General features: G+C 38.5%; 13 protein-coding genes across 29 annotated transcripts in view; 5 read left to right on the plus strand and 8 right to left on the minus strand.

Moving 5' to 3' along the window:
• Positions 1-20974: 20974 nt before the first annotated feature.
• Positions 20975-40812, minus strand: LOC114454138 (calponin-3-like). Its single transcript, XM_028434370.1, has 7 exons — positions 40655-40812; positions 22936-23057; positions 22799-22865; positions 22579-22716; positions 22379-22495; positions 21844-21990; positions 20975-21720 (listed from the first exon to the last, which is right to left on the minus strand). The coding sequence occupies exons 1-7, from the start codon at positions 40709-40711 to the stop codon at positions 21376-21378; spliced, it is 993 nt and encodes a 330-aa protein (XP_028290171.1). The 5' UTR covers positions 40712-40812; the 3' UTR covers positions 20975-21375.
• A 3400-nt stretch (positions 40813-44212) lies between these two features.
• alg14 (ALG14 UDP-N-acetylglucosaminyltransferase subunit) lies at positions 44213-54862 on the minus strand. The gene is made up of 4 exons (XM_028434371.1): positions 54676-54862; positions 53918-54069; positions 50523-50645; positions 44213-44651 (listed from the first exon to the last, which is right to left on the minus strand). The coding sequence occupies exons 1-4, from the start codon at positions 54848-54850 to the stop codon at positions 44421-44423; spliced, it is 681 nt and encodes a 226-aa protein (XP_028290172.1). The 5' UTR covers positions 54851-54862; the 3' UTR covers positions 44213-44420.
• Positions 54863-58739: 3877 nt separating this feature from the next.
• LOC114454361 (basic proline-rich protein-like) lies at positions 58740-61564 on the minus strand. Of its 3 annotated transcripts, XM_028434779.1 has the most exons (4): positions 61374-61564; positions 59867-60274; positions 59407-59788; positions 58740-59025 (listed from the first exon to the last, which is right to left on the minus strand). In XM_028434779.1, exons 1-3 carry the CDS (start codon positions 61402-61404, stop codon positions 59598-59600), a joined length of 630 nt encoding a protein of 209 aa, XP_028290580.1. In that variant the 5' UTR covers positions 61405-61564; the 3' UTR covers positions 58740-59025; positions 59407-59597. The 3 variants fall into 3 exon arrangements, with proteins under 3 accessions (XP_028290580.1, XP_028290578.1, XP_028290579.1); XM_028434777.1 differs by having other exon boundaries at positions 59407-60274; XM_028434778.1 differs by lacking the exon at positions 58740-59025 and adding an exon at positions 59108-59158 and having other exon boundaries at positions 59407-60274.
• Positions 61565-61960: 396 nt separating this feature from the next.
• Positions 61961-74602, plus strand: steap2 (STEAP family member 2, metalloreductase). 2 transcript variants are annotated; one of them, XM_028435039.1, is made up of 7 exons: positions 61961-62042; positions 66321-66402; positions 67597-68004; positions 69886-70052; positions 71352-71879; positions 73637-73801; positions 74109-74602. In XM_028435039.1, exons 3-7 carry the CDS (start codon positions 67638-67640, stop codon positions 74406-74408), a joined length of 1527 nt encoding a protein of 508 aa, XP_028290840.1. In that variant the 5' UTR covers positions 61961-62042; positions 66321-66402; positions 67597-67637; the 3' UTR covers positions 74409-74602. The 2 variants fall into 2 exon arrangements, with proteins under 2 accessions (XP_028290840.1, XP_028290841.1); XM_028435040.1 differs by lacking the exons at positions 61961-62042; positions 66321-66402 and adding an exon at positions 66409-66646.
• A 1156-nt stretch (positions 74603-75758) lies between these two features.
• On the minus strand, positions 75759-76999 carry mos (v-mos Moloney murine sarcoma viral oncogene homolog). The gene has a single exon (XM_028434660.1). It carries the CDS (start codon positions 76997-76999, stop codon positions 75887-75889), a length of 1113 nt encoding a protein of 370 aa, XP_028290461.1. The 3' UTR covers positions 75759-75886.
• Positions 77000-81200: 4201 nt separating this feature from the next.
• plag1 (pleiomorphic adenoma gene 1) lies at positions 81201-88871 on the minus strand. 2 transcript variants are annotated; one of them, XM_028434887.1, is made up of 4 exons: positions 88736-88871; positions 86225-86580; positions 82989-85316; positions 81201-82410 (listed from the first exon to the last, which is right to left on the minus strand). In XM_028434887.1, the coding sequence occupies exons 2-3, from the start codon at positions 86470-86472 to the stop codon at positions 84209-84211; spliced, it is 1356 nt and encodes a 451-aa protein (XP_028290688.1). In that variant the 5' UTR covers positions 86473-86580; positions 88736-88871; the 3' UTR covers positions 81201-82410; positions 82989-84208. The 2 variants fall into 2 exon arrangements, with proteins under 2 accessions (XP_028290688.1, XP_028290689.1); XM_028434888.1 differs by lacking the exon at positions 88736-88871 and adding an exon at positions 86664-86864.
• A 236-nt stretch (positions 88872-89107) lies between these two features.
• On the plus strand, positions 89108-93862 carry chchd7 (coiled-coil-helix-coiled-coil-helix domain containing 7). 2 transcript variants are annotated; one of them, XM_028434890.1, is made up of 4 exons: positions 89108-89306; positions 91306-91365; positions 91445-91543; positions 93565-93862. In XM_028434890.1, exons 2-4 carry the CDS (start codon positions 91312-91314, stop codon positions 93667-93669), a joined length of 258 nt encoding a protein of 85 aa, XP_028290691.1. In that variant the 5' UTR covers positions 89108-89306; positions 91306-91311; the 3' UTR covers positions 93670-93862. The 2 variants fall into 2 exon arrangements, with proteins under 2 accessions (XP_028290691.1, XP_028290690.1); XM_028434889.1 differs by having other exon boundaries at positions 89108-89285.
• Positions 93863-102065: 8203 nt separating this feature from the next.
• Positions 102066-157756, plus strand: arhgef4 (Rho guanine nucleotide exchange factor (GEF) 4). 4 transcript variants are annotated; one of them, XM_028434989.1, is made up of 14 exons: positions 102066-102181; positions 103099-103125; positions 119213-122071; positions 124760-124889; positions 142851-143005; positions 148562-148741; positions 148839-149018; positions 149408-149587; positions 149657-149889; positions 152545-152674; positions 152762-152893; positions 154771-155014; positions 155180-155257; positions 155938-157756. In XM_028434989.1, the coding sequence occupies exons 1-14, from the start codon at positions 102125-102127 to the stop codon at positions 156093-156095; spliced, it is 4743 nt and encodes a 1580-aa protein (XP_028290790.1). In that variant the 5' UTR covers positions 102066-102124; the 3' UTR covers positions 156096-157756. The 4 variants fall into 4 exon arrangements, with proteins under 4 accessions (XP_028290790.1, XP_028290788.1, XP_028290789.1 ...); XM_028434987.1 differs by having other exon boundaries at positions 152545-152893; XM_028434988.1 differs by lacking the exons at positions 102066-102181; positions 103099-103125 and adding an exon at positions 117505-117810 and having other exon boundaries at positions 152545-152893.
• A 1522-nt stretch (positions 157757-159278) lies between these two features.
• On the plus strand, positions 159279-172458 carry zcchc2 (zinc finger, CCHC domain containing 2). Of its 3 annotated transcripts, none has more exons than XM_028434993.1 (14): positions 159279-160056; positions 161829-161928; positions 163121-163191; positions 163955-164026; positions 164203-164303; positions 165356-165447; positions 166031-166093; positions 166985-167039; positions 167122-167197; positions 167272-167339; positions 167601-167662; positions 168116-168226; positions 168326-169444; positions 171309-172458. In XM_028434993.1, exons 1-14 carry the CDS (start codon positions 159439-159441, stop codon positions 171368-171370), a joined length of 2670 nt encoding a protein of 889 aa, XP_028290794.1. In that variant the 5' UTR covers positions 159279-159438; the 3' UTR covers positions 171371-172458. The 3 variants fall into 3 exon arrangements, with proteins under 3 accessions (XP_028290794.1, XP_028290793.1, XP_028290792.1); XM_028434992.1 differs by having other exon boundaries at positions 167128-167197; positions 168293-169444; XM_028434991.1 differs by having other exon boundaries at positions 159281-160056; positions 168293-169444.
• On the minus strand, positions 171294-185566 carry ift74 (intraflagellar transport 74). Of its 2 annotated transcripts, XM_028434994.1 has the most exons (21): positions 185440-185566; positions 185206-185342; positions 183346-183479; positions 183111-183228; positions 182986-183034; positions 182010-182108; positions 181870-181930; positions 180696-180755; positions 180563-180624; positions 179300-179438; positions 179161-179223; positions 178945-179088; positions 177622-177662; positions 177469-177548; positions 177341-177394; positions 177168-177265; positions 176964-177090; positions 173857-174020; positions 173657-173782; positions 172706-172766; positions 171294-172627 (listed from the first exon to the last, which is right to left on the minus strand). In XM_028434994.1, exons 3-21 carry the CDS (start codon positions 183472-183474, stop codon positions 172515-172517), a joined length of 1788 nt encoding a protein of 595 aa, XP_028290795.1. In that variant the 5' UTR covers positions 183475-183479; positions 185206-185342; positions 185440-185566; the 3' UTR covers positions 171294-172514. The 2 variants fall into 2 exon arrangements, with proteins under 2 accessions (XP_028290795.1, XP_028290797.1); XM_028434996.1 differs by lacking the exon at positions 185440-185566 and having other exon boundaries at positions 185206-185433.
• Positions 185567-186029: 463 nt separating this feature from the next.
• Positions 186030-190652, plus strand: LOC114454069 (leucine-rich repeat-containing protein 19-like). Its single transcript, XM_028434183.1, has 7 exons — positions 186030-186139; positions 187194-187298; positions 187374-187624; positions 187720-187831; positions 189273-189330; positions 189410-189523; positions 189602-190652. The coding sequence occupies exons 2-7, from the start codon at positions 187194-187196 to the stop codon at positions 189874-189876; spliced, it is 915 nt and encodes a 304-aa protein (XP_028289984.1). The 5' UTR covers positions 186030-186139; the 3' UTR covers positions 189877-190652.
• An 810-nt stretch (positions 190653-191462) lies between these two features.
• LOC114454068 (microtubule-associated protein 4-like) lies at positions 191463-239013 on the minus strand. Of its 5 annotated transcripts, none has more exons than XM_028434182.1 (16): positions 238873-239013; positions 227978-228166; positions 225058-225114; positions 212457-212576; positions 209299-210477; positions 199955-200362; positions 199269-199858; positions 198247-198456; positions 196876-197044; positions 196745-196807; positions 194491-194738; positions 194174-194266; positions 194021-194102; positions 193851-193936; positions 192833-192971; positions 191463-192642 (listed from the first exon to the last, which is right to left on the minus strand). In XM_028434182.1, exons 2-16 carry the CDS (start codon positions 228162-228164, stop codon positions 192635-192637), a joined length of 3639 nt encoding a protein of 1212 aa, XP_028289983.1. In that variant the 5' UTR covers positions 228165-228166; positions 238873-239013; the 3' UTR covers positions 191463-192634. The 5 variants fall into 5 exon arrangements, with proteins under 5 accessions (XP_028289983.1, XP_028289982.1, XP_028289981.1 ...); XM_028434181.1 differs by having other exon boundaries at positions 199269-199864; positions 199937-200362; XM_028434180.1 differs by having other exon boundaries at positions 194021-194096; positions 199269-200362.
• Positions 239014-242209: 3196 nt separating this feature from the next.
• The window catches only part of kcnh2b (potassium voltage-gated channel, subfamily H (eag-related), member 2b), a 333294-nt gene continuing 287145 nt past the window's right edge, over positions 242210-288358 (minus strand). The window contains exons 7-23 of one of the 2 annotated variants that reach the window (XM_028477311.1): positions 261159-261338; positions 259539-259642; positions 259326-259464; positions 259098-259252; positions 257974-258068; positions 257726-257866; positions 253897-254096; positions 253097-253349; positions 249193-249386; positions 249013-249115; positions 247413-247567; positions 246513-246639; positions 246099-246288; positions 244997-245102; positions 244686-244823; positions 242909-243790; positions 242210-242456 (exon numbers count right to left, since the gene is read on the minus strand). In XM_028477311.1, coding sequence (XP_028333112.1) covers positions 243491-243790; positions 244686-244823; positions 244997-245102; positions 246099-246288; positions 246513-246639; positions 247413-247567; positions 249013-249115; positions 249193-249386; positions 253097-253349; positions 253897-254096; positions 257726-257866; positions 257974-258068; positions 259098-259252; positions 259326-259464; positions 259539-259642; positions 261159-261338 — 2580 coding nt within the window. In that variant the 3' untranslated portion in view covers positions 242210-242456; positions 242909-243490. Of the gene's footprint in view, positions 242457-242908; positions 243791-244685; positions 244824-244996; positions 245103-246098; positions 246289-246512; positions 246643-247412; positions 247568-249012; positions 249116-249192; positions 249387-253096; positions 253350-253896; positions 254097-257725; positions 257867-257973; positions 258069-259097; positions 259253-259325; positions 259465-259538; positions 259643-261158; positions 261339-288358 lie in introns of both variants that reach the window. The other variant, XM_028477310.1, reaches the window with a different exon arrangement.

A 288358-nucleotide genomic window follows, 5' to 3' on the forward strand; every position in this document is an offset into this window, starting at 1 on the left:
CCACTGAAGTATACTTCCAAGTTTCCCAAGGAACCTACAGCATTAAAAACCTGAAGTACACTGAAGCTAAATATCTCTGCTGATTCTCCACTTTTACTTTGAAAGTTTTGAAAACATTTGACATTTTCAACGACCCTCCATTGGTCTACTCACTAAGCTTTCTGTTAACTTCAAAATAAGAGCCCTATTTACAAAAGAGTTAAAAAAAAAAAAAAAATGGAAGAACAAGAAGACATGCTTTTATTTTGAAAAGGGGATGTTTCAAGCTGGTCCCAGGTCCATCGATATCTTATAATAAAGGCTAAATGTCTCTAATTTATTTAGAATCTGTTTAGGTTCTTCTAAACGTTATTAATGTGGCTACACATTTGGATGTTTGAACATGCTAAAAATTTAAATTGCAGCTTTTCTCTTTTAAAAACAACTTAATAATGGAGCATACAGTCGTTGTGTAAGGCTGAGAACACAAGATTTCACTTGTTAAAAAAAGCTTGTTAATAACATCTTATATTATGATTCCGACAGGAAATGACTGAGTGAAGATGTCAGACTTTTGTACAGCATACGGATGCTCTGTGTTGTAACAATACTATGACTATATTTAGGATATTCGTTAGTTACTAAGTGGAAGTATGTACAATAAGAAAAAAACAGCAGGGCTGACACAATAGCATTGCAAGATTGTTGTTGACACCAGGCTTTTTAGAATATATTTGTTTACACAATTACTGAATATTTCTTTTGGATATTATTATAATTATTTCAATGTGGTTATTCCTAAAGTATCATATTATCGTGTAATAAATATTTAATGATTTCACTATGTTTTTTGGTTGATTTCTTATCTCTGTCCTCCAAGTGTATACATCTAGTTTTGGAATTTACACATGCAGTATTTCTTGATGTATATTTGTAAAGGGAAATCTTGTACCTATTTTTTATTGCAAATAAATGACACATTTATAAAAATATTGTTAACATGATACAACATTTTGAATTATTTCCTGTACACTGAGTTGTCGTAGCTCGTGTATTGATTTGACATAAATACCGTCTGTGTGTGTGTGTGTGTGTGTGTGTGTGTGTGTGTGTGTGTGTGTGTGTGTGTGTGTGTGTGTGTGTGTGTGTGTGTGTGTGTGTATTCATTTCACCTATCTCAAATTTATTTATTTAGAGGATAAGCCCCTTGAGATGAATCATCTCATTTTCGAGGTGGGTCGAGGGGAGTCCTCTAGATTGCATCAAAAGCATCAAAGGTGGTCCCAAACTTTTGACCATAAGTGTAACACATTTATCCATAAGTGCAGTGTTATAACAACATCTCCAACCTTTATAACAAATCATACCGTTTGATAATCGGTAAAAAAAAATAGCAAATTATGGTCATTTAAAAAGTACATGCACCACTACTACACAATGTTATGGGGAGGCGAGCTGACCGAGACAAGATGGACGCCAGTGAGGATGTGTGACTCCATTGGCCAGCAGCACGGACGAGATATCTAGCCTTTACATATATGTCTATGCCCAGGACCATTTTTCATTCAGCTCCCAGTGCATCATGGGACGGTTGAACATCATTTTTATTATTATTATTATTATTAGCAATTATCTAGCGATTTGCAGTGAGCGTTTACACTACGTTCAGAGTGTGTTCATGTTTTAAATGGAATCGTTTAATTTCACTTTTCAAATGAAGTCACTGGGATACACTCAGTGGATTTAGTTACTGTGTAGTTTGTTTTGTAATGGTTTAAAATCTGTTAAATGTGTGATAATACACTGTGGATTGCCTGTTTAACTTGTTCCCACTGAATAATCATAAAAATGAATAAAAATCATTTATAAAGTGATTTTATGACCTCTGACATGTGCCGTGACGTTTCTTTTCTTTTTAGTCCTGTTCTAATCTCTACCATGTGTTCTGGTTCCTTTTAAACCAACTGTTTGTCTTTAATCAGTGAACTGATCAGAACTCATTAGAGTCTGGATTCCTAAACTCTGACTCCCACAGACTTCATATATGCTCTGTTAGCTTCATGAAAAGACTTTAATTAATCCTGCTTGTGCAGTGGCTGCTGTTCTATTTGTGTCTAAGCCCCGCCCCCTCCAGTGGAATGCAGGCCTGTGTTTATCACTTATCACAGATACTGATACACTGGCTGCTTTTCAAGTTCCACTCAAATGTTTCTGCTGATGTGAACCAAATAAAGTCAGACTCTGTTCAGACAGAGTTATTTAGAGTTAATCTGTGAGCTCAGAGTTAGAGTTCATCTGTGAGAACATAGTGTGAGCTCAGAGTTAGGGTTAATCTGTAAACTCAGAGTTAGAGTTAATCTGTAAACTCAGAGTTAGAGTTAATTTGTGAGTTAGAGTTAATCTGTGAGAACATAGTTAGAGTTAATCTGTGAAAACAGATATGGAGTTTAACTATCACCACAGTAACAATGCTTTGGCTCTATTGGTAGAGAGCTGATGAGAACCTGCAACTGCTGCGTGTGGCCCAGCTCTCATACTGTGTGGGGAACTTTAAAATCACTGTATTTACTGAGCGTGTCTGTAGTCCAACATGATGCAAAAGGTGTCTGGCCACACTACGCCGGCTACATCCAGCGACCTGTGAAGCAGCGGAGCTTTGTACCATTGTTACCCCCTTTTGGCAGTCTATAAAACTCCACATGTTTTTATGTTCTGACCGATTAGTTCAGTCAAAAACACTGCTATAGTTCACCATTTCCTCTCAAAATGTGGGATTTGCTCGATTGTGTGCTGTTTGTCAACCTGCTGCTTATCTCCAAAATGGCGTCTTGCGGGTTGATGACGCGCTGTGAAAACCCTCTATTGACTGGGCGCAGTCGGTGATTGTTTCCATTTGTATAGGGGTCTATAGGACGAAGGAGAGACTTATACACATTAATGTATATGAATGACCACCGGCAGTAGACCATAGTATAAGACTAGTTAGGTATTTTTTTGCATTTCAAAAGAATCATACATAAACATAGATTTCTCAGAAACTCCGGATATCAGCTTTAAGGAAAGGTGCTAAGGTGCGTTTACACCGAATGCGACCGCAGCGCTGCAGTAGCTTCCATCGCCCTTGATGTGTTGTTTGCACATAGTGGTGCTTTATGGTCACTCCATCACTTCATCGCTCCAGTGAAGCAATCACCAGGGAACAATGTGTGTGTGTGTGTGTGTGTGTGTGTGTGTGTGTGTGTGTGTGTGTGTGTGCGTGTGTGTGTGTGTGTGTGTGTGTGTGTGTGTTGAGCCAGTGACAGGGTAGAGAGAAAGAGAGAGGGTTGATCACTTCTTTTCCTTCTTGCTTCACTTTTACGGTTTAAATGATCAATTTACGGAGATATTAAAGGATGTGTCCACTCAGACTGTGTTATAATCAAACTGTGGTTTTCAAGAAGTTAACCGTTTTAATTTTGCCCTGATAAATTGGAGAAGTTGTACAGCCTTCCACTGCACTTAAGTTGGAGGAAACAAGGAGGGGCTGCAGCCTCCGCTCTACAGACAGTGAAGGACGAGGGATTTGTTGCTTTAAGTCACTTAAAAAATTCAGATTTTCAAATTACACACAGCGCTTTAGGTGAGCTAACTTGAGGTCGCATCATTTACATTGATTTTAATGTAATCGAGTTGCTTCAGTCACTTCAGTCGTGTTCAGTGTGAAAGCACATTCAGGAGACTTCCTGAAGGTCTCTAACCACTGATATAATCTGAAAAATCACAAGGTTTGAATGTAAATGTAAAGGAAAAGAGGCTACCAAGCTACGAGGAACAAAAATGAAACTAAAAGAACATCACATCGAGAATGTTTTCTCACACCCACCTTCCAGTCACTAATCAACATTTATATAAAATAAATTGGATTTTATTAAATAGTTCCATTTATGCCAGATATAGGCCTACATACCAAACAAAGCATTCCTAGGTGAATGAAATATGTTGAATAAAACATAATGTGGATAAAAATGTCATTTTTCCAGAACCACAGAGTGTCTGTTTTATGTCATGGTGAGTTTCTGTGAACACTTTGATGAGCAGAGATGATGTAGTAACCACCTGGTGCCCTGAATGTGGCAGAAGTGCACCTTTAGATGTGAGATTAGCCACTGATGCTACCTTAGCTAAGGAGGAAGAAGCAGGAACGAGTGAGATTATGGCGCTACGAAGTGATATTGTGACGTATCCAGCAGCTCACAGCACCACAAACTAACACAGAACATGTGTGGACCTGAGTGGATTATTGATAATGTTGCGATCGTGAGATAAAACCATCAACTAACCGAGCCAAAACAGTCATCGCTGCATATCGAGAGGAAGAGTAAGTAACGTCTGTGTGATCGATGGGGGGGTAGGCCTCAACTGTGAGTCAGACAGCAAAATAATAGGTGACATGTAGGTGGTAGCAGCACCTTCGGATGCAGAGCACAGAGGGAGAGGAAAGGAGTTTACGAGACAGAAAATGGCGCTACGAGAGATGATGTTGAAGTTCCTACCAGCGTACAGCCGACAAGAGCATGTGTGGAACTTTAGCGAATTATGGGAGTGTGGCAATGGTGAGATAAAATGATAAAAAAAACAGGGCAAGCAGTGACACTCTGCATGTCCGGGTCGAGGAGGAAGTTGCGTGTGTGCAGACTGACGGGAGAGAAACTTGGAGGAACGCCAAAATACAAGAGTGAGACTTTAGTGACATGATACGTTGCGGCGAAAAAAAAAAAATGGTCTTATTTAACATCGATTTATATCTTAAGACTGATGTCCTCACCTCCATGCCAGCGGCTCTTCCTGCACTGTGGCCTCCTAATGCTAGTTTTAATCAACCAGAAATTAGAAATGAAAACTGTAACAGGAGTTTTGACAAAATACATTTATTTGCCAATATTTCATTTCAATCAACGGGGACATGTCTCATGTTGTAGGTGTTTGTCACAGATTTTGATACCTTGATGACAGAGGCAGGGGGCCCAAAGCAGTGCTACCTTTACCTCAGTTCTCCTTGTCTACAACAGAAAGGAGGTCATTAAAAAAACAAATCATGTAAAAAATATTAAAACAATGAATTTTTGATTGAATGAATGTCTGAGCAGCAGACTCAATGTCCATAGAAATACACTATTACGTACAAAAATACTCAAATAAGAACAGTTCAAATGAACTTTTCTTTCATTTACTATGTATTTATGCTGATAAAACCTACAAGTGCAATTCAGCTACTAGCAGTGTTCATAAGTAAACATACTCAAATGAACTGCTGGGTCTAAAGCTGAGTGAGATGAACTCTTTTTGTTTATGTCTCTTAAATCTTAACATCATCATTGTGAAGCTTGGTTCACGCCCTCACCACTGGTTTGATGCTCCTCAGGAGGAGGAATGCTGGCTCCACTTCCACTCAATATACAATCACTCACAATTTCTGAAAACAGGAAGTGCTGATGACGGAGAACCACCAGGCTTTTGTTTTCAAGACATTTTTCCTAAAGGACCACGACAGGAGCTTCCTCTTTCTCAGAAAATATTCAAACCTCAGGGCTGGAGATGTTCATAAACTACAGCAGATAAGTTCCTCAGATGTTTCCTGGTGTCCTCAGAAGTCATAACTTAACTCTTTGAGCCTTTTTGAATATTACTCTATATGATTGAATTCATTAAAAAGAGGAAGAGAGCAATAAAGCTACATGCTACGCTAACAGTGAAGAGTAATTTCACATCCTCTTCTTTCAGAGCTGATGACGAAGATTTCAAAAGGTTAAAAAGTGTTTCATAATGAAATGTTTTTCCAAAAGAGCCTGAAACATCAGAATAAATATTCACACTTCCTCTCATCAGCTGGGGAAACCCTGAAGGATCTGGAACTACATTTTTTTTTTTTTTACAGCTAACAACTCTGTAGTCAACACACATTCTTTCAATTATTAATTATCATTTTCAAAATAAGAGCACTCACAGAGCCAAATCTGCTCTTTTCCAGATACTCTTATCTGGATCAATGATCCTGATCATGGCATTAGGATCATTCACACTTTATAGGTGCAGTCTGCAACTCTTATAAAAGTGACATTTGTCATATTTAATAAAGCTGTCACTGTGTAAGGACAGCTTTACATCAAACTAGTTGTTTGTGTGAAAAAAAAAAAAAAACAGGCTCATTGAGCCCCGCCCCCTGCTGCTCCAGCAGCCTTTGGCAGATTACCAGAATGCACGGCGACCGAGCAAAAAGAACCAATCAGAGCCAGGGTTGTGTTTGATGAACTGTCTGACAGGCCCCGCCCCTTTCCCGGGCTGTAGCGCCGTCTTTTTTACAGTGTATGGTCTGGAGGAGTAGAAGATGAAATTGGTGACTTTTCTGCTTGAAAGATTATTACTGCTGCTTGATTTACATTATGTTTGATTTGTAATTGTTACACTAGAACTTTGTAGTGCATGTGTTCATGTGCTCGCAGCAGCCTCTGTGTGGGCTGCTGTAAGTGACACTAAGTTGTTGCTGCTGTTGCTGATGTGTGTGCACATAGAGAGAGAGAGAGAAGCGCTGCAGTAATATGTTTTTAACAGTGCATGTTATATTACTATGATGTTGTTGTCGGACTAAATTTAGCTTGTTAGCTCCTCTGAGGGAGGGACTTTGGAAAGTTTGGAGGCAGGGCAAGAGAGCAGCGGGGAGAGAGGGACCTGAGAGTTGCAGACTGCACCTTTAAAAAATAACTAAACCTCTGCGTTTTGCTGACCTGCCACTAGGAGGAAAATTTAAAAAATGCCTTGATTATGGGCGTTACAATTGTAGCAGTAAGACAGTGCTGCGGTAATACACACAATGATGTGTCTGTACACACACATAAGCTGAGATGTGTCACTACAACCACAGGCACACACAATCACGACGTGAAGCTCACACACAGCCTTACAGGCACAACTCAGGGGCAAACAAGCGTGCTCTAGCACCACCTCACGCACATAGCGATAAGACGTACACACGTACGCGCACATGCAAAAACAGACAGGAATACACACACTATGTCTGTAAATACACATATAGCTTGATGAACGCTTTGATTAGACCAGAATCTGATCTTTATAGAAGCACAGAGTCAAAAACATCACCGCTACAGAGGCTGTTTTACACGGCACACAATGGACTTCCTCAAATAAACTGTCAATAAATACTCACTGAGTGCTGTGATTGGAGGAAACCCTCCTCTCAGCTTTTTTAGGAGGGGCGGGGCTAACAGTGAAAGATGACACAGGAGAATCTAAAGAATCAGTTTCAGGTAATAGCAAAATTAACTTATAATAATAGCATCGTTCAACCTTTAGAGGCCAGTATATCTGACATCAATCAACAGCACTATTTAATACACAACATATGTATTCAGTAGAACAAAAGTTTGAACCATACCGTAGGTCACAATGTATTTTTTTTTTTTTTTTTTTTTTTTAGAAAAGTGCAAATAACTGGACAGAAGAAACTCTGGGGGTTCATTGAAGAACCACACCAACATAACTGAGTCAAATTTAATAAAGATATGATTTATTTTTTTTAAATGTTAACAGATTGGTATTTTTTTGTTTTTCAAACTGACCAAGAAAGTATATGTTTGTTTAAAATTTGGTCAAAATCCATGAAGTTCTTTTAATATAATTCTTCTAACAGACAAACAAACAAATAAATAAACAGCGGTGAAGATATGAATTATGTGGTGGATTATGACCCAGACATGCTTCACTTATCAAAGGAAAAGTCAAACCCAAACAAAGGCTCCAGTCAGAGTGAAGGAGGCGGGGCTTAGTTTCTGTGTTGACTGTAGGAATGTAGACAGTTCATCAGATAGAAGAGTTCATTAGACAGATCTATGTGACACTAGTCATTGTTACTGACACAAAGGCTGTGTTGTAATTGTCCCACTAACGTACTACACACTACTATATAATGAGCATATACTGTCTACTATATACTATAGTATGATTAGGATGGTGAGCGTTCTTCCCACTATCAGCTCGTTCACATTAACAGGTATTACAACAGTTTTACGTTTCCCCAAAAATAAAATAATAATAATAATAATACTACAAAGGAAGAAGAACTAAAACTTCTCAATCAGAAGAAGTGAAAATGGTTCGTATTTTCTAAAAGAAGACGGAGATTATTTTGATCCCATCTCATTATTTAAATGGATTTGAAATCAACAAAATACATTTTATTTTCAACTACTATGAGATATACACACATTTAATAAATCTGTAACGTGATCGACAGGTAACATCATTACCTGAGAGAATACAGCATAATGTCATTTAAAGAATAAAATGAAGCATTAAAGTACCATTACACAACAAATTTAAATTTTTAAACCATATTTACATAACTATTTTTAAAAAAAAAAGGGATTACAGATAGCAAAACGCATACAATTTAATTATTTCAGCAATTTTGTTTTCTTCTTTTTGAATAATAAGTTAATTATTCTTCAAAATTCCTGAAAAACAGTTGTCTGAATAAATGAAACTTTAACAAATTTGTGAATTTGTTTCTGGTATTTGTTAAATTGTTTAGTATTTCTCATATTGACAGTGTACAGATAATATTTTATCATAAAGTTTTCATCCTGCGAGTTAGCTCAGCTAGCCTCAGAAGCTATAGTTAGCTAGGATTAGCATGGCTCCTATAGCTAGCTATTGTTTCCATTTGTAAATTAGTTTCTGGTATTTAGCATTTCTCGTATTAAAGAATGTGTAAAGATCAAATATCATGAAGTTTTCATCTTGCGAGTCAGCTCAGTTAGCCTCCGATGCTAGTTAGCTAGGATTAGCATGGCTATTATAGCTAGCTAATGTTTCTATTTGTAAATTAATTTCTGGTATTTAGTATTTCTTGTATTAAAGAACATGTAAAGATAAAATGTCATTAAGTTTTCATCTTGTGAGTTAGCTCAGTTAGCCTCAGGTGCTAGTTAGCTACGATTAGCATGGCTATTATAGCTAGCTAATGTTTCTATTTGTAAATTAATTTCTGGTATTTAGTATTTCTTGTATTAAAGAACATGTAAAGATAAAATGTCATTAAGTTTTCATCTTGCGAGTTAGCTCAATTAGCCTCAGGTGCTAGTTAGCTACGATTAGCATGGCTATTATAGCTAGCTAATGTTTCTATTTGTAAATTAATTTCTGGTATTTAGTATTTCTTGTATTAAAGAACATGTAAAGATAAAATGTCATTAAGTTTTCATCTTGCGAGTTAGCTCAATTAGCCTCAGGTGCTAGTTAGCTACGATTAGCATGGCTATTATAGCTAGCTAATGTTTCTATTTGTAAATTAATTTCTGGTATTTAGTATTTCTTGTATTAAAGAACATGTAAAGATAAAATGTCATTAAGTTTTCATCTTGTGAGTTAGCTCAATTAGCCTCAGGTGCTAGTTAGCTACGATTAGCATGGCTATTATAGCTCGCTAATGTTTCCATTTGTAAATTCGTTTCTGGTATTTAGTATTTCTTGTATTAAAGAACATGTAAAGATAAAATGTCATTAAGTTTTCATCTTGTGAGTTAGCTCAATTAGCCTCAGGTGCTAGTTAGCTACGATTAGCATGGCTATTATAGCTAGCTAATGTTTCCATTTGTAAATTCGTTTCTGGTATTTAGTATTTCTTGTATTAAAGAACATGTAAAGATAAAATGTCATTAAGTTTTCATCTTGTGAGTTAGCTCAATTAGCCTCAGGTGCTAGTTAGCTATGATTAGCATGGCTATTATAGCTAGCTAATGTTTCCATTTGTAAATTTGTTTCTGGTATTTAGTATTTCTTGTATTAAAGAACATGTAAAGATAAAATGTCACTAAGTTTTCATTTTGTGAGTTAGCTCAGTTAGCCTCAGATGCTAGTTAGCTAGGAAAAGTTTCTTTTGAAAATCTTCTTTGGTTAAATTACTCTCCCTGTTTTGAGTTTTGAAAATCTCGTTACCTTGGGTGATATCAGAAACATTTCTTCAGAATCAAACAGTAAAACATGTCATCTTCCAAAAAAATTAATCAGATATTGGCCAATAATTTGGGATGATGAAAGTTTTTTCTTTGTTAACTGTAGGCTTTTAGTGAGAAATGTTTTAATGCTAACGCCCAATGAGAGCTGGAGAAAAAGGGAACAAGTGGGTCAGAAAATAAATCAAAGTTTGAATGCTTTTTAAAATAGATGTTTTTTTATGTGACTAATCGTTTCATGGCATTGAATCATTTCTAACTCAGCGGTTGTTGCTCTCTCTGTAACGTGTTGGATGTACAGTAGGACATTGGTTCATTCATAAAATGTGTAACAGATGTAAATGATGTAAACTCTACCACAGGAAAGAAAATAAGAAAACAGATGCGGTTCCAGTAGTTGTAGTAGTTTTTCTAGTTGTTGGTTTTTGAGAAGCTCTTTTCTCAGTGTTTCTTTTAAAGATACCAAAGATGTAATATATATTATATATATATATATATATATACTGTATATATTTAAGGTTGGTTTATTTACGTTATTGTTTTTATTTTAGACAACAGTCTTCTTTACTGATTTCTGTTCATCATGTGCACGTTTCTCATTTTGATTTAATCATTTATTATTTTACAGTCTAAGTTACAGCCTCTGGACATTTCATGTATTTATTTTCATATGTTATATCTTAGTCATTTGCATAAAAAATTTTAAACACTCAGAATCTTTTTCTGATGAGTGGTAAAGATGGATATGAACTCAACAAACTACCTTTTATTTTAACCACAATCCAACAAACCTAACAGTGTTGTACACAACAAAATTACGTTTTTAAACCATATTTACATAACTATTAAAAAACAAAGAATTGCAAATAGCAAAACACTGACAAATGTTGAAACAGATTGAAAACTAATAATTCCAGCAGGTTTTTTTTTTTTTTTTTTTGTCTTCTGTTTGTATAATACGTTAGTTATTCTTTGAGCTCAAAGTAAATTTAAAGTTTAAGTACATTTCCTAAAGAGTTTCCTGAATAAATGAAACTTTAACCGATTGAAAAGTGTTAGAATCAGAATCAAACAGTAAAACATGTCATTGACCCATTAAATCATCAGATATTTGCTAATAATTTGGGATGATTAAGTCTTTTCTTTATTAACTGTAGGCTTTTAGTTAGAAATGTTTCAATGCTTTGAAACATTTCAAAACAATAAATGTTTTTTTTAGGTGGCAAATGTGCTAGTCTTCAGTACTCAAGTCAAATTATAGATACTTAAAAAAAATACTTTGGTTAAAGTAAAAGTATTGAAGTTGCTCCCTTACTTGAGTAAAAGTTAAAAAGTACATGCTGCTGAATGTACTTCAGTAAAAAAGTAAAAACTAAAGCAAATGTCACTTCAATAATAAGACAGGGTTATTAAACCAGCAAATTCCATATATTTTAAGAACTTGTAGAAAACTGGAACATGGAAATAAATTAAACCTGTTACACTTTACAATTTAGCACTCATAATATATAACATTTGTAAAGAAAATGTTTAAAAATAAATAAATAAATAAATAAATAAATAAATAATAATAATAATAATAATAATAATAATAATAATAATAATAATAATAATAATAATAATAATAATAATAATAATGCTCAATTAAACCCAGAGCAAACTTGAAAATGTTAACTATAAAACTAAGGGACCTGCCTCACAGAAAAAAGGTCAAACTACCAACATTTTGTGTCTTTTTTTTTATCGTGGCGTCATCTTCTAAGGTCTTAAAAGTAACGAGCTCATTTTTCAAATGTAAGGAGTAGAAAGTAAAAAGTCGGCAAAAAAACTCCCTAACTACAGTATTTGTACTTTGTTACTTGTGACCTCTGCTAATCGTTATATAGCGTTGAATCATTTCTAACTCAGCTGTTGTTCCTCTTTCTGTAACATGTTGGATGTACAGTAGGACATTGGTTCATTCATATAATGTGTAACAGAGGTGTGATGTAAACTCTACTGTGTGACTCAAAAAATTTCCACGCGTTTGCAACTCGATGCTGATTGGTCGATGGCATTGACAATATTACTTGTTTGCTTCCTCTCATGCTTTCTCCTTCAATATTATTCAAAACTATTTCATGGTAACTTAAAATGTAGGGTTTTTTTTACTGATTTTTTTTACAGTTACGTCCCTTTCCCCGGTCGATTTCCCCCAAACCATTGATTTGTTGTTTAACAGTTCAGTCCCGTTTGTCCCTTTTATTAATAAACGAACGTCTGTTTCAAACAATTTTATGTTAACTTAAAATGAAGCTTTTTTTTTGTTTGTTTTTTTACTGATGGCCACTTTAAATTTGTTTCAGCCGTTGCAATAATACATTTGAATCAAAAAGGAAGGAAAAAGAAACGTACTTTATGTGACCTTTTTTCATTACAAATAAAAGCATATGTAAAATGTTTGTTTTGAAAATCTGTCGTCTTCTTTTGTTAAATTACTGTCCTGGTTTTGAGTTTTAAAAATCTGGACACCCTGGTGTAAACATGTCTGATTTACAGATGAAAGGGAGATTTTCTGTTGCTGTAGTAACAACATGTGCGCTCTGCTGTGTCATTAATGATCTGTTTTCTGATGAAAGTCTTTGAGCTAATGCTGTTAGCATTCACTGAAATGTGCTTCACGCCACAGAAGAAGAATCGACCTACAGCTCACGGCGTCTGTGATCAGATACAGACACAGTTTACAGGAACCAATGGGTTCAGATCTCAGATTAGAGTGTTTTCCTCCTGCAGTTACAGGTACAGACAATGCTAAAGCTGCAGCTAGATCTCCTGTTAGGGTGTGTCTGTGTGTCTGTCTGTCTGTTTCTTATCTTTATTACTGTGAACACTGAGGTAGACTCATCCCACAGACAAAAGCTCTTCTGTTTGATAAGTTACTCAATCTGTGTACTGAGCCGCGCCTTTTGTCACTGAAACGTAACCTGGAGCGTTTGTGTAACTTTTCACAGGTTAGTTATTAATCATCCTCAGGACAGATCTGAACTCTCTGAGGTTTAACTCTTTCTCTTCAGGCTCCTCCCACAGCTCCTGGAGGATCAGGGTTGAGAAACGTTTCATGTTTCTGGGATAGTCGTAAATGTCGCAGTGAGGAATGTCTCGTGGAAGTGAGACAAGAACCAAAGCAGGTCTGTTTCAGCAGTGATAGTGAGTGTGGTTCCATTAACTAGCTCCATCTTTACTAATGGTTCCTCTCGTGATTCAGATTCTTCGTCTGAAGCAATGGTTGTTGTCCTTCCAGTGGAAAAGTAAAAGGACAAAAGTCTGTGAGACACAGAAACAACAACAGAGAAATCACAAGGAGAATCAGACTGGAATAGAAACCATAAAATAATTAGGTGAAAAAGTGGTGGAAAGGGTTTATAAATGCTGAAAGAGTCTCAAAAGTGGGAAAATTGTACATAAAAGGCATTGAAATGTAATGTCGATGTGTCAGAAGCAAAAATATGCCAAGAAAAAGTGATGAAAATAGGTTAAAATATGGTGAGTTTGCTGTAGCTGCAGAAAAAGGGTAAAAATATTAAATCGGAATATTTTCTGAATATTTTTGCTTGTTTTTGGTCTTTTTCTGCAACTCCACCAAACTCACCATATTTTAACCTATTTTCATTTGCTACTTTTAATGTATTTTTTCTACATTACTCTCATTTCTGACGCTTCTACATCACATTTCATTGACTTTCCTCTACATTGTTTATACATTCAAACATTTTCAGCACTTATAAACCCTTTCCATCACTTTTCCACCTAATGTAACATATTGACCCATTATTGTCACTTTTAACGTCTTTTTTACCATATTTCATGATTATTTTTGCCAGTTTAACCACATTCACAATTTTGTCATTCCCATTACTGTATTTGCCAGTTTAAACTAATAGTTCCAATATTAACAGTTTGAACCCTTTTTACCACTTTTTCTGTCTGTTTTTGCCCACTCTAATTTAGAACTTTGAAGCTTTCTTAAAATCCCATTTCATCACATTTTCCACCATTTTTGGTCACTTTGAACCCATTTTATTTGTGATTAAAACAAGGACTTCCATGATGATTATAATAATAATAAAATTCCTGGATTACAGTAGATATTATTCAGATGATTAAATAAATGTGTTTATCACAGATTCATAGAACAATGGACCATCATTTTGCTGACTTTATGGATGAACCCCAAAAATCTCTCCCCTTTATCCCCCCTTATAGATGACCCTGTCTCCACATGACTGTTCTTCAATGTTCATGTCTGTGTTCAACCACCTTCAGCTACAGTGGGGGTCCCTGCTCTCTGGAACCTTTATTTTGGGGGTCGTGGGATGAAAAGGTTGAGAACCACTGCCATAGAAGCCTTAGCGTCATCAGGCTTATTCTCTCATCATGAAGGAAAACAAACTATCTGTGGTCCTGCTGGTTCTGACCCGTCCTGCTGAGAGGACCAGAAGGACCAACAGTTCTCGTCTCTGGGGGTTCATCGTCCCCCTGAAGCTCGACAAACACTTTGATCTAATAATAGACTCGAGACCAACAACAGATCCTCAACAATGCTGGGAATGTGAACGTCTGCAGCTGTCGCAGCGACACAAACACACAGAAACACACACAAAAACCTTAGCTTAGCCCTAAAGTCCAACTTTAGGTAAAAATGTGTTACGTGTCGGTGCGTTTTGGGAGAATTTTTATCCCATTAACTCATTGAGTGCCATTCACGTCTATAGCCATGAATTGTGTTTTTCGGCTGAGGTTGCTAGGAGACAGTGTGACGAAGCTCTCCGGTGAATATCTAACTTGTACCATGATGTAGTGACCAACTGGTGACATGTAGGTGGCAGCAGAGCACCTTTGGATGAGAGCTCACCCGTTATGAGCAGAGCTCAGAGGGAGAGGAAAGGAGTTTACAAGACAGAAAATGGAGCTACGGGAGTTAATGCTGAAGTTCCCACCAGCTCACACTCCACCAGAGCATGTGTGGAACTAAGTGGACTATTGAGAGCGTCCCAATGGTGAGATAAAACGATAAACAAAAAGGGGAAAGCGGTGACACTCGACATGTCTGGGAGGAGGAGGAAGTTGCGTGTGTGCAGACTGACGGGGGGAGAGACTTGGAGGAATGCCAAAATACAGTAAGAAATCCATTCAACTCTGACATAGATAGTAAAAAAATAATAATGTTGCCATCAAAAGCCCTGTCTCAGTGTTGTTATTGTAGTTTTATAGAAGGAAACCAATGTTGAGGTGTCACTAAAGCAAAAAAAAAAATTGCTTCAAAGTCACTCAGATTTTTTCAGAAAAAGACGCTTTTCTCAGCTTTTTGTCACAAACTGGTGATTTGTGTGAAACTTGCCTTTATTCAACTGCTGATCATGGAATAACAAAACAAGTGAAAAACAAAATTATATTTTTCTGATGAAACTAAATCTTTCCGAATCTGGTGTCAGATGCTAAAATGGTTAGCTCACCATTGTCTCAGACACTGCATGGCCCAGTATCAGTATCTGAGTCAGTCCATCGGTATAATGTCAGTATGTGGTCCACAGACATTAGCATACCATGTTAGCATACAGCGTTAGCATCATAATGGGGCGCTCCCTGAAAAGCTGCACAAAGTATTTCCTCTAATCTCACATACTCCACATAGCTGCTGTGTTGTTCCAGATGTTTCATCACTAAATAAAGCTGTGGGACCAGCATTCCCAGTGTTCCCAGTGCTGAGGTCATCAGGTCATGTTGATGCAGTAAGTATCCAGACGGAGAATGTTTCTGCTCTAGTGTTTAATGACACCATCAAATCTGTAATCACACACACTCAAATGCTATCAGACAATTTCACACACCAGTGGGAACCAGTGGGAACCAAACTGCCACCAAGGTTCCAGCTCAGTGCCTTGCTCCAGGACACTCAGGCACAGACAGAGATGATGGGTTTGAACTAACAACCTCCCAAAGAGAAGTGCCCTGCTATTAGAGCTGTACATTACCATTCCAGTTTGCACGTCATGATACGATATATATATATATATATACAGTATATATATATATATCCCTATACTAAACAATACAATATATATCTCAATATTAATCATTACAAATATCACCTTTACAAGTACAAAATGGTATGAAATGCTATTTATTTCATTTTCAACTTGCGAGAAAAAGTAAATGGTAACTAACTGTAACTCAAGTACAAAAATCAAAAACAAGTGATATGTTTATCAAACTGTCAAATCACATTTTTCCAGATTCTGATTCTGTTAAGTTCTTATATTCTTTCATTAAAAACTAACCACATACATCTATCAAAGTGTCCAGTATGTTTTATGGTCTGATGGTGCATTCACTGACACCTAGGGACCAGGAGTCTATGAGTGCAGTGTGTTTGCAACAATAAATAGTTTTTCTTCCAAAAACATGATTAAAAAGTCGATTTCAGGCGTGAAATATCGCAATATATCGCAGAATCTAATTTTTCTCGCATCTTTACCTGCTGTGAGTTCACGCTCTATAAAAGTAAGACTCCATGGTCTGTTTGTTAGCCACTTTGTATCTGCCGTCAGACATTTTCCTCCTCAGAATCACTAGTACAGTGGTTCCCAACCTTTTTTCGATCGTGACCCCATTTTTATATCAAGTATTTCTGGCGACCCTAAAGACATTTTTTTCTAGAATGAGTTTTTTATCATGTTTGTTATACTGAATTTATTACAAATACAGATTAGACAGGATTAGTGACACGTTGTGCCAGGTCAGACATGATTTTTTACTGCATTTTATTTAAACTAGATTTGTATTCAACAAAGTAAAAGTATAAAACACAGTTGTTTAAGATTGTTTTTTTTAATTTGAAAAAAAATAATAATTTAAAAATCTGTATTTTTTTTTTATCAATAACTAGACATTTCAGGCGACCCCATTTAAACTCCTGAGGTGGAAAAACACTGCACTAGAACGTTCCTCTGGGGCTCAAACCGATAACCATTCACACCATTTCATCACCGTTAAGAGACGTGTTTTTTATTTGTGAAACTGTCGACCAATAGAACTGTGTTTGTTCCCTAAATGGTTCAGGAAAACACTTTTAATATGGAGGTAGATTCACTTTGGTACCTGTGGGAACATGTTTGCACTTTGTTTTTCTTCTTGCTTTTTGTTTAAAGAAGGTTGAACGCCAACAAGCTTTGATTCCAGATGATCTTTTCATTAAATGAGACCAAAGTGAATTCTGCTGAATTCTTTAAACTCTCTGTGACTGTCTCTGAGCAACTAGTGAATAAAGCTGAGAATTAACATGAACATTAGCATTAGCATTCTGACAGAGTCTCAGTTTCCCGTTCTCTCTCCATCATGAGTTTATCGCTCTGTCCCTGTGTGACCTCGTCCTCTCGTGATCTGTGGATAATAACACGTGTGAAACGAGGAATAAACCTTTCAAACATCCACAGACACAAAAAAACACACCCAGTTGTGAGATTAAAGTAAATATCCTGAATAAATGAAACCTTAAAGGTGCAGTCTGCAACTCTTATATAAGTGACTTTTTGTTATATTTGCTAAAGCTGTCACTATGTAAGGACAGCTTTACATCAAACTAGTAGTTTGTGTGAAAAAAAACAGGCTCATTGAGTCCCGCCCCCTGCTGCTCCTGCTACCTTTGGCAGAATGCCAGAATGCACCGCGACTGAGCAAAAAGAACCAATCAGAGCCAGGGTTGTGTTTGATGGGCTGTCTGACAGCTGTTGCTCACAGGCCCCGCCCCTTTCTTTTTACAGTGTATGGTCTGGAGGAGTAGAAGATGGAATTAGTGACTTTTCTGCTTGAAAGATTATTACTGCTGCTTAATTTACATTATGTTTGATTTGTAATTGTTACGCTAGAACTCTGTAGTGCATGTGTTGTTTGTGTGCGCAGCAGCCTCCGTGTGGGCTGCTTTAAGTGACACGTGTTGTTGCTGCTGCTAGGTTGGTGTACTGTGTGCACATAGAGAGAGAGAAGCGATGCAGTAATATGCTTTTAACAGTGCATGTTATATTACTGTGATGTTGCTGTCGGGCTAACGTTAGCTTGTTAGCGCCTCTGAGGGAGGGACTTTGGAAAGTTTGGAGGCAGGGCAAGAGAGCAGCGAGGGGGGAGAGGGAGAGAGGGATCTGAGAGTCGCGGACTGCACCTTTAACACATTATTTAAAAAAGAAGACAAAATGAACTTGCTGAAATTATAATGAGCGATTTTACATTTTTTAGACTAAAAGCAAATTAAGACTAAATGCAAATAAATGCTGGGTAGTATTTATCAAAAAAGAAGCTTGAGTACAAAAATGTAAAAGGCTTATTTTCAGCTAATCTGGTCTAACAAGCAGAGGTTATATAGACTAGTTACATCTGAATGAAAGGCAATATTAATGAAATAATAATATTGTGATGTAACTTAAATTATTTGAGTGATCTCTTTCTTATGATATGCTTTGTTTTTGTTGACAAACAAGTGCCAACAGTAGTTAATATAAAACTAGTAAATAAAAAGAACAGACAAACTCAGACTTATTATAAAAAAAGAGCTGAACAGGTTTTCTTATTTGTCTTGAAAAGTTCTTCATACACAAATGCAGAACACTTCCCACCTTCGATGACGTATATTGCAGATTTATCTTGATTATAAAAATCAAAGCCTCGTTTGTTAAAGCATTTATTAACATTAATTAATAAAAAAATACCAAGTAAACTCTAACTGATAAACTCTTATTTACGTGTTGTTGGACTGTGCTGCCACCATCTGGAGAAAGTCATTATTACATCCTTTAAACTGTTATCACTATTTATATACTGTTCATCATCACTGCTAAGACTTTGAAATATTTATGATCACCAGAATATGATAACAATAATAATAATGATATGCTGACAGGAAGCTTCATTCCTCTAAAGGTGTGCTGTGGTATCTGCAGCAGATCAGACAGCAGGAAGTTTATTATTATTTGGCCCATATTATATAGTCATCTTAAAGATGTAAATCCTTGTTTTAATCAAAAACAAAATGAATTAAAAGTGACCAAAAAAGTGGTGGAAAAGGTGGTGAAATGGGATTTAAAAAAACACAGAAATTGGTTAAAAGTTCCAAATTAGAGTGGACAAAAACACATAGAAAAAGTGATTTAAAAAAAGGGTTTAAGGCGTCAATATTGAAACAATTTAAACTGGCAAATAATGAGCATGACAAATGGTGAATGTGATTAAATTGGGAAAAAAAAAAATCATGAAATATGGTGAAAAGAGGTTAAAAGAGACAATAATGGGTCAACATATGTGACATTAGGTGGAAAAGTGGTGGAAATGGTTTATAAACTTTATAAGTGATGAAAATGTCTTGAAAGTGAAAGAAATGTGCAGAAAAGGCATTGGAATGTGATGTAGAAGTGTCATAAATGGGAGTAATGTAGCAAAAATTAATTAAAAGTTAGATGAGCACAGCATTGATTTCATCAATTAACTTTAGCTAGAAAGATCAAATAACTACAAATTAGTTTTATCAACAGGTAAGAAGTCAAACAAACATTGATCGATGCCACTTGGTGTTAATAATTATAAATCACACCTGTAGGTACTATTCCTGTCCACCAGGGGGACACACCAAACTGTGCATGAATCTGTTTATGCTGCTTTCTAACAGTAACTAAAGGTCAGAGTTCACACACACACTGCAGGGCCTCTGCTGGCCTGTGATTGGTCGGCTCTAACCCAGCAATGTCCTCCCTCTGAGGCCCCTGTGGTTGCCATGGTAACGACTCTTTTTGGACTCTCTGTAATTCCAGTGGCACAAAGCCCTGATTATTCAGAATGTGGAGGGGGCGGGGCTTAGAGGGAAGGCCACTGCATTCTCACGCAGCTCATTGGCTGATCCCGCTTTGTCTCCAACTTCTGGAAAACTGTGCACGCTACACACACTGTACACACACTGATCTACGTCCAGGGAAGAACTGCACACCAACACATTAGAGCCAGTCCACCATCTCTCAAGATCATTTCTAGAACTCATTTAAAGTCAGAAGTTTAGGAATGCTTGTGGAATCTTTAGTGCTGCTGTTGTATAAACACACACTACACTACTTTGGTTTTTCCATGTGGAAAGTTGCAGTGTTCTATGTCTCTAATGATATCTGTGGTGGACCATGTGGTGGATAGGCTGTGGGGTGGACCATGGGGTATATGAACCATGTGGTGGACCATGTGGTGGATAGACTGTGGGGTGAACTATGGGGTGGACCGTGTGGTGGACCTTGGGGTGTTCCATGTGGTGAACCGTGGGGCAGACCATGGGGTGGATGGACCATAGGGTAGATGGACCATGTGGTGGCCCATGGTGTGGATGGACTGTGGGGCAGACCATGGGGGAAAGGACCATGTGGTGGGCCATGGGACGAACCAAGTGTGAAGCTTCACCAGCTGCTCCATCAACTGCATCCTCTCCTCAGCACTCACACTTTGTTTCTCCGCCTCAACTTTGCCTTGCTGATCTAATCCATAATTTCTCTGAGTTGCCGCTTGTTGTCTTCCTGTTGTATTTCTGCCATTATTGTGCGTAGACCTACCTCGACGTCTACCTGCCATTTTTCTTGAGCTTCATCTTAGTCTGTTTGTCCACATCTGGCCCTTATCTATCTCTTCAAATTAGTTCAAGTCGTGTTTGTTAAGTTTAAAGAGCAGTTTAATATCAACTGTCGGAGGAGAGAAACTTTTAAGATGCCAACTTTGCGGCTCCACAGTCTAAGTTCTCATGATGAACATCGATGTCAGCCTTAGAGTAAAAACCAATCTGAGCATTAACACAGGAAACTACAAAGAGTTAGTGGGTTTTTTGTTGTTGTTTTCAATACTTTTTCGTTACTTTTGTTGTTGTTGTGTTAGGAGCTATTTTTTGTATTTTTCTGTAATTGTGTGTGTGTTGTTGACATCACTGTTGAGTTCAGTTTGTGGGAAGTTTAAGACTTTATTTAGAACAAAGTGTTTCCTTTAAAAACATCTGATATTGTGCTGATTTACACTCAAGTCACTGTAACACACACTCACACACACACACGTACATACACACAGACACACACAACATATCAATACCTGATAATCCAGGTTTGGTCTACATGTACATGTTATCATCACCAATATAAACTAAAGAATGAAGGAAGTAGGAAGGAATGACTGTGGGAGAAAACACAGAGTGCACATGGACAAACAGTGCACGTATTCTTCTGTCCTGGTGGCTGCATGGGGGAGGAGCTTCACCTGATGCTGAATGCGTTCCATGGTCCAGACTTAGTTTAAAAGAAGAACTCAAAGCACAGTCAGAAGTTAAAAACATGGTGCTGATACTGCTCTAGTAGTCCGTGTTATGCTGGCTGTAGTGGGAGCTGTAGTTGTCATGGTAACCGTGGTACTCATCCTCCTGGAAGTCGGCCTGATAGTCGCTGTCGCTGATGTCGGATCCGTTGGACCCGTTGGTGCCGGTTCCCTGGCTGCCATTGGCCAGGACAGGCTCGGTGGGCGGGGCACAGTACTTGGGATCGTAGACCTGTCGCCCCAGGCCGTACACGCTCATGCCCTGCTGAGACGCCACCTTGTTGGTGCCCATCTGTAGGGAGATGGTGGAGTTATCTGCAGGCTGCAGCGCCACCTTCTGGTCAAAGATGTCTCTGCGTGTTCCTGGAGCTGACATGCCCGCCTGAGGAAGACAGACAGCGTGTTACACACTCATCAACTCCTGGGAGAGAACCTAACGTTAGGCCTGCTGGTCAAATAACCAATGGGAAGAAGAATAAAAAGAACAAGGGGTGTGGCCTCCTACCTGACTGGCTCCCTTATTGGTTCCCATTTGCAGGCTGATGGTGGTCTGGTCGTACGGTTTGTCCGTCTGAGTCTTGGGGTCGTACAGGTGTCGTCTGGTTCCGTACGCCGTCATTCCAGCCTGACTCGCACATTTGTTGGTTCCCATCTGAAAAAAAGAAATGGGATTCATGGGAGAGGGGCACCTGCTGTGGTGATAATTAAAGGAACGTAATCACAGGAACATCAAAGGAACATTATCAGAGGAATGTAATCGTAGCTACGTTATCACAGGAACATGAAAGGAACGTAATCATAAGTAATGTTATCAAAGAAACTTCACAGGAACGTTATCACAGGAACATAATCACAGGAACATCAAAAGAACGTAATCACAGGAACATCAAAGGAATGTAATCGCAAGAACATAATCATGGGTACATTATCAAAAGAACTTCACAGGACCGTAATTATAGGAACAACAAATAAACATAATTACAGGAACATAATCATGGATACGTTATCAAAGGAACTTCACAGGAACTTAATAATATCACCTGCAGGCCGATCACACACTGTCCCGCTTTGATCTTCTCATCATCAAAGTGCCGTGCTTGTTTGTCTGCATATTTGACACCGATGTTGACTTTCGTGTCCATTCCTTTGGTTTTGGCCTGCAGAGAGGAGAGGCTGGTCAGATGACAGGAGATAGTGGGGGGGCGGTGCAGAGCCTATCAATGTGGGTGTGGTCACTCACCATGCTGGCCAGGGCGAGCAGCGTGGTCTGGACCTGTGTCAAGTTCCCGTTCTCAAACAGGTCGTTGGCCTCAAAGATGTCATTGGGCTTCAGGCCGTAGGTCAGGATGGCTTTGATGAAATTACCCAAGTTTTCAAGCTGTGGGGCGACAGCACACACAGTGAGTGTGAGGAGGAGGAGCCTATCAGAGCAGTGTGTTAGTGACGGTAGCTTCTCTTACTTTGTGCCAGTTAAGCTGAGACAGGTTGATTTTCTTCACTGAGCCTGGAGCCAATTTATTGATCAGTCTGCACAACAGGACACACATGTATTAGTGTGCGTGTGTGTGTGTGTTACAAGCACACTAAGTGGACCTACTCGCAAAGGATGACTCCGTCCTTCAGGCCTCTCTGGAAGTTCTCTCCAATAGACATTCCTGTCACCTCCTCGATCCAGAAGCGTAGTTCCTCCTCCTTCTGTGAGTCATACTTCTGAGCAATCTGAAGGACAAGAAAAAAAAACAACAACATAGTCTGTGTCGTAAATGTCCCAACATACTACAAATATACTGTCTAGTATATACTATAGTATGATTAGGATGATGAGCAGAACCACTGAAGTATACTTCCAAGTTTCCCAAGATGCATTTGCAACCTACAGCATTAAAAACCTAAAGCACACTGAGGCTAAATATCTCTGTTGATTCTCCACTTTTACTTTGAAAGTTCTGAAAACGTTTGAAGTGAGAAAGTGACCAAGTAGAATATCAACATGTGCTCATTTGATCCATAAAACTCACGTAAAAACACATTTCATTCACACATTTCACACATTTTCAGAGACTCTCCATTGTGCTACTGACTAAACTTCCTGTTAACTTCAAAATAAAAGCCCTATTTACAAAAGGAGTAAAAAAAAAAAAACTAATGGAAAAGGGGATGTTTGATTTTTAGCTTGAAGTCGGTCCCTGGACCATTTTACATTCAGCTCCCAATGCATCATGGGACGCTTGAATATGACTAGCGTGCACACCGTGCATACTTAAAAAATGTCCCCATATAGAGGTTTTGCAGCTGACGTCACAGATCATGTGATTTTTGTTTATCAGCCATCTTGAATGGCACTTAGTTATCAAAATAATACTACGGTGTTTCACAGCTGTGCTGCTGGATGTACAAACAGGCATGGCAAAGTCCCTGGCTTGTCCTTTTATCATTTCTTAGCTGGCAGAAAACAACGTGAACAATAGATTGTAGCTGTCAACCGCAAAGTTTGAAACTCAGTTCAGAGTGAGACTTTTGCTGCAGTGGCGGTTCGGTTAAAATCTAATAAAAGACATCAATTTGTACAAATAAATCTATTTATTTAGCATTTAACATTTCTTAGTGCAAGGGGTGCTTAGTTTGTGTGTGTGTGTGTGTGTGTGTGTGTGTGTGTGTGTGTGTGTGTGTGTGTGTGTGTGTGTGTGTGTGTGTGTGTGTGTGTGTGTGTGTGTTCTCCGGCCATACGTTTACAGCACGTATCACAGACAGCACCGCTTTTACAGTTTGAATGATCAACTTACGGAGTTACTAAAGGATGAGTTCACTCAGATTGTAGGCTTATTCAAGAACTTAACCGCTTTAATTTTGCCGCGGTAAATTGAGGAAGTGTACATCCTCTCTCTGCAGCCGTCTCACTGTAGTGGGAGGGAGGGGCTGCTGTCTCAACTCTACAGACAGTGGTCAACTTTGAGTGACTAGGTCGCTCAGGAGCTAGTCGCCGGAATCACGCAAGTCAGGCTGCTTGAAGGGAGTTTGCTTGAAGTCGCGTCATTTACATTGATTTTGAACGTAATCTAGTCACTTCAGTCGCGCTTGGTGTGAACGCACCATTATCCTGGTAATTTCTTTGCTTGAGATATATATGGTCTCATGCTCAATGCGTTTTGAGTGTACAGTGTGCTAATATTAGCAGGAGTACTGCAAACAGTGTCAACAGTGATTAAAGTGTAACTGTGTTACGTGAATTAGGCATTCTGAGGTGGATCTAGTATAACTTAAAAGTATAAACCCTGGTAAATGTGGCTTCATTTATAGACTGTGGTCTGCTGACATGCTGATGTCATCCAAGATGGAAGCATAAACAAACCCTGCATGATATCAGTGACGTCAGCTCAAAACCTCTATAGTATACATCTGAGTATTTCTCACCTAATTAATCTATTCATTCATACTATCTAATGTAAACGCACTACATTAAAGCAATATCCGTATCCGTAAGAAGTCCTGGTGTCTGTTGTTGTTCAACATCAGAACTCTTGGAATGTCTGTCATACAATCAAATTATTTTTTGGGGGGAGGGGATGTTTGCTGGGAACAGCCACACCCAGTGTGTCACCATGAGCTCCCACTGTTTAATAAAATCCATCCTTTCACTGAAACTAACACACACTGAGCCTGACGTGCACCACACACTCTAAGCTCCGCCTCCAATACAACACGAGTTTATCTGAAAATGTTCACAGAAACTGAAGTTGTCATTAATCATTGATACAACATCTGCATGAGCTGGATAAACATTAATGGTAGAAGGAATTGGATGGATGAGGAATATTTACCTGTAAAGTGACTGTTACATGCATATTAAATACACTAAATATATTAATTACACTAAATGTACTGTATCAGTCTGTGAACCATTTCATGCTGGAATGCAATGAAAGAAAAACAAATAGTTTTATTTCTTTTTAATGTTCCAGTCATTTTATTTTGAAAAGATGTCACTATCCCCAGTGAGTTTCACTTTCTTCTTATTCTTATTTCTACAAACTCCTGCTCCTTCTCACTGCTCCATGTCTGCATACCAGTCCTTTTAAAGCATCTTATGGTTATTTCTAACTGTTATCAGGCTGTTGCTAGCCTGCTACGCTAACTGTCCGTTAGCTCTACTTCAATGATGGAGAAACACAACTCCCACAAACTGTACCAATTATAGGGCCCAAAAGTTTTTCATTTTATTAAAAATTTCGTGTTTTCCACATTCATTTTTTTAAAATTCTGTTTTTCAAGAAATATTCATCAATTTTTTCAGAAAATGTTAGTTTTTAACTCGTGTAAGGACACAAAATAAATACAAATAAAAAAAAAAAGAAAACCGTAATTAAACAAAGATGTATGTCAAAAATGAAAATTTAATTTTACATGAGTAAGATACAATTAAAAGGTAGATATAAGTTGCACTGACGTGGATTATTCTGACTGCTTCTTTTTAATTATTTATATATATAAAATGTAAGAGAGCAGCATTAATGTCATATATTCCCCCCAGGGAGCAATGGTTTACTGAATCTAATCAGGTTTAGTAAGTTTCAGGTTTATTAAGATCAACTTAACTTAAATTAACCTAATTTAAATGATAATAATTAAACAAAAATAAATGGACACAAGGATGCATCACTAGGGGACATAATATTTTACAGTATCAAAAGTTATCAAGTTATTCATGAACCTAATTAAACATTTCAAACCAGTTCTTTACACAGTTCTACTCACTCTGGTCCATATTAAAACAGATTTATTACAGTACTTCAGGGTTCCCACAGTCTGAAAGAAAAATAAACAGTGGACAGAAAGCAGAGGTGGAGAGTGTGTGTGTGTGTGTGTGTGTGTGTGTGTGTGTGTAGAAGGGGAGGGGGGGGGGGGGGTCTGAGGAATGTCAGGAATGTGGTGAGTTGGGCTGAGGAACACGAACTGATGATCTACCTCTGATCATAGCCCAGCTTCAGGAGGATCTGATCCTCCTCTGATGTGTCCTCCTACCACAGACCTCCATCCAATCAAGTGTTAAAGCAAGGAAACAGTCCAACAAGCAGAACTGTATCCCTCCAGGACTGAGTTATGAGTTATACAACCCTGCACAAGCTCTTTAAAATGAAATCAAAATGATAGGACATCCCTCCACCTTCTCCTCACCTCACACATGATGGATTCAACCAATAAGAAGCAAAAAGCTCAGAGAAGCTTCATGTATGAGCTGTTTCAAGATTTACCCAATTCCATGTCAGGGTTTACACATTTATGCATCACATTACACTTTTATCTTTTTTTTTAAATATCATCTTTCCCTGTTTAGCTTAACTTCCTGAAATTGTACCAAACATGTTAAACTGTAACACGTAGCGCAAGATCTGAGCAGGACTTTGTGCACAATTTGACAAATTCGTCTGTCTTTCTTAACCCTATTTCAGGTGAGACATAGTGTGTAAATCTGTGATACTGCCCCACAACATGCATGTGAGGAATTATCTTGTTACATTAGGGCCTGGTTTTAAATAAACAGAGAAATAACATACATACACCTTGATTTTTCAAGGTGCTGTATACTACAAATCATACATACTTTTATTACTTATTTTGTATTAAAAAAAATGCAGTTTTTTAAGGGGAGGTATGATGAAAAAAAATCACTTTATAATGGTTTTGCTACAGTGATATACATTCCTTTAGCCTCATTCAGAGGGACAAAGTTGAAAAAGGTCAGTTTCCTCCCTCCCTCGTTATTCCACATTTTGTAAAAAGTCAGCTCCAAACGGGCGAGTTGGATTTTCCCCGGTACCTGACATCATCAACCCGAATCTCCTCCACCTGACAATCCTGACTCCTCCTACCATGGACATAATACACGCCTCCTACCCTACCCTATAAAAATGTGACCTCCTCCCTCTCAAACTATCTTACACAAATTCCATGTGTGTAATAACATTACATGGCCAATTAAAGGCGAAAGCCCCGATTTAATCTTTAAATCTTAATCAAACTATCTTACAGTTAAAAGAAACACTGCTGTTTAATATATAATATATGTTATACTTGATTGCCATATATGTAAATGCAAACTGTACTACTGGATGCCCAAACTGCACTACTTTTTCTGCTGCTTGTGTCTGCAATCTTTGCGATCGTGTCGGGAGTCACTGCTCAGAGCCACAGCCCCATTGCTTACAGCCATCAGCTGTTAGCACTCCATGCTAATGCCACACCAACCGATGCAGCGAGACCCGACATCCCTCGTGAACTGAGGAGGAATCGACGGGGATGTATATGGATTTGTGGCTCACAGCGTTAACACCAGTAATCTGTGGCACATCACTATCAAGGTGCAGTTTTGTAGTACGGACATAGATGTGTATGTCCCTGTGGAGGACGAGGAGGAAGAGGATGTTCAGCCGCTGAGAGTATGAAGGTCCACCTTCACATCATAAAACAGTTTGTCTGACTCACAATCACAATAGCCGCTTAAACAGCCATGTGTTTTACTGTAATGTGCAGTTTTTTGGCTGAAAACAATAACAACAGTGTGTGGATAGCAAAAGATAATCGCTAGTGATCAGCTGTGTGTGGAGTCAGCCTCTATAGACACGCCCACTCATTAATATGCATAAGTAAGCCGCAAATCAGCCCGTTTTTACAAATGCTCTGAAAGTGTCTTTTCAGAGGGCTAAAACTCCAGAAAACAGGTGAGTTAGGGAAAATAAGCCTCAAATACTATGTTGTTGGCGTTCTTAGAATAAATGGAGATGGGCGAAAAACAGCATGATATAGGACCTTTAAATGAAGGGTTTTATTAATGAGGAAGAAAAAACCTAAACCTATTAACTGGTTGGGCCACCCTTAGCAGCAACTACTGCAATCAAGCGTTTGTGATAACTTGCAATGAGTCTTTTACAGATTCAAATTCAGAAAACTTTATTTATCCCAGAGGGGCAATTCAGGTTGTGTATGTAAATATGGGAGTGTTCAGTTTTTCGTTTGACATAAGCCTGTTTACTGAGAATCTGCTACAGTCTCTCATTATTCTCCAGCCGATGACGTGGGATGGCGTTGCCGTAGAGATGACCTCGAGAGATTGTTAGTTGGGCCAGATCGCAGGTGTTCATCCAAAGTAAGGGAAAAGTCAGAGCGACGAATCAACATCCATCCATAAAGAGTGTGGAGAAAAAAAAACAGACCTTGACAGGCTGTTCTCAGGAGGACGAATGAAATAAGAGAAGTTGTTTTCAGAAGGGCTAACCACAACCTGACTGCCAGCCCTATTGTTCCTGGCCATTTGATTCAATAATCCAATAATGTGGCTATTTCCTTTGAGACAAACTCTCCACTTCTCTTAAAGTTCACCATGGTGGAATCCATCAGAGAGATTGGCCCCTTCCATCGATGACAAGCGGCTTTCAATATTGCTGCCAACGTAATCCGAATTTTGCGAAAAATCAGAAAAATGCCAGATCCAATCAGCAGAAGACCCGTTATCATAATTCCAATCTGGTGGTGGATGACATACAGACTCTCCCAATGCCCGTCTTCCTTGTTGAGAAATTTGACCAAAAACAAAGAAAGACCAGCTGATCAATTCCATGATTTAGATTTAGGATCGGGATGCAGATAAAGGCTCCTATTAGATTAAAACAAGACAAAAACTAGACGAAGAGCAGCAAGCAGGAAAAACAGGAGGGAGCGAGGGAAAAAGCGTTCTCCTCCTCTGAGTGCAAGCAGGAAAGAACGCTGTGGAGGAATTTTGGCCGACTCATCTTTGAAGAATTGTTGTAATTCAACCACATTGGAGGGTTTTCGAGCATGAACTGCCTTTTTAAGGTCACGCCACAACATCTCAATAAGATTAAGGTCAGGACTTTGACTAGGCCACTCCCCAAAGTCTTTGTTTTGTTTTTCTTCAGCCAATCAGAGGTGGACTTGCTGGTGTGTTTTGGATCATTGTCCAGCTGTAGAACCCAAGTTGGCTTCAGCTTGAGGTCACGAACAAATTCTGCTTCAGGATTTTTTGGTAAACAGCAGAATTCATGCTTCCATTTATCACAGCAAGTCTTCCAGGTCCTGAAGCAGCAAAACAGCCCCAGACAATCACACTGCCACCACCATATTTTACTGTTGGTATGATGTTCTTTTTCTGAAATGCGGTGTTACTTTTACGCCAGATGTAATGGGACACAGACCTTCCAAAAAGTTTAACTTTTGTCTCGTCCGTCCACAGAATATTTCCCCAAAAGTCTTGGGGATCATCAAGATGTTTTCTGGCAAGAATGAGACAAGCTTTAATGTTCTTTTTGCTTAGCAGTGGTTTTGGTCATGGAATTCTGCCATACAGGCCATTTTTGCCCAGTCTCTTTTTTATGGTGAAGTCATGAACACTGACCTTAACTGAGGTAAGTGATGCCTGCAGTTCTTTAGATGTTGTTGTGGGATATTTTGTCACCTCTTGGATGAGTCGTCGCTGCGCTCTTGGGGTAATTTTAGTCGGCCGACGACTCCTGGGAAAGTTCACCACTGTTCCGTGTTTTCGCCATTGGTGGATAATGGCTCTCACTGTGGCTTTAGAAATGGCTTCATAACCTTTTTCAGACTGATACATTTCAATAACTTTTTTCTCATTTGTTCCTGTCTTTGGATCTCGGCATGATGTCTAGAGGATCTTTTGGTCTACTTCACTTTGTCAGGTAGGTCCTATTTAAGTGACTTCTAGATTAAGAACAGGTGTGGCTACAGAAATTGAACTCGGGTGTGATCAACCAGTTATGTTTTAACAGGAGCTGGGGGGCAAACACTTTTTCACACAGGGCCATGTAGCTTTGATTTTTTTTTTTTCCTCATTAATAAAACACTTCACTTTGCATTTTATGTTTACTTGTGTTATCTTTGACTAATGTTTAGATTTGTTTGATGATCTGAAACATTTAAGGGTGGAAAACATGCAAAAAAGTAAGAGATCAGGAAGGGGAAAACACTTTTTCATACCACTGTATGTTCCTGTCCACTGCACTCCCATCGTCTCACTGTTAGAGGCAACAAGTGTGCATGTGGGCGTGGCTAGGGCTGGGCCATATGGACCAAAACTCATATCGCTAAATTTTTTTCTCAAAATAGCAATATAAATCTTGATATTTTTAACTCAAAGTCTGACCAGAATATAAGTTCTAGGTAAAAAATTGCTGATGCAAAATGTCACACAGGCACATTTACTAACAAAGAGCTGATCAATGTGTTCCACTTTAGTCTGTTTCTCCTCTAAGGGACAGCACGTGTGAGTGAGTTCTATAATGTGAGAAGTGATCTGTGAAGTAGAGAAAGAAACCGCTCCTAAAACCAGTATTTTAATTTTTTTTAAAAAAGCTGTAAAATATAAATATAGTGATCAAAATAGAAAACTCAATATATTTTGGAGTAATTCTGTGCGTTTGTGTCATCAAATTGTTCATTTTTGTAGAAGTTTTGTGAGTTTTCCAAAAAGCTTTTGTCCTTTTGTGTATTTCTGACACATTTATTAACAAACAGCTCCACAAAATGTTCCACCTTAGTCTGTTTCTCCTGTAAGGGACAGCACGTGTGAGTGAGTTGTGTCTTCCTTCTAACCAGGGGTGGTAAGTAACGAATCACATTTACTCTCGTTATTGTAACGAGGTCTCCTGTGCGCCTCGTCCTCCAGCAGTGCCTGATAATCCACTGTGCATCTTTACACATTCTGTGCGAGCTTCTTTTTATAACAGCTCCAGGTGTCGATTTCAGCAGTTTTGCGCAATGACCATATTATTTTAATTACAATTATTATTATTAATATAAAACTGTATTTGTAGGCGCATGCACGTCACCCTGGTATCAGTATCATTTTTTCTTCCTTCGGCTCATTCCATTTAGAATGTTTTATAGACTTTATATAACGTAATGTACGCATTTCTTGCTTTCAGAGGTGATTTATTGGATCTATTGACAAGTATTTATCTCATTAAATTGACATCCTTGACATTTATTTTATTTTATTGTATTTTGCCAGATTAGCCACACCATGTCTTGTTCTAATGCACATTATTTTTAAAATGATGTTCTCTAATAAACTGTAGTAATAAAAAAGAACCTAGTTTGATCTGTGTACATGTCTTTTTTATTGAATGGGAGAGATGCCCCCCTCAAAAAAAAGTAAAAAAGTAACATTTACTCTGAGTACATTTTAAGTGAGCTACTTTTACTTTTACTTGAGGAGTAACTTTACTTTTACTTCAGTAGATTTTTTCTGTACTCTTCCACCCCTGATTAGAACACACACAGTAATCATCTAACTGAGCTTTAAATGTTCTGAGAAGTAATTGTGTTGTGGTCTGTGCATCAGTATTATGGGTATACCAGGAACTTGTGCAATGAGAAAGGTTCCACGCTGTTTGAAGTGTACAAAAAGCAACTAACTATTTTTCTGTAATGAATTAATCACAATGAACCCAGCACTAATAATATTGTCCCAATGCATGCATGTGAGGTATTTCCATGTCCTATTGAAGCCGGATTTAAAAAATGAGCTAAATTAAAAAAATATTTTCAAAAATCAACTGTTACTAATTGGTCAAACTTTTTGTTGCTGGTATGGTTTATGGTTAAACTATTAACCATGAACATCCCTAAGCAGAACCAGTCATTAACACGCAGAGCGTCTCCTGGTTTTAAACCCCTGGTGCCTTTTCACCATGGGCCGAGAACCTGAATCCCTGCATTCTGCAGCGTTTCCAACAGATAGATGATGGATTAAAACAAACAAGAAGTGAACCAAAGCTGGTGAAAGACAGCCACGCTGCAGCACTATCAAAATAAAACATGTAAAAATAATCAAAAAAAAGTCAGAAAACATATTTAATAGATGAGGCCAGTGTGAGTAAAATAGATGAATATCACGTCTCATTCCCAATAATCTGAGCTCTCACACATTTTATAAGCTTAGAACCAGAAACCACATGAATTAACTTATTATTTGATAGAATGTTGGAAAGTTGTTGTTTCCATCCAATCAGTGATGATGGTTGTGTGTCTTTGTATGTGTCTAAACAACATCTCTGTGTAACTGAGGCATTTCCTGCTCATTTGGAGCAAAGCACCCATTCATTCATTAATTACTGCTTTGTTTATTAATAATGCTGATGTTAAGCTTCATTAAGCAATGAAGCTCTGCAGCTAACAGGCTAGCACATTAGCTATAGCTTCTAAAGCTCTGCAGCTAACAGGCTAGTACATTAGCTATAGCTTCTAAAGCTAACAGGCTAGCACATTAGCCATAACTTCTCAAGCCAACAGGCCAGCACATTAGCTACAGCTTCGAAAGCCAACAGGTTAGCACAATAGCCACATGCTGGCACATTATCCACAGCTTCTAAAGCCAGCAGGTTAGCACATTAGCCATAGCTTCTAAAGCCAGCAGGTTAGCACATTAACCGCAGCTTCTAAAGCCAACAGGATAGGACATTAGCCACAGGCTAGCACATTATCCGTAGCTTCGAAAGTCAACAGGTTAGCACAATAGCCACAGGCTAGCACATTAGCCATAGCTTCTAAAGCCAGCAGGTTAGCACATTAGCCACAGCTTCTAAAGCCAACAGGATACGACCTTAGCCACAGGCTAGCACATTATCCATAGCTTCTAAAGTCAACAGGATAGCACATTAGCGACAGGCTAGCACATTATCCATAGCTTCTAAAGTCAACAGGATAGGACATTAACCACAGGCTAGCACATTATCCACAGCTTCTAAAGCCAACAGGCTAGCCCATTAGGTATAGCTTCTAACACCAATTGGTTAACACAATCACCACAGGTTAGCACATTAGCCATAACTTCTAAAGCCAACAAGTTAGCACATTAGCCACAGACTAGCACATTAACCGTAGCTTCTAACACCAACAGGTTAGCACATTAGCCATAGCTTCTCCCTATTTCTGCTTTGTTCTACTTATTTTAAATGATTAGTAGCACTAATGTTTATTACATCATGGGTCACATGCACATGCTAACTCAGCACATAATTATTAAACACAATGTTTGACTTTTAATAATATTTCCTGCTTAGGTTGAACTGTATTAGAAAACCTTGTGTAATAGAAACTAGTCAATAAGAAAACTTTTAATATAGTTGACAAGTTAAACAGTGTGTTGACAACCTCCCTAACTATACATTCTTTATGTTTCTGTGACTTTGCTCCAATTCTAAAATTAAAGACTTGTACATCGGTTTTATTCAGAGAATGTTATTCTTTTTACAAAATAAATGTGCAGTATCTATTCAGATAAAATAAAACATGTGAGAACAGGGGAACATGGAAGGTTCCAGGTCCAGTGTGTAACATCTGAACAAATATTGAACATTATTTACTGTGACAACAAAATACCAACATTTAACAGCAGCTGCTTTATTAACACCTGATTAGGGATGTAACGATTAATCGTAAGGCAGTTAAAAATCGATTCATAGGTACCACGGTTCACATCGATGCTCTGAAAATTGAATCGCAGTACTTTTTTTATATATTAATCCTTCCAGAAGCGGACGTGACGGGCGGAATCTGCTACTATTTTCTTTCTGGCCGCCATTTACTGTTAAACATGCTCATAAATAATTCTTTACTCCTTTAGCACCAAAAGTATATCTGTAAGATTACGTGAATATCTGTAAAAGTCATGTCTTTCTATTAACTCTGTCTGCTAGCATAGCTTCTCTTCTTCACTGGTGGAATAACTGCATGCCAACCGACCACTGGGTTACCAGCGCCCTCTGCTGGTCTAAACAAATATCTCACGTAAATACAGTAAAATGACTTTTTTTTTTTTTTTTTTTTTTTTAAAGTCCAATCGTTAAGGCACAAAATACATTTTCAGTTGCACTTTTAAAAAGAAAAAGAACTATTATGCAGTTTTGAATTGTTTATTATAGAACCAGAATTTAAATTAATAGGCTTCTTCATTTGTATTATTCCTTTATTTATTTCATTCAAGATTTATTTTTAGTTAAATTGCATCATTTTGAATAGTTTATCAAGGGATTCTTTTGACAATGAAAAATAAAAGGAAAATAGTACAGTATTTTCTCCAAAAAAATAAAGGAATATTTTTCAGTCATTTGTCAACATTCCCATATTGTAAAATAAATCGTGAGAAAATCGTATCGTGAACCCAGAATCGTGAATCGAATCGTATCGGGAGTTGAGTGAATCGTTACATCCCTACACCTGATTGATTAAAAATCACACTTTTTTTTAAAAGAATATCAGGATTAGGGTTGGGCATTGTTTGGAATTTAACGATTCTGATGCCGATTCTCAATTTCGATTCCTGTTCTAAACGATTCTCGATTCTGATTCTTTGAGTTGTGCAGGTCAACAGGTCACAGATCTCACAAGATAATTCTTTAGTTTGAAAAAACCTTCACACAGGCCATTTTTATTAAATCACTTATTGATATAGTTTAATTTGGTTGTTGTAATGTAACTAGGATATTCAATTAACAAAGGTTTCCAACTGTAACTGTAAAAGTGAAACTTTCTGAAATAAAATTACAAACAAGTTGTCATTAGTCTAAAAAACATAGAGCTACAGGTAGATGTGAAACTAAATAAAACAAACTCAAACCCTGGAACAGTCATGTGACAAATCAATCAATAGTTGTTGTTGAGAATTATTATTATTATTCTGGATACAGTGGAAACAGAAACTGTACAAAATAGTTATATTGTGAATTTGTTTATATTGTAGGGAACATATTATATACATTAATGTAATTGGAGTCTAAAGCCACAAAAAAACACCACTTTAAAAAGAAAATAGACTAATATAAGACCTCTTTACAGTTATTAGGGTAATTCTGCGCTGGTGGCGACATATTCCAAGATGGCGGCGGCCCGGACTACAGCCGACACTATTTAATAAAAGCCTTAAAAGACATGGATATAATGAAAAGAGTGGATGGACATAGACATGCAGACTTTCACACGGACACACACAGACTTATTAACGTCTGGTTGAAGCGCTGTTTATATTGGACGGTGTTTACAGGCAGCCTCGGGGCAGCTAAGTGCCTGCTGGGATCCTCTGGGGGCATCAGAGCAGATCGCCTGTATTAAATAGACGGTGTGGCTGATGTATGTGTTTCTGGATTATTCAGATTAAAAAGAGTTAAAACAATCCATGAACGCCTGGAAGTCCCTTTGAGTCCAAGTGTGCAACAATTATTTTGACGGTACCGATTTAATAAGGCACAAACAATAGAAAATCCCCCCTACGTTGCTGAGAACTGAACTTAGGGGGCGCCAGCACTCCATAGGGGGAGCAAAATTACAACGTTGGGGGCCCCTACCGCTCAACAGCGGTGGCGAGAACCCTGTACATTGTGTGCAGCAGTAAAAGGTACATGGTTATGTTTAAAGGTCTGAGGAACAGGACTGTGGAAAGGTTTGGGAACCACTGCTTTAGATTATTTAGGGAAGCTTTAACTGAAATTACATAAGATTACATCGCGAGACATTTGACATGTCAGTTTGCAATATTTGGACACCCTCAGCCACCAGTTTAACAAGAACAATACCATCAAATGTTTGATATTAGGGCTGAACGATATATCGTTATCGTATCTATATCTAGATATGAACTTTCAAGATATGAATATCGAAAAAAGTAACGATATAGACGATATAGATTTCTCCTCTTCCCGCTCGCCCTGCATACAACTCTGGCAGTTACAACAAACATCACTTTAACGAGTGCCCTTGAATGCACCGCTAAGGCCAGCGCGCACACACGACAGAGACAGCGGATAAATTAAAAAGAAAGAAAGAAAGAAAATGAGTGCGGGAGATAATGCGGCCGGTGGCAGTGCAGAATCTGATTTGGTGCCAAAACATAGATCATCCTCCATAATTTGGATGTATTTTGGAATCAGAAAGGACGATGTTAACCAGATTGAGGTGTTGTGCAGGTCGTGTTTCGCAAAAATTGCGACTAAGCAAGGTAGCACAACAAACATGTTTCACCACCTGAAACAACACCATCGTGTGCTGCATGAAGAGTGCATGACCATGAGAGAAACACCGGGGACTTCTCAGTCATCCCAAAATAAGCCAAAGCAAAGTTTTATTGCTGATGCGTTCAGTAGCGTTACGCCGTACGAGTCGACGTCCACCAGACATAAAGAAATTACAGACGCTATAACATACCACATTGCTAAAGACATGGTACCTGTGTACAGTCTCAAAAGAAGGCTTTAAAAAAATGGTTCGGACGCTGGACAAGCATTATAAAATACCATCCCGAACACATTTTAATCAAGTGGCTATTCCGAAACTTTATAATGAGTGTAAAATGAATGTTGAATCCGTGCTCCATGATATCGATCATTTCGCCACAACCACGGACCTGTGGTCGAGCCGGACAACCGAACCTTACATTAGTTTAACGATCCATTTTATTACTACAAACTTCGAACTCCAGACCCGCTGTCTGCAGACATCATTCTTCCCCGGGGAGCATACCGGGGATAATATAGCGGAGGAGATGAGAGGTGCGTTAGCAGACTGGAACTTGAAGGAGGACCAACAAGTTTGCGTAACGACTGATAACGCATCGAACATGATAAAGGCTTTGGAGGTGAATGGTTGGACGCGCCTTCAGTGCTTTGGACACAGGCTACACCTGGCAATAGGTACCTTTTGCTATGTTTATTTTTATTTTTTAATTACTTTCAGACAGAAAGAGGGAGATAGGTGTGTGTGTGAGAGAGAGAGAGAGAGAGAGAGAGAGTGTGTTAATTATTTTGTACATCTATTTTTCCAAGAAAACGCAGTGAAAGGTGACAGCCGGATCAGCCGTGCAGCAGGTGTCTGCAAAAAGTTGGTGTGCCACTTCTCACACAGCTGGAAAAAGAGAGTGGCACTTGAGCAAGCCCAGAAACGCCTCAACCTTCCAGTCCATGGACTCATAACTGAGTGTCAAACTAGATGGGGGTCTAGGGTGCTCATGATTAACAGGATTCTGGAGCAGCAGAAAGCACTCCATGAGGTCCTCTCAGAGGACAGAAACACCCGGCACCTAATTCTTGGATATCAAGATCTGGATGTGCTGGAGTCAGTCAGCAAGGCACTGGGACCACTGCTTGAATTCACGGATGCTCTGTCAGGGGAGGATTATGTTAGTGTTTCACACATCAAACCAGTACTCAGCCTGTTTAACACAACCATCTTGGCACCAGAGGAGGGTGATACGGACATGACCAAGTCCTTAAAAGAGAAAATTCTGGAGTACTTGAATAGCAAGTATAAAGAGAGAGTTACACAAGAACTCCTGGATGTGGCATCCTTCTTAGATCCAAGATACAAGACACAATACATCAGTGTTAACGACGTCCCCATCATCAAAGCCAGACTGGTGTCAGAGATGAAGACGATGGAACACAAGGTAAAAATAATGGTTTGAATGGAGTAAATGCATTTAAGTGCATTTAAATGCATTATCTTATATTTTAGTAAATATTTAAGTTTAAATTTAGCTCATACAGTAATGATCATTCATATATAAAACTAATTAAATTCTTTTTTTGTGTGTGTTGTTTTTACTATTTTCTAGCATTCTGTTGAGTGCAGAGAGACCAGAGTGGAAGAAGTTTCACCCCCACCCACCAAAAAGGCTAAGAAGTCATTGGCAAGTTTCTTCAAAAGATCCACCACAAGTGCAACAGTACCAATCGATCCCACTGCTGCCATAGAAGCTGAGCTGAGTGCCTACATGCAGTCCCCCACAATTGACAACGAAGAGGACCCCCTTCTGTGGTGGAGATTAACTCACAAAGTCAACTTTCCCCGGCTCAGCAACATGGCAAGAAAATACTTGTGCATGCAGGCCACCAGCTCTCCCTCAGAGAGAATTTTTAGTGCATCAGGCAACATTGTGAGTTGTCAGAGGTCATGTCTGAAGCCAGACATGGTTAACAAACTAGTGTTCCTGGCAAAGAATCTGTAGAAGTTGTGCTGCCTGTAACTACCTCTGTTCTGTTAGTAGCAAATGCATTTTCTGCATACAGTTATGTGATCTTTTGAAGAATATAAATGTTGTTGCACTTCAATGCACTTTCAATGTTCCACCAGCTGCTGCATTCGTTATTTATTGTTAAAGCAGAGCTGCAGTAAAATGTTAGATTTTTAATTTATTTTTTCATAATTTATTTTAATGTTGATGACTGGCAGTGAGTTCTTAAAAATAAAACTGCACTTTCCACATTTTTTTTTATTATGATGTTTTTATTTTTCAGAAAAATGCCTGGTTTTCATCGAACCCGTTGTCATATCTTATCGTATCGTATCGATATCTAGCATGAAAATCGAGATATGAAATTTTGTCCATATCGTTCAGCCCTATTTGATATGGTCCTAAATCAAGTGTTTTGTTTGTATAACATATTTACATTTAATTCTTAGCTAAATTTTGTCATGCAATAATTTGTATTTTGAGATTTGTGATTTTGGACATCAGTTCATGAGTGAAATTGGACATTTGTTACACTTTCTAAACATGAAGCTACCGGTTTTATGAGAGAAAATAGTGCATAATAACACCCCAAAACATGCATGAGACATTCTCACATTATATTGGGGTGTATATGAAATGAATTGTAACAATTCAAACTGCTTTTTCTGTTTCAAAATGTAAATTCCGTGTGAACACTACGATACCATGACACACCATGAGCCAAGCCAACGTGCACAGTCAGGATGAGCGTTAATCAGCTTCTTTTGACAAAACTCTACACCACAACGTGTCAAACTGAAGGCCCGGGGGCCAAATATGGCCCTTTAGAGCATCCAATTCCGCCCGCAGCAGAAAGCTAAGATATCTAAAGAAACTATCATTTTTTGGGCAAATTAAACTAATTCAGTTGTAAATATCTCAGCTAGATATCTCCAAAATAATACACACATTGTGTGTGTGTGTGTGTGTGTGTGTGTGTGTGTGTGTGTGTGTGTGTGTGTGTGTTGGAGTGAGCAGGCTCAGAATGTAGAGAATGTGATGAAGTCATGGTTCAGACATTTCCTCTGAGCTTTACAACCTGTGGTGTCTGCTCCATCATTAGTGTGTTTAACTCTGTCATCACTCACTGTTTACTGGAAGAATTTAAAAAAACACATACACACACACACACAGCGGGGTTCTCAACATTGGGGTCAGGACCCCTTTTGGGGTCATGAGATGCCTTTTCCACCATTTTTGGTCACTTTGAACCCATTTTATTTGTGATTAAAACAAGAATTTCCATCTTTAAGATGATTATAATAATAATAAACTTCCTGGATAACAGTGGATATTATTCAGATGAATAAATAAATGTGTTTATCACAGATTCATAGAACAATGGATCATCATTTCACTGCTCGCCACATGACTGTTCTTCAATGTTCATGTCTGTGTTCAACCACCTTCAGTTGCTTTAACACACCTCACCTATGAAGTGGACATATTTCACGTGGGTCATGTGACTTGGGCTCGAGCTGTCACTTCCTGTGAGCGTCTGCTAGCTCACATTTAACACAGATTGTGTTCTATACACAGTTATCGTGTCTGTGACTTGTTTGTGTTATCAACACTAAGCACAGGCTGTTTAAGCACAGGCTGCTTTCTAAAGTACACATTACACTGGTCTATGTAGTAATTACACACACACACACACACACACACACACACACACACACACACACGCGCGCGCACGCACGCACGCACGCACACACACACACAACATCAGATCATTTCTTGCTACCAACTGTGGAATCCTTCATCACTGATATTTCAAACTGACCCTGAACGCATCACGGCCTGTAGAGACTCTGGTTGGGTTTGTGAGACATTTAAAGTTTCCATTCACACTGTGGGAGAGAGGACACACACACACACGCTACGTGGCAGCACAATACACACAGAAAATAACACACAGAGACAGAAAAACTCACACTGACAAAAAAAAGTTTTTTTTTTTTTTTTTAAAAAGTTGGGGTTTTTTTTTTAAAAAAAAAAAAAAAAAACACACACGCACGCTGATGAAGTCCTAAACCTCTCCCTCACACACACATACACACACAGAACCAGGTTTAGGTTTAGGCTGCAAGACAAAAGCTAAAACTTTAGCTGAAAAGAACTTTAGCTGAAACTCAGAAACTTTATCACAATCATTCTCTATCTCTAGGGCGTGCTGTGCTCCAGGTCTTTGTCCGTAATTAAAGTCCCGCTCTATCCAGGTCCAGACTCGGGCTAAAACACTTACTTTGCTGCGGACCTCCGCGGACAGTCCGTAGGCCGGTCCTTTGTTAAAATGCGTCATGTTTGTGGGTTCGAGGCTCGGTTAAAGTCCGGTGATTAAAGTCGGTCCTGCTGCGGTGCTGGAAGCGGCTCTCTGTGGTCTGTGGATGGAGCCCAGCTCACAGCCAATCAGAGAGGACCTCTGCTGCTGGAGCCGAGCACTCAGCCAATCAGAGAGGACCTCTGTTGATTGAGACCAGATCTCAGCCAATCACAGCAGAGCACTGTTGATGATGCCCCGCCTACCTGGAAAAGTTAACAGTTAGCTGAAAAACTAACAGGGACACGAACTTTTCACATTTTTAATGAAATATATCTAAAAATAACGATGAGGATATGTTGAGGAAATGGTTTTAGACATTTTTAACTTTCATTCTGTGCAGTTAAAATGACGTGATTTGGGGGGAACAGTGACGCAGTTTGACTGAAGCAGAACGACATTAGATATCTACAACATTGATTTTAACTGGACAGAACTGAATATTAGACATCTCTAACCCAGGGGTTCTCAACCTTGGGGTCAGGACCCCCATTTGGAGAAGTGAGACACTGGAGGGGGTCGCCAGATGCCTTAAACTAAGAACACTTTTTGAACAATTTCTGAAACCATTTTTGCTCATTCTTACGACACCAAACTTTTTACATTTTACTCCATTTTCATCACCTTTTATTTCCATATTTTTGCTTCTTTTAATGCATTTTTGCTACATTACTCCTATTTCTGACACTTCTCTATCACATTTCAATGCCTTTTCTGCACATTTTTTCCACTTTCTAGACATTTTCAGCACTTATAAACGCTTTCCACCACTTTTCCACCTAATATCACATATGTTGACCCAATGTTGTCAATTTGAATCCTTTTACCATATTTCATGATTACTTTTGCCAATTTAACCACATTCACAATTTGTCAGGCCAATTATTTGCCAGTTTAAACTAATTGTTCCAATATTGACACTTTGAACCCTTTTTACCACTTTCTGTCCGTTTTTGTCCTGCATCTTTTAACCAATTCATTTCATGTGTAAACAGGGTCATCTATAAGGGGGAATAAAGGGAAGAGTTTTTTGGGGCCCATTCATAAAGTCAGCAAAATTATAGTTCATTCTTCTATGAATCTGTGATAAGCACAATTATTTATTCATCTGAATAATCTCCACTGTTATCCAGGAAGTTTTCTATTATTTAGGCCAAAGTATATAGTCATCTTAAAGATGTAAATCCATGTTTTAATCAGACGTACAATGGGTTAAAGGGGAACATAAGTGGTGGAAAAATAAATTGGTTAAAGTTGCAAATTACAGTGGACAAAAATAGACACAAAAGGTGAGTAATGTATTAAAAGGAGCAAAAATATGGCAAGAAAAAGTGATGAAAATAGGTTAAAATATGGTGAGTTTGGTGTAGTTGTAGAAAAAAGGGAAAAATAAGGAAAAATGGGCTCAAATTGCACGTTTGATGTGCACGTTTTCACAGGTGCAGACCTTTAGTATATCAGGCTCTGATGAGGTCCTTCATCCACAGACTGTGAGGATGAGGAGCACTGACTCAGTCTGTGCACATCTTCATCCTCCAGCTCCAGATGTGCAGCTCTGATTGTCTATAAATATCTCCAGATGTTACAAAAACTGACTTGTTGAACAAACAATGTCAGACACTTCCTGTTCAATCCTCCATCACGCAACAGGAAACAGAGGAAAATCTCCTCATAGCTGGAATAGTACACACTGATTCCATCAGTCAGTCACTCAGTAGAAACATTAGCATTATAAACATTCGCATTAAAAAGTTAGCATTATAAACACAAGCATTAGAATTTTTAGCATTAGAAGCATTAGTATTAGGAACATTAGCATTAGAAACAGTAGCATTAGAAACTTTAGCATTAGAAACATTAGCATAAGAAATGTTAGTATTAGGAAAATTTGCATTAGAAATATTAGCATTACAAACTTTAGCATTAAAAACATTAGGGTTAGAAACATTGGCATTACAAACATTTGCATTAAAAACAATAGCATTAAAAAGTTAGCATTAAAAATATTACCATTAAAATCTTTAGCATTAGAAACATTAGCATTAGAGACTTTAGTATTCGGAACATTAGCATTAGAAACTTTAGTATTAGGAACATTAGCATTAGAAACATTAGCATTAGGAACATTACCATTAAAAACATTAACATTAGAAACATTAGCATTAAAAACTTTACCATTAAGAACATTATTATTTAAATGTTAGCATTAAAAAAGATAGCATTATAAACATTAGCATTAAAAACTTTCGCATTAGAAACATTAGCATTAGAAACACTGGTATTAGAAACATTAGCATTAAAAACATAAACATTTTAAACATTAGCATTAAAAACACTAACATTAAAACATTAGCATTAAAAACACTAGCATTGGAAACATTAACAGACACTTTAGCATTAAAATGTTAGCATTAAAAACGTTAGCATTAGAAACGTTAGCATTAAAACATTAGCATTAGAAACACTAGCATTGGAAACTTTAGAATTGGAAACATTAACATTAGAAACTTCAGCAATAAAAACATTAGTATTAGAAACAGTTTTAAAGTACCAAAGCAGCCAATGACTTAGCCACATGCTAGCAGCTGCACATCAATGCACGTCTCCCTCCCTCAATGATCAACTCATTCTACACATGTTGAGCTCGCAGGAATAATAGTGGACAGTAGTTAGCATTAGCATGGCATGTCATGCACTGTGCATTGATGTTTACTGTGTCTTCAGGATGTTTCTGAGCTGATCCAGTACCTACCAGAGCTGGGCAATATATGAAGTTTTTTATGTTGGTGATAAAGAAAATGACAATATTACATATAATGATATACAAATTTCATAGCTCATTGTGTATTAAAATACTCATTTTAGGAGTCACTGCTTTCTCTACTTCTCAGAAAAGCATTTAAAGATTAAAGATTAAATCAGGACTGGAAGGAACTCATCCTCTGCATTTAACCAATCCCTGAGGAGCAGTGGGCAGCCATTTTTGCGGCGCCTGGGGAACAGTTCGGGGTTAAGGGACTTGCTCAACATCCCACAGTGACAGCCCAGGTGAGGCTTGAACCCGTAACCCTCCGATTATAAGCCCAGTGTCCTTAACCACTAGGCCACCACTCCTTTTAAAATTTGCTAATGTCTCTAATGCTAATGTTCATAATACTAATGCTTCTAATGCTAAAAATTTAAAAGCGCAGTTAGATGATCACTGAGTGCTGACCTTCATCTACAGAACTCACTCACACGTGCTGTCCCTTAGAGGAAAAAATTGTAAAGTGGCACACGTTGATCAATTGTTCGTTAATAAATGTTTGTGTTACATTTTGCATCAGCAAATACCTCCATTTTCAGAACAAATATTTAAATTTGAGTATAGTACATATTGCCCAGCTCTTTTACTGTACATACACTAGTATCCATCACGTTGTTTACCACATGCTAACAGCTGTAACCAGGATATGAGGGTAGAACCACTGCTGTAAACACACACACGCTGTAAACATCTTTTTATTATTGCTCATGGAATTAATAAAAAACAGTGAGAGGTCAGACTCCGCCCACAGAGGTCAGACGCCGCCCAAAGAGGTCGACGCATCATTAAAAAGTGTTGGACTCCATCAGTGCTTGTTCCCAGCAGCCATTGGTTATGTTCACACAGAGTCACATGATGAAACCATGACACAGTGACTTGTCCTTATTAAACGATCCTCCCCAGGAAGATGGATCGTGGGTATTTGTCCCTGAGACACGCCCACTGCACAAAGAAGTAGTCTGTGATTGGATAGAGGATCTTCCCCGTCAGAGACAGATTCTGAACCCGACAGATGCTCTCCACGTACACCAGCACCACTTTCTTCATTCCCAGGATTCCAAGAAGGAGCGCCGCCACACACAGGGGGACGCACGTCCCTGGACCGTTACACAACACCTGAAACAACACACGCAGAGAGAGACTGAGCACACACTCAGGAAGTTCACACACACATACACACACAACTTCTAACTTAGAGCTTAAAAATAATAATCACGCTAAATATTACCAGCAACACACAAAATAAGAGAAAAATACACAAACAAAATACACAAAATCACGAAAAAAAACACGCGCTAAGAAAGAAAAATACTTACTATTACCAGCAACAGACAAAACAACAACAAAGACAGACTAAATGAGAAAAAAACACACAAGATCACTACAAAATACACAAAAATCACAGAGAAACACACAAAACGAATAACCACACGACACCAAAAACACACACACAGAGTGAGAATAATTTAAATAATACCAACAACACACAAAAACGACAACAAAAATACACAAAATAAGAGCAAATATACTGAATAATAAAAAGAACAAACCAAAAACACAAAATGATGATAGAAATAATCTTGATTAGAACATGAACTGAAAATACAAAGGTCAGTCTTGTTCCCACATCAGGAGGGAGCAGACAGTAAATCATAAAAACTATATCATTAAATCTATTCAGGAGGCACTAAATACTGTTTCATTCACTGTATTTATAAAGTTCGATTATTTAAATTGTGTGTTATCATCATTCATACCATCATTATTCTGGGCAAAATGTGGTAGTCGGACATAAGGGGGGACTTGAGGCAAAAAGAACCACTGACTTAGAGTACACAGAAAATACAGACAATACACAAAATTACAAAAAAAATTACAACAAAAATACAGAAACTATGCAAAACAACAACAAACACACTGTTCCTTTGTTGTTTCCTATGTTAATGCTCTGATTAATTCTAAATGTTCACAACCACAGGTTTTGACACCGTTATCATATTTTATTTGTAAATGAGTTCAGATAATTGTAATATGGAAATTCTATGACAACTGCCAATTACAATTGAATTAAACACAAACCAGAGGGGTATTCCAGATAGTGGGTTATGTTCAAACTCTGAGTATCTCATTACTGAAGGTGAGGTATGTCACCATGGCAACATTCTCCATGAACTGAACCTGCTCGCTGGCAGGTTTTGTCTAAGAAACCCTGGGTTTCTACCTGGCTCCGCCCACCTGAACACCTCTTCTCAACACTTTAATGTACATTGACACTCTTCTGTTCTCTGACACACATTAGTAACATCACACACCACAGACGTGCTCACATCATTACTAATGTTGTCCTGCTTTACTTTTTTTATTTTTGCAAATGGTAATTTTCTTTATAACATTGTGGATGCAGAGCATTACGTGAAAGTCACTGAGAGGTTGATCTGCATTAAAACATCTACTGACGTCTGTAGTGAAGTTCACTGAATACAAACCTGTGGATAATGTAAAGGAGGAGATGTTCATTTAAATAAATACACATTTAAGGCTCAACATTAACTTATAATCACCACATACCGAAAGTTACGGTGGTGCAGCGGGTACGAAGGTGCGCTTGGGAGCGTAGGGTCAGGCGTTTAAATCCAAACTCAGTCATATTTTTTATGATGTGTTTTTTGGACGTCCAGACGACTCTGACGACTACATTACATTAAAAATCAATATTAATGATGCGACGTCAAGCGGCCATTGCTGTCTTTATAGCCACTGTAGAAGGAGGGCTGTACACGTCCTCTACTTACTAGGGCCAATGAAAGTGTAAAACTCCTTGAATACACCTTTTAAATTATAATTACATTTTGAGTGAACTCATCCTTTAGAAACTCTGTAAGTTGATAATTTAAACCATAAGTACAAGTGGAGCTGTCTATGAAAAGTGCTGTAAACATATGCCCAATTTAAGCGACTACAGTCGCTGAAGTGGCGTTCTGTGTGAACACTAGGGATGTCCTGATACAACTTTTTCACTTCCGATATGATACCGAAATTGCAGCCTTACGTAACGGCCGATACCGATAGTGATGCGATACGATATCGGCATGAATCATACATACTGTTGGAGTGTGAACCACTGTCACCTATGGATAGAAGTGCTGGAGTGGAAAATGTTTTCAGAGCGCTTACAGTATATCGGTGATTTTAGATGCAGTCCGATGAAATCAGATTTTTGTTTTCTGGCTGATATTGGACTGATATCAGCCAGTGAACCCCTAGTGAACACAGGCTCATATTCCACAAACACCGGTTTATTTCACCCATCGGGATGAAATAAATCACTCTCTTCCGGGTGGTTGCCATGGTAGTTCGTGTGATCTTTGCTCAATTGATAATGGCTTTTTAGCACGCTCGAGCACGTAAGTAACCCAAGGTTTACATAATCAGGATTGAATGACCCACTTCATTCCAGCTGTAATGGAATCAGATACCCAGAGGGTATTGTGGGGTATGTTGACCTAGAGTTTATGGATAGACTCAGAGTTTGTTGAACCTCCTTTCTGGAATACACCCCTGGTGAACCATGTTACAGTTCTATGTCTGACACATGCGTAGTCATAATTATTAAAATATGTTTCAGATATCACTTCTCTTCAGGATCATTTTACCATTTATAATATAAAATAAATCTATGGATATAGAAAAAAGGCTCAGACACCCACACCAAAAATATTAAAACCAATATTATCATTGATTAGGAAGCCTAACAAGGTAACCAAGAGATGATAAACAAATTTGATGATAGATAATATTTATTAGTGTATTTTACAGCTGATTTAAGACATGGGTCAAACTGACCCGTTAGCATTAGTGATGCTAACAGGAAGCCAAAACAAGAGGAAGGTTAAGCTTTACTAAGGGGTTATTCAGTAATGGTAATTCAATTTAATTGAACTTTAGTAATTGAGAATGTAATTGTGAAATGTAATTGAGCCCAACCCTGGTTCCCAGCCACTAGTTTTACTGGCATTAGATTCTCATGCTGTGGTTGTCTGTGTTCAGAGACTGAAATAAAATCTGCTCTGTTTGTCTCACAGAACAGGAAGTAGTGCTGACCCCCAGACTCTTTAGCCCCTCCCCTTGTTTCCATTAACAATGACTCAATACAACTCCAAGAGAAAGTTACTTTATGATTTTCAGTCTGAGTCACAAAAACTGAGCAGAGCCGTCAGTACGGAGATGTAGTCTATGGACACACACACACACACTGACCATGTGTGTGTGATACAGTGTATGTAGTCCTTTGTATGACTATGAGGGGGAGGGGCTAAAAGCAGGCCTGCAGAAGTCATCACACACACCTCACCTGATGGACTGAGTTCTGTCCAATCAGGAACAACAACTGATGATCAGAGATACCTTTACAAGTGCACACACACGTGTACACTAAGGTTAAGGGTGGAAAAATGCATGTCCAACAGTAAAGGTGAGAGTGTGAGAGCCTCCATAGACCAAACAGCTGATGATGATCATGTGACTTTACCAAACCAATCAAATACATATTTATAAAAGTAAAGCTGGAGTCATGTGACCTGAATCCATTTATTGTCATTATGCGCACGCTTCTAAACACACAATGAAATAGTGGTCGGGGTCTCAGCTTTCAACAAAAAGATATTTGGCAAAAATTAAATTTTTTTTAAGGCATTAATTATCAACAAACTGCATTAAGTCAGGAAATAAAGGCATAAATAGAAAAAAACTACATAAATAGTCACAAAAACTGCATTAAGTCAGAAAAAAATGGCAATAAAAGTCAGAAAAAAAGGCATAAATATTAAAAAATGACAAATAGAAAAAAGGCGTAGTCAGAAAAATATCTGCATAAATAGTAAAAAGCTATATAAAAAACAGCAGAGTCAAAAAACTACATTATGTCAGAAAGAAATGGCAATAAAAGTCAGAAAAAAGTAGTAAAAAGGGAAAAGTAAAAAACAAAAAAAACGACATAAATAGACAAAACAAACAAATGCATGCATAGTCACAAAAAACTGCATTAAGTCAGAAAAAAATCTGTATAAATAGTAAAAAACTGTATTAAGTCAGAAAGAACATACTAAAAAAAAAAAAAAAATAAAAAGTTGCAAACAAAAAAATTGGATAAATATAAAAAAAAGGAATGGTGCGAAAAAAATAATGTATAAATATAATTTAAGTATAAACACAAATAGGAAAATATAAACAATCTTTAAACAAGCATTCCAAAAAGTAAAAGCAGTGTGTGTGTGTGTGTGTGTGTGTGTGTGTGTGCAATCCTTTTAATTTTGAATTTGAACACTATTTCTTGGTTTGGTAATAATTGTACCACTTTAAACCCATTCCAACCTGTGTGGACCAGTGGAGCAGATACTGAACCAAGAACAACTAATGTTGATCTAATTGAGAAATAATAGAACAGATGATTTCATTAACATACGACAGAGTTTCCTTCTAATGGATGGTTTCTAACTGGTGGTTCTGGTTCTGATAGTGGTCTCTACAGCCTGTTTCTCTCCCTTTGCTCACTGTTAGCTTTTAGCTTTTGTTCTGTGTGTAAACAGACCTTCAGGATGTTGATGCTGGTTTACACAGCTGTCCAGTACAAACATCTGCAAAGTTCAAACATCTGCCCAGTAACAGGGTCACAGCAGCAGTGAGAGGTGAGCACAGCTGGCGCTCCAGATGTAGAACATCAGAAGAACCTCAGGATGGAGGAACTTCTGAGAGCGGTCAGTGGTCAAATCGATCGTTTTAAGAACTTTGAACCTAAACTCTAAATAAGTCAAACATTACATCATCCTACAGTTTACTGAGAGAACACAGAGCCATCAGATCACATCAACATGCCCTTCTACACAAAGAGTAGGACCATAGATATGAGCGAAAAAAAACTAAAATACAGACTTTAGAATATGGCCTTATGGGAGCAGGTGATGATGATGGAGCAGTTTCTATTTGTTCCTAATCCACTGTGTCACTACAGACACACCGGTGCGTCACATGATCGTTTTAAAGAGCCAATAGCGGCAAAGCGCAGTGTCTCAAACTACAAACCAGTTTTTAAATTATGTTGATAGGCCAAATAAAAGTGGAAATATGAGGGGAAAATGTGTTTTTCCGTGACATTTTCTTGCGCGTTCAGTGCACGCTTTGTGCATGACGACCGGTGAGGAGTGCTTCTAAAGCAAGGCGCAAGTATTGTAGAGCAAAAAAAAAACCAACGCTGAAACGTGACACTATAGCTTCTTTCTATTGGTTAAGAAAAAGAACCCCATCGTCTAATCAAAATTTCACATGAAGCGGCCATTTTGTTGCCAGGCGAAAGGTAAACAAAAAGAGACAGACAAACAGAGACAGAGAAAGAGAGGAGGAGTTGAGAGATTTGATAGAACAGCGATTATTACTGTTAGTGTCTAGTATATTAGTTTTTTGTTTTATATCAACACAATGAGGCACAAATAATTTGCCTTTCCCTGTATTTGTGAGTCACACTTTTGTAAATAGTTGTACAAAATCACCTGAGACATTGCTTCCATTTCACTGTAAATAGCTATATATAACTGTGTTGCTTGATTCATCTGTATATAAGTTTTTGAAACATATAGTTTAGATTTGCTATACAAGCAATAAAAATGATTCGTTAAAAATGTTAGTGACTTTTACAGTAAAAAAAATCTAACTTTCTCCCACTCAAATTTGAGTTTTTATAGTGGTTTTAGATCCACTGTGTTAATACAGTGTGCCATATTATAGATAATACTTCAGAGTCACATTTGTGAAGTTCTCCTAAAAAAAAAAAAGATACCAAACAAGGCAAGGTTTATGGATTTCCTTATATGAAATATAAAGATAAAATCAAACGCAGTGAAAAAAACAGGAGGATTAAGCGACTTCGTTAAAGACGTTGTCCATGTATTCATTAGATAAACTAAGGATTATAGAGAACATCTGATCTTCACTCACCACATCAGGACGTAGTCTGAAGACCAGAGGTATAGAGAACCGTAGAGCTCTGAGTGTAGAGAAGATAGAAGAACTCCACGACTGGAGAACCTCACGACTACGAGGAATCCTGTGGATGAAGAACTGGACACACGGACACGTGTCAGAGGATTCAGAATAGAAACTATACATGAACTCTCTTATCATCATACCAAAGCATGATTCAGGACAAAGAAGCAGAACATTACCACATTAGAGTAGTTACTACATATTTGGTGTATTTTTTATGCATTTAAATCTGTTTTTTAACTAAAAAAATGCAATTGGACGGAATATTGAGGTGTCACATTATTGACCAAAACTTGTGCAAACTGTATTTTAAGACTACAACGTAAAAGAAAATCTAAAAATAAAGTTGGATGAAAAAGTAACTAAACAATGAACTCTTGACTTCTTCCAGTGTTGTCTTTATTAATCATTACTGCTGATTCAAAAACACCAGCTTATAAAGATACACTGAATCTCCACACCGTAGAAAAATCCATAAACAAGTTGCATATTAGAGCTGACAGGAACGTAACAATATAAAAAAAATTCAAAAGTGCACAAAATAAAATCAAGCAAAAGTATAAAAGCCCTTTCAAAAGTTTTACGTTACAGAAATGAGAATTAATAATAATAATAATAAACAGTTAGATTGGTTTGTTGTTTGTTTTCATTCTTTATAATTATTTGTGATGCTGTCTCACACTTTTACAGTCACATTGTTTGACATTTCTTACAATTTTGTTACTCTTCATTGACATGTTTTGCCATATTTCATATTGTATAGTAGTTAACTATTTAGTTACAACCCTAGAGCTGAGAGATTAATCATTTAAGTTAAAATACTTTTGAAAAATACTTCAGGAGGTTTTTTTTAAACACTGCCAAACCTTCTCGTTGTCTCTAACCTCACGATAAAAGAGAAAAACCCTGCAGCAGATGCTGTGTTGCCAGGTTGGGTTTGGGGTTGCCAGTATTATCCCTTTCGTTCATTGGAAAACTCATTTCATGCTCCTGATTTCATCTGTTTAAGCTCCTTTAGATCCTCAGGTTTATAATGATTCACCTCAACACTCTGTGATCCACTGGTTCTGTCTGAATCTATTCCTCCATCCTAACAGCAGCAGTAGCACACATTAATGACTATTTTCTCTGTTTTCCATCTCCAGTCCAGTGTAGTGTGAATCATTCCCAGTAGAACTCAGTGATGGGAATAACAGGAGGATGAAGAATAGATCTGATGTTCTCGTGTTTCATCACTCATGGATGTTACTGGAGAAAGCTGCTGGCGCCCCCTGCTGGACACATTCACGATATATATATATATATATATATTTCTGTCCAATGGTCAGAGGTGGGCATTTTTTGTCCAAAAGGTGTTTGTTTGATGGAAGGGTCACGTGATCAGCATTTAGAATAATGACCAATCTGAAAATTAACACAGGAAACAACAAAAGCTTTTTAGAGTAATTGTGTGTATTTTTCTGTCATTCTGTGAATGTTTGTTTATTATGTGTATTTATGTTGTGATTTAGTGTGTTATTCCAGAAAAACTTGTGTCTTTTGGAGTCATATTGTGTATTTGTGTTGTGACTTTGCATTTTTTGAAAACATTTTTGTGTTGTTGTGTTTGTTTCTAGACTGTGGGTTTGCGGAGTAATTTTGTGTGTGTTTTACTTGTCTTTTTGTGTACTTTTGTTGTCATTTTGTATTATTTGGAGTCTTTCGGTGTATTTCTGTTGTTGTTCTGTTCAGTTTTGTAGTAGTTTTGTGTGTTTCTGGAGTATTTTCTGTTGTTTTCCTGTCTTCCACTGTATTTTTCTGTAGTATAATTTTTTTAAAGTATGTTTTTGCTGTTGTTTTGTCGATTGTTCCATTTTCCCATGCCTGCATGACGGCCTACAGGAGCTGAATGGATGTTTGCTGATTAGAATCAGTCAAACACGAAGAATTAGAATCAAGTTTCCAAATGCACGGTAATGATGAAACTTGACAGACCATGATCCTCCTCACTGGGATTAATGGAATCCTGGTTAAATTCAGGCTATAATGCAGGGTTGTCAAACTCATTTTAGTTCAGGGGCCAAATACGGTGCAGTTTGACCTCTAGTGGGCCACAGATTTTATGCTGAAAAACAATTAATTTCAACATTAGTGTGCCCTAGTTCAGTTGTTCTCAACCTTTTCACCCCCAACCCCCACAATAAAGGTTCCAGAGAGCAGGGATCCCCACTGTAGCTGAAGGTGGTTGAACACAGACATGAACATTGAAGAACAGTCATGTGGAGACAGGGTCATCTATAAGGGGGGATAAAGGGGAGAGATTTTTGGGGTCCATCCATAAAGTCAGCAAAATGATGGTCCATTGTTTATGAATCTGTGATAACCACATTTATTTATTCATCTGAATATTATCCACTGTTATCCAGGAAAATTATTATTATAATAATCATCTTAAAGATGAAAATACATGTTTTAATCACAAATAAAATGGATTCAAAGTAACCAAAAATGGTGGAAAAGGTGGTGAAATGAGATTTTAAAAACCACAGAAATTGGTTAAAAGTTGTAAATTAGAGTGGACAAAAACAGATGGAAAAAGTTTTTAAAAAAGTTCAAAGTGTCAATATTGGAATAATTAGTTTAAACTGGCAAATAATGGGCATGACAAATTGTAAATGTGGTTAAATTGTCGAAATAATCATGAATAATGGTGAAAAGAGGTTAAAAGTGACAATAATGGGTCAACATATGTGACATTAGGTCGAAAAGTGGTGGAAAATGTTTATAAGTGCTGAACATGTTTTGAAAGTGGGAACAATGTGCAGAATAGGCATTGGAATGTAATGTAGAAGTGTCAGAAATGGGAGTAAAATAGCAACAATGCATTAAAAGGAGCAAAAATATGTCAAAAATAAGTGATGAAAGTAGGTTCAAATATGTAAAGTTTGTAGTTGCAGAAAATTGTAAAAAACAAGCAAAAATGGGCTGAAATTGTTCAGAAAATATTCTCCCAGTGTCTCACGACCCCAAATAAGATCCTAAGCCCAAGGTTAAGAACCCCTGCACGAGTTTGAACTTCTACGTATAGATAAAATACTAAATATGTAAGAAACTGACAATATCCAAGCAAAAGGTGACAGATATCAGTCTCGACAGGATCTACACTTTAAATTTCCTTGATTTTAAGACCATTATCTAATTCATTAAGGGAAATATTACATCATAATTAAAGGACTTTGTATGAATTGTGAGTTTTTCCCAACATTTTAACATTAAAATGACTGCAATCATGTGATAAATTGATCAAGGCTTCACACTAGTGATGGTGAGATGAAGGTGAAGTAGACCCAGAGTTCTGTGTGTAGTACCTGATCCTCAGAGTTCTCCTGACGTCTGCTTCTCTCAGAGCTACAGATCTTATCTTCACTCATCCTGTCAGTGTCAGCGATGACGTAGTGTCGAGGTGAGTAGGATGGAGACAGACTGTCCATCAGCCTCAGCATCTCAGAGGTGTGACCACCTGGAACACACAGAGGTCAGAGGTCATCACACCATGGAACAATCCTCTGATAATGTATAAAAAAAATAGATGTTTTGTAGTTTTCTTAATGCAGTTCTTTATTATTATTATTATTACATGTATTCTGTTTGTATATAAACTAAATTTGCTTTATAATTTATTCTATGCAGTTTATTATTATTACATGTATTCTGTTTGTATAAAAACTATATATAATTTATTCTATGCAGTTTATTATTATTACATGTATTCTGTTTGGATAAAGTTAAAGCACATGTTGGAATATACTTTTTAAGAATGTATTCTTCCTTTCACTAATTTCCCATTGCAATCTGAGTGACAATCACGTGGTTTATAAACAGTACGGTCCACTATCATCATCATCATCAGCAGCAGCAGCGTGTTAGCATCTGATGCTAAGGAAGTTAGCTGCTATTAGAGACCGAACGTAGTCCAGTAACAGCTTCTAAAGACTCCACAAGTCTTAAGTATGTAGTTCAGTCAGTGAACTCATCATTAGTTTATCGACACAGACACAGTCAGTGCATGTTGACAGTATAACAGTAAACACCGGGTCCGTGAACGCATCTCCAGCAGCTCTAATACCTGATCCAGCTACGACCAGAACTGACACCGACACCGACCCTGTGTCCGTGGACCTCCTCCTCCTCCTCTGCTGCTGTAGCCTCGACCCGGCCCTCAGCACCAGGCTGACCCGCACCAACACCACCAGAACCAGCGCTAACAACCCCCCTAAGCCCACGAGCAACAGCCCCACCATGGTGTTCTCAGCCCGGTGTCACGCATGCGCATATATGCTCATAAGAAATCTCAGTACGAGGTAAACTCAGTCCGTGACACCGGCTGTAACAGGGAGGGAGCCCCCTGCTGGAGGAGTGAGGCACTGCACTTTGGTAATCAGAATCAGAATTCCTTTATTAATCCCAGGGGGAAATTGTTTATGTTACAGCCACAGAAAATAATCACAAATAAAAGAATGAAAAGTTTAACAAAGATGAAAGACAGAATAAACGTTAAATAAGTGTATAATTAAGGACTGTGAACAAATAGGGATCAGATACACACACATTACAGTCGTAGAAACTAAAGTAGGATAGATAATAATCATAAAAAGAATAAGAATAAGAATAAGAATAAGAACAAGAATAAGAATAAGAACAAGAATAAGAATAATAATAACAATAAGAAGAAGAATAATATACAAATACGATTCAGATATTTACAACAATCAAGCTGTGAGGTTACAGTGATAAATTATACAGTTTGATCACCACAGGCACGAATGATTTCCTGTGGCATTCTGTGGAGCACCGTGGTGGGATCAGCCTGGTGCTAAAGGTTCTAAAGGGGCTAAAGGTGCTGAAGGTGCTGCTGGGACTGACCAGCACATCATGGAGTGGGTGGGACTCACTGACTAAGATGGATTTCACCTTGGACAGGCTCCTCCTCTCTGTCACCACTATCAGAGTCCAGTTTAATCCCCACAACATCACTGGCCTTGTGGATGAGTCTGTTGGCGTCTGTGACCCTCAGTCTGCTCCCTCAGCAAACAACAGCGTAGAAGATCACACTCACCACCACTGACTCATAAAACATCCTCAGCATTTTTCTACAGATGTTGAAGGACCTCAGCTATCTCAGAAAATAGAGGCGGCTTTGGCCCTTCCTGTAGAGGGAGTCAGTGTTCCTCCCCCAGTCCAGTTTATTGTCCATCACTACTCCCATCAAAACATGTGAACATCTACAGAACAACATTACATACCAGAGTCTTCTGTTAAGAAATAATTCTTTTTTTTTTCTTTAATTATTAGTTCATGTGATGTCTACATCACAATTACATTGGTTAAGACCCTGATGTATTGATTTAAGTGTGTTAGCACATGTGCTAATTTGCAACACCTGTTCACGGGAGGCTTTTAAAGGGTTACAAGTGCACTGTAGCCATTGTTTGTGTCCTTTGTTGAAAGCATTGTCACTAGTCTCTCATTTTAGATAAGTGTTATTTTTTAATACTATTGTTTTCCATGTCCTTTATTATTATATCTTTTCCTTCTTGTTAACTCCTCCTACACCGTTTGTCCGTCTTTGACAATCAAGATATCAAACCGATCAGAAAATTCTCGCCATGTATGCTGTCGCTTTTATAATTTGTAACTTTTCAACTTTTTGAGTTATTTCTCGTGGAACTTTTTGCTCCCATCCACTTACATTAAAAGTTCCAACATTTTTTCCCCTTGCTGGAACTTTTAACCACTTCATCGTCGGCCACATGTAACTGATCCAAACCATTCAACCTTTCACATGTTCAGCTACTACCTCCAACCCATTACAACTTCTTTCAACCTTTTCAACCCATTTCAACTTTTTCAACCCATTTCCACCATTCAAACTTTGAAAATCTACTCTTCATCATCACCCCTCCTCTTCATCACCAGTCCTCTTCTTGTTAGGAGTTTGCAGGTTCTCATTTCACACTAACAACTTAGATCTTTAATTGCTCAGTCATTTTTTTTAATGGATTTCAACCATTCAAACTTTGACATGTTCAACTGTTGGTTCACTCTCAGCTCATACTGGGATTTTAACACATAATACTGTGTGAACTGGACTTCAAACTGGTTTTCAACTCATTTCAGCTTTTTTTCAAATTGCGGTGCGACGCGGGCAAGCACCAGCATCCTCACTTGCATTTTCTTCAAGAAATGCAAATATTCTGGTTGCGTTTGTTTTGAGTCGTTTTATGTGTTTTTTTGTTGTTGTCATTTTGTGTATTTTTCTGTTATTTTTGTAGTCGTTTTGTATGCTTTGACCTTCGCGCAAGGTCATATTGAAGGTCAAAGTCAGTCGTTTGTTTTTCCTGCTTTATAAAACTTGTCAACAAATCCAGATACAGGTTGTTTTTTTTTTTGCCAATTGTTAATTGCAAAATACGCATTTGCCTTGCAAATACAGGTCTTGTTTAGGTTAAACTTATTTTTGTAGTCATTTTGTGTATTTCTGTTTTGTTTTGTTTTTTTGTGATTTTGTTTGTCTTTGGAGTGGGTTGATTGGCTGATTTTTGTCGTCATTTTGTGAATTTTTGTTGTCCTTTTTTAAATTTTTTAGTCATTTTGTGTAATTTTGTGTTGCTGTGGTTTAAGTTATTTTGTAGAGTTACTTTGGGTCCGCACAAATTTGGACTGAAGGCCACATGTGGCCCCTGAGCCACAAGTTGCCCTTGTCGGTGTTAGAAGCACTGTGGATTTTTTTTTTATTTGACACTTTGGCAAACTTTCAATTAAGAAAAGTATATATAGTATTTCTCTCGCTGATGAGGTTCCTGTGTTTTTAAAATGAGACCCAAACAATTTTTTTTTTTTACAGAATCACTGCAAACCTTTGAGGATATAATGAGTTCTGCTGTCACCTAGTGCATTTCATGAAACCTACCAACGTACCTTTTTGTGGCACAGAAAAAATGAGTTACTGCGTATGAAATAAATCCTGAAATAGAAAAAATCCGACACAAAGTCAAACATGATAAATCAATAACATTTTGGGCTCATTTAAAGTAAAAAGAAGCAAAACGGTGAGCACAAGTTCAAATTCTTAGTTTAAACTACATTAAACCGTGCAAAGTTATTAAAAAATAAAATACCAAGACTAAAAGTAAATAATTATTTTTTTAACAATCTAAACAGAACAAGAAACAAGCCTTTAGTGCCATGTTTTAAACCAACTAAATTATTTTAAACAAGCTAACAATTAACATTCTGAAGGGCTAAAATGTCTTGATTATTTGAAATTATATTTAAAAAAAATACAGTAAAAAATAATTACTCCCAATAGATTTGTTTCTGCTTTTGGTATTCGTTTGTTTATTAGTTTTTTTTCTGTAAGAGCCCTTGAAACAACAAATAAGACAAAAAATAAAACATCCTATAGTAGAAGGAATATGAACATATATATATAAATAAAACATCAGGGTTCTCACCATGAATTGTTCACAGCATTGGGTAACATTTTGAAATGTACAACTCTTTGAGGGCCAAATTTAGTGAAATAAAGCTTAGTTACTGCCTCACTTTAAAGCCTAAAGTTATTTGTTAGTATAAGGGTTAGAATCATATAAGTTTCTATCTCCTCCTACTCCTTTTTGAACATGTACAGGCTTCACGTTCAGGATTTTAATCATTTATTCTCACTTTGCTTTGTTTGATTGTTTTCTAAATTACTATTATTAGCATTTTCATTGTAGTAGATACACTGCTGTTGTATTTATGTTCAAAATTAAATTAAATCAAATGAAATGAGGGTTCATGGATGAATGTAGTTAGAGTTAAGCCTGGTATACGTACTCCACTAATAAATACTCACACTGTATAGACAAGAAATTACATTTTATTATACTGTACAATATATATGTATGTAGTTATGCTTCACACATAACTACACACAAGAACGAGTGCATTCATTTATAAACCATTACATGTGTGCAGATGTCCATGTCACACCTACTGGGAGAGCACTGGGAACCATTAGATTGTAAATGATCAATAAATCAACATGAACCATGACAAAAACCTGGTGTAAAATAATAATAGTCATAGTCATAATAATAATACATTTGCAATTTATTGACAGAAATTGGCTCAATTTAAACTAAAAAAATGCATGAAATTTGGGTTGGGATGTATGCATCATACTGTTGAGAAAAGGAAAAATCTAAATGTCATATTCCATAAATCATCTTCTCCATGTGTGAGCTGTGTCAGTCTGTACGAAGAACTGATGAAGAAACATCCCAGTGATGAAGATGAGCTTGGATTCTGATGGAAAGTGAGTTGAAAGTTCAACAGTTTTTTGTATAAAGTTGAAACCAAAGCAGTCTGTGTAAACACTGCAGTGCTGGTGACGAACAGCTGGAACAGTCTGATTCTCCTCTGAAGCAAAACTCTGCAATCAAACAAGACAATTCACAGTCATTAGTATCAAAATCATCTTTATTTTACATTAAACATGTTCAGATTCTTTCTGTGTTGCTTTCTGCTGATGTTTCCTCCTCAGGCAGCTGTGGATGCTGGTTCTCCTGTTTAACATTTTACAAGCATTATTATTAAAGTCAAGTTTATTTTTACAGTAAACGTGTGTTCAGTATTTTTGCTTGCATTGTTTTGGTTGATAAAGTCTCCTCCTGTCCTCACTTGCTGGGATTAAAAAGGTTATCTCTAATTCATAACTCAACATATCATACATGTTTCCATAACAGTGACAGGACAACCACTCCGACTGTGGCCTGTCATAAAGAAACCAAAAATGACTCCTGAGAATACTCACCTTCATCTTCAGAGTCACTGGAGGCTGAGGAAGCAGACTACTCAGGGGTCTCCCAGCCAGGGGTCACCTCATAGAAGTAAAACGCAGTCCACTCAGGAAGGTCCTCCTCAGGGGCTTCTGTGTCTTCTGGTTCTTCAAGGTCTTCTGCTGCTTCTGGAGTCAACTACCAGGTCGGGACCAAACCCGGAGGTTCAGGCCCAGAATGGGACCAAACCCGGAGGTTCGGCCGAGGCTGGGACCAAACCCGGAGGTTCGGCCGAGGCTGGGACCAAACCCGGAGGCTCGGCCCAGGCTGGGACCAAACCCGGAGGCTCGGCCCAGGCTGGGACCAAACCCGGAGGTTCAGGCAAACCTGGGACCAAACCCGGAGGTCCGGCCCAGGCTGGGACCAAACCCGGAGGTTCGGCCCATGCTGGAGGTTCGGCCCATGCTGGGACCAAACCCGGAGGTTCAGGCAAACCTGGGACCAAACCCGGAGGTCCGGCCCAGGCCGGGACCAAACCCGGAGGTTCGGCCCATGCTGGAGGTTCGGCCCATGCTGGAGGTTCGGCCCATGCTGGGACCAAACCCGGAGGTTCAGGCAAACCTGGGACCAAACCCGGAGGTCCGGCCCAGGCCGGGACCAAACCCGGAGGCTCGGCCCAGGCCGGGACCAAACCCGGAGGCTCGGCCCAGGCCGGGACCATACCCGGAGGCTCGGCCCAGGCCGGGACCATACCCGGAGGCTCGGCCCAGGCCGGGACCATACCCGGAGGTTCGGCCCAGGCCGGGACCATACCCGGAGGTGCAGGCAAACCTGGGACCAAAGCTGGAGGTCCGGCCCAGCTCGGGACCCAACCTTGAGTTCCAGCCCTGTCAGGGAAAAAACCTAAAATAAAAAGGTAATTTAATGAATAAAGAAATAGGTTAGTATACAGTGATTTAAAATAATAATTTCATCACATTATGAATGTCAAATCTTTAAAGCACTTTTTCAACTGAAATATATTTGGACATTCATTTAATTGTATATTTAAACCATTCTACAGCCTCCCGGTACCCCCCCCCCCCTCTCGAATATAGTTCAGCTTACTCTGCCTTATGGAGGCTGGTGACGGTCACAATTAAACAATATAACAAAACAGTTTTTACTGTATGAATAATCAATTTGTGCAGTGATCGCTGTATCTCACTCAACATGTACAGCACTGCTTTATTTTTACAAAAGTTATATATTTATTAATTAATGTGAAATGGACAACACAGTCAACACTTGTTAACAAGAGGCTTATAAATACAAATAATAATTATTGGAAGTATTGTAATCTACTGGTAGTTTCCTCCAACCTCCACACAGTCATTTATACACGTAAGGACTATTGAACAGTTGAGTACAGTAAGTTATGAGCCAAAATACGCCATTTAAACTTATATCAGGAGAAATCCCTCTATATTAAGAAACTAATCAATGTGTAAAATTAAGGATGTGCAAAGTAAACAGATTTTACTAGCATTATTAAAATTAATCAGATAAATATTCAAACACAAACAATGCAAACTACATTTCACCCAGTCTAACTGAACATCACTGGCTGCTAAAAATAAACAAAAACACACACACAAAAAAAAAAAAAAAACAATCAATTTTCTAATATTTATAAAGTATGAAATAAAATACACATTTCTAATCAAATCTACCTGCAGCCCAAACGCTCACTTCAGAGTAAAATTGTCACTAAATCTATCAGCATTTCTTAATTTTCATTGAGTTAACACAATTTTCTGTTCGCATATACATGTTTATTTTTAATTATTCGACCGTTTTTAAACCTAAACCTGTGTAAAGTTTAAACCAAACGTCTCAGGCCACAAACCTAATTTAAAGACACAAACCTGACGATTAAATGATACAATGTTTAGGCTCCATCATGTTTAATGCTAATGATTAAAGTAGGTTTATCAGATGAGAATAATTCAACATGACTTACACTCTGGACAATCTGCCATGCGTGGCCCCATGGTCTCCTGGCCTTAACTTCTCCTCTGGTTTGAAGTCTTTATCTGTCTGGTACTTGTCCGGTTCTGGTTCCGGTTCTTTAGAAGTCTCTAAAGAGACTTTTCTGTGGGTCTGGTAATATTTTTCTCTGCTCAAAGCTCTCAACACGTCTGTCTCCGTCTCTCGCTGTTCGCAGACTAACTGAACGTCAGCAGGTGATTTTAAATAACGCCTCCTCCTTGTGGCGTTCAAGGACACACGTACAAAATGTCAAAAAGTATCAAGATACACGAATATTTTTTTTTTTTTATGTGTATACATTGATATGGGTTCTCTAAACGTTTTATATGACTGATAAAATAATATATTTACGTAGCATGACCATATGTCAACTTTCACGTCAGGTTTTGCGAGTAAAGTTAATTAGGATGCGCAGGTTTCCTACGGACTTGAACGTCTCACTGTGATTACTTTCATTTACTGGAACTCCGCCAATAATTGTTCTATCGGGACAATTCGAACAGTTTTGGAACCCTAAAAAGTTGCTCTTTGGAGCCATGTTGTTAGTTACTTGTTATTATCTTAACCCAAAAATTACACTGTTGAGGCCACAAGGAAAATACTATGTGATCAGAGTTATTTAGGTTTTAGATTGTTTGAGGTAAGATCATGAGCAGTTCGCATAAAGGCTGTCAATAATTCAATTACTAGTGTATTACGACAAAAAAAAAAAAAAAAAAAAAAAAAACACACACAAACACAGCATGAAAACGTAGGTAATTTAATTTTTACAATGATTAATTGGCTCCTCAAGTGACAATGCTCTTGCTAGGCTATTGGCATTGCAAGGCTAATGCTATTAATAATAATAATAATAATAATAATAATAATAATAATAATAATAATAATAATAATATTAAGAATAATAAGAATAAAAATAAAAATAAAACAAAAAAATAAAAATAATATTACATTTTATTTATATTGCGCTTTTTCAGTGCTAAAAAGACGTTTAACGGGGATAAAAAATGTAAGTAAGTAAGTAAAAAGACAATGTAATAAACAACAGATAGACTACAAGATAAAATGGCTACACATTAAAAGCAGTCCAGAATAAGTGAGTTTAGAGGTGTTTTCTGGAGGTGAAAAGGTCCAAAAGGTCCATGCAGTCTCCAAGATTTTGAGAGAGTGAGTTCCAGAGGGTGGGGGCGGCAATAGCTTAGTCTCCCCAGGTTGGGCGCCTGGTCCTGGAGGGAGGGGACAGGAGGTCGGCAACGGAGGAGCGGAGGGAGCGATATGAGGTATGGCGATAAAGCAGGGCAGTGAGGTAGAAGGGGTCCAGGTTATGGAGGGCTTTGAAAGTAATAAGTAAGACCTTGAATTGGATGCGCTGAGGGATTGGAAGCCAATGTAGATTTTGAAGAACAGGGGTGATATGTTCACGGGAATGGGTGCGTGAGGAAGCGAGCAGTGGAGTTCTGAATGTATTCAAGTTTATTGAGGGTTTTGGATGGTAGGCTGCAGAGGATGCTGTTGCAGTAATCGAGTCTGGAGGTGATGAAAGCGTGAATGAAAGTTTCAGCAGGAGAAAAGAAAATTTAAGGGACGGGCAAAGACGTGCAATGTTTTTTAAGTGAAAGAAAGCAGACCGGATTATGTGATTGATGTTGGAATGAGAGTGTTTGATCAAAGGGAATGCTAAGGTTGTGGATGAGAGGGGATGGTGAGAGTGGTCTGGTCAAGATGAATGAAGAAATTCTGATTGGAGTTTGTATCAGATTTGTCGGAGTTGAGTTTGAGGAAATTGTGCTTCATCCAGACTTTTATATCTGATAGGCAGTGGGTGAGGGTGGAGAGGGTGGTGGGAGTGATGGATTTAGTAGAGATGTATAACTGAATGTCATCGGCATAGCAGTGGAAATGGAGACTGTGACGACGGATGATGGAGCCAAGGGGGAGAAGATAGAGGATGAAGAGGAGAGGACCAAGCACCGAACCTTGGGGGATGCCTTGAGACAGGGGAGCAGTGATGGAGGAGCAGTTATTGATCCGAATGAACTGTTGTCAGGTGGTGAGGCAGTACTGGAGCCAGGCCAAAGCAGAGCCAGTGATGTTGAGGGAGGTTTTCAGGCGAGAAATGAGAATGGTAACCAAGTTGATGGAATCAAAGGCTGCGCTGAGGTCAAGGAGGATGAGTATAGTGAGATGGCCAGTCAGAGGAGAGCAGGAGATCATTGGTGACTTTGAATAGGGCTGTTTCTGTACATTGGGAACAGAAACCAGACTGGAAGGGTTTGATTTGACTGTTGGGGTTGAGGTGGTATTTTAACTGGCTGGCTACAACGCATAGGATTTTAGACAGGAAGGGGAGATTAGATTTGGGCCGGAAGTTAGCAAGGCTCATCACAATAAAACTATGACAGGAAGTGGCCTTCTAGTTCACATGGGTTAGATAAATCAACAACAAACATACACAGAATGACAGAAAAACACACAAAATCTCTATGAAAATGTTTTGTCCTTTCCTGTATTAATGCTCAAATTGGTCATTTTTTAAAATGCTGACATGAATGTTGATCATGTGGCCCTCTGATCAAACAAACACATTTTTATGGCCCCGCTGTGATAAAAGTTGCCTTCCTCTGGCCTAAAGCATCAAAGTCATGAAGTAATTAGATAACAAACAGTAAGGTATTTTACCTGCTTTCTGTGAAGTGTGTTGCGATAACACGTGTTGTGAATTGGCGCTATACAAATAAAGATTGATTGATTATTGAAGTTATTTTGAGATGTAATGACCTCTTTCATTGGGAAAATAAAGAAAATAAAAAACAAGAATGAACAGAAGAAAATTCATTTGTATTTCTAAACAGGTTCTCGTGCAGTTTCCATTACAATTACATGGAAATGGACAATTAATCAAATTAGGCAATGACGTCATTTCCCCTGTGCTGAAGTCCTAAAAACCTGCCACTAACACTTACATTAAACAACAATAACCATAAACACACACATGCATGCACGCACACACACACACACACACACGATAAGCACCCCTGCAGTAAAAAATGTTAAATGCTAAATAAAGAGTTTTATTTGTATGAATTGATGTGATGCCCTGATCATGAGTATGAAGTTAAAGAAATTATGCGGACAGGGACAGACTGAACAAAGGCAGCAAATACGTGAAGAGAATCAATCAGGATAAAATGAGGGCAGTTTAAAGGATGATGAAGAGCGAAGACGGGCGCGATTCAGAACAGAGAAGGGCAACTGTTCTCACAGTCAGAGCCACAACAATGTGATCTTCTGATCCTAGGGCCACATCATCGACATTCATGTCAGCATTAAGAATAATGACCAAACTGAGCATTAATACCGGGAAGAACAACAGATTTTGTGTGTTTTTGTTGTCGTTCTGTGTATTTTTCTGTTTTTTGGATTCATTTTGTTTTTTATGTCATTTTGTGTGTTCCTCGAGTCATTCCGTAGGCTTTTGCTGTTATTAGCGAGGATGCAATGTATTCCATGTCCTTTATTATTATATCTTTTTCTTCTTCCGTGATGTGTTAACTCCTCCTACACCGTTTGTCCGACTTTGACAATCAAGATATCAAACCGATCAGAAAATTCTCGCCATGTATGCTGTCGCTTTTATAATTTGTAACTTTTCAACTTTTTGAGTTATTTCTCGTGGAACTTTTTGCTCCCATCCACTTACATTAAAAGTTCCAACATTTTTTCCCCTTGCTGGAACTTTTAACCACTTCATCGTCGGCCACATGTAACTGATCCAAACCATTCAACCTTTCACATGTTCAGCTACTACCTCCAACCCATTACAACTTCTTTCAACCTTTTCAACCCATTTCAACTTTTTCAACCCATTTCCACCATTCAAACTTTGAAAATCTACTCTTCATCATCACCCCTCCTCTTCATCACCAGTCCTCTTCTTGTTAGGAGTTTGCAGGTTCTCATTTCACACTAACAACTTAGATCTTTAATTGCTCAGTCATTTTTTTTAATGGATTGCAACCATTCAAACTTTGACATGTTCAACTGTTGGTTCACTCTCAGCTCATACTGGGATTTTAACGCATAATACTGTGTGAACTGGACTTCAAACTGGTTTTCAACTCATTTCAACTTTTTTTTAACTTTTTCAATGCATTTCAATTTTTTTTTCAAATTGCGGTGCGACGCGGGCAAGCACCAGCATCCTCACTTGCATTTTCTTCAGGAAATTATTATTTCTGTTTTTTCCATTATATTTTATGTTATTGCTGCTAATGATTGACTCTGCATAATGTGGGAAAATGTAAGTCTCATCTCATCATCTTACAAAGAGCACCACTTGTATATAAGTTACATTAAAAAATAAAATATATCAATAAAATAAAAAATAAACTAAAAGAGGAAGCTTCAGTTTAAAAAAGAAAAAAAAAAACCTTCTTTTTCACATTTCCCAAATTTTAGTTTGGAGACATTCTACTTACTTGATGGAAACACACACAGTTTGAATGTGTGCAGCAGTTTAATAAAGTCAATATTGGTTTCACATCACGTTGCCATAGTAACAGACTAAGGTTAAGATGAACCTGAAAAGTCAGAGTCTTTCCTGCTCAGGATTCCCATCATGTGCACATGAAGGATCTTATCCAATATAAATTTCAGTGAAATTATTTTCAAACTAGAAATCTAATTTATATTCATATCTTAAGAATTAATATTGAAACATTGAGAGGCCCATAGCTTTTTAAGGATTGCAACAAACCTAAAGAAAAAAAAAAGGTTTTAATATAAATTTGCAGGAGATTTCCAGAGGTTACTTGATAAAATATCCCCTGGTTTTAAATCAAATATTAATGTTCAGTCTTTATTCTCCTCGTGATTTGTGTGTTGTTTATTGTGAATAAATTGTTCAATATTACTGTAGAATCTGTGACCGACGCTCTACAGGGGACGTGAAGGCATCACGCAGGCAGACGGAGCAGCATCAGCATGGACAGCAACATCCGGTGGGTACCAATCTAATCCGATCACCCGATCCGATCACAGGACGTGCGTGTGCGTGTTGACAAGGGGGAGAGTGCGGTTTCTGTGCGCGTGCATGTGTGTGTGTGTGTGTCGGGTGCGTCGTTCACAGATTGAAGGTCATCATCACTGAGGAAGATGTAGGACTGACACGCGCACGCGCACACGCACTGACGGAGTGTGACGGAGATAACATCCTCTTTGGTTTGATGACAGATGGAGATGTAGGTGTGTGTGAATCCAGGAGGAGGACGAGGGTCCAGGTCCTGGACCATGATGTGGACCATAGAGCCTCTAGAACCTGTAGATCATATGTGTCAAACTCATGGCCCGGGGGCCGAATCTGGCCCTTTGGAGCATCAAATTCGACCCGTGTAAATGAAACTGAACAATATTATCCAGGGGCTCACAGTTTTCCCCAAATTATTCCATAATATTTCCCTTAATTAAATAGAAATTGGTCACAAAATCTGGGAAATTTAAAACGTAGATCCTGTTGGGAATGATATCGGTCACTGATTGATTTGATATTGTCAGTTTCTTACATATTTAGTATTTTATGTGTACGTAGAAATATAAACTAGGAAATAATGTTGAAATTACTTGTTTTCCAACATAAAATCTGTGGCCCACTTGAGAACTGAACTAAAATTAGTTTGTAGATCCTGTAGAACCTCTATAACCCGTAGACCAGTGTTTCTCAAATGGGGGTGCGTGTACCCCGAGGGGTACTACAGAATCTGTAGAACCAGTAGAATATGTAGATCCTGTAGAACCTGCAAAACCAGAAGAATGTGTAGAACCAGTAGAACCAATAGAACCAGTAGAATATGTATATCCTGTAGAACTTGTAAAACCAGAAGAACGCGTAGAACCAGTAGAACCAGTAGATCCTGTAGATCTTGTAGATCCTGTAGATCTAGTGTAACCTGTAGAGAATGAAGAAACAGTAGAATCTGTAGAACCAATAGAACCTGTAGAACCAATATATAACCTGTAGAAGCAGTATAACCTCCAGAACCAATAGAATTAGAATAATTTGTAGAACCAATAGAACAATTAAAACATGTAGCACCAGTGGAACCAGTATTACCTGTAGAACCTGTAGCTCCTCCTGAAGCTTCCATGAGGCGTTGAAGGACCAGAGGAGGACTGATTATCACTGACATGTGTTCCAGGTTCCAGAACCAGTGAAGGCCTCTATAGAAGTTAGAGAACGATGGATTCCATCTGCATGATGAGCAGCAGTAGCCCCGCCTCCTTCCTTTCAGCCCCTCCTCCCTCTCACTCCTGTCTGCTTCCTAATGGTCTGAAAAACGGCACGTTAGGCTCCGCCCCTTCTGGCCGGCCCACCGTGGCCATCCTGGGTTCTGGGGACTTCTCCAGGTGCCTGAGCCTCCGTCTACTGCGCTGTGGTTTCCACGTGGTGGTGGGGTGTCGTCAGCCCAAAGCTGCCGTACCGTCCTTTCCTCACGTGGTGGACGTGACCCACCACCAGGACGCCGTGGGGAAGGCCCACACCGTGTTTCTGGCTATACGCCGTGAACACTACTCTGTGCTGTGGGACCTCAAACACCTCCTGGAAGGTACCAGAACGTCACATGATCACATGACCTCAGCTGCTGAGTCAGCTCTTTATTAGTTATCATTAGAATCAGAATCAGAATCAGAAATGTTTTTAATGGCCATGTACAGTTTTAAGGACAGTACAAGGAATTTGTCTTGGTAGTTGGTGCACAAAACAAACAACAACAAAAAACAAAAAAAAACAAAGAACAACCCAGCAACAATAATAATAATAATAATAATGATAAATATAGAGGATGAGGGATAAATAAAGGATAGATAGAGAATAAAGGATAAATAGGATAAATATAAATAAATATATATATATAGAACTGATCCAGTTTAGATTCAGAATATCAACCAGAAACTCACAGACATGTCAGTTAACCACAGTGTTAGTGAAATGTCAAAGGTTATTGATCCATCTCTAGTTCTTCACACTACTTCGACACACTAAAGTCACAGTGATGTCATCGTACAATACGTTAGTTATGTAAAAATATCCATGCTGTGATTTAACTCAAACTCTGTCCTTACTTACAGACCTACTTTATGTATGACTAGGAATGCACCTAAATGAAAATTATTAAATAAAATGTGCTAATTATTAGTCTTATTGCACCGTGCATCATTTCTTGTGCTTTAATTCCATCCAAGTAATGATCTTTATAACACGAACCAATCATAATGTGGCTCAGAGGATCTCTGTGAACGTGCACTGACAGACTCTGAAACCAGATTAATGTTTCTGATGCCTCACAAGGTATGACCTTTGAACTCTATATGAATATTAAAAAAAATTAAAATAAATCAAAACAATATGGTGTGTTATAGATCATGTAGATTTTCTTTTATATGCCCCTTCCACTCGTACACTCCAAGATGCATCTTGTGACAATAACTTGTTGCACAATATATTGTGTGTCACTGATACAAACCGTCACATACAAGCCTCAACATGAGGGCATAAAACTACTATTGAAATAAAAAAAAAAGCAAAAGCAAAAGAAAAGAGGAAAGTTGTTACCAGGTTATGACTGGGATAAAAACTCAGCCCTGGTATTTTCTGTCCATCCGGCCCATTACCATTATCAGTGGACACCATGTAGAAGCCGTTATTGAGTCAGTAATGCTCAACATGTGGCCCTTTATGTCTTCATTTTGATTATTATTCCAACAGAAAACTTTAAAAGGGGGAAACTTTTTAACCCCATTTTTTACCTTTGTCCTATTTTTGCCCCTTTTTTAAAAGTTCTGACACTTTTTGCAGACTTTAGCTGCCTTTTGCCAATGAATATCCCTTTTTCCTTATTTTATTTGTTCATTTCCTCAAGTTCTTTTTGACACTTTATTCCTAAATGTAGCCTTTCTTTAAATCTTTTGGCCACTTTTCATCCCAATGAGATAACTTTTGCCCAATAAATACCACTTTTTTCCTTTTTTCCTAGATTTGGCCTCTTTTTGTTACACATTTTTGCCCTTTTTCACAATTGTTTGCTCATTAAAGCTATCCTTTACAATTACATACTACCCCGTTCCTCTTTATTTGCCCATTTTTTGCCCATTAGTGACTGCTTTTGGCCCATTTTGGTCACTTTACAATCTTTTCTTGCCACGTTTTTGCCACTTTTAGACCATTTTTGGCCACCTGTTTCCATGTTGGCCTCCACTCACTTGTAAAAAAAACAACCCAAAACCGTAATGGACCAGACTGGCCCACTTTGAGTCAACGGCCTACCCGGACGATGCCCAGATGGCCAGTCCACCGATGTTGTTGTGGAGAGAATGTTTGTAGAGCAGTTCATCAATGATCAGTGTAGCAGTGGGATGTTGACGCTAAAGTTAGCACACAGTAGCTTCACAGACCTTTAGTTAGCATGTGTGTGTGTGTGTGTGTACAGGTAAGATTGTGGTGGATGTGAGCAACAACAGGAGGCTGAACCAGTATCCCGAGTCCAACGCTGAGTATCTGGCGTCGCTGCTTCCAGACTCCTTCGTGGTCAAAGGTTTCAACGTCATCTCAGCCTGGACCCTTCAGCAGAGCTGTCCTAAGGACGCTAGCACTCAGGTAGGAGTGGGACACAGTGACATGCACGTGTCAGCGTGCACTAACTGTCCTCCTGTGGAACAATGTTTTAGTATAAATGTGATATCAGTGATACTGTATATCCACCTTTATTAAGCTCTACTAGTGTTGGTTTACTAGTGAAGTAAAGGTGTCACTAGTTAGCATCATATGCTAATAAGGGGGCGGGGTAAGTAAAATTAGGCTTGCCATTGGCTTTAGAAAATATTCCAACCAATCAGTGGGCTGGATTTGGTTGTAATCCCTCCTACTTCATTTACATTAGGTTTACTAGTACTACTAGTGAGATATTTAGGCTCTACTTGTACTACTAGCAGACTAAAAACATGGGGCGCCCGTGGTTTTATGGTGGAGTGGGTCATTCAATACAGACGGGTTGAGGGTTCAAATCCCGCTCTATTCAAGCCATTGTGTCCTTGGGCAAGGCGATTTACCCACATTGCCTCGGATGAATGGCTATGAATTGTGCATAAATGTTGGTGGTGGTCAGAGGGGCTGTAGGCACGAAATGGCAGCCACGCTTCTGCCAGTATGCCCCAGGGCAGCTGTGGCTACATTGTAACTTACAACTGCCGGTATGACTGATGTGAGTGACTGGTGTGAATGAATAATGGTTTCTGTAATGAGCTTTGAGTTTCCTAGAAAAAAAGCACTATATAAATCCAAGCCATTAAAAACAGTGTACTTGTACTACTAGTGAGATATTTTAAGTATACTCAGAGTACTAGTAAACAAAAAACCACTAAACAAAAAAACTGTTTAAGTGTTTTTTACGCGGTTTTTGGTGCACTAGTAGTCAAGTAGAGTTTACCAGGAAAGCAAAATTGTCTACTAGTTGACAATTTTGTGTTACTAGTAGTAGATTTAAAATATGTAACTAGTAAAAATTCAAAGCTTTACTAGTTCTACAAGTAACACAACAACCTTTACTATTAAAACAATTGTGTTCTAGTACTACTGGTACAGTTAAAATGTAGTATTAGTACTGTTTTTAGTCTAATAGTACTAATGAAGCCCATAGATTCACTAGTAGTACTAGTAGATCCAAGGTAAATGTAGTAGGAAGGACTAGAACCAAATCCAGCTCTCTGATTGGTTGGAATACAGCTGATGATGAGCCTGAATTTACTTTCTCCACCCCCTTATTAGCATATGATGCTAACTAGCGACACTTTTTGCTTCACTAAACTGAGCACTAGTAGAACTTATCTATGGTTGAAATCACTGATGTCGTATTTATTCCCAAATGTTTTTCCAAACCCTGATATGCATCTACTGTAGGTCTACATCTGCAGTGACTCGGTGGAGGCCCGTCAGCAGGTGATGGAGCTAGCTCGTCTGCTACACTTCCATCCAGTGGACATGGGAATGCTGTCGTCAGCTCGAGACATTGAGAACATTCCCATCCAGCTGTTCCCTGGTTGGAAAGGCCCCGTCCTCGCCGCCGTGGCCCTTTCTATCTTCTTTTTCTCCTATTCCTTCGTACGAGATATTGTTCATCCCTACGTCAAACGCAAGCAGAGCGACTTCTACAAGATCCCCATCGAGATCGTCAATCGGACTCTGCCCAGCGTGTCCATCACGCTCCTGGCCCTGGTTTACCTGGCAGGACAGATGGCCGCCGTTCACCAGCTGTACTTTGGAACCAAGTATAGACGGTTCCCTCATTGGTTGGAGGGTTGGCTGCAGGGTAGGAAACAGATGGGTCTGCTCAGCTTCTTCCTGGCTGCGGTTCATGTCCTCTACAGCCTGTGTCTGCCCCTGAGGAGGTCTGAGAGGTACCTGATGCTCAACACTGCTTACCAGCAGGTCAGTGGGCCACTATGGAACAGTAGGTTAGTAGGTCACTAGTAGGCAGAAGGTCGGTGAGCCACTAGGGGGCAGTAGGTTAGTGGGCCACTAGTGGGCAGAAGGTCGGTGGGCCACTAGGGGGCAGTAGGTTAGTGGGCCACTAGTGGGAAGTAGGTTAGTGGGCCACTAGTGGGCAGTAGGTCAGTGAGCCACTAGTGGGCAGTAGGTTTGTGAGCCAATAGGGGGCAGTAGGTTAGTGAGCCACTAGGGGGCAGTAGATTAGTGAGCCACTAGGGGGCAAAAGGTTAGTGGGCCATGAGGGGGCAGAAGGCTAGTGGGCCACTAGGGGGCAGTAGGTTAGTGAGCCACTAGGGGGCAGTAGGTTAGTGATCCACTAGGGGAGCAGAAGGTCAGTGAGCCACTAGGGGGCAGTAGGTCAGTGAGCCACTAGGGGGCAGTAGGTCAGTGATCCACTAGGGGACAGAAGGTCAGTGAGCCACTATGGGGCACAAGGTCAGTGAGCCATTAGGGGGCAGTAGGTCAGTGAGCCACTAGGGGGCAGTAGGTCAGTGAGCCACTAGGGGGCAGAAGGTTAGTGGGCCACGAGGGGGCAGAAGGTCAGTGAGCCACTAGGGGGCAGTAGATTAGTGAGCCACTAGGGGGCAGAAGTACAGTGGGCCACTAGGTGGCAGTAGGTCAGTGAGCCACTAGAGGGCAGTAGGTCAGTGAGCCACTAGAAGGCCACGAGGTGCAACAGGTGCGTGAGCCACTAGGGGGCAGCAGCAAACACAAAGGGCTGCATTAATTACACCAGACATGCAACAGGCAGCCCTTGGTCTAATGTTGGGCCCCCCCAAAGTAAACACACAAAATCACTCCAAAACACATAAAACACAAACAAGAATACTGAGATTAACAGAAAAATATACAAACCAACAATAAAAGCCCACTTAAAGACTCCAAAAACTAAAAAAGTAACAGAAAAAGAAAAACACACAAGATTCCAAAAACTCATAAAACAGCAATAAAAACACACATACAGTATTTACTCCAAAAACACACAATGCAAAATCTTTCCTGTGCAGCAGTGCGTTAGCCGTGCGAGCGAGCTCCCGATTTTTTGTCATATTCGCACATTTGCAAGAGTTGAAAATATTGAACTCCTGCGACTGTTTCGCATGACGAAAGCCATTCAGACTCTATGTTGACAATGACGTCAGGCCGTCAACACGGACACCGGTCTGTTCAACCATGGAGTAGAAGCTGTGTGACCACCTGGAGCTGTATGACACGGCCTTTATATCCGGGACCGGACTATGAAGGATTTGGCGTGGAGAAGAATCAGTGAGGAGGTGGTAGTAGCAGGTAAACGTTCTCTCTGTAGTTTTCATCTTTGAAAGTCGGGACTGAGCTAGGATAGCATTAGCCGCAAACCACACCGACTTTTTTCACTTGTGGTTTATGTTTATGAGAGGAGAAAAAGGAGTGCAGTTCCTCGCTTCAGCAGGCAGTGAAACTCACCGAGTTGGATGTGTCGCTGGTGGGCGGGGCTTTGCTTCAGACGCGCATATGAAGCGAATGGAGACATTTTTTTGATTCTGAGACGCATGCGGAACGTTTCATGCGGCAGACACGTCCAGTGTTACAGAAGACGCATTCGGTGTGAATGCAGCATTGATGCTCTGATTGGTTCATTATTCTAATGCTAACGTTAATGTTGATCAGCCTGTTCCTGCTGACCAATGACTGGTAACATCCTCTCTGTGTGTGATCAGGTCCACGCTAACGTGGAGAACGTGTGGAACGATGAGGAGGTGTGGAGGGTGGAGATGTATGTGTCCTTTGGGGTCATGAGTCTGGGGCTCCTCTCTCTGCTCGCTGTCACCTCCATCCCCTCAGTGCACAGCGCCCTCAACTGGAGGGAGTTTAGCTTCATACAGGTACAGCTATTCTTCAGAAAATCAACCGCAACTTTTCCACACACAAGATTTGGAATGAGATTTTGAGTGAAATCTGACATATTCTTCGGTTTGTTACACTTTCTAGATATTCATTCACCAGTTTTACTGGGTAAAATAGTGTGTAAATGTGTGTTATTGTCCCACAACATGCATTTGATGTATTTCCATGTCATATTGGGACCTGATTTTAAATTTAAAATGAATTCTGCATGTTCCATCTATTTTCCATGCATTTGTGATTATCTTAGCCTAGCATTGATTACCCCTCCCTTTGTGTCCCCTCCAGTCCACTCTGGGTTACGTTGCCCTGCTCATAGCCACCCTCCATGGCCTGCTGTTTGGATGGAGGCGGGCCCTGGAGGAGGACTCCTACCGGTTCTACCTGCCCCCCAACTTCGTGGTGGCCCTGATTCTGCCGGTGTGTGTGATTCTGGGGAAGGTTCTTGTTCTGCTGCCGTGTGTGAACCAGAGGCTGCACCGTATACGTAAAGGCCTGGACACCAGCAGCTGGTCCTCCAGGGGCTCACGGCTGGACCCTGTAGGGTCAGCAACCCACGTGTCACCCGAGAGGGTCACCATCATGTGACCTGAGCCTCCCTCACACACACTGAACCATCCAATCACATTGATTTCCCACTGTGGGCTTTGTGTTTACTCGTAGGAATTGTCTGTGTAAAAATTGGAAAAAGCAAAATAATCAGTTCATTTTGTCACATTGTGCTTTATATTATTTCACTGCTTTAATTTTGTTCAGTTGTGTTTTTAAGTGTTTGGCCAAATATGGAGACATCAGAAATTGTCAGATTTTAAATTAAATAAACAGAAATATGCTGAAGAAAATCCCTGATAAGATGTATTTTTTCTCTATACGTAACTCTAGAAAATACTGAGCGTGAATTGTTTAAAATACCTTTTATTACTTTTTTTTAATTCTCCAAATAATCACAATAAATGTTTTTTGAAAACTGATTTTTAGGGAATTTTTCAGTTCCAAATATTAACACAGGAACTTGTAGGAGAATTATATGCACTTTTATACTCAAAACTCAGGCACAGCATTTGCAAACAGTCTTTGTACGACGCCGTATTAGAGTCAAATTAAAATAAAAAGTATTCTGAGCATTTCAAGATTAAAGTCACAATTTTATTAGATTAAAGTTAATATTTCAAGAATAAAGTTGTAATTTTATGAGAACTATATTTTTTTTATCAGATTCAAGTTGTAATATTTTGATATTAAAGTTGTAGTATTTTGAGAATAGAGACATAATTGTAAAGCGCTAAGAATTCCCAGTTGAGGTGAACCAATTAACGTTGAGATCTAAAGTAGACCACTTCCTCCTCCACAATAAAAGAGGCTATTAGCTCCAACTTAGTTTGTTTCTTTGGCCAAAACCACCACACCTTTAAAATGATCATCCTGTTTTGGATGTATGTTTTATTCTCATAAAATTACCACTTTAAATTCAAAATATTACGACTTTAATCTAACATTCGAAATTCATTATGATATGACTATAATCTCAAAATATCAGTACTTAATTCTCATAAAACTACCATTTTATTTAGATACAACTTTATTCTCAAAATATTGCGACTTACATCAAAATTTTATTGCTGTCCTAAAACACTGTCATATGTTTGAACTCCCTGTGTCCGTGCATTATTTTTGATAAAGCTAATACGTCTCTTTTCATTCTCATTGATGAGAAAAAAATTCTGATGTAAATGGATAATTTACTGTAGGACTGAGGTCTTCATCTGCTGACCAGTTCTCATCTGATATTTGATCTTAAATCACATGGTCACCATATAAAACGTTTCTTTTTAATCACCAACTAAAGTGCAGGTTTTACTGTGCACATGTGCTTTAGCCGGACTTCTTTAAATTGTTAGAAATTAAAAGCATCACTGGGTAAATATGCAGAGTCAGCTGTTCTCAGTAGAAAAATATTTTTAATGAAAACAAATTAAATCTTATATTATTAAACATTTTAAGATAAATAAAAAAGGTGCAAACATCAAAAATCACTGGAATAAAAAAACATTTCCAGAGTGTCCGGGTCACCTCTGAGGGCCACAGGAGGCCCCTGACACTGACCCTGGTCGGGGTCCATGTTCCAGAGGACCACATGGGGCCCCTGACCCAGGTTCTAGTCCATCCTCATCCACACTCTCCATCAGCTGCTCCACTACCTCCAGTACTTCCGTTACCCCGGGTCTGTCCCGGGCCTCTCCGGTCCAACACCGCCTGAGGAGTCTGCTCCACTGCACGCCCCGCTCTGACCGGAAGTCCGGGTGCTGGTCCAGCGCGGGTCGCAGCTCGTGCGCCACCACAGCGTAGAGCACGTGCTGCCGGTCCCCGGAGTAGGGCGGGTCCCGGGTGGTGAGCTGCCACAGGGTGATGCCCAGAGAGTAAACGTCCGCCTTGGGGGAGACGGAGAGCCCGCGGAGAAGTTCCGGGGCTCGGTGCGTGTATGTGCCGCCCACGTGACCCAGGCCGAGCGTGCGCTCCTCGTCACCGCCCAGCTTCAAAGAGCTGCCGAAATCCGCGAGCTTACACACGTCCTCCGCGGACACGAGCACGTTGGCCGGCTTCAAGTCCAGGTGCACGATGCGGTGCGCATGCAGGAAGGCGAGGCCGCGCGCCATATGCGCGGAGAAGCGCAGGCGCCTTGCCTCGCGCAGGGTCTCCCAGCCTCCGTAGACTACGTGATGTAGACTGCGCTCGCCCACGAAGTCCATGAGCACAGCACCGAGGCTGCTCTCCTCCCCGTGCGCGACGGGCACGCACGTGGTGGCCGCGATCACGCGCACGATGTTGGGGTGCCGCAGGTGCGCCGCGTTAAGCTCCGCCCAGAAGCTCTGCCACGATGCCAGCCGGTTCTTCGTCACCTTTTTCACCTTCTTCAGCGCCACCGTGCGGCCCAGGTACTCCGCCCGGTACACGGAGCCGAACCCCCCGGAGCCCACGGGCACCACGGAGCGGAGCTGCTTCCAGTAGATCACCGAGGACCAGGGACGGCGCGAGGCCGGACCGGGCTGCCGCTGCACCGGAACCTGCAGCCAACTTCCGGTGGACTGAGTCACCAGAGGACTGCTGCACGAGCCGCAACCAGGAGAGAAGCGAGACGGGTCTACCGGCAGCACGCGACTCAGAGGCACCGGAGAGGGCATGGTGGGGGGGGGTGGGGTTAGTGACGTCACACGGCGCCGCCTCCTCTATATGAACCACAGCGAGTCCCGTAGACCAGAGGGGGAGGGGCTCTGGTTCCAGGGGTTAACGGGTCCACGAGCAGGTTCAGCTCAGTTCACCTTAAACACCGCGCACGCGCGCACACACACACACACACACACAAACACACACACACACACACGTCTCACATCAAACACTGGTTTCACTGCTGTTGTTGAATTTTATTTAATTCTTATTAAAAAGTTTAAACCATATTATGTTTTTATCTCCCAAACACTCACAGTTACTGACTGTAACTGAGTTGCTTTTATGGTTACTTGTACTTTTTTGAGTATATTTCTAAATCAGTAATTTTACTTGTACTTCAGTACATTTTATAAAAAGTTAAGTAATTCATCACATTTCTACACCCAACCGTTACTGAGTAAATTTTGTTTTAAAATGATTAACGGACATTGTGAAACTGCATAAAATGAAATGACCAGACAACAATCAAATGCATCACATCATAGCTGATCAATCTGATTAAACTTAATGCATCACATCATAGCTGATCAATCTGATTAAACTTAATGCATCACATCATAGCTGATCAATCTGATTAAACTTAACGCATCACATCATAGTTGATCAATCTGATTAAACTTAACGCATCACATCATAGTTGATCAATCTGATTAAACTTAATGCATCACATCATAGCTGATCAATCTGATTAAACTTAATGCATCACATCATAGCTGACCAATCTGATTGAATGTAATGTACGGCACCAAAACAGCGTTGAATGGAGGCTATTTTCTCAGTTTTAGACTTCATAGATATATCTATACTTAGAGCCTGAACATTTTTATTATTTTGAATTTAATTCATTGGTGTTAGCTTAGTTATAAAATAATTATACATTGTGACAAACCTTTTATTTTATACAGATGTCTTTGTGGAAAATAAATGAAGTTCCAGTTGTGGAAGATTGTGTTTCTTCCTTTTTAAGTTTATACATCAGATGTTTACTGTATGCAAGGCCACTGTACCAAGATTTATTACCAACTATTAACATGGGGGATGAAAGTAAGTACTAACTTTTACTTTGAGTACTATTTAATTGAGCTACGTTTTACTATTTTATGTATGACTTATTTGTACTTGAGTACAATTTTAATCAAGTACTTCTACTTGAGTAGGATATCATATATGAGTACTCTGCACCTCTGCTGACTGGAGTATTTCAGGTAATCTATTACACACAGTAATTAGTGTGTCAGGCCTACAGAAACATGATAAATGTTGCAGATTCTAAAGGAGTTGGAGCTTCATGTGTATTTGAATCATTAGTGAATCAGTGGGTGTTTGAATGACTTGGTTGATAACTCTCAAATTGTTTCTGATTTAAGTTCCCAGCATTGATCTAATGATGTGTCATGTTTTATATCTGGAACCATTAGAGGTAAATCTAGCTCTTCTTCATGGAAAGACTGAATATTTTTTTTTATTGTTCTATTTTAGTTTAGTTTTTTCTTTAGCATTATCTATAATTTGTAGAAGTGTGACCTAATGCTTTTTATCTTTGATTCAGTAGCAAACTTCTTCTACTTCATTAACTGCCACTAATGCACCCTCTGTTGGGCCCAACTTGTAAAGACATGTGGCTTGACTATGGGGTCCTGGACCAGGATTGAAGGTGCAGAACTGAGCAGCAGCAGCAGCTCTGGAGAACATGATGGAGGAACAGTAGTCCCTCATCTAACCAGGAGAAGCTTCTCACAACCAGTAGTTTCTGCACATTTTTTTTTCCACTTTCAAGATATTTTCAGCACTTATAAACCCTTTTCACCACTTTTCCACCTAATGTCACATATGTTGACTTATTATCGTCACTATTAACCTCTTTTCACCATATTTCATGATTATTTTTGCCCATTTAACCACATTCACATTTGTCATGCCCATTATTTGCCAGTTTAAACTAATTATTCCAATATTGACACTATTTACCCTTTTTACTTTATTTCCTCTTTGTTTTTGGCCACTATTTGCAACTATTAACCAATGTCTGTGATTTCTAAAACCCCATTTCATTGATATTTCATGAAATGTTCATCGGGCAAGGTATGCATGAATATCATGATGGAAATAAAAATAGAAATACTTAGACAGGACTATAATAGAACAAAAATAAGACAAAAAATAAACGTGAATAGATTTAGAGTAATTTTAAGGATTTTTTCTAATCAACACTTATGGTCAAACATGATATTTGGAAACTTTGAATAACAAAATAAACTAGAATTTTTGCATTTCCTGAAGAAAATGTAAGTGAGGATGCAGGTGCTGGCCTGCTTCGTCAAACGCTACATTAGACTAGAATTAATTTAGCATTAACTGTAGCATTAGCTAAATTTAGCCTAACATTAACATTAACCTTGCATTAGATATATTTAGCATAGCATTAACATTGGCCTAGCATTAGCTAGCATCAACATTACCCTAGCATTAAGTAGAGTTAGCCTAGCATTAGCACTGGCTTAGCATTAGCTAGCATTAACTAGATTTATCATAGTATTAGCATTGGCTAGCATTATCATCAACCTGGCATTAACTAGATTTATCCAAGAATTAGCATTAGCTAGCATTAACATTTGCCTATATGAGCTAGATTTAGCCTAGAATTAATTAGCACTAACCTAGTATTAGCTAACATTAGCCTAGCAATAGCATTAACCTGGAAATAGCTTAATGTTGTCATCAGCCTAACAGTAGTATAGCATTGACGTTAACCTAGCACTGGATTAGCATTTGTCTAGCATTAGCACCAATGAGGATTTGAGTGAGGATAGTTAAGAAGAAATTTAGTAACATTTAAAAAAATAATCAAAGTGAGCACATATATACATAGTTACATACAGTATACATGCTACATGTCTTTTCCTTCCATTTTAAACCCAGAACATGATAAACCACATGGATGTAACCACAGTGAGACTTTGTAGTAAATCTGTTTATTGACACTGAATAAAACACTGGAGTCTCTCATAGCAGCAACGTGTGAGTCCATCCGGTTCTCTTTAAATACTTTTGTTTCTTTGGATGATGTCTGTGTTTGAAAGCTCCAGCTCTCATATTGACCTATAACGTCATGCTAACGTCATGCTAGCGGCGTTGGTAACAGTCTGACAGTAGTTTGTGGAGGATTCAGAGTGAAATGCAGCGGCTGGAATGTTCTCCCAATGTTCCTCAGCTCATCATCAGAGTCATGAGGCCTCACGCACAGGTGGGCGGGGCTAAAGGCACATGTATAACACTCACAGTATACACAACAACACATGGAGCTATAATATGACCTTCAGACAGGTGTGAGCTAACGTTCAAAGAGGAAGAGGAGGAGTCTGTAGCACCTTCACATGGATGTTAGCAGCTTTACACCAAAACCAACTTATTATTGCTTTGTCGCAGTGTTTGTCTCACGCACACACTCGCCGAGGGTCACCGTACACACACACACTCACACACACACACACTTAAACCCCCCCACCTCACCCCAACGACATGTGACTGAGACAGGCCTTCTGATTGGCTGCTCTTCAGTCTCATTTTAAACCAACGAGCCCATGTTCTACTGTCCATCAGGGTTGGGGTCAATTAGAATTATAGTCACGTGATTGAAAATTAATTACAATTACAATTTTAATTTAAAAAAACATGTTGCTGTCGTAAATGTAATTGAGTTCAGATAATCGACTTCGTAATTGCAATGAATATTTTATAAAAAATGTAATTTACAATGTAATTAAACAAAACTGGTGAACCATGTTACAGTTCTATGGCTTACTCATAGGCATACGTAGTAAACAATTATTAAAATGTTTCATATCAAGTTCTCTTGATCATTTTATAATTAAAAAAATATATAAATCTATGGGTATAGAGACACAAAAAAGGCTCAGACATCCACACCACAAATATTAATACCAATATATTAATTGATTAGGAAGCCTAACAAGGTATCCAAGAGATGAGAAACTAATTCGATAATAGATCATATTTATTAGTGTATTTTACACTAATAAATATGACATTTTATGGGCTTATTTATTAAAAGCTCATTAATTGTGATTGAACTTTAGTAATGGAGAATGTAATTGAGTTCAAGAAAGAAAATAATAATTGTAATTTTAATTGTAATTGGAAAAAATGCTGGTCAACATAAACATAATTGAGTTAGAATTGAACATGGATAATTGAAGATGTAATTGAAAAATGTAATTGACCCTGACCCTGACCTGAGAAGAAGATCTCAAACATCTTAGATCAAAGGAATGACGTTGGTCAGTGACACACACACACACACACACACACACACACACACACACACACACACACACACACACACACACACACACACACACAGACAGACACTTGTGCAAGGAAAGCAAATCGACACTTTTGATAAATCCAACCTGTACCTGTAAAAGTCAAACACTGGATACTGTATTTACATGTTATTGATCTCTAGCACAGCTGATTATATCATCAATACATTTGTAATGAACCAAATACGGTAGTACTGTGGGAAAAAATAATAAAGGCATGTACACAAAGTGCTACGCTTACAAAAAAAAAAAACAATGAACCCGGAACATGATGGGTTCAAACATTCAGAGTAAAATGTTTCACAAACGAACAAACAAACGATGGTGAAACGAGTCCCACTAACAGGAGGATGTGAGGTACAGGATCTACTGAGCACGAGCACTCAGAGCTCCTCAGAGGAACCGTCCAATGACCAATGGCCACGCCTGTAGCTTCAAACGTTCCAAACCTAAGGTCCGTGTTAACGATGAGGCCACTTTATTTAAAGTGCAGCACAATCCACAAATGATTGTATTAATCTGAGCGTTCAGTGGGCCGATCCATGAATAGAAATCAGTCAGGGATTGGAACCCACAACCACACGGTGATGGAGTCATGAAAAAAAACCTGGTGTGTGTATTTAACTTTGTGTATTTACTGTAGCATTTGTTCCTATTAGACACTTTGGAAATCCTGTTCCATTTTCCTCACTGTGTAAAAAAATAATGCAGTGATTGATTTTTCTTCTCCTATTTTTCTTATATTTACAGCTGACAAAATAAATGATCAAACAATGACATCTAATTACCACCAGCATCACTAACTGGTCTCTACTGGGAAACATTAACACATTTAAAGTTATCCTCCACTGTTTTTATGAATGCATCCTAAACTCTTCTAAACGTCTTTATTAGTAGATCTATGTCTAACAAAACACATTATTTTGCACCGTATTCATTTAATTTCCTTTTACAAACAGTTTTAGAGCCTGTGTTCCTCCATCTTGAAATCACGTGATTGATGATGTCACACTGCCTGTAAACTTCCCATTGTTTTCTATTGGAGTGAATAATTCAGCCTGATTTTTAGATCATTTAGTTGCTTTTTAGCTCATTTAGTAGCTTTTTACATAATTTAGTAGCTTTTTAGATCATTTAACAGCTTTTTAGATCATTTAGTAGCTTTTTACATAATTTAGTAGCTTTTTAGATCATTTAGCAGCTTTTTAGATCATTTAGTAGCTTTTTACATAATTTAGTAGCTTTTTAGATCATTTAGTAGCTTTTTACATAATTTAGTAGCTTTTTAGATCATTTAACAGCTTTTTAGATCATTTAGTAGCTTTTTCAGTCACAATGACAACTTGTGCTGCTTTTGGTTGCTCTAAACCATCAGCAAAAGTTAAAGATTGTTTACAGAAAGAGGATAAAAACATCTGTGACTGGAAATATAATCTGTGACCGCAGGGGTCGACAGTTCCAACTCTGAGATTTGGTAATAGACAATGAAGCAGAGAAGAAGAGCTCTCCTGAGGGACCTTTACTCTACCTTAAACAGTGCGCTGACACGCTCTGGTGGCTGAAGTTAGAGAGTAGATCACAGACTGTTGCAGACACACACACCCTGAGAATAGAAGTCCTTTTGGCTGGAAGTCCTTCAACACACCGTGATTTACTCGCTAACTTCAGCCACCAGAGCGTGTCAGCACACTGTTTAAGTGACACAATCTCATCCTTTAGTACCTCCGTAAGTTGATCATTTAAACCATAAGTACAAGTGGAGCTGTCTATGAAACGTAATGTAAACGTACGACCGGAGAAGAAGTGATCAGACCTCTCAGTGCTGCTGACACATACTATTCATACTATCCGTACTATTCACTGGTCATCATGTCACTGGAACAATGGAGCGACCAAAAAGCGCGACTATGTTCAAGCGACTCATCACGGACGTTCGGTGGGAACGCTCCTTTAGACATAGATCTTCTAATAATTTGAATTTGAAATACTTTATTAATCCCTTAAGGGAAATTAAGGTAAATTAGTACATTTCAAAGATTTTGGCCAAACTTGTGGAGGATCCCTCTAACACCTCTATCTAGCTTTGTGAGTTTACCAGAAGAACAACACACAAACACAAAGCAAGAACCTGTGTGATGACTAGGAAATGAGCTCCACATTGAGCTGGAGATGTCTCCATGGAATGCTGGATATCTGAGGTTACTGGTTTGTTACTGGTTTAGGTTCTTTGGAATCACGGACTCTAACACACAGGATTTCATGGTGAAGCTGAACCAACACATACAGATCCAGACTAAACCACATGTCTAAAACAACATTTGTAAAAATCTGGGTAAAGATGTCAATATTTTCATAATTGTTTGTCACTTTGTGATGAATGTTTAATCAGATCAATCAGAACCACAGAGAGCTGATGCTGAAGGTTTTAAACTCCAGGATCAGGACCAGGAGAAGAACTTTGATGAACACTGACACGAGCTAAGAAGGAGAGCATGTTTGTGTGTTTTTGCAGATCTTGTAACGATTAAATCCAAAAACAAGAGCTTGAAGCAGCTTTCACGTCTGACATATAAATGACAGAAGAGTTTTTAAAGCAGTGATTCCTAACCAGAGGTACGCGGACCCCCGCAGGTCCTTGAGCAGCATGCAGGGGGTCTAGGACTAGTTTAAACCACACAGACTCCCAAACATTTAGACAATAAATCCTCTGATTAGGCTGAGTGTGGGAACCAAAGTGCTGAGTCGCTAAAAAACATCAGGAAGACACTCGTTAACGTGTGCGTGTGTGTGTGTGTGTGTGTGTGTGTGTGTACATACTGCTTATTGAAATGCTTGGTGGAAGCGGGGCAGGGTAGTGGGGGTGCTCAGGTTGGATATGAAGGCAGGGATCCCCAGCAGGGGGGGCTCTGCAGCCTGGGGCTCTGCCTGTGGCTGGGGGGGGGACAGCTGGACCACAGTAGTGGGGTCGTCACTGGACATGAAGGGAAGCCCCACCCCCCCACCGCCCCCCACCTGAGCATACGGGGGCCCGTTGAGCGGCAGGAAGTTGAAAAGCTGAGAGAAGTCCATGAAAGCATCGCCCCCCGCTGAGGAAAGTTTAGAGAGGGGCGCGTCCTCACCGCCATCGTCCAGCTGGGGCAGCTCCATTTTGGAGGCGGAACTTGTGGGCTCATGGACAGTGGAGGAGGAGGAGGGAGCGGAGTTCTGCAGCTCCATCAGGTAGCTCTCCAGCTCCCCCTTCAGGCTGTACTCGGCCCCCGGCGGGAAGAGGGCGTACGAGGTCAGGGGGTGTTTGAAAGGAAAGGGGTGGGCGGAGCAGCTGAGAGGGAGGGGCTCTGTGTCAGGGGTGGGGCCTGTGTACAGGTTCAGCTGGTGCGCTCTGGGCAGCTCACCCTTAAAGTCATAGACGTCCGCCTCCAGCGCATCAGAAGGCTCCATTTTGACCCTGAGCAGCTCGCGGGCGTGGCTCTTCTTCACATGGCGAGTCAGGTGGTCCTTCCTGCCAAAGCGCTGGGCGCAGTACTGGCACAGGAAGTCCTTACGGCCTGTGTGCACCACCATGTGGCGACGCACATCCTTGCGGGTGTAGAAGCGGCGCTCGCAGTGCTCGCACAGGTGCTTCTTCTCTTTGGCGCCCCCAGAGGACTTCCCCGCATGCGTCTTCAGGTGCTCCAGGAGGACGGCCGTGCTGGGGAAGGGCTGCAGACACACCTGGCAGGTGAGGTCCCCGCTGTTGGCGGCGTGGAGCGCCAGATGGCGTTTGAACCCCAGCTTGGTGTTGTAGCTCTTGCCACACTGCGTACAGGTGAAGGCCTCCTTGTGGGGGTCGTGGGTGTGCAGGTGGTTCTTCAGGTGGTCCTTACGATGAAACATCTTCTCACAGTATGAACACTTGTGGTTTTTCTCTGGCGAGTGCGTCGCCATATGCCTTAGACACACAAACAATAAATCAGACGCACATAGGACATCAGGGTTGGGCTCAGTTATAATGTAATCACATAATTGATAATTAATTATAATTATGCCGTTATTATAATCAAAATTGTAATTTAAAAACATCTGTTGCTGTCTTAAGCGTAATTAATTTGAATAATTAAATTGTAATTGAGTTTAGATAAATTACTATGAAATTGTAATTGCCATGAAAATCTATCAAAAATTGTCAATTATAATTTAATGCAAAACTGTGGAACCATGTTACAGTTCTACACATATGTAGTTAACAATTATTAAAATATGTTTCTATCAAGTTATACCACATTTTACCATATATACGGTATATATAAATCTATGGGTATACTGCAGGGTTGGGGTCAATTACATTTTTTCAGTTACATTTTCAATTATCCATATTCAATTACAAATGCATTACAATTATTTTTTATCCTCAGAAAGTCAATCACAATTACGTTCTCAATTACTAAAGTTCAATTAAGGTTAATCACAATTATTTAGCCTGAAATAAATGACCTCATAAAAGTTAACCTTCCTCTTGATTAGCTTTCTGTTAGCATCTCTAATGCTAAAGACATAGAACTGAAACGTGGTTCCACAGGTTTGTGTTTAATGTAATTGTAATTGACAGTTTTTATAGAATTTCTATTACAATTACAAAGTCAATTATCTGAACTCTACAATTTAACTATGATTACAACAGCACTCTGCGATGACTATTGTTGTAATTTGCGCTATATTAATAAAGTTGAATTGAATCGAACAGATATTTTTAATTATGTCATAATTATATCATAATTGCAATTAATTACCAATTACGTGATTACAATAACAACAGACCCAAACCTTGGCTAGCATCATGTTAGCGTGTTAGCTAGGTACCGTAGCAGCTTGTACTTGGAGACGAAAGCCTTGGTGCAGTCTGGATGGGAGCATCCGTACGGTCTCTCTCCTGTGTGAGAGTACGAGTGAACCTTTAACTTCTCCACGCTGTTAAAGGCTTTCTCACACTCCTGACACGGGAAGTTCTTCTTCAGCTTCCCCTCGGCCCTGCGGCGCCCCCCTGTGGGCGGGGCCAGCCTGGCTTTGTCCAGGACGTGGTCACGGTGGCCCTGGGTTCCTGTAGCCATGATGCCCTCAGGCAGACCAGCTACATGGACAGGGACCCGGGTCCAAGCAGAACTGATGCTGATGTTATATCCAGTTTGAAGTGATCAACACGGCCCGGACTCGGAGGCCTGGAGGGGGCGGAGACACAGAGAGACGCCACAGAAACCATCTTTAGCAGCAGAAACAGTGAATAACAGACAGACAAACTCACCCAAGGTATGAGCTCACTGATAGGCTGCAAAACAATGACGTCAGAAACAGGAGGAGGGGCTAGAAGAGGTTAAAGACACGAGGAGTAATGGGGTTCTCAACCTTGGGGCCGCTAGACACTGGGAGGGAGTCGACAGATGCCTTCAAGAAACCAAGAATATTTTCTGAACAATTTGAGAAATCACTTTTTCTATACCAAACGACACATTTTAACCTATTTTTATCACTTTTTCTTGCCATATTTTTGCTTTTTTTTAATGCATTTTTGCTACATTACTCCTAATTCTGACACTTCTACATCACATTTCAATGTCTTTTATGAACATTTTTTTCACTTTCTAGACATTTTCAGCACTTATAAACCTTTTCCATCACTTTTCTCTATAATGTCATATATGTTGACCCATTATTATCACTTTTAAACTCTTTTCACCATATTTCATGCTTAGTTTTCTCCAATTCAACAACATTCATTTGTCCTGCTCATTATTTGCCAGTTTAAACTAATTGTTCCAATATTGACACTTTGAATCCTTTTTACCACTTTTTGTCTGTTTTTGGTGTGGGGCCAACACTGACCTTTGTATTTTCAGTTCATTTTCTAATCAAGATCATTTCATCATCATTATTATGGTGATAATAATTTTTAACTGAAAAATAAACATTGTCGAACCCCACATTTTAATGTTTTCATTTGTTTATTATTATTTTCCACTCTCTCTCAAGTACCGCCTGTAGTGCCATCGTGTACCTTTACCCCTTTGAGATACACTGTTCTAGAGCTTTCATCTGAGCATTTAGCTCAGTCAGAGTTGCACTGGTTCAGACTATATGTAAACAGGATGGTAGGAAGTGTTCAGCATTTTAAACCGCAGTGATAAATAAAGAAGTTATGCGGAGGTTAGTGTCACTCATTCAGGATAAGAGAGCTTCTCTAAAGGGCCAGATGTAAATCATTGTTTTAATTACAAATAAAATGGGTTAAAAGTGACCAAATATGGTGGAAAAGGTGGTGAAATGGGATTTTCAAAACCACAGAAATTGGTTAAAAGTTGCAAATTAGAATGGACAAAAACAGACAGGAAAAGTTTTAAAAGGGTTCAAAGTGTCAATATTGGAATAATTAGTTTAAACTGGCAAATAATGGGCATGATAAATTGTAAATGTGGTTAAATTGTCGAAATAATCATGAATAATGGTGAAATGAGTTTAAAAGTGACAATAATGGGTCATAATATGTGACATTAGGTGAAAAGTGGTGGAAAGGAAAATGTCTAGAAAATGTCTAGAAAGTGGTACAAATGTGCAGAAAATGCATTAAAATGTGATGTAGAAGTGTCAGAAATAGGAGTAATGTAGCAAAAATGCATTAAAAGGAGCAAAAATATAGCAAGAAAAAGTGATGAAAATATGTTTAAATATGGCAAGTTTGGTGTAATTGCAGAAAAAGGGTAAAAATGGGCTCAAATTTCTTGAAGACATCTGCCGACCCCTTCACAGTGTCTTGCGACCCCAAATGGGGTCCTAACCCCAAGGTTGAGAACCCCTACTCTAACCTAGTGGATTCTGGTCCTGAACCACCCTCTGTAGCGGGTTAAACAAACAGCACAGGAGGAGAACCTGTAAACTCCGCCTGTGTGCACATGCATCCTTCATCTAATCAGTGTCGATCACATCAGATCGTGTGACATCATCAGAGGGCGGGGCTTGGACAAACCCAGCTATGTAAGGTGAAGAACAGGTGGAGAGTGTGTGAGGGTGTCAGTGATGGAGTCATGGGGACCCCAGCCCGGGCTGCCCTTTCTCCTCCCGGCTCCATGGAGGGTCCAGCCGCGCACACGCACTCCCGTTAACTTCCGAATAAACTTTCACTAACTTTACCACTTCCTCTGAAGCTTCCCGGCTCGTGCCCGACCTGTGCTGCCATCCCGTGTGTGTATGTGTGTGTGTTCCGACTTCATTAACTCCATTAAGTCCAACTTCACCCAGCTTCACTCCTCTCATAATTCCAATAACCCCGATATTTTAATTCAACTGCTGAGCCACCGCTGTTTTAATTCACGCCAAACTTACCCTGGTCGCTTTAACATTCTTTCCGGTGAGTTTTTCTCCACTTTCATCTGTTCTCCGAATTTTTAATAATTTTTTTCTCATATTTTTTGCGAGACGCGGCGGGCCTGAAAATTGTTTGCTTTCTCCTCTTTCGAGCAGCCATTGTGTATGCGCTGCGATGCAACCGAACTACGACGTAGACCCGCCCCCTCATGGTCCGCCTACCGTGTTTGTGTGTGTGTGTGTGTGTGTGTGTGTGTGTGTGTGTGTGTTCGTGTTCAGAGTTCACTGTTGTGTCCCCGTAGCGCTGTGAAGCCTAACCCGTTGTTCTTCATTCCTATTGGCTGCTGAGCCCCGTCTGTCAACACTGAAGCTGTATTCTGCGCTGCCATTGGCTAGAGCTGCTGCCTGTCACCAATGACGCTATGCCCAAGTTAGCAGCATGAGCGCTACAGTAGCGGCGCAGACCGGGGTTCCGTGTCCGTGAATAGCGGACGTTTCTCCGGTTACCCTCACCGAGCAGTGTCCTGTCCCGTGAGCACCGGGAGGAGCGACCGGTTGCCGGCAGTGTGTGAGTTAATCTCCTCCTCCGGTAAACACCGACAGTGTTAGCACTCTGTTAGCATTAGCTGAGCTACCAATGTCAGCGGGTGAATGAAGCAATGTGACAGTAGACCAAAGCCCAATGAAAAAACATGTATTTTTAACATAAAGCTCATTTAGTTCATTATTTCACAAAGACTAAACTCACTTTAGTTCATGTGAAATATGAAGCAGTTTGATCTGAAGTGTGCCGCAGATTTTAGCCGTATAAAAATAAGAATTTATACAATTTTGTCTACATATAACTGACCTATAGAGTAGGTACTGCTTCATGTGATATAATCGTGGGAAAACTGAGTCTGAAAATATTGTGGTGTTTCATTGAAATTATGTATTTGGCAGGAGTGAGATATCAATAGATATAGATATCTACAACTGAGTTAGTTTTGTGTTTAACACAATGATTAATATTTTCTGTCATTTTTACTTTGGATGCACTAAAGCAGGGGTTCTCAACCTTGGGGTCCCCAGATTCCTTCATGAATAGTTTCTGAAGAGTTTGAGCCCATTTTGCTTATTTTAACCAATTTTCATCGCTTTTTCTTCCCTTATTTTTGCTCTTCATAGTTTTTGCTAAATTACTCTCATTTCTGACACTTCTACGTCACATTGTAATGCCTTTTCTGCACATTTTTCTGCTTTCTAGACATTTTCAACACTTATAAACCATTTCCACTACTTTTCCACCTAATGTCACATATATTGACCCATTATCGTCACTTTTAACCTCTTTTCACCATATTTCATGATTATTTCACCAATTTAACCACATTTACAATTTGTCATGCTCATTATTTGCCAGTTTAAACTAATTATTCCAATATTGACACTTTGAACGCTTTTTACCACTTTCTGTCACCACCTTTTCCACCATTTTTGGTCACTTTTAACCCATTTTATTTGTGATTAAAACAAGGATTTACATCTGGCCCTTTAGAAAAGCTCTCTTATCCTGAATGAGTGACATTAACCTCCACATAACTTCTTTATTTATCACTGCGGTTTAAAATGCTGAACACTTCCTACCATCCTGTTTACATATAGTCTGAACCAGTGCAACTCTGACTGAGCTAAATGCAGACGGAGATGAAAGCTCTAGAACAGTGTTTCTCAAATGGGGGTACGTGTACCTTTAGGGGTATGCGATGGCACTACAGGGGGTACTTGAGAGAGAGTGGAAAATAATAATAAACAAATGAAAACATTAAAAAGTGGGGTTCGACAATTTTTTTTTTTCAGTTGAAAATGATCATCATAATACACATTTTTTCCACTTTCAAGACATTTTCAGCACTTATGAACCCTTTCCACCACTTTTCCACCTAATGTCACATATGTTGACCCATTATTGTCACTTTTAACCCCTTTTCATCATATTTCATGCTTCTTTTTTTGCTATTTTCGCAGTTTTCTTGTGCTTATATCACACGAAGGCAGGTATTTTTAATCTCAAATATTTGAAAGAACTCAAGTTATTTTCAAAACCCTGCAAATTTACTTAAAATATTTGGGGGAAAAATCCTGAAAATTAATGCAATTTGGTTACAAAATCAAGAAAATGTAGGTCACACGATCGACATTCATGTCAGCATTAAATAAAGATGTTTTTTTGTTGTCATGCTTAGATTTTTCTCTTATTTTGTGTGTTTTTGTCGTCACACTGTGTATTTCTCTGTTATTTTTGTGTGTATTTGTAGTCGTTCTTGCTTGTTTTGTGGGGTCATTTTGTGTTCTTTTGCTGTTTTGCTTATTTTATTCATTTTTGTGTCTTTTTCAGGTGTTTTTGGAGTCATTTTTAGATTTTTCTCTCATTTTGTGTGTTATTGTGTATTTTTTTGTTATTTTGTGTATATACTGTATGTAGTTGTGTGTTTTTTTGTGTTTTTGTGGTGAACTTGTGTTTCTCATGTCTGCTGTAGTGTAACCATCAGAGACACACATGTTTTCATGTGCGAGTGTAAACTAAAGCAGTTTGTTGTTGTCCACAGGTCCAAATGGAGAAGAATGTACGTAAAGTACGTAACCAGGACATCAACCCGTGCATTGAGGTGATGATCTACTCTATCTGTCCTACATGTGCCTTCTGCTGCCCTGAGGCCCATTTGTAATTTTTCTTCTCTGTTTCAGGAGAGCGATGCGTCCCAGAAGTGTTTAGATGTCTACAACTATGATAAAAGCATGTGCTCAGCATATTTCCTGAGATACAGAAACTGTAGGAAATACTGGGTGAGTTCTTAGTTCCACCAGCGACTACTTTTTATTTGTTCGTGACATAATAAAACTAGCAGCAGCATGTGTTTTAGATAAATATGAGTGTAACATATATTATCTATAAGTGTTATTGATAAAGCAACAGATGAAAAACTGCAGCAAAAGGAACATTTTTAATGATTAATGACCCGAAAATGCACAAACTGTGTCTTATCTGAATGCTACCTACTACTAGCCGTGCCAATGCATGCTCACGTGCACGAGCCTGCTTGGAGCGACTGACAACGAGTGAGACGATGGAAACTATCAGAGTCTAGAAATATTTTCAGATCAATAAATATGTTTTATTCAAACTGCAACACAAAACTTTCACATTATAATTTATCCTCTGGGTCAAAGCAGAACCTCAACAAATAGTAGTTAACATTAGCATGTGTGCTACACCTGACGTTAGCAAAGACTGCACAGCTCAGCGAGCTAACGCTAGCCTGTGTGCTAACATATTTGCATGAAAAAAGTATTGAAATTAAATCAAATCTCTGACATATGGTAAATTTTTATCATCGTAATTGCAGATAAAACACTGATGCATGATGTGTCTATATATATTACTGTTGTGCAGCTGAATTACACTAGTGTTTTATTAACTACCATCACATTTAGGTTTGTGTTTAATAAAACCACATCAAACCAACCAATCACCATCATCCATAGAATGAACAAACAGCTGTTTAATAGGATCAATATTACACAAATAAAGTTTAATCACTCAGCTGCATTCATCAATACAACAGTTTTTTTTTTTTTAATAGAATCCTTTTATAGTTATTACAATGATATTGCACATGCCTTTCCCAACAACATCCAAGTACACTTCAAAGATCAAGCCAAACAGACAGTTATCATAAAAACAACATAAGGTACGGTAAAAAACAAAACAAATCTAACCTGCAATAGAAACAAAATATTTGTTTCTTGTTGTAATATTTGAGCATCATGAGGCTTATTTAAAGGTCTAATATTATGTTATTTATATGCCATCTTCATTTGTTCTAAGAACCCCAACAACATAGTATTTGAGGTTTAATTTCCCAAACTCACCTGAGTTTTAGCCTCTGAAAAGTCACTTTAATGATGGTTAAAAAAACAGGCTGTTGTTTGGGCCTTCATGCATATGCATGAGTGGGCGTAAACACACACACTGCTCCAGCGTGTGTGTTTATCACAGCAGCAGCAGCAGTAAATCATTAACAGTCTTTCTTCTCCTCGTCACCTCCTCTGACCACAGAACTAGTCCATTGTGTGCGACGCATTGGGTCACAAACACATCAGAACATCCCATAAAGGTGATACGAGGTGGTATAACAGCTACTAAAAATGGAACTGATTGTGAGCTCTCTTCGGTTTATCTATATACAGGTTTATTTATATACTGAACGTAAAGATATTAACTGTAATATCAACCTGCCTTCGCTGTGTTTGTTTTAGCTGTGAGATAGTTTGAGAGGGAGGAGCTCACATTCTTATATGGTAGGAGGAGCCAGAATTGTCAGGAGGAGGAGTTTCCATGATGTGACATCACATAATGAGAAAAATCCAACTGTCCCGTTTGGAGCTGACTTTTTACAAAATGTGGAATAACAACAGAGAGAGGGAACAGAACTTTTTCAACTTTGACCATTTGAATGAGGCTAAAGGAATGTATATCACTATAGCAAAACCATTATAAAGTCATTTTTTTCATAATACTACCCCTTAAAAACACTAAAGAAATATCTAATGTAATGTTCAGAGCGTGTTTAGATTGACTAACCAGACTTTATATAATATACAAATTATTACGACCATTGATGGTGAGTAGTATCTTTACTTGTACTACTAGAGATATATTTTAAGTCTATTAGTAATAACAGTGAACAAAAACTGTTTTACTTGTAGATGTTGGAGTACACTTCACTAGTACAGTAAAGTTGTCTACTAGTAGTAGTAGTCTAATGGTTAATATCACATTAATAGCGTGTGTGTGTGTTCTGCAGCACTCCATCATGATCCAGAGGAGGAGGGAGGGGGTGAGGCCTGAGATGCCCACAGCTGCTGAGAGGATGGAGATGATGGATGCTGTTGGAGGAAAACCCTACTGAGCATGTGCGAGGAACTTCTTCATCACTCCCTGTGTCTGTGTCTGCTCACAGGAAGAGAAGGAACCACAGGAACTATGATTGATCATCTTCTACAGGTTCCTGATGAAGTGATGGACTCGAGTTGATCCCGAGGACTGATGATCACATGAACTGTTTCAGTGTGTTTGCTTTAAATAAAGTATCATTACTACCACTGAATCCTTTATTACTTTAGATGAGATGAATGATGGTCATGTTGGATCATGTGCTCCATCCATCCTGAGTCTAAAGGTGAGATGATGGATCATACCACAACATATGCCACAGGACATATTGTTTATGACACAAGTGCTATCACAATATAAAGCTGGTGGTGAGGGGGCGGAGCCTATCATTTCATCTCTGCTCCATCTGTCCTCAGTGGGCGTGTCTTTTCAGCTGAAGGAGACATAACCAATGTCCAATGGTCTAAATGTAGCCATGTTAATATTAATGATAAAGAATATATTCATGTGTTAATAACCTGGGCTGTGTCGACTGTTATAGTTTATTGTTTTAAACTCTGTTTTATGAGAGAAATATTTCTTTGAAGACTGTCATGTTTTGTATTTGTAGAGCAGCATTTTATGCACTTTTATTTATTAATCATATTAATATTTTATATGCACATGTATATAAGTTGAAAAGGTCAAACCCAGTGTGTACACTCGGAGTTAGTCAAATAAAAGCGTACTTATTTTTAAGACTACCTTTCTTGGGCTTTTTTACCTTTCCAAAAACAGCGTCTCGTTCAGTTATCCTGAGCCAAGGATCTTATATCGTCTCACCCTCTGTCTATGGCAGACATGGGCAATTGGGGGCCACGTGCAGCCCTCGGCCTAATTTTATGCGGCCCTCACTATAAATGTACAAAATGAAAGAAAAATACACTACACAAAAGAAAGAATATATTTAAAAAATACAAAGAATTACAATATTACAGGAAAATAAAGTAAAAGACAAGAAAAACACAGAAAATACTCCAAAAACACACGAAACTACAACAAAAATGAACAAATTGAAAACAATACACGAAATGACTCAAAAAAAAAAATATATATATATATATATATATATATATATACTAGATTAGAGAAAAAGACAGCAAAAGTACAAAAAAGACAAGAACACAAAAAATGACTCAACCCACAGTAGTAACAATGACAACAGAAATACAGATAATTTACTCCAAAAAATGCAAAATGACAACACAAATACACAGTATGATTCCAAAAAACATACATTTTACAAGGAAAATGCACAGAAGGACCACATAAATGCACGAATTGTCTCATAATGAGCAAGACAACAACAAACAGACAGAATGAGAGAAAAACACAAAATTACTATAACAACTCTTAATTGTTTCCTGTGTTAATGCTCAAATTGGTCATTATTCTAAATTCTGACACGAATGTTGATCATGTGACCCTTTGAACAAACACACATTTTTTGTGGCCCCCGCTGTGATAGAAGTGTCCCACCTCTGCTTTATTGAATATTTTCTATTTCTGATGCTTTTATCCAACCTGTGTTTCCTCCTTCTACCGCTGAGTGTCGCTGTTTCCAGCTGCTCACCTGTGATTGGACACCACAGGTGTCTGTTATCTAACTCTGAGCTCTCATTGGTTCACACCACTGTCATATAATCGCCTGCTAAGCTGAAGCTCCGCCTCTATGACTGATGCTGCCGCGCGGGAAGCTCAGGTAACGCACACGCGCGTGCACACATTCATCTATCACGATTTTTAATTTTTTTTACCTTCAACTCCTCAGTGACAGAGTTAATAATGTTAGTATTTACTCATTAGGAACTAATACTGACACACAACCACTCTTACAACACACAAAATGACATCAAAACGACACTAAATAGCTCCGAAAACACATAAAATGACCGAAATATACGCAAATTGACAACAAAACTACATTAAATGACTCCAGATACACACACAATGACAGAAAAATATACTAATTGACGACAAAACTACACTAAATGCCTTCAAAAACACACAAAATGACAGGAAGATACAACAATTGACAACAAAAGTACACTAAATGACTAAAAAATACACAAAGTGATGACTAAACTACATTAACTGACTCCAAACACACACAAAATGATCCCAAAAAATACACAAAATGACATCAAAACTACATGAAATGACTCCAAAAACACATAAAATGACAGAAAACTACACAAATTGACAACAAAACTACATTTAATGACTCCAAAAGCACAAAATTACAGAAAAATACACAAAATTACAACCAAAATACACTAAATGAGTATAAAATCAGAACAAACAACAACTCTTTGTAGTTTCCTGTGTTATGCTCTGATTGGTCATTATTCTAATGCTGACGTGAATGTTGATCATGTGACCCTCACTTCAGAGATAATCACGTTTGTGGCCCCGCCCCCTGTGATAAAAGTTCTCCATCTCTGTGTTCGACAGTACTGGGCTGAAGTTTAGCCACAACTCTCATAAAACAACTCAAACGCTTCTTATTTACAGCCTAATGAAAGTAACTAATTACTAAGAAATGTGTTTTATACTGTTTATGATCCTTTTGTACTGCATATGAATGTTTGTGTTTTTTTTAAAGTTATTTAGTTTAGTAAATGCTCAAAATGACTTAAAAAATAAAAATAATCTAGAGAATAAAAACACAACATGACAAAAAACACACAAAATAAGAGTACACAAAGATGAAAGGAAAAGACACAAAACATCATCAAAAAACAAAAATGTTTTATAACACATAAAAGCAAAACAAAACAATACAAATACATAAAATGGCTTGTCACGGCAAAATTGCGGTTGACCTCATTTGGAGACATGATTTATTGCTCTGGTTAAATGATGGAGTCCAGGCGAGGCATTGATGATTTTATAAAAAAGGTTTATTATAAAATTAAATAAAAAAGGAGTAAAAAAGAAGCTTCCATCCTGAAAGAATGAAAGGCAAAAGGCTCGTGGCAGAGCAAAAAGGCAAGACCCACTCTAACTAACAGTTTCACAGCTTAAGCTTTTATACAGATAACAGAAAAAGTTCCACCCTGAGGTAAGGAGAAGGAGGGAGTCAGATGCCCAACAGTGGAAACATTTGAGGATGATTAAGACGTGTATTTTATGAGGAAGATTGGGCGCCACTCTTATCTATCCTTGATAGTGTGTGTGTTCGTGTGTATGGCCTTCAGCAGAGACTCTGTGTTGCACTGAGTACAATACGATCTGTACTGTTTAATCTAACATGATTCAGCTGTTCAAAAGTGCAAAGAGTAATGGAGTCATCATGTATTAAAACATGACAAATTGTACACATGAACACACATTTGACGATATTATGATGAATATAAAAATTGCCATAACAGGCTTTAAAAAAAAAACATAAAACAACAACAAAAAAATTAATACACAAATGAATGAATGATTGTTGATCATGTGACCCTCAGATCAGTTCCAGTCACATGTTTGTGGCCCCGCCCCCTGTGATAAAAGCTGTATATTTCTGTGTTAATTGGACTTTGTGGTTTGTCTGAGATCAGCTGATAGTTGGTGTCTCTGCATCCTGTTTGTCTCAAACTGAGTCATGGTGAACGTTTACATTTGTTCATTTTATATTTATATGTTTATATGTAATTTATCTGTTTTGTATCAGTGCACAGTAAATGTCACATGACCAAACTAAACTAATACAGAGGAACAAACCTGTAGTTTAAACCATTTGTTTGATTTGATTGTATCATTGTTACTGATTATTACTGTATTATTAACGCTCCCGTGTTTAATCAATGGTTGAGCTGCCCGATGATGATGATGATGATGATTCTAATGAATCCACAGCTTCCTGTTATTTCCAGTCTACCTATGGATGGATACATGAGTCTGTGCTCTAGTTTAGGGTGAGTTCCAGCTCTACTGACTCTATTAATCACAGATATAAACTAAACTAAACCAAACGATAACACTGACATTTGACTGTATAATAAACCTGTATAATTAACGTGATGTTAATGTGTGTGTATTCTTCCTGTTTTCCAGTCTTCCTCTGTGGTTAGCATCACTGCTACATTCTGCTAAAGGTCTGAGGACGGACCCCGCCCGACGGAAGAAAGTTTACCGTCTGCTGCACAGGAAACTGGTCAGTTGTCCTCAGACATACAGCACATAGATCTGCTGCTCATTATATGGTCTAAACCAGGGGTGTCAAACATGTTTTAGTTCAGGGGTCAAATACGGACCACTTTGATCTCAAGTGGGCCCCAAGTTTTAGGCTGAAAAATGAGCGATGTCAACATTATTCTGCCCTCTAAATTCAATGTAAATTAATGGAAGCTACAGACAATATCCAATAACTTTTTCTTGCCTAATTGTTTCTCTTTTTAATGCATTTTTGCTACATTACTCCCATTTCTGACACGTCTGCATTACATTTCAATGCTTTTTCTGCACGTTTTACACGTTCTAGACATTTTCAGCACTTATAAACCCTTTCCACCACTTTTCCACCTAATGTCACATATATTGACCCATTATCGTCACTTTTAACCTCTTTTCACCATATTTCATGATTATTTTGCCAATTTAACCACATTTACAATTTCTCATGCCCATTATTTGCCAGTTTAAACTAATTATTCCAATATTGACACTTTGAATGCTTTTTACCACTTTCTGTCACCACCTGTTCCACCATTTTTGGTCACTTTTAACCCATTTTATTTGTGATTAAAACAATGATTTACATCTGGCCCTTTAGAGAAGCTCTCTTATCCTGAATGAGTGACACTAACCTCCACATAACTTCTTTATTTATCACTGCGGTTTAAAATGCTGAACACTTCCTACCATCCTGTTTACGTATTTACAACTCTTTTCACCATATTTCATGACTATTTTTTGCCAATGTAACCACATTCATCATTTGAAATGTCCATTATTTGACAGTTTAAATAATTGTTCCAATATTGACACTTTTGTCCACTGTAATTTGCAATTTTTAACCAATTTCTGTGGTTTTTAAAATCCCATTTCACCACCTATTCCACCATTTTTGTTCACTTTGAACCGATTTTATTTAAGATGACTATAATAATAGTAAACTTCCTGGATAACAGTGGATCATATTCAAATGAATAAATAAACCACCTTCAGCTACAGTGGGGGTCCCTGGTCTTTGGGACAATTATTTTGGGCTTGTGGGTTGAAAAGGTTCAGAACCACTGGTCTAATGGATCTTTAGATGGTCATAGGTGTGGGTAATGTCTGCTGCTCTGCTTCCTGTGTGTGTGTTGTTGATTCTGAGGGGTATTCCATAAAGGAGGATTAACAAACTCTGAGTCTATCCATAAACTCTAGGTCAACATACACCGCGATGGGGAACTCTGGGTATCTGATTCCATTACAGCTGGAATGAAGTGGGTCAATCAACCTTGTGTGTGTAAACCTTGGGTTACTTACGTGCACAAGCGCGATAAAAAGCCATCATCAATGGAGCAAAGATCACACAAACTACCATGGCAACCACCTGAGAGCCTGAGCATCGCTGAGAGGGCTGCTGCATAGAGAGGGCTGATCACTTCTTCTACAGCTGTATGTTTACAGCACTTTTCATAGACAGCTCCACTTGTACTTATGGTTTAAATTATCAACTTACAGAGTTTCTAAAGGATGAGTTCACTCAAAATGTAATTATAATTTAAAAGGTGTATTCAAGGAGTTTTACACTTTCATTAGCCCCAGTAAGTAGAGGACGTGTACAGCCCTCCTTCTACAGTGGCTATAAAGACAGCAATGGCCGCTTGGCGTCGCATCGTTTATATTGATTTTTAATGTAATGTAGTCGTCAGAGTTGTCTGGACGTCCAAAAAACGCGTCATAAAAAATATGACTGAGTTTGGATTCAAACGCCTGACCCTATGCTCCCAAGCGCACCTTCGTACCCGCTTCACCACCGTAACTTCCAAACTATGGTGACTATACATCCACCTGTATTACAGTACGAAACAGTGTAAAGTTAATGTTGAGCCTTAAATGTGTATTTATTTAAATTATCATGTCCTCCTTTACATTATCCACAGGTTTGTATTCAGTGAACTTCACTACAGACGTCAGTAGATGTTTTAATGCAGATCAACCTCTCAGTGACTTTCACGTAATGCTCTGCATCCACAATGTTATAAAGAAAATTTCCATTTGCAAAAATAAAAAAAGTAAAGCAGGACAACATTAGTAATGATGTGAGCACGTCTGTGGTGTGTGATGTTACTAATGTGTGTCAGAGAACAGAAGAGTGTCAATGTACATTAAAGTGTTGAGAAGAGGTGTTCAGGTGGGCGGAGCCAGGTAGAAACCCTGGGTTTCTTAGACAAAACCTGCCAGCGAGCAGGTTCAGTTCATGGAGAATGTTACCATGGTGACATACCTCACCTTCAGTAATGAGATACTCAGAGTTTGAACTTAACCCACTATCTGGAATACTCCTCTGGTGTCTGATTCTGGTCTGGGTGAGGTCTCTGTTCTCCTGCTGCTGTTCCAGAGGCTTCATGGGGTGGGAGTCAAGTCAGGGGGTCCTCTTCAGGCCACCTACGTATACCCCCAGGAGATCAAAGATCTGATCCGCCGTGTGTTCCCAGAGAATGTATGTTCCTACCCTGATCCACACCATGAAAACGTGAGGTTCTCCAAACGTCTCCAACCATCAGAGAGTCTGAGTCCAGCTGAACTAACGCTAACTGTCCATGTGGTTTCAGGTTGTTCACGTCACTGTGGAGGATCTTCACCAGGTTCGCAGCAGCTGAGAGGATCCATCCTGGCTTCTGTTCATGTTCTGTAAAACATCAGTTTTTGTGTTGTTTGCACAAATAGAATCTCAAATGTTGGATCTTCTCGTCACTTTCTTCTCTGTTGTTTCACATATATCTGAAACTGTGCTTTCATCACCTGGAAAAGTCTAAAATCATGATGGAAGGTTCAAGATTTTACTGGTCCTTCTTAATGTAGCTTTCAAAGCTAAGCTACATGCTAATCTACTTCCAGTCCTCAGGTAGGTGTGCATGGGCGAAGTGCCCTGTGGTGGAAACCCAACTCAACTGACTTTAATGTTATAAAAGTGTGTATTATTCAAAATAAGAAATAAGTACATTTAAGATAGACAAACCTGAATTATTATTTGAATATAGAAATAAAACAAATCCATCCATTTTCCAACCCACTTGTTCTTTTTCAGAGTGGTCTATAAAATGACAGCAAAAACACAAAAAAATGACAGAAAAGTACAGTACTCTCATAAAAAAGATAAAAAAATATCAACAAAATAACTAAAACACACAAAATTACTCCAAATACTCAAACATTACTCCAAAAATACACAAAATGACAAAATAAAAATGATGGAAATATTTACAAAATAACTAAAAACACAAAACCGGCTCCAAATCTCCAAAAAATATTTTAAAAGCATACAAAACAATAATAAAAAACATACACAATGACAGAAAAGTACTTACTAAAGATGCATAAAATTACAAATAAATACACTAAAAGACAACAAAAGCAAACTATGACCGAAAAATACATAAAATAACTGTAAAAAGTAAAAATAAATTTAAAAAAACCTCACAAAATTACTCCAAAAACATCCAAAAAGAAAAGAAAACACATAAAATAGCAGAAAAATACATGAAATTTGAGAAAAATACTTGAAAGGACTCCAAAAACACACAAAAGACAACAAAAATGATAAAAAAAAAACACACAAATTAAAAAGACAACTACTCCATTATCTATCTATATATATATATATATTAAAAACATACAAAATTACAACAAAAAAAACCTGACAGAAAAGTACGCACTATTTTAAATACACAAACTAACTCCAAAAACATACAAAATGACAACAAACATACTTAAAATAAGAGAAAAGTAGATTTTATTTTATAAAAAAAAAAAAGCACACACAACAACGACAATAAGTTGCATATCAAAAGACAAGAAAACACATAAAATAATAGAAAAATACATGGAGTAATACTTAAAAGGACTCCGAAAACACACAAAATGATAGAAAATGTACAAATTAACTAAAAACACAAAAACTACTCAAAAATATCCAAAGTTATTATAAATAACTACAAAAATACTCAAAAAACTAATTAAAAGTACTCTAGCCTCCAAAGACACAAACTAGGTAATGATTGATTGATTGATTGATTGATGCCCCTCCCTCTCTGTTAATGGGGTAAACGTGATGGACATGTTTGTCCAGCAGGGGGCGCTGTATCTGTAGGTCTGTGCTGATTGTGCACACCACACTGTGCAGGTGGTTAGTTAGTGTTAGTTTAATTAGTGTTGTTACTGTTTGCTGTGGTGACACACGGTCGACACGGACCATGTGAGTCTGTCCGTACAGCGGGTCAGAGCGGCTCATGGACCGGTCTGTCCCCGGAGATCAGCCTCCAGAGGCCGGGCTGAGGAGCCACCAGGTGAGGATGATGATGATGAGCTCCATCAGACATTCGCTACTTTAAAGTGTTTCAACTGTTCCTTTAGTAGAAGAACTCTGACCAAAGAAATACCAAATAATCCTCATAGACTTTTTTTTTTTTAAAGTGATAAAAACTAAAAATGAACAACTTTAATCACAGCTGAGACACAAACACGTGATTTTCTGCTCCGAGGGTCACATGGTCAACATTCAGAAATAGTTTTTGACCTTTTTTTTTTTTTTTTTTTTTAAATATAATAATAATAGTCCAATGTTGTGTATTTGTCAGTTTTTATGCTTTACCATTGTTGTCACAGTGTATTTTTCCTCTAACTTTGAATGTTTTATTTTTTTATTTTTCTGTGCTTGTTTTTTGTTGTCCGGTGTGCTATTTGGTCATTTTGTGTATTTTTGCTATCAATTTGTAAATGTCTGTTATTTCTGTGTATTAATAATTTTGTGTATATATGTTGTCATTTTGACGTTGTTTTCTTTTAGCGTGTATTTCTTTAATTTTTAAATGTTTTTAAAATCATTTAATGTGTTTACTTTGTGCACTGCACCTAAGGTCAACTTCTCTGATTCTGGTTTAAAGTGTTTGGTTTTCTTTCTCAGTCCCATTTTGTGTGTGTGTGTGTGTGTGTGTGTGCGTGAAACAAGCCACAGATAATATAAAATAAAACAGGACTGAGTGAGTCGTGTGGGCTGTTGTTTTATGAATAAATAAATTTTTTAGATTTCTTATCTTGTATAGACGTGGAAATAGGAATTTGCTTGAATTAATTAATATTTTGCACCAGGATGAAATGCACCAATAGGAAGAGGAGTGTCTTCACAGGATGCAAAAGTCCCTTATTTTATTCCAGTTTAAAGATGCTGATTAATGCATTCATCCTGTCTTTTTCTTCTCTACAGAAACTTCAAGATCGTTCCCGTCATCAGGTAGGAAACATCTCATCCTCTGTGCGTGCGTGTGTGTTCTTAAATAATTGCAATTAATTGCGTTTTTCTACTTAAAACTGAAGCTTGTAATGTATAATATTTATTCACGGAATCAATGTAGGATTAATACAGAGAATGTATATTTAAATTCAAAGACCATTTTAATAACTTTCTTTGCTTTGAATGAACTCAGCTTACGAGTTTAGCAAAAAGAAAAGTATTTCTAGTATCATGAATAGAAGATAACAAAACCTATAAAATATATTAAAGTGCAGGCTCACCTCTTTGAGAATAAACATTCAGAGAAAACACGTTTTAATCTTGTTACATGAACAAAGGTTCAGAAATATATATTTATATATAAATACTGTAATATCCAGTGACACAAATAATCACTGAGTGGTTTTGATATTTGTCCTTGAGTAGATATTGCATAGCTTTACTCGTTCCTGTATGTCTGTTTCTCTCACTCTAATATCCAGACACTACATGAACCCTAAAGTTGTAGCTGTATTTCTCGTCTTGTGGACTTGTTATTGATTCAGTTTGTTAGTGGTCGTTATGTTGAAGTGTTTGACATTTCAATATCAAACCTGCTAAAGTCTGACTGCTGAGCAGGAATCGAAAAAAATCTGTTCATATGAAGATAAAGGTGTCATTATTGAGATGACTGTAAATGTGTCTCCTTAGTGTTTTTCACTCTCGGCCCTCTGTACAGTGTATGTTCAGATTTATATAAATGATATTTCACAGAATAAAAACCACTTTAGTGCTTCGTGGCCTCTCGGGGAGAACGGAAGGGAAGAAACATAGAAACATGGAGGAGCTGTTGGAACACTCTCTGATGTTCTTTCATTTCCCCAGAGTTGGCTCACAACTCTGAGTCTGTTGTGATGCTAATGGCTCAGTGGATGCATGAAAAGTTCCTCTGGTTACCGTTGGTTACAGGAAATACTTATGGAGGGTCTGAGAGAGCGCTCTGAATTCTACACGTTACACACACACACACTCAACACGTACAGTAACTGCTCACATAGATCAGTGTGTGATCACATGATGACAAAAAGTGCAACAGAAAAAAATGTAAGAGTTTAAAAATCAATAAGAACAATAAAATCAGCATTAAAAACAAAATCTTCAGCAAAATGATGATAAATCTCCCTCTCAGTCATAGTCAGTAGAGACTGTGATTTAAAAATGTTCCATGTGATTCTGACTTAAGCTTTGCTGCAGTTTGTTCCACTTCTTTGCAGCATAACAGCTAAAATATTTGCTGGGGACTCTGGGCTCCACTATCTGACCTGTGTCTATAGATGTGTGAACTCTGGGCTCCACTATCTGACCTGTGTGCGTAGATGTGTGAACTCTGGGCTCCACTACCTGACCTGTGTCTATAGATGTGTGAACTCAGGGCTCCACTATCTGACCTGTGTCCATAGTTGTGTGGACTCTGGGCTCCACTATCTGACCTGTGTCCATAGATGTGTGGACTCTGGGCTCCACTATCTGACCTGTGTTCATAGATATGTGAACTCGGGGGTTCACTATCTGACCTGTGTCTATAGATGTGTGAACTCAGGGCTCCACTATCTGACCTGTGTCTATAGATGTGTGAACTCAGGGCTCCACTATCTGACCTGTGTTCATAGATATGTGAATTCTGGGCTCCACTATCTGACCTGTGTCCGTAGATGTGTGAACTCTGGGCTCCACTATCTGACCTGTGTTCATAGATATGTGAACTCTGGGCTCTACTATCTGACCTGTGTCCGTAGATGTGTAAACTCTGGGCTCCACTATCTGACCTCTGTCTATAGATGTGTGAACTCAGGGCTCCACTATCTGACCTGTGTCCGTAGATGTGTGAACTCTGGGCTCCACTATCTGACCTGTGTCAGGTAGTTGATCTGATAATCAACCTCACAGTTGTGTAGAATGCGTCCTAAAGGAAGCATATAAAGGCTAAACCGAAGGGTCCAAGAACAGAGCCCTGATGAATCCCACAGGACATTGGTAATCTGTCAAATTCAATGTTTAAAAAAAAAAACATCACTCCTCCAAGTCCGACTTAAATTGTTCTTCAGTTGTTCTTTACCATAAGTTTAATGAATAACACCAACTTTAACCCTTTACTTTTATAATGTATAAAACACAAGAAACTTCTTAAACCAAATAAAATGATGTCGTGGTGAACATTTGCTGAAGCTCTTCAGCCTCATCTGAGTTTGATGGAATGGAAAAACTAGCATGGCCAGAGAGGGCGTGGTCAGAGAGGGCGTGGCTAAACCAGACATTATCCTGTTTAATTTGCCAAATTAAAAAAAAAATCATCTCTGTTCGTAAATGATTGATCTTAAAATAAAATAAAATTCAACTCTGTTATGTTGATGTTCCGTGAATCTGACGATATGATACAATTCACGATTTGTATGTCACGATACAATATATACTGATACTAAACAATACGATATACATCGTGATATCACTAATTAAAAAAATTTTAAACTTGTGAGAACTAGTAAATGGTAACTAACTGTAATTTAAGCACCAATATCTAAAACATGTGGAATGTTTATTAAACTGTCAAATTACATTTTTCAAAAAAGTTTAACTTTTGCTTCTACAACAGATTCTGATTCTGTTAAGTTTTTAAATTATTTAATAAAAACTAACCACATACGTCTATCAAAGTGTTTTATTAAAATAAAGTTTAAAGTCATTGAGTACTGAGGTAGTTTACTGACACCTAGTGACCAGGAGTTTACGTGCTATGATGATGTTAACCACATTAAATGTTTTTTAGTTAAAAACATGATTAAAAAAATTAATTTGGACATTTTTTGGGTTGATACGATAATCGCTCTGTGAAACATCTTGTCTTGCACGAAGTTCTGAGTATCTGTAGTAGTCAGTGTACAGTCTATGAATGGCCATGGTTCAGCATGTTGTTACAGTAGATTAATTATTTTGGGTCAGATATAATCTCCTCTGGTGAACATAAAGAGAGTTTTAGTGGAGCTCGCGCTTGTTGCTCTTTAATGAGGAATCCTGATGGAGAACATCTCCATGTGCTCCATCCTCTGCTCTGAGAGCTGATGGGATACATACACGCTAACATATGCTAACGCTAACACGTTACCATGGATATGTGAGAAACCTTCCTGTGAAGCTCCCCCCGTTCTTTCAGTTTCTGACAGGTGGAAGATGTAGAGAACATGTGCTCCAGAGACAATAATGAAGCTCTTGTTTTAGTGCAGAACGTCAAACTCACAGTTTAGTTTAGTAACGTAGATCCTCCACGAGACACGACTAGTTTAAATATAGAGTAGAGTCAGAGTGGATTATCAGGATGAATTAGATCTGAACAAACCTCAGGGCTCAGGATCATCTGATAGGATCATCTTATGAATTGAAGATAATCTGGAGATCATTAGAACAGGACAACATGATCCAATGTGAATGTAAACAGGAGAAACCAAACATGTGAGGCTGTGTGAGAACGTCATGTGGCCTGTACTAGGGCTGGGCAGGGTTGGGGTCAATTGCATTTTTCAGTTACAAATGCGTTTTCAATTACGCATGTTTAATTACAATTCAGTTACAATTGCAGTGACTGGCACTTTTCCCAATTACAATTCAATTATGGTTATTTCTCATCCCCAGAAAGTCAAATACAATTACATTCTCAATTACAATTATTCACAATTATTCAGTATGAAATAAATTACCCCTTAAAACTTAACCCTGTGTTAGCTTTCTGTTAGCATCTATTACTGATGGTGTCTTAAATCAAAATCATCTAAATTGATTTTCAAGTTTTGCATCAAATAAAATTATAATTGACAGATAGAATTACATTACAATTACAGTCAATTAGCTACACTCAGTTACAATTTTATTCTGATAACAACATGAACAGATTTTTAAAATTACAATTATAATTATGCCATATCTGTAATTAATTTCCAATTATGTGATTACAATTATAATTGACCCTGGGGCTGGGCGATATGGACCAAAACTCATATCTTGATATGAGTCTTGATAATTTAAATTCAAATTAAGTCTGACCAGAAAGATAATTCTGGGTTAAATTTGCTGATGCAAAATGCCACACAGACACATTTATTAACAAACAGCTGCACAATATGTTCCACTTTAGTCTGTTTCTCCTCTAAGGGACAGCACGTGTGAGTGAGTTCTGTAGATTAAGGTCTGGGTTTGAAAGCACTCACTGATTATTTAAGCTTTACATGTTCTGAGAAGTGGAGAAAGAAACCACTCCTAAAACAAGCGTTTTAATACAAAAATAAGCTTAAAAAGTGATTTAATATCGATGTATCGCCCATCCCTATCATGTAGTTGGTGGGTGTGAAGCTGACAGTAAAACCTGCCTGTCAAACATGATCAATAAATTATTCAAATATTCCCACAGGAGTGTTTTTAGTAAATCACATTGCGTGTGCTAAACTGACCTGTTACATTTCTTCTACTCATTATTTATCGTCACAGACATTACTAGTAAAACAGTAAAGTTATTGTTTAAACTTGTTTTGTTTCCAAACTGCTCACATTGATCTGACTGTAGGATATTAATCAGATGTTATAGTCAGTATCAAAGCAAAGATTCACACATGTGATCCACTGCTGCCTCCTGCTGGTACAACACAGAATAACACCTGGATCATAGACTATAGCAGTTAGAGCAGGAAACTACTGGGACCATGAAATAATGTTAGTGTTAGTAAAAAGTTAAATTTAAGTAAAACAAATACTTTAGATTTAAGAGATCACACTAAAAGAACAAAAACATGTAATCTGTACGACCAGAACAAATTAGATCAACATCATTATAGACACTTAAGCCCCGCCCACCAAACAGAGCCACAGATCAATCACTATTAATAAATTAAAAATAAAACACACAAACGTGCACACACTTTACAGTTATTAGATAATCATCTTTCCTCTTTATGTAGATTTAAGATGTTCTTTTGTCATTATGAATAAAATCAGTTTTGTAGTATTTTGAATATTTTATAGTAACTAGTGCAGTGCCTGTATGAAGTATGTATATATTTAGCACTGTCATATAGGCTAGCGTACAGCTGCAGCTTGCTGAGAGAAGGAGAGTTGGAACTACAAATTAACTTTCTTCTGTTGATTCTTGTTTTTTGTGTTTATTTTGCCATTGAAAGAGGCCATTACGTCTCACAATAACTTCACTGATCAATCCATCCTTTATTTGTCTTGCAATAACACGCGTTATTGCAAGACACTTCACAGAAATCATGTAAAAGACCTTACTGTTTATCGAATTACTTCATGACTTTCTCAAAATGTGGTCCCCGGACCACTGGTGGTCCGTGAGCGACCCCTAGTGATCCGCGAGGTGACAAGTGACATATGTTTTAAAATGTATATGTCAGTGTTTTAATTTCAATGTCTCTCAAACTGGCTGACATATACAGTATGTATTGTTTTCAATATCAAATAAACTAGCAGGTCAAATCTAAATATTTTTTTTTTTGTGGCATTGTCTGACTTGAGCAGTGCAGTGGACCGGTTTAAGACACCGCAACCGGTTTACGTCAAACTAAGTGTGACTGTGCAAAGCGTGGATGTATGGTGCGAACAAGCACCGAAATGAGTTATAAATGGATCAGTGGCTTAGGACCGGGTCATGTAAAAGAAAAGCAGATAACAATTCTGACCCAACAGGAAAAGTTGTTGAGTCCCAGGATGCTGGTTAAAATTAAAGCCACACGCATGAAAATGGAATTATGGCGTGGCCGTCTTGATCGTGGAGAATTCCACAGTTTTCCCACACTTGCTGATTCTCTCCTTCATGCTGGAGAGGACGTGGATAGAACAGTTGGACTGACTTTTGGCTCCACATCCAGCCTGAGCACCCTGAGCTGGCTGACTCTGCTCTGAAATAGTTAATACCATTTCCAACCACCTACAACTGTGAAGTTGGATTTTCTTCCCTTGTTGGTCTGTAAACAAAGCAGCATAGTCAGATTAATGTGGACTATGATATGAGACTGAAACTGTCTAGTTTGGTGCCAGACATTGCTTCACTCATGGCCCAGAAAAAAAGCAGCCCCATCTTCTCAGAGAGTAGAGCCGACACCGCCAGTGGAAACATGCCATAAGATAACAATAGTACAGACTATGATACTGCTTCCTTGGTTAAATACAAAAAATGTCACTATTCAAGCTGTGTGACAAAAATAAAGTACCTGTATTTTTGGTAAAACTGTCATGTTGTTTTAATTTGTGAACTGAAGTTGGCATATGGTTTTGGGGGCTATTTTGAGTTAGGTGGTCCGTGAGTGTTTTTTTTGTGGTTAAAGTGGTCCTTGGTCTGAAAAAGTTTGAGAAACACTGCTTTAGACCCACATTACATAAATCAATTTTGTCCTGTATTGTTAAATATTAAAATATAGCATTTAATTAAAAGACTGTTATGTGGGGTGAAATTTCTAGCTAAAATTTCCCACCTTCCTCCTTTATCCAGGCATGGGACTCTGAGAACCTATGACATCATCATCAGCAAAGGAACTTGCTTTATCCATGTGAAATCATCAACAAATTTCTTAATATTGAGCTGTTCTGCACAGCTGCATTAATGAAATAATTGATTCAATAATTTATAAACGGTATCACTGCAGTCCAAACAATTCCAAAGTTGAACCAAGCAGCAGCCATGTTGAAAGTCTCAGCTCTGTCTGATTCTGATGCGCTGAGATGTTTGAGGAACAGATAGAGATTCCTTGCTTTTATAGATATAAGATATATATATATATATATTGCATTTATTTATTTGAATTTCTTTTATCAAACAAAGTTTTCTAATTGTAAATGTTTGATCAGTGGTTTTCAATGGGCTCTGGTTCACATTATAGTGCATGTGAAACAATCTGAAGCTGATTTGTGCTCATTATTACTGCATCAGGGCACAATTTGTAGCAAATAACCCAGTAAAAGCTCCTTATATCACATACGTTAGATTTGTTTTAAAATAAGTTGTTGTTATTTTGAAGCATTTCAGGCTGTAAAACAGTGGAGGGAACAAGAATTTGTTTGTTTGGTTGATTGTTGTATTTTTTTATGACTCTAAAGTGTAAAATCTGGATTTTCTGACCCCTGACCCCTAACCTACCTGTGGCTAAACAAACCAATGGAGACTTTAATCAGCTTTGCCACATGGTGCTGAGATTGTTAACTGTGTTAATCCCCCCTCTGCTCCACTGAGCGCGCTCAGACCGCAGCAGCTCCTTCACATGGTCCAGATCTATAGTCTATAGATGTTACTCTGTGATGCTCCATCAGATGATCTATGTTATTGATCAGATGTGACTCCATGATGCTGAGTGTAGTGTGTCTCCTCCATGCTTTTCTCCAGGTAAGCGTACATACGTGCCCACAGGAAACAGGCACTGCTGGTTCCCACGGTAACATTGCCTGTTTCTGAGCCGTCTGATTGGTCGATGGTTTGATGTGGTTCTTCACCTTTAGATGGACTTTTTGTTCTATAGATCTGCAGTGTTTCTTTTTTTTTTAGCTTTAGTTAAACGTGAGTGTTCACAGAGGGTTGTCTGTATGAAGTTCCATCAGGTTGTTGTAGATCATGGATGGACAACTCTATCACAGTGGGGGCCACAAAATAGTGATTGAATCTGATCCAAGGGCCACATTATCAACATTTAGAATGACTAATCTGAGCATTAACACCGGGGGCAAATAGTTTTGTTTTTTTTTCTCTTGTCTGTGGTTTTGTTGTTTTGTCAGTTTGTAGTAATTTTGTGTGTTTTTGGGGTCACTTTTTGTATTTTTGTAGTTTTTTGTATTTTCTTGTAATTTTGTTGACAGTTTGTGAGGTTTTGGAGCAATTTTCTAATGTGTTGCTGTTTTTTGTGTTTAAGTGGTTTTTGTGTCGGTCTTTTGTGCTTTAAGAGTAATTTTGTGTATTTTTGGATTTTTTTTAATGTATTTGTGCATTTTGCTGTCGATTTGTGTTTTGGGAGTTATGTTGTGTATTCTGTTGGGCTTTATAATCCTTCTAACGTCTTGAAATACAAATTTTAGGGGATTTGTTTTGGGGGATTTGTTTTGGGGGCCACCAGGTGCGTATGTCTGTTGTTGGTTCTACTGAACATCAAGGTTTGATCAGCTTTACACGAGGATGAAGGCTGTAACAGCAGCTGAACATCATCATCATCATCACTGCTCACACACAATGCTTTAAACCCATCATGGATTACAGATGTTAAAAGTTAACTTGACAAACCAAATGTGACGGAGTCTTTACTGTATTTTAGGCTAAAAGCCTCCTCTAGCACTGAGCTCTGTTACGTCCAACTCTTTATTCTGATGCTACAGGCTGTTTAAAGGGAGTCAATGTTTTTTTTTTTTTTTGTCATCGTAGGGACTTAAAAGGTCATTTGACTCATTATGTCAGTCTGGTTCTCTTTCATAACATTCGTTTTGATGTCTCACTATGGGATCATACCATGGCCCATCATACCTACAAGAACTCATCCCTCTCCAAAGCTCCACCCGCACCCTGAGATCATTCAGACTCCGCTAAGCTCCGAACCATGGGGGATAGAGCCTTTTGTTCAGTTGCACCCCAGCTCTGGAATAGCCTCCCTGTGGAGCTCAGAGGAGCGCAGAATCTGGACTCATTTAAAGCTGAACTGAAGACACATTTATTTAGGAAAGCTTTAAAGTGTTAAATCTTGTGTAATTTTATTGTGTTTTTGAATGTAGCACTTTGAGATTCCTTAGAATGAAATTATATCTATTATATACACCTCTGTGTCATATCTCAGAAGCCCTTTCTCATTACGCCAACCTGTTTGCTGATTAAATTTATTCATCCGTGGCAGATAGTCCCACCTACTATAAGTGGAGTGGGCGGAGAATACATTGGCATTCTTACCTTCTTCACCTGAGGGTCCTCCACGGGCCCCACAGCCCCGCTACCACGGCTCGGCCCGAAGACTACCTGGAGGAATGGACGTTTTCAATAGAGGTTCAGCTGTTGCCCCTCTAAAAAGTGTCCGAAAGCGCATACACACACACACACACATACACATACACACACATATTTCACCATAAATAAAATGTGCCCGCTGTTGCGCCCAAGCCGAAGTGTTACGTCCCTAGTCTAGGGTAGGAGTGAGCGCTCTTCCACAATTTAATATCTTTCCCAATGAGCAGGACAGCAGGGAGTGGCCATCACCAAGGATGCTGATTGGTTCTCCCCAGGGTGTGGCCCTACATAAGGACTGGTGGAGAGCAGTAGTGGCTGTGTGACTCTCCCTTGCTTGCTTGCTGTCCACCAAGTGTGTATCTGGCTGTGTGAAGTGTGTGTGTACTCAGTGTTCCTGGTTTAACCAGCGTTTTGAGTTTGAACCTCACCTGGAATTGTTGTTTGTATTTTGTAAAGAAGCTGTAGGGATGAGCTGCCATTTCATTTCCTGTTTTTTAGTGTTTTTGTGTACAGGCTTATATAGGAGTTTATTTATTGTTTTGGCCTTGGTTAACCCTGACGTTTATGCTTCTGTTTTTGTGTTTAATTGTTTGGCAATAAATGACCTTTGCCTTATTCAAATCTGTGTTTTTTTTTTTTTTTAAATGTGTTTGTTCCTACCCTAGACTAGGGACATAACATATGCGCTGCAAATGAAACACGATAAAGAAAGCAGATAGTCACCATAAGCAGTGCGGTGGCGACACTCACTGTTCCCTCTTGGTGGGTGGGTTGTGCCCCCCCTTGTTGTTGTTGTGTACACTAGTTAAAATCACTACTCCTCTGTTATTCATGAACGGATCGGGCTGAAATTTGTTAGATATAATCTATGATGTGTACGCATCAACGCCCAATTTTTGATTTGGGTCTCCAAAAGAAAAAAAAAACGAGAGTCGATTTCTCATTTATTTTCAAGTCTAGTATTACGACGGTTGGTGGTACCGAATATTTGGCACATACCAATATATAAATGGGGCCCATTACCCCGTACGTGTCACAATGCTACTGCTCCATTTGTTCTCATTAGATTGGAATGCAGTTTGGTATGAATATTCTATGAATGAATATGAGACGCTCGGAGCCCTTTTCCGGTAATTTCAAAATTTTTGGGAATATAGTTGTGTGATGTATTGTTTCAAAGGTAATTCAACGTAGATAACGACTATGCCTCACACAATTCCTTTAGGGGCCCAAGGGGCCTACCCCTCCTTTTTCGGCAATTTCCATTAAAGTCGTTTTCTCATTTTTTTTGTGAGTCAACTATTGCGACAGCTGGTGGAACCGAATCATTGACACATACCAATATATATGAATGGGGCCCATTTCTCAAATGACTACTCCTCCGTTAATGCTCGTTTTACTCGGTGGTACCGAGTCATTTGACTGAATTCTCGGGAACGTGGTACGTGCTATTTGGCGCAGAGATGTTCCGTGGGCCCGGCCGTAGTTCATCAGAAGTTGTTTCTCGCACACCGAAACCTCCCCTGAAGATCTCTGGCGCACCCCACACTTTGAAAATCCCTGGTTTAGACAATTAATGAGTTTTTATGGTTGCATCTGTGACCATCACCAGCTTTACATGCTAAAATATATAGACAGGAACAGCAGAGGAATAACAGTTGAACCTTATTTCAATATTTTATATAAGAGCCGCATAGAGTCAGTGCTGCACTATAGGATGGATAGAAAGGAGGAAATAATGTATGTTTCCCTGAAAATTACCACATTTTAATTATCTTTATAAAGTAGGGCTGATTAATTTCACTATTTAATTCAATTCTGATTATTGACGTCTGGATTTCATTACAATCCCATTTTTTTTTTTTTCTTCTGATGGTTAATGTTCTATTTGATGTGAGTCAGCTGCTGAATTATTGGACTAATCTTTTTAATAACTCCTCACTGCACCTTTAATACTGTTTGTCATTAGAACTCGGTTTATATTACAATGTGAAAAATGTAAATACTCCATCTTTGGAAATTTGAGAATCGATACATAATTTTAAACAGTAAAATTGTGAATAATTGATTTATTTCACCTCTGTAGCTCCGTACTGTTATCTGATTGTTTGCTCACTTCCATTGTATGATTGATTAGTTTAACTCTCAATGACCAAGGGTCAGTAGTTAAAATATTAGAGCTGATATTCTGCTCCTCTGTTATTTGTAAGATGATGTTGTGAATCCACCAATAGGACATTAATGACTTAGATGATTCAGTTAAGCAGAAACATCTGATGTTCCAAAAAATGAGGAGGAACCTTGGTTCTGATTGATTAATAATGAATGATGGAATGAATCTGGATCAGAATAGAAGATCATCTTTGTTCTTTTGTTTCATTCACACACTGAACGTGGGTGTAAAGTTTAAACCATGTGGTGTGTACCAGAGCCCTGACTCTCTGCACCCACTGCTACATTCCTCTTGTGTGTGTGGGTGGCCCAGTAGGAGGAGCCAGTGCCCGGTGGGAGGAGCCAGTGCTCTGTGCAGTGTGCAATCAAAGGGACATGAAGAGCATGGAGGGTGAGATGAGGCTTTACTCCGACTAACTAATCTATTTGATTCTTAAAACAGATTCACACATTCATTGTGAATAAGCAAAGTAAAATATATTTAGATTTGGGAAAGAAAGAATGTGTGATTCAGTTTCTCCAACATTTATTTGGACCAGAGAAGAATAATAATAGATAATAATATTAATATTAGAAATAACAGATTTTACACTTCTAAGATAGGTTACAAAATGATTTAAGCATCACGCTTTGGGATTTTTAAACAGATTCTGATTGATTTGTATAATTAATCTAATGCTACTATTATTTCAACTTTTTCAGAAAGTTTTCTTTCATTTATTAAACTCTTTAGAGTTTTATTATTCTATATTCTCGAAGAATGTCCTGAGTTTTATTCACAGATCGTTTTAAAAACTTTGACATTTCATCTGTGCAGCAGCAGCTTTTGCTCTGATTTCATATAAAACATGTTTTGAACTTTGTTTTGTTGCCACTGATTCTCCAATTGTTCATCCTCTCACCATTCTTCAAATATTTAGCTTTTTAAATAACTTCATGTTTCATCAGGGAAAGAGAAACTGTTGAGTTTGCATGTTCTCCCTGTTTTCTGCTTCATCAACAACAACACAGTCTATCAGTGAGTGTTAAAGCTGTTCATCTCTGAACCACTAGAGGTCTCTGTAGGACACCTCCTGTCTGAGGTTTGAACAATAACACCATGATCACATCCCATCAGCTGAACATGCTGCTGTTAGATTTAATGCTCTGTTATTGCTCTAGTGCTGGGTCAGGTTTATATGACGACCAAAACATGTATTTAATTAAAAACACCTATAGTTTAGGATTAAGTTTAGCTCACTGTTGCTAGGGCTGGTGACACTCATAGTTATACAATATAATACATTTATTTAATTTATTTATTTTTGCTAGAAATAACATGCATATTTATTGCAAAAAGATTACATGTGATGTAGACCTAAAAAAATTAATAATTTAAATATATATATATATATATATATATATTGAAATCAATATTTAGCATCAGCACATCATTGATTGTATGTGCTGTTATAATAATCGCGCTTTTTTAAATGAAGCTCCAAGCACTCAGACTGCAAACTAATAACTAATTTATCGTGCATTCAATGAAGTGATATGAAGGTACAGAATTCATCCAATCATCAGTAACACTCAATAGGTTCAGATTTAAAAAAATGAAACACTGATACCTGGTAAATATGATTGTTTTTGCATCTGTAAATAAAAAAAAAATGAAGATTTACCGGAATTCTATTGGCTGGTGTCATCCACCACACAGGGAGGCAATAAAAACAGGAGTTTGTTTAGTGAAATAATGTTTCATTGTTACTCGGAACATCAGCTCTAAAACAGAGTGAAGAAGCTGAGTTAACATGATTATTGTCCTGAACAGTTTTTACACCACAGACTGAACCACTATTTGACATTAACCAATGAGTCTAACTAAACCTAACCCCACCTCTGATGTAGACACACATGGTTCAGCCTGATGAGCTGGACACAGGATTTAACCCCATGATGACTCCTCTATAGTTACTACCACAGCAGGGAATGACTTCTCTAAGATCACAGTGTGGAATAGTGAGCACTCTTCAAACAGCAAAAATATAGAGATTATAGATGATATAAACCATAGAGAGGAATGTTTGGGGTGTTGTCGACTGCAGAGTAAATGAATCTACTGAAAGTGTGTGCACACTATTACATATTAGCATTTGTTATTGGAGTGTGTTTGGTATCATTTGGTGTTTTCAGTAGTGCTGTCAAACAAATAGAATTTTTAATTGCCTTTTTTTCCTGAAATAGAACGTATCAGTAACTCTGTTCCATCAAACGTATTGAGCTAAACAACAACAAACGTCCATTATTTGTTTTAAATTCATATTTCCTTTACCAAAAAGTAGATATTTATTGATTTTTCTCCTTGTAAATCTGAAGTTGAGTTAAACCAAGTTATTAGCAGCCACTGCTAGCTCAGTGCTAATCTAGTTATCCCCTAGAAGTGTTTAACAGCTAGCATACATTTAGCTCAGGCTTTGTCCAACTGGCTGTTATGAAGGAAGTGACTGTGTGCAGTGAGGGAACATTTTGTATATTTTTCTGTTATTTTTGTGTATATTTGTTTGTCATTTTGTGTGTTTCTGTAGTAGATTTGTTTATTTATTTATTTTTACTGTTGTGTATATTTTTGTAATTTTGTGTGTTTTGTCATATTGAGTTTTTTTTAATTTTGTTGTTTTGTTAATTTTTCTATTATTTTTGTGTATATTTGTAGTCATTTTGTATGTTTTAGTTGTAATTTTTTTTTTTTTTGATGTGTATTTTTCTGTAATTGTGTATTTTTGTTGTATTGTGTTTTGTTTTGTATATTTTTATGATTATTTGTGTGTATATTTGTAGTCTCATGTGTTTTTGTTGTAGATTTGTTAATTTTTGCTGTTATATCTTTTTCTGTATTTTTTGTCATATTGATTTTTTTTTTGTCATTTTTTGTTGTTTTGTATATTTTTCTATTATTAATCTTTTTTGTCATAATTTGTGTATTTTTCTGTCATTTCGTGTGTTTTTGTTGTGATTTTTTTGTTTTGTATATTTTACAATTATTTTTGTGTATTGTTCTTGTCTTGTGCATTTTTTATAGTAGATTTCTGTTGTTTTATGCATTATCGTCACTTATTGAATAAAATGAGATCGAGGGCCTGTTGCTTTAGATCATTGAGCTGCTCCTTGATATAAACTTGTCTTATTTACAGCACAGTGCTACTCTCAGTCCCAGCTCTGTATTTATAGCAGGCGTCTTAGTGTCCCTTCTTGTTATAGTGAGTGTGTACTTGCTGTTTTAGGGCTGGATTAAGTCGTCCGTAGCGGTGATCCTATGTGTGCTACATGTCACTAGTGGCTGCTACACAGAGTGATGAAGATGAGTGAAAGGGAAATAATGAAGAGCACCATGGACGAGTGTGTGTGACTGCTGGGGTTATAAGGAGTGTATGTGGGGGTTATGAGGGACCATGGGAGCGGTGCTCAGCTGGTTGGCTGCTTATGTTGGTTCTTTGGTGCTGGACACAGACTTCCTGAACCCTGGGAGAGTGAGTACAACTACTGACTTTCTCAACAACAAACACATTGATAATTCTAATGAATTGAGAAGTATGCATAGAAACATTTGTTTTTAGTCCACCTTTAAGGACCTCTGTGCTTAAAGTGTCGTTCAAGTAAAACAGCATCTTTTAAACTGTTATAATGACCCAGGAACAGACACGCAAACTTCTGCCTGGATTAAAAGAAAAGTTCAGAAAAATCTGAGTTTGTATGTAAAGTAATGAGTGAATCTACTGATCCAAAACAGATTTTTTATCATCTTTATTATGGTCCAACTCAGTGTTTTTCAACCTTGGAGTTGGTGGAATTTATATGGAGTCCATTGAAATGTCTAGTAAGTCGATAAAATAAATGAAAATAATGATAAAAAATGTATTGTTTACATTTTTAATTACTATCCTTTTTTTAAACTAAAACACAATCCTAATCAACTTTATTCTATGCTTTCACTTTCTCAAATATAAATCTAGTTAAAATAAAATGAAGTATAAAAATCTTCCTACTCTGTGTGTTTGGAACAGCGACTAACAAACATCAAAAACTAGGTCTAGAAGAAAAAAAATGTGTATTTGTGATATCAAAATGGGGTCATGATCCCAAAAAGGTTGGGAATCACTGGTCTAACTAAAGAAAAAAGCATCATAAACAAAATGTACTCTGTGGCGTTAAACCTTAAAATAAAAGAACGAAAGACTATCAAAAGTAATACATTGTAGTCAGTGTGTGCGTCGTGTTCTATGAGGAGAATAAAAAACTGAAAAGAATGGAGCACATGAAGGTTAGAATGAAAAGTGAAACAAATCTCCCAAAATGAGGAAAGCATTGCTGAAGATGAATGAGGAGGAGGAGGATGACTGAGTCAACAACTGTTTCTGACTATTTGCTTTCTACACAATTTATAGAAACTTGACCCAAAATGTTCCAATTGTACTTTCTAGAAGATCTGTGGTTAAAATAATTCTCCGTCTTTGATTTAGTCTTTTAAAGATGAGATTTGTTGCCAGTTCATGAGTTGGTGGGCTGCCATTCTGAATTGAACACATTGTTTTTACTCTAGAAGAAAAATGTTGAGTTGGAAGTAAAACAGAGAACGTGTGTCTGAATGAGAGGGATGATGGTGAGGAAGCAGGAAGTGGAGCTCACATTAGAACCACCAGGAGTTTAAGTAGTTGTAAGAAGATTGTGTTATTGGATAAAATGTTGAGCAGATTGACTGTAATTGATTGGTCAAAGGCAATGGAGCCATTGGGTGTTTGTTACACAGACGTGTCATAATAAAGGAAAGGATCTCATCGCTCATCTGATGAATCATTTTGGGGAAATCAAGGATTATTAACCAAAAATATCTACCTTTCTAATGTATTTACTTTCTCCCTGTTTTCTTCACAGACCCACAAAGCTCTCACTGAACCCCACGTCTCTGAAGAATTCTGCTCAGTGGAAGGAGATATTGTTAACTCTTTGGATTGGTGTGAAAACAGATCAGAAGACCAGTCTGATGAATGTTTGGATTCATGTCAGTCTGAACCCCCATCAGGGTCCAGACCAACAGCAGCTGACTCGTTGGATCCTTTACATGGACTAGAGAAGTCCTCAGCCCGAGGTGAAAGCTCCCCTGCTGGACGTACCAAAGCACAAAGAAAAGAGTCAGTACCAGACAAGTCTGACCACAGAGACCCAACAGTGCCTAATGATGGACAGACAGTCAGTAAAAATGAGCTGCAGAACACGTTAGCCCCTCTGTACACAGAAACTACAGGCGAAAGGAGTCATCTGAACACAGACACCTGTGATGTAACAGGAAACACTGAAGGAACCAGGATCAGCAGACAAACTGAATCTTCTGGGCCAGAAACATCCACAGAACCCACAGATACCACTGAGGAAGAGAGTCAGACCACAGAAGACAAAGGCCATGAGGTATGGGATGAGGAGAACCATGGAGAACCTACTGAAACCTGCTCTGATTCCAATGCACTCACACAGATGGTTGAAGTGATCCAGACTTGTGTTGTAGAGAAGACAAACCTTGATAGCTGCTCAGCTAGCAATGATTGTAAACATTTACTTGGTCTCAAGGAAAAAAGGGATGTAGAGGAGGAAGTTGTTGGGGATGAACTAGAGTTCTGTGTGAAGGAGAACCTGTATGAGCTAAAGCCTGTTGCTAACAACCAAACAAACATAGTCTTTCCAGGTTTGATTGAATCTAAAGTCAGAAACTCGTCCTGTGAGATAACTTCAGCTTTGGATACTGGACCACACGCCTACTTTGGTTTAACATCACACCATACACAACATGGAAGAGGATCTTCCTTTGTGGAACCTAAAGAATCTCTACTACAGACCCAAACTGACAAACAATCCTCAACACATGCTATCAATGACCATAAGGAGCTCAGAGATCCTGAATCAGGTGCTGGTTCCCATCAACCTGATAGTTCCTCACATCAACACACCGAGCATCTCAAGATGTCTCAACATGGTCCCCCAAAAACCTCCATCTATCTCCAGTCTGACTTCAACAATAACTTTAAGACGATGGTGAAAGATTCCCTCAGAGGAAACTCTGATGATCTCTCAGTAGGAAGCGACGCACCAAGGACGTTTAAGGACGACACGGTTTGGACTGAACCGTTGTTAGAAAACGAGCAGAACGGTTTCTTAGATAAAACTTTAAAGCATTCTGAGGTTTCTCCTGTAGATAAAATGGATTATAATGATCTAGGAAAACAGACCCATGATGCACAGGCTAAAAACAAAGAAAGTCCAGCAATCCTTAAGTTCTTTCTGCCATGGAAAGAAAGAGGTCACAGTTTACACATGAAGACATCATTGGTCAGCCCCACTAATGGTGGTTTCCAACCAGTTCTGGAGACTGATCAAACACTGGAAAAGTGTGACACAGTGGAGGATCATCTGAAAGAAATTGCGACCCCGAGTCCTGCTGAACAGGTCATGGATCCTTCAATGGACATCTATAATTCACAGGGAACGGGAGGCCTCAATGGGGGGGTGCTCCCAGTAGGAAGTGTTCTATGCAGTGTGAACGACACATGTGGACCTATGACTTTAGCCCATGATGCAGTGTCTCACTCACTGAGTAGAACCTGTGATGACTCTGGGGATCCTTCAATGGTCAATGGGACCGCGACGACTACAAAGACTGGCCAGACGGAAAATAAAGGCACAAAGTTCTCCGTCTTTGCCAAAATGTCTTCCTTCAGAAGGAGTCGGGCCCTAAAGAGTTCCAGAAGTGAGAAGAGACCCCCCAGTCCAGCAAACAGAGAGAACGAGGACCGTGTGTCTGAGCCACAGTCAGATGTTTCCGAGAAAGACATTGTCATTAGTTTTGTTTCCTCACCTAATGATGAGACACAGAAAGAAAACAATGTTTGTCTCCCGTCGTCTCCTCCCAGTCGGCAGCTTCTCAGGATCAGAAGTCTCGGAGGTTCTAGGGACCAAGATATAGAGCTGGCTCCGGACTCCTCGTCCCTCAGGCCTAGAGTCCAATCAGCTGATGAGCAGAACCATGGCGTGAACATTCGTATGCGCTTTGCGCGAGCACACAAGTCCCTCTCCATCTTGTTTGAGTCGCGCTCGGCCGATAAAGAAAACGATGAGCGGACAGCCACTGGCAACGATTCCAGGCCTGAGAACGTCAAAGGTTCCTCAACTAAGCTTAGAAAACACAAGAAGAGTCATCTGCTGAAGAAATCCCACTCAGGACCATGTGGAGAAGTTCACAGATCAGTTTCTGATGGAGACACGTCTTCTCCAACCATTGACAGACTCAGGAAACCAGGATTTCCTCTTCCTGCTGATACGGGTCAGCAAAGACCAGGATTCACAGACAGAGTGGAGGTGGAACAGAGGAGGAGATGTTCCTCCAACTGTTCACTCATTAAACAAAACTCTGGAGATCAGATTCATATGTCTGGACCAGGTTCTCCACTGGATCGTTGTGTTCCGTCCTGGGTGAGGTTTGAGTCGGTATCTGCTCATGTTCTGACTGAAAGCCCCCTCAGACCAATGAGCCCCAAACCCAACACTCCCAAACACAAAGCCTTTGATTTCCCTACTTCCTGCTCCATGTCTCCAAGGCTTCGTGGTCAGATGGTGAGGGTGGAGGGACTGACGTATCCACCAAGGAGACCCAGGAGTGTGAGACCTGCTGCTGGTCTAATGAGATCGGCTGAGGGACGTTCATACATCAGTCTGTACCCCATTAGCTCCGTCAGTGAGCTGCAGGTAAGACCAGACCGTTCATTAGAGAACATGATGGCGTTGTTGTTTTTTATTATATTTTCAACATACTGTATATACATGAACATAGAAGAAACAAGCATGGCATCAGGCCATAGTGTATACACTACACATCTACACACTTCTTCATTATACAAGAAAAAAGGGGGGGTGACATCTTGGTGATCTTTTATCCAACTTTACTCATTAATCATAAGGCTCACCTTGTCCCAAACAAGTTCTATTTTAGGGCAACACCAGAAGATGTGTGTATGGTTAGCATTTATTTGACCACATTGTCTCCAACATGTTTGTTCTTTAGATCATGGCTTGCTTTTAAATTTTGGCGTAATAACATTATTTTCAGGGAAACTCTCTTCATAAAGTAACTTTGTGGATGTATGTTGTTTCACACATGAGATACCATCTTACGACATTTAACTCTTTTTCCTACTTGTGTTTTATGTCTAGTGTTGTTTTATTCTGACATTCCGTCACACTGTGGTAGTGTTGATAATTTTTTGACAATTCTTGATTGTACTCTTTAACCATCACTGGGTTGGGCTCTCCTAATTTACCTCTTTATTATAATATTCTCTCAATTGAAGATATCAAACAGGTCTTGGTTTCAAAGTCCAAATCTTTTCTTTAAGTCTTCAAAGCTTCTTAGCTCTTATTTTCTGTGGCAGTACAAAATGCAGCCATTCCATTTTTCTTCCACTCTTTAAGTGTTGAGTCATACATCCAGTGCTATCCATTTCAACATTATGATTGGGTTTTCAAAGGGAGAACCTCACCTCATCCCTGTCTGCTTCCCTTTCCTTCTTCTTTACTCTGACCTCACTGCACTCAGCGTTACACAACGTTAAACGCTTGTTTTCAAGCTTATGCTAGCTTGTCTAAAATTAGCTTTTTCACATCTCTAGTTACACTCAGTCATTTAACTATTTTTACTTTAACTATTTTAACTCTACAGCAGAGATGGGTCATGATTATCACAGGGTCACATGGTCAACATTCATCTCAGCTTTTATAAAAAGGACTGAAACTGAGCATTTACACAGGAAACAACAAAGGGTTTGTGTGTTTTTGTTGTGGTTTTTTATATGAATTCTCATTTTGTCTTTGTTGTAGTTTTGCATAGTTTATCATTTTGTGTTATTTTCTGTTATTACCTCTGCCGAGAAGCTAATGTTTTTACTGATATTTGTCTGTTAATGTTAGAGGACAATACGATTTGCGTGTCACGATACAATATAAGTACAAAGTGTATGAAATAGAACAAGTAAATAGTAACTAACTGTAATTCAAATACAAATATAAAAAAAACAAGTGGTGTGTTTCTCAAATTGTCAAATTACATTTTCTAAAAAGTTTTAACTATTTCTTCTACAACAGATTCTGATTCTGTTAAGTTCTTAAATTCTTTAAAAAAAAAGTAACCACATCCATCTATCAAAGTGTCCAGTATGTTTTATAAAAATAAAGCTAAAAGTCATTGAGGAGTAAGGTAGTTTAACAAGGTCTGATGGTGCGTTCACTGACACCTAGTGACCGGGAGTTTACACATGTTATGCTGCACAATAAAAAAAAAAAATTCTTTAAAAACATGATTTAAAAAATCGATTTGGACATATTTTGGACTGATACGACAATCTTGCTGTGAAATATCCTGATATATTGCAGAATTGATTTTTTTCTTACACGTTAGTTTACGTAAATGGTTGTTCGCAGAATATCTGAAAAAGTTCTGAAAGAATTTAAATGAAATTTGGCGATTTTTAGATAGACAATGTCAAAAAAGATAAGGAGTTCCGGCAGTTATTATACATAGGTACTTTGTATATATTGTGGATACGGTATCCAGATCAAGTTTTGGAGCCTAATGTAAATGTTTGGCTGGTTCTACAGCACCACCTACTGGAGACTTTGAGCCACTAAGGCAGTGGTTCCCAACCAGGGGTACGTGTACACATTGCAGGGGGTACTTGGAAACATTGATGAATCTATTTCCAACATGCTGAGTCATTTTTAAGCCTATTTCAGACACTGTACATGCTCATCCAACATCTTTTCCACCCGTTGACAATAAACGGCATTAATGGAATAAACAATATTGTGGCCTTAATATCCTAATAAATTGTTAATAACATGTTATCCACATTACCAAAAATTGAGGTAAATATATTCTCTGATATATAGTAATTTGTAATGCACAAAATTTATATTTAGTGTGCGTTAAACGTACACGTCGACATTTTCAAGCTGTAGGCGATTTCAGAGGCCAACAAGTTAACATGTAAATAAAACAAGAAAGGTTACTAAATTGGAGTGACGAAGGGGTTCTCCTAATCTGAAGAGAGTCCTCAGGGGGGTACATGAGACAGAAAAGGTTGGGAAACATACTGCTCTAAAGCAAGGCTTGGTGCAGGTTTGTGCTCTCTGAGTGCTCTTGTTTTGTTGGTATTTGTCATTGTTTAGTATTTTTTTCAGTTATTTTTGTCTGTTCTTGGAATAATTTAGATTATTTCAGTTGTCTTTAGTGTATTTTTACGTCATTAACATTACACAACACTGGACCTGCGAGTCCAGATAAAGTCTTTGGTTGTTTGGTTATTCTCATGTTTAAGTCTCATTATTCTAGTCTCCATCAGTAACTTTCTTTAGGACTAAAACCTTCCTCCTCCTCCACAGACGAAGGCTGAAGATGATCTGGATTCTCTGACGGTTTTACGTAGATTTCCTCTGAAGTCCCACTGCTTCTCTCAGAGTATCCCAGCTGGACTGGACTGTTTGGGCTGGAGGAGACACGTCTCTTATTTCTGTGAGTAATCTGATTACTTCTCTGGATGTTTAAAACATTGTGCTTGGTGAACAGGAAGTAAGAATCTGCTGTAAACTCATGTTGTCTTAAAAATGAGGAAAGGAGCAAAGGATTCATACACAGGGAGTCAGATTTTATTCTTCTGTCATTGTTTTAGTTCCTCTCAGTTCTACCAATAATATGAACAAACTGGTTTACTAACCTTTAGTTAATCTAAACCAGTGTGGGATAAGGAACATGTGATTAGATTTTGGGGACAGCCCAGCTCATTATTCTGAATATAACACCTCTGAGTTTATTTATTTTGGCTTTGAGTGCCTATTTATGCCTTCTTATTGTCATTAAACAATAATTTATAATTTTAAATACATGCCTAATATACTGTAAATGCTACAATGTCACACAACTGAAATTTTGTTTAGTATTGAACTATGCCCATCATTTTTTTAATGTCTCATAATATAAACCTTTACATATCTTTGAATCTCATGTTGCTTCCCTTTTTCCTGAAATAATGAACTCCTAATGGGTGATCCTTTACTGTATGTCTGTCTGCACTATTTTAATCTTTGTACTTGAAACCATTTGACGATCACTAAAAGCTTTAGATTCTAGTGTTTTCACAAAGACGAGCACATTTCTTATCAGTTTGTTTTATCCTCCTCTGTGATTGGATGAGCTGAAATGAAACAGTCCTCATCCCCCTACACCACAGTCCAAGTAAATACTATTAAAAAATGAAAGAAACATGATAAAGAACTGTGTGTTCCAAGTATGATGTAAACTCCTGCATGTAGCACACTATCAGCAAACAGAAGAAGAAACTTTTAGCAAGAAACACAGATGGGATTATTACCGACGCTTCCTGTCTGTTCCTTACGTACTGACTCATCTACTGACTCACGTACCTACTTATCTTAGCTGCTGTGGTTCTTTGTGGTGCAGAGACGTGTTATTGGTCAATAGTTGGACGGAAACGTTCCCTCCATGGTCATGACTGTCAGTCATTCTGTGTCATTTCATCCCTCAGTAGCTGATTCGTCTGTGCTGCCACTGTTCATGAATGTGTCTGTCTCTGTCTGTGTGTGTGTCCAGCTCTGTGATGTTTTTTTTTCCCCACGTTTCCATCTCAGCTGTTTTTCTCAAAGAACTGAAATGACGTTGAGCGAATAATAATAATAAATAATAATAATAATAATATAATAAGCCCAGTTGTGTGAAAATTGTTAGAGAGAGTTTGTGGATCAGTGGAGCTCTGCTAGCCTCAGCTAGCACCTCATTGCTAAACATGTAGCAGCTAGTATCTCAATGCTAAACATTTAGCAGCTAGTAAGTACCTCAATGCTAAATATGTAGCAGCTAGCACCTCAATGCTAAACATGTAGCAGCTAGTAAGTACTTCAATGCTAAAAATGTAGCAGCTAGCATTTCAATGCTAAACATGAAGCAGCTAGCGCCTCAATGCTAACATGTTGCAGCTAGCACCTCAATGCTAACCATGTAGCAGCTAACATCTCAAGCTAACATGTTGCAGCTCGTCAGTGGATAAATGATTGTAGTGAATGGTCGACCACTCTCAGTAGTAGAGGATGTGGGCGTGGCTTGAAGCGCTGCTACAGATGGCATCGTCTGACCCAACTTATCAACTATGTAGAAAAACTATTTCAAACCATTTTGTACTTGTAAAGGTGACATTTGTAATTAATATTATTTATCGTATTGCTTAGTATCATGACATGTTAATCGTGTATCGTATTGTCAGATTCATGGCAATGTACAGCCCTAGTTAGTGTTTAGTTTGGTGTTCATGGGAGGATGGAGTGAGAGAGAGCCTGATCTCAGCTCCACACACACGTGTGTGTTAGTAGACAATGACACACACACACACACACAGCACATGTGAGGATGTCAGTATATAATAATGATGTTAGACTGGGAGAGGAGGAGCTCTGAGCAGAGAGCGTTTGCTCAGCGAATAGCGCAGCACGCTTCCTCTCACGAACCTCTTCCTCCTCTTCCTCCTCCTGCTGCTGCTCCCTGAAAACCAACCACCTGCTCCTCCACTTCTCCTTTGCCTCCTTCTCTCTGAGCTGTATGAGGACCCAGGCAGCGTTGGAGGGCAGCGCCCCCCTGCCCATGGGCAGCTCTGATATCAGCTGTGATAGCACCAGCAGCTCAGGGCTGTCTCCAGGATCGGAGTCCGATGGGGCGAGTCCCACAGGGGGGGCTACGGAGCTTAGGGTGGGTGGATGTATGGGTGGAGGGGGGGGCAGCCTTGGGGGCACGCTAAGAGGAGTCCTGTCACGTTACTGGAGCTTAGAGAGTCTGCACTCCACCACAGGTAAGAGTCTGGACCGCGGCATACTCTGTGTGTGTGTGTGTGTGTGTGTGTGTGTGTGTGTGTGTGTGTGTGTGTGTGTGTGTGTGTGTGTGTGTGTGTGTGTGTGTGTGTGTGTGTGTGTGTGTGTGTGTGTGTGTGTGTGTGTGTGTGTGTGTGTGTGTGTGTGTGTGTGTGTGTTCAGGGAAACGTTGTCTGTTACTGGGTCAGTGAATCGTTCACCATGGGATTAAATGTGATCTGTTGATGCTAATCCATACATAATCCCTGCAGCCTTTTCACTGACATCTTGATGAAGATCAATCATCTGTGACCCACCTACCACTCTACATACGTTTATATCAACATTAACTAGTGTTGAATGCAATATGATCAGAATCAGAAATACTTTATTCATCTCAGGGGGAAATTTCTCTCTTATAAAGGCTCGAGAAATATTACAGATGAAAAGAAGAAACACTAAGCAGTGAAAAGAAAAGAAAAATAAACATAATTAAGCAAAAGACTGTTAAATAAATAAGGATTAAATGCAATATAATCTGACTGTTGATCAGATAATTGTAACTTTGTCCAAACCCCATTTATTTTATCATCTCTAATCTTCAGATTATTATGTAAAAAAAATGTATAATTTGAAACTTTTTATATATTGGAAAATCTTAAGCAAAGCTTTTTTTTGTAGTTTTTTTAACTGTTAATGTCTGTAAATTAACTGTGTGTGAATACAATAGTGTAGATCTGTGGTTCCCACACTTTTCACAGTCCCGTTCTCCTTCAACCCTAACCATGTACCTCCTACTCCTGCACACTTATGGCATTACATAATAATGTAAAAATGACTTTATTAGCAAACACCATATTCTATTTTCAGTTTATTTAAAAAAATTAAACTTTAATCTCAACATCATATTTCAACTTTATTCTTTATTTGATCAAAATTATTTTTCTCCATCAAAAATGGCCCTAATCTGCTGCCGTACACATACAATTAGCCCTATAGTGAAATTGGTCCCTGTATTTACCTATCCTGTTAAGGAATATATAATAATAATAATAATAATATGTAAACACACAATAAAACATCTAATTCAGAAATATCACTTATTTGCTTTATTTAGTTAATTAATCTACTGATGTTTTCACTGAGAAACAATCTCTGTTTTAGGAAAAATAAATCTCCCAAACATGAGTTGATTGAACATAAATCAGTAATACAACATATTGATCAGCCTGAAACAGAGAATGAACAGAACTCTAATGATTGGCTAAATGTGAGAGAGTCTGAGGCTTAAATTGTTCTCCACATAAAGTCTTTCTTTCTCTATATTTAGTTTTCATGTTTGTCAAAGCTAAAAACCCACTTCCACACCAGTACGTGGTGGCAAAAAACATCAAACATGTTTAGCTAGCGCTAAGCTGTGTAGCGCAGTCATATTTGTGCTTTTGTTGATCCTATATTTTCTGTCACCACTAGAGGGCAGTGTGACAGATGATAATGTGTCATTAGTGTCAATGCATGGAGGCTCCTGACTGCTGCTATATTTATAATATACTTTACAATGTTGTCACACTGTTTTTAATTTATATTCACGTAGCTCCTGTGACAATTTGCGTACCCCACTTTGAGAACATTGGTTGTAGCATATTGTTGATATTTACTGGTTTTAACATGTTGGATCACATGACTTTATGTTTTTTTTTCTCATTGTAGTAGTTGGTAAATGTGAGTGAAAACAGATGTAATGGATGGTTTTTGTTGTTTTTGCTTATTTTTAATTGCTTTACTATGTTTTAATGAACTAAACTAATAGTCCAGCTCGTATGTGATGATGTCACTGATGTTAACAGTAAATATAATCAGATCTTCTTCTTTGATCAACGGGAGGAAATGATGACACTCTGGCTGATTAAAGGCCAGGCTCTGCCTTTTCTCTCTGTTCATCTGCTGCTTTTCATTTTAGATTTGTTTATTGATCTGAGCTCACGCTGACCCCTCATTGGCTGATCTCTCAGACCTCAGTAGGACAAACTCTAATCAATATCTAATCAAAATCCTCCCGTACTCTGCCTCACAGGGCAGGATTTAAACCATTTTTTCTCTAAAAACTAAAAATATAAATAATCCTGAATGGGTTTTTATTGGAAATGAATTTGTCTGCCATCAAACGAGATTAAAGAGAACAAACCCTTCATAGTTAATGTGTTCATCACGAGCTAAAATTCATCTATTTAGTATCTGTGGACAGTTTGTGAAAGATTAAAATATAATATGTTAATGTTAAATATTTGAACCCTTATAGCAAAAATATTTCAAAGTTAAATGCAGGTCTATCTGTGATAAATAGGTGCAGATCACAGGTTTGTTAGTTGTTTTTTTAATCATTTTTGTGTATTTTTCATGGTGTTTTCAGTGTTGCTTTTGGAGTCATTTTTGTGTATGTTTGTTGATGTTTTTGGAGTTGTTTTTGTCTATTTTTGTTGGTGTTTTTGCAGGTTTTTTGTGTACGTTGATGTTTTTAGAGTCATTTTTGTGTATTTTGTTGGTGTTTTTTTAGTCGTTTTCGTGTATTTTGTTGGTGTTTTTTTTTTTTGTTGTTTTTGAGGAATTTTGTTGGTGTTTTGCTGTCGTTTTTGTGTATTTTTGTTGGTGTTTTTAAAAGTTAAATGCAGGCCTCTGTGATAAATAGGAGCAGATCACATGTAATCCTGAGCTCAGAGAGCATTTTTATTCACTTGCCTAAAGTCTTTACAGTCACTTGTTTGAAGAGCTTCGTTAGCTTCGCTCTGTTAACCAGAACAAGCAGCAAAGCTTTTTTACTGATCCTTAGAAAACAGCTTGTGGAAATATTTGGGTTGTTTGTAAAACTAGGCCACCTGATGCACAAAGCAGTGAATAAAGGTTTCTTTAGGTCAGAGATACTCAAATACAAACCATAAAGGTCCATTTAAGTCATAATAATGCTATATATAAAGTAAAATAACATTTTTATTCCAAATAAAAACAATACAAACATACTAAAATCAAATGAAATGCAATTACATTTTTGACTAATTTCATCAAATGCTCAAATAAAAAAAAAAACTAAATCTGGAAAACACATTTATCAACCCTTTTCTTTTAAAAGTGGACATATTGGTCCAGAAGAAAGGAGAAAAAATGCATTGCTGTTCTGACATGCTGCAGTTTGAGATATAATATGAAGCTAAATATGTTGCAAAATAGGACTTGTAGAATGTGATGTGAGAACTTGTATGTAAAAATATTTACTTTTATAAAAATTCACACACGTGTGAAATTAATTTCATGTAACAAATGATGGAAAAAATGTAAACCTGTCGAGTTAAAATTTAAACCCAAAGAAAATATTCACACGTGCGTGATCTGAATGCGAGGTCACAGGAAAATATTCACCAATGTGTATAAACTGTTGTTTACATACTGTAAATAAACTTTTAATCCAACATTTTTGCTGCAGATGTCTTGCAAAATGTGTTGCAAAATTCAAGCAGCGTAGATTCACGTGAGCACAGTATTTAGTTCATCTGTAGCGTCAGATGTGAGAAGTTATAACCTCAGAGTTGTGCTTGTAAACCATAATTGGCACAAGTAAGAAAAAAACATGAGTAAATGTTGGATTACAAGTTTGGAGCTGTCATTTTATTTGTGTAAATATGAGTTTATACCCATGTGACTTCACATTCAGATCACGCATTCTTTGGGTTTAAAATTTAAGACATTTCTTCCCATCATTTGTGACATTACATTAATTTCACAAGTGTAGATTTTTACATACAAGTTCTCACATCAAGCTCTCCTATTTTGCAACATATACCTTCATATTATAAGTTTGTATAACTAATGTCTGTGTGAACTCTGCATGACTCTCCCTCTACAGTTGTTCAAGGAATGAAATAAGAACTCTTTCTAATGTAGGTCAGTATATATGGAATCATGCAGCCTGAGGCTCACAAAGCTCCACAGCTCCAGTTATTTACTGAATACATTTCTGTAGGTCAGCACACTGTGGTCATCATCAGTGTTGGGGTAGTTACTCAGTACTAGTTATTAGTTACTTCTGTAAATTGTAGTCAGATTACTTTACTTATTACTGCATTTACTTTTTCAATCGACAATGCATATTAAAGGGATCCTCCACTATTTTTCTTTTACAAATGTGGCCTAAAACCTTTGAAATGTCCTTATTAGAAGATCTATGCCTAACAAAACACATTATTTTTGCACCATATTTGTTTTATTAACTTTTAAAAATGGGACTACTTTAGCGTTTGAGAGTGCGTTTGAAATGACGTCATTGATGACGCCAATCGCCCCTTTTAGTAAGTAATTAAGTAAGTAATTTATTTATGAAGTGCTTTTTGCAGATAAAATCCCAAAGTGCTGTACACAGCTGTGGGGAAATTAATACAAGTGCAACGTCATAATAGAATAATAAAACATGGGAGCTCCCGGAGAGACTGGTGCAGGTTATTCCAGAGTCTGGGGGCCACAGCCTGGAACACCAGGTCTCCTCAGGTTTTAAATTTAGTTTTTGGGATCTTTAGGAGACCCTGGTCTGAGGACCAAAGACTGCACCCGAAGTGTAGGGGCACAACAAATCCATGATATATTGATGGGCCTGGTTGTGTAACGCTCAGAAAGTAAGAACTAAGGTTTTATAGTCTATGCTAAGCTTGGCTGGAAGCCAGTGCAGAGTAGAAATAATGGTGGTAATATGGGATGTTCTAGGGGTACCAGTCAAAAGTCTGGCAGCAGCCTTCTGTACAATCTGGAGTCTGTTTAGGGTCGACTTATTAAAACAAGTGAAAACAGAATTACAATAGTCAATGCGTGATGATATAAACGCGTGTATGACCAGTTCCAGATCTGAAAACAAATGCCTCACTTTAGAGATATTTCTCAGGTGGTAAAAACAGTTTTTAGTCAGACTACATTGACCATCCAAACACAACCCCAAGGTTTCTGAGGCTGGTTTTCACAGATGAGCCCAGAGCACCAAGGTAGTTTTTAATCAGAGGGATCTTTTCATCAGGAGCCATGATCAGAGTTTCTGTTTTGTTTGAATTTATCTTGAGTTCATTGAGTTCTATATGAGGTGAAGCATTCAGGATCATTTAGCAGCTTTTTCAGGCAAAATGACAACTTGTGCTGCTTTGGGTTGCTCTAAAAATCAGTAAAATTTAAAAAAGTTGATGTAAACCTCTTTTGTTTACCAAAATTAGGTAAACAAAATCCTTGACCCGAAAAAAATCTGTGACCGCAGGGGGCGACAGTTCCAATTCTGCTGTTTCATAGACGCATGGGCTGCAAATCAAAAATTTGGCCTCCGAGCATCGATGCGTACACATCCATAGATTATAGCTACCAAATTTCAACCCGATCCGTTCACGAATAACAGAGGAGTAGTGATTTTAAATAGTGTACACAACAACAACAAAGTGAGTAGCATTTTGAGTCCGGTAGCCCAGCCTAAAAGAAAAGCAGCATAATGACGAAGCTTCTACATTAGTGAGAACAAGTCTCAACAAAGCTCAGTGTTGAGTGCATGGAAGCATTCAGGTGATATTAATGTCCTCTACAGTCACTTTATCATGGGTAATAATGTCTGTTAGAGGCTCAGCGTTCCACTAATCTATCTTAACCAGTACTACTCACAACAAAGAGCAGAGCAGAAAAAAGATCTCAGAGTTTGTCTTCTTTTTTTTTTAAGGTGTATTTGTGTGTTTGTGTAGATGTACTGGAATCAGGAGTCAAGGTCATAAACAAAGGTCACATTCTCACAGTCAGTGTTTAAGGTGATGTAAATACAAAAAAACACAATAAAAACAGATTTATTACTACAAATGACTTACAAGAGCAAACTAGGCAAGACCTGTATTTGCAAGACAAATACGTATTTGGCAATTTGAAAATATTGGCAAAAATGACAACCTGTATTTGGATTTGTTGACAAGTTTGTTCTTTTTTCTAATTAAAGTAATAATGCAGGAAAAACAGAAGACTGACCTTGGCCTTAAATATAACCTTGAGCAAAGGTTGTTCAGTGGTACCAGTCTGAGCACTGGATCTCAATTTGTGTCCAAGTTATAGAGAAAAAAAGTATTCCTTTGTTTTTTTGTGACATCATGAACTTTGACCCCTACCAATCTTTTCACTGGTAGGTCGTACAGCTTTGGTTCATTTAAATAAAATGCTCCACTTGAGATGAGCTTTTCATAAATGTAAGCATCCAACCTGTACAATAAATACTCATAGAGATATGGAAAATTATGCGTTTTGACACTTGACATGACCTTTATTTTATTTATTTATTTATTTATTTATTTATTTATTTATTTATTTATTGGAGGATATGCCCCTTGAGATGGAGCATCTCGTTTTCGAGGGGGTCCTCAACTTACATAAAATGACAGATACAGCAGAGCAAACATACAAGAATTCAATATTTCAAAAATAATAAATACAACAAAATATAGATAGACACACACACATACACACCCACACACACACAGTATACATTTAACAGTTGATCAAAACAGTAAATATTTTATACAAAAATAAATAAGTAATAATAGTGATATCATTAATAGTAGCTATTTAATGATAGTAAAAACTTTCATTAGATTAAATGAATACCTTGACATTGCCCCTATGAGATGACATACGTGTCATTAGTGCTGCAATAATAGCCTAGGAGGAGTTGAATGACAAAGGAGTTGCGGAAGAAAAGTAATAACTCCTACGATAACAATGTATTTGACAATTTTTATTTGCCAAATACCATGACCTCTAAACAATAGATCAACCATCAGGACTCAGAATTCCTTAGATAATTAAAGGCACTACATATGTAAATGGGTGCTAAGCTAAGCTAACTAACTTTTAACGAGTGGATCACATTCTGTCCTGAAATGAGAACATTCTACATGTTCTTGAACATACTATACACTCCTCTGTGATAATAAAAGATACAGATTCACGGATGATTTAAGTTCCTCAGAGAAGTCTGTAGATCAGAGATGAGCTACTTTTATCACCGTGGGCCACAAAGTTATGATTGTTTTAATGTTAATGTGTTAGAGTAATTAGCATAAATAAAGATGTAAACACAGGAAAGAAAAAGGCTTTGTGTGTCTTTGGAGGAATTTTGTGTGTTTTTGTTGTATATTTGGATATATTATTCTGTGTTTTTGGAGTCATTTTGGATTTTTTTTTTAAGTCAGCTTTGTGTGTTTTTGTCTGTTTTTGGAGTCATTTTTGTGTTTTTTTTTCATGTTTTTCATGTATTTTTGACAACTTTGTCAATTTTTAAATTTTTTTGTGTATTTTTGGGGCAATTTTACTGTATTTTTGTTGGTAATTTTTTTGTATTTTTGGAGTTATATATTTTTAGGTGTCCTTTTTGTGTTACTTTGGATTTTCTTTTTTGTCATTTCTGTTGGTGTTTTTGGAGTTGGTTTTTGTGTATTTTTGTTGGTGTTTTTCCTGTATTTTTGGAATAACTTTTATGTATTTTTTGAGTCGTTTTTGTCATGCTGGATTTTCTTTTTTGTCATTTTTGGAGTCCTATTTGTGTGTTTTTCTCTGCTCAGCATTAGAGCGAGAGCCTCATGTGGCCCCTGACCTCCTGCTGTAGATGAGCTCTGTTTCCATGGCGTATCCTCACTCTTTTCTTTCTCTCTGCTCTTATTGAAACTGCCTCACTCTGCAGTTATCACCTGTTATCACAGCATGTCTATGTAAGTGGTGCTCTAATGCTGCTCCGGTGTTGGATCAGGTGAGATTTGACAGATTTCAGTGGCTCGTATCTAAATTACATAGGTGACATGCAGCTGTTTCTCTATCATTCTAAGGCAGACATGGGCAACAGGCGGCCTGGGGGCCACATGCGGCCCTTGGTCTAATTTTATGCGGCCCTCAAAGTAAACATACAAAATGACAGAAACGTACAAACAAAAAGCATGAATACATTAAACACATTGCAGGAAAATACAGTAAAAGACAAGAAAAACACAAAAAAGTACTTAGCAAACCCACAGTACTAACAAGCCAAACGACAACAGAAATACACAATATGATTTCACAAACATATATTTAACAGGAAAAATACACAAAAGGACAACAGAAAGCAAAATGCAATCATAACAAGCAAGACAACAACAAACATGCACACAATGACAGGAAAATTACTATTAAAGACTTTGTTCTTTACTGTATTAATGCTCAGATTAGTCATTATTCTGAATGCTGATATGTATGTACATAATGTGGCCCTTTAATCAAACAACATATAAGTTGCTTACCTCTGTTCTAAGGTGAGGAATTAGAATAAAAACAAATGTGCTTTTTGCTTTAACAACATAACTGCAGGTTTTGTTTATGATGCGTTGGGCTTGTTGTCCAACAACATTAATGTTTGTATACTGTAGATACGTGTTGCTGATGGTAAATGTTATAAAATGAAATATTGGTAAATTGTTCTCATTGACTTAGAATCCCTTCCACGTTCCTTTAGTCCTGCTCCAGTTCTCTGTAGAACATGGATTATTCAGTACTTCCTGTTCCACAGGTGTCTTCTATCACGTTTTACTCTGGAATCCTCTGAGCTCGTCTTGTTCTAAGTCTTATTTTTTTAAACATGGTTGAATGTCAGATCCTCCCACATTCTTTTTCTCTGCAGAAATGTGGAAGACGTTCAGTTCTCTGCTAAATAATTCTGTGCAGCTTTAATAGAGAGTTTGGCCTGTTGGTTTGTGACTGAAGCAGAATATTAGACATTATTTTCAGCTTGGATTTAAGGGACCATTTATAAAGAACCTGCTACAGTATGTTTGATTTTAGATGAACTTTGTGTCTTATTCCAAATACTTCTAAACATTTATACCAGCTATTAAACGAAGAACTAGAGTGAGAACATGTTCACTATGAAACGTAAAACATTAGTTGGATAACTGTATGTTACCGGTAGTTTTAAAGGTGCAGTCTGCAGTCTAAAAAAAGCTAGTATGATTTGAGCTAGCAAGACCTCCTCTAAGCTCCACCCCCTCTTCCCTCTCTGTATGCTCACGTCAGGGTTCCGCCCAAAGCCACGCCCCCATGCATCTGATATACAGAAGATTTTTGTTGTTGTGTTGGATTTTTTTGGAGTCATTTTTGTGTATTTTTGGAGTTTTTGTTGGTGTTTTATTGTATTTTCTAAGTTGTTTTTGTGTATTTTTGTTGATATTTTTGGTTTCGTTTTTTGTATGTTTTTGTGTATTTTTGCAGTTGTTTTGGTGTATTTTTTGTGTGTTTTTGAAATTGTTTTTATGTATTATGTAGTCGTTGAGTTTGAGTAATTTTTGTGTATTGGTATTGTTCTTTTTACAGAGGAGGGCATAGGCAGACATGGAGGCATCTGATTGGTTCTTTTCGTGAGGACCAAATGACAGGGATTGGTCAGACTGTTTACAATGATTCCAGCTGCTACAGAGGTCTCACACACATTTTTATGAATACATGATATATGACGGTAAAACCAGTTCACCCAGTAGAACTAAAACTCTTTCTTTGTAGATTCTATCTTTAAGTGAAGCTATTGAAATACACCAATAACTTCTAATAGAAGTGCAACATCCTGAAATGTAAAACTGCATCTCTTCTTCTCTGCTGCATAAAGAGACATATATATGGAGTTGTTTGGCATGGGATGGTTGCCATGGTTACTGTTTCCAGCTCCTTTAACACAATGTGCAGATGTTTTGGTGTTAGAAACACTTGAGAGTGATTAATAGAATGAAAAGGAGAGGATGTGTGAGAGATGTGGTCTATATTCATCCACCCCTCCCCCATCACTGTGATAATAGCAGTGAAGGTGTGCAGGAGGAGGATGCTGAGGCTGTGTGTATATGTGTGTATGTGCACACTCTCACACTGGTGTGTGGTCCAGTCCATGTAGGGCTATGTTCTTTGAACACACACACACACACACACACACACACACACACACACAGTGAGCAGTATCTCAGCCATGCCTGGTACCTCCTTACACTGCGTCTGCCCCTCCCCCATCATCATCTCACTCCGTCATTCCTTCTCACTATCCTTTATCAAAGCCTGGAAGTCGTCTTCATCTTCATCTCAAAGGTCACGCAGCACACACACACACACACACACTTTCCTCTGTAAACAGGAGAACATACAACATACGTGATGAGGATTAACACATTCATTGTTTTTATTGATCTTCTGCTGTTAGAGATTACCTGCTGGGTTTCATCACCTCTAACATGGTCACATGGTTGGCTGAGCGTCACATGGAGCCCCCAAAAAAAACTCACCAAATAACTCCCAGACTTCAACAAAAGGACAACAAATATACGCAAAATGACTAGCAGACATTTAGGTTGTCCTATGAACCTGGATTTCCTCTTCCCTCTCTGTAACTTCCAGGATTTATTGGGTTTGTCCTGTACTACGAAGATGGCTAACTTCTTCCCAGGTTAAATCACCATGGTAACTTAGGCTAAATCACCATGGTGACTTGGGTTAAATCACCATGGGAACTTAGGCTAAATCACCATGGTAACTTAGGTTTAGGAAAGAAAGATTATTAATGGATTAATTAATCCTTTCATTTAATAATGACATCATTTAGGAACAATATAGATTTATGTCTGATGGACTGATCTACTGTCAGCTGATGAAGCATCAACTCATTCATACTGTACATACTGTACATACTATAGTGAGGCAGATACTACAGTGAAACAATTGAGGACTACCTGAATAGAAACGTGTGCTGTAATAAAAATAATAAATTTTTCTCTTGTTTTTGATCTGAATTATTGATTTTAATTCTTTACATTTTGAAACAAAAGTAACGTAAGTTGCTCTCCACAGTTTATCTGTGATTGTGATTGGTCTGACGCTGCTAACTCCGCCCCCTGTCACAGGGGCACTCACGTAGCCAGGCTGAAATCACCTGGGTTAGTAAACGTGTTTATATCCTGCTTCATAGTACAGAGAATGTTTGGTTAGCTGAAGCTAAGGCACACACATCAGGATCTACTGATCCAGCTTCAGGGGACAGGCCCTCTGTGTTTTTGGATTCATCAGGCAGTAGATAAACATGTCAACGTTTGGCTGTAGGGATTAAACACAGTTTATAATGAACACAGTGTGGTGGAGGGATCAGTTTCCTGTTTGTGCTTTAAAACAAACGCCGGAGTTTACTTTGTGTACAAGCAACACAAAACTTCTAAGAAATGATCTGTAGTTTCCTGATGATGGAGCTTCATTTACCATCAATGCAAATCAATAATCAATGAGACAGGAATCACACCAGAGATCACTGTGTGTTTTACTAGAACTCCAGAGAAAAGTCAGTGAACTTCTACAATTTTAATCACAGTGAGGCCACAAACATGTGATTGTATCTGATCTGAGGGTCACATGATCTACATCCATGACATCATTAGAATAATGACCAATCAGAGCTTTAACACAAAAAACTACAAAGGGTTTGTGTGTTTTTATTGTAATTTGTATATTTTTCTCAATTTCTTTTTTTTTCCTTATTTTTTGTAAATTTTTAATGTCCTTTTGTGTTTTTGAGTCTTTTTGTGCATTTTGGTTGACATTATGATAATTTTGTGTATTTTTTGTTATCACCTTGTGTGTTATTGAGAGGGATTTTGTGCATTTCTCTTTTCATATTGTTTTTGGGGGCATTTTTGTGTATTTTTGTTCACATTTTATGCATTTTTCAGTCAATCTGTGTTTTTGTTGTGATTTTGTGTATTTTTTTCTGTCACTGTGTTTTTGGAGTATTTTTTTGTGTATATCTGTTGTGATTTTGTGTATTTTCCTGTCATTTTTTGTGTTTATAGGGTATTTTTTTGCTGTTCATCTGCATGTGGCCCGTGTCTACTCTTGCCTTATATCATAATAAGCTTTATAAAGCCTATAGATCTGTGGTCAGTAAACAGACTTTTCTGCAGCTGTGGAAACATTGTTGTTTTTTGGGTTCAGTGTAAAAAGCATTCCAACCAAATGGAAGTTTAGAAATGTTAAGTGTTCTCTACTCAATTAGCGATGGAATCATGGGCTCTGTTTGTTTTTTTTTTAACAACAATTGTCCAAGTAGGAGGATGTTGGAACATTGGATGTTGTTCTGATTTATAACTCTGATGAAATGTGAGTGCTGTTAATATTCAGTATGTCCAGTAAACACAGAGTATTGTGTGATATAAATATCCACTAAGGCTCCAATGGTTCCCACAGTGACTGTTTGAGGCCACTCAGTGGTTCAGTTCCACCCAGTCATGCATGGTGAGCGTGCACGTGCCACAGCGCGCGCGCGTGCGTGCACACAGAATGAAAACCTTCACGCTCCACTTCCCTCACTGAGCTCCATCGTGCCACTAACCATTGAATGTTTTCTGTGTAGATGAATGTGATCCAGTGACACAGTTAACCTACATTCAGTCGATCACCATGATTCAGATATACAGTCATTGACACATTCATTCATTCACACTGACTTTATAAACCTCTGGTGGTGATCTATACAGCATCTCATATAGGGTTTAACTTCATCACATATATCACACATTTGTGGTGACCCCTGATTACTTATTTTTTGTTTTATATTGTGTTACAAATGCACAAAGTGACAATATGTGCCCTCAGATATTTTTATACTGCATTTTATTTTAACTAGGTTTATATTTCAGAAAGTGGTGTTTTTTTAATATGAAAAACAATAATTATTTAGGATCTTTGATTATTTAGTTCTGTGATATGTTTTGTTTTTTAATCATGCAAAGTAGACAAATTGAAAAATAAATTTATAGTTAAAAGTTTTTATTTAATTTTATTATTGCTAAACTTTTCAGCTACCCCAAAGTGGAAAAACCCTGTTCTATAGGAACAAAATATTAAATATGTGAGGTCAGGAAACATAAGCAATTATTTTGTTTTGATTTAGTTTTTTTTTTTTTTTTTTTTTTTACTTTTTTAAATGTTATTCTGAAGTAGCCCTATCTAATAATAAAGTCTTAATCAAAGACATTATGCTGGTGTAAGACTCAACACATTCTAGAATGGATGTGGGCCACATGCGGCCCCCAAAGTCCCTGCATAAAATTATTTTTTTTTAAAAAATCAATCAATAAATAAAAAAATTACAGGAACGACAGCAAAGAAACACAAAATGACAGACAAATATGCAAAATTACACAAAATTACTCAAAAAAACAAAATAAAAAATGATCCACAGCACAAAAAAAACAGCAACAGAAAAACATCAGTGACAGGAAAATACACAAAATGACTTCAAAACAAACAACAAAAATGCACAAAATGGGATAAAAATACACTGAACAAGCACAAAATAATACAAAGTAACACCACATCATATAAACAATGAAAGACTGATATTAATGCTCACATCGGTCGTGCTTCTAAATGTGGCCTTCGCATCAGATACAATCACACCCCCACTCTCATAACGGTCCCCCCCCCGTTCTAAAAGCTCAGTTACTAGAATGAAGTTTTGTGAAACAGTTTAATTGTCAGTCTTAGATTTCTACTGTGGAGTTGGTCATTAGCCATTGTTAGCTATTGTTAGCCTAGCGTGTGGCTCGTTCGCACAGGTGGGTTGGTGCTCAGTCATTGGGGCAGTGATGGACATCCAGGAGAGGGTCAAAGGCCTGATGTGATCCAGACAGAGTGACTGAAGAAGCTAACTGCTAACTGCTGCTAACTTAAGGAGCCCCTGAGACACTGCAGCACATGGTGACAGGGTGGAAGATGCAGCCACGATCCTCCTACATGGAAGACCATGTTGGAAAAGAACATCTGGATTATATACGTACATAAGGATTGTTTGCATTGTGCTGATGCTAATGTTTCTGTAGCCTTTGTTCATCCCATCGGTGGCCATGTCTACCTTCATGTCTGCAGTGATGTCTTTCATATCTTTCTCTATAAAGCTTCATAGAACAACTGTGGGTGAGACTTGACAGCTGGATTATTTTTAGCTTCACAGCTTTTATCCACAAACAGAGTTTATAGAGTTTATTTATGACAGGAATGAAGACAAAGCTCTCTGCAGACTTTATTTTATTAATATATTCACTGTTCTCACTGCTCACTGATGACGCTCATAAAGTTAAAGATCTCATTAATTAGCCCCCTTATCAATATGTGGCTGCTTGTGTTTGAATATTAAATCTGAATGGGGATTTATCTGCGGTGAATACAAATTCCCTCAATTGTTTCATGTTTAGATCATTCATTTTCTGTTCCTAATGTTTGTCTAATTTTGTCATCCTCCAAAGAAAATGCACAAAATTACTCCAAAAACCCACAATATGACGGAAAAAATTGACAAAATTTACTACAAAAACACAAAAGACGGCTACAAAAATACCCTCAAAATATAAAAAAGTATATTAAAATGACTCCTAAAATGCAGTATCACTAAAACAACACAAATTGACTCAAAAAACAGAAACAGATAACAGAAAAAAATACAAAATGACGACAAAATACTCATAGTGACGAGAAGAATCCACAGAAATAACTGAAGAACCCACAGAAATCCTATGTTGTTTCCTGTGTTAATTCTCAGATTGGTCATTTTTCTAAATGTTGACATGAATGTTGATCATCTGACCCTCAGATTAGATCACCACTGTGATAAAATTGCCCATTTCTGGTTTATATCCAGGTCAAAAACATGTCTAAATGATGTTGGTTTTTGTACAAAATATTGCAATGTGATACTTAAAGCTACCAAACAGTTTGAGCTGCTGTTGTTGCTTTAGTACAGTGATTCTCCATGTACTCATGTGTACCCCCTCTTCATATCTTAAGTACCCTCTCCATAATTTCATTTAATTTTTCAATGTGTCTTTAACATTAGCTTAATTTACAAACTCAAAACAATGAGTGTAATTTAAAGTAGAATTAAAGTGGAAATAATTACTTCAATAGTTAGTCAAATTGGCCTCCGATGTAAAATGTAGCTAATTATTGTCTCCTGTTGTGAAAAGTGTGATAAAATGGCTTCTACAGCATAAAATAATCCTGTTTCAATAAAAGTAAATATTTATATTATATATATATAATATTTTATTGAGCAATGGTACTGTTAGTTTGTGATTAATTTGTCCTAAAAATAGCCTAAAAAGGAACTAGGAACATTTCCTGATTATTTTGAAATGTATTGTTTAATATATCTGATACCCCTAGGGGTACGCGTACCACGGTTTGGGAACCACTGCTTTAGTATGTTTTGACTCCATTATTATAAGTTTTCCTGCTTCAAACTGAGCACAAGAAGAAGAATTCCAACTGTCCATAGATTAAAAACCTTCAGAAGGACATTAATAGAGCATTAGCTGCAGGAATGTTCAGAGGTTGATTGAAATAAATCATATTTCAGGTGGTGCAGGTGATTCATTCCACTGCTACATTTTCACCATATGTTTGTCTCACTGCGGGAGAAACCAGAGTCCCTGGAACCAAACAAGCATTTTGTTTTACATGTTGTTACAGACTGTAGAATGACTCAGCAGGGATTTTGTGTGTGTGTGTTGTGTGTGTGTGTGTGTAGCGGTGATGGTTCCTGATGGAACCTCAGACAGATCAGGGCTGAGGGAGGATGTGGGCAGTGAAGAAGACCTCCTCCTCTACGATGACTTCTGTCACTCTGGACATAGGTTTGGACACCCTGGAGGAGGAGGAGGAGAGCAGCTCGCCATCAATGAGGTAAACACACACCATGGATGCACTGACTTCACTACACACACTTTTTTTTTTTTACACCTTTAAATAAGGAAACGGCTTCCTTTACAGTCACAGAAATACAGCTTCTGATTTACTGTGATTTACACAGGAAAAGGTTCAAACAATGGATTTTTTGGTGAAATCTATTATGTTTCTATAGTGATTGTGTTTCTGCATGGACTGATGACATCACCTTTTTTAAGTGTGTTATTGTTTTTCTCTGATTAAAGCAGCGACTATTTGTTAATATTTGTTGGCCAACATGTCGTTTAACTTTCTTGGTTCAACAGTGACAAAAAAAGATGTGTTTTGTTGAAAACTATGAAATGTAATTTTATTCTATGAAATATTTTTTATTAAGATTTGACTTTGTTTCATTTGATCAAGTAAATTACCTGCAGATAGTAATGTTTGCAGAATAGTTTCATGTTTCTACTTCACATTAGTTTAATTTATTAAATAACCTCACAAACAAAATAGTAATTTTACTGTTGCTTTATAAACGTGTGTTTTCTTTTGCCATCCTGTTATAAGGAACATGTACATTATTATATATTTAGTGTTATATATTTTACTGAGCTTTGACAGCCAACAGTTTCATTTTTTGAGGATTATCCCAAATTTTGACACTTTCATACCAGTTAATTATTATTGTTAGACTGTTAGTAATTGTTTTATTCCATCTTGGTAGAGAGGCATGTGATCAGTTACTGATTAGTGATTAGTTAGTGATCAGTTATTGATCAGTCAGTGATCAGTTTAGTTTCTTCTTCCTGTTTAAAACACAGATCAGACAGTCAGCTCTCTGCTGCCTCCCAGTGGTTCTTTGGTAATTGTTATCAGACACACATGGGTGAGTAAAATGACAATGTCACGTAGTGTATTGTGTGTAACAGGTGAAATAAGAACATATCTTATATCTCTGTCTCTGATTGGTTCATTTCTCTCCTTTAAATCTAATTTCTGGTTCTGATGGAGGTTTCTTTCTTTTCTCTTGTTTCTTTGTAAAACTACAGCATTAAGCACAATTTCCAGAGTGTATCACCATCATCACAGACAAAGATTGTTTCCTCATCCTGATCAATAGAAGAACTGTAGCTGCTAGCAGCTATTGGCCCTCTTAATGCTAGCTTACATGAGGAGGTGCAGAAACCAGAATACGTTCAATAAATAATTTTTACATACAGTAGATCAGACGTGGACAACTGTGGCCCCAAAGTAAACATACAAAATAAGAGCAAAATAGACAAAACAACAGCAGAAATACACAAAAGGATGATATAAAAATATTCAAAATGAGAGAAAAACATACAAAATGAGAAAAAGATGCACAAATAACAATAAAAATGTACAAAATAACAGAAAAATATACAAAATAACAGAAAAATATACAAAATAAGAACAAAAATAACATAAAAACATACAAAATACAAGAAAGATACACAAAATGAGAACAGAAATACACAAAATGGCAGCAAAAATACACAAGAGGAAGATAAAAATGCACAAAAATAACAGAAAATATCAAAAATGCGAGAAAAACATACAAAATCTAAATACAGATACACAATAGAAAAACTGTTCCTTTGCTGTTTCCTGTATTATTGCACTGATTTCTGATTGGTCATTACTCTAAATGATGACATGAATATTGATGATGTCACCCTCAGATCAGATATATGATCACATGCATTTTGGATGAAACGTGTCGCTCTCCCTTGAAGCGCAGCATCCCCCCCCCTCCTCTAATGGGTTGCTATGGCCCTCCCTCTGCTGCCCCGGTATCCAGGATGTGCTGACACATTCTTCACTGTGATTGGCTGCCAGTGTTGCAAGGGTGGGTTGACATGGAAAACAGGAGAGAAAGGTTCTCCTGGTAGTTGGATGGCTGGATGGATGGATGAGGTCGCAGCAGCTCGGCTCCAGGCGCTGCATCGAGCTCCATTTTAGAAGAACTAGAGTGAAGCACATGCAGCAAAGAGGAAGAGAAGAAGAGAGGTGTGGAACCATTTTTATCTTTGACGCGGACGCTGTGATCAACAGAAGAACCAACGAATAAAAAGGACTAATGATGACAGAGCTAGTGTCACAGTAAAAGGAGAAGAAGAAGAAAGAGGAGGAGACGTCATCACGCCCCCTCCACCGACAGGCCGGGAGACGTCGGCCGTCGGCAAAGTGGCAGCCGACACCCAGCAGGCGAGCGGCGCCGGCGCCGAGCGCAGGAAAAGAACCAGACCAAAGGAGCGTGACAGAGACGCCTGGAGAGGGGAGAGGAGAGGGGACGCTGTGTGGTGTGGGGGCTCAGCTCTGAGGGGGAGGGGGGGCCACGGCCCTGAGGAGAAGGAGGACGAGGAGGAGAGGGAGGAGGAGGAGGTGCTGATGGCGCGTGGCGGTGGGTCGGGGAGGTGGAGCAGGCAGAGGACGGGCATGTTCAACACCGTACTGAGGTGTAACCTCCCCCCAGAGACACAGAAGGTGGTGGTCTTTATCATCATGATGCTCCTCATCGTCATCAACGTGGTGCTCATGTTCCTGCTGGCGTTCCAGTAGAGAGAGAGACACACACGACGAAGAAAGGAGCAGCATCCATAAAGCATGAGGATGGATGGACGTCTAACCTGGCAACGCAGGAACAATCACTGAGAGCTGCTTTGATCAGATACTCTGTGCCTCTCTCACACACACACACACACACACACACACACACACACACACACACTGTCTGTACACAATGTTCTGTGTGTTGCTAAATACTCTGATGTTTGGAGCTTTGCATCTCTGCGTGTTTTTGAAATAATGCATCATTTTACCAACATTTAAAAATCATTTGGCTCCAAGTTTCTCAAAGATCTGCACATGATTGTTTCCTTACAAACAGATCTTTGTGTTTGATATCAGTTCTTTGTTAAATATTATGTTTTTGTATCAGTTTCTTGTTAAATATAATGTTTTTGTCAGTTGTTTGGTAAATCGGTTGCTTTTGTGTGATTCTGTTCCCTGTTGTTTTACATCAGTCGTGTGGGTTCAAACCAGTGATGCACCGAAATTGCAGCAACTCAACATTTTCGGCTGAAAATGGCCCAAAAGTGCATTGTCGGTTTTCGGTCAAAACACTTTTCTCACCCAAAAAACCTGACTGAAACAAGATGTTTTGATGATGTGCACGCTTGTCTGGAAACAGACCAACTTGTCTGTGGACTCGTGGAGCATCTGTATTTAAAACATCTGAACAGTAAAGCCTCTACTAAGCAGAGTTTGAGACGGAGCAGTAAGTGTGATTTATGTTTCTATGTAGTTACGTGTAGTTCTCCGTTAACACGGAGCACACGGGTGTCTGACGCGGGGCTACATATCAGCATCTGGTTTCAGAGTCTGTTAGCGCACGTTTCACAGAGATCCTCTGATCTACATCATGACTGTACTTGGTCTGTGTTATAAAGATCATTACTTGGATGAATTAAAGCGTGTGCTTTGATAATAAATGAAGCAGAGATCTGTACAACATGATTATATTATTAAATGTTATTAAAGTATACAACTGCAATGTTTTAATTTTAGCGGGTAGTACACATTCAGAGCCATAATGCAATGGGAATAATAATTGGCAAAATAATTTATTTCAGTGTTTCGGTTTCAGCCTCAGAGTTTTCATTTTGGTGCATCACTAATCCAAAACCTGATTGTTTCAGTTTCTCCGTTTTCTTTAAGTAGAGACAGAATGAAAACGCTTCAGTCGTAAAGGGTCAGTAATACACGTGAGACCTGCTGTTAGTGGACGTGCACGTATGAGCAAGACTTTAGTGGAACCCATGGAGAGGAACGCTCTGCAGAAAGAAAGAGGACAAAGCTTTGGACAATGTTCTCCGTTCTTGTTCCAACCTGATCAGTGTTTATGATCAAGGAGACTTTATCTCATCTGCCAGAGCTCAAGGATCCAGTTCCTTCGATGGCGATGTAACGGTTAATGAAACAGGTTTATAATCAGCGGGACATTGGTTCTAATCCACCCTGGTTCATCACTGTGGAATCATTAACTCTAACTGCTGGTGTTGGACGTCACTTTGGATAAAAGAATCTGATCAATGAAATTGTAATTTTCCTTCTTTGCACCACAGGCCGTCAACAGATACTCTTTTAATCTTTCTGTGTGAGAACATTTTCTTGGACTTTGTGTTTTTAAACTTTTTCTTCTTTATCTGACTTAGTTCACATTTTATTACATAAAATTCATCTCTAATTTCATTTGTTCACAAATATGTTTTATTTAATCTATATTTTGACGGTCACTCACTGTTTGAGACTTGAGAGTTATGACATTAATAGTATGGAGTGGTTTTAAACCTATGGAGCTCGTTCAACCTGTTCATCTGCCGTACTAATATGAGTTTTAAATCAACTCATCAAATGTTTTGTAAGATTCAATGTTTTTAAAACCTTTTCTCAGGACTTAGTGTTATAAGTGAATTAAAAACGCTCTCACCCCATGTTGTTATGTTCATATGTAAAGGAGAACTTCCACTGATTCCATGTAGTTGGCTCTGATGTATTCGTCCGTCTTTGATCACATAAACATGAAATGCTTATTTTTAGGTTGGCCAAGAAAGCCAAGCATTGAGTATCCTACAGTGTTTATTAGAAATATAAAGACTTTAGATGCTGAAAATAGTAAATATAGGGTAATTCTATGTAATTTCAATAAATGGTCTCAAAAAATGTTTACCAATAGTTTCAGAACAGAACAAGATAAGGAAGCAAACATTCAAACACTTTGAGCAAAACTCTAAATTCACTGATTCTGAAACAGAAGATTGATCTATTGGATCCAGCTAAGTGTGTAAAGTAAACACTGTGAGATGTGTACAGATGTGTACAGATGGTCAGGTCAAGGTGTGACTCTGTGCTGTCATGTCTGATGAATGTGGAGCATAAAGCACCAGAGGTAGGACAACGTGGGCCTGTTTCTTAGCAACAGAGACAGTATTAGCTTGTTTTACTACCATGGAGAGTCAGTGTGAGGATCAGAGAGGGAGAGTCAGGGTGAGGATCAGAGAGAGAGCGTCAGGGTGAGGATCAGAGAGGAAGAGTAGGGGTGAGGATCAGAGAGGGAGAGTCAGGGTGAGGATCAGAGTGAGTGAGTCAGGGTGAGGATCATTCATTGACTGTTCCTCAGACTCTGGGACAGACGGTCCTACAGACTGGGTTATAGACCACATCGTGTCCCTGAGCAGGTTCTCATCAGAGATCATCTTTAGAAAGTACATGTGTCAAACTCGAGGCCCAGGGACCAATTCTGGCCGTTTAGACCATCCTATTTGGCCCACAGGAGAAAGTAAAACAAAAACAAAAAAAGAAAGAATTAATGAGTAAATCACCAACTAATCCAGTTATAGATATCTCAGTTTCTCAAAATATACAAATTCAATGAAACTTTACAATATTTCCAGCACTCACAGTTTCCCCATGTTCATATCACATGATGGAAAGAACTAAATTTTTCCAAAAGTCCTGCAATTTTTCTCAAATAATTCCTGTCTGCAGCTGATCAGTGATGGGGGCGTGGTCTATGCTGAGGCTCTGTGGGACCACGTCACCATGGATGACCAGGAGCTGGGCTTCAAGGCTGGGGACGTTATTGAGGTGGTGGACGCTACCAATAAAGAGTGGTGGTGGGGTCGCATCCTGGACAGTGAGGGATGGTTCCCTGCCAGCTTTGTACGAGTGAGTTTAAATATTAAATAGCGTTAAATACTGACTAGCTTTAGAGTCATGGGTGGGATCAGGAAATATGAGCCCTGGGTGTGTGTTTCATCCTCAGCTGCGTGTGAACCAGGATGAGCCCATGGTGGAGTTCATGTCCCAGGTTCCTCCTGGAGCCTCCATGGACCTGCTACTAGGACCAGGCCTGCCCTGTAAGGAGCAGATGAGGACTAACGTCATCAATGAGATCATGAGCACTGAGAGAGACTACATCAAACATCTGAAGGACATCTGTGAGGTCTGCACACCTCCACTCTGAATAAAACTATCATTAAACATCTTCTATTCTTCATAAAATGAGCTATGATCCAAGATCTATCAGTGAATCACAATAACAAACATATGAGCTATATTACTATACCATATTTATCTTTCCTATGTGCTGTAGTTCCTGAAATATTGGAAGCTGAACAAGGAAGAAAAATAAGGACACATACCCTCCTCACTAAATTGTTCATATATCAGAAAGTATTCATCAAATCAAACTAAACATTTACAGTGTGAATATTGAATTATTAAGGAACAATTGGTATTGGTGTGGGATGTCCTGAAAATGTGTTGAAACGACCCAAAAGTTAAAGCAGACAATGTTCAGGAGTTTTGTTCTCATTGTGTTTCCTCCTCCAGGGTTATATCAAACAGTGTCGTAAGAGGACGGACATGTTCACTGAGGAGCAGCTTCGAACCATCTTTGGAAACATAGAAGATATTTACAGGTTCCACAGGAAGTTCCTCAAAGGCCTGGAGAAGAAATTCAATAAAGACACGCCCCATCGCAGTGAGATCGGCTGCTGCTTCCTGGAACACGTGAGTCCATGTCTCTCACACGCACACACACGCACACACACTGAACCTCTCCTCTCCCTCCATGTGCAGCAGACAGATTTTCAGATCTACTCTGAGTACTGCAACAATCATCCTAACGCGTGCGTTCAGATCTCAAAGCTGATGAAGATCAACAAGTACGTGTTCTTCTTCGAGGCGTGTCGCCTCCTCCAGAGGATGATCGACATCTCTCTGGATGGTTTCCTCCTCACACCAGTTCAGAAGATCTGTAAATACCCTCTGCAGCTGGCTGAGCTGCTGAAATACACCAACCCTCAGCACAGGTCAGTGAACGTAGCACGTAGCAGCTAAGATGTAATAATAATAGGGCAGTGGTGGCCTAGTGGTTATGGAAACGGGCTTCTTAATTTGCTGGTTTGAATCCACTGTGGGACCTTGAGCAAGTCCATTAAACCTAATAGCTTCCAGAACTGTCTTGAAAAAGACATTATTGATCTCATTGAGACTTTAAGCACAGATGATGACAGAATCTTCACACACACAAAGCTCTGAAACCATTCACACGCATTTTACTACGGTTCTTTCTCTTTTATTGCCTTTTTTACTGAGTGAAAAAGAAATTTTAAACTGCTGGAGACAAAATGTTTTATCAGATAAAGCCACAGTGTAGGCCTGATAGATCAATAAAATCAGAGATCAATTGCTAAACAACAAAAAATAAATAAAACTTTGAATTTTTCTCTCTTTTTATTACTTATTATTGACACTCAATTAACAAAGCTTTCCCCATTTGGTTTAGTAAAAAAAGGATCAGGGATAAACCACAACAAAAGAAAACTGACAATAATAACAAAAGGGTCACACAAAAATTTTAATGTATGCATATATATATATATATATACACACACACACACACATACTCATAGATGTATGCACGTACACGTATTAATAAATGAACAACATTTACAAAATAAATTGAAAGTTAAATTAAACACACAGCATACAGATATTTGAAATAAAAATAAGTAAACAAGATTAAAATTAGATAACGAAAAAACTAAATAATAATAATAAAACAAATGTTGGCAAAGGTCAGAGGTGTATTCCATAAAGGAGGGCTGGTATGAAGTGGGTCAATCAACCCTGAGTATGTAAACCTTGGTTTACTTACGTGCACGCGTGTGATAGAAAGCCATCATCAATGGATCAGAGATTTACTCGAGCTGCCATGACAACCACCCGGAAGAGAGTGATTTATTCACTTTAATGGGTGAAATAAGCCGGTGTTTGAGGAACATGAGCCTGTTCTAAAGGTGACTCAGTGACTATAGTGGCTTAAATCACCCGTAATTAGTCACACTTTTTGGTCCCTTCATCACTTTATTGCTTCAGTGACGTGACAAGTGGTGAATAATATGAATAAAATGTGTCTGTAGAGACGTGGCAGCAGCATAGGATGTCTGCATAGAGAGCCCTCCTGTTACACTGGATATAAAGACTGTGACTGCTGCTTGATATCGAATCAATTATATTGATTATTAATGTAATATTGTCGCCAGAGTCATCTCAATGTCCTAAAAAATGTCATAAAAAAAAAACCACTGAAGCGGGACGCGAACCCATGACCCATCGCTTCCAAGTGCAGCTTCACAATTCACTGTGCCATCATACCTTTAAAGAGACGTGAGTTACAGATTTAACTGTATAACAATATAAAACAACAATCGAGCCTTAAAAGTGGATTCATTTAAATGATCATTTCCACCTTTACATTATCCACAGGTTTGTATTCAGTGAACTTTTCTACAGACGTCAGTAGATGTTTTAATGCAGATCAACCTCTCAGTGTCTTTAACTTAATGATCTGTATCCACAATGTTAGAAAGAAAATTACCGTTTGCACAAAAAAAAACGTAAAGCAACACAACATTAGTAATGATGTGAACACGTCTGTGGTGTGTGATGTTACTAGAGAAGAGTGTTAAGGTTCATTAAAGTGTTCAGAAATGGTGTTCAGGTGGGCGGAGCCAGGTATAAACCCCAGGGTTTCTTTGATAAAACCTGCCAGCGACCAGGTTTAGTTCACGGACAATGTTGCCATGGTAACATACTCAGAGAAAAACATACCTCGCGTTTAGGAATGAGATACTCAGTTTCCCTCATTTGAGCCTGAACATACTCAGAGTTTGAACATAACACGCTTTATGGAATACCCCTCTGATGGTGAACGGAGGTTCATAACGTACCAATGTGTGCAAAGAACAGATGTATACGTACGACACACACCAATCAATTAACATTAACAAGAACAACCAAAACAAAAAAACATGGTCTTCCTACAGGCACCACGAAAGATAAAACTGAAAATCATCTTCAAGCTTTCAAAGGTCTTGACCTCAAAGTATGGCTGTTATTAACATTGTTGGTAAATATTGGTGCATTGCATTGTGGGATGTACAGTTCTGTACATGGATAATTGAAGTGTTTTTATTTCATTCTTACTGTGATTTCTTAGTTTCATGAAAAATTAAGCTCTAATTATTGCTTGGTCGTTTTAACTGGTGACCCAGGCCAACTTTAATCACAACAGGGACACAAACATGTGAGGGTCACATGATCAATAGAGGAGAGTCAATCAATTAGAACAATGACCAGTCTAAGCTTTCTTTAACACATGAAAATACTAAGGGTTTGTGTATGTGTGTTTGTTGTTTTGTGTGTTTTTGGAGTCGCTATGTGTGTTTGTGTGTGTGTGTTTTTTAATCATTTAGTGTGTTTTTCTTTCACTCTGTATTTCAAGAGTAGTTTTGTTGAAATTTTGTGTATTTCTGGATTCTTTTTTTTTTGTTTGTCGTTACCTTGTGTAATTTGTTGGCATTTTGCTGTCGTTTTGTGTGTTTGGAGTTATTTTGTGTTTTGTGTTGGGCTTCATTTTTCTTCCAACACTTTTTGAGGATGATTTGATTGTTATTGTGTAGGGACTACAAAGATGTGGAGGCAGCTCTGAACGCCATGAAGAACGTGGCTCGACTGATTAATGAGAGGAAACGACGGCTTGAAAACATTGATAAGATCGCCCACTGGCAGAGCTCCATAGAGGACTGGGAGGTTAGAGAACCAACACACTGTGCCGGTGTGTGTGTGTGTGTGTGTGTTACACTCTGTGTGTGTCTGTGTGTGTGTTTTTTTCCTCAGGGCGAGGACGTCCTCAGCAGAAGCTCTGACCTCATCTTTTCGGGCGAGTTGACCAAAGTGTCTCAGCCTCAGTCCAAGAATCAGCAGAGAATGTTTTTCCTCTTTGATCATCAGTTGGTTTATTGTAAAAAGGTAAATCCTCTCATCTTTAACCCATTAATACATCCCTATGTTCACTGTAACCATGATTAAAACCATTAGTTAGGACACACGTTTTCTATTGACATTGGGCTGAATTGATCATGAAGTTTGATTTGATAGAGAAGAACTACCAACACTCTTTGAATAGGAGACATTTTATTGTATTGGAGCGAATTTCTTTAATTTCAATTAAAAGCAGTCTTGATTCACACACATTAGAATAGAAATGGGCAACTGGTGGTCCGGGGACCATATTTGTATTATATTTTTCTGAAGGTGTGCACTTGTATTTAATCCCTATTTACAGTAATTAACAGTCTTTTATTTCATTATGTACGTTTTCTTTTTCTTTTCTTACTTTTCTATGTTTTAGTGTTTGTTCTTTTCATTCAAAATATTTCTGGACCATCTGTAAAAAAAAAAAAAAAAAAAAAAAAAAAAAGAAGCAATTTCCCCCTGGGATAAATAAAGTATATCTGATTTTAATTTTGGGCGGCCCTCAAGGTAAACGCACCAAATGAGGTAAAAAATACATAAAACAGCAAAAATACAAAAATTTACTCCAACAACACACAGAAGGATAAAAAAAGTACACAAAAGGACAACAAATGCACACAAAAATAAATGAAAAAGATACAAAACAATGACACTCTTCTCCTACTCGGTGAAGGCGATTGCATTCTTCTTTGCTCCCACTCTCCTCCCTATCTGTCCTTGCCACTTGTTTTGTCTTCTGTCTTGTGGATCTAATAGGAGACTCTCTCTGCACTTTATCCAGAAACCTAAATTATGTAATTGGTCAGCTGGGCTCTCAATGCAATCGATCACATTTTTTCGACAAAGACACGGCATGTCCAGATGGAATATTTGCGGCTGGATAAACGATGGATTCCTGGAATAAGTGGAAGGTCGTGTGTCTGTCCATACTTTCCATGGAGGACGTGGAGGACATCTACATGATTGGATTTATGGTGGCAAGGATGCTGCTGATTGGAGCGAGCAGCTTTCTGATCTATCACAAAGTCTGTATTACATTGGCAGCTGTTTTAGGAAGGTTGCCAGTGAATTTTGAAGGATGGGGCAGAGCACTCAACACTAATGTGATGAACGAACTCAAAAGTAAGCAGGAGGCTACTTTGGAGCGTTTACGCGGGATTGAAACCAGCTTGGAAAGGCTGAGTGCTTGGCTTGCAGTTTGATGCCACATTATTGGATAGTTTATCATCATTGGCCTCCCCTACATGCCAACCGCTCAAGGTTGTCTGTCTTCTATTTCACCCAAGATGTTGTGCAGACTGACGCTGCGTCCTCCTCCATCTTGCTCATCGCCATGTGGGCTTTTTTCTGAACCAGATCTACCAAGGTCGTCACACATCATCCGACTGTTTCAGAGGGAAAGCAAAGGGTTTATTTTTCAATGCCTCCACTGGCCCTCCGTCCCCCTTCCCGCCCCGTAAACTACAAGGGAGCATGTGGAGCACCTACAGAGGCTGCACGCGATCTGCAATCCTTCCTTTCTCCGCCCTAAACCAAAATAACTGCAGTTACACACAAAAATTTAAAAAATTTTTAAAAATGACACAAAAAACCCACACCTATTTTCTTCCCTGTGTTAAAGCTCTGATTGGTTAATATTCCAAAATACTGACATTAATGTTAGTGTAGTCATTTTTGTGGCCCCCGTTGGATAAATGTTAAATAAATGTTGCCTATCTCTGCATTTGAACAAAGAAGTTAGTTACACCATCTCTTTATTAAAAGTACTCTAAGTACATTATTATGACCTTATTGTGGCTCATTGAAGATCAAACACAGATGTATTTCTGACTGTAGAATAATGTCTGATTAAATGTTTTGTTGGACTCCAGGATCTCCTGCGGAGGGACATCCTCTACTATAAAGGCCGAATGATGATGGACCAGATGGAGGTGATGGATGTAGAAGACGGTAAAGAGAAGTTCTTTAACGTGAGCGTGAAGAACGCGGTGAAGCTGCGTTCACTGAGTGGAGATGAAGTCCACCTCCTGTGTGCTAAGAAACCTGAGCAGAAGCAGCGCTGGCTCCGAGCCTTCCAGGATGAGAGGAAACAAGTCCAGCACGACCGGGACATGGGTGAGATAAAAGATCCCTGAACCTCCTCAGTGAACTTTGACCTTTAAACACCGTCTACACTGATTCGTTTCAAACTATTTTAAGGCTGTTTGATTCAAAAATGTGTGTGTTATGAATGATGAAAGAGGTTTATCAGTAATAATCCTTAATATTGTTCCTCTTCAGGATTCTCTCTAACAGACGTACAGAAGAAACAGGCCATGGTGAACGCCTGTAAAAACCACCTGAGTGGAAAACCCAAAGGTTTGATGATAAAACATACACTTTTGATTTATAGATTATTAGAAAAAATAGATCAATCATTTCATGACCATGACCTCAGGTCCTGATGCAGCAGTGTGTTGAATCCAGTGTTGGGGTAGTTACTCAAAAAAGTAATTAATTACTAGTTACTATGTACTTCTGTAAATTATAGTGAGATTACTTTACTTATTACTGCATTTGAAAAGTAACTTCACTACTTATTACTTTACGTTACTGTTTTCTTAATTTCCTGTGTAGACAAATAGACAAACATCACTCAGCTCATGCATAGTGTTTATGGACTGATTGATTATTGATCATTTCTACCTTATTAATTCCACAACAGGGAAATTCTCTTCTTACAGCCTCAAACAAATAAAAACTTAAATATACAATAAGTACTAAGTAAATATTCATTTGTGATAAGTGGACGTCTTGCATAACATATTAGTTTCTCGTGTTTTCTGATGAGTTTCTATTGAAGAGTTTCCGTTGACTCATGAAGTCACCTCCTCACTGCTCCACGTCTGCATATCAGTCCGTCTTTAGCTTCATATTGTCATTTATTCTCTTAATTTACTCTTTAAGGTTATATTGGGACATCAGTAGAGCATGTGTCATATATTTGTGAGTGATTTTCCTTTTTAAATCTAAATTCCGTCCATGTTTTTCATGTTCAGCTGTGACCCGGCCCTACTACGACTTCCTGCTGGGTCAGAAACACCCGTCCTTGCCCACCGCTCTGCCCCAGCAGCAGGTTTTCATGTTGGCAGAACCCAAACGTAAAGCCTCCACATTCTGGCACAACATCGGCAGACTGACACCCTTCAAGAAGTAACGAGAGGCTCCTATTATTTTGAAAGCACTTTATGGGTTGGTTAACAATCAGATGTGAGGATGGTGTCCTTAAAGACTCAACTGTTTCTTAACCCACCATCCCTAACCACTGACTACTGTCCAGCTGCAGTGTGGCTCCTTTTTACATTTTTACTGCTGACTTTTCTTTTCTTCTTTTTATGTCTTAGATGCTAACTGTTGATAGTGTTGCTGTATTACGTCTGTTTCTACTCATGAAAAAGGAAAACGTGGCTGTGAATGATGACATTTTAGGTTTTTTAAACTACATTTGTTGGGATTTTTGTTCCTAAATGATTTTTTTTTTTACGTGTTTTTCGGTTTGTCACAAATTAATGGATTAGTTTTTTTCTGAGAATCAGCAGCACACACACTCACACACACACACACACACACACACTGGTCCTCATTTATCAAGCTTTGGTACGTTCAGATCTGAGGGTACGACGTGTGTTCAACCAAATTCACGCAGCTTCAGTATTTATCAACGTTGACGTGATCATACGCTATGATCAGATCTAACCTCTGATCTGGTGTAATTCATCTGAGTGAGACTGAAAATAAAGTAAACACATTAAAACAAATTAAACAAAATGAAATTAATTTTAAAAAAGCCCACGTTATTACTGAGAACACATGCTTTTAAATGTAAAGTATACCTTAAACATTTACAAATGTGGTGCAGTATTTAATCAGTAATGTGATTAAATAGACATAATAAACACAGACAAGGGACATTAAGTATTTTTTAAGGCTTGTTTAAGGGTTTTGATCATTTATTTATTTTAATGTGATATTTATGTCCCAAAGCGTGCGGACTGAGGCCAATATAAACATATTTCCGTGTGTCTCTCCAGGATCTCTGTTGTGTAGTTCTCAGTGCACACAGGGGGGCAGACGTCTCCAGTTCAGTAGCTGATCCTTCACAGAGCGTTTAAATGAGTTCCTTTAAGGCCAGTTTTCACACGTTCAGAAAGCTCATCATTGTTTTGTTCCACCTCAGATGTGAAGATGAGGATTTTCATCTTGGTAAAGATTCCATTCTTGTTTGACCTCAGTGGGCGGGGTCTCAGAAACAGGAGGGTGTAACATGTTGATCTAATTCAGCCAATAATCAAAACCTGATCATTGGTATGCTGTGATTGGTCAGATACCAGTGTTTATGAATCACACATTGGTCCTGTTCTATGACACAATGTGAACTCACATTTACACACGCTTTCACTCACGGTTGATAAATGAGGCCCATCCAGTGTGTGGTCCTCCATGGTCCATCAGTGAAGGTAAACCACCCCCTGTGTGTTCCTCTCTAATAAAACTGTAGATGTGCTTCTTCACATCGCTCTGATGTGATTTATTTAAGTGCCATTTAAAGTGTGTCATGGTGACTAATAATGACATGCATGGATGTGGAAGTCCTTTGAAGAATATTTTTTATATATGAAGAACACTGCTATATTTAACCACACACACACACACACACACACACAGACAGACTTGCCTCCTCGATGTACCTGCTTTTCATCATTGAACTATAAACCAGCGTATCCATGTGGGATCACTGTAGGTACAACCAGTGAAATGTATTCTTTCACCTTGAGGTCAAAATGTTCTTTCTCCTGAAATAAACATTCCCATGCTGATGACATTCGTCCTGTTTCTTCTTAGCTTTTCCTCTCTCTCATCGGCTGGGGCTTATGATTCAACCTATGGACAAAAGCACTCTGTTATTGACATTGTCAGAAAAGTTTGGTGCATTGCATTGTGGGATGTGGAGTCCTGAAGACAGATGCAAAGAACTGTTTTAGTTCATGAAATATATTCTAATTATGGCTTCAGCAACTTGTACCACAGTAGGGCCACAAGCTTTAACACAGGAAAATACTCACTGTTCCTGTGCATGTGTTTGTTGTTTTGTGTGATTTTGGTGTCGCTATGTGTCTTTTTGTATTTCTTTGTTAATTTTTGTGGTCAATTTGTTTAATTTTAAATAAATTTGTGTATTTTTTAATTTATTTCTTAACATTTTGCTGTCGTTTTTTGTGTGTTTGGAGTTATTTTGTGTATACAAAGGGAGAAATTATATTCCTCTTGCTTGTCTGCTTTTCCTCTCCTTGCGTTGGCTGGGGCTTCTTATGATTGAACCTATGGACAAAAGCAGCTCAGGAAAATTGTGGCTTTGTTCATTTCTATATAAAGTTTGTAGTTTTCCTAATGTTGGTCCCATTTGAGGTATATTTTTCTGAACAATTTGAGCCCATCTTTGCTTATTTTTACCCTTTTTCTGCAACTACACCAAACTTGCCATATTTTAACCTATTTTCATCACTTTTTCTTCCCATATTTTTGCGCCTTTTAATACATTTTTGCGACATTACTCCCATTTCTGATACTTCATCACATTTCAACACCTTTTCTGCACATTTTTCCACACTGTAAGCACTTATAAACCCTTTCCATCACTTTTCCACCTAATGTCACATATGTTGACCCATTGTCACTTTTAACCTCTTTTCACCATATTTCATGATTTTTTGCCTATTTAACCACATTCATCATTTGTCATACCCATTATTTGCCAGTTTAAACTAATTGTTCATACTTTATAAATTACATTTTTTTCATGAAGACATGTATTAGTATTGAAATGCAAACAATGAACAAATACACAAACTTACAGGCTTCAATTATGTGCAACATGCCAAAGATTGAGCAAATGCAAGCAATGTATACGATCAATATACAACCTATATTTCAATTAGCAAGAAAAATACATGAATACATTAAAATAAGCATTGGGACACCTGGGTCTTTTCTGTGTGGAGTTTGCAGTTCTCTCCATGCTATGTGGGTTTTCTCCGGCTTCCTCCCACAATCCAAACACCATTCTAAAAAAAAAAAAAAAAAAAAAAATAAAAGGTTGATTGGAGTCTCTAAATTGTCTGCAACCCTGAAAAACAGGAACAAGTGGGTCTTCCTCTTCCTGCACTGTATATTTAGTTCTGTGATATTATGTATTGTTAATTTAATTGTGCAAAAATAGATAGATTAAATAATTTTTTTTCATTACTAGACATTTCATGCGACCCCAAGGTTGAAAACCCCTGTATTAAAGTGTGTACGTAACCACCTTCACTCCGTAGCAGGCGGTGGCGGTAACAGACCAACAGACCCGGATGTTACCATAATTAAACACAGAGAAGAAGAAGCAGCCGTTTAGCTTTAGCTCCAGTGATTAGCTCCCACTGTTTATCAGCTTTTTAAAGAGTAAATAATGTCCGTCTGTCCTTAGTTATAGTCCTAAAGTCTGTCTGACTGAGCTGAGGATGATGACGATGAAGCTGCAGATGAAAACAGGCCCAGGAGGAGGAGAAGAACCAGCCCAGGACCAGCCGTGGTCCGGGTCCCCCCTGAGTCCACCTCCCCTGGACAAGGAGACCGTGTTCGAGTGGTTCGGCCTCCAGCTGAGCCCGGCCCAGAGGATCGAGTTCATGTGCGGACTGCTGCACATGTGTCAGCCCCTGGAGCTCCGCTTCCTGGGCTCGTACCTGGAGGACTTGGCCCGGAAGGACTTCTTCGTCCTGCGGGACTTCGAGTGTCGGGCCAACAGCCCCGCGGACCTGGTGCCCCTGACGGATCCCCTGGACCCGGTGGTCCGGGCCAAGCTGCTGGTTTATCTGTCCCTGCTTCAGTCTGATAACAGGGAATGTGCTGGGATCATGTTCCATATCCTGAGCCACGTAGACCCGGTCCTGTTCTACCTCCAGCCCGGGTCCAGCTGTGGCCCTTGTCCAGGGGTCCTGGACCAGCTGGCCCTACTCTTCACCATGGCCTCTGTACATCCAGCTTTCCACTTCCACCAGCGGGAGGCGGTCAGGGACCAGCTGGAGCAGATCCTGCTGGTCTTGGAGAGGCACAGACAGAACCCACAGGTCCTCACAGAGGTGAGCAAAACCTCCAGAACCCCAGACTGATGGTCCTCACTGGGACCTGCTGGATTGGATCAACAATGATGTATTTAGGGTTGGGCTTCGTTTCAATTACAACGATTCCAGTTCCGAGTCCTAATGATTTTGATTATTTTAAGTGTCCATGTCAGAGAAATGAGAAAATAATATGTAACTTCCACCTTTAGAAATACATATCCGACAAAATTAAACATTTTAGGGTATTTCCTGGGTTAGGGATTAATCTAAAATAAAGACCTAGCTACAGGTACGTTAAACTATTCATAGCCTGCCTCTCTATTCATACCTAGCGCCCCACATTGGCCAGTTTAGCTCACGTGACAGATGCACCACGTGACTTAAAGTTCCGTCATTTGTATTTTAGCTCATATTTATTTTTAGCTACCCGCTAACCATTTTATTTTAGCCCTAATTCTAACTTTAAAATGTTTATTTTTGTCGGATACGTATTTTTAAAGGTGGAATTTGCCTTGTTAAATATGTTTAAATGAAAAAAAAATAATTTGTCAAATGTGGGATTCAAACCCATGTTGGCGGAAGAAAGAATCCTTGAGTGCTGGCACCTTAGGCCATGGTCCCGGGGGCTATGGCTACGTCAGTGACGTGCCGTGACGTGAGCACTAGGGTTGGGTAGGCAGTGTGTTCCAATTCCAATTCGAGGCCACCAATGACAATTTCATATGTTTCTGCTGGCAAGCGTTAATTCAATTCAGTTAAATTCAACTTTATTTGTGTAGCACAATTTCCAACAAAGTCATCTCAATGCGGTTATCAAAATATAAAATTCATAATAAGAAAGAAAAAACCCAATAAGATCCACATGAACAAGTGTTTAGCCATCTAACAAAATCAACATCATAAACACCATTAAAGAAACATAAACAATTATTTAATATAGCCTCCGTACTCCCCCAACAAGATATATCTCATGACACGGTAACGCATCCATTGTTTGTGTTGGAAACACAGAAACACGGAGAAAATGACAACAACTCGGAACAGCCTCAGTGAGTAGCATCCACAAAGTCAATCCTTCCTTTCACTGTAGATAATACAATGTTCTGACCTTACCTTTGCTGAAGGTCTGGTAGCTCAGGTGTTGGTCTCCCATCTTTTAAAAGCTGTCGTTTTTCCTCAAAAAAAAGTTTCTTTATTGTTTCTTTATTTTCTCGCTGTCATCCTGACTGTAGTGTTATCCCGCTCACTAGCTAGAGCAGCAGCGGTCACGTGATATCAATTCACTAATGTACTGTGAACTTACGTATAGCATTTAGCGTAGCACGGTTATGTCCAAAGGCAGCTCTCTACGCTGCCTTTGGACGTAAATGGTTGTCATCTTGGAGAACTGACTGCGCATGTGCAAACACATAAAAACACGCTATGGGAACGGAGGCAGAGCATCAATGTGCTTTTGAGAGGGGGCGTGGCCTCCTCCTGCCTTGCAGCGGTTAGGAAATAGCAATGTTTATTTTAGTTTCTAAAATAAAATGGTTTGCGAGGTAGCTAAATATGAGCTAAAATACAACTGACGGAACTTTAAGTCACGTGGTGCAACTTTCGGTTTCAAGCAACGGACAGAAAACAATGCCGCGGCGGGTGCTGAAGCCACCTGCGGAGGTAGAGGGTGCGGCGAGTTACGCGGTAATGCAAACCAATCAATGCTCGATGCCCAGCCCTAATTAGGTCACATGTCGATCTCCCTCACATGTGTCTCCTCATGTTCAGCCATCTCCATGTGTGCTTTCCAGGAACTGAAGGTCCAAACTTCACCCTCAGCAGATTTGGGAGATTCACACACGCACTGTCAAAGTCTACACAGCAGCAGCAGGACAACACCACAAAGAGAAGGCATGGCTAACGCTAACAGCTACGTTCAAATGATCTCAAACATTCCCTGGTTTTGTACATCAGGGTTTTTCAACCACTGTTGCACACTTGTGCCACAGAAAACTATTCATTTCCACCTAATTGGTCTAAAAACATGTTTGAAAACCAATGAACTATTGTAAGTATTGTGCTGCTGTAAGCCCCTCCCCCTCCCACAGACAGTCAGCTTCACAGCAGCCCCTGACCCCAGCTGCAGGTCAGACCCCCACGTCTGTGGATGTGTGGAAATAAAGATACATTCACACCTGATATTCAGACAAATCTGGTAAAAGTACACACACGTGATATTTGCTCACTATAAACACCATGTGTGTACTTTGCTGAGCTTTAGGACTGATCTACTGACTCTGAGGAGGAACAGATGATGAGCTTTTTAAAAAATAAAATAACTGCCGTTCATGTTAATAAACTAGATTCAGTTCATTCTCGAACATCACATCCCTCAATAACAGCCTTTGGATCAAATCTGACATTAACGTTTAACAATACTGAACACAATGTAATTATATAAATGTATTATATATTGCTTTATTATTATTATTATTAATAATAATAATAATAATAAATGTATTTATATATTGTATAAATATAATAAATTATATTAAAAATACATTATAAAAATTAAATACTCAACAGAATAAAGCTCAATTGTAGTTCTAATCACATTTAATGTTTTTAAACTTTTGTCCCTCCTGTATGCGAGTTTGCAAAATCTGAAAGATAATAAATTGTTTTTTTGTTTTTGTTTGATTTGTATTCAAAGCACTTTAAGAATGATTGGCAGATTGGTAATTGCACTTTTTCTTAGAAAGAAGAAATGTTTTTTCTTTGTGTTTATTTGATTCCTATTAAAAACACTTTGATTAGAATGTATGTAAATTGTTAATATACTGTAGTTTACAAAGATTAATTCCTTAACATTTGTGGTCAGTGGTTTCTGTGCTTTGGGATTTGTTTCAATGAAAAGATGAACCTTGGCTCAAAAAAGGTTGAAAAACACTGGTGTACATCTAGAACCTGTACCAACAGTATCATGTGACCTTTGATCATGTGACCTTTGATCTTGTGATCCAATGAGACAAGAGAATAAAATGAAGTGTTAGAATAGATGTTTATATTGACGTCTCTAACGTGAACCTTTGCTCTGTTACAGCCGTACACATCGAAACCATCGTACTGCAGAGTATTTCTAGAAGCAGAATAGAAAAGGAGTACAGCTTTGAGGTAGGAACACACACACACACACACACACACACACACACACACACACACACACACTGCCTCTGCTATTGAGCAGTGTTTGTTTGTCTGTCTCATGCATTTGTTTTGTAACAAGAAGTGTTTCTATAGCTTTTACAGGTTATTAATGCACTATGTTGGACATACACTAAGTTAATAAGATAATAACACTACCTTTGAAATGTGTGAATCATGTGTTAAATATTTCTGCTTTTACTGTTTAAACTAGTTGATAAAAGTCCTCACTCACGAGGGCTGCAGTAATTCATCATAGAAAATCAATAAATAATTAAAGTTTTGCACTATTTATTCCATATCTAACAGATTTACGGAACATAAAAATAAAACAAATATTATTTTTATTGCCACAACAACAATCTAACAAAAATAATTTCACATGACCTTGACATTAAACTTAAAAAATAAAACCCATTAACTTAAATGTGAAATTTTTTGGCGGTGTAGGAGGCGTGTCCAACCACAAAATAATTCAATATCAAACGCAGCTTAATTTAAACATTAACAATACTTTATTTTTAAGTAATCATTGCTATCGATTTCTAAGTGTTTTATCAATATTTATGTTATATAGTTTGTGTTTTTATGTTAAATCTTGTTTTGTTTTTTTTTTTTATCTATCAACATATAAAAAATGTTTTGAAGTGTTTAAAATGACAGGTTATACATGTGATCTGTTATTTGTGGGTCATGTCTTTAATTATGACGAGGGTTTTCCATGGTTTCCTAGGTGAAATGGTCGGACTCCACCTCCAGCAACGTGACTAAAACCCATTCAGACCTGGAGAACTTTCTACTCAAGGTAAACACTGCTCCATGTGCTGTGGTCTGGATCATCTAAAGCTCATCATCCTAGAGCTGCACATGCTCAGGCTGAGGACCAGACGCTCACTTTGAAACTAAAACTAAAAATGACCCACTGTGCATCTTCTTCAATTATTTTCTCGTGCTCGCCTCACCTGTTTGGTTTCTCTGCAGCTTCCCAAAGACCAGTGCACGGAGTCATTTCAGAGAAGCATTGTGAGTCTACTGAACCAGAGGGAGATGTTTGATGGTTGGGATGGAGAAACCAACATCAGGTACAACTCTACTATCCACAAATATATTCATTTGTCTTCATTTGTTTTTCGAACAGGGATGAAAAGGGACGAAGAACAACATAGAAAACAAACAATATATAATATATAAGATTAGAATCACTTCCTCTTTGGTTTCAGTGATCACATGACTAAGTAATGTAGGGTTTTATAATTAATGGAATCACAGAATCGACCAATGAAAACAGAATGCACTGTAAACATTTGTCTGGCAAAATCTTTCATTTCAATTACATTAATTTAGATTAAGTTAATCAAAACTTAATCAGTCATCCTGCTCAGATTCAGTAAACCATTGATCCCTGAGGGGAAATTGGGTGACAGTAATGCTGCTCTCATACACGTTTATGACTTATTAGAAACAATCATCCATATCACTAGAACTACATTTGAATTATAGCTTACACATGGTTTTAAACTACACTTTCATTTTCACATACATGTTTGTTTAATAATGAGTTTTTTTTTAATTATTATTTATTATTGAATTATTTATTTTGTTTCCTCACAGGAGTTAAAAAAACTAATATTTTCTGAAAAAATGTATAAAATATTTATTTAAAAACAGAATTTAAATCAGGCCTTAGTAGTGGATCATGGTCAGGTGCTGCCTACCTTTGTCCTCATTGAACAAAGCTCCAACCCACAGTGGTCATTCTGTCCAATGCTCCGCCCCTTCAGACACAGACTCTCCAGACTCATTTCCTGTTTATGAGCAGAAAGATCCTGTTTTATTGTGAAATCTCATCATTCATCTTAGTTTCCTTTAGGTGAGAAATTAACTCTAGAAGCATTTAAAGCAGCTCAACTCTCTGGAATCAAACTGCAGCTCAGTGGAAACACTTTTTAGTGATATTGATGATGTTTGTCAACACATTTGTAAAGGTTGATGAAAGAGTCAGAAAGTAAAGCTCAGTGTAAAGTGTTGATCTCATGTTCAGTGATGTTAGTGCTCATCGAGGACTGAAAGGATTGTGTTGATTAGTTATTGATGACTTGAGTCCGTTTTGATCTGTGTCTGTTTCCACCTACAGGGAACGATTCTTAGCTGCACCGACTCCTTTTAGAACCAGCAGAGGAGTTTGCAGGTTCTTCTCCTGTGACTCTCAGCCTGCTCGCAGCAGATGTGAGTCTAACACTTTTATACAGACTTAATCTCACACTGATCCACTGTTAGATTGTTTTTTGGTTTTTTTATACATTACCTTTATTTAATTTTCTCATTTATTTACATTTTTGTCTTCTTTTTGAATTTGTTAAAATTTCATTTATTCAGACAAACATTTTTTCAGGAAATGTACTTTGATCCCTGGAGATCAAAGGAAATGTACTTTGATCCCTGGAGATCAAAGGTAATTTGCTAATGAAACCTTAACATGTGATGTTCACACATGACTTTCAGGCTATTAGATTACAATTTGTATAATGGATTGAAATGTATTCACTTGTGTTTTCTAACTTATCTAACTTATGACTCTTCTTTGTAATAAATAGTTTTTACTCAAAGCTCTTTTCTTGACCTAATGTTATTATTAATACTGGAGGTTTTTTTTAGAATCATCTACCTTTGTAGAAGTGATATTTCATGTGCTGAGTGAAGTCATTGTGCCAACCATGTACGTGATGTATGATGTCATCATAGCAGCATGGTTTCGCGTGGTGTGTGTGTGTGAGCAGGAGCTGACCAAAACTTCTCTTCTTCTCCTCAGGTATCTGCCAGCCAGTGCAGGCGTATAATGGGGACTGCTCTGATGCTTCTAGTCAGGAGGAAGGTAAGGACACATAGCTTTCATTGGAAAATTAAACCCACTGAGCCCAACAGCACATTTAATAACAACAGATACAAGGACTGACTGATTAATGAGCCAAAGTGTTCTGTAACAACACAGTAAGATAATAAGGAAGGCTATAGCAGTAACTTAAAAAGGTTGGAAATGTTTAGGTTTCAACATGCAATTGTTTCATTTTCATTACAGTACATACACAGTTATCATCTTCCTATTTTACTGGCTACCAACAAAAAAACTTTTAACTAATATTTGTAAAATGGAACAGTTATGTCATATTTTATGAAAATCCATCTTGCGTTTTTAAAAATACATCTTATATACAGTACATCAACCCATACACCAGATCTGCAACACTTAAAAACATTTGTCACAACGTTTCAGTGAAAATAAACATTTAAAGATGGTTAATTTAATACTAAAAGTTTATCACGTTCAGCAGTATTCACCTTTAATAAGTACTCACTAAATATGTATTTATCTTTGTTTGTTTGGATCCTGGAAAGTAAATCAGATTTTAGATGGAGCTCATTAATGACTAGAGCTCCTGAGGACCCCTCACATGGTTCATGTGGGCTATCTGGGGCCAGCGGGCACCATTTTGGTGACCCCTGCACTAGAGTTTTTTTTTTTTTTTTTTTTTTAGAGCTCAGAGATGCAGAGTGTCTTTGAAAATTCTCATGTTTCTATCCGTTTAGTTGTTATTGGGTTGGATCGTTCTCATTTTATTAGTAGTTGTGTGTTTTGATCAGTGCTTTAACGTCCAGCCCTAATAGTTACACTGTATGTGAGCACATATGACAGACGTATGATGTTAGTTTTTAGGACAGTAGTGTTGGTGCTGCTGTTCATCTTTGTTTCTCTCCTTCACCTCAGACACGTACGTTCAGGAACAGAAGAAAAAGCCTGTGAGCAGGAGTCCATGTCAGCCGTACGTAGACGTTACTAAAGTAGAACATGTAGCTCAGCTGTGTTTAGGTTTTCAGCTAAAGATGAGGATTGTGTGTGTGTAGTTATAGAGGTCAGAAGGAACCCCGCTACCCCACAGCAGAGAGGATGAGGAAGAGCTGCAGCCAGCAGGGGGCACAGGTGAGGGATGGTCTACCTGATTATAACTGGATCACTGAGTGAAGCCTGATGATTTATTGATTTATTATTTGCAGCACGTGGACAGTGAGAAGAAAAGCCTCACAGGTGTTCGAGGCAGGAGCAGAGCTCCGCCCACAGACAGGTGTGTGTGTGTCTGTCACAGGCCTGATATATTAAGATTTCATTTATTCAGACTTTTTTCAGAAAAATTTACTTTGGAATTAATGCGGAAGTGAAAAAAAAACTTCAACCAGTTCATTTTGTCTTAATTTTGAGAAATATTATTTGAAAGGGAACATGCCAGAATATCAAAGTAAATTTCCTGAAAACATGTCTGAATAAATGAAACCATAGCATTATATTCCATAGCATATTAACTAGAAGTGTCACATGTCCCTCTTAGGGACAAGGCGAAGAGCAAAGGAGCAGCTTTGGTAATAAATGGTGCCACATCTCAGAAGAAAGGTAGGTCACTGTAAAACAATAATAATTCATTTTATTTAAAAAATGGTTTTCAGGTCACCCAAATACACTTTATAATAAAAACAGTGCAATACATTATAAAACAGAATTATACAAAAAGAACAATGTAGGATAAATTATGACATGAGATGAATCATTGAATTACAGGGAATGTGCAGATTGGTAGAGATGGGTTTTGAGTTTAGATTTGAAGAGAGGTGAGGTGTGGATGTTTGTGATGGGAGGGAGTGACTGAAAGCTCTGCTCCTCATGGTGGTGAAGATGGATGGAGGATGAAGACCTGAGGGAGAGACTATATGAAGGAGGTCAGACAGGTTGTGGATGATGATTAGTTTCTCTATGGAAAGCTGTTCTGTTTTAATGACTACCAGGTGGTTCATGGTAGCAGCTGAACTGAGGAGTGAAGGTGTCTGACCTTACAGTCTGTGGTTACAGTTGGAGCCTCTGGTCCTGACACTTTTGGTGAAAGTTCATCTGAGAGCTACAGTTTACCATCCAGTCCCCAGCATGGAGCAGGAAGTGTGGACAGTGATGATAACATCAGAGGTTAGTTCAATGATCAACAGTCTGTGTGTGAGCTGTGACTCCATCTAAGGTTCTTCTCTCGCTCAGATACAGACTCTCATTCCACTGCCTGTGTTAAAGCTCCAGACTCTACAGGCTCCTCCCCCCAGGAACATGTATTAGTGATGGTGGACGTGTCCTCTCATCAGGACCAGATAAAACCACTGTTTGGCCCTCAGCCCTTCAGTCCCTCCCTGCTCTACAGCACAGCTGATTCTGGTCTTCGTGAGGCTCCTCCTCCCAGCATAAGCTCCACCCCTGATGACACGCCCTCCATGCCCATGATGATGCCCCCTGTGCCTCCAGTTCTTCCAATTCCAAGAGTTGTCAGAGATTTGGAAAAGAGAGAGTCTTTCCCTACATTTGGGCTCCCCCGGCATGGTCTCCCTCATCCTGTGAGTCCTGGTGTGCAACCTGTGGTTCAGAGGTTTAAGACTTTGTCAACCAATCACAGCCCGGGGGGGCGTGGTGACGGAGCTCCTGCTGCTCCTCACTCTTCCATCATCAGAGGCTTCCAGGGGCCTCCTAGATCTCTGCAGCCCTGCCCAGACTCAGGAGTGCTGGAGGGTCCTCCTGCCTACAGCCTGCCACAAGCCCCGCCCCCAGCCCCGCCGTCTCCTGAACCCTCTGCAGATTCCAGCACAGGACAAAGTGAGTGCCCATCCACTGGAAGTCCCCCCGCCCCCCTACAGCACGCCCAGCAGCAGGCGGGAGGATGTGGAGCCTGTGGTTGCCATAACAACTGTGGCAGTGTGGCGTCGGTGTGCCATGCGGCACCATTCTTCCCTCCCCAGCATATGTCCACAGCATCTTGTCAGATGTTCAGTGTTCCTCCTCCCCTCTTCCAGCTAACCAGCCTGTGCAGCAACAGTTACCTCACCCACACCCCGCCTCCTCCCCCAGCTCCCACTTTCTTCCCGTCGGCTCCGCCCACTTACCTTCACACTCATGCTCAGTGTCAGACGGAGGTGACGCCACACATGGTGGCCAGCTACAGCCTGCAGCAGCAGCTGGGACTAGCACACAGTGTGTACCAGCACGTGTACCCCAACCCTTTAGGGAGGCTCCTGGCTGCAGCCGCGGCCTCAGGAAAAGGCGGAGTCAACAAAAAGAACGGCAGCGTGTCCTGTTGTAACTGTGGAGGGAGTGGACACTACGTACAGGACTGCAACCAGCCCGCCATCGACTCCAAACAGCAAGGTAACCTCATCTCACAGAGCTTCATACTTTACTGCATCTTCTTTTTTATGCCTTACTTTTTTTCGCCCGTTTTTATGCTTTACTTTTGTTTTGAGGCGTTTAAAAATGTTTTGCCTGTTTTTATGCCTTACCTTTGTTTTGAGGCATTTAAAAATCTTTCGCCCATTTTTCTGCCCTACTGTAGCCTTACCTTTTGTTGCCCGTTTCTATGCCTTACGTTTTTTCGCCCGTCTTTGTTTTGAGGCGTTTAAAAAAAACTTTGCCCATTTTTATTCCTTACTATAGCCTTACCTTTGTTTTGAGGCGTATAAAAATTTTTCGCCCCGTTTTTATGCCTTACCTTTGTTTTGAGGCGTTTAAAACTTTTCGCCCCGTTTTTAAGATAAGATAATCCTTTATCTCGCAAATAGACATTTACAGTGTTACAGCAGCGAAGCAGAAGAAAGTCACACAGTGCAAAATTAAATAAGATTAAAATATGCATCAAATAACAGTTTAAAAGAGCCTTGAAATTCAAGATGTAAGTCTGTATAAACTGTATAACACTATCATGCACACAGTACATGTTTTTGCACAAATGGTCCCATAAATTATTATTGCAATGCAACTCAAATTAAAATAATATCAGGGGGTGATGACATCTTATAATTTCACTAGAGGTAGGAGTGATATGACTGGTTTGTGGGTGTGTTATTAATCTACTGGGAGCAGGCTTGGTTAATCAGTCTGACTGTAGCAGGAAGGACCTGTGGTGTCTCTCCTTCAGATACCACGGGTGGTGAAGCCTGCCACCAAAGGAGCTGCCCAGTGCTGTTACAGGACAATGCAGAGGGTGGGAGACGTTCTTCATCATAGATGATAGCTTTTTCATCATCCTCCTGTCTCCCACCTCCTCAACAGGGTCCAGGGAGCAGAGCTGGCCTTCACCAGTTTGCTGGTTGATCACTCCTTAAAAGATAGCTGATGCAGTCATAAGGTCCTCAGGAGTGCTCCCTGCACTCCTGAGGACTTAAGTCTCCTCAGCAGGAGAAGTCTGCTCTGGCCTCTCTTGTAGTGTGTGTGTGATCAGTCCAGCTTATTATTCAGGTCAACACCCAGGTACTTATGAGTTCTCTATCTCAATGTCCTTTCCCTGAATGTTCACCAGTGGGTCTCACCATGAGTTCTCTGAACTCCCACTCATCTGTGATGAGGCTGACAATGGTAGAGTCATCAGAGAACTTCTGAAGGTGATGTTGGACTTGTTGTGGGAGAAGTCTGCAGTGTACAGGGTGAAGAGAGCCTAGTCGGTCCCCTGTGGGGCCCCTGTACTGCAGATAATCCATAGGCCACGATGTGAGGAGCAGGTCCACTCCTGTGTGTTCCTCAGAAGCATGAGCTGTATGGTGTTGAAATCATAGAACATGATCCTCACAGTGCTGCCAGCTCTCTCCAGGTAAGAGAGGTAGATGACAGAATCATCCACCCTGATGCCTGGCTGATAGGAGAACTGCAGCCTTACCTCTGTTTTAAGGCGTTTGACATTTTTTGCCCATTCTTATGCCTTACTTCATTTTCAGCTCAGTTTACACCATATTTTAACCAGTTTTTAGGGTTTTATTACAGATCTATCTCTGGAAAAATAAATCCAGCATTTTCCAATTCAAAACAGCTTTATTGACATGACAAGTTATTATCAAAGCAAATTAACATAGAAGGATTGACACACAATACAATAATTATTCAAGCATTTTTCCTTGTCTAAGCCTTATTTGATTTACTGCAATTTGTAAGTTATAACTCTAATATTAGCTAAAAAAAAAGACCATAAATTGTAGAATCATTTTAAAGTTGTATTATTAATGTGTCTGTGTTTGTTCTACAGGTGGGTTCCACTTAAAATACATCGTGTCCCACTTCTCAGAGTCACTAGAGAACACTGACTGAAGTTAACATCTGTGGACAGATGTTGCTCTCTAAGCTTTGCATGTGAGTATTAGCGACTGAAACAGACTGGTTTAAAGCTTCTGCACTGATACATGAAGAATAATGAATAGAGAACATGATTTTAGAACATTGGCTGATGTTTTAAAGAATTAGTTAACTTTTAGAACTTAAAGAAGAATTTAAAGGACGAATGTTTGCACAGATCTAATTTAATGTCTGAATGTGGTTCAAAGAATTAGAAATCAAATGGGTTTTAAATGAGTTAGCATGGATGCTAAAGTGCTCTGCGCGTTAATGTTGATTTCTCTGCTGTGTTTAGTTTAGTAATATAAAGTTTTATAAACCTGTTCAACGCTCTGCTACCAACTATACACACGTTGTGTTTATTTAAAATTGGAGAAAGGTTTTTATTCTGTGCATGACTTGACAATCCTTACGAGGAGTTAAATAAATTTCTACTAGTATCATATTAGAAGTAAATGTACTTTAGTTTACTAGTAAAGTCAAGTGTCACTAGTAATACTCGTACACGGTTTCTAATAAGGGAACTGAAACTGTAAATTCAGGCTTCTCATTGATTTTTAAGTAATTTTTCAACCAATCAGGGAGCTGTATTTGGTTCTAATATTACTTGTCTACTAATAATATTTCTATGATTAAACAAAATACTAGTTTTACAACTAAAAGTTTTGTGTGCAAAAATCAACTGCTAGTAACTCAAACGAGTAATAAATAAAGTAGGAGGGATTAGAACCAAATGCAGCACCCTGATTGGTTGGAATATTAGGTAAAATCAATGAAAAGCCTGAATTTTCAGTTCCAGTGCCTTATTAGCACAAAGCGTACTAATAGTACTAATAAGTTCAAGTCTACTAATAAACTAAAGTACATTTACTCCTAATGTGATACTAGTAAAGCTGAACTGTGGTTAATATTAAATTGATGATCAAACTTTTTCCTGTGGGATTAGAACACGTTAAATAATCCACACAGTGACTCTACTCTGGAAAGTTAAACATTTATATTTACAATTGTTTGCAAACGACTGAATTGATTTTGCTTTCAATTAAAAGCAATAATTACAGAAATGTTGTCAGACGTTGTTTTTGGTCATGATTGTATTTATTATTATTAGAAACATAATCTAAGTCTTGTTCAGCAGAGCCTCTATCAGACTCCTGTTGTGAGCTAACAGCTGCTCATACACATGTTTAGCCACTGAAGCGTAATCACTCTCCTGGGATTTAGAGGCAATGACTGAGGACGGAGTTAAAGATGAAACATGAACACCACCATGAATAGATGATCAAACCTGGTTCTGGTCTAGAAGGATACACTCTCTCATCACAAAGTTGTTCTGCTCCAGATGTTGCCACTTCCTCTCCAGGTTGGTGAGCTGAGGTTAGCACAGAGACGCACGTTAGCGTTCCCACTGAAGTATGTTTCCCAAGATGCATTTGGAACCTACAGTGTTAAAAACCTGAATACACTAAAGCTAAATATCTGTTGATTCTCCACCTTTACTTTATAACTTCAAATGTTTTCAGAACTTTTAAAGTAGAATCAACATGTGCTCATTTATCCATAAAATATGAGCCCTATTTACAAAAAAGTAAAAAAAAAAAAAAACGAATTGAAGACAAGAAGAAAGGCTTTTATTTTGAAAAGAGGATGTTTGCTTTTTACCTTCAAGCACGTCCCAGGACCATTTTACATTCAGCTCCCAATACATCATGGGACGGTTGAGTATGACTAGTGTGCACTAACGTACTACTCATACAAAGTGTGACGTATGAATAGATTGAGTATGTGAGACTTACCAGGATGTATACTATATGGGGACATTTTTTAAGTATGCACGGTGGGCACACTAGTCATATTCATCTGTCCCATGATGCATTGGGAGCTGAATGTAAAATGGTCCTGGGACTGGCTGCAAGCTTAAAATCAAACATCCTCTTTTCAAAATAAAAGCCTTTCTTCTTGTCTTCCATTAGTTTAATTTTCTTCTTTTTTTTTTTTTTAATTCTTTTGTAAATAGGGCTCTTATTTTGAAGTGAACAGGAAGTTTAGTCAGTAGACCATTGGAGGGTCTCTGAAAATGTGTGAATGAAATTTGTCTACGTGAGTTTTATGGATCATGAAAAATCAACAGAGATATTTAGTCTCAGTGTGATTCAGGTTTTTAACGCTGTAGGTTCCAAATGCATCTTGGGAAACTTCAGTGGGAACGCTCATCATCCTAACCATACTATAGTATATACTCATTGAGACATGGACTCTCACCTCTACGTGAGTCTCGTTTTCCTCCAGTTTCCTCCTCAGATCTTCATATCTCTGGTTCTCCTGGTCCAGCAGGTGTTTGAATGTTTCTCCTCTCTGACTCAGTGACACCAGGTCCTCCTCCAGCCTCTGATAAACAAACGTGTACATGAATAAAGTGTGTCAGAGATGATCCTCCCACTGAGGAGGAACCACTAGTTCACCTCCTTCCTGTTCTGGGCGGTGGTCTTCAGCAGGTCCAGGTCTCTATAGGTCATCAGTTCTGACTCCATAGACCTCAGACGTTCCTTCAGACTGCTCCTCTCTCCTGTGATCTTTCCCTCCAACAGCTGCACCTTCTCCAGGTCCTGCTGCAGACGCTGGAGCTCTGACACACACACGTTCTAAATGTGTTACTGATACAGCACGATGGAGACCAGAAATACACAAAAGGACTACACAATCAGACACAACTACATAAGACCACTATAAAAAACACAAATGACACCCAAGAAAACTACAAACAATAGAAAAATATACACAATAACAACCAAAACCACACAAAGCCTTTGTTGTTTCCTGTGCAGATTGGTCGTTAGCGGTGGGTAGTAACGAGCTAGTCAGAGGGTGCCGTCATTTGTAAGACCGTTTATAAGATGCTTTGCAGTCAATACACCTGGGTAACTTTTAGAATAAATTGTACTTGTCAGAATAGTTTTAATGTAACATACTTTTTTTTTTTTTTTACTTTTCCTTAAACATTTTTGTGAAGAACAAACGCTACTTTAACTAATATTGAGTTAAATTCCACTGAGTACTTTTATTTTTATCTATCACTGCTCGCACGACCGATTTGTTGGAGATGTCAGGCGTAGTCACATGACCACACATACGGCCTCCTCCTACACGTGTAGAAGAAAAGTGACTCATTTAAATTAAATACGGTGGAAACAATGACGTACAGCTCACATTTATTTAATCCACGTTCTCTTTACAAACTACGGAAAATTGTTATTCTTTTAGTGAAAGTCATATTGTTAATATCTAAAATAGCACATCCAAACAAATCAGAAGTTACTCCCACTAACTTAGTATTTAAGTCGTTTTTTTTCACTGAATAATAATAAATAAATAAATAATTATTCTTACTTGGGTAGTTATGCGGAGAACTAGTTTTTAATTTTGAGTTGTTACTTTAAAGGGGACATATCATGCTAAATCCACTTTTTTAGCCCATAAATGCATTTTGTTGTATATTTAGAGTGTTTAGAAGTACAGAAAAAATCTAATTAGTTTCTTCAGGTGCTCCGTTGATATCTTTATATTCTGTTTTGGTCACATTTTTCAATCTGTTTCGATTTTTCTATTCTCTATTACGTTTTTTGAACTATTACATCACAGTATTTGCAGCGGAACTGCCAAATTAGTACATCAACTCCAGGTCCAACACTTCGAGCAATCTGCCATTTTTATTTCTCGCTTTTATTTTGTAGTCCAAGCTCAAGGATGCCGAAGTTACGAGAGGAAAAATCAAAATGTTGGGTTGTTGGATGTAGTAACCCACACGCTTCATTACACCGTCTCCCAGCATCAGAACCTTTTCAAAGCGCCTGGTTGAGTTTTATTTTTCACTGAAATGTACCCACATCTGTGGGTAAGGTCATTTTTGTGTGCGTAAATCACTTCAAGGATGACTGCTTCATCAACCTCCGCCAGTATAAAGAAGGATTTGCCGAAAGACTTTGTCTGATTGAGGGTTCAATTCCGTCTATCTTTGGAGACAATGAACAGAGCACTTCGGTAAGCTGTAAATAACGCTAAAAAGTGTGATGATAAGACGTCCCTGTCATTGTTTTGTTAGCATTAGCAGTTGCACCGTCTTCATATGTTAGCGCTGTGTGTTCGTTTTAGATCCTTGATGATATGGTCTACGTGGTTTAATTTAAGTCTAAAGTTTTCATTAGTCATTTCATTTTGCCGTTTTTGTCTCGAAAAGACTGTATTAAAATGCATTTCGTGACGTTAGCTTGGTGCTTGTGTTAGCTCACTTGTTAGGGTTCTGCAGGTTCATCATCATTTTCAGCTGGGTCAGACTCTGGCTCAAACATGTAAGGCTGGATGGACAAGTCTTCCTTTGTTGACATTTTGTAAATAACGTGTGAATAAAAAGTTAATGCGCCGCTACATAGCCGTATCTCTTCTATCAAACTACAAAAATGGCCGAACAGGGTGGAGTTGAACCGAGTGTCACCTGAGGAGGGGGCGGGGTATGGAGTGTCTCATTTGCATTTAAAGAGACCGCACCAAAACGAGTTGCTCTCAGAAGCACATCAGAAAAGGGGTGGAGCTATAATAATGAGGAATTCAGACCCAAGCATTGCAGTTCCGCTTTATATAGACCACAACTGTATGATTTATATGTAAAAAGAAAGGATTTAAAACTATGATATGTCCCCTTTAAGTCAACACTTCTCACAGTGTGGGGCGCAACAAACAGGACATTTTAAATTTAATGCTAATCTTCTTAAAGTCCTAGTATCATGATAAAAATAGTTCATTTTAATAGAAAACAGAGAACCCAATGATCATTCTGATATATGACGTATGATAAAACGTTTAACTTGTTTTAAAAAAAATGTAGCAGAAATTCAACTAAACTTAGAACTAAATGTAATGTGGAACCAAAGCGTAAAAGGTTTACGTCAGCATGTTCTTCACAATAAGCAGAACAATAAATAAACAACCTTTCAATAGCTGACTTAAAGGCAGGGTATGTAATTTTCAAAAACTAGCATGATTTTGAATGTAGCATCCTCCGAGGGCTCCGCATGTACCACCACAGGTTTACAGCTGCTACAGATGATGGATTTTGTTCGTTCCTTTTTCAGAGAACATAAGATCTTAATTTCTGTCAGGACATAAAGACAATTTCAACCAAAAACTTAAAAAGTGTATCTGGAGAAAACTACCTACCGTATCTTTAGGGTTAATTTTTGACTGCTGCACTTTTATATTTGATTAGTTTAATTTAGTTTCTTATTTATTATGAAATATGATGTTACTGTTTCCTGTGAGTTCAATACATTTGAAAATGTGTTATTTGTTAGAATTATTTGGGGGGGATGGAAGCACGGGGGGCTTTGAAGTTCACCTTTGTTCAAAGTCGGGAACACCCAAAAAAAAGTTTGAGAGCCACTGGATTACAGTACTTTTAGTACAAATGTTGTCTACTCTACCTCTGGTTGTTCTAATGCTGATCATGTGACCTTCAGATACAATCACATTAATGAGTCTGATGGATGATGGAGAGTGTGTGTGTGTGTGTACTAACCTGCAGACAGTCCCTTGGTGGTACTCTCAGACTGGAACACCTCGGTCTCTTTGCTGATCAGAACCTCCTGCATGCTCCTCAGCTCATTGGCTGTTACACTGTCCACCTGACTCAGCCGCACCATGTTCTACACACACACACACACACACACACACTAGTTATTACCCAGAAGTCCTTTCAACTGCAGATAAAGCTGCTCCTCACCCTGCTGCAGAGCTCCAACAGAGACACAATGTTCTCCTCACACTGGCTCATCTTCAGATCCTCCTCCGCTTTGGACTCATCAAAGGAACCCAGGAACCCTGACACACACACACACAAACTCACTGTTGGAGGATGTTTTGTTGTGTAGCTACATTAGCATAACATTAGCTTACGGTCGATCTCTTCCTCTTTCTTCTTCAGCTCCTTGTATTTCTGTTGAGTTTCCCCTGGTAAAATAAAGATTAATATGAGTGATTAACAGTGAATCAGATCAATAGATAAAATGTGTGTGTGTGTTTACCCTGAGCTGCCTCTGAGTCCTGGTCCACATGTCTGATGTCCTCTGAGACCTGTCTGCTCCTGTCCCTGAGCTCTGAAATCCTACACACACACACACCACAATCAGATAGGAAGCACAGGCCCCGCCCCCTCAGTCTGTAGATCACAGTCTTACTGTCTGTCCATGCTGGCAATCTCCTGGTTGTCCTCCTTCACCTGAGACACACAGAGTTCAGATAAAGAACACTAACCTATACTCAGGGATCTAGCTTTAATAAATAATCTACATATAATAATAATATCAGGCTGTGTGTGGGTGATTTTCACCAATTAAACATATTTACATTATTTAATAAAGTTGTGTTTATCAAAGTGTGTTGGATTCTGTAGCTTCATCATCTTCTCTGATGTTTATAAGGATGTTCTCCTGTTTCAAAGCCTGCTTTTTCCTACAGAAACACATTTAACGGTAGTGATAGTGACCCATTATTACTAAATATAACTACCCTGTATGTACTGACTGCATCTAAGGAAGTATAAGTAGTCCTGACATTTCCAATCTATCTTTATTGAGTCCATTAGTTGTAAATAAATATCACTAAATGGTGATTTAAATGAAATTTGTCAATTGATCATGTTTTGTTCCTCATGTGTTAAAGGGATCCTCCACTGTTTTTACAAATGTGGCCTAAAACCTTAGAAATGTCCTTATTAGTAGATCTACAGTATGCCTAGCAAAACATATTATATTGCACCATATTTATTTGATTAACTTTTAAAAATGGGACGAGTTGACCGTTTAGGGGAGCCTGTGCACCGTCATGTTGAAATGACATCATTGATGACGCAAATCGCCCCTTTCAGTTCATTGAGTTCTATATGAGGTGAGGCATTCAGGATCATTTAGCAGCTTTTTTTAGTCCAAATGACAACTTGTGCTGCTTTGAGTTGCTCTAAAAATCTGTATAAGTTAAAAAAGTTGATGTAAACCTCTTGTTTACTGAAATTTGATAAAATCTGTGACCCAAAAAAAATCTGAGACTGCAGGGGGCGACAGTTCCAACTCTGCAATCACAATTTTTTTGGCTCACGGATTTTGTTTATCATCACTCTGTAAACCAAAGAGGTTTACATCAACTTTTTCCAACTTTCACAGATTTTTAGAGCAACCCAAAGCAGCACAAGTTGTCATTTGCACTAAAAAAAGCTGCTAAATGATCCACATCTCATTATTTGATTAAAAACCATAATAATCACTGCTTTGACTGTAACGTTTGATGACTATAAATATAATCCTCTAACATATAGAGCTGTTCTTCCTTTGGAGGGAGCTTCTAAACACAGTGGACATGTTGGTTCTATGTGCTTTAGATCTATATAACAAAGCCCTCTGTGATTGCAGGTGTTTATTTAACACGTCTATGATTAATGAGTGCTAACAGGTCGACTCAGGATCAATATTTAACTCAAACTAAAACTAGTGTGTGTGTTCCTGAACCTGCTGGAACAGCTTCTCTCTCTCCTCCTCAGGTGAACACATCCTCTTGTCCTCGTCCAGCAGAGCATCTCTCTTTGCCTCCATCTCTGTGATGATCCTGTGGAGTCGAACCGCTTCCTGTTTCATGTGTGAGTGGATCATCTCCTGTGAGGAAGAGGAGGAGTTATGAATTAAACGACCAGCTGCTGATGAAGACTCAGCTCTGTTTAAACTCACTGCTTCGTAGTCCTCCTTCCTGGAGATCAGCACATCCAGCTCCTCATGGAGGACACTCAGCGCCTACACACACACACACACACACATACAGTTATTGATCATAGAGTCCTTCTCATAGAGCTCACAGTGATGGTCCTACCTGTAGCAGCTCCTCATTGGCTGCAGTCATAGTGAAGTATTTCTCCTGTTTACTCTGAGGCATGGTATTGATCACCTCATCAGCTCTACTTCTCTCTCTCCTGATCCTCTCCTCTATGGATCTGACTGCTTCCTCTCTCCTACACAACACACACAAACACACAGAAGAACACACTCACCTTATACACAGTGGGTCAAAAAAGTATTTGGTCAGCCACCAAAAACTCAGTTTTTCTCATTCCTGTTGTTGCTGACTATTGTTCTAATCATGTCTTTTATAACTTTTCACAAAATAAGCCATAAAAGAATGTATGATCTGTGCAGATATCGTTTTGGATCAAAATCAGTCAATACTCAAGGTTTCAATATCGATATCGTATCAAAAGAGTAAGAACAGCTGAAACTAAAAAACTACATTATTATGCAAAAGTACATTTATTTCAGTAATTCCACTTAAAAGGTGAAACTAACACATTATATAGATTAATTAATATGCAGTGAGATATTTCAAGGTTTTATTTGTTATAATTAATGTTTATGAAAACCCCAAATTAAAAATCTAAATAAATGTTAATATTGGTATCACCATGAGAGATATGAGAGTGAACAATACAGTGCTGGTGTTCTAAAACACCTGATGTGTGCTACAGGCTATTAGCATCCATGCTACGCTACATTAAGGCAGTAACTCATACAAACTGAATACCAAGTACATATGCATGGTTAGATTTTTCAGAGGGGCTGACCTTTCTGTATTTAAAATACTTTTTTATTCATTTTTTTATTTAATATTCAAATTTTCTGACATTTTAAATTTGGGGTTTTCACAAGATGTTTATTATTTATTTTTAATTATTAAAACAGGATTCCCATTAGTCTTCACTAGCGCCTACATAAGTTACAAACAGTTTTCTTCACAAGATCTAAATTAATATGGGTGAAATGTTTCTGTGTAAAAAATAATCATCAAAATTATAACAAACAAAGGCTTGAAGTATGTAATGAGTTTATACTGTATAATAAAATTAGTTTCACCTTTTAAGTTGAATAACTAAAATAAATTAACTTTTGCACACTTTTTCACCAGTTTGTCCAGATTTAAAGTTGAATAAAAGAGAAATGTAAAAAAATACTACTGAACACAGTGTTTTATAATTAAACTTCTATTTTACAATGAAGCAGCACATAGTGTTTGTCCATCTAGTGAAACACATTATTAATCTTAGTGTTTATAATGTTTGGTAAAGCTGTGTTTTTTACTCACTCTCTTCTCTCTGTAAAGATGGAGTCGATGCTTTCAGCCTCGTTGTCGTTCTGATTCTTCAGCTGCAGAGAAAACAGCTTCATTATGTGTTCAAGCACATAACATGATAACGTTAACATTAGAGAGGACGTACTATGTTGTAGTCGTTGGTCATCTCCTCCATCTCTGTGTTGGTGTTCAATTTGTCGACCAGCTGGACACACAACAACAACACATCATTAACACAAGCATTAAACTATGTTCAGCTAACAATAGCCTGGTGTTGATCTGCTAACGTCACAGTGTGATGATGAAGGACTTTCTTAAACTGAATCAATATTTACATCTTTACACCTTTTATAAATACATATATATATATATGTGTGTATATACATTATACATCAGGGTTGGGGTCAATTACATTTTACAATTACAATTACATCTTTAATTATCCATGTATGATTAAAACTCAACTATGATTACATTTACCAAAATTTTTTTCAATTACAGGTAAAATTAGAATTATTATTTTCCCCCTAAAAGTAAATTACAATTACGTCCTCAATTACTGAAGTTCAATTACAATGAATTACAATTACTGAGCCTTTAATAAATAACCCTTATTAAACGTAACCTTCCTCTTGTGTTAGCTTTCTGTTAGCATCTCTAATGCTAACGGGTCAGTTTGACCCATGTCTTAAATCAGCTGTAAAATACACTAATAAATATTATCTATCATCTAATTAGTTTATCATCTATTGGTTACCTTGTTAGGCTTCCTAATCAATGAATATATTGGTATTAATATTATTAGTGTGGACGTCTGAGCCCTTTTCAAATGCTATATTGATCCTTAAGAGAAGTGAGAGGTAAACTTGCTATGAAAATTCATTATTAACTACGTGAGACATAGAACTATAACATTGTTCCCCAGTTTTGCGTTAAATTCAATTGTTAGGGGCAGTTTTTTATATAATTTCCATGCCAATTACAATTAAAAAGTCAACCCTGGTATACATACTGTACATATTATAATTTTGTATTTATTTTCCTTTTGATTTTCAAACTAATAATTTTTTTTTTTTTAAACTTTGATATCTGAGGAAAAATTAAATATAAACAAAGATGATTTGTGCATTTTTTTCTCCTGATTTGTGTTTATTTGATAGCCTTTATTTAGAATTTTATGTGTTTATTGACAGCGGTGGAACTCTTATACACGGCCTGTGGGCTTCATTCCATCCTTGCATCTTTAATGTTTTTGTTTTTTTTCATTTGTACTAAATAAATAAATGAAAGAGAAAACATTTCAGGGAAATGAGACACACCAGGTTCAGGTCAGCGAGCTGTCCACGTAGATCCTTGATCTCTGCTGCCAGGCCTTCAGCTCTGAGAGAGGAGGAGGAAATAATTGATCAGTTATCATTTTGATCCATTGATTGACACGTGGGCCAGTAGCAGTGCTCACTTCTTCTCATAGGACAGGTAGACTGAGTTCTCCTGGTTGTACGTGTCCATCTCTCGGTGCAGTTTACTGGTCTCTGTGCTCAGCTCAGTGATTTTACTCCTGGTAGAAAAACAACAGTCATCACATCACTGTTTATAAAGCTTAGTTAGGAACTATTCTATTCTATTATTATCATTATTATTATTATTATTATTATTATTATTATTATTATTATTATTATTATTATTATTCTATCATTCTAACATCTATGATCCACTGCAGTAATCAGTGTGTTTCTATCAGGGTTAGAGTCAATTATAAGTGTAGACATAATTCATTACAAGGATGACAATTATAAATGTAATTAAAAAAAACTCTGTTGCTGTTGTAATCATAAGTGAATTGTCATTCAGTTCAGATAATTCACTTTTTAATTGTAATTGTAATTAACATTCTATAAAAACTGTCATTTACAATTTCATTAAACACAAACCTGGAGAACCATGTTATAGTTGTATGTAGTTAATAATTATTAAAATATGATTCAGAACAACTTTACCTGTCAGAAGGCTCAGACGGCCACAACATAAATATTAATACCAATATATTCATTGATTAGGAAGCCAAACAAAGTAACCAATAGATGAGAAACTAATTAGATGATAGATAATATTTATTAGTGTATTATACAGCTGATTTAAGACATGGGTCAAACTGACCCATTAGCATTAGTGATGCTAACAGAAAGCTAAGACAAGATGAAGGTTATGTTATTTATTAAAGGCTCAGTAAATGTGATTAATTGTAATTGAACTTTAGTCGTTCAGAACGTAATTGTAATTAATTTTCAGGGGAAAATAATAATAGTAAAAATGCTGGTCAACGTAATTATAAGAGTTGTAACTGAGAACTGTAATGAACCCCAACCCTGGTCCCCATCATCTCTCACTATCATACGTAGATCTACTGTGCGTGTGTGTGTGTGTGTGTGTGTTACCTGAGGAGGCCTAGGTAGTAGGACTTGTCCAGGATCTGTCTCTGAGGACCTGTGAGAGGACACCACAGAGCAAACATCAGACCAGATTGTTATGATATTATCCAATCAGGGGGCTCGTATCAGACCTTTGATGGCGGTCTTCATCCCACTCAGACCCTGCTGGGTCACAGGCCTGTCTGTCACTTTAATGGCAGGGGGGAGGCTGGCCCTCATCCCAGTATGAGAACCAGTACCAGGAACCATCTGATGGATGTTAACACACAGTCAGGTTTATGTGATCACTAAACAGAAACATTAGCCTCATCAATGAAACCGATCGATTCGAATGATTAAGCTTTATTTATTGAACTAAAGTCTTACCCCAGTTCCCACACGGATGGCGGTGGGTGGAGCTCTGACAGCAGTGGGCAGTCTCCCAGTACCAGGAACCACGGAGCCGCTGCGACTCATTGGTCGGCCCATTCCAGAGGGAGGTCTCTGAGTCGCCATGACAACTGGAACCAGGAAGTACATTCACTCTACTGTCACACAAGCTACAACCATGAAAAATGAAGGTGTAACAGAATGCTAATGCTAACAAAAGCTCTGATGAAAAACTACTTAAGTGTAGAGACACAGATATCCTGTGATCATGGAAACAGTAACAGAAATGACATATTTTGTTATTGTCTTAGTTTTTATTAAAATAAAATAAAAAATAAAGCACAAATTTCAATCTGACCCTGAATGTAGCTTCACATTTAGGGACAATATCACATTTCCTTCATATGTTTCACAGTAGAACAGGTGGGCTAATGTTAGCTTTAGCATGTGTAGCTAACGGCTGAATGTCAAATCTCATGTGAAATCTTGTGTGATCTCAACACTTTTTAAAAATCGATACTTCTCCCAGAATCAATTTCATTTCTGTATTTATTTATTCCTCATGTGTGTTCATGTGTTAACTTTACATGTGTTGTCACATGCAGTGTAATTAAATGTCAGACTGACTGTGATCAACGTGACTCAAATCATTTCTAGAAGTTAATGAACTACTTTTGTTTTTTTTAAAATAGAAAATAAGAAGATTTAAATCACAATAATCATTACTATCGAATTACAATTTATATCAAATCAGCACCAAAGTATTACGTGCAGATTAATCATATCTATCTGCGTTTACAGCACTGTTCTAATATTTTAATAATGTAATACAATCACACAACATAAGGTTTTTAAAGCATGCTCCAGTGTACAATAGTGAAGCCATTTCACCTTTTTTAAAATGTAATGACAGCCAGACTATCTGCTGTATGATTAAAACTATATAATTACAATTAAAATTATTATTTATTTGCAATACAACAAATGGAGGTAATTCTTTATAGAACAGACATTCAGTCATTGGTCTAATTCTTTGGACCCCAAAAGTTAATGTGCAATATGACTCCAAAAACACACAGATAATGACAAAGAAAAATACACAAAATGAGAAAAACTATACTAAATGACACAAACAACCAACGAAAACACACAAAATAGACAAAAGGACAACAAAATGACACCATTATAATACAAAAACACACAAATAAGAGAAAAACATGCATCAAAAATGTCTCCCCAAGTTGATTTTTCTTCTTTATTTACTGTTTCATGCCTTTATAATATTACTATATTCTAATACTAATCTGACAGCTTTAAAACCCCTTTGAGAGCTTGCAGTGATGACAACAGAAATTATGAAAATCAATAAAAACATCTGAGAAAATAAAATGTAATAGAAAGATGTTTGTTCATGATCAATAAAAAAGTAACACTGAGCCTTTTCTTTTGAAATACACACACATCATAAAAAAAATACTCAAAATGACTCCAAAACTACACAAAAATAATTTTTTTTAAAAAATGAAAATGATAGTTCCTTTGTGGTTTCCTCTGTTAATGCTCTGGTTGGTCATTACTCTAATGCTGACATGAATGTTGATCATGTGACACAATAAGATCAAATAAATACAGTCACGTGTTTTGCCCTTCTGTGTTAAAAGTCGTTCATTTGTTTTCCCTCTTAATTTCCCTCCATTTTTTCCCGAAATAGTTTTAATTATGTTGTTGTCACAGTTTGATTTTAAGGAACAGACGCGAAAAAAAAATCCAAAAGTTACTATGGAGTCCTTTCATTTTTCAATACCAACCATGGTTAATAAACATGTTATTATGTTCGTGTGTGTGTGTGTCTCTCACCCAGCGGTGTGTTTGTCTCTCTCGCTCGGTGGTTATAATTAGCACACCTGTGTCATTACCCGCTGCTCAGTGATTAAAGCTCGGCCTCTTCGCTCCAAACGACTCCAAACAGCTCGTAACTAGTTTACATCTCCGTTCTACCAAAGAAAAAACGCTGAAATGTTTGTTTTCAGCTAAAAAAAACTATAATTAATGAGGACAAATCATGCTAGCTCGATGTGTGCAACAACTCACGTTTGTTACCATGGTGAGCCAAGCAGCTGCTTCTTCTTCGTTGGTATGTTACAGAGCGGTATCAGCCCCTCGTAGATATAGACCTACTGCCTCTAGTGGTCAGAAAAAAACTACTTTTTTTTTCTTCTATGATGGTTATTGGCGGTCGGCAACAACACTAAGCGCGCATTAGCGCCACTTATTGTGAAAGATAGAGTAAAAAAAATAAAATGAAATAAAATAAAAATATTGACAATTCAATTAAATAAAAAATGTAAATGAATTATAAAACAATATTTTTTTTATCAGTTTGGTGTCTTTTAAAAATCTATTAAAAGATTCTGAAAATGAAAATGTTTATCATCCTCAGTTTCCTTCTTAAATAAGATGGAACGTTATAAGAACACATGTTGTACTGTTTCTGCACAGAGTTGTCACTTCAAAGCAGATTAAATAGTGTTTTACTTTAATCTGACCCATAGAATATAGACACTTTCATTTACAATGATAATAAATGAGGGAATGTCTGTCACTGTTTAAGTATTTAGAAATGTTTCCAAGTCAAGATAATAACTTGTCATAGAAAACTGAAGTCACTTTAATGGAATCATCAGTGGTTAGTGCTGCTATGATGCAGAACAAGTCTCAGGTTTTTACAAGGGCCAAGGGTCATGTTCTGTGCTGCACGTGACAGAGATTACAAGACAGACGAGAAGTGAAGGTAAGACTCTTCATTTCTTACTTTAACAACAAATGTGTCCAGATTTTATAGAATTTTAAAGGCTGACAGTCTGAGTCCAGGGTAGCTTGTTTAATTTAAAAAGATCAGATTGTTAAATACTTGTTAATCACAGTTACATGTTCCTACATGTTTAGTGCTTCACGTTCACATCCTACCTGCTGGTGTAAGAGCTGAGAAAGTAATAATTACATATACTGTATGTCAGTGGTTCTCAACCTGTTCAGCCCGTGATCCCCAAAATAAAGGTTCCAGAAAGTGGGGATCCCCACTGTAGCTGAAGGTGGTTAAACACAGACATGAACACTGAAGAACAGTCATGTGGAGACAGGGTCATCTATAAGGGGGGATAAAGGGGAGAGATTAAATGATGGTCCATTGTTTGACGAATCTGTGATAATCACATTTATTTATTCATCTGAATAATATCCACTGTTATCCAGGAACGTTTATTATTATTATTATTATAGTCATCTTAAAGATGGATATCCTTGTTTTAATGACAAATAAAATGGGTTCAAATTGACCAAAAATGGTGGCAAAATTTTAAAAACCACTGAAATTGGTTGAAAGTTGCAAATTAGAGTGGTCAAAAAAGACAGAAAAGGTGGTAAAAAAAAAAAAAAAAAAAAAGCATTCAAAAGTAGGAACAATTAGTTTAAATTGGCAAATAATGGACATGACAAATGGTGAATGCGGTTAAATTGGCAAAAAATAATCATGAAATATGGTGAAAAGAGGTTAAAAGTGACAGAGGTAAAAATATGGCAATAGAAAGTGATGAAAATAGGTTAAAATATGGCAAGTTTGGTGTAGCTTCAGAAAAAGGGTAAAAATAGGCTTAATTTGTTGAGAAAATATTCTTAGTTTCATGAAGGCATCTGGTGACCCTCTCCCAGTGTCTCACGACCTTAAATGGGGTCCTGGCCCCAAGGTTGAGAACTGGTGGTTCTCAATAACATACAGTGATGATTTGTCTTCCCTACAAATGTAACAGATGAAGAGCTGAAGTGTTTGTGTTTCTCCCCATGTTGAGATGATGGAGAAGCATTTGCTGAACTTCCTGTTCCTGTCTGTACTTCTACTGGAACTGGAACCAGTGATTGGAAACACTACTGACACTGGGGAGCAGAACCAACCAGTGAGAGACGATTAGTTGGATTGATCTGCTGTGATTGTCCATGTGTGCTGACTGTGATTTATCTTCATTGATCAGATGGTGATAAACCAAACCAATGACCTTCTACGGTCCATCCCCTTCAACACCAACAACTCCATGGTTACCAAACTGGTTCTTAATGGGAACCAGATCACTTTGACTGGTTTGGACAAACGTGTACTCTCCAGCTATCCCACACTGGAAGAACTCCACTTGGATCAGAACCTGGTGAGTGAAGTACCAGAAAAGTTCTTCACCATGGTCAAAAAGCTCAGACTGTTGTCTCTGTCCAGGAACAACATCAGCAGGTAGAGGACACACGCACTATATGAGACTGTAGAGGAGTGACGACATAAGTCACTGCTTCTTAGTCCATCTCTGTGTTTCTATTGGTCTCCGTTAGGCTCCACCCACAGGCATTTTATGGTCTGGAGCATCTGACCATGTTGGATCTGTCCCATAACAAACTAACCTGTCTACCTGCAGAGCTGAATGAGACATTCAATGACCTACAGGTAAAACCAGCCTTCTCTGGACCAGGGGTTCTTAACCTTGGGGTTGCTTAACACTGGGAGGGGGTCGCCAGATGTCTTCAAGGGACTATATATTTTTGAACAATATTTACCCTTATTCTATGTGGCCATACCAGCCTGTTATTGCCCGATCTTGATAGATCCATGAAGCTAAGCAGGTCTGGGCCTGGTTAGAAGTTGGATGGAGATCACTGAGAATTCCAGGTGCCACAGTGGGGGACAGTCACTCCAGTAGTATCTGTCAATGTGTACTTGGGCAAGGCATTTCACCCACATTGCCGAGTATGAATGTGGTGTGTGAGTGAGTGTTGGTGGGGCCGATGGCGCACTATGGCAGCCCCGCTCCCGTCAGACTGCCCCAGGACAAGTGTGGCTAGAGTTGTAGCTTACCACCACTAAGTGTGGCATGAAAGAATAATGTCTTAATTCTGTAAAACACTTTGTGTCTTTGATAAAGTGCTGTTTGAAATCCAGTGCATTATTATTTTTCTGCAACTACACCAAACTCACCAGATTTCAACCTATTTTTATTTCCATATTTTTGCTTCTTTTAATGCATTTTTGTTACATTACTCCGATTTCTGACATGTCATTACATTTCAATGCCTTTTCAGCACATTTTCCCCACTTTCAAGACATTTTCAGCACTTATAAACCCTTTCCACCACTTTTCCACCTAATGTCACATATATTAACCCATTATTGTCACTTTTAACCTCTTTACCATATTTCATGATTATTTTTGCCAATTTAACCACATTCACCATTTGCCATGCCCATTATTTGCCAGCTCAAAGTAATTGTTTCAATATTGACACTTTGAACCCTTTTACCACGTTTTCTTAGTTCATAACTTTTAACCAATTTATGTGGTTTTTAAAATCCCCTTTCAACACCTTTTCCACCATTTTTGCTCACTTAGAACCCATTTTATTTGTGATTAAAACAAGGATTTCCATCTTTAAGATGGACAGTGGATATTATTCAGATGAATAAATAAATGTGGTTATCACAGATTCATAGAACAATGAACCATCATTTTGCTGACATTATGAACGAACCCCAAAAATCTCTCCCCTTTATCCCCCCTTATAGATGACCCTGTCTCCACATGACTGTTCTTCAATGTTCATGTCTGTGTTCAACCACCTTCAGCTACAGTGGGGGTCCCCGCTCTCTGGAACCTTTATTTTGGGGGTTGTGGGATGAAAAGGTTGAGAACCACTGGTCTGGACGAAGCTGCTCTACAATCTATGTCAGAAGTTATAACTGAAATAAAAATAGCAAAGGAACTAGATCACTTTGTACCAAGAAAAATACAGAATGAGTGGAACACTGGTGTAAATTAAAGAGAGAGATCAGTAACTCACACATAGATCAGATCAAATTTGAAACTCCATGGATGACATTTCGTGTCCTACAGATGTTGAACCTCAGAGGAAACCCCTGGAACTGCTCCTGTGCTTCACTGCAGAGGTTTGGTGAGTTCATCACAGCTAACGTTAGCATAGCATTTTACCATTGTTATAATTGATTTATGATTGTTTTGTGGTTCCTCAGAGGGACTGAAGCTTCTCTGTGAGTCTCCACTGGATGTTCAACTAACCCCACCGCCATCAGTGGCTCTAATCCACATCTCAGATCCTCCAGGACTGAACCTGAGCACCAGTGAAGGTCCAGTAGAAACGCCAGATGTTTTCTCCTCCATCACTCACTCACTCTAATCACAAGTGAATCTTGTCCTACCAACAGATCAGACGCCTGAACGCAGCAGTAAGACGTGGAGGTTCACAGCCAGCGTGGCGGTCCTGGCTCTGGTCACGTGTTTGATTATCGTATTTGCCATCAAAGGACCTTCGTGGTACAAACTTTTCCACGACTACAGACATCAACGTCTCCATGGAGACGAGGAGCCCACGGTGCGACCTACGACCCAGACGTTCAGGTTCAATGACCAGAGACAAGAGAGAGAGGAGGAGGAGGAGGAAGGTTACTATGAAGATCCTTACATTCAAAGCCTGGGGTGACCAATGGGAGCAAAGATGGAGGAACATAAAAGGAATCTTCACAGCAGAGTTTGTGGGGCGATATCTAGAGAATATTTAAGGAAAGAGCTCAAAAAAAAAACCAACAAGCTTTGAATAATATGTTAAGGTTTCATTTATTTACACAGCTGTTCCTTAGGAAATCCGCTTTGATCTTTTGACATGTTTCGACTTACAACTGCCAGTCTTCGCCAGAGGCTTCTGCTGATTGCTTTGATGTTGCCTTGACTTCCATGTAGTAATTCCAGCATAATAATTTTCATGAGTCTTTTTTTTTTGAATATGTTTAATTTGAAACCTTATCACATTAACATATTATTCAAACTTCAAAGGAAACATCAAAGCAACCAGCAAACGCCTCAGAGTTGTCAGTCAAAACATGTCAGCCTGACATTGTCAGATCAAAGTGGATTTTCTGAGGAACATTTGTCTGAATAAATGAAAATTTAACACATTGTTCAAAACGAATGTTGCTGGAATTACAACAAGCTTTGAACTGTTGAACCACGTGAACCTACAGCTGGCTTTTAGTCTGGACTGGACACGCCCTCCTCCTCCTCCTGTTTTTGATCAACAACATCTAGTCCTTTAATAAGGTCCATCTACTTTAAACGCTGTTGTTGTTTCTGGAAGATGAAAATAGTTTGAAAAATGGCTGTGGAACGAGTGGAAATCTTTTCTCTTCTTGTTTGTGAATAAATACTTTGATTCTTTGACACTTTAAAGTAAAAAATAAAATAAATCCTTTTGTTATCTTAGGATTGAGCTACACTTGAGTCCTTTGATGTAGAGAACATGTTTTCTGTTACATTTCCATTTTACGTTCGTGTTGAAAACAAACGCAGACGGAGCAAAACAGAGATTCACGTCTCTTTATTCAAGTTTAATAATCACATCACTAATGAAGAAATGAGCACAATAAACACTTCCAAAATATTAAATTCAAAGCATGAATAAAATCCCTTCCACATGCTCTGCAGCTGCAGAAAAGTCTGACATTTCTAAAGATGACATTAGCATTAGCATCGCTCAGTTCAAACACTCCCAGACTTCAGTGTGAGCAGAGCACGTTTATCTTTAGTTCTGTTAACGCCAACACTCGTTATTTCACCCTAAAGATGATCTTAATCATTAATGAGAAGCTTTTGTTACTTTCACACCTGTCGCTCCTTCATAACATTTATAACGTTTATGTACACGAGTGTGCAACCTCACACAAAGGTTAAAATCAGGGGGGCATGACAACACACACACACACACACACACACACACACACACACACACACACACACACACACACACACACACACACACACACACACACACACACACACACACACACACACACACACACACACACACACACACACACACACACACACACACACACACACACACACACACACACACACACACACACGCTTCCTCTTTTCAAAGCAGTGGATTCTGCTTTAAGGCCTCATGGTTAGATTTGTAGTTAACGTCAGTGCTCGTTTATAGTTTACGTATTTAAAGCTCGTGCTGTCTGACTCATTACACAGAAACAGCTCAAAAACACGGGGAACAAATAAACTTTATAACAACTTTTATAAGCAGGTGATATCACATCTGGAACATATTCTTATATAAACCACATTATGAAGCTTTTAAAACTGTTTTTACTTTAGTTTGTTGAATAATTACTGTAGTTTTAAAGGTTTTGCTGTGACTTTCACACACAGTGACCAACACAAACACACAAACAATGAACAAAAGGAGGAAACCCAGGGAGAACATGTAAACCCTGCACATGGGCTTAACCCTCTGAACTCTGATGCAGCAAAGCTACACATTAATATTTCTATTTCAAAGAAGTTATTTGTTGCTTTAATTCCAATTTAAAAAATACATTGCCATTGAGAGAAATGTGTGTGTATATTGGGTCGAAAAAAAATACTGCTCTATAAATCAGATTGTAAATAAAGATAATGATAAAATATTTGATCATTTTGGTTCTTGTTCACTACATTATTGTCTTAAAGGTGTCCTCGTTTACATGAAGTCAACTTATCCAGCAATAATATTTTTAAAGAGTTTAACAGTGTGATAAAGCTCCATCACTTCCTTCCCAGTCACACTAAACATTCACTGTGTTACAAATGTGTGGTATGTCTGGGTCTCTGCGTGAACCTGCTTTTCTCTGCCTGAACTTTACACAAAGTGTGTGTTGTAAATTAGCTCCACTTAATATCAACCTGTGCAGATTCAATGAGGGGAAATAAATAAAAAAAAGACAAAATCCTGTCGTATTTTAACATCGAGAAAGAAAAAAACAAAAAAAGAGAAAAATACTTACAACTTGTTTCAAAATCAAGAAGTAAAGATAGAAGAGATGAAAGGTTATGTTCACACTCACACACTGAGTACACAGGGAAACATCTGTTGATCTATAGATCTATAGAGCTGTGGACGAGGATAGTGAAGCAGAGCTACAGCTCCTCAGGAGAGGCTGTGGTAGATATGTGAGGATGGGGGGTGGGGGTGGTGTGGGGGGGGGGGGGGGGGGGAGGACATGATGATGACAGAGAGACGTTGGAAGAAGCTTTGACCAAAGCTGCTGTTGTAGTTTCCTGGACCTCCACCAAAGAGAGCTTCAAAGTGTCTTTGATGATGTCATCACTGTGGTACTCAATCTGTGGTACAAAGGTGGGGGTGGTGATTATGAGACAGAGAGGGGGGTGGTGGGGGGGGGGCAGAAACATTAGAGGCCTGAAAGATAAGAAGTCAAAGATGGATGTGTGGTCAGGAGCTGTGGTCCTCACACTAGATCAACACACACACACACACACACTGGACTGTTCCACTGGTTAGAGCGTTTAAATGAAAGCTAACAGGCTAAGCTAACAATGTTTCTGATCACATTGTTTGATGATTAAGGTCTTCATGCTCGCACACTTACTAGTCTCTGGGATGAAAGAATCCAGAGTCGTGGAATCGTTTGCGTCTCCAGGCTGGTCCAACTGGGGGCCAGGGGCTGGGGGCGGGGCAATGGCCGTGGCCGTCTCACAGTCTCCTGTAACCTCTGAGGAACCTTCAGTCTAGAAACGCAGCAGGAACATTTGTGAAGGGATAAAGCGGTGAGAATCTGAGAGCTACAGAATCAACAGAATTCCTCTTCAGCTGTAATAACACTTTCTACCACTAGATGAAGCTCTGACATCAGTCAGCTACACATCCAGTGATACAAAGAGATTCTGCGGTAGTAAACACACTTTTTATTAAGGTTCCAAACATGCTGAGTCACTGAATCTTAGAATTACATCATCTTTGTTACAATTACAAATTAAAACTATGTTTACTGAGTAAAACAAAGGGATGAAGACAGTAAGGATGTCCAGATCCCACTAATATCTACATATCTATCAAAGAGAAGAACTTGTCCACTTTTCCTGTTATTCCTGATTTTAATTGATTGTATATAAGAGCTAGAGTGTGAGATGTGTGAATAAGAAAAAAAAAAAAAAAAAGACAACACTGACTACAGATGAGAATACACAAAAAAGGACTGTTCAGAACAACTCAAGAATGTTTGACCAGAGAGACATGTAAACCCATGTAAATTTGCGATGGTAAAACAGGGGACGGGACCCAGATAAGCAAACTGCTTCTCTCGTCTCCTTTTTCGGCATGTACAAAAAAAAAAAAAAAAAAAAAAAAAAAATGTAAAAAAAAAGAAGTGAATGTAACCATGTCGGAAATAAATTGAATAAATAAATAAATAAATAAATAAGAAAGGCAGTAAGGAAATAAAATGGATTATTATCATCATGGGGTCAATGGAGGGTGAATAATCCTTTCTCTGTGACTTATCTTACTTTGCTCTCACTGTAAAGGATGATATCCTTTACTTTATGATCAATAAAACCTTATTTTAACGTTTATTAACCTTCATAAACAACATGCTGTGATGTTCTCACCTTCACACTGGGCACAGGGTCCACTTTAGTCTGAGTCTTGCCTTTGATGTTCACTTTGTGGGAGTCGACCTTGACGTCTCCACCCCCTGCAGACACAGACAAGTTAGTCATTGAGTCAGTGATTCAGTCACACAGACAGACTAATCAGCTCCTATGTTCTCTCATCTCACCAGGCTTGTGTTTGATGTTGTCCTTTGATCCACACTTTGATGCCACCTTCATCATGTCCACCTTCTTGTTGAGTATCTGCACCTGTTGGAGGTCACACAAGGATTCTGATGGACCAGGACTGAGGACTGTAACTGTAACACACTGATACTTACATTCCCGCCTCCCGCCACTTGTTTCATGTTGTCCTTGGAGCCCAGACGTGACGTGACATGGCTGAAGTCTATCTTCTTGGAGGCCATCTGAGCCTACAGAGACACCATGGGTTCAGGTCTAATGCTAAGAAATGTCTGGGTCTCCTCTTCTGTCCACACGTACCACGCCATGTTTTCTCAGAGAAGTGGTCATGTGACCAGGTACGTCACGTAACGTGACGTACCTGGTCACATGACTACTTCTCTCTGAGAAAACATGTGACGAGTAATTGTGTAAAAAGTATTTCCAGTATCTAGTGTTGAATAGTTGAACCTACCTTCCCTCCAGCTGCCTCATGCTTCATGTTGTCAGTAGAGCTGATCTTGGTGCGTGTGTTCCGTGTGGTGGGGGCTGTTCCAGGGCGAGCAGCTGCTGCTGCTTTAGAAGCTGTGGGCCGAGTTGTGCTCGGAGCCACCAGCTTCTTTCCTGCTGTTGCCTCTGAGGAAGAGGCAGCGGAGGCTGCTTTAGGAGCTGCGGGTCGACTCCTGGAGGCTGAAGTGCTGGTCTTTGGTTGGACAGAATTCACTGAGGAGAATCACAAAGGGTTACAGAGGTCACCACCACCTGATGGTGAGAAGAAGGTTAAACTAAGCTCTAATTCATATGCACTCAGGACACAGGAGATTAAAACACAAGCTTTGGATGTCTGACTGTTCACACTGTGCTACATGTCTGCCTCTGAGCCTCTGCTATAGCTATAGCTAAAGCTAAGACATGCTGAGCCGAGTAAATCCTCTTCCTTTAACCTCTGTGATTTATCTGTCTTTATGAACCTCTGACAGATTAGGAAAGTTCTTCAAACTCCTGTCAGCAGTGAGTTCTCAGTAATCCACAGACTGCACAGACTAATCCGTTTCTGTCTCTCCTACGTCTCTCTGTCTCTGTCCAGACTCGTTGGTTTCTGTTCCAATGGACAATGTGTTTAGAAACATCACAGCAGATCTGCTGACAGTTCCACTGTTGCCACAACCACCACTAATCTTCTTATCAAGGCCAGTAGAGCAAAGAAATGAGAGAAAACAGAGGGAACCAAGGATGGTGGAAGGTGAAGAATTATAGAGCAAAATTGTCCTTAATACATATCTGTAACGCACGGTGGCTTAGTGGTTAGCACATCCGCCTCACAGCAAGAAGGTCCTGGGTTCAAGCCCTGGGGTGGAGTTTGCATGTTCTCCCCGTGCTGCATGGGTTTCCTCCGGGTACTCCGGCTTCCTCCCACAATCCAAAAACATGACTGTAAGGTTGATTGGAGTCTCTAAATTGCCCATAGGAGTGAATGAGAGAGTGAGTGGTTGTCTGTCTGTGTTGCCCTGTGATGGACTGGTGCCCTGTCCAGGGTGTACCCCCGCCCAGCGCCCTATGAGAGCCGGAGATTGGCACCGGCAGACCCCCGCGACCCTGATAAACGGGAATAAGCGGGTATGAAAATGGATGGATGGACATATCTGTAACCATGACAATGTTCAAATTCTCTCATTCTTCACTTCTTAAATCCATGCACTCAATACATGTTTGTACCTGAAATAAAACCTAATATGCTAGTAAATTCAGACAGGGAAATATAAACTTTTACGTTCAAAGAAGATCAATCAGAAAACTCTCAACAACACACAAAAAGACAACGTGACAATAAAACACTTAAATTAAATTAATAAACACACAAAATGACAACATAGATGATGCCAAAAAGACACAAAACCAACTAAAAACAACAAAATGGAAGACAGTAAGCGATGTTATAAATGCATTAAATGACTCCGGAAACATGCAAAACAACAAAAAGACATTAGGTGATGCTAAACCAGTCCAAAAACACACAAAAGCAACAACAAAATGACAGTGGGTGATGCTATAAATACACAAAACTGCTCAAAAAAACACAAAACAACAAAAAAAAAACATTAGGTGATGCTATTGACACAAACAGTACAAAAAATTGACAAAACCAGTCCAAAAACACCTGAACAAAATGACAGTAACTGATGCCATAAATACACAAAATGACAAGAGAAACACACAAAATGAAAATACATGAAAGGAATTCATAAACACACAAAATGACACAAAACCACCACAAAACACCCCAAAACAACAAAAAATGACAGTAAATGATTTAAGTAAGTAAGTTATAAATGCATTAAATGACTCCAACACAACTACGCCAATAAACAAACAAAACCAGTCCAAAAATACCTGAAGCTATAAATACACAACACCTCTCCATAAAACACACAAAACAATAACAAAAGCTCATGACAACAAAAACACAAAATAATAAAATGACACAGTGACAATATTACACAAAAAAAAAAAACAGAACTACAAACAGTCGTTACACACAATTTAATATGCTTGTCTGTAACTCATTGAGAACAGGTCTGTGACCCACTTTTGGGTCCCAACCCACATGTTGAGAACAGCTGTTATAGCAAAATATGACACTTTTCAGTTCTAATCTGCTGTTATTTAGACCTTAGTGTAGGTGAGCCCTTAAAGCTTCTCCCCTCAGAGACCATGATGAGGATGGTTACCTGTGGGGCTTCTCACAGTGCTGGACTTCTTCTCCTCTCCTGGTCTGCTGTCAGTCTTAGAGGCTGAAACACACAACATCACATCCTCATCTCCAGGAACAAACTAAATATATAAATAATGATGAGCCTACATGTAGCCACAGGATTCCTGGCCCCCAGGGTGCTGCGAGCTGATGTTGGGGCCCTACTGGTGCTGGTGGTAGTTGGGGGGGCACCTCCGGTTTTAGAGGCAGCAGTGGTTCCTGCTGAGGAGACAGTACTGGTCTTTGACAGCAGGGGGCGCTTCTCTGCTGTGGCTGTCTGTGAGTTTAAAGAGAAAAAGCAGAATGAGAATGTGTTGATAGAAAAACAAAGAGAAGAAGAAACACAGCCAATGAAAGTGAAGTTGGTCAGAGAAATGTCAGTGTGTGTTTAGACCACGCCCCCCATCCATTGACATCACCCTATTCTACAACTACATCAAACTCTGCATATTTTAACCTATTTTTAACACTTTTTCTTGCCATATTTTTGCTCCTTTTAATGCATTTTTGCCACATTACTCCTATTTCTGACACTTCTCCATCACATTGCCTTTTCTGCACATTTTTTCTACTTTCCAGAAATTTTTAGCACTCATAAACCTCTTCCAACACTTTTCCACCTAATGTCACATGTTATCATTATTGTAATTTTTAACCTCTTTTCACAATATTTCAAGCTTATTTTTTGCCAATTTATCCACATTCACCATTTGTCATGCCCATTATTTGCCAGTTTAAACTATTTGTTCCAATATTGTCACTTTGAACCCTTTTTTACCACTTTTTCTGCATGTTTTTGCCCACTCTAGTTTGCAACTTTTAACCAATTTCTGTGGTTTCTAAAATCCCATTTCACCTCCTTTTCCACCATTTTTGGTCACTTTTAACTCTTTTTATTTGTGATTAAAACAAGGATTTCCATCTTTAAGATGACTATAATAATAATAAACTTCCTGGATAACAGTGGATATTATTCAGATGAATAAATAATTGTGGTTATCACAGATTCATAGAACAATGGATCATCATTTTGCTGACTTTATGGATTGACCCCAAAAAAGTCTCCCCTTTCTTCCCCCTTATAGATGACCCTTTCTCCACATGACAGTTCTTCAATGTTCCAATGACTTTATGGATGGGACCCAAAAAGCTCTCTAAATGTAATCTGGAACTAAAGTGTAAAAATAATGATTTATATCTACATGTTCTTCACATGGAGCGGAACAATAATATCTGACTTAAAAATTAATTTCCTTTTGTGTTTTCTGAAGCTTTTTGTCACAGATTGTAAACAATGTTTGGTTATTTCCTGTGATTTTGACAGCTGCACTTTTACATTTGACTAATTAATCAAATAATTCAATTAATATAACTTTTTCAGTGACATAAAAAGCAAAAAACGGCCCAAATAAAATAAGCAGATTGATAGTCTCTGATGAGTTCTTTGGTAGAGTTTAAAGGTCAGTGGGTAACACTAACCTTAGGTTTTAGATCCCGTGCAGCGGTGGTGGAGGAGGGGGGTCTCTTAGTCCCAGGAGCTGCTGCTGCTGTAGCTGATGGTGCTCTGAGGGTGCTGGTCTTTTTGTCAGAGGTGGAGGCTGTGGAGGAGGTCGGGGGGCGTTTGGTGGAGGCTGTGGGTACGACGCCCTGCCCAGGTTTAGCAGCTGGTTTGGTTGCCCCGACAACCGGCTGTTACACCAAAGAGGATGGAAAACACAACAGAGGATGATATAATAACAGAAGCACAATCAGCAGAAAGGTAAGAGTTAATAATGCTAAGTACAGCTAGCTCATACTCATACAGGCAGCATGGGTCAGTGTGCAAACAGTTGGGCTCAAAAACAACAACTAAGCTTGTCCTTAGTTTTAAAAAAAAAAAAAAAAAAATTTAAAGTAAAAATAAACTAAAGTTAAACATAAATCTAAATGAAAGATTACTTTTAATGCTGCAGGTTGTCAAACCTTTTCTCTCATGGACTGACTGTCACATCATTGGTTGTGAAGAGTTTGTTTCTACTTCGATTTGACAAATTAGATGTGCTGACAGGATGTGTGCTGCACTTCCTGTTTCAGAATTAAACTAATGCAAAACCTCCTGTTAGAAACCCCGCAGTGGCAGCAGGACTAACGAAGACAACTGACAGAAACCTTTTCAAAATTAAAAAAAAATGCAGAGCTGAGGACATTGTTTGGTGATGTATTTAATTTGGTTTGACTTTACAAAGTGTTGGAGACCAAAATTTAAAGACCTGCAATCCTATATGAGCTTGTTTGTGAAAAGTTTCCCATCATGCACCAGGAGAGTAATACAGATGTGTGGATACAGTTTTAAGCTCTTGATTTTCTTGGTTGCCCTGAATGTGTTTCTTTGTTGTTCTTGTATCCAATGCATGAAGACTCGTCTGCTTTTTAATTTTGGCATTGAATACAGATTGTAATCTCACTAATGGATGGATGGATGGATGGATGGATGGATAGATGATGGATGGGTGGATCCTTACCTTGGTGCTCTTCTTTCCTGCTGTCGTCCCATCTTTTCCTGATACTGCACTGCCTACACTTGCTGTCAGTTTAGATGTTTTTTTGGCCTTTTCTTCAGCATCTGTTTTCACAGGTTTCTGACCAACCTTCTTCTCCACAACTTTCTTCTCAGTGTGAGCTTTGTCCTGCTTCACTTGCTTTACTTCCTTCTCTTCTGATGGCATCTCCTTTACCTTCCCCACATCGTTCCCTTTCTCAGCTCCTTGTTCCTCTGCTGGTGTCTTCAGCTGCACATCATCCTTCTCAACCTTCTCATCGTTTCTACTCGTACTGATAGAAATCTGCTGCTCCTTCTGATCTTGGTGTTTTTCTATTTGAAGTTGCTCCTTAACATCCTTTATCTCTTCAGTGTCTGTGCTTTTATGTCCTTGTTCTCTCACTTTGGACTCATCACTTTCTAAATCTTCTGCTTTTTTCACTTGTGTCTCTACTTCAGCCTTAAACTCTATTTTCTTTTCCTCACTTGCTTTACTTTTCTTTTCCTGTGGGTCAAAGGGTAAATCTTCCTTCTCCCTTTGAGATGTTTCTTTTTCTTCTTTCTTTGCTATTTCTTTTTCTTCTTTCTTTACAATTTCTTTCTTTGGTGTTTCTGGCTCTTCCCTCTGCGTTGTTTCTTTCTCTTCTTTACTTGCTATTTCTTTCTCTCCTTTCTTTTCCATTTCTTTCTCTTCCCTCTGTGTTGAAACATTCTCTTCTTTCTTTGCTATTTCTTTAAATTCCTTTGCCGTTTCTGTCTCTTCTTTCTTTGCAGTCTCTTTCTTCTGAGTTTTATTTTCCGTTTCTTTCTCCTCCCTCTGTGCTGGCTCTCCCTCTTCTTTCTGTGCACGTACCTCCCTTTCTTCTTGCTTCTTCATCTCTTTCTGCTGCTCCTCTACCTCGTCAGTGTGCGTGTCAGTCTTCTTTGTTGCGTTATCAATCTTTTCTTTTTCTGTTACTGGCTCCTCGTGTTTCTCTTTGTCTGTGATGGCTGGAGTTTTGCTGCTTACATTCTCTAGCTTTACGCTCTTCTCCTCTACCAGGGGTTCAAACTGCTCACTCTGCTTCTCCATGGCGTCTGTACAGAGAGATGTTTGGATCAGAAGATCAAAGAGGTCTCTATAACTACAGTACACTATATTAGCAAAACCTGGTTTAGCTTAGAAAATGAACCAGAAAAACCAGCACAATACAATAGACAACATTACAACCTTTAAAAAGAGGCTCCAGTTGTAAGACATATTAATAAATGGAAACATGTTTAGTTGACCAGGTAATCAATTATTTTCTAAAATTAATTTACATTTTTAAAATGACTAATTAAAAACTATTGATAATAATGAATAGGAATCAGTAGATATCGATAATATGGCACACCCGTTAATGTACCACTCTCAATGTTTGATGAGACGTTTCAAACAGTTTGAATGGTTTCCTGATGCAACGTTAACCCCTGAAATCTCTTAAAGCCCATGACTTCTGACTTCTAATCCTACTCCGACAGTCTGAGGGAATCACATTCAGACGATCCGTAGCGGAGGAACCTGTGTGGAACTCAGAAGAATGAGAAAAATAGTCACATTTCCAAGACCTGCTGCAGAGACCAATGAGTGAGCTGAATCCTTTAGCATGTCCAATTAATTATCCCCAAGAACTTAAAGGCACTTTGGGGCGGATTCACTCAAGGTTTAGGGGTATTAAAACATGTGCAAGCGTCACTCCACGCGCCAACAAGGAGTACAAACCCCAGGGTATCAGGACTGGGAGTTTTCAGCGCGTCAGAATGCACCCTTAATCCATTTAGCACGTTTCCCTCTGATGAATATGTATAGTAGTCGGATCTCTTAAGGGGCGCAAATAAATGGCAGGAGGAAACACAAATCAATTAATGCAGGGGACGCAATGAAATAAATCAAAGCTGGACTACATTGCTGCCTCTGTTTTTCCGTATAAATTTAGCACGACAACAACCAGGGGGTAACTGTCAAAGATTTTTGCGCAGTAATGACAGCAGTGATATTTGTAAGAAGACGGGGCAGGGGAGAGGAAAGACGACCGAGCGATGGCATTTTCAGACCTCGAGTTAATATATCTGGGATTAATGAATTCACAATTTTAAGAACGTGTTAACCTTTCCTGTTTCGTCTTCCCACCGTGGCTGGGGAGACACAGCGGAGATCTGCACTCTCCATGGCTAGAGGCTGCTTCTCCTCCAAGGATCACTCCTGCATGCTTGTTAAAGATGGTACCATGTAGGAAGAACAGGCCATTTTGTTGTTGTAGAGCTGCACTTTATTAACTGATGGCACTAAAAACAGAAGCTCATTACGTGTCCCAGTCACCTGTCGGACTTCAAACATAGGCACGCACACGCATCTCTCCATCGCGGCTCACTCTCTCACACATACGCATGCGCATAAGCATGCACCCTCGTCACTAATCCACACACATTTCCCCCCGGCGGGATGAATAAAGAATTTATCTATCTATGTCTTTGCTGTAATTCATCCATTTTTTAAATTAGCTTCCTCTACTAACAACTCCAATTCTGCTGTTTCAAATTTATTTTTTCACTTCCACACACTCAGCTCTCCTTCACGCTCCATGTTCAACATAACACGTACAAAACGCTCATTTAAATAAGGCGGTCTGCACCACTTCTGTATGCGCACTAATCATTGCTGCAATCTTAGTGAATTCCTTGCAGCAGGTGAGAAAACTGCATCACCAAAGGATTTAGGGAAGCAACTGGTTTACCACCCTTTATTTTAGATTTTACTGAATCCGCCCCTTTGTGTTTTAATGAGAGAACATATTTAATCAGACTCTCTTCCAGCAGCTCAGTCGGTTATAGACCTGTACAGTATTATTTAATGTATGAGGGGGTCAAGTTAAACATTTTATTGTTTTATTTGATATTGTGCATTGTTGGAATGTCAGTGCTAAATAAATATGTTCATATTTATTATTTATTAATTAATTATTATTTCAAGTATTAATATTAATTAATACAATTGCAATGCTTTAATTTTAGTGGTTAGTACACATTCAGAGCCACATATGCAATGGTACTAATCATCTGCATAGTACCTTCTTTTGGCGTTTTGGTTTTCGGCCTTGGTTTTCTTATTTTCAGTTTCGGCCAATAATTTTCATTTCGGGGCATCCCTACTGTTCACTGATATGAACTGTTGGGTCTTAAGAACCTTAGTTTCCAGGAATCAAGTCAAGTTTAGGATCTTCACACGTTTCCTTCAGATATTTCCATTGGTCACCTTTATGTCAGCTGGCACTGCTGATAGTAGAAACTAATTCACAGTATTTAACTTTTGAAATTACAGTTTTCTCTGGAGATCAGGCTAATCCAGACACTGGCTACACCAAAAACAAACAAAACGATTCAAAAAAGCACAAAATGCCTCCAATATTACAATACATGACAAGAAAATACACAAAACAAAGAAAAGATGTATATGATGACACAAAGTGCCAAGAAAACACACAAAAAGATAATGTGGATGAGGTTTTGGTGACCCTGCTGTGATAAAGTGACCCATCCCTGTTCTAATCCCATCATTACTGTAATGATGTGTTATCATGGTTCTCAGCTGTGGGAGACGTGCTGTACAAAGCAGCCAGCAGTAGATGACAGTCACTCTACTCACAGTGACCTGCCTTTGTCTGTTACACACATCTTTTTTGCTGACCCTCACTTCACCAGCTTCATCTGTCAACATAAGTCTGTAGTGATCACATCACATTCATCACTGGAGGAAACACATTGAGTCTACTATGGTGGACCAGCAGCTTGGGTTATTAATGTTATCCTTATATATTTCAGGCCTCTGTTGTTGCTTTTTACAGCCACACAGCATCTTCAAGCCAGAACTAGGAAACTGATTCTAATCCAACGCTATTGGATCAAAATTAATTTAACCAATTGGTGAACTCAGCTCAGGGTCTAATTGTCTGGTTACTTTTATTTAAAGGTATATAATTATATATACAAACCCTTTCCAAAAAAATAGAATATCATGAAAAAGTTGTTTCATTTCCATAGTTCCATTCAAAAAGTTAAACTTTCATAGATTATAGATTCAGGGCCTACAATTTAAACAATTTCAAGTATTTATTTGTATATTTCTACATAGTTTGGGCTTCCAGCTCATGAAACCCACGAAATCAGGAATTCAAAAAATTAGAATACTGTGAAGAAATCACCATTTACTTTTCAGTTTTTGCAGGAAAAAACGAGAAGAAGAATGAGTGGACTGTTGGCCAGTGGTCCAAGGTCCTCTTTTCCGATGAAAGTAAAGTGGGCCTTTCATTCGGGAATCAAGGTCCAAGGGTTTGGAGGAAGACGGGTGAGGAACAGAACCCAAGCTGCTTGAGAACATTGCACCCCAAATCATGACTGACTGTGGATATTTCCCACTGGACCTCAAGCAGCTTGGGTTAGGGTTAGTAAAATAAGGACACACGAAATTGGTCTCAAAAAGTGTTCATCCGATCAAACTAAAAATTTAGTGTGCTTATTGGATAATCATGCAACAATTGGTCAACATTTCTGAATGTTTATAGACCAAAGTGTGTGGGTTGTCTTGAAAATGTGTTTAAATGACATGGAATGACCCTAAGGTAAAACTATTACGGCCAAAAATGAAGGGAGTTTCCCCCAAAAGCTTAATAATGAAACAGATCATGTAACCTACCACTGACTGAGATGAAGGTTGAACCAATGTTTGCACAGCCATCAAAGTCATAGCTGCCATCATGGATGACCTTTGACCTGCCACCCCCTCCAAAGCCTGCAGGTCCATACAGGGGTTCAGTACCCACACCACAGACCTCAGACCACGTGTTCCTATCATTAGTAGAGTCCAGAAGAGTGTGTTCTGAACTAACACCTCCAGGTTCTCCTTCAGCTCTGTAGACCTCAGTCAGAGCTTCACATGGTGAGAGTGGAGGGGTGTCATTGGTGTCCTTTGGTTGTGGGAGGGGAGCGAGGTGCAGGTAGGGTTCAGGTGCTGAGAGGATAGGAGGCGAAGTCAGCGAGCATTTTATGGACTCTGGTGAACCTCCAACATGCGGGATCATGAGGTCCAAAATGGCTCCACCTTCACAGGGGTATTTATCAGGTAACATCAGACTACTGGGTACCGCCAGGTAGGAGGAGTCACTCATCGCTTTTATCTGATCAATGAAACATGGCGACGACTCTTCATCATCCCTGTCGTCCCCTGAGGTGTCCTCGTAGGACTTTGGGACCATAAAGGTCAGCTCCACTCCTGCAGTAGCCTCATGGTTGTAGTTTGGAGCCACTTGGGGCATGGCCACCTTTGGGCTAGACTCAGCAGAAGTGATGGAGTCACCATTTAAAGAAGGTACCTCCATCACTAATGCCTCTAGTAAAGGAGGAGAACCTGTTGCAGACATCTCCATGTCCTTGGTAGGGGACCCAGGAACTGGTGGTAGGGTTCCAGGGACAGTCTGGGAGGGGGATGGCGAGGAGGAGAGCGAGTCCAGACTCTCTCCTCCACTCCCCATCGATGGAACCTTCAGCTTTCCATCTGCACCGCCTTTGTTTGGATTTTCAAAGAAGACCAGCTTGTTTTCATCAGTGAGTCCAATTGAAGACAAAGGTTCGCCACCTAACACCAGCGTCCTGGTCATGTCTGTTGGCGATGGCTGTGACCAATCCCAGCCCTGAGGAGGCACCGAGGGCGACAACTCACTGAACTCTGAGAAGACAGACCTGGGCTGTTGATCTGAGATAAACGCCATGATATCTCCTTTATTTGAAGGTCCTCCTCAGCTTTAATCTACAGCGTTAAGTTCTTCTCCTCAGTTCTCTATCTTTGCTCTATGTCTCAGTGAAGCTGAGCTGGATGTGCAGGTCTGACTCTGACTCTCTCTCTCTCTCTCTGGGTTTTAAAGTCATCATGTGATGGAGTTGTAAATGCTGATTGGTTCATGGCATTGTTTTAATCCCACCCACACAAGTGGAGATGTTTTTGTTTGTCCTTCAATATTTGACACCGATTCTTTTTTCCCCTTTGCCTGAGTGAAGAAACGTGCACAGAAGCGTATCCACATGCACACAAGCTCTTAGAATCACTGATATTTACATTATCCATGTGACTCTGCTCGGATTTTCTTTGGTTTTTCTTGAACGTAGAATTGGCTTAAATCTCACAGACACGATCCAGTGGTAGTGTGAAATGTCAAAACATTAGAAAATAAGATGTATGCACATACCACCAATTTCAATTAACTTTTCTATCTCTCGTTTTTTCTCTAGAGAAAAAGAGAGAGAAAAAAAGAGGAAAAAGGCAGAGAGAGAGGATAGGGGACGCAGATGAGCATTGAAGCCTTTGGCTAAGAGACGTTATCTGTCAAAGTCAATCTAGTGACATGTAGAGAACAGGTCGTCATTACACGTCAGTCTATGAACAACACACCATCAAACAAACAATCCTTCTAAACAAACACAAACACTGAAGTAGGCCTGGGCAATATATCGAGATTTCAGATATACTGAGTTTTCTATTTTACCAATACAGAAAATGACAGTATCGCCTATGTCAATATATATACATTTTTATATCTTATTGTTTTAGGAGTAACTGCTTTCTCTAATTCTCAGAACATGTAAAGTTTAGTTAGATGATCACTGAGACCTTCGACTTGTTATCTTTTGAAGATTTGACTTCATTCGACTTTTATCGCGATATATCTTGAGTTAATTCTCGCAATTTCAACTTTAATCTCAACATTTAGACTTTATTCTTGATTTGCCCAAAATTATTTTCTGCATCAAAATTGGCCCTAATCTGCTTCAGCATTTATCAAACTGGTAGCCCTTCAGATCATTCACTAGCTTGAAATAGTTGCAGTTTTATAAAGGTTGGTGAGTATGTAAAAGTAGAACTGGAGTCAGAGCATTCAGCTATCAGGCTCCTCACTAATAGAACCACAGGAGGCTGCTACTCTCTCCACCTTTAAGAAAACATTTGACAATAGTGATGCTGATTCCTGGGCTGCTTTCACTTCAATATTCCTACACAGAAAAGCTGAATAAAGGTCAAAAGGTAGCATGAAAATCCTGTTTAAATATAGGAAGGAAAATGGCTCATCATCTTCATTCTCTTATCTACCAGTAATTCTCTCTTAAAAGCAACAGCCTTTTCCCAATTTCATAGCAGTACGTTTTAGCTTATGTTGATCAAAGCAGCCTGAGCTCCAACACTGCATCATCTTCAAAAATATGGTTTATCTCTCACCATGTGACAAGCCTTCAAAGGAAGGCTGTGTAAAGCCTTAGCAACTTAGCATTTTATACACGCACACATACACACGCTGCAATAATTCAGCACACATAAGCCTACAGGCTGGTACACTCACACTAATAACAAACAGTCTACAGACACTTATTCATGACTGTTCATCTCTAGCATCTTAGCGGTTACACAGGATAAAAACCCTGCATGTCTCCTTTTAACAGGTCTGTTTAATCCCAGGGCAGTAAACATGTAGACATTGGTAAAATACTGCTGAAAGAACATATCAACACAATATCACTGATGGATGCTCAACTGGTCCATGGTGGTAAAGAGGGAACTGATCCACCTGTTTACCAGTGTATCTACTGTCCAATTCTCAACCATGGTCATCAACTTTGAGTAGAAACACAAAGAACTCCCTTTGGGAGCAACCAAATTCCTTCATACAACCCATATAAAATCTACCATGTTTGGGTACCCAACACATCCTTGTGACTGTGAAGGAGTGGAAGAGCTAGCAATTTCCCATGCAGTACCTGAACACAACATTGCACACCCAACAGCATAATGATGGCAGTAGTTAAACTGGATTAGAACCAACTAAGCTCTGGCACTAGCAATATACCGAACAAAAACTGTGTTCTTTTGGCTGAAAAAGTGGAAACAGAGAGACGCTGACTCAGCTTTCAGAGCCCTAGATTCAGGAATCTGATCAGGCCCAACCGCGCTGCTTCACCTCTGTGAACAAATGCAAGTGAAATACTCGTAGTATAGAGCAATGTCACAAAGAGCTGCTTTTTAATTTGTGCAATGTGCATTATTAAGAAAAAATGCTGTGTAGTTGTAGTTCAGGGTTTTCATGATGAAGAAATTTGTCAAGCAAATGTTGATATAATACAAACAGTTGGATGTTGTTTTGATATATTTGTTAAAGTTGTGTTTTATTATTATTATGAAAAATAAATATGGTAAATTGGAACATTTTTAGATTTTATTTTTTGCCATTTATTACTACACAGCGGGGCGAATTCACTAAGATCTGAATAAAAGGGTGGTAAACCAGGTGTGTCCCTAAATCCTTTGGTGGCACTGTTTGCTCACCTGCTGTGGGGAATTCACCAACAATGCGGCACTAATAGGTCCACGTATAGACGTGGTTGAGACCGCCCTATTTAAATGAACATTTTACTCATTCAATGTGGAGAGGTGAGTGCACAGAAGCACTAAATTACATTTGAAAAAGTTCAATTGGAGGCAGATGGACTTCTCTGTCTGCTGCACAAACATTCAATAATGTAGAAAATAATAATAATAAACAACAACAAATTTAAAACCTAATGACATTTCCCCCCCAATTTAATGTGTTTTGCTCTAATCAGACCATGATTTGGACAGAAACTGTCCTATTGATCTGTTGATGCCATTGATCTGAGTTAATGCAGCAACAGTCAACCAGCGATGATCTGTGTGTGTTTACACCTGAATGTTGGTCATACTATTTACGGCGCAGAAAAAAGTCACTGCAAACAGTTCATAGTTTGATAAATCGCATTGCGTCCACTGCATTAATTTATTTGCATTTACCCCTCCCATTTTTTTGCACCCCTTGTGAGATCCGCCTACTTTACATATTCAGAGGAAAACGTGCTAAATAAACTGTAGGCGCATTGGGACACGCAAAACATGCGCAGTCCTGATTCCCTGACATTTGGACTTCTTATTAGCGCGTTGAGTGATGTTTGCACACATTTTAATACCCCTAAACCTTTAGTGAATCCGCCCCAAAATGTACCAAAAATTGGTACTGTTGAGTACCGACACTGATTCACAAGTACAGAGTATGACTTCAAATGTGAAAGGGAGCATCCCTACTTTCTATACTAGCTTTGGAGCTGATGGTAGCATAATTTTTTAGTCATTGCAGCCTCTATCTGTCCTGCTCTGTTCTCTCCTTCCTTTTCCAAAAAATCCACCCCAAGTCTTTTACCAATAGTGTTTCTCACTCTCCATCATCTATTTGGCTGCTCATAAGGGAAACATGTTCTGGTCATTAAACCTAGACTTTGTCTTTAACTACATTAATATATTAGTGTAAGTAATATGAGGGGAGTGTGTTGTTCATGGGGCTTCTACTGCCAATAGTATTTTAACAAATATCTGAGTGAGCGATAAAAACTTGTGACCTATTAATCAAGCTATCCATCATTTATGAGTTAAAAACCAAACCAAATAGAGTAGGACTGAAAGGACTCACCTGTATCAGCACAGCATCACAGGACATCATAGAACATGGAGAAGAAAAAAGAAAAACAGAAGATCATTTATGTAGATATGAACCCATAAAGAAAGTCAGTGATTAGTTGATGCACAACACCACCAACCGCAGCAGCAGCACAGATATATATATAAATATATATATATAAAGAAGCTGTTAAAGAAGATGAGTAATGGACAGAGTGCACAGGAACACGAGCATGCAGTGTTGACACCTGAGGAGACAGGAAGTGCTCAGTGCCGTGGCTAAGGAGGAAACACTCTGATTGGTTAGTTTAGACACACCTGTTAATCATAATATACACATCTCTGCAGCTCTGATACAGAGCCAAACACCAGGTATTAGTTACACCGAGGCCACGCCCATGCAGGGATCTGCTCAGGTAGAGGGAGTGCTGGTCACCATGCACGTCCATACCACCATGCACGTTTCACCCCACAGCAGCCTGTAACCAACCTTTGATGGAGGGGGAAACCTGTGGTGATGTCATATCATCTTTCATTGGATCAGCAAAGCAGGGAAAGAAAGGCTTGGCTGATGGATTCAGACCAGATCCCAGGACTCCTGCTGATGGAGGTGAAGATGCAGATGGGGGGATCATAGACTCTGGAGAGGGAGATCTTTTCACTGGGGCGGCGGTTTTGGGGGTGCGTAGGGGTTTGGGGCTCTCTGTTTCCAGGCTGAAGTCAAACAACTTACTGCTGCTGCTCATCCTGGACTCGTTTATCAGCCATGAAGCATCAGAAGGAGATAGGGGCGGGGCCGAGGCTACAGCGGCCCCGTAAGGAGAGAGGGCGGGGCTGGATTTGGAAGCGGAGCTGAACGCTGACGTGTCTGCATCAGGCGTGACGTGGACAGACCTGGACATCCCACTGTCCACTATGTCTTCAGCTGTGGTCTTAGCATCTGGAGACAGCGGCAGGTTGATGTTATTCTCTGTGGTCATGAAAAGGTCAAAAGACTCAGCATTATTGGAGTCCAGGGTTTGGATGAAGGGCATGGTGAAGGGAGCTGCTGTGGCCTTCAGCTCACTGTTTAAAACCAGAGGGATCAGAGAGGAATCTGGGAGGAACAGGTCCTCAGACAGAGGTCCAGGGACCAGATTAGGGTCTGATATGTCCTTTGTGTCCATGTGTCCATAGGGAGCTAGCTCTGGGCTAGTGTGAGGAGAACCTAAATCCAGCAAAACTTCTTCTGTAACTTGTGGCGATGCTGAGGATGAAGGAACAAAGGTATCTGCCATCACTCCAAACTCCTCTGGAGGCTTCTTCCTACTCTTCACCCTCTTGGTTCTTCCTCCACTCTTACCCATTGGCTCCTCCCAGGCCCTGTCCCCCCTGTCCTGTTGAGGTCTGACCCAATGGGAGCCTTCCTCTGTTGGCGAGATGTTCTCTTCGAGGCCATGAGTCTCACTCTTGCCCCGGCTCTCCAGATGTTCGTAGAATCCGTCTTCTTTCTGTCGTCTTTTCTTCTTCTTCTTCTGCTGCTGCTTTCTATCCAGTCCATCTGCTTCCCTTTCATCTCCTCCTGCAGCAGCAGCATCAGGGTTCTCACAGTTGGTCCGCTGCTCAGAGCTGGACGTAAAGAATCCAGTGTGTGGGCTGAGGAAGGCAGCAGGCTCTGGGCAGCCAGTACCTTATAGTGGATGAAGAGGGGACAGTTTAAGGCTGGGGACCATCAACATACACAACAAACCATATCTTTAACACTGTACATGAAGTCAAACTCTGTAAGACTGTCCTACACACCTGCAGTGTGTCTGCAGAGCATGAAGGAGATCCTATTCAATCAAAAGCAGCACCTCATGTGAAGGATGACCTCACATTTACAGAAAACGGTCAAAACTAGGCCATGTAATATTTTACCTAATCAATAGGAATGTGCAATATAAAAAAATGGCAATATAAAATTCCATCTATGTTAAAGTGTATCTCCCATATTAAAGCACATGTATCCAGTGTTGTATAATACATCATTTAGAACATCATCAACAATACACTGATTTGACCAGCTTTACTCTCTCATTCTTTAAGGTACAAGAGGTGCTGAACATTTCAAGCTGCATTTTGGATTTATTTTGGCAGGTCCAAAATTCAGCTTGAAATGTTCCGGACCCCCTTAACTTAAAGGGTACCTGTAGTGGAAATGTAAATAACAAAAAATGTTGTATACAATGTCAATTTGTTTTCATTCTTTATTTGTGAAGTTAAACACTCACACCCACTGTCTCACATTTTTGCAGTCAAATTATTTTTCATCATTTGTTACTCTTCACTTGGAATTTGACATTTTTACATCGTATCGTGGTTATTTCATACTGTGAGCCATCGTATCATGAGTTAACTATTTCGTTACACCTTAATTAATGAATAATCTTGAATAATACCAGGTTGGAACCTGAACCCAAAACAGATAAATGCCATGAAAACCAAAGTGAATCTAAATAATTTGTTGTTTCATGCTAGATATCGGTACGTTTTCAGGCTAAATGAACTTAAAAAAGCTAAAACTTTTTGATTTCATGTACTATCATGCAAACACTATTTACCTGTGTGACAAATAATTCTATATTCTAAATTGTTAACACGATGACTTTAATTACAGATAGAAGAGAAACACTGTACGAGGAGTGAGGAAAAGCTGCTGATTGGATGAAGCGTGCTCTGCTGCATGAATCACAGCTTATTTAAAGACACTGTAGGTAGAACCAGGTCTAAGTAGAGCAGCAGTCAATGTGAATTAACTCAGAGGAAACAGATTAAACAAGTGAAGGATGTAAACACTTCATCATGTCTATGTTTGACCCAGTTTGATCCTGGCTGGGTATCTACGAGTAAAAAATACAACAAAAAAAGTTGTTTACTCATGACTAACTAACTTGAAAGTTAGAAATACTCACATTTCTGTAATTGAGTTGTTTTTATGGGTGCTTGTCCTTTTTTTAGTATATTTCTAAATCAGGAATTTTACTTGTACTTAAGAACATTTTAAAAAAAGCAAAATAATTAGTTGCAATTCTACACCCAACCATTACTGAGTAAATTATTATTATTTTGATTATATTTTTTTATTGCTGTTTAATGGTCTCAAATTGAACTTAATCCATATGTTCTTAGTCATTTCATTTCTGATCAAAGCTCTCTATGGTTCAGGTTGTAGTTTCTACCTATCATGTTATATTATATATCATATTATATTATGTTGTTACATACATGGGACTGTTTAGAGTTCATAAATGTATCTATACTTAGAACCTGATCATCTTTTTTTATTTTGAATTTAATTAATTGGTGTTATTTTATTTAAAAAATAATAAGACCTTTTATTTTATACAGATGTCTTTGTGGAAAATAAATTAAGTTCCAATTGTGGTAGATTGTGTCTCTTCCTTTTTAAGTTTCTATATGAAATGTTTACTGTATGCAGGGGAACAGTACCAATGTTTATTACCAAGTACGAATTAAAGTAACTAGTAACTTTTACTTTGACTACTATTTATTTGAGCTACTTTTTACTTGTACTTGAGTGTTTTATGTATGACTTACTTGTCCTTGAGTACAATTTTAATCAAGTAACAGTACTTCTACTTCAGTAGATATATCAGTACTCTTTACCTGCTGACAGATCCAGAGGGCTGCGAGGGGGTTGGGGCTCGGGCTTCATGGGGCTGTGCTCTTTGGTGACCTCTGACCTCACTGGGGGTGTGGCCTTCTCTGATTGGTTCATGCCTGTTCCTGCACAGAAAGGTTAACAAGATCAATAAAGTTCATATTTGTGCATTAAATGTGTCTGAAGGTTCTTTGGATTACTGAATCAATCTCACACTTCTGTGAATGAAAGATGAACCAGGTTAAACCAAATTAAAGGAGTGTGTTTTTTTTTATCTAATTAACATGACACACACACGAAACAAAATACAAACACAATTATTTAAAGAAAGTCAAAGGTCAACATGATTTCACAAAATTTCTCCATTTTTATTAATAAAGTTATAACGTAACCCTGGTAACTAATTAAATAATAATAATAAATAATAATATAGTTGTGCAAAAAGAAACAAACTATGAAAACAAGTTTCAGGTAATCCAATGTAATGCAAAAAAAAAAAAGAAACTAGGCCAGACCTGCCTACTATGACAAGGCGAATACGCATTTGGCAATTGAAAAATGGCAAATATAATTGTTCATGTGAAAGACATTCCTTTATGTTGCTCTTTTTACTAATTAACTTGAAAATAATAATGCAAGAAAAACAGAAGACTGACCTTGACCTTAAATAATGCCTTGAGTGAAGGTCAAGGTCACACATTGAAAGGAAATGTTGTTCAATGGTACCAGTCTGAGTACTGCATCTCAATTTGTGGCCAGGTTATAGGGAAAAAAAGTTTTTTGTTTTTTTTTGACGTCATGAACTTTGACCCCTTCCAATCTTTTTACCGGTTGGTCATAACGCTTCGGTCCAACAAAATTCTATGATAAATATTCGTAGAGATATGGACATTTTTGGTTTTTGACACTTGACGCAACCTTGACCTTGACATTTTGTCTCCAAAAAAGGTCAACTGCACATCCTTCACATTGCCCCTATGAGAAAGAAAAATAACTCCTAATAAAATAACTCCTAGAACAATAGACTGCATTAGAAATGCACCGGGGACTAAATGTAACATGGAACTAAATTGCAAAAATAACAATTTATGTCAGGATGTAATTCAAACAGCAGAACAATAAACTTAAAACATTTTATTTATTTATTTTTTCAATAATATGTAATATGGAAGTGTGATATGCTAGTATGTAGCTACATATTTCACATCTCCTTTCATTTGTATATTTCCTTTGTAATATGTAAAAAAGCCTGGCTAAATCTGGTACATTTTCTGTATGGATATTAATGTACACTGTACCTGTTAAATAAACCAATAAATAAATAAAATAAAATACATTTCCTTTTTGTTTTCTGTAGCGTTTTAGCAGATTGCAAACAATGTTTGTTATTTCCTGTATTTTTAAATGTGTTTTTCATGCAGGTGATTAGTTTACTACAGTTTTTGATTTTAGATTTATTATAAGTTCAATGAATGAGAAAATGTGTTATTTGTCAGGATTTTTTGGAGGGCAATGGGCACAGCTGGAGCTGGAAAGTTCACTTTCGTAAAAGTTTGAGAACTACTGGTTTAAATCATATCTGGAGTCTCAGCTACAGCGTGTAAAATATATGCATAATCGTTATTGTGATAATGATGATTGTTCTGTCCCTTTCAGACCAACCTGTAAACAAATAGATGTGGCAGTGGTGTGCTCCTACTCTGTGTCTATGGGGGGGAGAGACTCTGAGGGTAGACGGGTTAGAGGGCCTGTCATATCTCTATGAAAGCTTCTGTTTGAAATGTTTTTAAGTGTCCTCAGGATGACCCTCATCATGTGACAGCTTCTTTCCAGTGGCTGGGTTATGGAGCCACTGGTCCATCACTGACTGTGTAGTAGGACCACAGGCTGAGGATGATGATGAGGATTCACAAAAACATGCAGCTTTACATCATCCTTTGGATTAATCAACACCAGCATTACCCATAAGCACTGAATCAGTCAGATTTAAACTACCCTGCCCTCCACAGACTGTCCTACTTCCACTTCAGCCTCTTCACAAGCCTATGACACTAAATACTGCGTTAGATTGATTTAACCACTCCAGGGTTCAGGTCCATACTTAGTTAGCTTGTTTTAGCTATCAGACAGTGTTCTCTGAATGTTTCCTGCTCTGTGACAAAGAGCTGGCATAAAGTGGCTGCACTGCAATTAAATTAAAAATAAAATTAAACATAAATGGAGCAATGAGCAGGTGCAGGCATGAGTAGATGTAGAAACTCTCCAGAAAAAGCAGGTCTTTAACATGTTTTAACAGCTATTAGTAAACTGCTAAACCCCAGGATCACAGAGGTTTAGATGATTCATTATTTGCTAAAGCACTAGGGCTTCTTCACTGATTGGTGGGGGGCGTGGCCCAAGTTGAGGAGAGGTTAAACTTTTCCTAAACTTAATTTTTCAGTAGAAAGATGAAGAGGTCTGTAAAAACTATAATTTATAATATCATCAGCATTTTAAAAACTAATTCCATGATCAATAACATTTCTTACAGATTGTTGGGGTGACAGAGGAAAAAAACGTGTTTACTCCTAATGAGCAGCTGTTTATTACGAAAAAAGCTATCTTTTAGAAAAAAGTATTTACATGAGATTTTCTTCTGATTATCTTAGTAGAGTGTCAGTTTAGGGAAAAAACTTTTACCACCTGGGGAGTGAATAAATCAGAAAGTTGGGGGTTTAACCCCAGAATAGACTAGTCTATGTACCAAAGTGATCTTGAGCCTGACACTGGCAGCACACTGTAGATGAGCTATATAAATGTACAGTATATGGGTGAAATTTTCATTAGGGGCACATTTGGTAAAAAATATGTCCTGGTCCGATACTTTTTAACATGTTGCCTTCAGTAAAAATGTGACCCACATGTGTTGCTTAACTCATTGAGTGCCATTCATGTCTATAGACGTGAAATGGTTTAGTAACGTGTAGTGCCATTCACGTCTATAGACGTGAATTGTGTTTTTCGGCTGGGGTTGCTAGGAGACAATGATGTAGTGACCAACTGGTGACATGTAGGTGGCAGCAGAGCACCTTTGGATGAGAGATCACCCGTTATGAGCAGAGCTCAGAGGGAGAGGAAAGGAGTTTACAAGACAAAAATAGCGCAACAAGAGTTGATGCTGAAGTTCTCGCCAGCTCACAGCAGCGCACACTCGACCAGAGCATGTGTGGAACTAAGTGGACTATTGAGAGTGTCACAATGGTGAGAGAAAATGATCAAGGAGGAGGAAGTTGCGCGTGTGCAGAATGACGGGGGGAGAGACTTGGAGGAATGCCAAAATACAGTAAGAAATCCATTTAACTCTGACCTTAATTTTGCCATCAAAAGCCCAGTCTCAGTGTTGTTTTTGTAGTTTTATAGAAGGAAACCAATGTTGAGGTGTCACTAAAGCAAAAAAAAAAAATGCTTTAAAGTCACTGATAGGTTTTTTTTTTTAAAAAAAGCCTTTTTTCTCAGCTTTTTGTCAAAAACTGGCGATTTGTGTAAAACTTGCCTCTATTCACCTGCGGATTAGAGAAGAACAAAACAAGCTAGAAACAAAATGATCTCATTCTGATGAAATTAGAGACTTTAATCTTTCAGAATCTGGTGTCAGAATTCAGATTGTCATAGTATAAAATATTCTGGGGGTCTTAAAAAATTAGTCAAAATGCTCTAAAACGGCTGGCACTGAGTGGGTAGAAATTTTGAAAATGGCTGGCACTGAATTAGTTAATAAAATAGAAAAATCCTAGCTTTCTAGTTCACCTAGTTTTTTTGAAACGATTGACGATTTTCAGCACTTTTCCTTTTCTTTTCCACTCCGTTACCATCAACCGTATCCATGGTAACCCCAGAACAACTATTTTGATGTGAATGTTTAAAAAGCCAATGAAGGACATTAGGTATTAGAACAGGAACCATTGAGTTGTAGCTCAGTGTGTGATGCTGCTCATAAACATCACAAATGTGACCCAAATGAGAATTTTGCCCTTATAGTGCAGCTTTATAAACACTACAAAGTGAGGTCTTTTTACCATTTACTGTACCTTTGGATCACTGATTTGTTTAACAATGCTCAGCCAAATGCCACATAGGCTATTAATGCATGTTCTACATTTCATGTTGTTCCCTCACCTCGAATAATCCATCTACCAAAAAAATAGTGAGACAAAAGTCGTTGCACTCTAGATTCTCTCAAATCTATGGACACAGGTCAGATAGTGGAGCCCAGAGTTCACATCAAACATTTTAGTTGTTATGCTGCAAAGAAGTGGAACAAACTGCAGCAGAGCTGAAGTCAGCATCACATGGAACATTTTTAAATCACAGTTAAAGGCACTCTTTTTCTCTACTGTGTATGACTGACAGGGAGATTTTTAATCATATTTAATGTTTTCACTGTTAATTTTAATGTTTTTATTATTTTCTAAACTGTTTTCTGTTGCACCTTTTAATCATGTAAAGCACATTGAATTTCCTTGTGCATGAAATACGCTATACAAATGCATTTGCCTTTCCTTGTACTCAGTGAACTGTGGCTACCCAGAAACCATTTAAAGGCACAGTGTAATGTTGTTCGCCTGTCACTTTGTTAAACTCTGATAAGTGTGAACATGGACTGAAGCAACGTCAGAAACAGGCCTGGATCAGCACAGCTGGGACACATACGTGCACATGATGCATGCACACTTCTTTCTTTATTCTCCCCCTTTTCATTGTTTAGCAGTAAAGCCCACAGGCTTTGTGTCTTTGTTGTGTTATTCACACACACGCGTCTCAGCCCACAGCTTCATCTGGGACACAAGAACAGGACAAAAAACTGAGGCTAATCCAAAGTTTGTCCTGACCTTGTTGATGTTGTGTGTTCTTTTTTAAACAGAGAAACACACATTACTATAAAACATCATATATAAACCCTAATCATCTTGATTCAGTCTCACAATCCAAACTAGAGGAATGTCCGAGACCTTGACATCAAGATAAACAAGTCATTCCATGTCATTTCAACAAATGTTCTACGCACTTCGATCTAAAAAATTCTGAATTTTTGGGCCGGGCTACCGGACTCAAAATGCCACTAACTTTTTTGTGTACACTAGTTCAAATCGCTACTCCTCTGTTACTGTGAACGGATCGGGCAGAAATTTGGAAGGTATAATCTATGGATGTGTACGCATCAACGCTTGGAGCCTTATTTTTGATTTGGGGCCCCAGAAAAAACAAACCAAAAAAATCGATTTCTCATTTATTTGCGAGTCAAATATTATGGCGGTTGGTGGTACTGAATCATTGGCACATAGTAATATATAAATGGGGCCAATACTCCGTAGGTGCCAGGAGGCCCCATTTTTCAAATGACTACTACTCCGATAATGCTCGTAGATTCAGGCTGCAATTTGACATGGATATTCTATGAGCGGATGTCAAGAGCCTCTCGAAGACCTTTTTTTACTCGGAGGAACCAAGTAATTTGACTGAATTCTCTGGAACGTGGTACGAGCTATTTGGCCCGAAGACAATCTGCGGGCCCGGCCGTAGTTCATCCAAACTTTTTTTACCAATTGTTCCGTGATTATTCAATATTCACACCGTAAATGTTTAGTTTGATCTGACGAATACTTTTTGAGATACAGACAATTTAGTGGAGGGGGGGGACACTACAGGAACTACAGCACATAGGAATATGAAATGTGGAATATACAAAACGTTTGTGTGTGTTGGGGCTGGAACATGTTTGGGCCTTCAGGCAACAAGTTGAGGATCTGGTTGGTGATGCTTCTTCAATAAAAGTTAAACCTTTTTGAGTTGTTTTACCCGCTGAATGCAGCTCACTCTGTTATTTACAACAACTGTAATTTTAAACAGTTTGGTATGAGAGCAAAATGTATTAATGTAGCCTCCAGACGTACACATTCATCTTCATCAGTATACATGTTAGTGTAACTCCATTGTATCAAACAGGTTGGACCCGAGTATCCATGTTCTTGGTGTTATGACTTTTTAGAAAGGTAATGATGTAAGCAAGAAATAATGTAATCTTATTAGGAACTAAGATTTTCATACCAACATTTTTCATGCTAAGTGTCAGAAGAAATGAGGACTTTCTCTCCTTTCTCATTCCTAATAAAAAACGTGTGTGCTTTGTTACATTCTGTTTTAGAGCAACAAGCGTTAAGCTCCAAGCTCGTCTTCTTTTCCTACAAAGAAATACTGACAGACAGATATCCAAGAGACAGACTTAATACCAGCAGTGAAGACTGTGAAAAGGTAAAATAGATAAAGAAACACACAACAGCAGTCAGACTAAAGAGGATTAAAGGGAAGGAAAAGTTCAGTTAAAGGTAAGAACATTCAAATGCAGGCACGTGTGAGGTAAGTACTGGTTTATTAGCTCAGAGAAGTGCAGACAGAACACACCACACAGGAAACATTTTGTGTACACCTAAACAACTCTGCAGTTCAATCTGATATATCTCTGTTTTTCTTTATTAATGATGCAACTATTCACAGAAGACGCATTATTAGAACAAGGCTTTTTAATGATAACTAATCTGTTCACTGTGTTCATGCTCACAAAAAATACAATCTAAAGACATTAACTTTGAAATTGATTTTGATCTCCCAGGAGATCAAAGTCAATTTTAAAAAAGTTGTCTGAAACAATGAAACCATAACATATTATTTAAAAAAGGAAGACAAAATTAACTTGTTGGACTTAATCTTAAATATCGTATAGTGAAATGTTAAAAATGGACATTTGTTTGCCAGCGTGAGGCCTTGATTTGATCAGAGATCAAAGTGATCACTGGGGGGCTAACAGCTAAAGGAGTCATGCTCTGATACCACTTAGTAAACACACCATAAAGAGTTCAACTCCATTGTGAACAAGAGGGAGGAGTTACCACAGAGTGAACACTATTTCCCAGAGTATAGTTCATACTGGTATATAGGTCGCTTTCCCGCAATTTGACTATTTTCACTGAAAAATGTTAAGCTGTTCCAGCCATAAAGTCACATGTCTGAATGTGAGGCTGCAGGGCTGATTGACACATTTTCTAAGCCAATAGAGTTCCTGCTTTCTTAAAAGATACAAGTCACAGCAGAGGATGTACTTCCTGCTTCAGCTGAGGAAGTTCAACCTGCCCCAGGAGCTGCTATATATCTATCCATCCATCTCTATAGATATCTATATATTTATCTATCCATCTCTATAGCTATCTATCCATCTCTATCGATATCTATATCCATATTACCATCCCTATAGGGATGGTAATATGGATGGATATATATATATATTCCTGAAGCAAGTATCATTACCAGAAATGTGTTTATATTTATGTTTACATTATTTTATTTTTTTTCTAGTTGATTGTTATTATTTAATGTTTACACTATTAGAGAGAGCACAGTTCACCAAGTCAAATTCCTCATGTGTATAACATACATTACTTGGTCAATAAAGTTGATTCTGATTCTGAGATACGCTATTGGTTTAAGAAGGTGCCAGTCATGAATTTACTCAGCCAATCAGAGCAACACCAGGGGGTGGGCTCTGATTCCAGTCGTATTGCCAGTGATAAACTGAGTTTCAGTTTATTCTGGTGAGTTTCCACAAAGTCCTGCTCCTCCTCACTGCTCCATGTCTGCATACCAGTTAATTTAAAGCTTTTTATGGTCATTTCTTGCTGTAATCAGGCTGCTGCTAGCCAGCTACGCTAACTGTCTGTCAGCTTTGCTTTACCAGGAAGAAACAAGAGTCTGCTGTGTATTTCCACCCCAGAGTGAAATAACTTAATGTGGCAGTTTGTGATCATATTGTTTCCGAAATGAAATGTTAACAGGCCTTTACAGAGTTGAAAAATGCATATACTGTAGAGGAACGTGCTGCTATATAAATATTTAAACAGTAACTAAACCCCAAAACCACATTTTCAAGTAGTGCTGTTTATTGATCCTGGTCCAACGCTCAACATTTTAGTCAAAAATATTTAAACTTGTCATATTTAGTTGTAAAATGTGACTGCCCCCTATGGGTTGAAAACGGGATGTTACAATTGATTTTTGCTATTGGCTGAGAACAAGATCCGATGACTTTTTGGGACCATCTTGCATCAAGAACAAGCACTGTTAGCCCCACCCCTTTTATAAAAACCATCACCTGTGGGCTCTACAATCTGTGTGAGTAGGTTGGACTGAGAGAATAGTGAATAGAGAGATATAGTGAGTAATGAGTAGCTAGTTAGCATAGCATAGATTGTTCTTTGGAGATTTTATAGGATAGACTGAGCGTGTCTTAACTGCTCCAGAAGCCCCGCCCATAATCAAGGCTTTTTTTTAAATTTCCCTCCTCGTGGCAGGTCAGGAGAAAGCAGCGGTTTAGTTACTCTTTAAGACAGCGACCTATACCCCAGGAAATAGCGTACATCTCTTACACCAACTGGAACTGGTAACTGCATTTATCTTCTGTTTTTAAATATGACTGTATTAATGCAAGCATGGATTTAAAGCCAATAATTATTAAGAAGATTAATGGATGAAATACATCATTGAGTCATTATTGGATATAATCATAACAAACAATTGTGACACTGATATTGTCCTCATGCTTTTGTCCTCTTCTTTTTGCTGCAGTCACAGAGGAACACAACAGTGTGTTATAATAAAAAAAACATGAAGCAATGCACGCAATGTTAGCAAAAACCTGCCACGAACGGGACCAAAACATTTGAAGACAGTTTACATTTACACGTCATCACCAACACTATTCAGTGATTGTTCGCTGCTGATGACCTGGATTTAGCTTTAATATCTCTATTCAAGTTCAAGATGGACGATTGTACAAATCAGAGTCAGGGAATAAACATTAAAGTTAAATATATGTGTGCGTGTGTGTGTATGGACAACAGTATGGTGGTTTAATGGTCCTTTGATTTGACTCCTCTGGCGTTTCTCTACCTCCAGTTTCTCCCAAAACGTGAACATTAAGTCAATTCCAGCCACTGAGATTACCTCAAAATTTACCTTTTTAACATATCTTATCATCAGCCTACACTTCTCTCTAAATGATCAACCAATCAGCAAAAAAAAGCATTTATAATTTTAATTAATTCTTCATTATTTAGTTCATGCTATATTTGTCCATTTATTATTTTTTGTTTGTCAGAAATAGTTAACTAAACTAAATTATTCATGATTTTGTTATATTTCTACCACTGATAAAAACGATTTAGCCTTGTACATTACCTGTAAGTAAAGTAATGTGGTTTTATTGGTTGTTGGCATGTGTCAGCGCCCATTTTATCCTTTCTTTATTGCTACTTTTCTGTCTACACATGTATGTATATCACCAGAGGACATTTGCGTAGTAAATACACGACAGGATAAGTAGGTGCTGAAGGCAAGGCAGCGTGACATGACGTGTGTGTGTGTGTGCGAGGGAGGAAGTGCAAAGAAGCCGATGCTCAGCTGACACAGTTGGCACGGCGTTGGAAGTGGGTTCTAATCCTCTGGAACACGGACGGTTAGAAAAAAGGGGAAGTTCAAAAACATTGGAACAGAATAAAGAATGAAAGAAAGAAAGGAGGGATAAATTAATGAACAGAAGAGGGAAGCAGAGAAAGAAAGACAAGAGAAGATGATTAGCATTTTAAAAACGGCATTATAAGTGGGTTAGTGAAGCAGTCACAGAATCAGATAGACATTAGCCTACAACAAGCAGCATCACAACATGAACACACACGTGCACCACTGGTCACAACAACGTCATCATAGTTTTCATCGACTACATTTATTTAAGTGACAATAACTAGACTATGACTTTTTTTTTTTTTTTTTTAAATACATGTTGAGGAAAACGCTTTCGTCAACTATTAAAAATAAAACTGTATTTTTGTCACGTGTGACAAAATCCAATCAGAACTCATGTGATCTTACACATTGATCACATCATATCTGTTACCATCAATATCAGGTTGTTCAATGGGAATTACATCTTAAAAAAAAAAGAATTTTATATATATATATATATATATATATATAGTCGACTATATCAGTAACAGATTTAGTAGACTAAAATCTTTGTCATTTAGTTGCCTAAAACTATAACTAAAATAGTCTTGATGATTTTAACTAAAACTAAATGATAATGTTGTGTGTAAATGAACAGTGATCAGCAGCAGCTGGTTCAGACCTCATACATGGTCCCAGGTTGTGATTCAGTTCACATCATCATGGTTCACTGAGCATCAATACAGCAATGTGGTCATCCAATGGAATGAAACCATCATCATCATCATCTCACAGCAGGCACAGCAATGCATGCTACCAACAAGCCAGAAGCTCCTCCCACTGTCAGTACAGTACAAGTCATGCAGAGTGCAGTTACTACTAGGGATGTAACGATTAATCGTAAGGCAGTTAAAAATCAATTATTAGGTATCACGGTTCACATCGATGCTCTGAAAATTGAATCGCAGTACTTTTTTTAAACAGCAGAGGGTGCTATCCATCCAAAAGTGTTACTTTCTTTCTGGCCGCAATCTACTCTTAAACATGTTCATAAATTATTCTTTACCCCTTTAGCACCGAAAGAATATCTGTAATATTACGTGAATATCTGTAAAAGTCAATTTTTTCTATTAGCTCTGTCTGCTAGCTTTTCTTCTTCACTGGAAAGATATCTGCATGCCAACCGACCACTGAGTTACCAGCGCCCTCTGCTGGTCCAAGCAAACATCTGACGTAAATACAGTGCAGACTGTTTTTTTTAATTTTTTTTTCTAAGTCCAATTGTTAAGGCACAAAATACATTTTCAGTTGCACTTTTAAAAAGGAAAGGAACTATTATGTAGTTTTGCATTGTTTACTATAGAACCAGAATTTAAATTTAAAGGCTTCTTCTTCATTTGTATTATTCCTTTATTTATTTCATTCAAGATTTACTTTTAGTTAAACTGCATTGTTTTGAATAGTTTATCAAGGGATTCTTTTGACAATTAAATATAAAAGGAAAATAGTACAGTATTTTCTTTTTTTTTTTCCCCCAAAAAATAAAGGAATATTTGTCTACATTCCCATTTTGTAAAATAAATCGTGAGAGAATCGTATCGTGAACCCAGTATCGTGAATCGAATCGTATCGGAAGTTGAGTGAATCATTACATCCCCTAGTTACTACAGCAAAATATTAATCAAGTAAAAGTAAAGGGTAGCTGTAAAAAAAAAGAAATCCCTCAGGTAAAAGTGTAAATGTACTCAACTAATGATTAACTGTTAGATCACCTTTTATTTACTAAAACTATGATTGAAAAAGTCAGGTATAATGACACCAAACTAGGATTTTAAATGACCATCTATCTACCGGTATATATATCTATTTCTATTTACAATATATATATCTATGTATCACTATGCAAGTATGTATCTATCTATCCATCTCTATAGATATCTATCCATACATCTAGCCATCTATCTCTATAGATATATATCTATCTATCCATCCATCTCTATAGATATCTATATATTTATCTATCCATCCCTATAGCTATCTATCTATCTATCTCTATAGATATATATTTAACTATCCATCCATCTCTATAGATATCTATTCATCCATCTATCTAACTAACTATCTATCCATCTCTATCGATATCTATATCCATATTACCATCCCTATAGCACTATATACTGTATATTCCTGAAGCAGGTATCATTACCAGAAATCCAAACCACGTCAAACTTTCTTTCTCTTGTTTTTTTGCTCAGTACCCAAAGCTGTGATCATAGGTTGACTTCAAAATAGTTAGTTTCACTTTGACCTGCATCTGACTTACAGTCTGTTTACAAAGCCCTGCAAACCGTCCCAGCATGAGCTGGACGTCGTGTTTCACTTACATATTTGAAAACTTAATATCTTCATCACAATATTTTGAGCTTGCCCAACTTGACAAATTAACTTGTATCAGGTAATCCACAGTAGATCATGAATAACAAACCACTGAAAAATAAGATGCTGAAAAACTTTCTTCAAACATGCACATGCACTAACTACTTTATTCACACACAGCAGAGGATTGTGTTTACAGTGAGAGAGAACACACATAATAACCAAAAGATCTCCATGCAACACACACACACAGCTGGTGGAAATGGGCGAGGCGAAAAGCGCTGAGCATGCAGAAACAGTTTTATTTTCAAATATTTTCCCCAACAGAAAACATTCCCACAAACATCAGTTTCTTCATTAGACACACTTAGGATGCTTCTCTGAATTGTAGCTTCTTTGTGCTAATACTAGCTAATTTAACACTTGACCTATCAGTGAGCTCTGATGGCTCCCAGCACACTACTGAGTGGCTGAGTGTTTGTAGTAATAAGGACGTTTGATCTCTTATTGGTCCTTAAAGTTGGACTTTGTAAAGAGTAGACAGATGGACTTGAATTAAAGGTAAACTTCACCATTAGGTCATTGATTTATTAGAGTGTAAAAGTAAAGACTCCTAAAATCAAAGCTCTAGAGCTAGGCTGAAGATACCCTCACAGTTAAGACCTCTGATCAAAACCAAATGGTTGATAGATATGTTCTTACCAGGCTTCTGAACACCATGAGCTTCCTGTTCTCCATTCTCCAATGTAGATCCTGCATCTACACACATACACATACACACACACAAAAGAAACAAAAAATATGCATCATTATCTATGAGAGCTGAATCCCAGTATAAATGTCTGTTCACAGGAATATGAAAGAAGAAACAGTTTAGACATGAACAGATTGTAGTGTGTCCTGGTGTCAGCCTATTAGTGGCCTGTTATTATAGAATACCTCCAGGAAAACATTGATCCACAAACAATGGCTCATATCAACAATGACTCTTACAAACTGCCTGACAATAAATCACACGTGAGTGAATCTGCTAATGAGTAATGGCTGCTCTGTTTGTATAATGATGTAGTCACGTACTGTAGATTTCTCACCTGGTTCACTGTCTGAAAATGTTATTATTGATAATGGATTTATTGTTGGAATAATGTTTATTATGTTGCCATTAGGGCTGTAGTCAACCAAGGAAATGGTTGGTCGACCAAGACGATGGCACACGTAGCGATTAGGAGAACGAATGAGCAGATGCAGAGGAGGACGACGAGAAAGAAAAAGAGACAAATATTTAGTTTTGCTTTTAAACACACACCATTTATAAGAACCTTATTCAAGCTTTGACCTGATCCCAACAAAACAAAAGTGAAACCTACAGGTCTGACAGACATTAGGTATTTAAATCAAGAGTCCGACCTGAAACACACAATTAAAACCTACTTTTTCCTCATACAAATGACATATTTACGTTTGTTTTAGTGGTAAGCCTGCTTTTATTAATAAACAACTGTTAATGTCAACATCAGATCAGTGCACGGGGAAACAAACGCACGTCAAACACAGGTGCGCAGTGCGCGCTGCGGTGCCAGAGACAGTGGATCTATTTACATAATCCACGTATCAAATATAAGGATAATCCATGTTCTTGTGCAGAAAAAGGATTGATTCAATAGTGGATGCTTGTGCTTCAAACCTGTCTTAATTTCGTTCCCTCTCTGCTCTGATCAGAGCAGTAACTTACAGCGCAACACTTTTTTTTCACTTCCACAGCTGTTGCTGGACATAAAATAGTGTTTAGGCATTAAATAAATTATATTTGATATTTAATCCATATCACCAATATAAGTGCATTGCTTTTTTTTTTTTTTAAACGGTAAGGAAAACGAAAAACCAATGCTGGTCGACCAATAAAAATCTTGGTTGACCACGATGGCATCGACCAATTAGTCGAATAAACGACTAAAGTTGGCAGCCCTTGTTGCTATAGTTAAATGTGATTGTTGATCACATAGATCCTAATGTTACTTGATGCCTGTCTGTCTCACATTGTGGACATCTCACTAGTATTTCAACAAATAACTTGTTATGCTGCAGAGGATGTTTTCAGGTAGTGATAAATGCATAACTATTATTAGAAAACATCTCTGGAGTGAAGCCCTGGTACGATTCTTTTGTCAGCATTCTGTCAGTGTTTTAGTTTGCTTTGTATCTTTCATCATCCTTGTATTGTACTGGGATGGTTTTGTTCACTTAATAAATGACAATGAATAATATTTACATACGTTTGTAGTGTAGCCATTCTCTGAATGGGAAGGAAAATGCAATCATGTGCCTATTGTCCTTATTTTGGACCACAACCCTATGATTGGGGACCAGTCCCATCTGTTTTTAAACGCTATAATGAAGGAACTGTGCCTACATGAATAATAATATGATTCCTTTACTACATGCACTCGTGCAGTTGTTCAGGAAGGGCACAAACACTGTTCTATAATCAAACACAGAAAAGAGAAAATACTGCTTTAGTGTTAACAGGATAGACTAACTGCAGCTATAACATAGATCTAAATGTAACACAGGCTTTGATGCAAACAAAAGTTAAATAGTTTGGGCTTTTTTATAAACTCCTCCCTGCACACACTAATTCCTCCTGCGCTCATACAGCAGCAGTGATGGATGATCCAAATTTAAACATTGGCTTTTGTCAGTTTGTGCAGCAGCAGCTCAGACTGTGACTCAGCTCTTTTTTAGGAGTCATGGTGATGCTAACAGCAGTGAACGCTGCCCTGTCTGACCTGTGGATCCAGAATGTTATCTAGTGATGTGGAATGACAGGCTGGCTACTCACTGCACCGTCATCACATGAGAAGGGACACACTGAAGATGAACTCTTCACACAATCAAACGCTATTATTGCTGTTTATTGGTAGGGTTTCTTTAATAAAATAGTAGTAGTATTTTCTCTTCTATTGATCACACCAGTATATAGGTCAGTATATATTTTTATTATGATGAATTTCTACAAACTCCTGCTCCACCTCACTGCTCCAAAATAAGAAAACTAAATTAAATCTATTTTACAATTTGATTATAAACAATCAAAGCAGTGGTTTTGTTAATCAAATATGTTACCACTGATTGTAAGAAAAAGAAAAAAGATGAAAATGAATGAATAAATAAATAAAGCTTCTTTTGGTGACTTCTCATTGTAATCAGGCTGCTGCTAGCCTGCTACGCTAACTGTCCATCAGTTCAATTATACCTGATAGAGAGACTTGAGTCCACTTTTTCTTTCCGCCCTAGAGTTCAATCAGACATGAAAAACTTTACGTGGTATTTTGGATACTTCATGTTACTTCTCATTTTAATTTTAGAAATAAAATGTTCACAGGCTTTCACGCAGTTCCCAGCTAAAAAAAAATAAGAGTTTATTATACTTTCCCTTTAACACAAAGTAATTTACACTCACTACATGGTTTCTACAGACTGGCCAAAAAAATCCACAGATAGGTCACTTCTCTGTATAAGTTGCATTCTTAATTTTATATAAAAAAAAAAATAGTGACCTAAATCCCCAGATATCATGGTACATAAACAAATGAATGTAAAAATGCAGCATTAATATATTCACCTGCTTTTGTGTCGTCGTTGTCCAGCAGGGGGATGTAATCTGTCTTTCCCACCGTCTCTCCAACCTGATCATCAAAGATCTCTGACTCCAGCTGAGCCACAAAGTCTCTCTCCACCAGGCTCTCTGGTCCTGTCTGTGGAACGCTGTCCGTCAGCGCGTCGCTCAGACTCAGGTCTAACTCCTCCATAGCTGCAGAAGATGGAAACATAGATATACATGAGTGAAAAGGTCACAGGTCATACAACAGCTTCTAATGAAGAAACGCATAAAAAACACAGAAGTGTTTCACAGGAATGTTTAGATTATAAGTGAACGTCGTCAAAGATGGAGGACATTTAAACAGGAAAAAACAAAGATGTTTGTGAATATTTGGATTATAATATGTCTTAATGTACATATATAATAAACAATAACAGACCAGATCTATTACACCTACAGGACAATGAAAAAAAATTCAAAAACACATTTGATTAAAGGACACGAGAGAAGAGCTAAATTTGGGCTGGACGATATGACTCCAAAAGTCATATCTCAATATTTTTCCTCAAAATGGTGACATACAATATAAATCTCAATTCGTTAATTCAATAAAGTCAGACCAGAAGGACAATTGTGTTAAATTTGCTGATGCAAAATGCTACACAGGCACATTTATTAACAAACAGCTGATCAATATAAACCACTTTTGTCTGTTTTTCCTCTTGGGGACAGCACGTGTGAGTGAGTTCTGTAGTGTCTTGTTTAGATGAAGGTCTAGGTTAGAACACACTCAGTGATCATCTAACTGAGCTCTTCATGCTGTATTTTAATACAAAATAATCTATTAAATAAATATGGATTGATTTAGTAATTTTCTATTTCGCCAAAATAGAAAACTCAATATATCTTGAATCTTAATATATTTCCCAGCCCTAAGCTAAATATTGAAGTATGATGAAAAACAGGAAATTATACACAGGTAAGTAACTAGGTTATTTTTCAATGATAAATGTGTTCATGAGATATTTATATAAAACCACTGTTTTGTTTTAATCTTGTGTTTTTCCATCAGTGATGTCAAATATCTCTTTTTTTTTTCTTTTTAGAACACATTAAGTGAGCTCTAAAATGTTGCATCATCAGCTCCTCGTTGGTCTGATGTGACCCAATGTTCATCATTATCATCTATCTTCATCTAAACACTACATCATATACATCATATCACCTCATCTACAACTAAAGCATCCAGGGCTGACTCAGCACTTTGTCTCCATCTGCTGGAGCATCAGTTCATCACAGGGAACCAGAACACAAAAGGTGGACCAGTCAGATGAAAAATAAAGAACACATTAATAAGACTAACTCTATAATAATACATAAATATATTATCATGCACTATTGACAGATTGTTTTTGTTTAATCTGAGGTTTTCATAAAACAGACAAAACTGTACAGTCATTCTTAATAATATAAAGGTTTTTATTGGTTATCTACTTTATGTGGTCTGGAAAAGTGTAATAAGTGGTCATTGTATATTTAGCTTGTATTAGTTTAAGCATTGTAGTTTCAATATAGAAAAACACCCAGCTGTAGCTTGTGATGATGTCGCCATGCTAACATTTAGCTTTTGTAACATAACAGTTGATGTAATGAAAACACAATTTAATGCAAAAGGTTGAGTGAAGCACTAAGCTGCTTATATAACATCTGGAATCATCTAAGCATGATATAATGTTTTAGGATTTAGCAGACATCAGTGTTTCTGTCCTGTAATAACAGACAGTCACACCTCTGACTGTTGTCTTTGTCTTCATCTAGCAGCAGTTTGTCTAGGTTTAATAATATAACAGGGTTCACACACACACACACACACACACACACACACACACACACACACACACACACTAATGTGGGTGTGGCACAGGAAGTGCTGCTACTGCTTCAGCCACAAAGACATACTCTACATATTTAGCTCCACATCACAACTGGACAAGCTCCAGTAGGGCCTCCTGTTTTCTGACTGTAAAGTAACAGAATTCACTTCCTGAAACAGAAATAAAGCTATTTTTGTTCAGCTATTTTAATTAGTTTTTACACAAAATCAAACAGAAATTGCAATATGTCACAAATATCCCCTCTTATGAATGTTTATTGAAAATATCACAGTTTTCATAATAAACAGATGGGAAGAAACACTTTCTGAAATAGAAATAGCTCTCAGACATGTTTTAGGACAATATCACACATTTACATTAAAGTTTATATACAGTATATATATAGGCCTGGGCAATATATTGAGATTGAAGATATATAAATATTTCTATTTTGGTGATATAGAAAATTACAATATCTCCTAAAACAATATATTTTTATTTTATATCTTATTTTAATATCAAAATACTGGTTTTAGGAGTGGTTTCTTTCTCTACTTCTCAGATCAGGTAAAGCTCAGTCAAATGATCACTGAGTGTGTTCTAACTCAGACCTAAATCTACAGAACTCACTTACAAGTGCTGTCCCTTAGAGGAGAATTAGTCAAAAGTGGTACATATTTATCAGCTGTTTCTTCATAAAAAATGCCTGTGTAGCATTTTTCATCAGCAAATTTATCAGCAGATTTTAAAATACTTAAAAAATATCTAAATGTATATCATATATCAACATTTTGAGAAATAACATGAGTTTGGTTCATATTGCCCAGCACTAGTTTTCAGTGTAAAACAGATTAAATATCATGAATATTATGACACATAATCTCAAGTGATTTCAGCTCCATTCTACAGTGCAAAAATATTAAATTATTGACAAAAGTTAACTCCATTAACTGTATTAGGCATGTTTCAGGAAGTTTAATAGCCTGTATTGAATCTGATTAGAGAAAGAAGATGAAATGGGTGAACTCTGAAACAGATTTGGGGGAATTAAAAGTAAAAAACAGAAGCTTTTTACACATGCGTGATAGTGATAAAGTCTTGCTGTTATTGCACATATCATTACGTATTTAAGGTAGATGAGCACAGAATCTGTTTACAGTCACAGGTTGAACCTCCTACAGGACGTCAACGTTTTCATGATGTGATTCTATAGAGAAATAGATTTACTAACATGCTGCTGCTCACATTCTAGTATAAAGTGATCTAGGTTAAAAATAAAGAATGAAGCCACATTAAAGAGTAACTAAACCCTGAGGTTTTTTTGCTGACCTGTCAGTGTCATCATGGGCGTGTCTCCTGGATCAGTTAGGCCACGCCCACTCTATTCTATAAAATCTCCAAAGAACAATCTATGCTATGCTAACTAGCGACTCAATACTCACTATAGCTCTCTAGTCATTATTCTCTCAGTCCAACCTACTCACACAGATTGTAGAGTTCACAGGTGATAGTTTTAAAGGAAGAGGCGGAGCTAACAGTGATGGTCCAATGACGTCAGAATCTCATTCTCAGCCAATAGCATATATCAATTGTAATATCCTGGTTTCATAGAGGGCAGCCGCTGACATTTTACAACTAAATTTGACAAATGAAATAGTTCAATATATCAATATCAAATCTTGCACACCGCTAATGTGTGGCTTCATGAAAGTTTGGCCCTGGAGAAAACATAGTTGACTAGCCCTGATTTAACCTTATATTTCACATCCAACCCTAGCTTAGCTTAGCATGAGGCTCAGTGTGTGAGGAGGTGACACACTCAGATATGTGATTTGTGTCCACACCCTGTAAATCACAGCGTCCTCAGGGCATTCCTACACTGCTTCATGCTCTCATGTCACATCATTAAATGACGAGCAGACACTCCTGTGTCAGACACCACACTGTATCATCATGGGTTCTACGCCCCTTTGGAGGATTCCTCTCACAATATTACAACATGACAATAGTCCAGTCTGCAGCAGCTTCTATCATCTACTGGGCTCTCACCATACAGTGTCTCATCCAACGTCGCCATCATTAACCTCAATCTGACCAACACACACACACTACCACACACACACATTCTCACCATAGCTGACAGCCACTAAGCAAACACACACACAGTCCTCTCATTCCACAGGTTCACCTTTAGGGAGACCTAATCTACATCTGTAATCACACACACCATTACACACCAGCGTTCTCACCAGGAATGTTTCACAGCATATAGACATTGAGAAGTGCGCGAGTGTTGTAACCTTCTGATGGCCACATTTTAAAGTAAAGCTGATTTTTTTTTTTTTTTAATCTTTGTTCCAGCCTTAGTTTAAATCCTAAAGTTCATAGTGTAATAAGTGAAGGTGATGATAAATGTAGTTATAGAGTTAACCATCCTTGGTATAGATTAAATACTCAGACTGTAGAGAGTAGAGACAACACATAACATTTGATTCTAAAACTGATTCAAAGACAAGCTTTTTAAATTTAAATGAGGTTTTATGTGGGAGCTGCAATTCATATATGTAATATTTGTCTATTGTTTTATATAATTGATTTTTTTTGTTTAGATTATGAAGCTAACTATTTCTATTGGAGGTAAAAAGAAGACCTGATTCGGCCTGAGCCAAACGACCCTAACCCGTCCGATCAGAATGAAACCAATATCTTTTTATGAAATGATCTTTTTTTTATGCACTTGTTAATGTTATACAATACATTATGGCCTTACTTAGCTTCCTTAATCAGGCAAGAGTGCACAGAGCAGAAACATGCACAGAAACTGAAATCATGGGTGTAAAAACAGCACAGTGGGTAATAAACAATAATAAACTGCTCGATCTGAGCGCGTCAGCAGCCAGACGAGAGCACAAGTCATTTTGGTTTATTGTGTTTGGCAAATGAAAATTGCCAAATTCATTGTTCTCGTAGGAATTATTATTTTTATTCCGCAACTTGCTTTGTCCTGGAACTCCTCCTAGGCTATTAATGCAGCACTAATAACACGTATGTCATCTCATAGAGGCAATGTCAAGGATGTGCAGTCAACCTTTTTTGGAGCCAAAATGTCAAGGTGAAGATCAAGGTCACGTCAAGTGTCAAAAATCCAAATTTTCCATATCTCTATGAATATTTATTGTACAAGTTCAATTCCTACATTTATGAAAAGCTAATTTCAAGTGGAGTATTTTATTCTAATTGGACCGAAGCTGTACCACCTACCAGTAAAAAGATTGGCGGGGTCAAAGTTCATGATATATATATATATATATATATATATATATATATATATATATATATATATATATATATATATACATAGACTTTTTTTCCTTCAACTTGGCCACTGGTACCATTGAACAACATTTCCTTTCAATGACTTTGACCTTTGCTCGAGGTCATATTTATGATAAAGTGAACAAAGTGAAACCTAACAATCTCAGGACAATGAAGGTCAGCCAAAACACAAACAAAAAAATACTTTTTTCCCTAAAACTTGGCCACAAATTGAGATACAGTGCTCAGACTGGTGCCATTGAACAACATTTCCTTTCAATGTGTGACCTTCATCTCAGGTCAAGGTCAGTCTTCTGTTTTTCCTCCATTATGATTAGTAAAAAGAACAAAGTTATCAACAAATCCAGATATAGGTTGTCATTTTTTCCAATTTTTTAAATTATTTATTTTGTTAAATAATGTGAGCGTATCTCAATTATTACATGGCTGCTCCATTTGTATAATTTAAAAAGGTGGACATCCCCTAGCTCTTACTTCTATCTCTACCTCTAGCTTCCTGTTTCCTCACATGGTTGATGCTAATTGTGAAAGTGTAATTTCTTGTGCTTAACAACAGTTAACCTGATCACTGATTTATTATTTTCTGGATTTAAATGTATGCTTGTCTAAAATCCTTCCCTGTGTCTGGTCCAACATTAACCTTTTATTTATCTATTTCTGATGTTTTGGACACTACATTTTTAACTTCACCTTTTCATGGAGCCACAGTTTATTATCCATGGATGATAAAAGTTGTCCAATAATGTTAGAAATGAAATAGAAAAGTGTTGCGCTCACACAGTCTGTGTCCTCTGTCTGTGTTTCTTTGGCCTATTGTTGCAGCGTGGAGCCGTTACACATCACACTGGAATGCGCACACACACACGCACACACAGGTCCAGCTCTGATCCAGTATCACACGTGGTCTACACACACCATCAGTCTCATTCTCAGGATCAGGACGTGCACTGATGTCTGACTATGAGCAGAGTTCTTCTGTGTCTTTAATAACTGACTGATATCTTGCTCTTATATTAACTATGATTCCTAACAATCCTCTGAATACTACAGACTCACATTCTGCCATTCACACGGGGATCCTCCATCTTTAACACAACACTGAATCAATAAATTAATCATGTTATCAATCATGTTATCTGATTCATTTTAATCTCCCAGTTTAACCATTCATCATGCTGTTCCATGCTTGTATCATGGCCTGAGTTTTGTTTGGGTCAGTATTAGATCATTGGTTAAGTATTATCTGTATTTAGATGAGATAAATGAATGAAAAGTCAGCAGTGACAATGAATGCACGATGTCAAATCTGATTACTTCATACACAAAACAATAGTTATGTAATAAAATAATGGATGTCTTTGGTACTATAAAACATGTAGAAGAATTAAATGTTAAAGTAACTGAATTATTGAAATGAAGCTCACACACTTTAATCTCTATCTCTCGCTGAGATTATAGTTGAAGCTGGTTTATTATATAACCGTATGTTTACCTGCTGCAATAAACATGGATTTATTAAAAAAAATCACTTTTAAACTAATGAATTAATGAATTTCTCTCTTTTTATTTTAAATCATGCCCCAAAATGACACAGAAATGCCCTATTTTGGTAAAATATGACATATTAACCCTTTTTTACACTGGAAAACAGGTGATTCAATGTCTAAAAACTGTGACAAACTGAAAAAAAATCTTCAAATCCGCTCTGGTACAGAGACAGGCTTATCTGATGGTGTATTAGCTGAACTGGTGATCAGTTTACCTGGTGACACGTCAATGTTTAGGGATCATATCACACATTTTAATCGTATTTGACCTGTTAAACAGGAGGCTAAGGGTTAGCAGCAGTGTGGCTAATGGTGCAAGAATCTCACAGGATTTCAGTTTAACATTCTGCTCACGTAATTAATCTGAGGCATAAACTGTAAAATATCAAATTAATAAGAGCAGTTGACTCTTAACCCTATTTAGTTCAAGTTTAATAGCAGCAGTGAAGTATCTAAACATGGAAAGATGATGAAATGGAAAAGTGTAATGTGACAGAGAGATGGAAAAACCTTAAAATCAAACACCCCGATATACACACACTGACTAAAATGTAAACAGAGTAAAAGCAATTGTTACATTAACATAAAAAATTAAATATGTGTATAATATATGCATGGAAATCTAAGTATACAAGTACAGTCTACAATGTAGAATCAATGTACTGTACATTGTAGACCACGTGTCAAACTCAAGGCCCAGGGGTCAAACATGGCCCGTTAAAGCTCCTAATTCTGCCCGTAGAAGAAAGTAAAAATGAAAGAGAAAACATGAGTCATTGTGTAAATCACCAACTAACTCAGATGCAGATAATCTCAGCTCCTCCAAATACACAAAGTCAATGAAACTGCACATTTTTTGCCAGGGCTTAGATTCCCCACATCTATAACACATGATGGAAGTCATTTTAATCTCAAATTGTTCTAAGTACTCTTAATTTTCCAAAACTCTATAATTGTCCTCAAATTATTCCCCAAATAAAATAAAAATTGGTCACAAGAACACGTTTTAGTCCAGGGGCCAAATACAGACCAGTTTAATCTCAAATGTTCTACAGATTATCGATGGTAAAACATTTATTTTATTATTCTTGTGCCAGAGTTTGCACTTCCACTTATCCTAGTATTTAAAGTATTTAGGGCACAAACAGTACCTCCTTGATCTTGTGACCAATTTTTTATTTTATTTGGGGAAATAATTTGGAAAAAATATGAGTCATTTTTTCTTTGTCCTACTGGACGAATTGGGAGCGTTTAAGCACCAGATTTGGCCCCCTGGCCTTGAGTTTTACAGATGTGCTTTAATTCATTTTCACTGACTTCAGTGTTTATGTGTTTACTCATCCTGCATAGTGCATACAGTTATGAACGACTACGGTCATAACACTATCTCAAGCTGCTGTTAAGAACCACACAATGGGATGTCCTTATGAACCCTCCAACACTGAAGCCTCTCATTGGCTGAGCTGCAAATAAGCTGATATCATTTCATGATTTATTCATTCTCCACCCCTCCACATACACCAGAGTTGTCAAAGTCATTTTAGTTCAGTGGCCAAATACGGACCAGTTTGATCTCAACTGGGCCACAGATTTTAGGCGCTTTTTTGAGTGTCCAAGAAAGTGCTATACAAGTTTGATGTATTATTATTATTATTATTATTATGCTGGAAAACAAATAATTTCAACATTATTGTTCCCCAGTTTACACTTCTGCATATACATAAAATATAAAATATGTAAGAAACTGACAATATCCAATCAATAAGTAACAGATATAAGTCCTAACAGGATCGACACTTTAAATTTCCTACATTTTGTGACCAATTTCTATTTCATTAAAGGAAATTTGCCATAATATGAGAAAAACTTAAGGATTTTGTAAGAATTTAGTGTTTTTTCAACTGTTTAACATTAAAAATAAATGAAAAACTGTGAAAACTCCTGCAAATATTGTTTAATTTACACAGTGATTCATGTTTACGCTCTCGTTTTTTCTTTCTCCTGCCTTCATAAATTGGATGCTCCAAAGGGCTGGATTTGGCCCCCGGGCCATGAGTTTGACACATGTGACATACACCATCACAATTCTACAACTTTGTGTGGATGTTCTCCTGCTCCAAAGCCTGCTTTTACCTACATTATTGCATTTTGTTAGGCATTGAATAGTTGAAAATAAAAGAACACAACTGTAATTTGTCCTGTATTGTCACACTTTGATTACAATTACTTTTTATTGGGTATAATATATCAGGTTAAAATCACGAGGCGTTTGTGATGGTGTTACTAATTTTAGCGATAGAGTTCTAGCCACATTGATTTTTACATAAATAAAGAGTTAAACATTAGCATTAGCTGCAGAGATGTTTGCAGAATGATCACTGCAGACCTTTGCTCAGCCTCACTGGTTTTTAGTCTAAATTTAGTTATTCAGGACTATTTCAGTTATAGTCTGGTTTTAGTCAATTAAATCAGGAGTTCCCAACCTTGGGGTCAAAACCTCTTTTGGGGTCACGAAACACTGGGAGTGGGTCGCCAGATGCCTTCAAGAAACCAAGACTATTTTCTGAACAATTTGAACCCATTTTTGCTTATTTTTACCCTTTTTCTGCAACTAAACCAAACGTATATTTAAACCTATTTTCATCACATTTTATTTCAATATTTTTGTTCCCTTTAATGCATTTTTGCTACATTACTCCCATTTCTGACACTTCTACATCACATTTCAATGCCTTTTCTACTTTCAAGACATTTTCAGCACTTATTAACCCTTTCCACCATTTTTCCACCTAATGTCGCATATATTGACCCATTATTGTCACTTTTAACATCTTTTCACCATATCTAATGTTTATTTTTGCCAATTTAACCACATTGACCATTTGATATGCCCATTATTTGCCAGTTTAAACTAATTGTTCCAATAATGACATTTTTAACTCTTTTTTTTTGCCCACTCTAATGTGCAACTTTTAACCAATTTCTGTGGTTTTTAAAATCCAATTTCACCACCTTCTCTACCATTTTTGGTCACTTTTAACCCATTTTATTAGTGATTAAAACAAGGATTTCCATCTTTAAGATGACCATAATAATAATAATCAACTTCCTGGATAACAGTGGATAATATTCAGATGAATGAATAAATGTGGTTATCACAGATTCATAGAACAATAGACCATCATTTTGCTGACTTTATGGATGGGCCCAAAAATATCTCCCCTGTCTCCACATGACTGTTCTTCAATGTTCATGCCTGTGTTCAACCACCTTCAGCTACAGTGGGGGTCCCCGCTCTCTGGAACCTTTATTTGGGGGGTCGTGGGCTGAAGAGGTTGAGAACCACTGGCCTAGGACATGGACCAATGGGATGAACTGGTATTTGAGGGTGACAAGTTAAAGGACTTCATCATCACTTGATCAATAATCCTTTTTTTAAATTATTATTATCATAACTTCTAAATACACTTTGTTTTTACCTTTTTAATCTTATTCTGGAATTATTCTGGAGTATAAAAACGTACCATTTGCACGGTTGTTTATCTTTTTAATTTAACAATTTAATGTTAAACCATTTAGTCTAATTTAATACAGACAGTAATAATAGACTTGGTTTAGTCTATTGTTATTCTAGGATTTATGAGTCAGTCTATTTCCTGATAGTTATAGATAATTATGGCTGTAATTACTACGTGACTCAAACATGTCACCTTTGAAAGCAGTTCAGGGCGTGACGGAGCGGATTTGTCTCCAACATTAAACCACGGATACAAAGGTTGGGATTAACCGAGCTGTAGTGTGTTAAAGTAACGGGACCGTGCACTGACGACCGACGGACGGACCGCTTGCATAACTTCACTCCGTGTACGTCTCTGCCTCCATTGCTGTCCGCACATGTGACCCACCCACTACGGACCTGCGTGTAAAACAAGCCATGAACTCATCATCCAGCTCTCAGCTCACCCGCGTCCCGCAGCTGTGAATTCCGAGCAGCACCTGAAGGCAGCATTAACCTGGCTCGCTCTTCCTAAAATCACCGTCGTCTCACTGCTACAGACCCTGTCCGTGTCCCGGGAGCAGATGCACCCCCTTGGAGAGCTGTCCACACCCCCCACGGGCACTAACTACCGACCACAGTCCGTTATTTACCGACACTCACCGTCAGTTGGCTGCTTTGGGACACTTTGTCGAGAGTCTCCGAGCGTCGCTGTCACTCTTAGATCCGCCCACCCAAGAGTGCAGCTGAACACGGCCTATTGAACTATGTCCTCCAATCACAGTTAGCCGTCACTGACGTACTCCAAAATCAGCCACTGGGAGCGTTACTAATGTTTGACGAGCAGGATATTTGTCCAATCACAGGCTGGGAGTCAGGAAACTCCTGTGACTGACAGGACTAAGGTCCAATGGAGAGCTTGGACTCCTTTTACGGGACGGTGGCGGTCCAATAGTTTGGAGGACGGACAGACACACACAGAACGGCCATAGACGCCCGGTGTTGTGAAGTGAGTGGAGACTGTTTTACCTGGAGACCCACTTCCTCTGTGACAGCTGGAGAAACTAGTATCAAAGGTCACCGTCCAGTCAACAGCAATAAAATGACCTACTTTAAATACATAATTAAAATTACAAAAAGTGGTGGACAAGATAATAAAAAATTAAAAAAAAGTTGGTGCAGTTGTTCAAAGGGAGTAGCTTTATAAAGTGAAACAGATTCCTTTAGGTTTTGATTTAAAAAGTGAAAGTGGATCAGCATGATGGAGGTCACGAGGGAGCAGATATATTTCACTTTTCTCAACAGTTCGTGCCACAGTGTAAACTCCCTGATTATTCCTGTGTTATGATTGGTTCTCTGAGTTCAATGTTATTTTATGTTGGTTATTAAACTCCTTCTTTGAGCAATAAATAAAGTTCATGTTTAAAACACATTCAGTCTTTAATTATTTTTTTTTAAATATAAACAACGAATGCCTCATCTTTATCTCTGACAGTATCTAAGTTAGAAACCATGAAAATAGGATACGTTGGTTGACACCACACGTTTGTTTCCAGCTAAAGCCTTAGTACTCTGTGTATTTCTCTACGTTTACTGATGAGTCGTCAGTGTGAGCACTCAAAGATCAGATGACATTTTTTTTTTTGCTTTCAAAGAGTTTTATTGATAGATATGTTTTGAAGTTCTATCTTTAATATTGCTAACACACAATCAGAAGGTGGAGTCTGTGCTTCTCTATTTATCTGATATGATTATGAACGTATGAGGAGGTTCGAGGAGCAGGGTCAGACCATGTTTAAGGGAATGTGAAGAAGATGCTGTGGCCCTTAGCAGATCTGGCCCCTGACTCTGAATAAAACAGCACTCACATGGGTAACGGGCAGATTTTATTCAGACTCTGTCTTCATGGTTGATTCTCATTACATTTGGAAGGATTCGTGATCAGAGCGAATAAAGAACAGATGCATTCATTAGAAACAGGCGTCCACACATGCATCGTTCCATCCCAGTGGTTTCAAACCATCGAGTCAAATATACAGGATCATATAGTGGACCATCTCAGAGAGCTGGAGCCTCTCTTCCATCAGCTGGAAGTATAAATATAGTAAATATAAATACCATTTGGAAGAATTCAGTGTTTCACTGCACACAGTCTGAAGCATACAGTAAAGAGAGAAGCTGCAAACATGGTTTTTAGTGCAGCATGCAAGTACAAATGTTCACCATATTATCATCATCATTCATTTTTAACACACACAGCTTTTCTCTCTCAGCCTTTAAATAAGAAATCAGAGCAGACGTTAAATATTTGTCCTCTTTAGTATGTCTGCATCTCAAAGCATGCCAAAGAAAACATTTCAGCTTCTGCATAGTGCTGCTGGCTATACGCGTGCCAAAAAACGTCTCTGCAAATAGAATAATTCAGATATGCAAGAATAAATAGTAGCCCCGCCCCCTCAGTGCTGACGATATCTACAAACACAGAACCCTGATTCTGTTGGGTCACAAATTACAACATAGCTGAAGAAAGAACAGCATCATGGAAGAACTGAAACTATGTCTGTGTGTGTGTGTGTGTGTGTGCGCGTCACACACACTTTTCACCCACAGATCACACTATAATCTGCTTCAGAGTAACTCTTTACCTCCCTAACCTGTTACAACAGGCCTAATTAAAGACTAAATATCTACTAATACTAAATATATTTTGTCTAGTGTCACAAACGAGGTTGACATTCTTTTCCTTTCTCGAGGTCAGAGTTGTGAATGTGTCAGAGTGAGGATCAGCTGCAGCTTTAATGAACCGTCATCAATGCACCATTCATCTCCAGATGTGAGCCCCACTTACAACAGGCAGATGTGCAACAAACAAACAGAAACAATAAAGACTTCACCTAAAACCTAAAATAAATATGCATGTTTTAGTGCAGGGACAACAGTTCTAAATAAATCATGATTTTTCTAATTATATGTTAAGATTTTCTGTTACTTTACATTTTATTGTGTGTTCTCTGTGCTTGTTTCATGTATTTGTGTCTATTAATCCAAATTATTCAGTGTAAAAGAACAAAATGTTGAGAATAAAGGCAACGTTTGCAAAACCAATGGAACATTTTCCCAGCTGAGTTCAGGTCAAAATTTTTTGCAAATATAATCATATTATCAAAAGACATTTTTTTATTTTTTATTATAAAAGTTAGACTCTCAAAGCTGCGAGTCTGTATATGACTTATACCAGTGGTTCTCAACCTGTTCAGCCCCAAAATAACGGTCCCAGAAAGTGGGGACCCCCACTGTAGCTGCAGGTAGTTGAACACAGACATGAACATTAAAGAACAGTCATGTGGAGACAGGGTCATCTATAAGGGGGAATAAAGGGGAGAGATTTTTGGGGTCCATCCATGAAGTCAGCAATATGATGATCCATTGTTTTATGAATCTGTGATAACCACAATTATTTATTCATCTGAATAATATCCACTGTTATCCAGGAAGTTTATTATTATTATAATCATCTTAAAGATGGAAATCATTGTTTTAATCAGAAATAAAATGGGTTCAAAGTGACCAAAAATGGTGGAAAAGGTGATGAAATGGGATTTTAAAAACCACAGAAATTGGTTAAAAGTTGCAAATTAGAGTGGACAAAAACAGACCGAAAAAAATGGTAAAAAGGGTTCAAAGTGTCAATATTGGAACATTTAGTTTAAACATGCAAATAATGGGCATAGCAAATGGTCAATGTGGTTAAATTGGCAAAAATAATCATGAAATATGGTGAAAAAAAATTAAAAGTGACAATAATGGGTCAATATGTGACATTAGGTGGAAAAGTGGTGGAAAGTGTTTATAAGTGCTGAAAATGTCTTGAATGTATGAACAATGTAGAGGAAAGTCATTGAAATGTGATGTAGAAGTGTCAGAAATGGGTGTAATGTAGCAAAAATACATTAATAGGAGCAAAAATATGGAAATAATTAGTGATATAAGTGAAAATATGGTGAGTTTGGTGTAGTTGCAGAAAAATGGGAGAATTAAGCAAAAAGGGGCTGAAATTGTTCAAAAAATATTCTTAGTTTCTTGAAGGCATCTGGCGACCCACTCCCAGTGTCAGGTGAACCCGAATGGGGTCCTGACTCCAAGGTTGAGAACCCTGACTTATAGGACTTGGAAGCTCTGTGTTTGAATCCAGCAATAAATAACCTGCTCCATGGACACGTCCAACATGGCCACCCACTGCTGCCCCCCTGTGGAATACAGGTGAAATGCAGAGACCAAATGTCATTGTAGGGATGTCCCGATATAACTTTTTCATTGCCGATATGATACCAATATTGCAGCCTTGCGTATCGGCTGATAAAGATATTGATCCGATATCGGCATAATTCACACATACTTTTATTTTTTTTCTTTAATAAAAAAATAATGACTTGTTTTGTAGTGTGAAATGTTAGAAAAGTCTTGATCAAGTGATGTTACTCCAACAAAAACAATAGTCAGCAACAGTTGGTTACCAATTGGTTACATTTTGACCTTAACATAATATCCACAGTATTCTACAGTTGAATAAATATAATAAAAAATGAATTGGAAATTTGAATCCAATATTAATTTTCAGGCTGATATCGGACCAATATCGGATCAGGACACCCCTAAAGGATACATTATTATTATTATTATTTTGAAAGCACACACATACATTGTGATGTATAGATGAGGTTAGAGACTTCAGTGTAATGTTTATCAGTCTGCTCCATTGGGGCGTCGCCCACTGAACCTTAAAGAGTGAAACAGTCTGACTGGAGATGAAACAAAGAAAAATAACATGAATGAAGTTGAGGTAGAAAATCCAGCTGTGATGAACGTGTAACAAACGCTGAAGCAGATGTGAGACGCTCCCAGTCCATGATATGTTCAATGAGAATGGCTGTTAATCCATCCACTGTTGAAACATTAGGCCCCGCCCACAGGCACAGGGGGAGGAGTCATGTTAGGCCAGCTAACACTAACAGTTCAACGTAGCAGTTCATTGGAAGCTCAGCGACATTAAGAATAATTTATTCATTCTCTTCATAGAATCTTCAGTGCAAGACAGAAATGGCTACTGGTTTCATCACTGCTCTGTGCACGGTGGCGTGCACGGTGGCGTGCACGTGTACAGCAGTAAAGGGATTGAGCTTTAAAGGAGGACGTGTGGCAGCAGTTCCTTTTTGCTTCGTGGGTTTGGTTAAAGGTTGCACAGAGTGGGAGGAGTCACTGTCTGTGTGGGCGTGTCTGCTCCTTAGCTCCGCCCTGGGTCTGAGCCGTGTCTCTGAGGTGTGTGTGAGTCCAGAGGTGTGTGTGTGTGAGCCTCCTGCAGAGACAGCCTCCTGTGGTTCTCAGCAGGTCCATCACACTCTACGTCTGACCGTAGCGTTTCACAGCTCTGGTGGTCTGGACCTGGACCTGGACCTGGACCTGGACCTGGAACCACCGTAAGACCAGAGACATGAGCCTGGTCCTGGTCCTGGTCCGGTCCTCGGCTGCAGTCCTGGATCACAGGCTTGTTTGGAAACTGCTCGAAGTCTTGAGAATCTAAAATCTGCAGAGAAACGAGAGTTTTCTTTATTTTTGTTGATCTTAAAATGATTCTAATCTCCATTTTAAATGATTTGTTTGTCCAAAATTCACCTAAAACACAAACAAAACATCTAACATCTGCCAAAACAGTCTATGGTAGATGGGACACTTTAAACATAGACATAAGGAAGGATTCTCTTTGTTTCTAAAGTTATACTAAAAGTATATAAGTTGGAATGAGGAAGAGGAGAGAAGAGAAGATATAGCATGAGAGGATGCAGAAGAACATGTGGATCAGGATAGAGTGATGGTAGATAGAGAGTGGATTGGATGGACTCCTCAGAGTGTGGAGAAGGTGGAACATGGAAGATGAAGTAGAAGCTCGTGGGAGACAATACAAAGGATTCTGACTCCACTCTTTAACTCCTGAGGATCTGATTCCAGAGATGGAACCAGGAATGAAGATGATGAAGCTGTGCTGCAGAGTAGAGTAGGTCATGTTAGGAGAAGTGGAGATGTGTTTGGTTTCATGTGAGGAACGAGTGGCACAGATGGAACGTTTGCTGAGAAAAAGCTGAATGTGACAATGAGTGCATGTATAGGTCTATGAGATGTTAGAGGAACATCAGACAGTAGGTTGTAGATAAGATCACTCCATAGATCTGCTCATAGAACTCCTTCGTTTCTAACAGGAATTTATGCATATCAGATTGTTTTAATTGAACACAAAGTCACAACATTTATTGATCTTTGACTTTGGAGCTAAACGTCAAATAAAGCTCAAATTAATAAAGCCTAAAGTTTAAAAACACAGAGCAGAGACTCCGCCCCCAGTGTGAGGAGAACTGTTCATAGATCATTCACACTGTCTAGATGTTCCTGTGTGTTCCTGTGTGTATGATAGAGAGATAACTCACCTCAGCCAGAGACGTCAAAGGGTCTGACCTCAGGGGGGGGACATGGGACACCCCCACCTCTCCTGTACTGGATCCTAAACCAGGACTGGATCCTAAACCAGGACTGGATCCTAAACCAGGACTAGGGTATGAGGAGCTCTGGTAGGAAACATGAGGTTCACAATAAGCCTGTGTCAGTCCCATGAAAAAACATAACAGTGATATTAGCTTCATTTAACATCATCTGGTTTAAAGTCTAGTTTCTTCTCTCCACAGGAGTTGATTGAGCCTGTGTGATGATGACTTATTGATCACATATTGATGATTGGTACCTGAGGAGGTGAGTTCACAGCACTGTAAGCAGGAGGAACAACGGTCATCTGTCTCTGTAACAACTGTAGAATCACTGAGATATCAGCAGACATACGACTCTCTAGCCTGTAAAACATAGTTAACATATACAGTAGTCAATAAAGAGTTAATATAGTCAATATAGAGTTAATATAGTCAATATAGAGTTAATATAGAGTCAATATAGAGTCAATATAGAGTTAACATAGAGTTAATATAGAGTCAATATAGAGTTAACAGAGTTAATATAGAGTCAATATAGAGTTAACATAGAGTCAGATATAAAGTTAGATATGGTTTATAATGGTCTATACTGGTCTATATTAACCAGTGATGATGGTGTACCTAATGTTAATGTTTCTGTAATAACCTGTAATGGTCTATAATGGTCTATACTGGTCTATATTAACCAGTGATGATGGTGTACCTAATGTTAATGTTTCTGTAATAAGCTGTAATGGTCTATAATGGTCTATACTGGTCTATATTTACCAGTGATGATGGTGTACCTAATGTTAATGTTTCTGTAATAACCTGTAATGGTCTATAATGGTCTATACTGGTCTATATTAACCAGTGATGATGGTGTACCTAATGTTAATGTTTCTGTAATAACCTGTAATGGTCTATAATGGTCTATACTGGTCTATATTAACCAGTGATGATGGTGTACCTAATGTTAATGTTTCTGTAATAACCTGTAATGGTCTATAATGGTCTATACTGGTCTATATTAACCAGTGATGATGGTGTACCTAATGTTAATGTTTCTGTAATAAGCTGTAATGGTCTATAATGGTCTATACTGGTCTATATTTACCAGTGATGATGGTGTACCTAATGTTAATGTTTCTGTAATAACCTGTAATGGTCTATAATGGTCTATACTGGTCTATATTAACCAGTGATGATGGTGTACCTAATGTTAATGTTTCTGTAATAACCTGTAATGGTCTATAATGGTCTATACTGGTCTATATTAACCAGTGATGATGGTGTACCTAATGTTAATGTTTCTGTAATAACCTGTAATGGTCTATAATGGTCTATACTGGTCTATATTAACCAGTGATGATGGTGTACCTGTGGAGCTGTTTCTGCAGCAGGTCCAGGCGTGTGTCCAGCTGGTGGCGCTGTTGCTGACTCAGGCTGTGTACTGGGGTGTTGATGGGTGGGGGGGACACCAGACTACAGCTGGGGACCTCCTGGTACTGACCCCCGGCCCTGCTCTCCCCCCAGAAACTGAAGATGTTGGAGACCCCTGAGAGAGCACCTGGAGGAGCACATGGTTCAGTTATAGGTACTTTCTATCTGTTTATACTGGGTCACATGACCAGAAAGCATCAGATAAATGTCCAGTACCACAGTGATAAACCTTTGATCGTCATATTCTAGTAAAATCTATGATGGGAATCTTTAGTCCACAAAATTAAAGCTGTGAGATGGTTTATTGTTGTAAGTGTTGCTCTTTAAATAAAGTTAAATTGAATCTCTCACCTGACAGAGCGTTACAGGTGTTTCCAGTCTTTGGATCTCCATCAGCTTCATTGTTGTCACTGAAGCTCAGCGGTGAAGTAAAGGACTGAGGACTGTTCAGCATGGCTGGGGGCGGAGCTAAACCTGTCTGCTGCAAACACACACACACAACGTTAGCATCACACTGTGTGCAGGGCTGGACTCAATTATAATTGTTATTGCATAATTGATAATAACAATTATGATGTAATTATAATTGTAATTGTGATTTAAAACATCTGTTGCTGTTATAATAGTAATTCATTTGTAATTGAGTTCAGATATTTGACTTTGTATTTGTAATTGTCATGAAAATTCTTTAAAAATTGTCATTTATAATTTAACACTAAACTGGTGAACCATGTTACAGTTCTACACACAGTATGTAGTTAATTATTATTAAAATATATTTCATATCAAGCTTTTCCACAATTATCATTTAAAAAAAATGTAATTCTAGGGGTATAGTGACACAAAAGGCTCAGAAGGTCATACCAAAAACATTAAAACCTATATTTTCAATGATTAAGAAGCCTAACAAGGTAATCAATAGATAGTAAATAAATCAGATGACAGATATTAGTTTATAGTGTATTTTACAGCTGATTTATGACCTGTTAGCATTAGAGATGCAAACAGAAAGCTAACACAAGAGGAAGGATCACTTTTACTAGGTTACTTATTTCAGATTCAGTAATTGTGAATAATTGTAATTGACTTTCTGAAGATAAAAAATTATTGAAGTTTAATTGTAACTGGAAAACATGCTGGCCACTGTAATCATAATTGAATTGTAATTGAACATGGGTAATTGAAAACGTAATTGTAACTGACCCCCACCCTGGCTGTGTGTTTATGGTAAACATTCTAAACTAGTGGTACCTCGTCTCCACTGGAGTGGGAGGACACGGAGCTTCTACGACTGTCCCACTGCTTCACCACCGCCTCCTGGTTCTGGTTCTGGTTCCTAGAGGTTTCCTTCTGCCTGCGTCGCCCTGACTTATGAGACCGTTTGATTTCTCCAGCGTTTGCATCGTCTGGACACAGATTGAACAGATGGATCAACATGTTATTTAAAACCTTTGACTCCATTCATGATGAGGACAAATAAAGCAACAATAAAGACAGATGTGTATCTAAATAAATCAGGAACAAATACAGTAAATGAGTAAATAAATATTCTTCCTTATTGCACCATCTTTGTATTTAAATATTGTTTTATCTGCTTAGCAGCTAACAAAGTAAAACAATACTATTTAAATAGTTTAAATGTTATTAACGGTTTCAACAGTTGACTACAATAGATAATAAGGAGAAGCTTGTAAACTAGCTGCTATGCTAACACCTGAAAACTATAGAGTTAAACCAGTGGTTCTCAACCTCTTCAGCCCATGACCCCCAAAATTAAGGTTCCAGAGAGTGGGGACCCCCACTGTAGCTGAAAGTGGTTGAACACAGACATGAACATTGAAGAACAGTCATGTGGAGACAGGGTCATCTATAAGGGGGAATAAAGGGGAGAGATTTTTGGGGTCCATCCATAAAGTCAGCAAAATGATGATCTATTGTTCTATGAATCTGTGATAAACACATTTATTTATTTATCTGAATAATATCCACTGTTATCCAGGACGTTTATTATTATTATAGTCATCTTAAAGATGGAAATCATTGTTTTAATCAGAAATAAAATGGGTTCAAAGTGACCAAAAATGGTGGAAAAGGTGATGAAATGGGATTTTAAAAACCACAGAAATTGGTTAAAAGTTGCACATTAGAGTGGAGAAAAACAGAAAGAAAAAGTGGAGAAAAGGGTTAAAAATGTCAACAACAATTAGTTTAAACTGGAAAATAATGGGCATGACAAATGGGGAATGTGGTTAAATTGGCAAAAATAATCAAGAAATATGGTGAAAAGAGGTTAAAAGTGACAATAATGTGACATTAGGTGGAAAAGTAGTGGAAAGTATTTATAAGTTTTGAAAATGTCTTGAAAGTGAAAAAAATGCGTAGAAAAGGCACTGAAATGTGATGTCGAAGTGTCAGAAATAGGAGTAATGTAGCAAAAATGCATTAAAATCAGCAAAAATGTGGAAATAAAAAGTGATGAAAATAGGTTAAAATATGGTGTGCTTGGGGTAGTTGCAGAAAAAGCTTAAAAATAATCAAAAATGGGCTGAAATTGTTCAGAAAATATTCTTAGCTTCTGGAAGGCATCTGGCAACTCCTCCCAGTGTCTCATGACCCCAAATGGGGTCCTGACCCCAAGGTTGAGAACCCCTGAGTTAGAGCACAGATGCTAATGTAGTCAAAGCTAGTTCCAGATTAGATCTATAGTCAGGATCCAGATGTTGAAGACCAGGAGCTGAAACCTGACAATGGAAACATCCACACAGCTGTTCTAGAGCTCGTTCTGTGGTCTACGCTCACATGGATGAAGAAGTAATGATTGGTTTTACTTAGAGTGATGTTGCACTGATACCTTTCTCTGTTCTCCTCCTAAACGATAACTTCCGTCTTCGTAGTTTGTTGAATCCTCCACAGTTGGAGTCGTCACTGCTCGGAGAACCTGGGATCATGTTGGTCTGAAGGGAAACGCAGTGGAAGTGTGTGAAACAGTGAAGATAAACATCACAGAATGTTCTCTCTCCTGTAAACTAACGTCTCTGAGGTTGAAGGTGATCTCAAGGTTGTTCCAGAAGTGATCTGCAAACTCTGGGTACATGTTCAGAACCTCCAGGACGTCGTCTCTCTGGATCTTATGGAGGTCACAGTAGGTCAGAGCCCTCACGTCAGCGTTAGATTTCCCTCCTCGTGCGTACTGGTTGATGGGCTCTCCAAAGATGTCGTTCTTTCCTGGAGTCAATCAAAGAGCAGAAAATCAGCTTGTATTTCCTTTATCTCAATAAATAAACTTAACATATCAAAGATTATATAATAGAGTATATATTTCATTAGAGCTGTAGAACAGTGTTTCTCAACTGGGGGTACGTGTACCCCTTAGGGGTACGCAATGTCTTGAGAGAGGGAGTGTGTGGTCCCACTCCAGGCATGAGATGACAGGAAATGATAAAAATTACAGAAACAACTATTTCTATAAATACTATTCAGGAGCCACAGGAGTGTTTTTCAACCTTGGGGTCGGGACCCCATGTGGGGTCGCCTGAAATTTCTAAAAAATGAAACTAGATTTTTAAAGTATTATTAGAGTATTTTTAAATTAAAACACACAATCCTAAACAACTGTATGTCTATAGTTTCACTTTGTGAAATATAAATCTAGTTCAACTAAAATGCAGTAAAAATAAATATCTGAGCTCAAACATGATCAAAAACTAATTCTAAAAAAAAAAAAAAATGTCTTTGGGGTCACCAGAAATTCTTGATATCAAAATAGGGTCACGGTCCCAAAAAGGTTGGGAGCCACTGCATTAAATACTGTTAATGAGACTTTTTAAAAAGTGTGTTTTCACTCATTCATTCCATCATTATTATCTATAGATGTTTTTAAATAGTTTTCTGAGCAAAATGTTGTGGTCAGACAAAGGGGGGACTAGAGCCTAAAGAGCTTGAGAACCATTGTCTCCACAAACAATCAATGCAATTTCAGGATAATGCTATGTTATGACAGCCATATGCTAGTCCATGGGAGGAGCCTATTGATTACACACTGATCAGATATGATGACATCATGGCAGACATATGTCATACTCTATAACACATGTCAAACTCAAGCCCTATAGAACATCCATTGTGGCTTGCAGAAGAAAGTAAAGATTTTAAAGGAAACACAACTCATTGTGTAAATTACCAAATAATTCAGTCTCTATAAATATAAAAATGTAATATTTGCAGCGCTCACATTTTATCCATGTTTATATCACATGATGGCAGACATTTTTAATCTCAAATTGGTGAAAGAACTCTAAATACATTTTTATTCCACAAGATTTTCCCACAATAAATAAGGAATTATCACAAAATGAAGCAAATACCCTCTGCAGGGACTGAGATCTGTCACTTATTGATAGGATATTGTTGGTTATAATTATTTTATATATCATTTAAACGTGGAAGTGGAAACTGGGGGACGTTAATCTAGTTTTTGAGATCTACTTGAGATCAAACTGGTCTGTATTTTGTCCCTGAACTAAAATGAGTTTAACACGCCTGCTCCATAAGATATTAATCTCACACCAGAACATTCTGTGTTCATTCAGTCAAATATTGCACAAAGACACCAGTAGAGGGCGCTGCCCACCACACAGGAATAGTCCAATAATTAAAAACTATTAGTATAAAAAAAAAAAACTAAAGCCAAACTGTAAAAAAGTTTCTCAACAGATGAACTCAGCTCTGATCGTTCATGCCTTATTATAGATATTATATTTATAACTCAAAGCGACTTCCTTTGAGCTCTTATTCTGAGCTCATCTATAAACGTTCTCTTCTTCGTTAGGTGACTCCTACAGGGCAGTGGTTCGCAAACCTTTTTGGCTCTCAACCCCATTCCTGAATCCTAGTCCCCCCTTTGTCTGACTACAACATTTGGCCCAGAAAACTATTTAGAAACATCTATAGATCATAATGATGGAATGAATGAGTGATAACACACATTTTAAAGAATCTCATTTGGTAAATAAGTGGAAAGAATAGATTTATTTCTATAGTTGTTATCATTTCCAGTCCTCTGCTGCCTGATGTGGAACCAACACTGACATTTGTGTTTTCATTTTCATCAAGATCATTTGCATTATTATGATTATAATTTTTAAATTAAATGAAACAATATAAAACCCCATACTCTCTCTCACTCTAAAGTACCCCCTGTAAGTGCCATCGCGGACCCCTAGAGGTACACAAACCCCCATTTGAGAAAGACTGCTAAAGACTGTTATTTCTCATAAATAGATATACTGTAAGAATCTCTTAGATTTCATAGTGTGATGTTTAATTCTATGAACTGTGTTACTTCAGGTTTGTGGACGAGTTGGTTTCCTATTGGAAGGTTGGCCACGCCCACATTAAAGAGCAGTTGTTTTCCAAAAACTTATATTAACACGAAACAGTTGATACTACGTTACATTCTCCAAATATTTTCCCTTTTATCAGCGTCTTTCTGAATTAAAGTTTATTACCTGAACTTATTAGAAATGGTTTAGGATGAAATATGAAACAATAGGATAAACTAAATAACAAAAACTCTACTGTTTTCTGTGTTAATGCTCCGTCGTTATTCTAACGCTGACATGAATGCTGATCACATGTTTGTGGCTCCGCCCCCTGTGATGACAGTAGCCCGTGTCTGTAGACGTTCAGTGAGCTCAGGTTTGTTATTCTGAACCTGTAAAGAACGCTCAGCGACAGTAACGAAGCATTGTGGTGGTTTGGATCTCTGGGAGTATTTTCCTCCTGGGAATCACTAGAATATGACGATCACAAGCACCAACAAATAACCATCCCATCCTTTTCTTTTTCAGCTACATCTATATTTTAATTCTGAAACAACCTACAGACGTCACTACCGAGCACTGTGTGATTACTCACATTATTATAGATATGCTTTAATAGAATGTGCACATCTTTAATTTACTGGAAAAACAGTGCATGTTAACGACGTATTCACGTGTTTTAGTCCATATGCAAACAACGCATTGCTTGCTCATAGTTCCTGCATTACATATGTGGTAGAATTAGGATTTATGATCACTTTGTGCACAATAATAAGTGATGTATTGCTATTAACTCAAATTTAGGTTAGATTTCTGTGTTTCCTATTGATGAATGATTGAATAATTGTGATTTTCTGAATGGAAACAACTTCAAGTTTGTGTTGATAATAATTCTGTTTATAAGGAGAAGCTTTTACTGTCGGCACCTTCTGATGTTGTATCGTTCTTTGGCTTTGGAGATTTAATGAAATAAAATAAAATCTAATAAACTGACACATTCTAACGCAGACATGGGCAACTAGCGGCCCTCGGTTTAATTTTGTGCGGCCCCCAATGTAGACATACAAGATGACAAAATATACACACAATAAAAGCAAGAATACATTAAAAAAAATGCAAAAAAATACAATAAAAGAGAAAAACACACAGAAAATACTCCCAAAACACACTCTACTCCAATAAAATTAACAAAACAACAAAAGTAGTACACAAAATTACTCCAAATAACACAAAACGATAACAAATATACAATAAATGACTCAAAAAATTACAACAAAAGTACACAAAAAGACCTACAGTTCTAATAAACAAGCAAAATGACAACAGAAATACAGAGCAGCACTCTAAAAAACATACATTTTACAGGAAAGATACACAAAAGAACACAGAAATGCACAAATTGCAATTATAACAAGCAAGTCATTGCATGTTGTAGGTTTTTGGAAAGCATTTTATCTGCTATTTATAGTATGTGAAACGTGTTGTGTGTATGTATGTGTATGTGGCCTTTACTATATATATATAATAGAAAAATAAATGTATTTGAATAGAATTGAATGAAATGAATGAAACATCCTAAATCCTTGAACAATAATAGGTGAATATCATCCCTACCCAGGATGGCCACCACCACGTCTCCTCTCAGGATCTCTATGGATCCTCTGGAGATGAAGTAGATGGCAGTGAGGACGTCTCCAGCGTGGACCAGAGTGTCTCCTGGGGGGGCGTGGGTGGTCTTAAACTTCATAGCCAGAGCCCTGAGACACCCTTTAGTGGAGCCTTTAAAAGCTTTACAGTTCTGGAGCAGAGTACGGTTCAGATGGAGGCAGATATCAGCCTGGAGGCACTCTGGAAATCCTTTCAGCACCTGGAGGAGCAGAAGCAGGAGGAGGAGGAAGAGGAAGAGGAGGAAGAGGAAGAGGAGGAGGAGGAAGAAGAGGAGGAGGAGGAGGAGGAGGAGGAGGAGGAAGAGGAAGAGGAAGAGGAAGAGTTGGAAGAGGAGGAGGAGGAGCAGGAGGGGGAGGAAGAGGAGGAGCAGGAGGAGGAAGAAGAGCAGGAGGATGAGGGGGAGGAGCAGGAGGGGGGAGGAAGAGGAGGAAGAGGAGGAAGAAGAGGAGGAAGAGGAAGAGGGGGGGGGGAGGAAGAGAAAGAGGAGGAAGAAATCCAAATCAAATGTCACGTTATCATTGCTCTGTTCTTCCAAACAAACATGAACACATTCCTTCACTTTAACTTCCAATCAATGTCATCAATGATTAAAAATGATGGATTAATCTTCATTTCTGTTGTTGTTTCCTGTAATAACGTACCTCACTGTACCAGTGGCTACAGATTTCACTTTAATTTGAATAACCAATGTTTTCTATCAGCAGAATGTAATAAAGTTTAACTATAAACAGTGTCCAGGTACTCACGGCGTTCATGTCGATGCCGTTGGTGTAGGACCAGGCGTGTTGGAAGTATTCCTCTAACCTCTGTCTCAGAGGGTTTGGGATCTGATGGAAACGGATAAACTCTCTGACTCTAAGCATCTGTGTGTGATAGCGAGCAGTTCCTGAGTAGAGCCTCTGGATGATGGCCGACACATTTCCAAAGATACTGGCGTACATCAGGGCTGTAGTAAACACACAGTTACATTATAATCATAGATTAGCTAACAGCTACCTTAGCTAACAGCTAGCTTAGCTAACAGATAGCTTAGCTAACACATTCCCAAAGATACTGGCGTACATCAGGGCTGTAGTAAACACACAGTTACATTATAATCATAGATTAGCTAACAGCTACCTTAGCTAACAGCTACCTTAGTTAACAGCTAGCTTAGCTAACACATTTCCAAAGATACTGGCGTACATCAGGGCTGTAGAAAACAGGCCGAGTTATTTTATAATGATTGTTTAGCTAACAGCTACCTTAGCTAACAGCTAGCATAGCTAACACGTTCCCAAAGATACTGGCGTACATCAGGGCTGTAGGAAACACACACACAGGGTTATGAGAGATATTTCTTTTATTTCTTTATTTTCCAATGTTAGTCTTTTATGGGCTCTGACACTCTAAACTCTGTTGCTTTAGCTACACGCTGGTTTTCAACAGACACACACTGAGCACTCTTTACATAACCCAAAGGTCATGATGCAGTCAGCTGGACTGAATCATGGTGATAAATCAGCCAAAAACATTTGCGCCAGCCTCCACTATTGTACGCTTCTCTTCCCAGAGCACAAAGAAGACTCCTAATAATCTCTGTACACACTCTCTTGTTTGTGGTTCTCACCCGTGTGTGAGCTGTGTGACTAATTAGAATAAACACAACTGATAAATTGTATTATTCTTGCCATCTGTCCTCGGAGCTGTTCAATTAAAAGAATCGGGAAAAAGGTAGAGAAAACCTTACAGTTACATGAACACACTAGCAGAGCTAACACCTAGCAGAGCTAACACCTTGCTTTCTTTTTTCTATTTCTTTTTCACCTTTTCTGCACATTTTGTCGAAGGTCAACACTACATGTAGTTCAATCTGTTTACCACAGCAATGCATGTTTTGTTATTGCAATTAAGTAAATGAATATAGATTTTATTGCATAATTGTGACCATCAGCAGCCCTCCCTAAGGAAGGGTAAGAAACACTTTATTAAAGAGAGAATATAAAAAGAGAGGACAGTGTTACTCCTAGGTGAGGGGGGAGGGAACAGGGGAGATGGAGTCAGGGTAGGAAATGGAAGGTGGGGGGAAGAGCTGAATGTTTTAAAGTGAGAGTGAGATGTGATGTTATAGTTGTGTATATTGTGCTTATTGTGTTGTGTAATGAGTTTGGTGACTGATTACACAACAAAAGTCTGGTAACAAGTGTGTAGATGTAAGGTGGTGACACAGCACCGAGCTTAAGTGTAATGATAAAAGGAGTGAGTGGTAATACCTAAAACTGGTATTTGGGAACAACGTGTCTAAGTTTAAGCCCAGTCCAAGTTGATCCCACAGCTCAAGGCCAGTGCATCAATGACCAATGTTTGTGCAAGAACCGCTTTTGAGAACCAAGTCAACCAAGTCTTATATCATATGTCAAACTCAAGGCCCAGGGGCCAAATCCGGCCCTTTAGAGCATTCAAAATCGGCCCATAGAAGATATGACGGGGGGGGAGAGACTTGGAGGAATGCCAAAATACAGTAGGAAATCCATTCAACTCTAACCCAGATCGTAAAATAATAATAATTTTGCCATCAAAAGCCTGGTCTCAGTGTTGTGTTTGTAGTTTTATCGAAGGAAACCAATGTTGAGGTGTCACTAAACCAAAAAAAAAATTGCTTCAAAGTCACTCATAGATTTTTTTCAGAAAAAGACGTTTTTCTCAGCTTTTTGTCACAAACTGGTGATTTGTGTGAAACTTGCCTCTATTACAGAAGAACGAAAAACGCTAGAAACAAATGTTTTTTTTTTTTTGATGAAATTAGAGATTTTAATCTTTCAGAATTCAGATTGTCATAGTACAAAATATTCTGTGGGTCTTTAAAAATGAGTCAAAATGCTCTAAAATGGCTGGCACTGAATGAGTGAATCAATAGACACTCCAGAATATTTGCAGGAGCTTCCTACTCTATTTTCCTGTACGTATATATTGCATGATTATAATCACAAATTGTCAAAATAACTCAAAATTTTATTAAAATCTTGCAAAGTCACATCAAGAAATGTAATTAATTGTTCAGATATTGTCGGCATCTTGAAACAAAACTGTTTATATCAGTAATACATGGAAGTGCAAAATAGGTTCAATAACGGAGAAATTGCTGTTTTTTCTCCAAATCTGCAGCTCACTTAATGGATGGATGGACAGATGGGTTATCAGCACACGAACTGATTAGAACACATCACACATTAATCAACAGTTTACTGCGCTGGGTTAACGTTAAAATTCACCTCATTGTCTGATCTTTAGCTTTACGTCTTTGTATCTAATGAATTTATGGAGATTCTCAGATTGTTGGTCACACTTCAGGCTTCGTCCTGTCGTCCTATCAGAAGCTGCTGACCTCCTGTCAGCTTCTATTACTGTCCACACCATCACATCAGCATGTGTGTGTGCTGCTCTGAGTGTGCACAGTGCACATGTCACAGGCACAACTTCAGAGCCTCACAGAGGGGTAAATACATACATACTGTATATACAGGGCTTTAAATGAACTTTTTAGATCACTAACTTAATAAACAAACTTAACTCAGATGATAATTGGATCCTTGGAACACTGTTTGAAGCTAGAATGAATAGAAGTAATCAGTACTAAGAATTACATGTTCTGTAGAGAAAACATGTTTTACTAACATGCATGCTCTTCAAATGTAGGAGGGTTGGTGGGTGTTAATTTAAAGCCCTGCATATATATATATATATATATATATATATATATATATATATATATATTATATATCTATATATCATAATAACACAATTCAGAGGCTTGTTCCACACATTAACCATGATGTGCACAGAACTGTGAATCAGTTCAACTTACATGTTTAAAGTTTGTGTTATTAGTGGGTATTAGAGTGCACCTCTAACACATTTCATTAGTAAATAGTATAATATCATCATGTATTTAAAGCAGGTAAATGCTGTAGTAGTAAAAATCAGTTATTTTGGTGACAATGAGTTTCATCAGTCATGGAGATAATTACAGTGAACAGGGGAGGTGGGATTGTTTAGTGTGGGGGTTCACTTCTACATGTAAATATAATACATTATGTAAAGCACCGACTATATCTAAGCATCAAATGACATATCAGAATCTTAGCTTTAAAAATCCTCCATTTTGTGACCAATTTTTGTGCAATTTTATGAGAATTTGAAAGATTTTGGGAAAAAGTGTTTTGATTAAAACTGACCGCAATCCTGATAAAGATGGAAAAATTGTGACCCCTTGCAAATATTATTGAGTTTCATGTGACATATTGACTATAATTGAATTATTTGGCTATTCACACAATGATTATTGTTTTCTCCCACGGGCCACATTGGTTGCTCTAAAGGGCCGGATTTGGCACCCGGGCCTTGAGTTTGAAACATGTGCTGTAGAAGATGCAGGAGAGGAGAAGTCGCATGTCAAGGTGGTTAAATCAGTCTAACCTGAGCACAGGTTTAAATAAGTTCATTAGTTGACTCTACTGAGATCAGTTGGTGATTAATCATAGATTCTGATTCTAAAGTAAAGATCAGTTGAATTGATGAGGAACAAAGTTCACTTACATCCAATGAGCATCACACAGATGGAGAAGATCTTCTCAGAGTTGGTGTTTGGAGACACGTTTCCAAAGCCTACGCTGGTCAGAGAGCTGAAGGTGAAGTACAGAGCTGTCACGTATTTATCTTTGATGGAAGGTCCTGAACCTGAAGTAGAACAAACACCATGAGAACAACCAGGAGTGTGTAACGATGTTATAGATCATTCTAACATCTCTATCTCTATCATGAAGCATCTGCTGAGGTGTTTGTACCTTGGACTGAGTAGTTGTAGTGTTTTCCCAGTTGGTCTCCCAGTGTGTGGAGCCATCCTATGGAACCATTCCTCTCTACGCTACCGATGGCGTACCTGGAGGAGAGAGAAAAAAACATGTGATCACTTTATTATACTATGTTTGAGTCATTATTGATTAGATTTATCAGAGATGAATGTGCTTTAGTTATTGCTGAAGCTGTGAAACATGGGTGTTAAACTCATTTTAGTTCAGGGGCCGAATATGAAGTAGTTTGATCTGAAGTGGGCCCCAGAAGAATGAGCAATTTCAATATTAATGTCCCCAAGTTTGACTTTACACGACGTTTAAATGATACATAAATCAATTATAAAAGGCCTGGACAGTATCCAGATATCAGTCCCTGCGGGATTTTCTCTTTTGAAATGTATTGAGTTTGTGACCAATTTTTATTTAATTTGGGGAAATAATGTGAAATAATTTCAGGAAAATTTAGTTCTTTGAACAATTTGAGATTTAAAATGACTGCAGTCATGTGATAAAAGCGTGGGGAAATTGTGATCCTCCAAATATTGTTGAGTTTCATTGAATTTGTATATTTAGAAGAGCTGGGATATCTAAAAATGATTTATTTGGTCATTTAGACAATCATTTGTTTTATGAACTTTCTCCTACAGGCCGAATTGGATGGTCTCAAACAGTGGTTCACAAACTTTTTTGGCCCAAGTCCCCCCTTTGCCCAACTGTAATATTTTGCTTCGAAAACTATTTAAAAACATCTATAGATCATAATGATGGAATGAATGAGTGATAACACAAATTTTAAATAATCTAATTTTGTAAATAAGTGGAAAAAAACTGTATTTAGTGCCTCATGAATAGATTTATTTCTATATACTTTGTTGTTTTTGTGGTAATTCAATTATTCTCCATGTTTTTGGTGTTGTTTGGTTGTTTCTTATGTCTTTTTGGATGTTTTCTGTTACTTTTGTGTATTTTGTAGTGATCTTGTGTGTTTTTCTCTCATTTATTGTGTCTTTGTTGTTGTTTTGTGTGTTGCTGGTAATCTTTCAAGCACCCCCTGTAGTGCCATCGCGTACCCCTAATTTGAGAAAAAAAAATTGTGAAAGGAGTGAACTGTGTACCAGATGCAGGCCAGCCAATGGGCGATGAGGGCAAACGTGCACATGAGCAGGAAGAGCACGGCGGCGCCGTACTCAGAGTAACGGTCCAACTTCCTGGCTACACGCACCAATCGCAGCAGGCGGGCCGTTTTCAGCAGACCAATCAGAGTGGTCGTCTGATAGAGACATAAATAAAGGTTTAACACACAGGTGTGTATACATGGTAGCATCCTAACCTCCCTCTCTCACCTCCTCTCCGTTGCGGTAGATCAGCAGGTCAAAGGGAATAGCAGCCACCATGTCTATGAGGAACCAGCCTTTGAAATAATGGACCGCGATACGTACAGGATGACTGACCACCTCATCATTAGAGTTCACATACGTGGTCCTGAGGAGAGAGAACACATGATGTATCTGATTAGAGCTGATGAATGTTGATGATAAAGCTGCTGTGAGACTAACCTGAAGTTGATGAGGATATCTATGATGAACATGATGTCTACGATGAGGTCGACCACGTTGAGAGGAGAACAGGAGTAACCACAGCTCTGCATGGCTGCTTCTTCCTGAGAACACAAACACACCTTTTGTTACACTGACACACACAGAAGAGCTTTTTTTAGCATGATTTACACACAGGTGTAGACTAAACATTTGTAGAACTGAGCTTCAACACAGGGTTCACCTGTGTTGAAGACAAAAAACAACCAAAAAAAGGACAAAAATGACTCAAAAATACACAAAAGGAGAACAAAGCAGGGTTAAAGGGGCGGGGCTATATTATCAGTAAAAATGTTCTGTGTATATTGATGTTAGTGGAGCACACTCACGTTCTAACGACTGCTAGAAGATGAATTATGAATGCAGATAAACAGATTAATAAATTCATGTGAGGAGGGGGGATTTCATCAAACTGTTCTAAATAAAGCCAGGTCTACGGTTTAAACCTGGTTTAAAGCCGTCTGTGACCACGCCCCCAATCAGCCAATCAGCTGACAGTGTTTACATTAAGTGGACGTCTTTGTAAGACCCACGAGATCGATTGCAGATCTGATTAAACAGCCAATCGAAACCACCGCTGAGCCCAACAGGAAGTGACATCACCTGTTACTGAGCAGTGAGAAGAACACGTTTCACAAGTTTCTGTGGTTTGAACATTTTAAAAGTAGTAAATAATTAAAGATGGTGTTATTTCGTCAACTTATCATAGAAACAACTGATCATGTGATCACACACTGATCATGTGAGTTTGATAAGTTTTTTAAAACCTGTCAGCATTTAATTAAAGAGATGATGTAACTCACAATTAAATAATCTGTAATTTATGAAACTAGTGAGTGTTTGTTGAACTCAACACTAGCAGCTCAGTGGTGCTGTGTGACACTGGATGTCACGTCTAACACTGCAGACGCTGTGAAGCCCCTCCCCCTCTGTATATTCAGAGCTTTCTCATTATTAATCTCTGATCAATAAATGAATCATATTATACTGTGTGGTAAACGGAGGCGATGGATACACACGTATCCTTATATAGACATATTATTACTGATGGTTTACACACATGGAGACTGTGATCATCTCATTTAAAATACGGTACACATTAAACATGTAATAAGACAATGATTCTCTTGTCATATGTATCAATTTAAAATCATATTTAAACATTTATTATGATATTCTGTTTAATTTCCTTTTAAAATATCATATTAAAGTGGTATTTAAAAAATAAAGTATAACAAAAGTCTTTTTGACTCCTTTTTCCTTTTGTAGATCTTCATTGAGTGTTTTAAAGCTTCACTAAATGACTTCTTTAATAATGATGACGTGGTTTCAGCAGATTAAGCCAAGCCTGCTGCTTAAACCTGGTCAAGAGCAGGTTTGACCCACGGACTGTGTTACTATGGTAACTAAGGTGTTTTAATGTTGATGAAACCGCTGTTCCAGTTAGAACCTGATTTAATGGAGCCAGACTCTCAGGTTAAACATGGACTTAACCCTGAGCTGGGTTTGATCAAATACTCTCTGGTCATTGATCAGCTCACCTGGTCATTGATCAGCTCACCTGGTCATTGATCAGCTCACCTGGTCATTGAGGAGGAAGGCGGCTGAGTACGGCGTCAGAATGGCGGTGTAGATGACCAGCAGCAGAATGAGCCAGTCCCACACAGCCTTAAAGGGACTGTAGTGTAGAACCGTCCACTTATGAATCCGAGGAGCCTGGAGCTTATATTCAGGAAGGACGTCAGCGCCCAGAGACAGAACCTGTAGGAGGAGAGGACATGGGATAAAGAACATAAAAAAACTATAACTATTTATACTGTTATTGAAAAAGGTAAAATGTGTGATTATTTTTCTTCAAAACTAAAAATAACATAAAATGTGCAAAAAAAATAATAAAATGTGTTCATGCTGAATCTACAGCAAGCTCTTTACAAACTCCGCCCCTCTTCCTAATATGACATCACACCCCCAAGTTTGTGTGAATTTCTTTGAAAGAGTAATATGATAACCTTGATACTATATGAATACGACTTAGCTTCAAAAATTAAAGCAGAAATGCATAACATGCAGCCCTCGACAAAATGTACTCAATAAACACACAAGATGACATTATATTATAATGTATTTTATACAAAACAACAAAAAATACACAAAAATTAAGACTAACACAGAAAATCACTACAACAAAATTCGAACTGACGCCAAAAAATAACAAATGAGAGAAAAATAAATACAAAATCACAACAAAAACACAAACAAATAACAGAAACAATACCATGAAACCCTAAAATTACACAAAAAAAGAGAAGAACACACAAAATGAGAGAAAAGTATACAAAGTGAACACTTTCCAACAATAAGAAGCATTGTTAGAAATGTGACAAACCAGTCAGAGCCAGTTTGACTCACTGGTCACCTGTCAGTCTTAAACAATCAAATAATGATAATGTTGTTGTACTTAAGCTATTTATGGTCCACCATTGTTAGTAAACGTTACCCATGGAGTAGATGAGACACATTCAGAGTGAATCACGCACTAACGTCCATCACTATAAGGTCACATTCACAGTTCAAACATCTTATTATAACGTCTCTGATGACTTTGAGGAGGAAGATGATGTTTTTCTCTTTCTTTCCCTGAGCTCTGCCCTCAGTCTACCCCTCAGTGTTCATTAATGACCTCTGACCTCAGCTCAGACTCCTCAGGGATGTAGTGGTTGTTGTTGTTGTTGTTGTTGTTCTGGTAGAGTGAGTCAGCGCCGACTATCATTGAGGTTGGTCAGACGCTCCTGGGAAAGTCAGCTATTGTTTTAATGGGACTTTAGGTAACAATCACAGCTTGTGCACACGTACACGCGCACACGCACACCTCAGATAGAGCAGGTTCTGATTCTCTGAACCCAGAAAACATTTCATTTATCAGAAGCGGAGACCAAAGCAACTACTGGAAAAATGATACCAATGATGGAGAAAAATAACTCGTCAAGTGTAAAAGTTGCTCAAAAACATTACCAACAAATACCAACGTGAGAACTAACCCAACACAGTTAAGACGTTCTCCCTCTTTTGCTTCTGAAACTCTTATTTTATTCATGGTTTCATTATTTGAATACCTTTATTGTCATTGCACAAGAATATACAATAGAATTTTTAGTGCTACACAAATGAATACTCCTATTAATGAATTACAAGCAAGTCTTTCATTTTCATAGTTTAAATCTTTTCTTCTGTTACAGGAAAGAGAAATGTGAGTTATTGCCAAATCTATGAATCATTCCTCATCCCAGCTCCAGAAATAAAAGCAGATACAATGTGAGATGAAAAAACACGGAGCTTAGCATTTGATTATTTCCCATATTCAATGAGTCTTAAAGCAAACAACACCTGATGAAGGCTGAGTTGGAGAGATGATGAGGAAGGAACAGGTCAATTTATAGCAGGAATGAGTCAGAATTTATAGGTTTTACTGTTTTTTTGATAGAAACATGTGAGAGGAGGAGTGAATAAAACACCAGTTTAACCTGAAACAACGACCTGAGGACTGGAAAGAGGCGGAAATATAATGAGGCGTACAGAGATTTTTAAAAAAATGTCTACATCTCAGACTATTTGGTCTGAGAGCGAATCCTGTAATTTTCACTGTGATTCAGAAGAAAAAAAGCTTTTCCAACAGCACAGACTGATGTAACTTCCTCCCACGGAGCAGAAAGCTTTAAAAACTAAGTGTTCCCTTCATTCTCTCTGAGCTGTGGATTCAGCAGCTTTAGCATCAACACCATCAGACTTTCACAATAAGACTCACATCAATAATTTATAGGTCGTCAAACAAAGGCTCCTCATGACAGCATGAACATCAGATTACATCACACGCACGGGGTCCATATGAACGTTTTATTCACACTGTCAACACAAGCTGGAGAAACATTTCACTATACCAATAACTTCTGTTTGATTTCCTGTTAAAAATGCATTAAAAACAAGCACGATCTGCAGATGAACTGAACAAAACACACATCATGAATATCCCACTGTGGGGAACACAATCAGGAATTATTAACTTATCTATTGATTAGCATGCTAACAGTAGAAACAGCCAATCACAGAACTAGAAAAAGACCAACGCAGAGTGAGGATGATGATGATGACATGCTATAGGACTTAGGTTCCCAAGGTGGGGTATGCAAATTGTCATAGGGGGTACGTGAATAAAAACGTAAAATAGTGTGACAACATTAGTAACTATAATATAAATATAGCAGCAGTCAGGAGCCTCCACGCATTGCCACAAATGACACATTGACCTCTACACCAGTGATTCTCAACTGGTGGGTCAGGACCCAAAAGTGGGTTGCGTAAACATTGAGGTTAATGGACCCTGATATCAATAATGAGATGGACTGGCCTGCACTGCCTTCGCAAACTGTAGCCTCAACATCAACTCCCTTGTCTGCCCAGGCACAAAAGTGGACATCTGTTAAAGGCAGGAGTATCACCAAATCACAAACCAAGTTTCATGTAGAACAGGGTAATCGATTCGCCCCACTGCTGAATGACCGAGGATCTTGCTCTAATGAGGTCAACACACAACCTTCTGGAACTGCAAAGACTGAAAGTGCTTCAGGAAAAATAAAAGCGACATGGTAGGCCAAAGCAACAACCTCACACACTGATAGTGTGAGACGTTTCTGTTAAAGATGCTCAGAAGATGTTTAGCAGCAACGTGAAAGTGATCTGCTTACCTAATGACACAGTATCAGACCTGGCTGACAAAATCTTGCATATTGTTGCAGATTACTCATATTGGAAAAATGTTGTGATTCATGTTGGGTTAAATGATTTAGCCAAGGAGGAGTCTGAGGTGTTAAAGCAGGATTTCACCCATCTGCTTAAAACTGTGAGCTGTTTACTGCCTCAAGAGTTCATCAGTGTCCCAATACCTCCAGTCCGCAAAGGAGATCTGAAATTCTCAAGGATTTACTCTTTGAATACATTTTTGTCTTCGGCTTGTGCTGCCCTTTCACTAAATTTTATAGAAAATTTTCCTATTTTTTGGGAACGTCGTCATCTTTTTAGAGCAGATGGACTGTGTCTAAACAAGGCTGGAGTGAAACTTTTCACATCCAACTTATTTTACTTCACCAGTCACACTGCTATCAGTCCTGATAAACACAGAGGACAACATGTACCATCGGAGAACAAAACAAGGAACGAACATGAACATGCTTCCAGCAAGAAATCAAAATCGCCAAAATGAAGAGGTCAATCCACCCCCCACATCTCAGGACCCATCTGCTTCACCCCAAAATTTACCTACTTCCACCTCATCCAGCTTCTCTCCTACCCCTGCCTTCTTGGATTTAACTGCCCAGATGAACGAGCTGGTTCTGGCTGGCACAAGACAGACACCGCAACCTTTACCCCACCATGGTCCCATCTTATCTCCTCTAAAGAACCAATCAGCACCACCCATCCCTCCTCGACGATACCAGGCCCAGGATCACTCTTCTCCTCAGGCCAGTTGTGTTCAACATAGAGCAACACAGGTCTGATGTGTGCTGGGTCCGGACTGCAATACCTCTATTTTTAGGAACAACCAGAAAAAGTCAGGGCCTTATGGAGTTAATGCAGCTTCTTTAATTCCTGTGGTGACAGGTAACACAGGTAAAATTGTTAAATTAAAGAAAAACAACAAGCTTAATAGAGATAAAAATTTGACTCCTATAACATGTCATCCAAAAAGTCCACCAGTGTCTTCAGTAAAGTCTTTAAAATTAGCTCTTCTTAATGTTAGATCTCTTGTTAACAAGTCACTACTAATTAATGATATTATTTTGACACATCACTTGGACTTTTTATTTCTTAATGAAACGTGGTTGAATGATGGTATCAGTAATACTGTTCTCAATGAAAGTGCACCACATGACTTTATTTATTTCAATAAGTGTCATACTTGCAGGAAAGGTGGTGGAGTTGCTGCCATTTTTAAATCAATATTTCAGTGCAAAGAAATAACATTTGGTGATTTTATCTCTTTTGAATATATGTCATTCTTACTGAAGGGTGATTCAAGAGTTCTGTTTTTAGTCGTTTTATAGACCCCCAAAATATTCTGGAGAATTCATGGATGAGTTTGCTGAACTGCTGTCAGTTGTATGCACTGAATACAACTTTTTAATAATAACAGGTGACTTAAATATTCATGTAAACAATAACATGGACAATACTGCCAAAGAACTGTATGCTTTAATGGACACTTTTGGTCTTACACAACATGTGACTGGTCCGACACACACTCAAGGTCACACTTTGGATCTGGTTATCTCTAAAGGTGTTGATATCTCTGCTGTTGATGTAAGAGACTTAGCTTTATCTGATCATTTCTGTGTCTTTTTTGACCTAGAGACTGTAACATCTGTTCCCCCTAGTTATGTGTGTTTAAAGAAAAGGTACATACAGTAAATGACAACACAAGTGCACAGTTTATGAAAGCCATAGCAATGACATCAACATTGAGTGCTGAGAGTTGATAATCTTTTGGATGAGTTTAATACAAAAGTCTGTAATGTCATAGATGTGGTGGCTCCAATCAAAACTAAGAGAAAACCAAACACACAGAAAACACCTTGGAGGAGGACTGAGATAATGCAGAATTTGAAATCTGACTGTAGAAGAGCTGAGCGTAAATGGAGATCAACAAAACTCCAAATTCATCTTGAACTATACAAAATAAGTCTGCGAAAATTCTATGATGGCTTGTTCAAAGCAAGGCAACAATAATTTTCTGAAATTATCGCCAAAATGTCAACAACTCTCGCACGCTGTTTTCTGTAATTGAAAAGCTCACAATCCCCCAAGATCAGATAGCCCCTGAATTACTGTCAACTGGAAAATGCAATGAATTTGCTGTATATTTCAATAAAAAAATACAATCAATAAGGTCAAACATCAGAACAAACCAGCAAAATAACAAAAAGCTTGAACAGCTTCAACCACTGAGGGATGAGTCAACTACAATGTTAGAGTTTATTACTGTGAACCCGAAAACAACAGAGGAGACTGTTCAGCAGCTGAATCCATTAATGTGTTGCCTTGACACAATACCCTCAAACTTTATTAAAACTGTTGTAAAGTCAATTGTCACTGATTTGTGTGAGATAATTAACTGCTCATTCCAATCAGGCACCGTACCAAAATCCCTGAAAGTAGCTGCTGTGAAACCTCTGTTAAAAAAGAGAACACTGGATGCCTCTATACTGGCTAACTATAGACCAATCAGCAACCTTCCATTCATGGCCAAAATCATTGAGAAGGTGGTCTTCAACCAACTGAGTCAATTCTTAACATTCAACAAAATATTTGATAAATTTCAGTCAGGTTTTTGTTCTCATCACAGCACTGAAACTGCTCTGATCAAAGTGATTAATGACATAAGGTTGAACACTGATTCACGAAAAGTATCTGTTCTCATTCTATTGGATCTAAGTGCTGCATTTGACACTGTAGATCATACAATTTTGTTCCACAGATTGCAAACATGGGTTGGACTAAATGGAAAAGTAAGGCAATGGTTTAAGTCCTACTTGGAGGAGCGAAGTTATTTTGTAAGCATTGGAAACTTTGAATCTGACAGACTACCAATGTCCTTTGGGGTTCCTCAGGGCTCTGTTCTTGGACCCCTTCTGTTTAGCATTTATATGCTTCCTTTAGGATAAATTTTACAGAACTGTAAGGTTGATTATCAGAGCTACGCAGATGACACACAACTATATCTATCACTGAACCCAGATGACTATGGTCCCATTGAGGTGTTGTGTGACTGCTTAGAAAAAGTAAACTGCTGGATGAGTGAAAGCTTTCTTCAACTTAACCATGACAAGATGGAGGTGATTGTCTTTGGTAACAAGGAAAAGAGGACAGCTGTCAGCAAGTATCTTGAGTCTCGATCTTTAAAAGCTAAAGACCAAGTCAAAAACCTTGGTGTTCTGATTGACTCAGATCTGACATTCAGCAGTCAGATCAAATCTATCACAAAAACAGCCTTCTACCACCTAAAGAATATCTCCAGAGTGAAAAGTTTAATGACTCAGAAAGATCAGGTCCATGCTTTTATCTCCAGCAGACTGGACTATTGTAATGGTCTTCTGACAGGAATCCCCCAAAAGAACATCAAACATCTACAGCTGGTTCAGAACGCTGCAGCTCGGGTCTTAACCAGAACAAAGAGGTCAGAACACATTACTCCAGTTTTAAAGTCTTTACACTGGCTCCCAGTCAGCCTCAGAATAGACTTTAAAGTTCTGCTGCTGGTCTATAAATCTGTGAATGGGTTTGGTCCAGAATACATCAGTGACATGTTAGTCAGGTATGAACCCAGCAGGTCTCTCAGATCTATGGACACAGGTCAGATCGTGGAGCCCAGAGCTCACAGTAAACATGGTGATGCTGCTTTTAGTTGTTATTTGTGTGTTGTAGTGTATTATTTCTTGCAGTTTTAGGTATTTTGCCTTCTCGAATAATTCGTTTGTGTGTGCGTTGTGTGGTGCTTTATGTAAAATTCTTATAGCTTTTTTTGTAGTTTAAATTGTGGTTCAAGATACGTTTGTAGTTATTACCCCATATTTCGGAGCAGTAATTTAAGTGCGATGCTATGAGTGAAGAATAGATTGTTTTAAGTGATTTGGTATGTAGGATTTGTTGAAGCTTCCATCGGATGTAACTGCTTTTGGCAACTTTGTTTTTAACTATTTGTATATGTTTTTTCCAGGTCAGCTTGTCGTCCATCCACACTTCTAGTACCCTATATTCTTTTACTTGTTCTATTATTTCCATGTTTAGTTTCAGTCTTATATCTCCTGTTATTTTTCTCTTTCCGAAATTGATGAATTTTGTTTTACTGACGTTTAGGGCTAGTTTATTTACATCTAACCATGTCTGAATTTTTGATAGTTCTTCATTTGTTGACTCTATTAGAGTTTTAATGTCTTTACCTGAGCATAGGATGGTTGTGTCATCTGCAAACAACGTTAGTTTGAGGCAATTTGAGACTTTGAAAATGTCGTTTATGTATAAAATGAACAGTTTTGGCCCTAAAATTGAACCCTGTGGCACACCACATTGTATGGTTTGGCATTTTGATGTGTGTTCTTCAAAGTCAACATATTGTCTCCTATTTGTCATATAGCTTTCAATCCATTTTAAGGTGTTGTGCTTTATTCCGTAATTTTGAAGTTTTTCTTCTAGAATATCATGATTAATTGTGTCAAAGGCTTTTTTTAGGTCCAGAAAAATTCCGAATACAAATAGTTTTTTTTCTAATGCTTCTCTTATATTCTCCGTGATGTCAATTATAGCCATTGCTGTTGAACGTCCTTTTCTAAACCCATATTGTCCTTCATGTAGTATATTATTGTCTTCTATAAATTTGTCGAGTCTTTTCATGAAGAGTTTTTCCAGAATTTTCGATAATTGTGGTAATATTGATATAGGTCGATAATTAGTGAAATTCCATTTTTCTCCACCCTTGTAAATCGGTCTGATTTTTGCAATTTTAATTTTTTCTGGGAAAACACCATTCTTAAATGAGAGATTACTTATATGTGTATTTCAGCTGTTATGGTTTTTATTAGACTCATAGTTAGATTATTAACGTCTCTGGATTTTTTTGAGGTACAGGTTGTGATTATTCTGTCCACCTGTGCTTCTGTTACTTCTTCAAGTATAAGGTACTTATCGATGTCTTTCTTCTCATTGTCAAAATGATTCCATTTAAGTGTTGGGTGTTTATTAATCCCTTTCTCCGTGTTTTTTCCAGTATTTATGAAAAAACTGTTGAGTTCTTGTGCTATTATGTTTTTATTGTATTCTTTTACATTGTTTATTATAAAATGGTCTGCATTTTTTTCTTTGCTTTTGCGCATGGTTATGGTGTTTATAATTTCCCACAATTTTTTGTTTTTGTTTTTATTCTCTTTTAATTGTTTTTCATAATATTCTCTTTTTTTTTCTCTTAGTAAATTATTGACTTTGTTTCTGTATTTTTTATAACGTACTTCTGCTTTCAATGTTTTTTCTGTTATATATTTTTTATATAATATGTTTTTATTTTTGCATATGTTGGCTATTTTCTTATTAATCCATGGTACTTTGTTTGTTTTACTTTTGATTGTTATTTGTTTCAAAGGGCAGCATTTAGCGTATATTGTTGTTATTGTGTCTGTAAATGTGTCATATGCTACGTTCACGTCTTCTTCCTTGAAAACGCTCTCCCACGTCTCTCTTTTTATCTGTTGTTTAAAGTTTTCTAGTTGTTTTTCTCCTTCCAGTCTTCTGTATGTCAATGTGTTATGATTTTTAAGGTTCTTCTTTTTAGTGTTAAGTATCGTAAATATTGGTAAATGATCAGAGATGTCATTTATTAATATACCACTCGTTAGATCTGTGTTTTGTATGTTTGTGAAGATGTTGTCGATCAGTGTTGAGCTGTGTTTATTAATTCTGGTTGGTTTCGTTATGAGAGGTTTTAATCCATTTGTGTACATGTAAATAGTAGTCTTCAATGTGTGTATTTTTTAAAGGGTTTAAAATGTTTATATTGAAGTCTCAACATATCAGTAATCTCATTTTAGTTAGTTTCTCATTAAATACAGTATGTCTATTTTACAGTCAGGTGCACGATACAAACAACAGATTATTATCCTACGTCCCTCTGGACTTGTAATTTTCACTGTTATACATTCCATCACTTCTTCCACGGTTAAACTCATCGATTCTATAATCTCCATCTCAATATTTTCTTTTATGAATAGTGCCACCCCACCTCCTGGCTTGTGTAATCTGTTCTTATAGACAAATTTATATCCTTTTATCATAAACTCCATGCCTTTTTTTTTTCTTTCAGCCAAGTTTCTGACAGTGCTATTATGTCAAACCTATACAATGTGAAGATGTAATCCTTAATGTCTTCAAAATTTGCATACATACTCCGACAATTACAGTGAATAAGTGACAGACCTTTTTCCTTCTTTGTTTCCACTTTGAATTCAGTCTCTGTGTAGTAATGACAGTTTGTGTCTTGTTTCCAGTGTGAAAAGTTGTTTGGGTCCACTTCGTCCACTTGATTAATCTCCCGTTGTTGATGTTGATAATGTTGTGGATGATTTTTAGTGATTCTTTCCATATCCATAATTTCTATCAGTGTTCTTGTCGTTTAGGTACCTCATTCGTATTTTTCCAGGTCTTCCATCCTTTCGATTAGAATGGGTTTTCCATTTTCTTCTCCTGGGGGTGTGATGTAAATCCTGCAGTCTCTGGTCCAAGTTTTCACAATTTTTCCTCCTTTCTTCAGTTGTCGTGCCTTCCATGTGATACTTGCATTCTGCTTCGTCAAGTTCTCGTTCATAAACACCATCGTTCCCTTAAGTTTTCTGCCTTGCTTCATGATTTCCCCTTTAAATTTCACGTTGGTAAATGTAATTTTCACATATCTGGTATCTTTGCGTTTTGGCAGCAGCTGGCAGTAGTTGATATTGTCAGGGTTCACTTCAATGCCTTTCGAGTCCAGGTAATCAATCACCTGTTCTTCAATCAATTTTGTGTCTTCGATGGTCGGTTCCTCTGCTTGTCTTGTCGCACTGATAGCTCCTTGGCCTAATCTTTAGGCCCGTGATGATGACATCCTTTTCTTTTTCTTTTCTTTCCAGATCTTCAACCCTCGCATTCAGCATTTTTATCTTTTCAGCATTCTTTACATTTTCTTCTTTCAATACCTTGACGTCACTCTCCACGGTTTTCAATGATTTCTCCAGGGCATTCCTCATGGACTCTATCTTCGTAGGTAGATCCTGTCTCATGTCCTTAATCATTTCTTTAAGCTCTTCCAAAGCCGGATCAGGTTCTGGATCCGGTGGTGGCATTTGACTTGGTTTTTTTCTTGTAGTCATGTTCTGGGCCCAGTTTTCCCAGGCTCAGGCTTTCTTTGGCTGTGTTTGTGGATGATTTTAATTGATTTTACTGATGATTTTAAATGTTCTTATTGATTTTAAGCTGTTGAATGTTTTATCATGTAGAGCAAATTGAGTTGCCTTGTGTGTGTAATGCGCTATACAAATAAATTTGCCTTGCCTATACTGCCCTCTAGTGGTGACTGAGAAATTATCTCAGAAAAAATGTGCGCTTGCTGTCAAGACTTTTTGATGTCCTTTGCCACCACGTAGCACGTACTATGTGAAAGTGGATTTTCAGCTTTGACAAACATCAAAACAAAAATATAGAACAAGAATTTCCATGGAGAACGATTAAAGACAAACTCTCAAATTCATCCAAACATTCCAGAGTTCTGTTTATCCTCAGGCTCCCTTTTCCAAAACAAGAGACTGTTTCTCACTGAAAATGCCAGTACACTAACTAATTAAATAAAGCCAACAAGTGATAATTCTGAATAAGATGTTTTATTGTGTGCTTACAGATTCTTGTTTCTTTTTTTTTTTTTTTACATGATATTTTATTTCTCAACAGAATAGGTCAAATTCAGTGACAAATTTCCCTGTAGGGCTACATTTTATCTGACTTTATATTAATGTTTTTAAGAGTGCAGGAGTAGTAGGTACATGGGTTCAGGTCACATTTATGAAGGGGACTGGGAAAAGTTTGAAACCCACTGGTATAGGATAACAGAACATTCAGAAAAACTACCAAATATATAGTAACTTAGTATATTAAATGACATTTGTAATATTTTATGTTATTCAAAATGTCCAAATATCATGTGGTGCGACTGATGAACATTTAAAATGACTTTAGATCTATTCACATGTATTGTCTGCCCTATTTTAGTTCTATTATAATCCTGTATAAGTATTTCTATCACCATATTCATGCAAACCTTGCCCGATGATGAACATCTGATGAAATATTATGCAGTGAAATCCTTATACGTCATTGATGTAAGCGTGGTGTTGGCGCGTTTGTTTGATTTCTTCTTGAAAATGGTTTGAAATAACCAAATTAATCAGAGTCTGTGTGTCAATAATGTAGCTTTAAAATCACAATCCAATCATGTTGGCTGAGTTTAGACGAGTCAGTGTGCATCACTCCATGAACTCTATGAACTCCTCATGGCTTCATAATGAGAGCTTCATGTGATCAGGAGATGTCGACATACGTTAGCTTCAAACTATGGAATCAGGCCACGGGAAGGAAAGAGACACACACACGCACACACACACACATGGTCCAGTACTAGGAGACGGACTACGCACAGAATGAATGATGAAAGATGTTTTTTTAACTGAATAATCACAGAGAGGAACACAGAGTTTAACTTGTTCAACATCATGGAGGAGGTCACAAGAGTCGCCTCATGATTGGTCAACACGTGAAGGAATGAAAATGGGAGGAGCTACAGAACAGTTTAGAATTTGTATCATTTGTAAATTAATATAAATGTATCTGTTTTATGATAAGTATAAACAGTACATATTTTATATTTTTTCTAAATGTGATTTTGATTATTTTTTTTACAGCTAATTCAGTAAAAATAAGAAACACAAAAATCTGAGGAGCCTCTTGGGAGCTGAAAGAGCTGCTCATTAATAAACAGGTAGTAAGACTTTCATTTATTCAGACAAATAATAAATAAATAAATAAATAAAAAAACTCATGTGGACACAACAAAGTGATCAGCAGACACCTCTGAGGAAGACTGACAGTTGACAGTTGAAAGATGTCAGGAAATAAAAGTAAATCTCCTGAAAAAAGTTTGTTTGAATCAATGAAACCATAACATACTAATTTAAAAAAGAAAACCAAACGAACTTGCTGGAATTATTAGGAAGTTTGACTGTAATTTATTGTGTTTATATTGTCATCAAAATGTTCAATAATCTCCATTAATAATGACTTTTTCAAACCAACAGAAGTGAGTCCAGGAGGTCAGCTGACTTTAAACAATGATAAACAGAAATGTTGAAAATCTCACTGTGATGAACAAATACAGGTCCTAAAAACGTTAGCTTCTGATTAGCATGCTAACAGCGGATAGCAACAGGAAGTAGAATTACATCCACATCCGTTTAAGGAAAAGATGAAGAGGAGAGTGATGATGATGATGATGATGATGAAGTGATTAAAAAGCTGGCATTTCATTCAGTTTTCAGTCATTTCATTAGAGCTTCATACACATGCTGTTGTGCTGCTTCTGTTCATGTCTGTTTTATTTTAAAGTGTCACATTATCTTCCTCAGTCAATATGGGAAAAATATTTGTAAAAAGTGATGTTAAAGCTGTGAGCAGTGATTTCAGAGCAGAAACTACAACTGAGAGTACGTGTCTCCTCACACTGAGGATCAATGGATGTCTCCTATTTTAGGATTATCTGTTACATAACTACAAACATTTAGAGCTGACAGAGATTTCAGGTGTCTAACTAAAAGCTGTGTAGGAGGAAGAGAGAGAAGAAGAAGAGAGGGACCGGCCACCTCCTGTTCATGGTCCACTGACAGCTACAGACAAGGTGTCAGTGAGCAGTGTGTACAGACTAAAGCTCAGAGGACCAGAGATAACATCAGGATTTATCCAAATATAAAAGCAACAGAACAGTGGGAAAAAAACGAGATTAAATGTGGATTATTAAACATCAAACACCTCTTAGTGAGTGACCACCAATGAGGTTAATTAAAGCTGCAGTATGTATTTACATACAATATACATTATATACAATACATACATTGTACAATTTCCTGTTAAAAGAATCAGAATCTGAACTTTTCAAATCCAAGCGATGCCCAACCCTAATCCTCATGAACGTGCACAGCTGTGGAGCTGTTTGCAGCAACTTTGTTGCTAAATCTCGGGGCTTTACAACTCCTCTTATGGACGTTTTGCCTCCAAAGCAACTACCAACAAATCTAGCGACTGTTTCTTGTGTAATGGAAGAATTTTCTGATGTTTTAGAGACTTCCATCGCACCATCACTACCGATAAGACTTCAGTGGAGCAACCAATAGGAACACCTCAAACAGCTGATGGAGCACTATGTTAGTAAACAGATCTCTGATTGGCTGAAAAGTAGCGTCTCACTCCTGGATTTCTAAAGTTAAACTTCAGAGAAGAGAAGGAGCAGAGGTCCTCTCAAAGGAGATTACAATATGATGAAAAGGTTAGGATGGATTTATGACCAAATGAAGCAAAAAAAACCTTACATACTGCAGCTTTAAGTCTCACTGAGACTCCTCTCACTTAGACTGAACAAAACCACAAAGGAAACACTTTGCTCCCATCTTCACTGAGCTGAACTCTAACATCTAAAACTGTTTATATAATCAAAAAGGATGATTTCTAATGATATCTAATGATTTCTAATGATCTGTGTGAGTGAGTGAGATCATCCATCGTCCTCACAGGTTTAGACAGAAAGATCAACCATTCCAAATACATGATTCCAAAGTGCTATGTTACGTTAATGAACGCGATGTAAAAGCCTGAGGAAAGGAAAAGTGCATAATTACCATGTGTTTGTGACCTTTTCTTCCTCTATAATATGTACATGTTGATTTTATTCATGAGAATGTATAAACTGAAGTGACTGAATGGAGGCCATAGCGTCACATGCTAACACGTGCTAACTGGACCTCAAAGCTCAGCTGTTTCTGTGACGTGATAGGGAGTGACTGGGTTAGCTGAGATGCTTAAGGCAACAGGAGGACGACAGAAAAACACATCCAACTAAAGCTAACACAGGGTTCCTCTGAGATGGAAGCTGCTTGTGTTTGTAGATCACATTAGAATCACCTGAGAGACAGGTGATGGAGGTGATGGTTCTATCATGAGGAGGAACCAATGGAACATCTAAAGCTGAATAAAGATCTGAACCTTCTGACTAACCTCTTTTCCTTCAGCAGGAACATGCTGCCTGTCTTTGGGTTCCCACCCACGGCGGTAGGACAGCGGTGGTCCGGGTGGACGTGGCATCACTGAGGACGAACAGCAGTGGTCTACAGCTTTGACAGAGGTGGACTGATGGAGGAGGATGTTGATCAGCTCCAGCAGTGAAGGTAGAACCATTGTCATCAGCGTGGGCTCAGAGCACAGCGCTCAAGGTCAGGGGTCTCCTCCAGGGTTCTCCTCCAGTGGTCTCCTGCTCTGTGTGGCATGAGGAGGACGTCTGGAGGTCTGGACCATGCTCCTGGTTCCTCAATGAGGATGTCACATCACTCCTCCATCCAAGGATCAAACATCTTCTCCTGATAAACCAGCAGATGTCCTTCTAGTAGTTCAGGATCAACGATCGTTGTGAAGAAGAGATGCTGCCAGATGTTTCCTCACTAAATGGTTCCCTCACAGAGCTCAGCTGTTAACTCCGTCCAATCATTGGACAGATGAGAGGACGTTGGAGAAGAAGAGTCGTCTCCCTTCAGTCAGAGACTAAACCGTTCTGCTTTTGAGCTGCTGAGAGTATTACCATCACCACCACTGAACAAGAGACACAGTGTGTGTGTGTGTGTGTGAGCGTGGGAGAGTGAGAGAAAGAGCTACAGCCACACAGAGAGAGAGAGAACATCCCTTCTGTAACAATGAGTATCTACTGTATGAGTATGTGAGTACATGTGGGGAAAATGAGCAAAACAAAACATGCGGTTTGAAATATTAACCAGAGAGTGACTGGTTCCTAATATACCAGTATAGTATAGGGAGATTCATATATTTACATAGGAAGAATACTTTTCTTTTTCTTTCACCCCGCCCCCAGCCTCAGGGGAAGTTGCTCTATATACCGTCTATATCATCAGTCTGAGTGTTGTGGTAGTCGAGACCGGTCTTGGTCTCGAGACCAAATTTTAAAGGTCTCGGACTCTGAAGCATTTTGACATGGTCTTGTCTCGGACTCAGGATTTTCTCTCAAGGCCGTTCGAGACCAGCACTAATTCCTGCTATTTTTAAACTTTTTTATAACGTGATAATAAAACGGAGAAGAACGGGATAAAACAATCTTTTATTCATTGTTTAATCCACCCCCTATAATGACCGCAACCTTCCTTAATGTGACTGAGTGACGTGTGTGACACACTCATATATGTGTGTGTGTGTGTGTGTGTGTGTGTGTGGCTACGGTGTCAGTTTGGACCGCGGAGCGCAAGGGAGATATGAACTAATCGCCGGTAAAAATACCAGTAAAACTCCAGAAAACAATCACCAGTAATAAATATTATCTCCCTGGTAAAGACAGTAGCTCTAATAACTGGTAAAATGATAAACTGGTGATATTACAGCCTGTGAATGCAGTACAGGGGACGCACTTACTCCGCCTCTGGGTCCTAGTGCCAGCCGGCCGGTGAAGCCTGTTCCGTTTACCGAGGTCAGTTTAATAAGTCTGTGTGTGTTTAATAAGTCTGTGTGTGTCTGTGTGAAAGTCTACATGTTTATGCCTCCGTCCATCCACTCTTTTCATTATATCCATGTCTTTTAAGGCTCTTATTAAATAGTGTCGGCTGTCGTCTGGGCCACCGCCATCTTGGATTATGTCGTTACCAGCGCGTCATCGCCGCAAATTGGACATGCGCAGAATGACTCAAATAACTGTATAGAGGTCTTATATTAGTCTATTATCTTTTTAAAGTGGTGTTTTTTTGTGGCTTTAGACTCAAATTACATTAATGTATATAATATGTTCCCTACAATATAAACAGATTCACAATATAACTATTTTGTACAGTTTCTGTTTCCACTGTATCCAGAATAATAATAATAATTCTCAACAACAACTATTGATTGATTTGTCACATGACTGTTCCAGGGTTTGAGTTTGTTTTATTTAGTTTCACATCTACCTGTAGCTCTTTGTTTTTTACACTGATGACAACTTGTTTGTAGTTTTATTTCAGAAAGTTTCACTTTTACAGTTACAGTTGGAAACCTTTGATAATTGAATATCCTAGTTACAGTACAGCAACCAAATTAAACTATATCAACTAAGTGAAATAATAAAAATGGCCTGTGTGAAGGTTTTTTAAAATCAAAAAATAATCTTGTGAACTCTGTGACCTGTTGACCTGCACAACTCAAAGAATCAGAATCAGAGAATCATTATTTCGTGGCAGAAATGCTTTTAAACACTTGCTGTACATTCAGCTGACATAAAAATCTTGTTTTCAAATATGTAGAATAATTGTGAATTTATCAGTAGCAGTAGTAGATTTAATATTTTAGTACATTTTTTGCAGGCACCTTTTTTGTCCGTCAAATGTATTTAAAATAAACTAAAATTAAAGAGAGAATGTTTTTTAACTGTCGAACCTTGTCATAATTTTATTTATTTATATATTTTTCAAATTGAAAAAAAAAATGTTTATGGTCTTGGTCTTGGTCTTGACTCGGTCTCGGCTCCCGAAAGTCTTGGTCTTGTCTTGGTCTCGGTGCATTCTGGTCTCGGGCAAGTCTTGGTCTTGGATAGTGTGGTCTTGAACACAACACTAGTCTGAGATGTTCCTTCATGTTACATTTTCAATAATGTAGAGCACATTAAGTTTCCTTACAGAAGAACCTATCATGTTCATGTGCCTATCAGTGCTGTTGTTCTAGCTGCTCTCCTGTTCTGCACAGAAATGGCCAAATGTGAGTAGGCTTGGCTATTTAGCTTAGCATTAGCCTAATGACACTTCATCCTAATCTTACCAAATAATAATTTTCATTGTGTGTTTTAATGAGACGTGTATAGGAAGAAGAGAGGAGGATGGTTCACTTTTTACAAGTCAACCTAAGTTTTTAAATAACAGAATATACACACAAAATACACAACACAACTTCCAGCGATACCTGACAGTAACAATGAGAGAGATGAGGAGCTGTAGGATAGACTGTGTTTGTACTGAGGGAATATGTTGCCTAGAATACAGAGAAACTCCCTATACAGGAGGAGGAGATGTTTCTGATGCTTATTTTCATTCATTTCTATATTTACCCAAAGCCTGATTCCTCTGTAGCTCAGCTAGCTCTCAGTTAGCTCTCTGTAGCTCAGCTCGCTCTCATTCAGCACTCAGTTCGCTCTGTTAGTTCTCTTTTAGCTCTCAGTTAGCGCTCAGTTAGCTCTCAGTTCACTCTGTTAGCTCTCTTTTAGCTTTCAGCTAACTCCGTTAGCTTTCTGTTTGCTCTCAGATACTGTAGCTCTCAGTTCGCTTTCAGCTAGCTCTGTTAGCTTTCTGTTAGCTCTCAGCTACTGTAGCTCTCAGCTAGCTCTGTTAGCTTTGTGATAGCTCTCAGCTACTGTAGCTCTCAATTAGCTCTCAATTAGCTCTCTGCTAGCTCTGTTAGCTCTCAGCTAGCTCTGTTAGCTTTATGATAGCTCTCAGCTAGTGTAGCTCTCAGTTAGCTTTCAGCTAGCTCTGTTAGCTTTCTGTTAGCTCTCAGCTACTGTAGCTCTCAGCTAGCTCTGTTAGCTTTCTGATAGCTCTCAGCTACTGTAGCTCTCAATTAGCTCTCTGCTAGCTCTGTTAGCTTTCTATTAGCTCTCAGCTAGCTTTGTTAGCTTTATGTTAGCGCTCAGCTACTGTAGCTCTCTTAGCTCTCAGCTACTGTAGCTCTCAGTTAGCTCTCAGCTAGCTCTGTTAGCTCTCAATTAACTCTTTCTGATGATGTGAGAGGCTCAGAGATCTCTCACTTCTGTGTGGAGCTGTTGCTCTGCTATGATGGAAGGACTCACTAAAAAGTTGTGACAAAGAAAAATAACAGAAATAGAGTCAGCAGAAGAGTTTAACACTGATGGAAAAATCATAGAGATAGATTTGTTTCTCCAACAAAGACGTGCGATGAACTGACAGCAGCTCAAATATGAGCTTAAACTTTTAAAATGATGTTCTTGTACTGCTTTTCATTTCAACTAATTCCAGTTAATCAGTGCTTTTAACAGAAAATGATCCTTTGATCTCATAAGATGGAACAATATCCTGATTGTCTGACCTGTCAGTACACATGCAGACACACACGCACATGTCTGTCTGTGTGTGTGTGTGTGTGTGTGTGTGTATGTGTGTGTGTGTGTGTAGTGAGCAATGCGTGTAAAGTGAGTAGTACCACTTTGAATCTGAAGACATAGTCCTGAGTTATGGTTCAGTTCCAAGCACACTGCTGTTAACGTTGATGGAGGGAGCAAAGTGTCTGACACACACACAAACACACACACACACACACACACAACTCACAGAGAAGACACTGTTTCCTGGATACAGATGATGATTGTTGTATAGCGTCAGACTGGGACAGTTTGTCTTTTGTGTGAGGGACACACACACATTAGAGCAGAGTTAATCCTCCTCTCCTCAGTGAAAACAGCAGGACTATAATTCACAACAAACTTATCATCTGCTCATATTTGTTCCTATTAATTAGTGAATGAAACATGAAGCTGGATTAAAAAAGGAAACACTTTAAATAATGATTGAAAACTTATGATTTAAGTTGAATCCTATACAATCTATTAGTTTTTAGAGTAACATCCATCCATCCTTTATACTTACTGATCGTCCGGAAATATGTGTGACATTTTTACAACACACGTGTTTTGTGTTCATGATGTAAATACTGTACTCAGCTTATTCAGGTGTGTATTAAACTTATGAAATAAATAACCTATGAAGCACATTGGATAGTTAGAATAGAATAGTTTGATGTTTTTTGTGAATAAAGTTTTGATAAAGTCTCTCTGAGTGTGTGAACTTGTACTTGGGCTCACAATGAATCCTGCTTCCAATACTACATTAGTCCCACTGTGTGTGTGTGTGTGTGTGTGTGTGTGTGTGTGTGTGTGTGTGTGTGTGAATGAGGCTGCTGTTGTAAAGTTTATAAATCAACTCCATTTACGATTACTTTACCCCCCAAAATAAATGTGAATCATTAAAAATTTATCACGCAGATCAGAAGACGACTTGTAAACAGACAGAGAAATCATTTTTTTATATTTACGCACGCACGCACGCACACACACACACAGGCTGATTGTTTTCTATCATCACTGAGAGGAATAAAAATCATCTGCACTGTGGCAAAGTTAAAGCATATTTCCTGATTCCAATCTCCTCCTCCTCTCACTGTGATCAAATAATAATCACCGTAGATCCACGATACTTCACTGAAGTCATGTTGGTAGACAAAGTAACACACAGTATCTCAGTGTATATACACACACACACACGCACGCACACACAAGAGCTTTAAAAGGTGGAAAATGAAAGTAATTCAAAACAGTTTGACTTTAATCTGCTGATTTTTGGCACATGAATTACTGGTTTGGGTTTGGTTTCATAAATAAATACTTCTCAGAATCAGAAATAGAAAGGAAAGAATGATTTAACTGGAAGTATTTCTGTAAAGTAATGTCCCACATCACACAACAAACATCCTGAGGGACTTTCCCCAACATTCATCAAACACTGGGAATGAGTTTCTATAAAAAGTACTGATGAAAGAACTGATAGATGCTCCTTTTTCAACACTTCACACTTTTCTCCTCAGGGTTAAAAAACCAGACTAATAATCAGAGGGTTGTTGGTTAGGCAGCCAACTCGATAGGCTGGTTCACATGATGAGGGGGCAACCGCTTGGGCAAAAATTAAGGATTTGGCCTGAGAGTCACCGCAGAGCCATCAGCCTTCCAGCGAAGACATGCCTGGCTCACTGACATCGCATGCAGCTCCCGCACACGTTTCGCCATTGCCACAGCAAGAAGAAAGGCCGTCTTGAGAGGCAGCCACTTCAAATCAGTGTGTCCCAGCGGCTCAAAGGACGGCTGGGAAAGGGACTGAAGGACAACTTCAAGTCCCATGATGGCGACCCATAGACCCGACGTGGTCTGAGTCTCTGAGTCCCTTTCAGAAACTGCTTGACCAGATAATGCGATCCCACTGTCTGGCCATCCACCTTTGTATGATTGGCCGAGATAGCAGCCAAATACACCCTGAGGGTGGAAGTAGTCCTGTTTTTGTCAAAAACTGACTGCAGGAAACGCAGTATTGCCACCACTGAACATGTCCCCGGCACCTCGTTGTGAGAGTCACACCACTCCACAAACAGCCTCCACCTGTTAGTGTAAAGCACCCTGGTGGATGGTGCTCGATAGTTTAAAATTGTGCGGGCAATCGCAGGATGCCAAAAGTGGGTCCACAACTATAGGGGCCACAAGAACAGCCTCAGACGAGCCGGACTCGGGTGCCATATGCGTCCGTTGACCTGAGACAGGAGGTCTTTCCTCTCCGGACGAAGCCACGGTGTTCCAACACATTTATGTGTTGCCGCTTCTGCTGGGCACTCCACAGGCCCCTGACAGTCCTGGACTGCCACTCAGCACCCCAACCCATAAGAGAGGCGTTCGTCTCAACAACCTCCCGGCGGGAGGCTACCCTCCCTGTGGGTACACCAGACATTAAGGAGTCCCTCCTCCAGGGTCGGAGGGTAAGGAGACACTGGGCAGACACCCTGACCACCTTGTGCCGGTGGCGGCTGGGGTCTAAATACAGGCTGTTCATCCACACCTGAAATTGGCACAGTGTTAGAAGCCCCAGTGGTATGACCATGGATGCCGAGGCCAACATCCCCATGAGTCACAGAACCAGGCCATACTGCAGGAGGGCGCCATGCTGGAAACGCCGTAGAAGGCCTAGGATGGCGGAGACTCGCTCTGGAGAGAGGGAGGCCGGCATCAATGATGAATCCAGCACAAGCCCCAAGTACCTCACCACCTGGCTGGGTATGAGGTTGCTTTTGGCATAATTCACCTTGAGGCCTAGATTGCCTACGTGACTGAGAAGAGCAGCAGTGTTCCTCAACACCTGCTCCCGAGTCGGGGGAAATGACGAGCCAGTCGTCCAGATAGGATAGTATTGAAACTCCGCTGACCTGTAACGGTGACAGAGCAGCCGACACACACCGGGTAAATATATGAGGGGCCAGGGATAGCCCAAACGGCAGAACCCTGAACTGATAAACCTTGTCCATGAATATGAAACGAAGGAACGGTGTGTTATGAGGGGCAATGGGAACATGAAAGTAAGCATCTTTCAGATCCACCGTCACCAACCAGTCTCCTGCTGAGACAGTCTGAAGGACATCTGCTACACACAGCATATAGAAGGGAGAACTTTGAAAAACCGGTTCAACCCCCTCAGGTCCAGGATCAGGCGAAATCCGCCCTCTTTTTTGGGCACAAGAAAATAAGTGGAGTAACACCAGCTGGGGCAAGCCTCCGGTTCCACTAGCTTGATGGCACCCTTCCCCAGAAGGGTGACTACCTTGTGACGTAGCAAGAGGGATTTTACGGGATCTCTGACCACAGTGCGTTTGATCCTGCTGAATGTAGGGGGCCGGCGTCGGAACTGTAATGTGTAACCTCTGGATAGCGTGGACACTACCCAAGGGTCTGTGGTCTGCTCTTCCCAGCAGAAGAGCTGTTCTTGGGAAAAGAGTCAGACGACCGGCCCGAGGTTCCCCTCTGTGGGGGGTGGAGACTTGGTGAAGAACCCATTGGCCTCTGAGCAGATGGACGTGTGGCTTCACGGCATTGCCGATTTCTTGGCACTGTGACCTGCAGGCCCCTGGGCTGCCCAGACGGACGAGCAGTCGGCCGTGGGTATGGGTGATCTGCACCCATTCCTGCCAAAGGTCCCTGCCTAGGAGGGGCATGGGGAACCTGGCTCAAACTGGCAAACTGAGGCCTCGCTTGGTCAACCTCCAAGGCCTGCAAGGCCGCTGGGCCAAAGGTCCGGCCCGGCACAACTGGAAGAGAACGCAATATTCTGCAACATGGCTCGGATAGAGGGGACTGTGCCAGCCAGACATGGCGACGAGTCAACGTTATTGTCGGCATTAGCCTGCCCAGCTCCCTGGTCATAAATGCCAATGTCTGCAATGAGGCATCGCTGAGGGACTAAGCTGCAGGCTCCACCTCGGAATCCTGCAAGGTACTCGACAAAGCCAGTACCAGGTGTGACAGAGAATTACCTAACCGTCCCATTTGGGCAGCAATGTTATAACTGCGAGTCAGAAGATCATCAGTCAACCTGAACTGAGGCCGGGGGCAGCGTGCATCCGGTCTCACAGCCTCATCTGGGGAAATGATCAGGGCTGCAATGGCAGGGTCAACTGGAGCTTGCTGTTCCAAGCCGTGCGCATTGCCGGCTGCACAGTGCCACGACCGGACACTGAACCTAGAGAAGAGGTCCTACTAGAACCCTCTGAAAAAGCATGAGAAGCCTGTTAGGCAAGCTCCCCATGCCCATCCCGGTCAGTTTCACCAAACAGAGTACATGATGTTGCCGTGGACAGCGCATCCTCCTCCTGAAGGTGGGATGGACCTGCAACAGGGTTAGCTGTGAAGGCTGGCGCACTGGGCTCTGTCTGTAGGTTAAGCAAGATGGCCTTAATCTGCGCAAACTCGGTGGTGAAAGCATCCACCTTATTAGCCAGAGCATCAACCTTCCTTGCCTTCCGAGGAGGATCGCCAGACGCTGTGCCGGCACGCTTAGCAACACCGGTGGCTCTACCTGACAAGGGCAGGTCTATGATGCCCTCGGCCTCAGCCAACCTGGAGAGTCGCAGCGCATGAGGCATAAAACTGCAGTTCATGCACGGATTACCAGACACCCCCTCTCTTAGGTGGTCAATGCCCAGGCAAGCAGGACACTGATCGTAACAGTCCTCTGCCTGAAGAGGGGCCATGCAGGAGACACACAAATGGCAGTCCATTCTTCTCCAATTCTTCCTTAATATTAATTAATATTATTAACTTTATTAATAATATTATTTATGAATAATAATTATACAAATTATTATTATATGAATAATAAATATACAAATAATATATTAATAATAATTATATACAAATAATAATTACATTAATAATAGTTATATTGATAACTGCGGCGGCTTCAATGAAGGAACTTCACTCAGGCCAGCGAGTGCACCGGCCTGGAGTCATCAAACTGTGCTCCCAGTGAAAACGCAGCATGCACACTGTCATTAGCAGGGGAGAGAGGGAGAGAGTAAGCAGCGGCGAGGCAACGCAGCCGCTCAACATGCACACTCAAAACACCGGCCGCCGCTTAGCAGCAACGTGCAGGGAGGTCCGTGTTGGCCTCACACCAGCAAATCCACCGGTCAGAGTAACCACAACAAAGCTAACAGGGCAGCATAGCAACACAGCAGATTGACCGTTGCCGTTTAATCAATGAAAAGAGACAGTGGCGTAGCCGCGGAGCTACCGAGTCTGAACCAGCACACAATCACAAGGCGAACCACCACCGATGACATCAAAGTGTACGGTACTTACCACCTCAGGCAGCCCCTGGTAAACTGGTCACTAAGTCCCAGCCCCACTTAATCGCGAGAAGATAGAAGGAACAGATCACCTGATGACACCGGTAGATATAGACTCTCCGGGTCATCCAGGGGTCACAGGTGACTTTGTTGATATAATTACTCGACCTGCGCATGCGCGAGATGGAACATCCAGTGCTTAAGCACATAAAACAATGAAATCAATATCAGCAGATCTGACTGAGTCAGTGAGGCTAGAACCCTTTCTTAAAGTAAGTAGGTCTTTAAGTGCTTTTCAAAATAATCTATAGAGTCCAAAGACTGGAGGGAGGGAGAAGCTCGTTTTAGAGTCAGGGCGCGACAGCTTTAAACGACCTCGTGTTTTAAAACATGTACGAGGGACCATCAGGAGGTTCTGCCCTGAGAACCTGAGGCTCTAAAATTACCTGTACGGTTTGATCAGGTCTAAGTACAGGAACCGGTCCAGGAGGGCTGGAAAGGTCAGAACCAGGATTTCAAAATGAACTCTTTTTGGTCTTTGTTTACACTGAGTTAAACTGAAGGCTGTTGTCATTTGCTGCGGGCTCTATTCTCTCGTCTGGACTTAAGCACTTTTTTACGCGCCTGCATTTTTTACGCATATTCTCTAGTCCAGGTTTCTGACACACCCACCGCACCTTAGTAGACCAAAAGCGCGTAGTCTGTCAATGAAGGTGGTCTGAAGCAAAGGAGGCGGACTGGGCCATGATGTCATTTTTTTTAAAGCTGTCTAGAAATCAAGGAACATGGAGTTTTCCCAACGCTAGTAAATGTCATTAAAATCCATGAAAATGATGAAATGCACCTTCATTGATAAACAATGTAAGTTGATTTGATCAGATTATTGATCAGATTACTGCAGTGGACACATTTTTCTATCTGAGCCACAGTTAAAATCTCTCTTTTTCCCCTCATATTAACAACAGATTATGTTTTTTTGTGTGGAAAGCCTGATTTTATTAACTTCTTACATTCCTGCATTCAGAAATGATCAACACGCATTAGTCGTCATCATCATCTGTCATTAATGTTTCACTTGTTATTTACTTGACTGGATCAAACTGTGGCTTTACGTTGTACAAATGCAGTGTTAGTTGGACACCAGTCTGATGTCTATCAGAATTTCATTCACGAGCAGCAGCAGTAGAGGTGCGCACCGTGGCACACACACGCACACACACACACACACACACACACACACACACACACACACACAACACACACACACACACACACACACACACACACACACACACACACACACACACACACACACACACACACACACACACACACACACACACACCCACAGCTGTTAAACTCCGCTCCAGGACAAGGAGGTGGCACGGATAAAATATAACAAAATCTAACACATTTTGTCGTGTCTAGAACAGGTAAATATGAACATATGAGAAATGCTGATGGTCAATCCTTTGGCGTGCTTGTGTGACTCCTCCCACCCCCGTGACACAGCGTCACTTTGGATAGATTCTTTCTGGGAGTCTCTTCTGCAATATTATGAGTCTGTGTGTCTTTAATTGTAACTAACTCCATACTTCTAGTGCAATATAATGTTTCACCTTATCGGGGCGCTGCACTTATTCGAGGTCAGAAGAACGTAAGAGGAAAAGGACTTACAAAGACTTACGAGATGAGAATACGCGTATGGCATGATTTGAACGAGAACGCCCACATTTCAGGGACGCTCAGCCCAGATGAAGGCGTGCAGCAACTGACTGAAGTACAGGGTGAGAATAGCGGGGAGCCAAAACCAGCACCGCTACATGTTTTTTTTGACTTGCGCGCATGGCAGTATAGAGCCCTGTGTGAGTAGTTCAAATATATGACAATAAAGGCTGATTTGTGGAAGTCAAGACAACAGTTGGCTTTTTATGACCTTCCCCCGTGCTCTACACCAATCCAACACGCCTACATCTCCTGGCCAATGTGGTGATGAGAAAAACCCCCTTGTGGGCCGCTACAGGTTATAATTATTATTACTATCATTAATAATATTACAGTAGAAAGATTACTGTTGATTTAAAGAGAGAAGGAAGAGGAAGTTCAGCTCATGCAGAATGATGAGAGGTTTAAAAACTGAACATTTACGTGATGATACTCAACAAAATATAATATGTTGATATAAGTGACTATAGAAAAATAAAAGGTTTCACAAAGCTGCTTTGTGTCTTTAATGTGTGTGTGTGTGTGTGTGTGTGTGTTCCTAATGGGTTTGTGAACAATCAAAGCTCATCACTTCCTCATCCACAGTCCTGAGGTCAAAGGTCACACACACACTCACCTCCTGAGCTACGAGGGAGGAGATGCGTACGGCTCTTCTGACCCTGGCGTTCCTCCCCCCGTCCTGGGGGAGGCTGTCTCGCCCACTCAGAGACATCTGGCTGCTCCGCTCGGCCCAGGACCCCTGGCCCACACAGACCTCACCACCACGGCCGTCCCCCATGGCCGACCCCCCCCAGCTGAACGCCAGACCCCGCCTCCCAGCATCAGTGCTGCTCCGTCCTCTCACTCCATCAGAGGCCGTCACAGAGGGAGGGGGTGGAGGTGGAACCCCCGTCACCTCCTGGACCCTGGAACCTCCTCTCTGTGTTTGACAAAAGACTTAGTGCTGAAGATCTGTCCTCTGAAGGTCTGAAGGTCTCTCCTCTGAAGGTCTGTCCTCTGAAGGTCTGAACTCTGACGGTCTGTCCTCTAAAGGTCTGAACTCTGATGGTCTTAACTCTGAAGGTCTGAACTCTGAAGGTCTGAACTCTGAAGGTCTGAACTCTGAAGGTCTGAACTCTGAAGGTCTGAACTCTAAAGGTCTGAACTCTAAAGGTCTGAACTCTAAAGGTCTGATCTATAAAGGTCTGATCTATAAAGGTCTGATCTATAAAGGTCTGAACTCTAAAGGTATGTCCTCTGAAGGTCTGAACTCTGAAGGTCTGATCTATAAAGGTCTAAACTCTAAAGGTCTGTCCTCTGATGGTCTGAACTCTGAAAGTCTATCAGTGGTCTCACTACAGACAGAAGCAGATGATGGTATCTCCTCCACAGCTGGATCTACTGTGAGCGTGTTCTGCCGCTGCTGAGAGTCCCTCCCTGCGCTTCCCTCCCTAAATCCCCTCCCCTCCCTGTTATCTCTCTCCTCGTTCTCTCTCTTTCTTCTCACCTGATCTCCTTCTGTCTGACACACACTGTCTCTGCTTCCTCAGCTCTCTCTCTCTCTCTCTCTTTGTGCTCACTTTTCACTCTTTCCTCTCATTTCTTTGCTCTGAGCTGATTATGCTGTGAGAGTATTAGATCTTCGCCAACGTGTCGCCCTCTTTTTCCAGCGTAGGTGACACTGAGTGTGCGTGTGTGTCTCTCTTCTAATAACCTACAGCTAACCTTTCCTTTAACTCATGTTCACATTCTCACTTCACATTTAAACGTTTGATTACAAACTT

Source organism: Gouania willdenowi, chromosome 20 (genome assembly GCF_900634775.1).
Source record: "Gouania willdenowi chromosome 20, fGouWil2.1, whole genome shotgun sequence".
NCBI classification, from domain to species: domain Eukaryota; kingdom Metazoa; phylum Chordata; class Actinopteri; order Blenniiformes; family Gobiesocidae; genus Gouania; species Gouania willdenowi.

Coding starts and splice junctions, on each gene's coding strand:
- alg14 (XM_028434371.1), bottom strand. CDS start 54,850: ATGGTGGGGCTGTTGCTCGTGGGCTTAGGGGGGTTGTTAGCGCTGGTT. Junction 54,070..54,675: donor TCTGGTCGTAGCTGGATCAG/GTATTAGAGCTG, acceptor TGTGTGTTCCAG/GTGGTCACACCTCTGAGATG. Junction 50,646..53,917: donor AGGAGAACTCTGAGGATCAG/GTACTACACACA, acceptor CCGTGTGTCCAG/TTCTTCATCCACAGGATTCC.
- ift74 (XM_028434994.1), bottom strand. CDS start 183,474: ATGGCGACTCAGAGACCTCCCTCTGGAATGGGCCGACCAATGAGTCGC. Junction 173,783..173,856: donor CCGCCCAGAACAGGAAGGAG/GTGAACTAGTGG, acceptor TTTGTTTATCAG/AGGCTGGAGGAGGACCTGGT. Junction 172,628..172,705: donor CAACTTTGTGATGAGAGAGT/GTATCCTTCTAG, acceptor CTCCGTCCTCAG/TCATTGCCTCTAAATCCCAG.
- steap2 (XM_028435039.1), top strand. CDS start 67,638: ATGGATTCCATCTGCATGATGAGCAGCAGTAGCCCCGCCTCCTTCCTT. Junction 68,005..69,885: donor CCTCAAACACCTCCTGGAAG/GTACCAGAACGT, acceptor GTGTGTGTACAG/GTAAGATTGTGGTGGATGTG. Junction 70,053..71,351: donor CTAAGGACGCTAGCACTCAG/GTAGGAGTGGGA, acceptor CATCTACTGTAG/GTCTACATCTGCAGTGACTC.
- zcchc2 (XM_028434991.1), top strand. CDS start 159,439: ATGATGACGATGAAGCTGCAGATGAAAACAGGCCCAGGAGGAGGAGAA. Junction 168,227..168,292: donor CAGTGATGATAACATCAGAG/GTTAGTTCAATG, acceptor TCTCTCGCTCAG/ATACAGACTCTCATTCCACT. Junction 169,445..171,308: donor CATCGACTCCAAACAGCAAG/GTAACCTCATCT, acceptor TTTGTTCTACAG/GTGGGTTCCACTTAAAATAC.
- plag1 (XM_028434887.1), bottom strand. CDS start 86,472: ATGGCTACAGGAACCCAGGGCCACCGTGACCACGTCCTGGACAAAGCC. Junction 85,317..86,224: donor TCCAAGTACAAGCTGCTACG/GTACCTAGCTAA, acceptor TGTGTGTCTAAG/GCATATGGCGACGCACTCGC.
- LOC114454138 (XM_028434370.1), bottom strand. CDS start 40,711: ATGACGCATTTTAACAAAGGACCGGCCTACGGACTGTCCGCGGAGGTC. Junction 22,866..22,935: donor GACGGAGTCATCCTTTGCGA/GTAGGTCCACTT, acceptor CCTGTTGTGCAG/ACTGATCAATAAATTGGCTC. Junction 21,721..21,843: donor CCAATAAGGGAGCCAGTCAG/GTAGGAGGCCAC, acceptor TGTCTTCCTCAG/GCGGGCATGTCAGCTCCAGG.
- LOC114454069 (XM_028434183.1), top strand. CDS start 187,194: ATGATGGAGAAGCATTTGCTGAACTTCCTGTTCCTGTCTGTACTTCTA. Junction 187,299..187,373: donor CTGGGGAGCAGAACCAACCA/GTGAGAGACGAT, acceptor TTCATTGATCAG/ATGGTGATAAACCAAACCAA. Junction 187,832..189,272: donor AGACATTCAATGACCTACAG/GTAAAACCAGCC, acceptor CGTGTCCTACAG/ATGTTGAACCTCAGAGGAAA.
- chchd7 (XM_028434890.1), top strand. CDS start 91,312: ATGGAGAAGAATGTACGTAAAGTACGTAACCAGGACATCAACCCGTGC. Junction 91,366..91,444: donor ACATCAACCCGTGCATTGAG/GTGATGATCTAC, acceptor TCTCTGTTTCAG/GAGAGCGATGCGTCCCAGAA. Junction 91,544..93,564: donor GAAACTGTAGGAAATACTGG/GTGAGTTCTTAG, acceptor TGTGTTCTGCAG/CACTCCATCATGATCCAGAG.
- arhgef4 (XM_028434987.1), top strand. CDS start 102,125: ATGGACCGGTCTGTCCCCGGAGATCAGCCTCCAGAGGCCGGGCTGAGG. Junction 103,126..119,212: donor AAGATCGTTCCCGTCATCAG/GTAGGAAACATC, acceptor TTTTCTTCACAG/ACCCACAAAGCTCTCACTGA. Junction 149,890..152,544: donor TACACCAACCCTCAGCACAG/GTCAGTGAACGT, acceptor GTTATTGTGTAG/GGACTACAAAGATGTGGAGG.
- LOC114454361 (XM_028434777.1), bottom strand. CDS start 61,404: ATGGGGCCACGCATGGCAGATTGTCCAGAGT. Junction 60,275..61,373: donor CATGGCAGATTGTCCAGAGT/GTAAGTCATGTT, acceptor TTTTTATTTTAG/GTTTTTTCCCTGACAGGGCT.
- LOC114454068 (XM_028434177.1), bottom strand. CDS start 228,164: ATGGAGGAGTTAGACCTGAGTCTGAGCGACGCGCTGACGGACAGCGTT. Junction 198,457..199,268: donor CAGGAAAGAAGAGCACCAAG/GTAAGGATCCAC, acceptor TTGGTGTAACAG/CCGGTTGTCGGGGCAACCAA. Junction 194,103..194,173: donor AAGTGGCGGGAGGCGGGAAT/GTAAGTATCAGT, acceptor GACCTCCAACAG/GTGCAGATACTCAACAAGAA.
- mos (XM_028434660.1), bottom strand. CDS start 76,999: ATGCCCTCTCCGGTGCCTCTGAGTCGCGTGCTGCCGGTAGACCCGTCT.